General features: G+C 52.9%; 7 protein-coding genes across 9 annotated transcripts; 2 read left to right on the top strand and 5 right to left on the bottom strand.

Annotated features, from left to right (window-relative positions):
• Nucleotides 1-21,230: 21,230 nt before the first annotated feature.
• Nucleotides 21,231-32,143, top strand: AGMAT (agmatinase). The gene is made up of 7 exons (XM_040987673.1): nucleotides 21,231-21,502; nucleotides 22,996-23,198; nucleotides 25,689-25,737; nucleotides 27,968-28,163; nucleotides 29,271-29,450; nucleotides 30,895-30,979; nucleotides 32,070-32,143. Exons 1-7 carry the CDS (start codon nucleotides 21,231-21,233, stop codon nucleotides 32,141-32,143), a joined length of 1,059 nt encoding a protein of 352 aa, XP_040843607.1.
• Nucleotides 32,144-35,921: 3,778 nt separating this feature from the next.
• On the bottom strand, nucleotides 35,922-67,440 carry DNAJC16 (DnaJ heat shock protein family (Hsp40) member C16). The gene is made up of 15 exons (XM_040987949.1): nucleotides 67,359-67,440; nucleotides 65,139-65,322; nucleotides 61,876-61,942; nucleotides 59,651-59,987; nucleotides 51,710-51,894; nucleotides 47,405-47,509; nucleotides 46,377-46,535; nucleotides 45,569-45,699; nucleotides 43,225-43,408; nucleotides 42,051-42,233; nucleotides 41,441-41,517; nucleotides 39,781-39,861; nucleotides 39,586-39,684; nucleotides 37,372-37,542; nucleotides 35,922-36,985 (listed from the first exon to the last, which is right to left on the bottom strand). Exons 2-15 carry the CDS (start codon nucleotides 65,303-65,305, stop codon nucleotides 36,586-36,588), a joined length of 2,346 nt encoding a protein of 781 aa, XP_040843883.1. The 5' UTR covers nucleotides 65,306-65,322; nucleotides 67,359-67,440; the 3' UTR covers nucleotides 35,922-36,585.
• A 5,549-nt stretch (nucleotides 67,441-72,989) lies between these two features.
• On the top strand, nucleotides 72,990-87,117 carry CASP9 (caspase 9). Of its 3 annotated transcripts, none has more exons than XM_040987945.1 (9): nucleotides 72,990-73,178; nucleotides 76,091-76,466; nucleotides 79,313-79,347; nucleotides 80,043-80,219; nucleotides 80,631-80,720; nucleotides 82,514-82,661; nucleotides 84,423-84,608; nucleotides 85,409-85,518; nucleotides 86,359-87,117. In XM_040987945.1, exons 1-9 carry the CDS (start codon nucleotides 73,047-73,049, stop codon nucleotides 86,446-86,448), a joined length of 1,344 nt encoding a protein of 447 aa, XP_040843879.1. In that variant the 5' UTR covers nucleotides 72,990-73,046; the 3' UTR covers nucleotides 86,449-87,117. The 3 variants fall into 3 exon arrangements, with proteins under 3 accessions (XP_040843879.1, XP_040843881.1, XP_040843880.1); XM_040987947.1 differs by having other exon boundaries at nucleotides 72,991-73,178; nucleotides 76,091-76,475; nucleotides 84,426-84,608; XM_040987946.1 differs by having other exon boundaries at nucleotides 72,992-73,178; nucleotides 84,426-84,608.
• A 327-nt stretch (nucleotides 87,118-87,444) lies between these two features.
• Nucleotides 87,445-96,831, bottom strand: LOC121161517 (chymotrypsin-like elastase family member 2A). The gene is made up of 8 exons (XM_040987948.1): nucleotides 96,792-96,831; nucleotides 96,210-96,298; nucleotides 93,545-93,642; nucleotides 92,555-92,683; nucleotides 92,026-92,162; nucleotides 90,530-90,675; nucleotides 90,157-90,309; nucleotides 87,445-87,462 (listed from the first exon to the last, which is right to left on the bottom strand). The coding sequence occupies exons 1-8, from the start codon at nucleotides 96,829-96,831 to the stop codon at nucleotides 87,445-87,447; spliced, it is 810 nt and encodes a 269-aa protein (XP_040843882.1).
• A 23,000-nt stretch (nucleotides 96,832-119,831) lies between these two features.
• CTRC (chymotrypsin C) lies at nucleotides 119,832-126,272 on the bottom strand. The gene is made up of 8 exons (XM_040987614.1): nucleotides 126,233-126,272; nucleotides 124,504-124,595; nucleotides 124,309-124,406; nucleotides 123,536-123,661; nucleotides 122,614-122,750; nucleotides 121,356-121,501; nucleotides 120,466-120,618; nucleotides 119,832-119,846 (listed from the first exon to the last, which is right to left on the bottom strand). The coding sequence occupies exons 1-8, from the start codon at nucleotides 126,270-126,272 to the stop codon at nucleotides 119,832-119,834; spliced, it is 807 nt and encodes a 268-aa protein (XP_040843548.1).
• Nucleotides 126,273-129,938: 3,666 nt separating this feature from the next.
• EFHD2 (EF-hand domain family member D2) lies at nucleotides 129,939-144,627 on the bottom strand. The gene is made up of 4 exons (XM_040987944.1): nucleotides 144,233-144,627; nucleotides 132,968-133,115; nucleotides 132,087-132,221; nucleotides 129,939-131,394 (listed from the first exon to the last, which is right to left on the bottom strand). Exons 1-4 carry the CDS (start codon nucleotides 144,538-144,540, stop codon nucleotides 131,263-131,265), a joined length of 723 nt encoding a protein of 240 aa, XP_040843878.1. The 5' UTR covers nucleotides 144,541-144,627; the 3' UTR covers nucleotides 129,939-131,262.
• An 89-nt stretch (nucleotides 144,628-144,716) lies between these two features.
• FHAD1 (forkhead associated phosphopeptide binding domain 1) lies at nucleotides 144,717-253,242 on the bottom strand. The gene is made up of 31 exons (XM_040987613.1): nucleotides 253,150-253,242; nucleotides 237,250-237,456; nucleotides 230,857-231,118; nucleotides 227,317-227,426; nucleotides 224,097-224,333; nucleotides 219,226-219,349; nucleotides 216,513-216,643; nucleotides 214,447-214,536; nucleotides 213,239-213,343; nucleotides 207,353-207,457; nucleotides 205,453-205,536; nucleotides 204,633-204,785; nucleotides 203,582-203,777; nucleotides 195,623-195,693; nucleotides 194,008-194,160; nucleotides 192,192-192,299; nucleotides 191,891-191,998; nucleotides 189,501-189,608; nucleotides 186,030-186,137; nucleotides 184,657-184,830; nucleotides 183,740-183,965; nucleotides 182,327-182,411; nucleotides 180,786-180,892; nucleotides 179,060-179,219; nucleotides 177,994-178,126; nucleotides 172,384-172,513; nucleotides 171,602-171,729; nucleotides 169,730-169,825; nucleotides 169,075-169,295; nucleotides 168,316-168,481; nucleotides 144,717-144,857 (listed from the first exon to the last, which is right to left on the bottom strand). The coding sequence occupies exons 1-31, from the start codon at nucleotides 253,240-253,242 to the stop codon at nucleotides 144,717-144,719; spliced, it is 4,320 nt and encodes a 1,439-aa protein (XP_040843547.1).
• Between the last annotated feature and the right edge of the window lie 6,217 nt (nucleotides 253,243-259,459).

The following is a 259,459-nucleotide window of genomic DNA, read 5'->3' as shown; positions in this document are numbered from 1 at the left end:
AGAAGGCTGGGGCCAGAGATCAATGTGTACTTGGATTACCACAGTCAGCCTGGGGCCAAGCTACTAAACAGGCCAACGTTTGTTCTCCGGGAGCTTATCTTCAGGCAGGTCTCTGCACTCCTGCCCTTGATCTCCACTTGTTCCTGTTAGTTCCCAGGCACACCTGTCTTCTCCACTTTCCTTTTCTACAGTTGCTCTCAAAGAAGGATCTGAACTAAATCATAGTAAGGTATCAGTGACGCCTGCAACAAAACGAGCTCTCTGAAGTTTCCTGCATTTTAAAAATGAGATTTATTTCTTTGGAAGGTAGCTATAGAGAGAGAAGGAAGAGAGATTTTTTTTTTTATCTGCTGTCTCATTTACCAGGTGGCCTCAAAGACTGGGACTGAGCTGAGCTGAAGCCTGGAACTCTATCTGGGTCTCCCAAGTGGCTTGCAGGGACCCACATGCTTAAGCCATCTTCCCGCTGCTTTCCCAGGCACACTAGCAGGAACCTAGACTGGAAGTAGAGAAGCCAGGACTCCAGCTGGTGCTCATATGAGATGCTGGCATTGCAAACAGTGGCATCTCATACATGGACCGACCCCCGACACACACAGTCAGCTTAGAAGACAAAGTGTTCCGAGAGTGGACACCTATCACATGACTGCTTATGGCATGGGAAAGCAGAGGAGGATGGCTCAGAGCCTTGGAACTTTGCACACACGTGGGAGACCCAAAGTAAGCTTCTGGCTCCTGGCTTCAGATTGGCTCAGCTCTGACCCTTGCAGCCACTTGGGGAATGCACCAGTGGATGGAAGATCTTTCTTTGTAAGCCCCTTTCTCTCTGTAAATCTGCCTTTCCAATAAAAATAAATAAACTTTTAAAAAAATCACGTTGGTGGTGGTAGTGGAGGTTTGAGTCATAGCTATTCCACCTCAGAACCAGTTCCACGCTAAGACACCTGAAAAAACAGCTCAAGATGGCCCAAGTGCTTGGGCCTCTGCATACATGTGAGTGAGCCAGCTGAAGTGCCTAGCTTCTGCCTGGGACCATTGTGGCCTCTTGAGGAGCAAAGAAATGGATGAAAGTATCTCTCTGCCTTTCAAATCAATCTTTATTCTTTTTATTTGCATTAATTTTTAAATTTTTAATATTGATTACATAGTAGAGAGGGATGCATGGCCTTGTGGACCTCTAATTAGGGTGGGGAAGGTTAAGATATGGAGAAAGGTGGGTGGGACACATGTTTCAGTTCTTTTTTCTCCTGTGTCTGCTGGGGTGGGGAAGGGTCCATTTCTTGCTGTTAACCTACATCAGCCCTTGGGGACAATTGTTTAATGACATTTTAGAGACTTTGATGAAACAGTGTTCTGAGGGTGTGACTTGAGAGATTTTGATAGTTCTGAGACGTTATTGGTTTAGTTGCACCAAGGTTGAGAAAATCTTCCCAAGGTCTATTGGCTGACCAAGTCCACCTTAGTGCATCCACAGACCCAGACACTTGCTGCAAAGCTTGGCCAGAAGGTTTGCCTAACATGTTCTGCTTTCCATCCTAGAAGAGCTGGCTGTCAACTGTGCCCCTCCCCCCACCCCGCCGTGAGCATGTGTGCATGCTGTCTAGTGCATAGGCATCAGCATCTGAGGAGCCCTAGTCTTGATACATGCACTCCAAGCCTGGACTCTGTACCCTGTGATTTTCCCTGGACTGGGGTTTGAATTAAGCCATCTGGTTTGGGAGTCTCTCAAGAAATGTCTGCTTCTGTAACCTCAAACTTGACTCTTATGTGTACCAGCTAGTGCACAGGTCTTGTCTATTACCTGCACCAGCTAATGTACATATCAGTGGATATAGCTGCCCGGTCAGCTCTTCCCCAGCCCCATCTCTCAAGCAAACTGATAGGTGCGACACAATCCATCCTGTCACAGGTCCAGTCTTCATGCACACCAGTGGGTATCACAGCCTCGTCGTGGTGATCCCCCAGTAAACCCCACCAAAACTGCTCCCAGTTCTGAGGCTTTGTGAGTGCTGTCATGTGCTGCAGCCTAACCTGCTTTGTTCCACATACAATCTGGCTCTCATGCACACCCATGGGTGTTCCAGCTTAGCTCAACCCAACACATAATCAGACCTAGCTCACACATATGCCAATGGGTGCTGCCACCTTGACCAAACTGCCCTGCCCTCAGCCCTGGCTCTCATGTTCACCAGCAGACTTACAGCTCAGCAGGGCAGTTCCCATAGTTCCCCTACCAGACTCTCTCCCAGCCCCAGATCTTGCACCTGCCAGGAGGTACTACAGTCCAGCCTGACATGACTTACACCCAGTCCTGGCACTTCCGATGGTTCTGCAGCCTAGCCTGCCTAACCTGCGCCCATTCTGGCTCTTTTTTTGTGCCAGCAGGTGTAGCATCCTAACCCAGCCTGCCCATGTAGGACACTGTGACCCTGGAAGGTCAAGGGAGCACAGGATTACAATTGACAGGATATTTGTGTGAAAACAACTGGATGGGACCGAGCTCGGTGGCCTAGCAGCTAAAGTCCTCACCTTGAAGGTGCCGGGATCCCATATGGGCACTGGTTCTAGTCCCGACGACCCCAGTTCCCATCCAGCTCTCTGCTTGTGGCCTGGGAAAGCAGTCAAAAACAGCCCAAAGCTTTGGGATCCTGCACCTGTGTGGAAGACCTGGAGGAAGTTCCTGGTTCCTGGCTTTGGATTGGCACAGCACCGGCTGTTGCACACAGTTGGGGAGTGAATCATCAGATGGAAGATCTTCCTCTCTGTCTCTCCTCTCTGTATATCTGACTTTGTAATAAAAATAAATAAGTCTTTAAAAAAAGAAAACAACTGGATGGATGCCATTTGTGTGACTGATTGAATATCATTTGTATGAGAACATCTGAGTGTGTACAAAGCTAACAAGTTCCAAACAAGAGTATAGAAACAATTGGTGGGATCCTTTGATAAGCTCAATACTTCCTCCCTTATTCTATATGACTTCTATAAAGCCTGATGCCACTAATAAACTTCAGTTTTCCACCATCAGTTAGAGTCCACTCGTGTTATTATCGGCTACAAGTCCATTGCTGCAGGACAGCAACATGCCCACAGGCCCAGCTCAAATGCTGGCTGATGGGTATTGCAGTCCTTTCCAGACTAGACTGTCCCAAGTCCCAGCTCTCACACTAAACCAGTGGAGGCAGCAGCCGTGCGTGGTAGTTTCACCTCCCAGTCCCTGGTCTTGTGCATGCCAGTGTGTCTTGCAGCCCAGACTGAGATGGCCCATCTGGTCTTGGCATTTACTAGCAGGTGGTAGAACCTGGATCATCCCAACCCATCAACTCTTCAGCAGGTACAGCAGACTAGCCCCAACCCCAACCCTTACGTGAACTGGCAGGGTTGTGGTCAAACCCAGCCTGGAATGCACCCTATTCTGGCTCTTGGTCATGCCAGTGTGTGTTGTAGAAAATCCCAGCCTGACCCATTCCCAGATCCAGTCCACATGTATGCCAATGGGTGCTACAGCCTAGTCTGTTGTAGCCTGCCCCCAGTCTGGGATCTGGACACTTCCCTAAGTTCTCCTACCAGGCCTGGATCTTATGCTTGTGGGTGCTGCAGCCCAGCCTAACATGGCGGCCCCCAGTCCTGGCACTCAGTGATGGGTGCTATGGCCCAGATGGACTGGCCTACACCCGCTTGGACTCTCATGAGCACCAGTGGGTGTTGGAACCTACCCCTAGACCCAGCCCAAATGCATAATGAAAAGTGCTACAGCCTTGCTCAGCCCAGTGTGCCCCTAGGCCTGAGTCTTGCACTTACCAGCCTGAGCTGCAGACTAACCAGTGAGTCCCCAAAGTTCCACTACCAGGCCTGTTTCCAATCTCATATGTGCTGAGTGGTGCTTTAACCCAACCTGGCAATGGCCTACCCATAGTCTCAGGTCTAGCTGGCAGGTGTTGCAGCCTAGCACAACTGAGTAGCCCACAGGCTGTCCTGGCTCTTATGTGTGCCAGCAGGTGCTATGGCCTGGGCCATCCTGGCTTATACAAATGCTGACAAGTACTATAGCCTTGTCTGGCCTGGCCTATCCTCCAGCCTCAGCTTTTGTGCTCCCCATCAGGAGCTGTAGCATAGTAGGAAAGTTCTCCAAGTTCCCCTACCAGGCCTACTCCCAGATCCTGATTTCATGCTTGCTGGTGATTACCCTCAATTCCAGCCTTGGCATGTGCTGGTGGGTACTATATCCTGGCCCACTTAACCTTCCAGAAGTGTCAGATGAGTTCTGAGGCCTAGCCTGACTCAGTCCATCACCACCCCAGCTCTTCCACAGATTGTGTCATGTTCCAGGAGTGCTCCCTGATCCAATACTCATGGGCAGGTACTGTGGCCTAGTCTAGCCAGGCATGCACCAGTGGATGGCAGGTGATGCTGCTTAGCCTAATGCAGGTCTCCTATGTGAGTGACAGCCTTGCCTAACCCAGACATGTCTTCTATTTCCTCCCCTCTGAGCTCCATCGCCTAGCTGTGAGTGCAGTGGTCCAATCCATGGAAGACCCCAGAAGTCAAACATGCCCCCGGGCACTCCCACTCCAACATGCCCTCACATCCCCTTCCCAGGGTATTCAGTGTCTCCTGCTTTGGGGCCAGGGTGGTGTGTTTACATATAAAATAAACAACATCCCAGCGAGGTGGCCTAGCGGCTGAAGTCCTAACCTTGCATGTGCCAGGATCCCAAATGAGCACCAGTTCTAATCCCGGCACCCCGCTTCCCATCCAGCTCCCTGCTTGTGGCCAGGGAAAGCAGTTGAGGACAGACCAAAGCCTTGGGACCCTGTACCTGCATGGCAGACCCGGAAGAGCTCCTGGCTTCAGATCGGCTCAGCTCTGGCAGTTGCGGCTGCTTGGGGAGTCAGTCAATGGACAGAAAATCTTCCTCTTTGTCTTTCCTCCTCTCCGTATATCTGACTGTCCAATAAAAATAAAATAAATCTTAAAAAAAGGGGGAGGGCTGCAGCCAGTATTGTGGCTTAGCAAGTTAAGCTATCTGCAATGCTGGCATATGATATGGACACAGATTTGACTCCCTGTTGCTACATTTCTGATCCAGCTAATGTACCTGGGAAAGCAGCAGAAGACAGCCCAAAGCCTTGGGCCCCTGCACCCATAGAGGAGACCCAGATGAAGCTCTTGGCCCCTGGATTCAGCCTGGCCCAGCTCAAGAAGTCCCAGCCATCTGGAAAGTTAACTAGCACATCTTCTTCCCTCTCTCTCTTATCTATTTATTTATTTATTTATTTTAAAAATGTGTATTTCTATTGTTTTTTTTTCTTTCATCTGAGACTAGGTTTGCTTTATTTTTTTTTAATTATTTTTTAATAATCTTACTTAGTTGATTAGGGTACAAAGGGTCAAGGGCTACAGGGTGAAAGTGGGTAATACCATTGTTTCCACACTAATATTATCATTTTTCCTTGTATCTGGGGTCAGGGGAGAAACAAAGAGAGAAGCCCCACCCATCCTCCCACCCATCCCAGATCCCCAAAGGGAGGTGCACTCCGAGGGTCCTGCTCATATTTTGATAGTTCAACAGTTTTGGATTGCTGGCAATTTTGCCATTCCAATCGCAATGAAACCTATTCAGAGTCCACTGGCTGACAGTCTCTTCATGGTTGGGGTTCTAAGATCAGCAGTTCAGTTGGAGGGATCTCCAAAGAAACTTCATCGGAGATGATCCCAGACCTGATTCTTGCATGAGTTTGCTAGTATAGAGCCCAACACTGTCCATCACATCAATCAAATTATGCACATGCTGGTCGTTGCTATTGCTGGGTCAGTTCTGTTTCCAGCCCTGTCTTCCCTGTGAACCAACGGGTGTTGTAGTCCAGCTCGATTCTACCCATTAATTAATACTTGGCCCTCATGCAAACCAGTGGGAGCTGCAGCCTCGTTGGGATGACTCCCCATCACTCCCACCAGTTCTGCCCCCTACGCTGGTTCCCATGCTTGCCAGTATGTACCGCAGGCTTGTCCAGTCTGTCCCACATACCATTAGCTCTCGTACATGTCAATGGGCATTGAAGCCTAGTTCAACCCAACCAACCTACTATCTAGCCCACACACATACTGGCAGGTGCCTTTCTGTCTAGCCACCCCTGCCCCTGTCCTGGTTTTCATGCTGTCCAGTGAGAGTGGTAACCCCGAAGGAGGTGTCCACTATCTCCCTACTAGACCATTCCTGCTCCCAAATTATGCACTCTCCAGGTGGTTCTGGCATTTGACTTGACAGAATTAGCTCCCAGTGCCAGCCGCAGCCAGCTGATGCTGCGGCTAAGCCCAATCAACCCTCACCCACTCTAATTTTTGCTTGCACCAGTCGGAACAGTCAGCCCACCATGGCCCCTCTTTCATCTAGCTCACATGAGGCCCACAGGTGTTATAGCCCTGCCTAGTCTGATCTGCCCCCATCTCGACTCATGCTTTCCAATGGAAGTAGTTGTCCAGCAGGGGAGCCCACGTTCCCCTGTCAGCTTTGCCTCCTCCCCCCAATTTTCACATGTGCTGTTTGGGTGCTGCAACCGCATCTGGTATGGCTCATCTCGCCTTGGCATTCCTTAATGTGTACTGGTATGTGTCGCAACCGAACCTGGCTCAACCCACATTCTGTTCTGGTGCTTGGATTTGCCAGCGGGTGATGTAAACAGATTCAGCCTGGTCTGCCCCCAGCCCATGCCAAGTGTATGCCAGTGGGATAATTTCCATTGCCTGTACTGGGCTGTTTCCTATTGTGCTTCTTGCACTTACCTGCAGGGACTATGTTCTGCCAGAGAAGTTGTCCAGGCTCCTCCATCAGAACCTCTCCAGTGTCAGATTTCACACATACCAGGGGGTCCATGAGCCAGCCCTACTCAGTTCACTTCCTATCCTAGCAGGAACAGTAGCTTTTCCTGACTGGCCTTCAACCCAATCTGGTTCTTACTGTAGGATGTTTCAACCCAGCCACGGCTCTTCCATACCCCCATATAGCTCACACATGGCTCAGTAAGGGCTGAGACCTAGCCTAGTCTGTCACACATCTACCCTGGTCCTCCAGAGCACCAGATAGTGTTGGAGTCTGGCCCGGCTTGGTGCTTCCAGTCCCAGTCCACTCTTGTGCTAAGTGAGATTACAACCATATCCTGATCAGAATGCAGCCCCCATTCCAGCCCATGTGCTCCTTGGTAGGAAAGTTAGGGTGTCCCCTTAGCTCCTCAACCAGGCCTATCCCAGGCTTAGATCACGTGCAGGCCAGTGGTTGCTCTGACTCAGCTTGGTAGAACCCCTCACTTGTCCTGGCCTCTGCCTTAGATGCTGTGGCTTGGCGTCCCTGGCTCACGTAGATCAGTAGGTGCAAAGGCCTACTTGGCATGAGCTGTGCTCCAACCTGATTTCTGTTGTTTCTTGTGAGTTAAGGTTTGTTTGGCCCTGCCCATTCTGCCCCCTTCCAGTGGCAGCCCAGCCCACCCCACATCCTGTTTGAGGATGCACATTCAGGTGCTATTGCCTTGGCCTGCCCTGACTGTTGTGGGTTCCTTTACCCATGAGTGATGGCAGGTGCCATGGTCACACCTAGCTTAGTCCATCGCAATCCCAGCTTGCAAGCTAACCAGGGGGACTTGCATTTCCACAGGGTTGGGCCACACAACCCCACAGAGTCTACCCCCAGGTCAAGTTCTCTCACGTGCTGGATAGTGTCTTGACTCTGCCAAATGTGACCACTCCACCACTCCACCACCCAGTCGGCCCCCATCCATAGCTTTGGTGTGGTCTGGTGTGTGGCGATCAGTGATGTTCTATGCTAACAGCCCATCTCTGGATTCCTAATTGGGCTGGTGAATCTGTCTGACCCAAATTATCTTCTGGATATTTCCCTCCAAACCACCAGGTCTCAGTCCCCACACATGCCTGAAATTTTCATGACCCTGTCACTGGGAATCACCCAAAATCCACTTCTCACCTACACTAAAACTGGTCTTAGTCATGGGTGTCCTCAGGCAGCAACTACATATCTTAAAAACCCCAGAGCTTGCCGCCGGGGCGGCCAGCAGGCAAAGCCTGGTACCACTTGATGCACTGACCGCCCAAGGCCGAGGACTCATTCACTGCCTCCTGGCAGTGTCTTTGGCATGAGTTCCCAGCATTGAGTCCAACTGGGCAGGGGCACCTCCCCCACAGCTGCCACACTGCAGGGAGCTGCAGTTGCCCCCAACCCCAAGGCCCGAACCCCTCCCAAACTCGCTCAGCCGTATATTTCTATTGGAAAGGAAGATTTACAGAGAGAAGATACAGAGAAAAGATCTTCCATCTGCTGGTTCACTTCCCAAAAGAACACAATGGCCAGAGCTGAGCCTCCCTAAGGCCTCCTACTTGGGCACAGATTTCACAGCCCTTGGCCTTCCAGTGCCTTCCCAGGCTACAAGTAGGGAGCTGGATGGGAATGGGAAGTGGGGCTGCTGGGATTAGAACTGGTGCCCATTTGGGACCCTGGTGTGTGCAAGGCAAGGACTTTGGCTGCTAGGCCACGGCGCCGGGCCCTTCAGTAAATCTGGAGAGCAAGGGCCTGCACCATCCCCACCATCTCCTCCAATCCTTTCACGTTGAGTCTCCAGATCCTGTTACAAGTGTCAGAATCTACGTGAGGTGACATGCTGACAAACAAACGTGACCCCCTAGCTCAAAGGCAGCCAGATTGCAAATCAGGTGGCAGTTCTCCAACATCACTAGAGGCCGGGGTGTGTGGCGCTGCGACTTTCTAATGCAGACAGAGAGACATCAAGGACGGCTCCAAAGGCTAGGTTCCCACCCACGTGGCAGACACGTGGAGTTCCAGAGCAGATATCTAGGGGGGCTGACCCGGAGGACTGAAATACTGCCTCTCTGACTAAAATAAACCCCCCAGGGAACTTTGTTGAACGTAAGATTCCTGCCCTGACGCGGTCTCTAGTCAGTGCTGAAAAAACACATCCCTCGATTCAGCATCCTTATCGTTCACCCCTCATTTGTGAGAATGTCTAGCCAGCCGATTTCCTGCAGGCGGGACCTGGCTGCCGAGAGTTTTCTGTTCGCACGAACGCAGAAATACCTCAGGCGCCCGATTCGCGTCGTTTTGCTTACACCGGGAAACAGGGGTTCAACCAGGAAGGGGCACAACTGCTTTACCCGCAGAACTCCCCATAATCCCACTCACCAAGAGCTTTGCGCCTGCGTCGCATCACGTGACTTCAGAGGAATCTCCCTTTGGAAGATGGAGTGTTATCACGTGGCACCCGTCAGCCAATGCCTGGCGAGTGAGCGCTTGGAGCCTTGTTGCTAGGCGACTCGGTACGCTGAGAGTCGGGGACATGGCTGGTCCTCTGAAAGCCTGACTGGGTTTCTTGCTGTTGTGGCGTTCGCTGTGCCAGAAGCTCCGGGAGGCAACCCCCTTCCAGACTGAACCCTAGCGTGTCGGCTGGCTTTTCCGGTGAGGAAGATTCTGGATACTCTGAGGATGACCTAGGGGCAAGGGTGCCTAGGAACCGCGCTCTCGAGGCCCTGTCCACTCCCGGGCTTGGTCAGCTCAGCGCCAGAGAACCGGATCAGATGGCATTTCAAGCCTGGGTGTGGCTGAAGCTGTGGTTAGTGCAGAAATTGATCCCTGGTAGAAGTCCCGGGCGTGGCTTCCTGCTGCTTCGTGGTGGCTTAGATGCAGGCTTGTTGCTTTGTCAGGATAGGAGGCACGCGCAGTGGGGGCTTTGTACAGATTTTTTTTTTTTTCTTAAGGCAGATTTCAGAGAGAAAGATCTTCCATCTGCTGATTCACTCCTCAAATGGCTGCAGTGTGCAAGGTGTAAGGTCCCAAGGCTTTGGGCCATCCTCAGCTGCTTTCCCAGGCCACAAGCAGGGAGCTGGATGGGAAGTGGAGCTGCCAGGATTAGAACTGGTGCCCATATGGGTTCCCAGCGCATTCAAGGCAAGGACTTTAGTCGCTAGGCCACACTGAGCCCTATTTGTGCTATATATATATATACACACACACACACACACACAAGCAGTCTGTTTTTGCTGCTTAATGTTTTCCGTCTAGAACGGTTGGACTTGCATACAGCTTGCTCCTTATCAGTGTTTGATATTTCATGTGTTTCTAACTTGTATTTGGATTACATTTGCTTACTTCTTTTTAATCATCAACTTCTGAAATGAGGTGGTAGGTTTCCACCCCTTGTTTACTTGCGTAGGTAAATGGGACTGGCACAGGTGGTGGCCAGAGGCCAGTGTTGCTCCAGCTTGAGTGTGTCAAGCTACCACTGGGGGCTCTGATTACAACACATGTGCTGAATCACTACGGCTGCAAGCAGGTTCTTCCAGGGCCGGATGACCTGCCAGCCTGATGCATATCTGGAAATGCGATAGCCCTGGCTGGACCCCCTAGGTTGCCGGCATGTCCTATGGGTGCCAATTTGCATCTTTACCTGCTGCTCTTTTTTTTTTAAAAAATAAAGATTGTTTATTTTATTTTATTGGAAAGTCAGATATACAGAGAGGAGGAGGGAGACGATCTTCCAACCACTGATTCACTCCCCAAGAGGACACAAAGGTTGGAGCTGAGCCAACCTGAAGCCAGGAGGCAGGAGCTTCTTCTGGGTCTCCCACGTGTGTGCAGGGTCCCAAGGCTTTGGGCCATCCTTTACTGCTTTCGCGGGCCACAGGCAGGGAGCTGGATGGGAAGCGGGGGCCGCCGGGATTAGAACCAGCGCCCATATGGGATCCCAGGCGTGCAGGGCGAGGACTTTAGCTGCTAGGCTACCACGGTGGACCCGCTGCTGCTCCTTTGACCCAGCTTCCTGTTGATGGCCTGGGGAAGGCAGGGGAAGATGTTCCTCGTCCTTGGGTCCCTTCCACCCATGTGGGAGACCCAGATGAAGCTGATGGTTCCTGACCAGCCTGCCCGGCCCACCTGGCTGTAGTGGCCATCTGGGGAAGGAATCAGTGGATGGAAAGAAAATCTTTGATTGTGACTAGCACATAAACAAATACATCTTAGAGGAAAAAAAAAAAAAAAAGACTGCTCTATCCAAGTAACAGTAGACTTCGAAAGAGCAGCAGCACCAGCCTGCTTTCAGTAACTGACTGTGCAAAACATAGGCTGCTTTATTTGTATCCCCTCTCAAAGTCTGCTCCCACCTCCAGTTCCCTGCTACCACATTCCCTGGAGGGCAACAGGTGAGCGCTCCCGCCCTTCGGTCTCTGCCACAGACGTGGGGGAACTCCAGATGGAGTTGCAGGCCCGTGGCTTTGGAGAGGGAACCAGCATATTAGAAATCTCTATTTCAGGCCCAAAGTGATAGCTTAGTGGCTAAATCCTCGCCTTACACTCCGGGATCCCATAAAAGTGCCGGTTCGTATGCCAGCTGCTCCACTTCCTATCCAGCTTGTGGCCTGGGAACGTAAAGAACTTCCTGGCTTCAGATCGGCTCAGCTCTGGCTGTTGTGGCCACTTGGGGAGTGAACCAGCGGATGGAAGATCTTACTCTCTGTCTCTCCTCTCTGTAAATCTGCCTTTCCAATAAAACTAAATCAATATTGAAAATTAAAAAAAAAGATCTCTGTGTTACTCTCTGTGGCTTTGAAATCAATAAACAAAGTTTCAGCAGATGGGCCCAGCACAGTGGCCTAGTGGCTAAAGTCCTCGCCTTGAACACCCTGGGATCCCATATGGGCACTGGTTCTAATCCCGGCAGCCCCACTTCCCATCCAGCTCCCTGCCTGTGGCCTGGGAAAGCAGTCGAGGATGACCCAAAGCCTTGGGACCCTGTACCTGCGTGGGAGACCTGGAGGAAGTTCCTGGCTCCTGGCTTCGGATCAGCGCAGCACCGGCCGTTGTGGTCACTTGGGGAGTGAATCATCAGACGGAAGATATTCCTCTCTGTCTCTCTTCCTCTCTGTATATCTGACTTTCCAATGAAAATAAAATAAATCTTAAAAAAAATATTATAAAGTTTATTTATTTAAGGGAGACAGAAGCTTCATGTGTTGATTCACTTCCCAAATACTTCCAGTGGCTAAGGTGAGGCTGGGGCCAAAGCCAGGAGCCGGGCACAGGAAGTGGGCTAACCACTTCCCCTGAGTTCCAGATATTTTTCTACATGCATGTAATTCCTCTTGAATTGTTACTTGGAAACAATTTAATTCTCTGGGGTCTGCCTTTTAGACCTGTCGGGCAGAACCAAGGCAGTGTCACCCTAGGGCTCGGAACTTTCCAAGTTCTCTTCCCGGTACAGCACGGAGGGTGAGTGTGCGAGGCTGGGTGGAGGAGCAGCCCTGTTCCCAGTGCCGTGTGCACTGCAGCTGTGCCCTCCACTCCTTCCATGTGGCCCGTCCCCTCACTGGGGAGTTTTCCCACGCACGTGTGCTGAGCAGTTCTCTGCTGTATACTACAAGCGTCCCTGGGATTCTCTGGACAGCTCAGCCCTCCCTAGCACTTTGTCATCTGCGGTCCAGCTGCCTTGGTCTCTCCGCTCTGTCCCAGGGCAGGGATTCTGCTGAGCTCTGCCTCAGTTTTCCTTCCACCCTCTGTAGCTTGGAGAGGCCATAAGCTGGGGCAACAACAGGGTTTATATTATTATTATTTTTAAATTACTTGTGAAAGGCAGAGCTACAGAAAGAGAGCAGGTTCACTCCCCAATTGGCAACAGTGAACAGAGCTGGGCTGGTCTGAAGCCAGGAGCCAGGTGCATCTCTGTGAGTCCCATGCGGGTGAAAGGACTCAAGCACTTCAGTCACCTTTCTCTGCTTTTTCAGGCATGTTAGCAGGAAGCTGGATCAGAAGTGAAGCAGCTAGAACTTGCACTCTCACGCTTCACATTATGTAATGTTTTCTTTTTTTCAGGGACCAGTGTCCTTTGGGCCCTGATGCCCAGTGTCTGAAAAAAAATCATTAAAATTAAAAAACAAGTTGGACCCGGTGTGGTAGCCCAGTAGCTAAAGTCCTCATCTTGCACGCCCGGGATCCCATATGGGTGCTGGTTCATATCCTGGCTGGTTAACTTCCCATCCAGCTCCCTGCTTGTGGCCTGGGAAAGCAGTCGAGGACGGACCAAAGCTTGGGACCCTGGATCTGCTTAGGAGACCCAGAAGAAGCTCTTGGCTTCGGATTGGCTCAGCGCCGACTGTTGCAGTTACCTGGGGGGCGGGGGGGAACCAGCAGATGGAAAATATTCCTCTCTGTCTCTCTTTCACTGTGTAAATCTGGCTTTCCAATAAATAAATCTTAAAAAGTGACTTTCATTGTATTGTAAATGTGGACAAAGATCTGCTGGTTTACTCTATGAATGCCTGCAATAGCCAGGGATGGGTCAGGCTGAGGCCTGGAGCCCAGAACTCTATGCAGGTATATCAAGAGGGTGGTGGAAGGGACCCAACTTAAACCATCATCTGGTGTCACCCACTGTGTTCACTGGCAGGAAACTAGATCAACGGTGGGGACTCTGGGACTCAAACCAGGTACTGCAACATCAGATGCTGGTGTGCAAGCAGCAACTTAAACCCTGGGCCAGTTGCCCATGCCCGAAACTTTTTTTGGTCCAGATTTTGGTTATCTTCAGTGGGAAAGTAAATGCAGCCTCCATTTCTTCATCTTTTGGAAGCTGAAGTTCAAATATCACTCCAGCCTGAAACAACACAATATTCTCAGATCATTGGATATTTTAAGTTAGATTGGGGTGCTGCGACTTGCAGGAAGACATCTGTGACCCCGTCTTTTATGTCCCTCATAACTAAATCGCCAAGTGCCACTTGGCTGACTCTTAGTAAAAGCTGAGTGGATGAAATGAACTATTTTGAGCAAACAACTAAACAGCTGTTGCTCAGCCTACGGGTTTTTCTTCTTAGACCTGTTGACTTCAGCAGCTTCTTCTTGCCTGTCATCAGCAAGTGAAGACCAGAGAAAACGGAAATTTCTGGAAGTTGTTATTTCTGATTCTCATGAACCACAAAAATGCACTCTTTAGTTAAAAAAAAAAAACTGTTTATAGGAAGGAGAAAAGGTTTAGGGATGATACAACTGCTCTAAAACCTGGTTGTGGTTGTGGTGATAGTTGCACAAGGTTAATAAAAATGGTTAAAGTACACATTTATAAGTGAGTGGATGTAAATTTAAAAAAACAACAGGGTGGCCATTATGAAACAAATAAATAAGGAAGTCTGCCGGCTGTCCTGGCTTCAAATGCCCTGCATTTTGAAGGGCATTTGGCAGGCTCTATCCCTGCTCTCTTTCTCTTTTTTTCTCTTATTTTTATTGAAAAAAACAGATTTTCGGAAGAAGGAGAGACAGAAAGATCCTCCATGTGCTGCTATTCACGCCCCAAGTGACCGCCATGGCTGGAGCTGAGCCAGTCTGAAGCCAGGAGCCAGGAGCTTCTTCTGGGTGTCCTGTGTGGGTGCAGGGTCCAAGGGTTTGGGCTGTCCTCGGCTGCTTTTCCCAGGCCACAAGCAGGGGTTTGGAAGGGACGTGAAGCAGCCAGTATATGAACCAGCACCCATATGGGACCCCCAGTATGTGCAAGGCAAAGACTTTAGCCACTATGTTATCACACCAGGCTCTCTCTCTAAGATTTATTTATTTATTTATTTTTTAAAGATTTATTTTTATTATTTTTTTATTGGAAAGGCGGATATACAGAGAGGAGAGACAGAGAGGAAGATCTTCCGTCCGATGATTCACTCCCCAAGTGGGCGCAACGGGCCGATACTATGCCGATCCGAAGCCAGGAGCCTCTTCTGGGTCTCCCACGCGGGTGCAGGTTCCCAAAGCTTTGGGCTGTCCTCGACTGCTTTCCCAGGCCACAGGCAGGGAGCTGGAAGGGAAGCGGGGCTGCCGGGATTAGAACCGGCGCCCATATGGGATCCCGGGCGTGCAAGGCGAGGACCTTTAACCACTTGCGCCACCGCGCCGCGCCCAAGATTTATTTATTTTTATTTGAAAGACAGATTTACAGAGAAGGACAGATAGAAAGATCTTCTGTCCACTGGTTCACTCCCCACGTGGCTGCAATGGCTGGAGCTGAGCCAATGTGAAGGCAAGAGCCGCTTTCAGGTCTCCCTCATGAATGTGGAGTTCCAAGGCTTTGGGCCATACTCCACTTTCCTAGGCCATAAGCAGGGAGCTGGGTGGGAAGTGGAGCAGCCTGGACACGAACCTGTACCCATATGGAATGCCAGTGCTTCAAGGTGGAGGATGAGGTAGTTGAGCTATTGCACCAGCCCCTTTCTGTCTCTCTGTGTGTGTTTCTCTCTCTCTCTCTGCATTTCAAAAATAAAATAAAATCATGGGTTTGTGGTATGTAAATTACATCTTGTTGTGGGCTAAGGAGTTGAATAGTGCTGGTTAGCCTGGGCAGGAACAGGAACTGGGCTTGTGGCTAAAAACACCTAGACTAATTGGACTCATCTGTCCGATATCTGTTACATGAAGATGTGGGGGGAAAGAGCGTATAGGAGAGGTGAAGGAGCAATAGAGCAAGACTTCACAGAGACTTCCACCATCACTGCTCTGCTGTCAGTGCTTCATCCCAGACCCTCTCCCTGACCACGTTACTGGCTCTGCTGGCTGGAGCAACATCTGTAGAAAACTTTCTGAAGAAGCTTATCTTAAGGATTTCCACGGTGTATTTCATAAAGATTTAGTTATCTGAGAGGGTTAAAACAGAGAGGGAACACGCTTCCCTTGGCTGGTTCACTCCCCAGATGGCCACAATAGGCAGAGCTGAGCTTGGAAGCTTCTCCCAAGTCTCTCACATGAATGTAGGGGTCCAAGCTCTTGAACTATCTTCTGCTATTTTCCCAGGCACAGTAACAGGAAGCTGGAGCAGAAGTGGAGCGAGTGGAAGATGGCCCAAAGCTTTGAGATCCTGCACCAGTATGGGAGATGTGAAAGAAGCTCCTGTTTCCTGGCTCGGGATTGGCTCAGCTCCTGTTGTCGTGGCCATTTAGAGAGTAAACCAGCAGATGAACAATCTCTCTTTGATGACCCAAAGCCTTTGGACCCTACACCCGCATGGGAGAACCAGAAGAAGCTTCTGACTCTTGGCTTTGGATTGGCTCAGCTCCAGCCATTGGCGCCACTTGGAGAGTGAATCAGCAGATGCAGGATATTTTTCTGTCACTCCTTCTCTTTGTAAATCTGCCTTTCCAATAAAAATAAATGTATTTTTTTTTTATAAAAAGGCTCACATGTGGGCCTGGCACAGTGGCCTAGTGGCTAAAGTCCTTGTCTTGAATGCACCGGGATCCTGCTAATCCCAGCAGCTCCACTTCCCATCCAGCTCCCTGGTGTGGCCTGGGAGGGTAGTGGAAGACAAAGCCTTGGGACCCTGCAACCACGTGGGAGACCGGGAGGAAGTTCCTGGCTTTGGATCGGCACAACACCGGCCATTGCGGTCACCTGGGGAGTGAATCATCGGACAGAAGATCTTCCTCCCTGTATGTCTGACTTTGCAATAAATATATATATATATATATATTTTTTTTTTCTTACAAAAGGCTCACATGTGTTGGAATGTAACTAATTGGGTAGGAGCAGATTATGGTGGACATTTCCTTGGTACAACGCATGTTTATTACCGATCTGTTTTTATTAAGGGAGAAAACTCCTTACCTTCCCTACTTGCAGAATACTATGTCCTCCTATCACATGGGGCTTGTCCATACTGTGCCACTTGATGTGTCTCTGCAGACACCAGCTGTTTAAGCTAACCCCCATGCCATCTGCCTGGACGTTGTGTCCCATCCTACAGGTTTCACAGCTCCATTCCCTAGGACTGGATCCACTTTAGACAGCAGGTACAAGTCCCAGGTTGGGGGTCCTGGCTTCACTTCCAGGGTTTAGCTTCTGGCTCCAGCTACCTGCACACCATGGCAGGCAGGGGTGATGGTCCTGGTGCTTGGGCTTCCAGCTTCTGCCACTGCAGTCACTTCAGGAGTGAATCATCGGATGGAAGATCTTTCTCTCTGTCTCTCCTCTTCTCTGTATATCCGCCTTTCCAATAAAAATAAGTAACTCTTTTTTATTAATTGCAAATTCAGATATACAGAGAGGAGGAGAGACAGAGAGGAAGATTTTCTGTCCAATGATTCACTCCCCAAGTGACCGCAACAGCTGGTGCCGCGCCAAGCCGAAGCCAGGTGCCAGGAACTTCCTCCAGGTCTCCAATGCGCGTGCAGGGTCCCAAGGCTTTGACGTCTACTGCCCTCTCAGGCTTCAAGCAGGGAGCTGGATGGGAAGTGGAGTTGCCGAGATTAGAACCGGCGCCAATATGGGATCCCAGTGTGTTGAAGGCAAGGACCTTAGCCACTAGGCCACCATGCCGGGCCCAAAAATACATAGCTCTTAAAAAAAAAAAAAGAAAAGAAAAGAAATAACGACTTATGGCTCAGCGGATACATCCTCATGTTGCAAGAGCCAGCATTGCACGTGGGCACCGTTGTGTGTTCTGGCTCCTGCACTTCCCATCCAGCTCCCAGTCTGTGGCCTGGGAAAGCCATGGAAGATAGCGCCAAAGCTTGGGACCTGCATCCACATGAGAAACCCCAGAAGAAGCTCCTGGCTTCAGATTGGCTTCTTTGTCAGATGATTAAGCCGGATTTTTCTGTGCTCTCTCCTGGCTTGACCCTAAACTACAGAGTCATGGTCCTCTGCGCTCACTGGGTTCATCTCGCCATGGCTGATCTCCTTTTCTCTTGCCGGGGCGGGGTGGGGCAGGGGCTCCTTTTAGACTGCAGAGGCAGACAGGGCCAACCACTTGGCCTGTGGATGAGAAAACAGTGGGATGGGTCAGGCTCCAGATGTTCCTGTGACAAGCCAGGCAGACTCCTGCTCAGGTAATTTCTCTGTTATCACCTAGGTTTTACTATGACGTCATTGCTGGAGGCAGCCCCGTATGCGTATGTGCGTACAATGCCCTGTTGACTGAAGAACTGGCCAGTTGTCCACAGGTGCACGTGTTTATACACACAGTCTGAATAAAGTCAGTTTCACAAAAGCTCCCGACCCGTGGGAGCCAATCCTCCTGCAGAGCTGACCAGTTCCTCATCCTCCATTTTTCCACTCACCCTTACTGTTTGCACCAAGAATCCCGTGTAGTCAGACTCCCAAGGTCGTCTTGGTGCTTTCCCTTGGCCATTTCCCATCCGCTGACCCATGGATATAAATTCCCACTTGTCACACGGTTGAGCTGAGCCCACTCCATCTGCACTACCACACCCCTGGGCCTATTGTTGCAGTTCTGAATAGTCTTCCAAACTCTAACAAGTATCACTGAGCACTTCCCCCCTTCACTGATGAAAGTGTTCACAATATTACGGTTTGCATGTGGTTTGTTTCTAAAAAATTGCACACTGGAAGCCAGTTCCCCCAGGCGGCAGTGTGGGAGATAACAGAAACTTGAAGCTGTGGAGCCTCTTGTGAGATGTTCTGGAAAGAAAGTAACTGTCCCTAGGGGACAAAGAAAGCAAAGCAGATGGAACCAGGCCGATGGAATGTCCCAGAAAGTCCCCTTCTACTCATGTTGCTGAGGCTGGAGTTGCTGCAAGGCCATGGTCAAACTTTCCCAAGCACAGGCATGTTCAAAGCATTGACCTCCTGGGGAATCCCTGGGCCTCCACCTGGCTTAGAGGGCAGGTGGCGTTCTCCCACGTTCTTTGGCTATCACGCTTGTTGATTGACATTGTCATGGCAGGGCTGCTCTCTGTGGTTCCTGAAGAGTTGGCCAATCATTCACTCACTCACAACACTTTTACTACTTCCTTGCAACGCACGGCCCTTGGAGGCTGAAGTTGTCATTTACAATAGCAGCGCCCTCCCCCGCCCCGCCCCTTTTCCTTGTTAGGCACACAGAGGAAACAATGATGGTGGGGATCTAGGGATGGCTGTCAGAGATTTGGTGGACAAATGGCATTTTCCACACGTTTATGGTTGTGGCTTTGAACAATAAAATCAAAGTGTTGGGGGAAAGCATTAAATGTTGAGTTGACATGAAATTCCTAAATAAAATACCTTTAATAGATCTCTGCTGGGAATGCTACTGTTTAATGTTAGGTTATATGCTTGAAGTGACATGCAATAAAGACTAGTGGGGTTTTTTTTTTTCTGTTTGTTTTAGTTATTTACCTGTTTGCAAGGCAGGGAGATGGAGCCAGCTGATTTGACTCCCCCAAGTGCCCACAACAGCCATGGCTATGCCAGGCTGAAACCAGGAACAACTCAACCCTCACTTATGGACCCTATTCAGACTCTAAAACACCATTAGTGGTTGTTTCTGTGGGGACTGGATGGGGTGCACCACTGAGAGCATCATAGGGGTGGGCCCTAGACACAGCCATTTAGACGAAGCTTGGGACACACACATCTCACATGCTGGAAGGCCACACTGCTTGGGTTGCCATGCTAATCAAGCTTCCCTGACTGGATGTCAGCGCAGTGGTGCCTCGGGTTATAAGTCATGCTAACATGCTGGGCATTGCAGTGATGACACCATCAGGATGCTGGGTAAATAATGTTAACACTAATTGGGAATTTATTGAGCTGAGACACACCAGCACCTTGGGCTCCTGTATATGCAGACAGCAACTCAGATGCAGATGAGAAACCATCAAACAACTTGTAACAAGATATGCTAGCAGTCACAACTGGCCAAGGGACCTCAACCAGGGACCATCCAGTATAGCACATGGAGTGTTTTATCTGTCTTGCTTGCTCAAACGTGGGGGGAAGATTTCCCCTGCCCACCCCCTTGGAGGCTGGTGTGAAACACTTGGGGTCTGGTGTCGCCCACAGCATGAATTACTAAACACCCAGACTCCTCTATTCAGATGGGCATTTTCCCTCTTAATAAAAACATGGAATACCTTTCTGCTAAACAAACACATTATGAAATTAATAGAATGAAAATGCACAGACAGCAAATCAAAGAGAAACACGGTGGTCAGGGGAGGCTCACAGCATCTCCACCCTGGACCTGGGAGAAGGGAGGGGGCAGAGTGTCGTCAACGATTGGGAGAACGCTGATGAAACCAGAGTTAATTTGCTAATTAATGTTTCCTTCCTTCCTTCCTTCCTTCCTTCCTTCCTTCCTTCCTTCCTTCCTTCCTTCCTTCCTTCCTTCTTCAGGTTACTTTTATTTGAAAGGTAGAGCAACAAAGAAAAAGCAATCTTCCACACACTGGTTCACCCCCCAAACTAAAATGTCTGGAGGTAAGCCATGCTGAAGCCAGGACCCAGGGTCTCCCTCATTGGTGCAGCCTCTGTTGCTTTCCCGGGCCATCAGCAGGGAGCTGCATATTCAGGCTGGATCTCCCATGCTAATGTCTGCAACCTAGTTAAACTCACCATCACTGCCTGCCAGGGCCCACAGCTGTAAGAAGCTGGAGTCAGACGCCAAGCTGGGGATTGAACCCAGAGCCTCCCCTGTGGGGTGGGGGCCTGTTCCTTGGCTTTTTCCCCCCTGATTTCAATTTCCATGCTAATGTCATGGATAACTGTCAGGTTTTGTTTTGTGTCCCCCACCCCCACTTTTTAAAAAGCTTTACTTATTTTTATGAGAAAGTCAGGTTTACACAGTGAAGGGTCTTCCATCCTCTGTTTCACTCCACAAGCGGCTGCAGTGGCTAGAGCTGAACTGATCCGAAGCCAGGAGCCCTTTCAGGTCTCCCACGTGGATGCAGGGTTCCCAGGTCACAAGCAGGGAGCTGGATGGGAAATGGGGCTGCTGGGATTAGAACCCGCACCCATATGGGATCCGGGTGCTTTCAAAGAGAGGACTTTAGCTGCTAGGCCACCACCCCAAGCCCTCCAACTCGCCTTTTAAATAGGTTGTTAAAAAGAACATTTAGAGAGTCCCGCTGTAGGCATTTCTTGAATGCATTATTATTATTTCAAAATTAAAAATGCATTTGTCATTTCTGTGGCTTCAAGGAAGGTCTTTAGCTTCCAAATCTTCCCACCTTTGAAAATGAAACTCAGAAGAGGCTGCCAAGGGCTGGGTTAGGGTTCAAGGCATACCTTAAACAATGGGGGTGCTCAGAAGCTGGGAGTCCAGGGCTGAAGTCCGCAGAGGGCCGTGGGGAGAGCGTGCGTCCCAGAGCTCCTCCTCTGATCCCACCCCCGCCCTGGATCCCCATGCCGCCTCTGCCCTTTGAACCCTGGCGGCACACGCGGCTGGACCCTGGGGGCTGCCATCGGCATGCTGCGGCTTTTGGCGTCCGGCTCAGCCCGCGGACTGAGGGCCCGCGTGGACGTGCGTCCCGCCGCGGGACCCTGCCACCCCAGGTATAGCTCCAGTCGCCGGGCTTCTGATGGCCCCCGGAACCTGCCCCCCAGCTCCGAGGTCGTGGCCCGCTCGGTGGGCGTCTGCTCCATGATGCGGCTGCCCCTGCAGACCTCCCCCGAGGGCCTGGACGCCGCCTTCATCGGGGTGCCGCTGGACATTGGGACTTCCAATCGGCCGGGGGCGAGGTAAGGCGTGAAGGACCAGGGTGAAGGATGCAGAGAGAGGCGTGGGCGGCTCTCATCCGTAGGAATTTGGGAGTCCTGAGCTGCAGCCCGGCCGCGGGCCCACGCACGGGGGAGTTGTGCGTCCTAGCCGGTGTTATAGTGGCATGTGCTTGCGCTGCGCGTGGAGGATTTGTGATTCAGCTCAGCTGCCCTGCCGCTGACCGTACTGCTCTGGTTTAGGAAAGTCATTGTGGATTGAAGGTCTGCCAGATGCGGGGAACTTTGCCTGGGTCATTCGTCTCTCGCAACGGCAGCATCAGGCGCACAGCTTTATTATATCTTTAGAGATGAAGAAATTGATGAGGCCATTTCTTCAATTGATGATGAGTGGGCTGCTAAAGCCGTGCTTGGTGAGACAGGTGTCATGGCACAGTGAGTCAATCCACTGCCTAGTATGCCTACATCCCAGCTCAAGTTCTGGCACCTCTGCTTCCAGTTCAGCTTCCTGTGAAAGTATCCTGGGGGGCAGGGTTGCACATAATGGCTCAAGTGGTGAGACCCTGCCATCCATGTAGGAAACTCCTGTTCAGCCTCCACCAGGCTCCTGCCATCAGCCTGACAGTTCTGGCTGTTTCAGCCACTTGGGAAATGAACCAAGGGCTGAAAGATTCTCTGTCTGGCTCTCTTGCTCTTTCAAATGCAGACTTTTTTCTGTGTCTTCCACACCGGGGCCCAAGGCTTTGAGCTGTCCTGGACTGCTTCCTTAGACCACAGGCAAGGAGCTGTAAGGGAAGTAGAGCAGCCAGGATATCAACCGGTGACCACATGGGATCCTGGCACAGGCAAAGCGAGGACACACTGGGCCCACAAATAAAATTTAAAATGATGCCTTTCATCTATTTTTTATTTATTACTTTAAAAAGAGATTTATTTATTTTTATTGGAAAGGCATATATTCAGAGAGGAAGGAAGGAAGATCTTTTGTCTGATGATTCACTCCCTAAGCGGCTGCAACAGCTGGTACTGTGCTGATTTGAAGCCAGGAACCTGGAGCCTCCTCCAGGTCTCCCACGTGGGTGCAGGGTTCCAAGGCTTTGGGCTGTCCTCAGCTGACTTCCCAGGCCTCAAGCAGGGAGCTGGATGGGAAGTGGAACTGCCTGAACTAGAACCGGTGCCCATATAGAATCCCAGCACATGAAAGGCAAGGACTTTAGCTGCTAGGTCACCACATCAGGTCCTCATTTTTTTAATATACAGCCCAGCTCAGTGCTTCTCAGGGGAGGGGTGTGGCTTTTGGGCCCAGGGGACATCTGGTTCTGTCTGGAGGCAGTATTGGTTGTCACAGCTTGGGGACAGGTGTTGGTGACCTCATGGGGGTATGGCCTGGGATGGTACTGCCTAGCAGTCTCCAGGAGTCTCCTGCCCCATGGCAACAGAGCCAAAGCTGAGCAACCTTGGCCTGGGGACCCTGACAGTGTCTGCAGGTGCCTGATGCCGGTATCTTCTTCCTGCAGATTCGGCCCCCGACGCATCCGGGAGGAATCTGTGATGTTGAGGACAGTCAACCCCAGCACCGGTGCCCTCCCCTTCCAGTCCCTCATGGTCGCCGACCTGGGCGACGTGCATGTCAATCTCTACAACCTTCAGGACAGCTGCCGGCTCATCCGAGAGGCCTACCAGAAAATTGTTGCCGCTGGCTGTGTTCCTCTGACTCTGGGTAATGGCCCCTTGCCAGCCAAGTGTGGTCCTCCACATTTGTGAGCTTGAGTACACCTGCATCTTCAAGGCTGACCACCAGGGAGATGGAGATCGGGGTGGGCAGTATGCTTATAGCCCCCCTGGGATGCCTGCATCTTGTGTAGAGTGCAGTTTGAATCCTAGCTGTTTCACTTCTGATCCAGCTTCCTGCTAATTGCACTCTCAAAGCAGCAAGTGGCGGCTCTAGGACTTGGGCCCCCTGCCTGCCCCAGGGAAGTTCTGTGCTCTTGGCTTGAAGCCTGGCTCAGCCTGGCTGTTGCAGGCATTTGGGGAGTGACTCAGTGCCTGCCAGATCTCTGTCTCTCTCTTGCACTGCCTTTCAAGTACATGAAAAATAAACCATCAAAAAAATGGATATCGTTGCATACCAATATCTTCAATTTGCTGTAGGTTAATTGAAAATAGTGTTTACAGCAGGGAAAAAGAAAGAGAACATCTTTTAAAAGGAAATGTATTTATTTGAAAGACAGAATGAGAGAGAAAGAAGAAGACAGATCTCCCATCTGCCCACATACTGGTTGAAATGTCTATAACAGCAGGGATGGGCCAGGTCAAAGCCAGGATCCTGGAATTCCATCCAAGCTTCTTACATGGGCAACAGTGGCCCAAGTACTTGAGCCACCATCTGCTGATTTTCTAGGCTCATTCGCTCTATTGAGAGTGGAGCTGCCCAGTCCTGGAACTGGCTCTCCAATTTGGGATGCCAGTGATGAGGATTGTGGTTTAATCTGCTTTGATGCCATGATGCCAGCCTAGAATGAGAACATTCTAATTAGTTCTTTTCAATCCCTGGGGGAAAGGATCATTAACATTCAGCATTAGCTTGGCCCGTGAGCCAGGCGGGATTGCATGTGAGGCACGTGGCTTAGTGTAAGATGGAAGGGATGTCAAGAATGTTGGAAGTCAAAAGGCATTTTTTTTTAACCATCTTCATTGGAAGAAAGAAAAATAAATGTGATGTTATTTCTATTGCTTGTCATATATATGTGTATATATCTATATATCTATGAGAGCAATGAAGCATTACTGCCTTTTCCTTTGGGGTCAGGCTCCCACATAGCTTAGAACATCGTAATTATTGATGCATCTCTCTAAAACAATTAGATGATTTTGCTGATCATGATTTTTCTTTCTACATTGACTTAAATTTTGTTTGTTTATTTGAAAGACAGAAAGAGAGAGTGAGAAAGCTTGATTTCCCATTCACTGGTTCACTTCCAGATACCTGCCATGGCCATGGTTGGACCAGGATGGAACCAGGAACTTGGGACTCAATCTGGGTCTCCGAGTAGGTGGTGGGAACCGACTACTTCATTCATGACGTGTTGCCTCCTGGAGTATGCTCTGGTAGGAAGCTAGGACTGGAAGCAGAGCCAGGCCTTGAACCCGGGCACTCTGATAGGATATGCAGGTGTCCTGGGCAGGGTCTTAAGTGCTGGCCCACTGCACTGACTTTAGTTTTCAAAATTCTTGTACCAAAAACGTATTGATTTTGGGGCCAGCATTGTGGTATACCTGGTTAAGCCACTGTTTGCAGTGCCTGCAGTGCCAGCATCCTATACATGTGCCATTTCAGGTCCTGGCTGTTCTACTTCTGATCCAGTTTCCTGCTAGTGTACCTGGGAAAGCAGTGGAAGATGGTCTGATTGCTTGGGCTCCTGCACCTATGTGGAAGACCCAGAAGAAGCTCCTGGCTTCTGCCCAGTTCAACCCCAGCTGTTGTGGCCATCTGGGAAGTAAACCAGCAGTTGGAAATTCTCTATTTCTTCTCTGTATAAAACTTTGCTTTTCAAATAAATAAAATAGATCTTAAAAAAAAATTATACTGGGGCCTGGCATGACAGCCTAGTGGCTAAATTCTTGCCTTGCATCCACCAGGATACTATATGGGCAAGTTTGTATCCCAGCTGCTCCATGCCTGTGGCCTGGGAAAACAGAGAAGGATGGCTTAAAGCCTTGGGACCCCACACCCAGGTGGGAGACCTAGAAGTTCCTGGCTCCTGACTTTGGATCGGCTCAGCTCTGGCCATTGTGGGCACTTGGGGAGTGAATCAGCAGACAGAAGATCTTTCTGTCTGTTTCTCCTTCTTTCTGTAAATCTGCCTTTCCAATAAAAAAAAGTCAACAAATCTTAAAAAAAAATTCTGATTTTGAACATTGGATTTCTGAGCAGAGAGATCTTCCATCTACCTGTTGGCTTACTCTGCAAATGGCCATGACAGCCAAGGCTGGGCCAAGTCAAAGCCAGGTCTCCCACACGATGGCAGGAGCCCAAGCACTTGGGCCATTCTGCTGCAGGGAGCTGGGGGGAAGTCTAGCAGCCCGGACTCACTGCTGCGCCAGTGTCTGCTCTTATGGTTTTGTTCTTTCAGTCCAGTTGGGTGGATTTAAGATTGTACTAGGGAATCACCTTATCCACGTTCCATGTTTTCTTTTTTCCTCTTTGCAGGTGGAGATCACACAATCACGTATCCCATTTTACAAGCGATGGCAGAAAAGTAAGTTTGTTTTTTTTTCTTTTTCATTATTTGTATTGGAAAGGCAGATTTGCAGAGAGAAGGAGAGATGCAGAGAAAGATCTTCCATTTGCTAGTTCACTCCCTACATGGCTGTAATGGCCAGAGCGGAGCCAATCTGAAGCTGGGTACCAGGAGCTGCTTCTGGGTGTCCCACACAGGTACTGAGTCCCAAGGCTTTGGGCCATCCTCTGATGTTTTCCTAAGCTGTAAGTAGGGCACTAGATAGAAAGTGATGCAGCCAGGACATGAACTGGTGCCCATATGGGATGCTGGTGCTTGCATGTGGAGGATTAGCAAGTTGAGCCATTGCACTGGTTCCCAAAAATGTAATTTCTAAGGGGCTTGACCTACTGAGGTTTAATAACGCAGGAATGGGACCAGTGCTGTGGCATAGAAGGTGCCACCTGCACTCCCAGCATCATACGTGGGCATTGGTTTGAATTCTGGCTGCTCCCTTCCAATCCGATTCCTGGTTACTGTGATGAGAATGGCAGCAGGAGATGGCCTGAGGTCTTGGGCCCCTGCACCCAGGTGGGAGACCCAGAAGAAGCTCTTGTCTCTTGCTTAGGACTGGTCCAGCTCTGACTATTGTGGGAGTGAATCAACAGGTGGAAGACCTCTCTCTAATTCTCCATCTCTCTCTCTCAAAGAAAAAAAAAAAAAAAAAAACAGAAAAGCAGGAGTGTGGTCTCCGTCTCTCTCTCTCAAAGAAAAAAAAAAAACAAAAAACAAAAAAGCAGGAGTGTGGGCGTGAGTTGCTTGCCACTGGATACCAGCCGGTGACAGGCTTCTGTTACTGGGAATGAAAGATTATTCCTGACTGTGAGTCGGAATGAAGGTCGCCCTCCAGGTGTCTCTGTCAGTCACTGGCTTGATACCCACACCGTGTCTAGGAGCGCCTCTGGTCCCTTCTGTTGCCCTGGATCTGCTTGGCTGTGCAGGCTCGGTGTTGGCAGCACCTCTGTTTGTGGAAGATGAGCCCCGTTGAAGGCACAACTCTCCCTCACTCCGGTTTTGCCTTCCCAGTAGAAAGGCATTTCATAAAATGCAGGGAGAATGAGTGACACAATGCATTTATTTTGGTGCAAAATCCTTGCTTTTTTGTTTTCTGTGAACTTTTTGAAGACTCCCATATGCATTGATTTCAAAATTGTTTTTACTGAAAATAAATGTATCTTTTAATTCCATTTTGCATGAATGTTTCATAAGTTGATTGATTGATTTGAAAGGCCAAACAACTGGGGCAGAAATCATCTGCTGGCTTCCTTTCTTCATCTCTCTCTCTCTCTTTCTAGATTTATTTCTTTTTATTGGAAAGGCAGATTTCCAGGAAGAAAGAGAGAGAGAAAGATCTTCCATCTTTTGGTTCACTCCTCCAAGAGCCAGGAGTTTCTTTTGGGTCTCCCATATGCGTGCAGGGTCCCAAGGTTTTGGGCCATTATCCACTGCCTCTCAGGCATACAAACAGGAAGTTGTGTCGGAAGTGGGACTTGACCTCAGTATGGAAGTAGGTGTCCCTGGTGGCAGCCTCATGTGCTGCGCCCAAACACCTGCTCCTTTTTCCAAAACAAAGACAAATACACAAGTGTTGCAGAGGAGCTTGCTGAAGGGTTGTGTTCTCCTGCGAGGGCTGTCTTCCCAGATAGTGAAAAGACTGCTCAGTGCTGGCACTCAGCTAGAGCTGCAGCCACTCTGGCTGCCTTCCTTTGGGAAGCAATTGAAGGGCCAAGATGGGGAGGCAGCTGCAGGCTCTGCATATAAGCAAGGCAAATGCTGGTTGGGGACAGGTGGACACAGGGATGCTGGCCTCCAGTTGGGTTGGTTGCAATGTTTACACTGGGTTGTAGCTGGCAGGGCTTGATGGAGTTTATGGAGACAGAGCTGGGTCAGAGCTGCTCCCTGGTGTCACAGCTAGAGAAAAGGGCTAGGTTGTTGGTCCAGCCTTTAGCCAAACTCATCTCTGAGTCTCTGTGCCTCACTCCTGCCCCTTGTGCTCTATAAGGGAAGCCAATTCTGGATGCTGGGTGCCCAGAGGCAGCCAAGGCCCTTGTGTTTTTTGCTGCTTTACTTCTGGAATAGGAAGACAGAAGCCACTTGCCTGGCGGCTGACTGCTGCCAGCTCTTCCCTCTTGGTGGCCTGTGGACTGCTGTGCTAGGGCCCTGTTGGGAGGTCAGGTCCCTGAGCTCTGAGGTTCCTGCTCATCACCAGGCATGGCCCCGTGGGGCTGCTGCACGTGGATGCGCACACGGACACAGCCGACAAGGCCCTGGGAGAGAAGCTGTACCATGGGACGCCATTCCGCCGGTGCGTGGACGAGGGCCTCCTGGACTGTCGGCGTGTGGTGCAGATCGGCATCCGGGGCTCCTCCATGACCTTGGACCCCTACAGATACAACAGGAGCCAGGTGATACTTGGAGTTCCCTGCCCTCTGCCCCTCAAAGACATTTCTCTCTACCACTTGCTGTGGCTGTTGTGGATTCCAGGGGTTACTAATCGAGTGCAGAAGGAGGGGGATGAGAGGCTGAGTTTGCAGCAAGATGGTTGAGTGGAGCCAAGAGTGAGGAGGTGGATGAGGTCTGTAGCCGGGGCACGGAGACCAGCACAGAGCAGCCCACCTCTTGGCCTTTGTTAGCTTGGAAAAGTAGGAGTGAATCTGAACTTAAGGGGACTTGCTACTGTCTTAGAAACTCTTACATTTGTTATCATTTTATTTGGAAAGCAGCGAGACAGAATTCATTCATGTGCTGGTTCACAGCCAGGGCATGGCCAGGCCAGAGTCAGAAGCCAAGATCTCAATCTCCATCTCCCACGTGGGGAGCAGGGGCCATTACATTACATTGCTGGCTGCCTTACAGGGTGTGCATTTGTGGGAAGCTGGATCAGAAGTGGGCCAGTGCTGTGGTACAATAGGATAGGTCACCGCCTGTGATGTCAGCATCTCATGAGCACTGGTTCGAGTCCTGACTGCTCCCCTTCCAATCCCAATCCAACTCCCTGCTAACGTGCCTGGGAAAACAACAGAAGATGGCCTAAGTGCTTGGCCCCTGCCACTCATGTGGCAGGCCCGGGAGAAGCTCCTGACTCTTGGCCATTGTGGCCAGCTGGGGGTAAACCAGTGGATGGAAGATCCCTCTCTGTAACTCTACCTTTTACATAAATAAATCAAACTTAACTTCTTATTAAATGGACGTTAAAAAAGGCGGAACAGGGACCTGGAGCCCGGGCCTTCTCGGTGTGGGAAGTGTGTGTCCCACTGTGCCAAGCACTCACGCTAAGCTGCTGCCTGCCTCTTCCTCCTCCTCCTCATAGCTACTAGCACATACTCCCTGGGGAACACAGTGGACAAGAGCTTGGTGGAAAGGCCCAATGCCTGGAAGAGGCTGGCTGGAGCTGCCGTCTGCTCCCTGCTCCTCCTTCCCACGGGGCCCCGCCCGGCGTCGCCTGCACCATGGGCACTGCGGTTGCCTCCCCATGGCCTTGGCCTCCAGCCCTTCCACCCCTTCCTCCCCAGGGCTTCCGGGTGGTTCTAGCTGAAGACTGCTGGATGAAGTCGCTGGTCCCTCTGATGGCGGAAGTCAGGCAGCAGATGGGCGGCAAACCCATGTACCTCAGCTTTGACATCGATGCCTTGGATCCCGCCTACGCCCCAGGGACGGGAACCCCCGAGATCGCAGGGCTCACCCCCAGCCAGGTAAGAAAGCTCCATCGGTGGGGACACCTCATACCGCAATCTCCTGTGACTTGGGAGGAACCAGGGCTGGAGTTTCAAAGCAGAGCACCTGGGCACTGAGGGTCTGTCCCCAGAGCCAAGTGTAGGTCTGAAGATTCCCTTACTGAGGGGGGCCTGCTCTGGGCAAGGGCCTCTCTCCTCTCTAGGATACACTGCTTCATTTGGTCTCCTTGCCTCTGTCTATCAATAGTCAGTTCATGGAGACAATATTTAATTTTTCTTTGAATGGCAGTTACAGAAAGGATAGACAGAGGTTTTCCATCTGCCGGCTCATTTCCCAAATGGCATCAATGACTGGAGCTGGCCAGCCCATAACCAGGAGCCTGCAGCTTCCTCTGGGTCTTCCATGTGGGTGAAGGGGCCCAAGCACTTGGGCCATCCTTTGCTGCTTTTCCCAGGCCACAAGCAATGAGCTGGATGGGAAGCAGGCCCGTTGGGGATTAGAACCGGCGTTCATATGGGATCCTGGCGCATGCAAAGTGAGGACATTAGCTACTAGGTTACTGCACTGGGCCCTAGGGCTAGATTTTTAAAAAGCACATACAGTGGGGCATTAAGAAAAAAAGTATATTTCGGGGGACAGCACAAAAGCCTAGTGGCTTTCTCTTTGTAAATCTGACTTTTCAACACAAATCAATAACTTTTTTTTATTATTATTGTATACACACACACATTTGCTTACTTAAAAGGCAGAGAGAGAGAATCATCTATCCAGTGGCTCACTCCCAAATGTTTGCAGTGGTCAGGGCTGGGCCAGGCTGAAGCTAGGACCAACAATTACATCTTGATCTTCCACATGATTGGCAGGGGACATTTTCTACCACCTTTCCAGGTGCATCAGCAGGGAGCTGGAGTGAAGTGGGACAGGCAGGACTCGAACTGTTGTTCTGATATGGGGAACCGTATGCAGGTGTTGGCTTGACCTGCTGTGCCTCAGTGCTGCCACACCTGCCCTGCCCTGCCTTGAGGAATTTCCCACAGTTCTCATCCCTCTGCTTAGCATCAGCCCTCTGGGCTTCTTGCCTGTGGGGTGGTGGCCTTTTTCACACAAGGCCCTGCTCCTCCCCTCACTTACCCTGCCCTTGGCTACATCCAGCTTCCTGCATTTCTGCTATCATTGGGTCTTTGCCTCCATTCTCCCCTCTGCCTGGATTATCCCGTCCCTTCTCATGCACTTGTCCTGTCCTTTGAGCAAAGTGTTCCCACCTGGGGGAAGGCTCTCCCACCTCCTTAGGCTGGAGGTCTGGCAGTCCGATGCGTATGTGGTTGCTGGCAGTCCGTATGTGGTTCTTCACTGGGTGGAGGGCGGGTGGCCGTTTGTCACGGATGGGCCTCTGGGGCTGCTTCTGCCGGCCCCTGGTCACCACTGACGACTGTGTGGGCACTCCGTCTTGATCTCGGACAGGCTCTGGAGATCATCCGGGGATGTCAAGGCCTGAACTTGGTGGGCTGCGACCTTGTGGAGGTTTCACCACCCTATGACCCTTCTGGTGAGTAGATCGCAGCCGCCGTCCCACCCATGGGCGGCTGTGTTGCTTCTCCTCTGCCTGCTGTGTAAAGAACAGATGGGCTAGCCTTCCGCACCCTGGGGAGCTGCTGAGTGTCTCACGGTGGAGAAAAGCAGCCCATTAGTGTACCACTCCCGGATGTGACCTAATTAGTCCCAAGACTCCCCTGGGAGGTGGTGAAGTCAGGAGCTTCCCCACCAGTCAGTGTCGGTCTGGAGACAGGGTGGCAGAGTTCTGTCCTCTGCCAGTATCTGGGAAGTGAATTTCCAAAGCATATGTATTATTTATAGAGTTAGCTGGATAAGCAGATGTAGCCCATTAAATAGAAATGCTTACAGAGTTAGGCCCACCAGCCACTGAGAGTAGTTAGTATGGTAGTTGGTATAGGTCATGCCATTTTTATTTTTTAAGGGTTTATCTGAAAGGCAGAGTGGCAGAGAGAAAGAGCTTCCAAACTGCTGGTTCAATCCACAAATGCCACAACAGCCAGGGCTGGGTCAGGCTGAAGCCAAGGGCCTGGAACTCCATCCAGGTCTCTCGCATCGTTGGCTGCCTTCCCAGGTGCATGTGCAGGGAGCTGGATCAGAAGTGGAGTTGCAGAGACTCCAGTATGCAATGCTGGCTTTACACATGGTGGCTTAACCCGCTGTGTTACGGTGCCAGCCCAGGGGACACACTATTATTGTAAGTTTTCCATTGGGAAGAGTCTTGCTTGAGTGCACAAAGATGTACTCATTTGAGAGGCCCCAGCAGCTGCGACTGGGCTGGGTTGGTGCCTCAACTCAGTGCAGGGTTCCTGTGTGAGTGGCAGGGGCCCAACTCCCTGTGCTGTTCCCTGCTGCCGCCCAGGGTGGCCATTAGCAGGAAGCTGGAATCGGGAGTGTAGCTGAGAGAGGAACCCAGGCAGCCTCTTCACTGCTGGATCAAACTCCTCCCATGCCATTCTGCATTCTAGAATATTCCTTCCAGTGATGCTTGGTGGGGGCAGAAAGCCAGGGAGGGGAATGGAAGCTACGGTTCAGGAGAAGCACCAAGCTGCCTCTGCAGGCTGGTTTATTTGTTTGTTTTGTAGGAAACACAGCACTCCTGGCAGCCAACTTGCTGTTTGAGATGCTATGTGCCCTCCCCAAAGTGACAACCATCTGAGTCGCAAGAGCCTCCAGACGAAGCCGACTGTGTTGCTAACAAACCCTCAAGAAGTTACGAACTAGCAGTGTAAGTCCCATGGAATTCGTGCCAACAGAAACTCGTGGTGGACATGTTGCCACTGGCTGGACCATCGGCGTGCGAACTCTCAGCTGCAGGCTCACATTTCCAGAGTTGCAGCCGAATTAAAACCAAGGAAGCCTTCCTACTGCTTTCTCCCTCAGATGACGCATGCTAGGTAGGGTAGGAGAAGGAAAAGAGGATGGAAGAAGGTCATTCAAGGTTATCTGAAGACTAGAGGACCGAAATAAATACAACGCATGAAATGTTTCTGAAGGAAGTCTATTGCTAGGGGACTGACACAGCTGCCCCTTTGGGGAACTCAGAGCTGCATCTAGGTTTTCAGATCATTGTGAGCATAAATTAAAAGGCTTCAGGGCCAACACTGTGGTGTGTGAAGCTGTTGCTTACAATGCCCACAGCCTGTGTGAGTCCCAGCTGCTCCGCTTCTGATCCCGCTCCCTGCTAATGCACCTAGCAAAGCAGCAGCAGCGGGTCTAAGTGCTCGGGCCCCTTCCACTCTTGTGGAGATGGGGATGGAGCTCTGGGCTCCTGGGCTTGGCCCGAGTCAGCGTAGTCATTGTGGCCATTTGGAGAATGAATCAGCAGATGGAAAATCTGTGTCTCTCTTCTCTTTCTGCTGCTTTAACACCTAGGTTTGAATGCTGGCTCTGCTCTTGGTGAAACAAACAAACATCTGGATGGGGTCAGTGGAGTGGCTTAGCAAGTTAATCCTCTACCTGTAATACCAACATCCCATATGGGAGCTGGTTCGAGTCCTACCTGCTCCACTTCCAAACTAGCTCCCTGCCTATGGCCTGGAAAAGCAGTGGAGGATGGCTCAAGTTCTTGGTCCCCTGCTTCCATGTGAGGGACATGGAAGAGTCTCCTGGCTCAGATTAGCTCAGCTCTGGAAATGGTGCACATCTGGGAAGTGAAGCAGCTGGAAGATCTCTACCTCTCTCTTCTCTCTGTTAATCTCTTCACAAATAAAAACAGATCTTAAAAAAAAAAAAACAACTGGAGGTTTTGCACCATGCTGTATTAGGCTAAGTCTCTACCTATGATGTAGGCATCCCATATGAGCACCAGTTCATGTCCTAGTTGTTCCACATCAGCAGTGGCCGAAGTTCCAGCATCCAGGCTGTGGTCAGGCCAGCTCCGGGTGGGGGCTGGGAGGCGCTGCAGGGGGAAGGGAAAGTGGATCCTTGCAAAGAAGTTTCCTGCTGAGAAGCCTGGGAGAACACACCCCAGATGTCTCCTAAACCAGACCACAGCAGTCAGGCCTCTGCTGAAATGACTGCCTTCCTTGCTCCTGGCCTGTTTTGTGCCACCTACTCTTCCAGCCCGTGTGGCCGCCATGCCAACACAGCCGGTTCCTGAAACCTGTGGCTGAGCTGTATGCACTGGCTGGCAACCACCTGCCGAGATACAGGCACACTGCACTTTGTCGCAAATGTATCCGCAATGAGATCATCATCCTGGGACGCAAGAGCCTCCCTGTAACCATCACACATTAAAATAGTTTATTTCCGATTCCAGTCTGTAAATCTTAAAATGACATCAGCGTCAGTGTTCACAGTACAAAAACAAAACCAACAAACCAAAGCCCAACACATAAAACAGACAATTTGCTAAGTTAACTTGTTTGTTTCCTAAGAGAATCCAAAGTGCAAAAGGTCCACCCGCTTTCCAGGTCTGCTCCCGCACGATGGCCGGCTGGACAGGCCGTGCGGGCGTGGCAGCTGGTGCAGTTTGTTTTCAGGGGACAACGACGAGGGGTACTGCGTGTGAACTACAGCTCCTCTCTAAGGGTGGTTTGTGTGAGAGAAGTCGCTATACTGAGAGCTGGTGTCTAACCCCTACATCCCAAGTCAAACAAGCCCCTGAGAACACAGAGAGGGCTCGCTGCCTTTTATTTGCATCGGGGAGAAACTGCTGTATTGATGGCAGCTGCTCACTGGGGACAAAAGGGCACCAACGACCAAAGGGCACCAACACAAATGGGCTGCATGTGAGGCGGGGCACTGACTCGGGTGGACACCACGGCCAAGCTCTCCCAGTGCCCGGGGACGGCTATGGGGCTGTGGGCATCCGCCACGGGGCTGTCCTGCTCACGCAGTTGCTCGTCGCAGCCAACACCCTCTGTAGCAGCTTGGTGGTGCAAATCATACCTGAGCAATTAAAAAAAAATCACTTTCAAAAAGGGGTGGGTATTCTCCATGGACCTGGTCCGGGTCAGTGTTTGCCCGTCTGCTAATGGGGTGCATAGTCAGTGGCAACCAGAGAACCCCACTAAGGTCGATTCTGGAAGACTAGAGAGCTGCCCCGCCACGTCTGAGGATGATGGTGGCACTGGCTGAGCAGGATGATGGCTCATATGTCTGACACAGAGGTAAGCAAAGTCCATGGAAACAGCTGGGAGGAAGGGTGCAGATGGTGTGTTCCATGGAGAAGTTCCCACGGGTCCTCACAGGGACACACCTGCCAGCCTCCTACAGTGTCTGCAAAATTTCTGCTGGGAACTATTTGCCAGGAACACCATCAGTCCCGTAGCCCACGGTCCTTCCCGAATGCAGAAGGAAGGCATGGCTGGCTGAAGGACAAGGAGCTTAAAGAAAGCACATCTGGGGAAGCTTTGGGTTTTCAGGGGATTAAGTCAGGAATCTCATTTGTACCAAAATTACGAATAAAAGCCTACCACAGAACCAAAGCAGTATTCCTGTAAGCTGTCGGGTTCTGAGTGACCCAGGGAGTGATGTGGAGACGGGCATTTCAAGGAGCCAAAGAATTCCTTGACCACTGCTAACTGGGCCAGTGGCCCGGAGCCACAGCGCTCACAGCGAGAACCCTAGCGAAGTGGTTTCTTCATTTTAAAATAAAGCTACATACAGACTCCATGAAAACTAGCAATTTCTCGGCTCAAATAATTTATTACTTAACCACTGTAGCTTGTTATTAAATTATTCAGGATCCAAGTGGCTTAGTTTAAAGCAATTATGATGAAGGGGACAGGAACCGAGGAACCGTCCTATTACTGAACTCACCCTTCCCCTCCTGCATGTGAACAGCTCGCTCTTCGGCAGGGGTCCCGATGCCACTGGTGCTTTGCCCATAAGGGAGGGTACCCACGCCATCTAGCTGACGGCTCTGGGGTCCACACGAGGGAGCTCAGCAAGCCAGCTCAGAGGGTGAGATCTGGCGAGGTGGTTCTAAGAGTCAGAACAATCAAGATGAGACAAGCCCACCCACGCCAGCAGCGGGAAGGAAGCCTTGGAGAGACAGGAGTCTAGAACCAATCTCGGCTCGCTTGTCACAAAAGACTTGAGGATTCGGCACTTTGGGGGCTGCAGTGTTCAAAATATGACCGGTGAGAAATCGCAAGACTCTTGATTCGAAGACGTGTCTGGGATGTAGCTGGGTGGCCATGGCAGGCTGAGGAGGTCTCCCAGTCTGGCCCCCGGTGGCTGGGTCTTTGCGACGGCTCATCCCTGCACTCACAGAACTGAGATCCTGATTATGGCTCCTGGTATCCGTACCCCAAACCGACAGAGGCAGAAAGGCATCCAAAAACATATGTGCGGATGGTTCCGCATCACTATAGTACTGCGTGCTGTGCAGCCCCTTGCCCTGGCAGATTTGGGGCTGCAGGGCGCTGGTGGGGGTATAGGGAATGCCAAGGGGACACGGCTCCGAGGGTCACAGGGATGCATCCCCTTGGCCACTGCCCGGCTCTCTCTTCCCCTGCCTTGGGAAGAAAAAACCAAACTCTCCTGTAGAATATTTCCTTTCTTTGAAATATGTGGCTGCTGACAGATGATTGTGGGGGACAACACCCCCGAAATACGCTCTTTGCCACGTTAGCCCAGAGCCAGCATCACTGCCTGAGAGACTGCTCGGACTCAGGCCTCCTTGCAGGTGCAGGGTCTGGAAGCTCCTGGGGGCTGTGTGCTGTTGACAGTGTGCGCCATGGCAGAAGCGCGGCAGGGACCGGGTGGGGAGAGGCTGGGCGAGGCTCTGGCGGTGGGTAAGCGACCCGAGCTGCACCATGGGCTCCCGCGGCTCTGTCTAGGCACTGTCCCGAGCCCCGGGAAAGGGTGGTGTGAGCGCGTGACAGGGACAACAAAAGAAGAGGGAGCAGCCGTCTGTTTTAAATAGTGCAGCATTCAAATGAGGGGAGATAAACCCGAGGGAAGTGCTTCCAATCTAGGGAATTGAAACTCACTGGTGTCTTTGACTCCTGGGTTGGGACAGGACACAGCACAGGGTCCTCTGCCTTGGCTCTAAACCTAAAACCTACACTCTGCTCGGCCGGCGGGGGGCGTCCTGAGGAGACCGTGGGCCTCTGACCGAGTCTCCGCAGCTCGGGGCTCGGTCCGCAGTCAGTCTAGAGCGGGCCAGGAAGGGATGTAGAACCTCTGCAGGGAGCCTTCCAGCAGCCGCTCCATCCACAAGGACAGCTTGCTCAGTTTCCCTTTGATGGGCTTGGAGCCAAGGCCACAGGAAGACTTCCCGCGAGCGTCCCCTGGGTGCAGGGAGGAGTCAAGGTCACGGCACGCCCCCAGCGCTTCCTCTTCTTCCACTGTTTTTTGGGGCTTGAAGAGGCAGAAGTACTTCTTGTGGCCATTCAGGGCCAGGACGTACCCAGTGTAGTCCCGTTCCATGAAGTGCTTGTCGTACTGGTTCGGGATTGGGGCTGCATCCTGAGCAAATTCTAACAGGTACTCCAGCCACTCCCGGTGCTTGTCCAGGCTCAGGAAGGAGAAGTGCAGGCAGCTACTCCTGCGGAGGCGACACAAGCAGGGCTCAGGCAGGGACAGAACCACCCCAGCCCTGGTTACTTCCTATCTGTGCTGGATGTACCCAGGACACGAGACAAATGACGTAGGCCTGTGGGAGCGGGGGAGCCCACCACAGCACCCACAAGGCTCGCCTCGCCCACTGCCCACGTCGCACTCAGTGTCTGGCTTCTGGAAAGCACACAGGGGCTGGAGAGGAGTCAGTTTCCTGACAGCGGTCAAGGGACAGCACCAAGTATGTGTTTCTGCCCAGAACCCACAGAACACGCAGGCTCGGGGCGGGAAAGTCACAGCCAGCATCGCCCCCACGTGGTCACACGGGAGAAGCACAGGAGTCCTGGGGCTCTCGACTCCCACACGCACACTCACCCAGTGAACGAGTAGACTTCCAAAGCAAACTTCTGCAGCAGGCTGGTCTTGGTGGAGTTGGACAGGATGAGGACCACGTTCATGTGGCCTGGCCGCAGGCGCACTAGGTTGCTGGTGTATGTGATGTCTGTGAGCTCCGTCACCTCCACAAAGCCTTTTTTAGGGATCTTGCTGTGGAGAAGTACAGAGGAGCTGAAACGTCACCAGGACAGACGAGTGGCATTACTTTGAAAAGGAGCAAATAGAAAAGGCTATGCTCTCATTAGACTACCTGGATGCCATTCAATGTCATGGGAGTCTAACAATGTGACAGCAGTACTGCATCCTGGCCTACAAATAGCCTTTCAAAAATCATTAATTGATGGGGCTAAACCATGGCTCAATAAGTTAGTCCCCGACCCTCGGGCGCCAGCATCCCATATGGGCTCCGATTCTGGTCCAGCTTTTGCACTTCCCTTTCAGCTCCCTGCTTATGGCCTGGGAAGGTAGTAGAGGATGGCCCAAAGACTTGAGCCCCTGCACCCACGTGGGAGACCTGGAAGAGGCTCCTGGCTCCTGACCAGCTCAGCTCCAGCTGCTGTGGCCATTTGGGGAGTGAACTAGCAGACAGAAGACTTATATTTCTCCTCTCTCTGAATCTGCTTTTCCAATGAAAATAGATTAAATTTTTTAAACAACTGAGAGTAGTTCTTTGGCCTATGACACGCAGCAATGGAGGCAGTGTGGGGATCTGAAACTCAGTTTTGGAAGACAGTAGGGCCATTCCCTCTGCCTCCGCATCTGACCGTTTGCAACGTCAGGTTTTGAGAACCTGAACACAGTTTTCTACCAGACAAGTTACAGCATCAACGACCAGTCACAGCAGTCTTATGATTATGGAGAGAGTGGAGGATGCTACAGCAAACAATATGCTGGCTATAACCACTCGCAGTAAGGCCGACCTGTCCCTCCATGATGCAGCCACAGCAGCCGTACACTGGGCCGACTTTTCAGCCAACGCACATGTGTACTCCACCCACACCTCAGCCATTCTATGGGAACAACTTTGAGGAGGAGCCACCTTTATTAGAATTAGAGTTAGGAATTGGGCCTGGCGGCAAGGCCTAGCAGTTAAAGTCCTTGTCTTGAATGCGCCAGGATCCCATACAGGCACCAGTTCTAATCCTGGCAGCTCCACTTCCCATCCAGCTCCCTGCCTGTGGCCTGGGAAAGCAGTCAAGGATGGCCTAAAGCTTTGGGACTGGCATAGCACTGGCCATTGCGCTCACTTGGGGAGTGAATCATCGGATGGAAGATCTTCCTCTCTGTCTCTCCTCCTCTCTGTATATCTGACTTTGTAATAAAAATAAATAAACCTTAAAAAAAAAAAAGAAGTTAGGAATCAATGTTGACCACATCTGGTAAAAAAATGACAGTGTTACATCCTTTAAAAGCAACAGATGGCAGCATCATGAATGAAACAGACTTGGCAGGACCAATGGGTTTTTTTGCGTCAGTGCAATCGGATGTCTCCTCCACAGGCGGAGCATCCTTGTTAAAGGGGGCGGGACGCGAACTGCTGTGGATATGGGGATTTCGGAACATGCGCACATACATACGCAGAGGGCCTGGAGTGCACCTTGCTCCTCCCATATCTCAAGCTCAGAGGCGGAGGCGACTGCATACAGTATCTTTAGTGTGCCTGCACTGTATGAGGTGCACAGTTCTCTCTTGGGCATCACACAGGAGGCTCAGGAGGAGTACGATTTTGAATTTTGCATGATCAAATTAGGGATGTTCCACCTGTGTGCATAGCCCACACACAGGGGAGCGCCGTGGCTGGGCACGCTGTGGATCCCAACGCTGGGGAAACAGATTGTGGGCACTGCCAGAGAAACCCACCACCAGCACAGTGCTAAGGTGCAGTGAGGGAAAGCCAGCACCGCCTGTGGCACTGGCATCCAAGGTGAGCACCGGTCCAGGTTCTGGCTGCTGCACTTCTGATGCAGCTCCCTGCTAACTGCCTACGAAAGCAGAGAAACATGACCCAACTGTTTGGGGCTCTGTCACTCACATGGGTGACTGGATGGGGTTCCAGGCCCCTAGCCTGGTCCGGCCCAGTCCCTGGCTGTTACGCCATGTGGGGAGTGAGCCAGTGGATGGAGGATCTGTTTCACTGTGACTCTGTCAAATAAATACATACATCTTTAAAGAAAGAAAGGAAAGGAAAGGAACCTGTTGCTCTCTTTGGTGAAGCTTGGCTCCGTCTTCCCGGCCTTTTCCGGGGCTTCCTCCTTGTCGGGAGGGCTGGCCTCTGGCTCGTCGGTCGAGTCACTGAAGTGAGAAGAGAGGCGTTTTTGAGAGGCGTCCGAGCCCCCATGCAGGTGTGGGCCTGGGCCCCGGGGTGGCCCCGAGAGGCCCGCCGCTTACCTGAACGCCTGGACGATGACAGTGCCAAAGAGGATGAAGAGGGCCGAGAAGATGAGGGACAGGAGGGGCATCATTTCCCGCCTGTAACCATAGCAACAGACACCATCAGCTCATCAGCTGGGGAGGTACCAAGGGACCCACCCAGCCCAGGAAGCTCCCACCCCATGAGCAGCTCCTAGCTTCACACGAACATGCTGCCTGAGTGTGGGGCAGCCAGCAGCCGTCTCCTCATACTGACTCCCCGTGTCGGTCTCGGAGTCTGACCGACAGGCCACGCTGTCGGTCCTGCATTGAGGAGACAGGAGAGGGACAGGGAGGGGTCATCACTGTCCACATGGAGGCGCTCGCCGATGCTCATCTGTCAGGGCCAAAATGTCAGGGAAATGATTTCTTCAACTGCACTGATTTTTTTTTTTTTTTTTCTGGCTAGAGTAATCGCAATGTGGCCCACAGGAGTAGAGCAGGGAGAGAAAACCAACATTTTGAGACTTCCCTGGGTCCGGGGTTTCCCAGGCCTCATTTACTCCCAAGCACCCATCAAAGCCGTGCCGCCTGCAGGGGCCGAGCTGGGTGCCAGGAAGTCCAGGCATCAATGACAGGTGCCTGTCCTCCTGGAGCTCAGGGTCACACAGGGTGTGTGAGTGGGACTCGTTCCTCCGCTGCACTCACAGATCTGTGTACCTGTACATGGGCAGCCGCATGGGCCTTGGGAAGTGCCCAATGGAAGGGACTCTTCCGGCCTCTCCGGTCTGCGTCTGCTGGGGAGACAGGGGATCCTTTCTCAACCAGTGGGAAAGTCAGCAGACATTAAGAAGTAAAGTGGCGGGCCTGGCACAGTAACCTAGTGGTGAAAGTCCTTGCCTTGCACGTGCTGGGATCCCGTATGGGCTATGGGTGCCGGTTCTAATCCTGGCTGTTTCATTTCCCATCCAGCTCTCCCTGCTTGTGGCCTGGGAAAGCAATAGAGGATGGCCCAGAGTTGTGGGACCCTGCACCTTTTGTGGGAGACCTGGAAGAGGTTCCTGGCTCCTGGCTTTGGATCGGCTCAGCTCTGGCCGTTGCAGCTCTGTGGGGAGTGAACCAGCGGAAGATCATTCTGTATCTCCTTCTTTCTGTACAGCTGCCTTTCCAATAAGAATAAATAAATCTTAAAAAAAAGTACTAAAATAAAAATTTTTAAAAAATAATCTTAAAAAAATAAAAAGTGAAGTGGCAAGGAGAAAAATGAAGCAATGGCTGAAAATGTATATACACAGGCTGGGGATGTGGCGTGGCAAGTAAAGCCATTGCCTGCAGTGCCAGCATCCCAACTGGGCCCCAGTTCAAGTCCTGACTGCTCCACTTCCCATCCAGCTCCCTGCTGGAGTGCCTAGGAAAGCAGCAGCAGATGGCCCAAGTGCTTGGGCCCCTGGGAGACCCAGAAGAAGCTCCTGGCTCCTGGCTCTGGACTGGTCTTGTTAAAGCCATGGCAGCCATTTGGAGAATAAATCAATGGATGGGAGATGTCCCTGTCTCTCCTTTCTCCCTCTGTAGTTCTGCCTTTCAAATAAATGAATTCCAGTGTACATCACATGAACATTAGAATCAAAGGATGGACTTTTTCCGAGAGAAGAGCCGTGATGACATAGTTAACAGAGAACCTGCCCCACCGTCTTCCTACCAGTTGTTGTGCAACATGCCATCCCAAAAGTCCGAGATGTAGTCCGAAGCAGAGTAGAACCACCGGAGGAGAAAAATCTAGGGAGAGAGAAGACAGTCAGGACTGGAGCCCAGCACGGCGGGGCGCCTCTGCCCACAGCCCCCTCACAGCATGGCGGGGTGCACGGGGGGGGGGGGGGGGACCTCTGCCCACAGCCCCCTCACAGCACAGCGGGGTGCATGGCGGGGTACCTCTGTCCACAGCCCCCCCTCACAGCAAGGCGGGGTGCATGGGGGGACCTCTGCCCACAGCCCCCTCACAGCACAGCAGGGTGCATGGCGGGGCACTGCCCACAGCCCCCTCACAGCACGGAGGGGCGCCTCTGCCCACAGCCCCCTCATAGCATAGCAGGGTACATGGCAGGGCACCTCTGTCTGCAGCCCCCCCTCACAGCACAGCGGGGTGCATGGTGGGGCACCTTTGCCGGCAGCACCCCCCTCACAGCACAGCGGGGTGCATGGTGGGACACCTCTGCCCGCAGCCCCCTCATAGCATGGCGGGGTGCCTCTGTCCCCAGCCCTGTGAGCCCAGGGACCCTCCCTGACCCAGCTGCCTTGGCCGCAGTGCTCACAGGGGCAAGTTCATCGGTCAGGTCTGGAAGAACGGCTTCAGAGGAGAGCAGGCCTGGGTCTCTGCGCAGCTGCTCGAGGTAACCCAGCAGGACGAACTGATCATTCTCGCTGCCAGTCCAGGGCTCGTCCAAGGTTTTAAAAACCACCCTCCCACCTGTGTTGCGTTTTTCTAAGATGGATACCTGGGAGGGAAGGAAATGAAAGCCGTTAGCAGTGTCGGCAGCCAAAGCTGGAGAAGATGGCAAAAAGGGCCTTGGGAAGTCAGCAAGAAGCTCACACACAAATACTGCTGAGTCTGGAAGATCTGCAAGCAACTGGAACCTTTCTGACTACAGAAACAACTCTAATGCTTACTTCCTAAAGCTCTGCTTCAAAGCTGATGCTCTTCTTCCTCCACAGACTGTCCAATGACCTCTAACTTAATATTGCAATGAAGAGATTCCTGGAAACTGGTATTGTGGCACAGCAGGTTAGACCACAGGTTAGGGGGCTGGCATCCTGTCTGGCTACCGGGTAAAGTCCTAGTTGCTCCACTTCCCAACCATCTCCCTGCTAATGTGCCCAGGAAAACAGCAGAAGATGGTCCAACTGCTTGGGAGACCAGGATGGAGTCCTCAGCTACTGAAGCCACCCAGGGAACAAACTAATGAAAGGAAGCTCTTTTTCGATTTCTCTACCTCCTTCAAATAAATAAACTAACTAACTAATTAAAAAAAAAAAGAATAAAGAAACCTCTGTATTCTTCGAGAGAGATTTTTTTCATGAGTACCCAAGTGGTGGAAACCAGCAGGGCAGAACTGCGTGTTTCTGCGGGGAGGAATGCCAGGGGAGGGGAGAGTCAAGGAGGAGGAAGTGAGCGAGCAGGAGTCAAGCGTTGCAAGTGCTATCATATGACACCTGGCCTGCAGAAGCTGCGGATGGTCTCGGGCCTCGGGTCCTGCCTCAGCAGACCTGCCACACGAAGAACTGGCGAGAAGCACAGGTCTCAGGATGGCGACCCAGGCCAGCCGGGCAGGGCAGGAAGTGACCAGAAGACACTGTCCCAAGGCTAGGTCTGTCACCACAGGCCTCAGACACGCCCATGTTTCTTGGAGTCTAGTCGACCCTCCCCGGGTGGAAGGAAGCAGACCCCAGTGCCCAGAGCCTGGGACCTGGAGAGAACTTAGGGCTTACCCCTGATCTCCCTTGGAACTTCTCGCTGTCGGGGAGCAAGGTGCTGGCGAACTCTGGCTGCCTGCTGCTGTAGACGTGCACGAACCGCACCGTGTCTTGTGTGTTTGCCAGAGCAAAGGACAGGAAAGCCTCAAACGGCTTGCTTGTTGTGGAAGCCTCAGCGGTCAGTAAAACCACACAGTACCTGCACAGCAATGAGAGGAGACTTCAGAGCCCACCCCAGGGACAGACCAGACCTGAGAAGAGACCTCAGAGCCCACCCCAGGGACAGGCCCTGCCCTGCTGCCCCACAGAGCAAATGCGGCCTGCCTGGCAACTGCGCATGCCTCCAAGGAGAGACTGTTCCCAGGTCACGTCCCGCTTTTCCAGCTGGGGGATGTCCTCCTCAAACCAACCTCTCTGCGCTTCGGAATGCCTTTTCGGACGCTGGTTACTTATGTGTGTGTGTATATATATGTATATTTTCAAGATTTATCTATTTTTATTGGAAAGGCTGACCTACAGAGAGAAGGAGAGACACAGAGAAAGGTTTTCCATTTGCTGGCTCTCTCCCCAAATGCCTGCAGTGGCTATATGTGATCTGATCTGAAGCAAGGATCCAGGACCTTCCTCCAGGTCTCCCACATGGGTGCAGGGGCCCAGGGCTTTGGGCTGTCCTGTGCTGCTTTCCCAGGCCACAAGCAAGGAGCTGGATGGGAAGTGGAGCAGCCAGGACACGAACTAGCGCCCAAATGGGACGCTGGTACCAATAGGAGGAGGATTAGCCAATTGTGCCTTCATGCTGGCCTCTGGACATTGGTCACTTGATTCCTGATGCAGATGGGCCTTCAGATACTGTCTAATGTAGTCATTCCACCATGGGGAGGGCTGGCTGTGCTGACCTTAATCCAGAAGCTACTGGGCCTCACTCTGAAGGCTCCAGGGGTGAGTCCAGCCATTCATTCATGTATTCCCCAAGCACTTATAGTGTACTAACCACAAGGCAAGACAAGATAAGGCATTCGCCCCCATGGGGCTTTCGTTCCAGTGGGGGAGGAGACACAATGAATATTCAGACAAGTGCTAGGGAAGAAAAAGACAGAAGGTGTAGGGAGAGGCCAGGGTTCGGGGGAAGTCACCCCACTGGATGGACAGGTTGGTCAGCCTGGGCACCGCGTAGAACTCCGGATGAAGTGCTCCGTGGGAGCAAGTGGGGCTGGAGCAGCCAGGTTGTTGTCATATTCCTGCACATGAATGTCTGCCATGTGGAGAACTGGAGGCTACCAGAGCAGAGCTCAGGTGGCTGCCACGGCGCTCTCCATGCAGCCCGTTCTAGAATGACAGGGGTAACAGGGCCATGTTCGTGGACTGGGGGTAGCTTCTGAGGTTGGGTGAACAACAATTTTTATTGCTCAGGATACCCTTTTTATAAAAATATTTATATCTGGGGCTGGAGTGGGGGTGTAGGCCATACTTCTGCCTTTTGCATCGGCACCCAACACAGGTGCCAGTTTCAAATCCTGGCTGTTCCACTTCCAATTTAGCTCCCTGCTGATGGCCTGGGAAAGCAGTGGAGAATGGCTCAATTCCTTGGGCCTCTGCACCTATGTGGGAGACTCAGAAGAAGCTCTTGTCTTTGGACTGGCTCAATTCCAGCCATTGAAACCATTTGGGAAATGAGCCAACAGATGGGAGATTTCTTTCTCTCTCTTCTCTTTCCCCTTCTCTATTTCTGCCTTCTAAATAAAACTTTAGATAGCTAATATTTATATGATGATCTTACATTATAACATATAATAATAAAATATTATAATACATAAGAATCATATCAATATTACCTACTATTTAGATAATAATTAGATATAATATTTATATTTTCTGTAACCAGATCTTTCACAGATGGAACAGTACCAATTTTAAAGCCACTGATTCATTTATCTGAAAAAGGTACGCTCTTTTCCCTGTCTTTCCAGACTTCCTAAGGCACTGTCATCAGACTTCACACACTTTCTAGAATACACGTGTCTTGGCCTGGCTGGTAATTACCTGTTCACTGGAACGTTTTCTCAGATCGCTGCACTTTCCTCCTGGCTCCTCTCCAAGATTTCCCAGAGCCACCCCGTGTGGAATATTCTAGCAGGGACAGGTGCTCTACCCCTAGCTACAGCCCGCCTATCCTTTAGGTCTCCCTGTCAGTGGTCCCAGTTAGGGTTCTCTGAGCCTGAGCCCTGGCTGGCATGTTCCCCGGACGGCCTGGGTTAACACAGCCCACTATGGTGTGGCTGGAATCCACAGAGAGCGGATTCCACCACAGGGCAGCTGGGCAGCTCTCCTGTGAGGGGAAGCCAACGCCTTGCATCCTTACTTCCTCTGTCGGTGGGATCGCTTCACAGGGCACAGCTCATGGAACAACTTCTGGCTGGTGAGCCGCGCTGCCAGCAGGTACTTGTTCTGGGTGATGAAGTCATCGATGACGTGCTTCTTCAAACCCCGGGCCTGTGGAAAAACCAGGGGCAGCTGCTTTTCACTTCAGTTTTTTCATGGTAAATGGTCTTCCCCTATATGTGTCATAAAAATGCGGCAGACCCTGGCCAAAGCAACGTAACCAAGTAATACCCTGTTTAATCTAACTTCAACAGGGTAGGGCTCAAAATAATCACACACTGAGATCCGAAATATTATCCTGAATTTCAGGCCAATGTACTTCCATTCAGGAATGGCAGAAAAGTGTGCAATTAAAAATAAAATCAGAGCGTGGAACGATGGTCCAGTGGCTGAATCCTCGCCTTGCGTGTGCTAGCATCCCATATGGGTACCAGGTCATGTCCTGGGTGCTCTACTTCTCATCCAGCTCCCTGCTCAAGGCCTGGAAAGCCAGAGGATGGTACACAGCCTTGGGACCCCACACCCACACAGGAGACCCGGAAGACGCTCCTGGCTCTGGATTGGCTCGGCTCCAGCTGTTGTGATCACTTGGGGAGTGAACTAGCAGACAGAAGATCTTTCTGTCTCTCCTCTGCAAATCTGCCTTTCCATTAACACTAAAAATAAATCTTTCAAATAAACCCAAAGTAACAATGTTAGTAGGTATAAAAGCAAACACAGGGACGTGCACTTACCTGTTGCACATAGAAGGGACCGCCGAGCTAGAGCCAGCCCCGACGTGCGCTTACCTGGATGACGTCGGCAGGCTGCTGGATGTGCTCTTTAAAGATCAGCATGGTGGGGGCGAAGACGTTGATGTTGTACTGCCGCGTCATCTCTTCGGCCCCTCTCACGGCCACACATACGTATCCGAATGATACGTAGTCCTTGTGTGCAAAAGCGATCAGCTGTTAGGGCGCGACAGAGGAGGCCAGAGTCAGAAGGAGAGCACAGTCCGGAACTCACACATCAGGCAGGGTTCGTTCACACCCACAGGTGTGGGGCTGGGGGGCGGATGCCAGCTCAGCCGGCGCCCCGCCAGGTCTCGGTGTCCTTCTTGGAGTCTTACCGTGCTCCAAGCGCAAAAACACCATCAATAGAGGTAAACACAACCCATTCTAATTTTTTTTTTTACACAAAGCAAAATGTCCATTTAGTTCAGTTCTGTGCCGGATGGGATGCACGGCATGCTTGGGGAATTACTCCACCCCAGTTCTGCTGGATGGCCTTTCCCATCTCATGTCACAGTGACGGGGAAGGTATGCTGGCCCCAGCAAGAGTCAGGCTTCGCGGCCAACTGCATGCTTGCCACGCTGTAGCTGGGAAGTGGATGGGTTATGGGGCCACTCTAAGCCCCTCTATCTCGGCCTGTGATGTGGCATCCCAGATGTGGCAAGCACTGGCACAGATCTTGGGGTCACTGAGGGCTCCCTGGGAGGTGGCCGAGGAGTGTCTGTGCCTCGCTCTCACAGGCCGAGCACCTCTAAGACAAAACGCTCAGGAATGAAGCGTTCCAGATGTGGGAACATTTGCTTATGCGTAAGAAGTTGGGGGATGGGACTGTAGCATTTTCCATGTGCCTGGGATTTGGCTGTCAGAGCTGTCTCGTGTGGGATTTTCCACTGGTGGTGTTAAGTCGGTGCTCCGACAGTTTCCCATTTTGTGGCGTGTCAGAACTTGGATGTTTTAGAATAGAGATCCTCAGCCTGCATGTACAAACAGAACAGGTCACAGCTCTGAAGCACAGATCACTCCCACGGAAACAGAGGCCACGTACCTTGTACGGCAGCGGCGCGGCAGGCACCTGGTCAAACAGGAGGACGTGAGGTTTATTCTCCTGCTGCCAGCCCGAGAGGAACCGGACGTAATTTTTGTTTGTGACCTTAAAGTGAAAACAGCATGTTAGCTTTGACTGTGGTATTTAATTCTTAGTAATTACATTCCAATCAGAACACAAACCAACCAACTAAATGCGTTTTAAAAGTTGCTTTTTAAAAGACTGTTTTCGGGCCCAGCGCAGTGGCGCAGTGGTTAAGGTCCTCGCCTTGCACGCCCGGGATCCCATATGGGCGCCGGTTCTAATCCCAGCAGCCCCGCTTCCCTTCCAGCTCCCTGCCTGTGGCCTGGGAAAGCAGTCGAGGACAGCCCAAAGCTTTGGGAACCTGCACCCACGTGGGAGACCCGGAAGAGGCTCCTGGCTTCGGATCCGCATAGCATTGGCCGTTGCGCTCACTTGGGGAGTGAATCATCGGACGGAAGATCTTCCTCTCTGTCTCTCCTCTCTGTATATCCGCCTTTCCAATAAAAAAATAATAAAAATAAATCTTTAAAAAAAAAAAAAGACTGTTTTCATTTGATTATTTGAGGGACAGAGACATCGAGTCTGTAGCTGAGTTTGTTTCAACTCTTATGACTGAAATCACAGTCCCGTGCGGAATGACCTGCCCATCCTCTCAAAGCTGAGCTACGGAAGCTGGCTTCTGCTTAATCAGCCTGTACATTTCAACCTGGTGACCTGCAGAAGATGACACAACTCCTGTCCTGTTGAAATAGCTGAAGTAATAGAGGGCTCCTCCCCTCTATGTATTCCATTATTGCTTGTATCGTATCTGAATTGCTACTTTTCCTGTTTATACCTTTAAAAAGTCCTTTGGAGGGCCAGGTGTGGTAGCCCAGTGGCTCAAGTTCTTGCCTTGCACGCACGGGGATACCACATAATCGCCGGTTCTAATCCTGGCAGTCCCACTTCCCATCCAGCTCCCTGCCTGAGGTCTGGAAAAGCAGTAGTGGATGGCCCAAAGCCTCGGGACCCTGCACCTGCGTGGGGGACCCTGAGGGGGTTCCTGGCTCCTGGTTCCTGATCGGCTCAGCGCCAGCTGTAGCAGTCACTTGGGGAGTGAATCATTGGGCAGGAGATCTTCCTCTCTGTCTCTTTGCCTTTCCAAAATAAATAAATAAATCTTTAATAATAATAATAATAATAATAATAATAATAAAGCCCTGTGGAGAAAACAAACTAAGAACATGTATAAATGAAACATCTGGCAGAAATTTCTCAGAGTTCAAAAGCTTAGCTTTTCCATACTGCATCCAGAAAAATCTATAGAAAACCCAGATCTGATCGCTTCCTTCCTCTGCTCCAAGCTCCTCAGAGTCCCATCACCTTCAGGTCAAGCTCTAAGCTGGTTAAAGGAGCGTGGCGGCACCAAGGCCCACGGGGAGATTCCTGTGAACTCTTGGCTCCCCCTCTGTGGCTCACCAAGGTTGCTTCCCCAAGGCAGGTGTCCCAGGCCTCCGGTCCCTGCCTGTGCTCAGCAGGGACGCAGCACAGAGTGCCTTCCCCTACTCCCCACGATGGGCCCACATACGAGACAGAGAAAACTACGCCCTAGCCTGGAAGCTGCTAGAAAAGTGTTTTGTTTTGTTTTGTTTTGTTTTGTTTTGTTTTGTTTTTTGGGGGGGTTGCTTGTTTTTTTCTTTGGTAAAGATTTCACTTATTTTTATTTGAGATGCGGATCCCTCAGAGAGAGAGGACTGGGCCCTGGAAAAATGTCCTTAAACTCAAGTTATCTGTGCTCAGCATAGAACAGCTACTTTGTACCTGTTTGAGGAATGATCAGAACTACCTTGTCATATCAGAAGCCTAGAACACTCTTACCTTTTAAGTGTAATATTTTAAAATTTGAAGAGGCCCTTCAAATAAGTTGATTTGGCCTCAAAATTAGTTGAGATCCATTTATAGTGTTTTCGTAATACACATTTTTTTTCCTTTAAAGATTTATTTATTAAAAAGAGATTTATTTACTTTTATTGGATAGGCAGATTTACAAAGAGAAGGAAAGACAGAGAAAGAAAGATCATCCGTCAGCTGGCTCACTCCCCAAAGGGCTGCAGAGGCCAGAGCTGAGCTGATCTGAAGCCAGGAGCCAGGAGATTCTTCTGGATAGATTCAGGATAGCAAGGTTTCTGGTCGTCCTCCCTCTGCTTTCCCAGAACGCAAGCAGAGAGCTGGATGGCAACTGGAGCAACCAGAACACAAACCGGCACCTATGTGGGATCCCAGCGCTTGCAGGGGGAGGATAGGCCAAATCAGCCATTGCACCGGGCCCTGTAACATACATTTCCTATGAACTTTTTCAAGACATATGCAAGGACACCAAACTTTTTTGTTCCATGATGAACATGTCTACTTCCCTGCACACTTTCTGAAGTATCCACATGTTTCTTCTGTAGATCTGATTCTGGCAGGACAGCCTATGAATCATGAATATAGAAATATGATGGGAAGTTTTACATGTTCACTTTTATTGGTTTTGTTAAAACAATGAGATTTAACGCAAAATAAGGACACATTTTCCAGTCATTTTGATCCCTAACCAAAGTTAATGAGAAAAAAAAATTAGGGGTGTATACATAAAAAGCCAGGAATTTTAATGCATGTAGCTCATTTAGCTCAACATTTTGTGAGCTAAATATTTACAGTGTTATGTCATTAAAAGCTTCCTTGTTAAAAAAAGATTTACTTTTTATTTATTTGAAAGGCAGAATTATAGAGACATAGAGAGAGAGATCTTTCATCTGCTGGTTCACTCACCAAACGGCAGCAATGGCTGGCACTGTGCCAGGCAGAAGCCAGGAGCCTGGAGCTTCCTGCAGGTCTCCCACGTGGGTGCAGGTCCCCAAGCACTTGAGCCATCCTAGCTGCTTTCCCAGGTGCCATCAGGCAGCTGGACTAGAAGTGGAGCAGCTGCGTCTTGAACCAGCACTCATGGAATGCTGGAATTGCAGGCAGTGGCTTTGTTTGATATGCTACAATGCTGGTCCCCTTTATACATTTTTAAAATTCAAAAAATATTTGATTTTATGGTGGCTGTTTTCTACAGATATAGGATATAGCTATTAAGGCTTATTTAAAAAAAAAAAAAACTTTTTTATTTGAAAGAAAAGATAGAGAGAGGCAGAGGGAAACAAAAGATCCTCCACCTGTTGGTTCATTGCCCAGTTGGCTACAGCAGCCAACTCTGTCCAAGGTTGGAGCCAGGAGCCAGCAATCAGGAGCAGGAGCCAGCAGCCAGCAGCCAGGAGCAGGAGCCAGCAGCCAGGAGCAGCAGCCAGCACCCAGCAACAGGAGGCAGGAATCCCATCTTGATTTCCCATAACTGTAGCAAGGGCCCCCATACCTGGGTCATGTTCTGCAGCCTTCCCAGGTGCATTAGTAGGGAATGCTATTGGAAGTGGAGCAGCTTGGACTCAAGTGGATACTCTGATGTGGAGGTGCCTGAGTCACAAACAGTAGATTAACCTACTGTGCCTAACACTGGTCCCTGATGATTAACTATATAACCAAATGTGATTTAACTTGAAGGCCTGGCCTAATGGCCAAATGGCTAAATTCTCACCTTGAGAGTTTCAGGATCCCATACAGGTGCCTGTTCGTGTCTTGGCTGCTCCACTTCCCATTCAGCTCCCTGCTTGTAGCCTGGGAAAGCAGCAGAGGATGGCCCAAAGCCTTAGGACCTGCACCCATGTGGGACCCCCAGAAGAATTTCCTGACTCCTGGATTTGGACCAGCTCAGCTCCAGCCGTTGTGTCCACTTGGGGAGTGAACCAGCGAATGGAAGATCTTTCTCTGTATCTCTTTCTCTCTGTAAATCTGATCTGCCTTTCCAATAAAAATAAATAAATCTTAAAAGCAAAAAGGAAAAAGTAATTTAATTTGAATATTATAACACAAATAAAACAAGTTTATGACCAAGAAGGAAATCCTTCCACCTGCCATGTAATCTCATGGTGATCAGACAGTGGTCACTGTCACGTTAGGTTCAGGTTCTGAAGACGAGGTAAAATCGACCAGCTGGTTACCGGAAATGGATTTTTTCAGTCTCTATGCACTTCATCCATTTTAATCTCAGTCTTGCACAGACTTCACTTAAACCATCTGGATTGAGTGGTTGAACACACGGCCTGCCTTGCTTCTGGGGAGAGGCAGGGCTAAGAGGCCCCTACCCCAGGTTCTGGGCAGTCAGTCCCAGGCAGCTCCTGCACGCGCTCCTCAGCCCTGCCCGCCCAGACAGGTACTCACTTTCTCTACTAAGTTTCCGGGAAGAAGACTTTCCACAAACTGTCGCAGGTTTTCCCGGATCACGGCGTTGTGGAAGAAAGACACTTTCCCGTTTATGATTCCCAGGATGGAGGGTGTGCTGTGAGCCCCGAGGTGATGGGCCAAGCGTCTCTCGTACCCAGCGTGCACCACGCCGATTCCCACACCTGAAAAGCACAGAAGGGGGACATGAGGCCTTTTTATGCTCCCACAGCACCTTGGCGTGGGAGCTGTCAGGTCTAAGCCACAACGTCGCAGGAGAAGGATCCTCTCCAAGGAGCCTGTGGAGCCTCACTGCCGGGATTCTGGAGTGCTTCAGTCTGGTGATACCAAAGAAGAGTCAGGACTCTGCTTCGGGTGTCGGGACTAGGTTAGAAGGAAACACTTCCAGAGAAAGAGAACGCTGTCTGCAAGCACTCCCACGCACGAGGGAACAGGCAGCTGCGGGGCCAAGAACTCAGCCACAGCTGAACGAAGACGGCCTTCATCCTTGAGACTATGTCTATGTCTGGCACAATGACTTAACACGTTAGAAAGCTCTTAATTCGATCCTATATCCTGGAGCTGGTGTTGTGGTGCACTGGTTTAAGCTGCTGCCTACAATATGCTAGGATGCCACAGGGGCACCAGGTTGTGTCCTGGCTGCTCCTGCTTCCTGTTAATGTGCCTGGGAAAGCAGCCCAAGTGCTTGGGCCCCTCCCACCTACGAAGGAGACCTGGATGAAGCTCCTGCCTTTGGCACGGCTCAAGCCTGGCTGTGTAGGCCACTTGGGGATTGAACTAGCAGATGCAAGATCTGTCACTCTCTCAAACTCTGCCTTTGGAATAAATCAATCAATCTTTGGGAGAAAACAAAAAAACGGTTCTAATCCCGGTAGCCCCACTTCCCATCCAGCTCCCTGCCTGTGGCCTGGGAAAGCAGTCGAGGACGGCCCAAAGCCTTGGGACCCTGCACCTGTGTGGGAGATCCAGAGGAGGTTCCAGGCTCCTGGCTTTGGATTGGCACAGCACCGGCTGTTGTGCTCACTTGGGGAGTGAATCATTGGATGGAAGATCTTCCTCTCTGTCTCTCCTCCTCTCTGTATATCTGACTTTCCAATAAAAATAAATAAATCTTTTAAAAAATAAATAAAAATAGAAGTATGCAAATGCGGTGTTATGTCAACTGGGCAGGGAAAGGCCATAGACACACTTATAGATAGTGAGAGAAGGCCCCCACCCATTGAACTCCATCAGGATCTCCTGTGCGGGTGACAGGGACCTAAATCCTTGGGCCATCTTGCATTACTTTCCAGGAACACTAGCAGGAAGCTGCATTAGAAGTGGAGTACCTGGGCTGTGGGCCTGCAAAGCAGCAGCTTAATGCATTGAGCCACCCCAGTCCTAAGTCCTGTTTTGATCTCATCTGTGTCACCAAGCAGAACCCGAGCATCAAGAATCTTCAGCTAACCTGAATGTTCCCAAGAGGAAAAGAAACCAGAATCATTGGACACTGTTAGTCACAGCTGGTCCTCCTGAGGGTCTGGGGAGCGGGAATGGACCAAACGGAGGTCAGTACTAGTTCCCCCAGATGCTCCTCCCGGCTTCCTCCACGCCAGCCATTCTGAGTTGCTGGAACTGTACAGCACAACAATTGAAAAGCGTCTTCAGTGACATAAGGACACTGGAAGGTTGGGTGGTACTCGCAGAGCCACAGACCCACTGCAGAGCCAGGCTTCTGCTATGCATCCCAGGACTGCAGAATGCCAACTGTGACCCTGGACAAAGTACTAACACTGAGCTACCATTTGGGGAAGACGGATGGCAATGGTGCCGCTTCCCAGGGCTGCTGTTACTCTTTTTTTTTTTTTTTTTTTTTAAAGATTTACTTATTTTCATTACAAAGAGAGAGGAAGATCTTCCGTCCAATGATTCACTCCCCAAGTGACTGCAATGGCTGGTGCTGTGCCGATCTGCAGCCAGGAATCCCCAAAGCTTTGGGCCATCCTCAACTGCTTTCCCAGGCCACAGGCAGGGAGCTGGATGGGAAGCGGGGCTGCCGGGATCAGAACCAGCGCCCATATGGGATCCTGGTGCATTCAAGGTGAGGACTTTAGCTGCTAGGCCACGCTGCTGGGCCCGGCTGCTGTTACTCTTAAGGGAATTTAGGATATTGGTTAACTACACAGCTATTATACTAACACATCTACAGTGTTTCACACTGAATGTCCAAATTCTCACCATTATTTTAAACCACTTCTCCCTTATGGTAGCTAACTGCTCCCCATTCAATGACCTGTTTTTCCCCACATTCAAGTGGGTCCAGGAGGCAGGAGCTCCCAGTTCTGGCTCGCTCGCCCTGAAACAATATGCACCTGTCCTCCTCTCTCTTCCCTTAGTCCCGCCTGAGGCCAACGGTTCCTCTTCTATCAGGGCTGGTAACCTCATGGCCTCTCCTCTCATTTGAGCCATTCCAGTCAGCTGAAGCAGCCAGCCTTCCAAAGCGTGTCTCTGAGGGGATCACCCCTCTATTCCTTATTACCTGTGTGTCAGAAACCCTGACTCCTGGCCTACTCTCTCTGCTTCCTCCTCTCTCACCCTCACACAGCCCACAGTGCTACACCAAGGTCAGGAATTCTCCTTGACTCTCTTCGTCCCTCTAATGTCACCCCTTGGTCTCCTAACTGGTAGTCCCCCAGTCCTCCAACAGTTTTTAAAAAAGATTTATTTGGGACCAGCGCAGTGGCGCAGTGGTTAAGGTCCTCGCCTTGCACGCCCGGGATCCCATATGGGCGCCGGTTCTATCCCGGCAGCTCCGCTTCCCTTCCAGCTCCCTGCCTGTGGCCTGGGAAAGCAGTCAAGGACGGCCCGGGGCTTTGGGACCCTGCACCTGCGGGGGAGACCCGGAGGAGGATCCTGGCTTCGGATCAGCATAGCATAGGGCTGTTGCGCTCACTTGGGGAGTGAATCATCGGATGGAAGATCTTCCTCTCTGTCTCTCCTCTCTGTATATCCGCATTTCCAATAAATAATAATAATAATAATAATAGACCTTTTAAAAAAAAGATTTATTTGAAAGGATGCAGGGCGTTCTGCCATTGTCTGTATCTGTAATGTCGGGATACACTTACATGGCAGTATGATGGACTTGGAACTGCTTTTAGAGAACTTTACTACTGCAATAATACAGGGGAAAGTAGTGAGGGGAGGGGGATTAGGAAGCAAGGGAAGGGAAATCCCTGAGCCTATGGAACTGTATCATAAAATAAATAAGTTGAAAAAAAAGATTTATTTGAAAGGCAGATTAGCAGAGAGAAAGAGATAGAGAGAGGAAAAGATCTCCCTTCTGCTAGTTCACTCCCCATGGCCTTAACTGCTGGAGCTGAGTCAATCTGAAGCCCAGAGCCAGGAGCTAGGAGCTTTTGTCTGGGCCCCCATGTGGCTACAGGGTGCCGAGCACTTGGGCCATCCTTTACTGCCTTCCCACGCCATAAGCAAGGAGCTGGACCGGTAGTGGAGCAGACTGGACACGAACCAGTGCCCTTATGGATGCCAGTACTTGAAGCACTTCAGATGGGTTATACCCATTTAGGGAGTGAACCAGTGGGTAGAAGAACTTTCTGTCTTTCCTTCTCTCTCTAAATCTGCCTTTTCATTAAAAATAAATAAACCTTTAAAAAAAATTAAATGTGAGGCCAGAAATTATGAAACTATTAGAAGACAGCTTAAAGATATTTAGTCTAGGTTACAATGTTTTGGATTAAGGGGAACAAAAGTAAAACAGACAAATGGGAGTAAATGAAACTGAAGTTTCCTCAGAGCAAAGGACACAATCCAGCGAGGGGAGGGGACAAGCTGCGGCTGGGAGCAAAGACTTGCATCTGTAACAAAAGATACTCACTCTTCATCACTGCAGGCAAGGAACTCAAACAGTTCAACAACCGCAGAACAAATATTCTGATTAGAAAATGGGCAAAAAAACTGACCAAAGACATCTCAAAGATAGACAGAGAAGTGGCCGTAAATATAGGAAAAATGCTCCATCAAGTTCACTAATCACCAGGAACTGCAAATCAAAGCCAGCCTGTCAGACAGAATGCCTGTTAAGATGACAGAGAGATGACCCATTCCATCAAAGACACAGAGAAAGGGAGTGAATACAAACGGGGGAGGTCATGACACAGAGGCATGGAGGTTCCCCAGACAGCTAGGAGCACCAGCTGCCGTGTGACCCAGCCACGCCGTGCCTGAGCAGTCCTTGAGGGAAAGTGGCCTGTGTAGCACGACTTTATTCCTACAGGGTCACTCCCAATAGCAACATACACAGTGCACCTAAGTGTCTATCAGCAGGTGCATGGGTTAAGAAATCCTGCTGGACAGACACATGGAAAAAGAACAGAATCCTGTCATTTTGCAGCAATGCGGATGGGTCTGTAGGATGCGCTCTCCGGTGAAACGAGCTAGGCACGGAACGACAGACACTGTATGTTCTCACTTCCAAGTGGGAGCTTGTATCACAGCGGTGCCCAGGATGGACAGGGTACGCGGGAAGAGGGGTCAGAGACAGGTTGGTTCACAGGCACAACATCCCAGTTAGATAGGAAGAGCAGAGCTAGGGCTCTGCAGCATAGTGGGGTGACTCCAGTGGGCGGGAATTCAGAGTACAATTCAATGTAGCTGCAAGAGAGGATTTTAAATGTTCTCATCACAAAGAAATCAATGTCTGAGGTGACAGATACAGTAATCACTCTGATGTGATGATGACACATTGTATTCACGTATAAAAAATCACATTGTACCCTATAAATATGCATAACTACGTGTCAAAAAGAAAACAAACCAAAGTCATTGACCTGTAGACTTGAAGTGCAGTCAGACATTCCCTAGGGCTCACTGACTCCGGGCTTAACTGAGCATGGATCTCCTTACTCAGCCTGCCTAACGACACATCTGGCCTGACAGCATCACCCCTGTCGCAGAGATGCACAGGGTCGCAGAGATGGGGTAGGCAGTCTGCCCAGAGGACACGACGACAGGAGAGGACATTAGTGAGCCTGGACGTGACCACGGGTCTATCTGACCCCAAAGCCGAGGATGGGGACCGCCGTGCTATGCCCGTTTGCCTGCTGTGTTGCACGAGATCCTTCAGCCCTGATCGGCCTGAGCTAGTGCCTCAGTCTGGCCGCGGTGCGGTGTCCACGTCTTGCTGCTTCTAAGCTCGTGCGCTCAGCAGTTGTCGGTCAGCGCCTACCGCGGCACAGGCCTTGTGCTGAGGAGCGACTCGATTCCCTGGTTCCTATCTCATGGAAACGTCTCCTGCACTCAGTATACACAGACGGCCACCACATGCAGACACTGTGCTAAGCACGACACTCACCTCCTAAGGACAGTTCAGTCAGTCTCGGAAAAGCGTCTCAACACCTGAGGCTCTGGGTGTTTCTAAACAGGCTCAAGTTTTCTTTAAGAGTAAAAGAGCCAGGCCAGGCACGAGAGCGTAATGTTTGAGGTCCTCGCCTGGAATGTGCCAGGATCCCATATGGGCGTTGGTTCTGGTCCCGGCAGCTCCACTTCCCATCCAGCTCCCTGCCTGTGGCCTGGGAAAGTAGTCGAGGACAGCCCAAAGCTTTGGGACTCTGCACCCACATGTGGGAGACCCAGCAAGAAGTTCCTGGCTCCTGGCTTCAGATCGGTGCAACACCGGCCGTTGCAGCCACTTGGGGAGTGAATCATCGGATGGAAGATCTTCCTCTCTGTCTCTCCTCCTCTCTGTACATCTGCCTTTCCAATAAATAAATAATCTTTAAAATAAATAAAAGCCAATGGCTTCTAGCAGTAAGCTCTCTACAGACAAACCTCAGCTCCCATGCCTGAACCAGCTAGCCACCCTCTCACCTCAGCCTTTTTAAAAAAATATTTATTTATTTTATTAAAAGACAGAGTAACACGGAAAGATAGAGATCTTCCATCTGGGTCTCCCACAAGTGTGGCAGGAACCCAGGTATTTAGGCTATCATCCAGCACCTCCCAGGCACATTCACAGGAAGCTGCATGAGAAAGCAGGAGTGGCCGGAACCTGGGCTGGGCATTCCACCACGGGATGCGGGCATCCCGAGCAGCGGCTTAACCTGCTGTGCCATAATGCCAACCCCTACTCTGCTGTAGTTACTCAAAATCAGGCCTAACAATGCCTAAAACACACACACATATATTTAATTCAGTAATTTCCATTTTTAGCAGCTCCTAAATATTCTCCCTGGGTCACTAGACTTTTCCTGATACTAACTGGCAAACACAGACGAAGAGAAGGGCAATCTGATGGACAGCGGCACCCCGCGGCTATTAAAATCTACATTACCGCAAATACACATGCTGAAACCCAAACCCCCAAAGTAATGGTCCTCAAAACAGGGCCTCTGAACGTAACAAGGCCACGAAGCTGACACCCACATGATGGGATCAGCAGCACACAGGATGAGGCATAAGACATGAGACGCCATGGCATGCTGGCCACCTGCGAGCCAGCAAGGCCTAATCATGCTGGCACCCTGAGCCACAACTTCCAGTTTTCAGAACTCAGAAAATCAACCTTAATGCTTACGCCACCTAGTGTGTGGCATTTTGTTCCAGGAGAGCGTTAAGGTAAGACAGGTTCTTTTAAAGAATGAAGTTAAAATGGGGTCGGAGGGCGAGTCCTAATCCAGTCTGACTGGTGTGCCCAGCGGAGGAAAGGAGACAAACACCAGACTCAGGCACACACGGGGAGCTGATCATGCGGCCACAGTGAAGCAAGGAGAGGCTCCTGCAGAAACAACACCTGCCAAGCATCTTGAACTAGGACTTCTAGGCTCCAAAACTCGGAGAAAATAGATTTGGGGTTATTAAGCTACTCTGTTTGCAGTATTTTATGACGACAGCCCCAGCACGCTAACAGAGAGTGAAATCATAAATTCCTTAAGTGTTATCTGCAAGCCGCAATGGCATTAAAGCTGATGGTTGACGGTTACATTATTTAGCCGGAACCGCAACTACATGTTAGACTATCAGGGACTTCAAAAAGTCTGTGGCAGGCCCAGCGCAGTAGCCTCGTGGCTACAGTCCTCACCTTGCATGCGTTGGGATCCCATATGGGTGCCAGTTAGTTTACTGGCAGCCCCACTACTCATCTAGCTCTCTGCCTGCAGCCTGGGAAAACAGTCGAGGACGGCCCCAAAAGCCTTAGGACCCTGCACCTGATGAGAGACCTGGAAGAAATTTGTAGCTCCTGGCTTCGGATTGGCTCAGCTCTGGCTGTTGTGGCCACTTGGGGAGTGAATCAGCAGATGGAAGATATTCCTCTCTGTCTCTCCTCCTCTTTCAATATATCTGACTTTCCAATGAAAATAAAATAAATCTTAACAACAACAACAAAAAAGTCTGTGGAAGAAGCAGGCATTGCGCACAGTGAGTGAAGCCACTGCTTTGAGGATGCTCTCACTCTCCGGAGACGCACCTGTTAGAGCCCTGCCTCTGCCCGCCATCCAGCTCCCTGCTAATGCACACCTTGGGTAGTGGCAGATGATGGCTCAAGCCCTTGGGTCCCTCTCACTCACTTGATTGACTCAGATGAAGTCCTTGGTCTGGCCCGTGCCCAGCTGTGTTGGGGACTTGGGGAGCGAGCCAGCAGATGGCAGAACTCCGCCTCTCCATTGCTCTGCTCAAACCTCGGCTTCCATGCCTGAATCTACACCCTCCACCCTGGCCTTTCATAAAAAGATTTGTTTTTATTGAAATGCAAAATGAAACGTGACTTCAATATTTTCCCCTTATTGAAAACATGTTCCTGGTGAGTACCAATGACCACGAACTTGGCCGCTCCTTTCCCTCAGCATCCCATGCAGGTCAGGAGCTAGAAAAGTCTCTTTTGCCCAAGGAGATGACAACCCACACAGAAGAAAACTGTCTTACCCAACGCTTCCAGTTCCTGCACTGCTTCCTTCCACACGGGCTCAATGTGGATGCAGCTGAAGCACCAGTCGGAGGTAATCTTAATGAGGTAGGGCTTCTTGAAGCTGTCTGGGACGACTTCATTCACGTAATGGGAAAAGTGCAGCAAATACTTCTCATCGACGGAGTCCCGCCGCTCGGAATTAAAAGGGAAGTGGAAAAACGAGTCATCAAAATAAAAGTTGTCGTGGAAATGCCGGAAGCGGTATTCCCGCTGCTGCTTCCCGCTGTAGCCTTGGCTCTCCCCAGCGTCTCCATAGTGATCGTAATGTGCCCTCTTCTCTTCATTGGAAAGGATCTGTAAAGGACAGAAAGAATCATCTAAACAACAACACAAGCACTCTAAGTCTCCTGGGCTGGGAAGAGGGGAGCTGCTGGTTCGAGTCCCGGCTGCTCTATTTCCCATCCAGCTTCCTGATAACGTGCCTGGGACAGCAGTAGAGAATGGACCAAGTGCTTGGATCCCTGCGCCCACATGGAAGACTGGGAAGAACATCCTGGCTCCTGGTTTCAGACAGGCCCAGCTCCAACCATTGTGGCCATTCAGGGAGTGAACCAGTAGATGAAAAAAAAAAATCTTTCTTTTGGTCTCTCTAACTTTGCTTTCCAAATAAATCAATAAATCTTGAAGAAAAAAAAAAGTATTTTCCAGAACTGTACTGTTGCTCAGGCACATGTTTCAACATATTTGCTGTGGACAAATACGTGCTCTAGTACCATCTTGGGTCTGCATCAAGGGCCTCGGGAACATGTCCTTTCTTTTTTCATCTTTTTTTCTAAAAGATTTATTTATTTGTTTATCTTTATTGGAAAACAGATAAAGTTCACAGAGAAAAGGATAGACAGAAAGATCTACTATCCGCTGGCTCACTCCCCAAATGGTCACAACGGCCAGAGCTGAGCCAATCTGAAGCCAGGAGCCAAGAGATTTTTCCAGGTCTCCCATGCAGGTGCAGGGTCCCAAGGACTCTGGGCTGTCCTCCTCTGCCTTCCCAGCCCACAAGTAGGAAGATGGATAGGAAGTAGAGCAGCTGGGACACGAACCAGCGCCTATCTGGCATCCTGGCACTTGCAAGGTGAGGATTTAGCCATTGAGCCATTGTACCAGGGCCAAGCATGTTCTTTCAAAAGGATACCATGGGGGCCTAGCATGGTAGCCTAGCAACTAAAGTCATCGCCTTGAATGCACTGGGATCCCATATGGGCACAGGTTCATGTCCCAGCTATTCCACTTCCCATCCAGCTCTCTGCTTGTAGTCTGGAAAAACAGTTGAGGATAGCACAAAAGTCTTGAGACCCTGCACTCGCATGGGAGACCCAGAAGAAGCTCCTGGCTCCTGGTTTTGGATTGGCTAAGCTCTGGCCACTGTGGTCACTTGGGGAGTGAATCAATGGACGAAATATCTTTCTTTCTGTCTCTCTTCCTCTCTGTATATCTGACTTTGCAATAAAAAAAAAAATAAAATAAAAATCTTAAAAAAAAAACCACAGAGCTGATCACCTTGGCTTCGTGGCATAATGGGTTAAACTACTACTTGCCACGCTGGCAACCCATAGGGCAGAACGCTAGAGTCCCGACTGCTTTGCTTCTGATCCAGGTGTCTGTTAACACACCTGGAAAGACAACGGATGATGGCCCAGGCACTTGGGTCCCAGCCTCCCACACGGGAGACCAGGATGGAGCTCCTACTTCCAGGTTGCTGGGCTCCTGGCTGTTGTGGCCATTTGCAGAAAGTTAATAAGCAGATGGAAGTTTTATTTCCCTCTCTTCAAATAAATTAAAACTTTTTCAAAGATTTATTTGAAAGGCAGAATTACAGAGAAAGAGGGAGAGGCAGAAAGAGTATTATCCATCTGTTAGTTCACTCCCCAGATGGCCACAATGGCCCGGACCAGGCCAGGCCAAAACAAGAGCCAGGATCTTAGTCAGGTTAACAAAGTACCTGGGCCATCCTCTGCTGCTTTTCCCAGGCTATCACAGGAACCTGGATCCCAAGTGGAGCAACGGGGACCTGAACCTGCATCCGTATGTGATGCTGGCATCTCACATCACGGCTTTACCTGCTCCAACACAATGCTGGCCCTTTAAACACATCTTCACAACGACGACAACAACAGCTGGGTTTTTGAGCATGCAAGGCACACTTTGTAAGAGCTAAGGAATAAATCAGAGTCTGGCGGGATACCTCATAAGCCTTGCTGATCTGAATGAACTTGTCTTCTGCCCCAGGATCCTTGTTTTTGTCAGGATGCCTGCAACACAAACCGGCAGCCTGTGAGCGCGGGTTGCCCTGCTTGCACGCTGTCATTTCACATCCTGGTACACACAGTTCACTACAACAGAGGCAAAGCGAGGGCCATTCTGGATGGGGGACTTCCTAAGCTCCATGGCAGAAGCAAGCAGCTGCTTTGTGTGACTAACACTCGGGCGATGTCTCCCCAGAGCACTGCAGCTGGGCCCACTCTGCAAGCGCCAGATCACACTGCCGCTTCCCCCATGCTTGTCCTGATACTGCTCCGCCTCCCACCACCGACTCTAAGGGGGCAGAGGGTGTCAGCAGATGACCCAGGATGGCAGCATCTGATTGACAAGAATGACAATGTGGGCGACACACTCAGACTTATGCAGCGCCTTCTAGGATCTACTGTGAATCTGTTCAGTAACGACCACGTTTCAAACAACGTCCTGCTGGTGACTTCCAAATTTTAGTTTTTAGTAACAACTCTGATTATCTCATCCTACTGATGACTACCCCTGACCTGTAAGTGGGTAGTGAATTCCAGGCCACATATTTAACGTGTGGGAAAAAAAAAGTCTACAGTTCATGCAAGTTATTTCAACAACTAATACTGGAACCAAATCTTCAACACTTGCAATTCTATACAGCTGACACTGTTTCCATCTTGCTGACTTCAACCATACAGTAACCTTTTGCTTTTATGCTAATTTCAGCTGGGGGTAATGAAAACAGCACGACTTAAGGAAACAGTATGGTGGTTCCAAAGCAACCTGTTTCTGGATGACTTAAAGCAAGCCAACCAACCAAACTTGGCTAATTAATGGTTAAGTGGCTAAAAATACGATGGAATCATACAAAGAAAAGATTTAACATCAAGAGCCCCGCGGGGAAGGGCAGGAAGGGGCTTATGGGAAGGGCAGTGGAGTTAGAAACCCAGCTGCTGCAGTGGGAGGATTGGGAGCAGAGAGGACCCCGAGACATCGGCCAGTGGCTGAGGAGCCTGTTCCTGGGGGCGGGAAGCCACCATGAGGATGCAACACTGACTGCAGGGTACGTCAACCCTGGGGAAGTACCACCGCATGACATTTTCAGTGAATATGACTTTATTCCATGAATTGTAATAGGATACACAATCTACAAATGTCAAAGGCAATATTGTATTTGGTACTAATGGGCTGTCTAGTTAACTTCTCAATGAATAAAAATGAAGACAGAAAAAGTAACACAGCAAAGAACTAGACACATTAAAGTTACTGGCAGGTTGAATGGACCATGTTATGTCAATCTTTTAGGCGTGGAAGCTGTATATTTTGCTCCCCCCTGAGCATGACAAATGCAGCATACCTGAGAACTTGATTATTGGGAGGAAAAAGATTGGATTCCAGAGGGGGAAAAAAAAAAAAGACATTTCAAATGGTTTCAACAAGTGAGGGAAAATTCCTGGGCAGGCAAGGAAACATTTAGTCAAACCAGTAACCTGTAATTCCCCAATTAACCACTAGCCCAGGTTATGGGCTCAAGCTGAAAAAAGCCAAACAGGAAACAATATAATTTTCACCATATGTGAAACCAAAGGAAACCATTGGGAAGCAAATAAAATTATTCCAATCATTAAAACACTGTGTTAGGTAAAACCAGCAGAGAATAGCAGGAATTGAAGGTAAAATTTCAGACGTGCCCTGGATCACACTCACAGCCTACAGTGACAAGCTACTCCTGGAGACTCCAACTAGGGCAGAGAAGCACAGGACTCTTTCAATGAACATCCTCACACCCGTCAGTTCTGGAAGACAGACGACGTCGGGCCCTGTGGCAGGTGCTACACCACGCAGCCCTCACATCCATTCTCTACACATGGTCCAAGGCTGCACTCTGTCCACAAGGCCGCTGCAGATTGAGGCTCCTTGTGTTCAACATAAAGAGGCAAGGGTTTCGAAATATTCCTGAAAGTAATTTTGGTGTCAAGAGTCCCTGGACAGAAACCTGGTCTAATTAAAGACTGTCTTTTTTAGCATCTAGTTTTGGAGATGTCAGGATATACGACTGGCCTAAAAGACACATTCAGAATAGCCTACCTTAAACTGCCTTCCACCTTTCCTGCGAACTGTGTGCACTGAAGGCTGGGGTGTCAGCGCCACATATGGTCTGTGAAGCGTCTGCGGGTGGTGGCTTCCCTTTGCCTCTGGGTGACTTCCTGAGTCTGTGGGTGGCGGCTTCCCTTTGCTTTTGGCCGACTTCCCCACTCACACGCTAACTCACTCACCCTTAGCTAAGTCCAGATGGGTATAAAGTGATTTAAAAACAAACGAACAAAAAAGAACTAACAAACTACTGGTGCAGAAGATTAAACTACGCAACCTAGAGGTCATGTCAATTTACCAAACTGAATCATGACACTCCCATCTGTAAAATGGGGATAGCGATGTCCCCACTCCCCATCTTCTTCCTAGGTTAATCTGAAAATTTCAATGAGATTAAAAGGCATGGAACCTGCAGGCTGGCACCCAGGAGATGCTCAGTGGTGGCTGCTGGTCCCAAAAGCTCTTTACTGCTCAAGGTTAGTTCAGCTATCCTGGCATCGACTCTGTCCTGCCATGTCCCTCTCTGCGACTCCCCCAGCTATAGGATCCAACACCCTGGCATGGCCGTGGGGGCAGGACTAACGATGGCTGTCCAAGATAACTTCTGGATTTGTCTGCCAGCTTGATAAATGCTATCCTGATAACTGCAACTAGAGCACGATTTTTCTAGGAAAACTCTAAAATATAATGTATGCAACTCCTGAATATTCTTATGAAGTGGATGGCAAACAGTTCCTGTTACAACTTTTTTTTTTTTTAAGCTCAGGAAACAACAACATGGAAAATATGATTGCACAAAGTTCTGTTTAGCCATTACACTCATAAGAAGTTCTTTTATGAAAAACCTCTCTTGGGAAAGGTAGTGTATCTGTTGGTGATGACACTGTTTAAAGATTTGTTCTTGCTTGGTGTTAACGTTCAACAGTACCCAAGGCGGTTCTTTAGGCCACGGCGTTCCTACAAGGGTTTCTTGGATCTTATGACGAGTTCTGCAGCGTGAACATTAGCTTTCCACATAGAATATCAGAACACAGAAATAGACAAATCAAAGCGAACTGTACTGGACGTTGCATTCTCCTGCTGCAACTGCTTAGCTTACATACACTTTTACGTCTCGGTTTCACCTACCATTCCCGGGCGAGCTTCTTATAAGCCTTTTTAATGTCAGCCTGACTGGCTGTCCGGCTGACCCCTAGGACTCTGTATGGGTCAAAATCCAACGCAGACAGAATGTGCAGGAACAGAACCAGAACTATCAAGAACTGCCAGGAAATGCTCAACTTTTTCACTTCCATTCTCTTCCTCTCCAGAGCTGAAATGATGGAAGAGGCAGTAAGTCTCAACGGCGGAAACCCGGGGAGTGCTGCTGCTTTAGATAAAGGTGTGAGACACACTGTAGAGACGGGACACAAAACAAACCAAAGGGTCTGTGCGGGCCGGGGGTCGAGGGGCAAGGTATCAACGCAGTCTGACCATCTCTTTGAAAATCGACCACCTGGCTTGCACGTCTGAACGCTGTCAGTAAGAATCACTACAGACGAGAGGATGAGCGCTGCCAACGAACAGCAACTCTAGATTCCCTGGAATAGGAAAGCTTGAAAAAAACGACCGAAAATGGGTATCAGATGAAGAAATCATCAATGAGTGTATAAACATACACATATAGGATAATCAGGACAACTACATCACAAATGTGCAATTGCATCAATTCTGACGATAACAGTTCAGTTTAAACTGTTTAGGAATACTTCCTCTGAGTATATGTTAAATAAACTCATGAGATGGTGACATGATTTACCATGTGCTAAGGTACAAACTGAGGCGGTGGTGGCATTCTGGGGTTTGGAATGACAGTAATGTAACTCTGCCAGTTGTAGGCTTCCATTCTGTTCTTTCTTACCACGCCCTTAGTATGCTTTTTAATGGTTAGCACATAGAAGCATCAGATGAGAAGTGGCAAGAGAAAATTTAGTTTTCCATATAAAGGAGAAATTAATGAAAAAGACTAAAGGACAGGTATAATCTCACTAAGTGTGAAGGGACTGGCATGGTGATCCGGTGGGTTAAGCCCCTGCTGTGATGCCAGCAGCTCACACTAGAATCTGGGCTTCCCTGTTTCCATCCAGGGGGCCCAGCAAAGGCAGCAGACAATGGTGCGAGCTCGTGGGGCTCCTGTCACTCTTGTGGGACACTCCAAAGAAGCTCCTGGCTGCTGCAGCCATTTGGGGAGTGAATCAGGGAATGGAAGATATTTCTATGTTACTCAAAACATAGAGCTTTTTAAATTTTTAGGGGTCAGCACCGTAGCTTCTAATCCAGTTCCCCACTAATGGCCTAGGAAAGCACAGACAAGGACCCAAGTGCTTGGGCCCCTGCATCCATGTGAGGGACCCTAAAGAAGCTCCTGGTTTTGGATCAGCCCAGCTCTGGCAGTTGTAGCCATTTGCAGGTGAACCAGCAGATAGAATTCTCTGCCATTTCTAATAAATAAATATTTTTTTTTTTAATTAAGCTCTCCCTCTGGGAAGTGCAGTGGACTTTGGAAATGATCCCAGCCGGTTCATGAAAAAAGGCGGTGCTGGCAGAGTAGCCATAGGCACTCTTAAGAATATAACTTTTTCCTATTGCATGGGGCCGTTTTCATCCTGACTTCTTGTACATTAATAAGGTGTCAAGGCTGTTGAATCTGATACCTTCACTTCATAGGGGGTGAAAGAGTAGCAGCGGTGGACCTGGGCAACAGTACCTGGGAATCCTCACGGAGAGCTCATCCCACGACCAAGCCTGCAAGTGCCTCTCCCCTGTTAACTCCCAAAGAGTGAGGGTGACACAGCCGCTGGCTCATCAGCACAGGGGTTTGGGGCTCAGAATAGCCTGGGACCCACGACCTTGGCCAAGCGTCTGAAATCTACTGTAAGCCCGAGCGGGGTAACACGTGGGGGCAGTGCCCGTGTGTTGGAGAGTCACCTCGCAGTAGCACTAGCTCAACCCAGACAGTCCCTCCGGGTGGCCGAGGCCACAGAGCTCGTTCGCGGTCCCGATTCCACCTCACCTGCCTCAGGGCCAGAAAGAACCTGCCCAACAGGTAGGCTCACCCGCCCCGGGGGCAGCACCCCCAGGGCCAGGCAGGTGGCTCTCCAAGACACGCTCCAGGTCTGGGCCTCACCCTGAGCTCCCGTGGCTGGTCGCACCCCACTCCCGCGCCGCCCCCCAAGAGCTCCGGGCCGGGCCCCCGTCAGCTCCCGGTCCCCCCCGCGCCGGGCCCAGGAGGGACGAACGGAAGACCCTCGTGCCTGCCCGGCCCCCGCCGTGTTCTCAGATCCGCGCGTCACGCCGGGAAGGAGTTACCGGGAAAGGGCACCGGCCCCACGGGCGGCAGCCTGGGCGCTCCACTTAGTCCGCCGGGCCGGGAGCTTGCCGTCCACACCGGTGCTCGCCCGGGCCTGGGGAGGGAGGGGAAAAGAGGCGGGGATGAGCCACAGAGAAGTCACGTGATGCTTAAAGGCCCCGCGCACAGAGGGCGCGGAACAAACTAGTCCAGACAGGCTGCTTCGCGAATGTGTTTTGACCCTTGCCACCCGCCGTCAGCGCGTGGACCTGGCGCGGTTGCTATAGGAACGAGGAGCGCACTTTGGCTGGATCCAAAGAGTCCATCGTGACCAAAGAGGCCAAAGCGTGCATGCTAGCGAGGCAAAGTCGCTCTGCATGACGGGATGCCATCAAGACCTCCTAGATGCAGGGAGGGGTTTCCACTCCTACTAGGAGATGGCCCTCGGCTAGCAACAGTTGCTAGGATGGGGACGCAATGGCTGGTCCCTGTTCTCTTTAACCCTATTCATAGAATCCTGGAGCGTCAGAGTTGGAAGGAACCCCAGGGATCCTTTCTAGTTCAACCCCTCCGTTATACTGAGTTCCAGGGAGGGGAAGGGGCTTTGCTCAAGCCGCAAATCCAAGACTGTGATCCACTTTCCCGGGCATTCCAGGGGGTCAGCCCCTCCACACACACCCAGGCTCAGGATAAGAAGTGGAGGGGATGGTGGAAAGCGAAGGGAGGGGAGGGGTGCGCAGGTGAGCAAGGTGAACTTTGAAGCAGTAGGTGGGTTCGTTGGAGATCTAGCAAAGCTACCTCTTCCTGTTTGACGTTGTCGGCCTTTGCATTAATATAAACATGTCCCGTGTTTATACTACTGTCCTCATCTTCCCACTGGGACGGAAGCTTCCATGGAGAGTGGGGGAGGTTTGTCTCACACTCCTTTCTACACTCTCAATGTCTGGCTGGAAAATGAAATTTAAAGACACACCCACTTATACAAATATAGTTTCTAAAAGACTTAAGGCGTAGTGATTTTTTTCTGTTTTGTTTTTAAAGATTTATTTATTTTGCTGGAAAGACAGATTTACCGAAAGAAAAACAGACAGATCTTCCATCCGAAGTTGATTCACTCCCCCAAGTGGTTGCCATGACCAGCGCTGATCCAATCCGAAGCCAGGAGCCAGGAGCTTCTTCCGGGTCTCCTGTGCCCGATGCAGAATCCCAAGGCTTTGAACCATTCCCCTCTGCTTTCCCAGGCCACAAGCAGGGAGCTGGAAAGGAAGTGGAATAGCTGGGACACTGGTGCCCATATGGGATCCCGGTGCTTGCAAGGCAAGGATTTAGCCATTGAGCCATCATGCCAGGCCCTCAAAAAAACATTTTTTTAAAAAGATTCCAGGTAGAGGTTTTTTTTTCCCTATAGTATGCATTTTCCCTGGGCTTTCTGAAGTCCCTTCCTATTTGTGGAATAAATGAGTGAATGGAACTGTGGTTTTGTAGCTCAAGTGATTCCATTTGTTGAACAGAACAAACATGAGGCCGTTGCTCAGGGCTAAACTGCACCAGGGCCCTATGAGCAAGCAGAGCCCAGCCCCTCAAAACAAAGTTCTGTCATCTGAGAAATCTAGAATCTATAGCCAAATCCCCACTCAGGTCAGGCCAAGCCACCATGATAAGGCATCTTCTTTGCCTGTTTTTTTTTTTTTCTTTAAAGATTTATTTAAAAAAAATTTTTTTGAGGGCCTGGTATAAAGGCTAAATCCTCAGATTGCAAGCAACTGGGATCCCATGAGGGCAACAGTTTGTATCCTGGCTGCTCCACTTCCTGTCCAGCTCCATGCTTGTGGCCTGGGAAAGCAGTAGAGGATGCCCCAAAGCTTTGCTTTCCCAGGTCACAGGCAGGGAGCTGGATGGGAAGTGGTGTCCATAAGGGATCCTGGTGCGTACAATGCGAGGTTGTAAACCTTAGGCTACCGGGCCCGGCGCGGTGGCGCAAGTGGTTAAAGGTCCTCGCCTTGCACGCCCGGGATCCCATATGGGAGCCGGTTCTAATCCCGGCAGCCCCGCTTCCCTTCCAGCTCCCTGCCTGTGGCCTGGGAAAGCAGTCGAGGACGGCCCAAAGCCTTGGGAACCTGCACCCGCGTGGGAGACCTGGAAGAGGCTCCTGGCTTCGGATCGGCATAGTATCGGCCGTTGCGCTCACTTGGGGAGTGAATCATTGGACGGAAGATCTTCCTCTCTGTCTCTCCTCTCTGTATATCCGCCTTTCCAATGAAAAAATAATAAAAATAAATCTTTTAAAAAAAAAAAAACCTTAGGCTACCATGTTGGGCCCAGCCCACTTTTTATTTTTTTAAGTTTTATTCATTTAGGCCTCTGTGGAGCTGAGGCTGGAGATGCTTGCAGCTTTGCTCTCTTCCATGGGCTCTCAGATCTACGGATTTGTGTGGGGGGTGTGTGTGGCTTAAGCATGATCTGAGATGTCCCACATATTTCAGTTCTGAGGGTGAGTGGGGAGGGGAGTGGGAAAGGCCCCAGGTTAGCATGCTGTGCCATGGGCTGTGCCCATGTGTTATACCTGGGGTCTTGCACATGTGCTGATGTCCCAGGTGAGTAGAGAGGTAAGGTCCCAGACCTGCACTGTGCCAGAGGACTGGATCTGGGAACCTGCCTAGGGCCAGGATTTAGGGGCTGACTGGGCTGGGATAGGCTGTAGCATCCACCAGCCTGGGCTGGAACTGCAGGCAGATCAGATTGGGCCAGGTTACAGCACCTGCCAGCAAAATGCTGAAGTGAGGTGGGCCATGCTAGACTGGGCTTTAATATCCACCAGCACATGTGAGAACCCATATGGGAGCTGTGGGGCTCCCTTGCTGGGCCACTACTCCTGCTGGTGAGCATAAGAGCTGGGGCTGGAAGCAGACCAGGCTGGCAGGGCTACAACCGTGTTGGCCTGCATGTGAACTCGGCTGGGGAAAAGCCAGTTTGGAGTAAGTGCCTGTATCCACTCTGCATGAATGAATCAGAGTAAGAGCAGCCTGGTTGGGCTTTGCAACAGCATCAGCTGGTGAGTGCTGGGACTGGGGGCAAGTCCTGTTAGATTGCAGAACTACCTGGAAAGTGCAAGATCTGGGAGTGGGCCCAGTAAGGAAACTGTGGCATCTCTCTAATGGGCTGCAACTCCCACTGGTGAGCATGAGAACCAGGGCTGGGGGCAGACCTGCCCCCAGGTCGCTCCGATTAAGCTGCAGCTCCTGCCGGTGTGCATTAGGGCTAAGTGTGTGGGGGGCAGGGTTTGGCTGGGCCATCTCATCCGTTGGTTTACGTAACACACAGGGCTGGACACAGAACTGATCTGGCAATTGCAACTACCAGTGTGTGCGTAGGTTGATGTGGATGAAGGACTGAGCCAGACCCCACACTGGCAAGCACACACACGAGTCAGGTCTGGGATCACTTCAGATCAGGTTTCTTTGGGGAGACCCCCCCCAACTGAACCACTGGCTCAGAACTCCAACCATGGCGAGAATCACAGGATCTGTGGTCTGACTGTAGAGTGCATGTGCCAGAACTGGGTCTCCTCGGTGGCTTAGATGGACAGCATCTTAGTGGACAGCATACCTAGATGAGCATGCAGGATATGGCAGTCCATTGGAGCCTGCAGGGGACATCTGGTCCCATAGCAGGGGAGGGAAGGCAGAACAAATTATTCAACTACCTCAGCCAAGTGTTGACAGCAAGTATCTGGGCGAATGGAGACTCTAAGGTGGACTGTATCAGCCAATGGACCTTGGAAGGATTTCCTCATCCTTGGATCAGTGAGATCGACAGTATTTCAGAATTATTGAAACCACTTGAGCAGAACCCTTGAAGAATATTCTACATCAGGGACCACGGGATGACACTGGGTAGCCATTCCCCATCCCCGGTACTAAGGCAGTTGGGCTGCGTGTGGCTTCTCCCTTATGTTCCCCATCCCCCGGATACAGGAAAAAGAAAAAGAAAATTTGGAAACAATGATCTCATCAACTTACCCCTAATCCTCAATCCTTACCACCTAATCAACTATGTAAGCACCATAAAAAATAAAATTAAAAAAAATTTAATCACTTATTGGAAAGGCAGAATTCTCTCTCTCTCTCTCTCTCTCTCTCTCACACACACACATGTGCACACACACACACACACACACACACACACACACACACACAGATCTTCCCTTTGCTGGTTCACTCTCCAAATTCCTAGAAGAGCTGGGATGGAACTAGGTGACAGCCACAGCCAAGAACTCCACGCAGATCTTCCAGGAACACAAGCACGCCTGTTGCCTTCCCACGCAGATAAGCAGGAGGCTGGATCTGAAATGGAGCAGCTAGGAATTACACTCTGGCTTGGGATGCAGGAGTCACAGGCTATGTTACAAGGCCAGCCCTTCATTCCCAACTTTGGGCTGTAAGATTTGCTTCCTTGGGCCCAGTTCAATGGCTCAGTGGCTAAAATCCTCGCCTTGCATGCGCCATCCCATATGCGTGCCAATTTGTATTCTGGCTGCTGTTTCCCATCCAGCCCCCTGCTTGTGGCTTTAGAAAGCAGGAGAGGATGGCCTGAAGCCTTGAGACTCTGCCCCCATGTCGGAGACCCAGAAGAAGCTCTTGGCTCCTGGCTTTGGATCAGCTCAGCTCAGGCCATTTCATACTTTAGAAGTGAACCAGCAGACAGAGGATCTGTCTCTCTGTCCTGCTCTTTGTAAATCTGCCTTTCAATTAAATAAATCTTAAAAAAAAAAAACCAATGATATACTGCCTTTATCCCCCTGAGAAGTCCAGGATGCTCCTGTCTTTGGGCATTGCAATAAATGCCTACTTTTCTCCCCCGCCCAGATGTCAGTGATTGAGTTTATGTATGCTGGGTAGGCCAATCCACACCACATAAGGGGTTCTGTAGCCATTCCTCCAGCTAGGGCCTGCTTGAATTTTTGCGAACGGCCTGAAAATTCTTAGAAGGGAGCTTTGACGTAGGGGTGGGTTGTAGGGCGTGGCGAGGGTGTGGAGCGGGCCTTTGGGGGTGATAATGGCGCCCGGTGACTCTGGGGGCGTGGCTAGGACGCGGGATCGGTTTGGGGGCGGGGCTATGACTCGGGGCGGTCCCGTGGGCGTGCCTATGGCTCTGAGGCTGTCTCGGGGCGTGGTTATGGAGCGGGGCCGGTCCCGGGGGGCGTGGTTACGGCTCCGGGACAGTCTCGAGGGCGTGGTCACAGCGCTGGGCGGCCCTGGGGGCGTGGCCACGATGCGGGGACGGTCCCGGGGGCGTGCCTATAGCTTGGAGGCTGTCTCGGGGGCGTGGTTACGGCTCAGGGGCGGTCCAGGGGGCGTGGTTACGGAGCGGGGGCTATCCCGTGGGAGTGGCTATGACTTGAGGCCGCCTCAGGGGCGTGGCCACGACGCGGGGGCGGTCCTGGGGGCGTGCCTATGGCTCGGAGGCTGTCTCGGGGGCGTGACTACAGCGCGGGGCGGTTCGGGGGCGTGGCCATGGCGCGGGGGCGGGACACGTAGGCCCGGAAGCGGCTCGGGAACGGGACCTGCCTGGGCAGGCTGGGCAGAGGGCGGAGGCGGCTCCTAGGTCGGGGGCGGTCCCGGGGTCCCGGGTCCGGGGGCGGGTGCTGGGGAACGGGTGGGGCGCAGCCCCGGAAGAGGACGGAGCGGGGTCCCCGTCGTCTGCCGGCCATGGACGAGGCCGACCGGCAGCTCCTGCGGCGCAGCCGGGTACGGCTGGTGAGCGAGCTGCAGGTGGCCGAGCTGTGGGACGTTCTGGTCAGCCGGGAGCTCTTCACGCCCGACATGGTGGAGGACATCCAGGTGCGCCCCTGACCCGCCCGCGGCGCGGCACAGACTTCCCTTCCGGAGGAGCTCCCGCCCTCCCCGGCCCAGGACCCGCGCTTTGGGGAGAGTTTATTTCCTTAGGGTAGAACCAGGGCATCTCGCTCCACCCTCTGGTTTGGGTGTCAGGTGCAGCCGCTGTCCCGTTAGTATTTGGGTTTCATATTAGCCGAATGGGTTTTTCTTCTCCAACTCAGTGGTCTGGGGGCACTCATGCTGCTGTCAGATTGTCCATGTGCCGTTCTGAACTGCCTCAGTTTACCGGGCAGTGGAATGGGCACAGAGGCAATGCTGCCCTGAGGACTAAATAAGGTAATGGCTGTGGGAGAAGGTAGTGCCCGCCCTAGAGGTGTTCAGGAAGGGCTTTGCAAGTGAGGCGAGGAGATGTGGGTGCTGGGCAGTGATGATAAAGGTGGGGCTTTCTTGGAAGCAGTGTCTGGGTCGACCCTCTCCGCAGTAAGGGTATGGGAGCGGGTGAGAGTGGCCGGCCAGGGGCTGCACCTGCGAAGCCCAGTCTCCATGCTGCCGTGCTTTAAGCTTCTGTTTCCTTTCTAATCCGGGGATTAGCTGCACGTTTGCAGTTGTGGGAAGAACACTGCTTCCTCTTTTTTTCTGCTTCTGATGAACTAACAGGCCTAAGCCGCAGGGAGGTGACCCAGTCGGGGTCTCAGGTGAGACTGGCCCTTCCAAGGTCTGCGTAGTTAGCTCACAGGGGCTGGGGAATGGGGCCACAGCGCCCACCCTTCCGGGGTGGCCCCTTCATCATACATACACCGTAGATATTCTGCCTTCTACGCAGAAGGAATCTTTTTTTTTTTTAAATTTATTTTATTGAAAAGGCGGATATACAGAGAGGAGAGACAGAGAGGAAGATCTTCTGTCTGATGATTCACTCCCCAAGTGAGCCTCAATGGCCGATGCTATGCCAATCCGAAGCCAGGAGCCTCTTCTGGGTCTCCCACGCGGGTGCAGGGTCCCAAAGCCGTCCTCGACTGATTTCCCAGGCCACAGGCAGGGAGCTGGATGGGAAGCGGGGCTGCCGGAATAGAACCAGTGCCCGTATGGGATCCCGGGCGTGCAAGGTGAGGACCTTTAACCACTTGCGCCACCGTGCCGGGCCCTACACAGAAGGAATCTTTATGAGATTGTGGTCAGTGTCAGGCGGATAATTACCGATGAATGCACCTGTGTGTCCAAGCTCAAGTGCCAGGCAGGTCTGGCTGGACGCCGTGGCGGGCAGCCTCTGTCGTGCTGCCCAGCTCTGGTGGTGCAGGTCAGACCAGCGTGCAGTTACCCAGGCTTCTTGTGTGTTTTTTTTTTTTTTTACAAGACATATTTATTTGAGAGGCAGATTCACACACACACACACACACACACACACACACACACACACACACACTGAGGGGCAGAGACCTGTCCACTAGTTCATTCTCCAGATGTCCGCAGTGGTCAGAGCCAGGATCCTGGAACTCCATCTGGGTCCGCCCCCCTGCCAAAGTGAAGTTGCTTGGAGACTTGCCTCCTCAGTGACCTGGCAGATCTGTGCTGTTTAATGCCCCATGTAGCTACTGAAATGTAAGAGGTAGTACTTTTAAAGTCGATGTTCAGTCAGTGGACCACCCTCGTGCTCCGTGGCCACCTGTGATTGGTGGCTGCTCAGGTCATGGAATGTTCTCTTAGTTCTCCTGTAGGACACCCGAGGACAGGCTGATGTCTTCTTGGCAGAATCCCCAGGATGACAGCTGGAAATCAGCATCTTCCCTCTGTTTTCTGACTCAGTGGTCCTACCATCCTGAAACGTGTCAGTCAACCGTCCTGCCACCTGTCAGTCAGCTGACCTGACACCTGTCAGTAGTCATCTTGCCACCTGTCAGTCAGCCATCCTGACACCTGTCATTCAACCGTTCTTACAGCTGTCAGTCAGCTATCCTGCCACCTGTCAGTCAGCCGTCCTGACACCTGTCATTCAACCGTCCTTATAGCTGTCAGTCAGCCATCCTGCCACCTGTCAGTCAACCGTCCTGCTACCTGTCAGTCAGCTGTCCTGACACCTGTCAGTCAACCATCCTGCCACCTGTCAGTAGTCATCCTGTCACCTGTCAGTAGTCATCCTGTCACCTGTCAGTCAACTGTCCTGACACCTGTCAGTCAGCCGTCCTGACACCTGTCAGTCAGCCATCCTGGCACCTATCAGCTTTGGCCATTCTCCCTTCTCTCTACCCAGTGTCTTATAGAGTCAATCTGTCTATATGAGGAGGTCTTACAAAAGTTCATCGGAAGTGGAACTAAATGATAGGTTTATTTTGGTGCAAAAAAAAAAATTCATGCATATGAGAGTCCTTCACAAAGTTCAAGCAAGATCCATCTTGTGAAAAAAAAAAACTACGTGCGGGTTTCCCAATTTTGAAATCCACATGTCGTAGCTCAGCACAGTCAGGCCAGGGCCTTGCCCATCTCCATCCCCCACCTCCCTGCCGCCATATCCTGCATTTGGTTATCTGCTTCTTGGTATCCACTGGGGTCTCAAGGAAGCCTTCCCCTCGGGGCTTGCGTGACTGCCCCAGCCACGGTGGGTGGGTTTTTCCTCTCCTGGCGCCTGTCTCTGTGGATTTGTCTGTCCCTGCACTAGATGCTTGCTTTTAGGGCCCAAGACCTCTCACGGCTGTCCTTTTAGCATTTAGCACGGAGCTGGGCACGGGTGGATGGCTCTGAAATGCCAGGTGAACACACAGCAGAGACTGGGGAGGGCCCCGCACTTGCTAAAGCCATCGGCTCCGTTTCTGCCTAGCTGCCTGGTGGTTGAGACTCGCACTGGGTGGGACCTGAGAGGACTGGATGAGACCCCCGTGGTGGTGAGTGGGTGACTGTGTCTAGTGTTTCTTTCCAAACAGCACGCAGGCTCCGGGACGCGCCGGGACCAGGCCAGGCAGCTGGTCATCGACCTGGAGAGCCGAGGGAGGCAGGCCCTTCCTGTGTTCATCTCCTGCCTGGAGGACACGGGGCAGGACGCACTGGCTTCGTTCCTGAGAACTGGCAGGCGGGAGCAGGCTCTCGAGGCCATCAGAGTCCCACCCTTGGTGCCCTTGGAGCTCGGGCCTCTGGGCCTCAAAGCAGAGAAGCCGATGATGGGCAAGCGGGATCTTTCGGCGGCGGTGGTGACCCCCCCGGAAAACCTCTCCCCCGTGGTGCTGGGGCCCAAGGAGCTGTGTTCAGCTAAACTCAGGCCGGAGGTTCTCAGACCAGTGGACTCTGCTTCTGGAGGATTCGGTGATGTATGGGGAGAGTGGTGGGTGGGGGCGTGGGACTGTTGGTGCAGCTGGTGGGCTGAGGGTCAGAATTTCCCTCTGCTGTTGTCTTCCTGAGAGCTTATGGGATATGGATGGAACATTCTGGCATGCCCTTTTCCCTCTGTGTTTCTAGATCCAGCCATTGTGCCGAGTTTGTTTCTGGGTCCCAGGGGTAGCTTAGATGAACCCTGGGCTTGGGACAGGTGGGAGGCCTTTGTTCAGATTTCAGAACATACCTGCCCAGGACATATTCCTGCTGCTTCCCTCACAACAGCTCTTGGCGAGGAGCAAGCAGAGGCTTAGGAGGGGGAGCTAACTTGCCTGAGGATGCGAGGTGTGCCCAGGGCAGGGCTGGATGGCCTGGACCATGGATGCACCCAGGTCTCCAGCACCTCGGTCGTCACACACAGCATCCCAGGATCCTCTGGGGTTTTCCTTCCATTCCAGACCTGGAAGAAGTTCCTGCTTTCTGATTTTAGCCTTGTCTATGTGACCAGGACACTATGTGGGGAGTGAACCAGTGGATGGAAGATCTCTCTCTCTGTCTCTTTTTGTCTCCCATTCTCTGATAAATACTTTTTTTTTTAGAGTACTAGTTTATTTTTTTTAAGATTTATTTATTCTTATCGGAAAGTCAGATTTTACAGAGAGAAGGAGAGACAGACAGAAAGGTCTTCCATCTGCTGGTTCACTCCCCAAGTGGCTGCAATAGCTGAGCCAATATGAAGCCAGGAGCCAGGAGCTTGCTCTGGGTCTCCCACGTGGGTGCAGGATCCCAAGGCTCTGGGCTGTTCCCAGGCCACAAGCAGGGAGCTAGAAGGGAAGTAGGGAAGCCAGGATATGAACTGGTACCCATGTGGGATCCCAGCACATGCAAGGCAAGAACTTTAGCCACTAGGCCATCATGCTGGGCCCTAATGAATCTTAAAAAGTGAAAAGCAATGGAAACATCAGGGGGCAGATGTAAGGTGTGGTGGTTCACTCCCCAAATGGCTGCAATGGCTGAAGCTGAGCCCATCTGAAGCCAGGAGCCAGGAACCAAGAGGGTCTGCCATGTGGGTGTGGGGGATCAAGGACGGGCCATCCTCTGCTGCTTTCCCAGGCCATAGCAGCGAGGTGGATCAGAAGTAGAGCAGCTGAGACATGAACCGGCATCCGTATGGGATGCTGGCGCCACAGAGTGGATGGATGTCATGCCGGCCCCTCATCCTGCAGATGTTTCTGGAGGCCTCCTGTGTACCAGGCCCTGTGGACTCTGCATAGCAGGAGCCTCTGGTCTTGGTGCCTTCCCTTCTTCCTTCTCTCCTGCACTTCATATAAATGAACTCACACCATTTCTCCCTCCATCTCTACTTTTTATTTATTTGTTAAGATATATTTATTTTGGGCCTGGCACAATAGCCTAGTGGCTAAATCCTTGCCTTGCATGTGCCAGGATCCCATATGGCACTGGTTCGTGTCCTGGTTGCTCTAATTCCTTCCCAACTCCCTGCTTGTGGCCTGGGAAAGCAGTGGAGGATGACCCAAAGCCTTGGGACCCTGCACCTGCATGGGAGACCCAGAAGAAGCGCCTGTCATCGGATCAGAAAAACTCGGCTCTCACCATTGCGGCCATTTGGGGAGTGAACCAGGAGATGGAAGATCTTTCTCTATCTGCTTTTCTCTATATATCTGCCTTTCCAATAAAAAATAAAATAAATCTTTAAAAATTCTTATTGCTAACATTAAAAAAAGATTTATTAATTTTTACTGAAAGGGTAGGTCTGCAGAGAGAAGGAGAGACAGAGAGAGATCTTCCATCTGCTGGTTCAATCCCCGAGTGACCACAATGGCTGGAGGTGGGTCAGTCCAAAACCAGGAGCCAGGAGCTTCCTTTGGGTCTCCCATGCAGGTGCAGGGTTACAAGGACTCTGCTGCCTTCCTACCCAGAGCAGGGAGTTGGATGGGAAGTGAAGCATCTGGGACACGAACTGACACCCATATGGGATGTTGGCACTTTCAGGTAGAGGATTAACCAATTTAGCCATTGTGCCAACTCCTACTCCTTTTTTTTTTTTTAGAGGATTTATTTATTATTTGAAAGACAGAGTTGCAGAGAGAGAAAGAAAGACAGAGCAAGAGAGATCTTCCGTCCACTGATTCACTCCCCAAATGGCTGCAATGGCTGGAGCTGGTTCAGTACAAGACTAGGAGCCAGGAGCTTTTTCCGGGTCTTCTATGTGGGTGCAGGGGCCATCTGCTGCTGCTTTCCCATTCCTTAAATAGGGAACTGGATTGGAAGTGGTGCAGCTGGGACTTGAACCAGTGTCCCTATGGGATGCTGGTTCTGCGTGGAAGCTTAATCAGCAATGCCATGGTGCCAGCACTGTGCCATCTCTGCTGTTATGCAATGGACTTCCCCACCTCTACTTCCCAGATATTCTTTTGCGGTCATCTGTGGCATTGCAAGAATTGGTAGCAGGTGTGATCTCACGCTGTTTGTACCATTGGATCCCAGTTTGTGTTTCCATTAACCTATTGGGTTGATTGTCTCCATCGGGGGCTTCCTGACCGGGGCTCGATGAGGACTTTTGGCCAAGTCCTTCGTGCCCCGCTTCCTCTTGGCTATGCCCCTAGCCTGGGCTGCTGGTCAGAGGCTGCTGTGTAGTGGTTCTCTGTTAGCGGCTTAGGGGCAGGTCTGCAAGGCGGCCGTGCCATGTGACACTGCTACCAGCTGGGGCTGAGAGTCCCCGAGCTCCCCCTCTGCTCTATGGGGGCTGTCCTCGCAGAGGACCCCCTTTGCAGTGACCTTCACCTTACTGTTTCCGTCTCGTTCTGTGTCTGCAGGTGTTCAGGGGAGAGCGAGAGGAGACACAGATTTGGTGAGTATTCCTGTGAGCTGAGGCCAGTAGCTGGGGATGGAGTTCCAGTCCCCAGGGACCCCCATGACCCCGGGACAGCCCTCTCCCAAACAGATCATCCAGTCCTTACCTGGAAGGTCAGGTGCCAGCCCTAAGCGGTCCAGGTCTGCCTGTCCCAGGGCACGGTGCTCGCTACCATGGGTTGCTCCCCTGTGCCATCCCATGTGTTTCTAACCCCCATGGAGCCGTTAAAGCTGGAGAGAGAGGTTGAGCAGACAGCCGTATCGATGGGAAAGCAGTCATTTGTTGTGGGCTGGTGTTTCTGTCAGTGACAGATGGTGTCATGATGTCACAGCCATCTGTTGGTGCAATCACGAATTCTCTCATGACTGGAGTGCTAAGTACCCTAAGCACGAAGAACGGGCTGTTGGGGGACAGTGGGGGAGTGAGGCTGGGGTGGAAGCAGCCTCCATTGGATGCCCAGACAGCGTCCTGGGCTCATGGCTGCTCACAGAGCCGGCTGTGGAGTTCTCAGGTGCTCCTGGCGCCACGTGATTGGAAGGCCCTCTGGGTGAGTCAGTTCTGAGATGGGAGCTGATCTCGCTCCAGTTCTCTCCTGCCTAGCACACAGGGCAGATGGGGAGCCCCACGTGTTGGATCCAGGGGCTCTGTTTCCCACGGGCCCCCGGGTTATGCTGGGTTCTGTGCTTGCACAGGCGTATGTCCTGAACGCAGACCCCTGTGGCCACTGCCTCATCATCAACAACGTGAACTTCAGCAGCGACTCGGGGCTCAGCACCCGCACCGGCTCCAATATCGACTGCGAGAAGTTGCAGCGCCGCTTCTGCTTGCTGCATTTTGCTGTGGAGGTGAAGTCCGACCTGACCGCCAAGGTACAATCCCCGGTCCTCCTGGAGAGCTCGGGGCGGGGGGCCCAGGCTCCTGTGACAGACCTTGCCCACGTACTGCCTTCCCTCACAGTTGGCCCAGTGTTCCTAGGTCAGGGCTAGATGACCTGGTTTTAGGACTGGCTCTCTCGGCTACTGCTCTGTGACCTCTTGTGCCTCAGTTTACCTGACTGCTGGCTGCAGAGCAGGTGTCCTGCCAAAGCCTTTGGGCTGACCGCCTGAAAGGCCCAGGAGGATGGCCTGCCCCTTCCACGCCTGCAGCTTTCTTGCCTGTCTGACTTGTCCATGCCTGCGGCTCGCCTGCCCCGTCCACGCCTATGGCCCATCTGCTTCTCCGTGCCTGTGACCTGCCTGCTCCATCCATGCTTGTGGCTCACTTGCTGTCTTTCCTTGTAGGAGATGCTCCTGGCTTTGGAGGAGCTGGCGCGGAGGGACCACAGCACCCTGGACTGCTGCGTGGTGGTCATCCTGTCGCATGGCTGCCAGGTAGGAGACTTTCCTCCATGTGCCCTAGGCACACTGGAGCCTTGTCCCTCCCCGTTCCCAAATGCCCTTGGCCTGGTGGAGAAGAGTGTGGAGCCCTGTCTGCGCCCTGATGTCTTCTCCGGAGCTGTGGGGTCCTCTGGGAGCCACCCCGTGGGAGAGGGAGGACGGAGGTGGGGTCTGCTCTCTCAGTGGCTGCCGGGTCCTGGGTTCGGTTCCAGCGGGGCACAGCACACAGAGATCTCCAACCCTGCCCTGATCCTGCTGGCCATTGTGCCAGGCCCCTGGCTGCTGGGTGAGACTCAGGTCCCTGGGACCCCTTGGGACTTGGCCACTACTGTGTCTGTTCGTCATGACCAGTACCTCTCCCTTCTCTGGGTCCCAGTCTCCTTGTCTTCTGGACACATGAGTTGTCACCAGCCAGAGGTCACTATGTTCCTGTTGTTTGCACAGATTCTTTAAAAAGGATTTTTGTTTTGTTTTGTTTTTATTGGAAAGGCAGATATACAGAAAGAAAAGGAGAGACAGAGAGAACGATCTTCCACCTGCTGGTTCACTCTCCAAGTGGCTGCAATAGCCAGAGCTGAGCTGATCCAAATCTAGGAGCCAGGAGCTTCTTCTGGGTCTCCTACATGGGTTCAGGGTCCCAAAGCTTTGGACCATCCTCAGCTGGATGGAAACTGGAACAGCCGAGATACAAACTGGCACCCAGGATCCCAGCACATGCAAGGCAAGGACTTTAGCCATTAGGCTGCTGTGCTGGGCCCTGTACAGTGTTTTGAAAATTGGGAAGTTTGAAGGCTGGTGCTGTGGCATAGTGAGTAAAGCCATTGTCTGCTGTGGTTTGAATTTTGGCTGCTCTGCTTCCCATCCAGCTTCCTGCTCATGTGTCTGGGGAATGCTCAGACTAGTGCAACCCACGTGGGAGATCTGGATGAAGTTCAGGCTCTTGGCTTCAGTGTGGCATGGCCGTGACCGTTGTGGCCATGTGGGAGCGAACCAGGGGACGGAAGAGCTCTCTCTCCTTTGTGTCTCTCCTTTTCTCTGTAACTCTGCTTTTTGAATGAATGGATCTTTTTTTTCCTCTGTTTTTGACAATCTTTACATAGTTGATTGGGGCAAAGGGGGAGATAAAGGGAGAAGCCCCACCCAGTCTCCTACCCACCCCAGGTCCCTGATGTGGGGCATGTTCCAAGGGTCCTGCTCAAGTGGTTTTAATAGTTCAACAGTTATGAATTGCTGCCAATCTCACCAATCTTAAAAAAAAAAAAAAGAAGTTTCATACAGCAATCAGCATTTCTAGCATCTCTTAAAAGCCACACAGCTCTGGCTTGTCGCTGACAGCTAGTGTTCCTGTGTCCCTGTCACAGTGTGGTCCTGAGACCCAGCAGGGCATGACCTGGGAGCTGGTGAGAAATGCAGCCCTCAGCCCTGCCACTTGCCTTGGCATTTGAGCTGTGCCCTGGGCTGGCATTGTGAGCTGGTGTGTATGTGGGGCACCAAATGCTGACTTGGCAGGCCTGGGTGTAGCCTGGGCACTTGGATTTCTCAGGCACTGCTCCGGCTGGTCGCATGGCACATGCTGGGGGGAGCCCTGGTCTAGAGGAAGCCCATGAACTTGAGACCTCCTGGGACAGGTGGTGACCTGGGCCCTTCCTGAACCAGCTGACTCTATGTGAATCAGCCTCATGCCCCTAGAAGGGGCCTGCGAATGCTGGACCCCGTGAAGCCTCTGAGCCAGCCGTGGAATCTGACCCTCACTGCTTGGCTTTGTAACCAGGTTCTTGGTCTTCCAGGCCAGCCACCTGCAGTTCCCAGGGGCCGTCTATGGTACAGACGGATGGCCCGTGTTCATCGAGAGAGTGGTGAACATCTTCAACGGGACTGGCTGCCCCAGCCTGGGCGGGAAGCCCAAGCTGTTCTTCATCCAGGCCTGTGGCGGGGGTAAGCATGGCTTGGCCCCGCTGCGTGCCCACGGGGCTCTCCAGGGGGGAGAGGGACCAGATGTGGTCACTACGGTCCGTATGGCAGCCCCTGCATCTGGCCAGAATTGGTCTCCGCCTTGCCCGCTCAGGGGGTGGGGGGGCAATATTAAATGCACTTCTCTGTCTCACTCTGCGGGAGTGTCACGAGCTCATGTCAGTTGGATGGCTCCGCTGCAGAGGCCTGGTGCAAGCGTGTGCGTTAGAGCAGCGAGAGCAGCTTGCCACCTCCCTTGCTGCCGCTCCCCACGCCTGCCCTGACCTCCATCAGGAGCCTTCACCTCTAGAAACTCTTCCCTGAACACGTCCTGCCTCGTACAGAACCGGGGTTAGCCGGCTCCTGCAGCCCACTCTGCCTGCATTGCTGCGTCTTGCACTAAGATGGACTCATCTGGGTCAGCGCTTGGAGGGCAGGGTCAGGCACAGCTGCCTCTCAGCCAGTTTCCCAGACTGACTCGAACCTCTTAACGTGGATTCTAAAGATTTGAAATAGAACCCTGTCAGAATACCTAGAAGCAAAATTTGGAATGATGTGCCCTCTGCTACAAAGAGAGCAAAGCAAAAATACAACTGCTTCATAGGAACAACATGATTTCAAAGGTGGAATGTGGCTCAGACAGGCTGGCTACCCCAGGCTGTGTGAGCTGGCGTTCTACAGAGCTGCCACAAGGTGGTGCCACTGAGCTGAGAACAGAAATTTGTTCTGCAATTCATGCCTAGCTGGGTGTCCTGGATCTCAATGACTTTTGGATTCCTTACTTCTTTTATTCCTTTGTTTCTTTGTAATAGGCATTAATAGAGCTCCTACCTGGGCTAGACCATGCCAAAGCCTGGAGCCAGACCTTAGTTGGGGTCTCCCATGTGGGTGGCAGGGATCCAAGCCCTTGAGCCATCATCTGCTACCCCCGAGGGTACGCGCTAGCTGGGAGCTGGAATCAGGAGTGCAGCTGGGCCTTGAACCCAGGTGCTCCATTTCATAGTTTGTGGGTGTCACAGGTGGGACCTTCTCACTAGGCCTATCCCAGACTTTCTGTTCCATCTGTGTGTGTTTAAATTAAAACAGACAGAACCCCGTTTAGTACATCATCGCGGTGAGGTCACACAGCATCAGGGGCTGACAGGCCCCCCTGGATGCCAGTGGCTGTGGTGTGGATGCCAGCGTGGCCGAGCACCTCACCCTTTCCGGAGGCCAGGTGGCTGGCCCGGCTGCGTCTGCCTTGAGTGTGCAGGGTGATCAGGCAGGGTGACACTGGAGGCAGCAAGCAGCGGGCTTGCTGCGGTGGCTGTGGGTTTACTGTGTGGAAGCACCACCTTTCCCCTTGCCCCTCGGTCGGGTGGACGGGACGAGCTTTGTTTTACGGGGAGTTTTGAGTTGACGAGGCTCTCTAAGAACCAACTGAGCACGAGCTGCACTGGCCCCCAGGCCAGGCCTTCGCCTCAGACCTACAGGACGGGGCTGACGCATGGTTTATAGCTGCTTTAAAAAGTTCTGCAACTTCTGCTTCCTCTCCCCACCTGCCATTTTACTTCATAAAGGCTTAGAAAAAAAAAAGCATGGCATTAGTTTCTACTTTTGCTACTATGTGCTGGGCACTGCTAGCCTGGCTCCAGAGGGCACCTGAAGGCTGGGGGCTGGGAATCTGCTGTGTGAGGTGGAGATGGGGGGCTGGCAGCCTGGGTCTGTGTGATTCAGAGACAAGCAGGGGGTTGTCTTTGCTCCCAGCAGAGCAGAAGGACCGTGGGGTTGAGGTGGCCTCCACTTACTCTGAAGATAGCGCCGCTGGCCACAGCCCAGAGCCGGATGCCACCCCGTTCCAAGGAGGCCCGAGGACTGCTGATGACCAGCCAGACGCTGTGTCTAGTTTACCCACGCCCAGTGACATCCTCGTGTCCTACTCTACCTTCCCAGGTGAGCACAGCAGGGAGCGCCTGGTGGTCCTGGCCCGGCATCCTGGGGTCTGCCCTGGAGGCAGCTCTGTGGTGAAGGAGCTGGGTGCAGGTGCCCGCGCTTCGGTTCCAGCTCTTGCCTTCGTGTGACCCTGAGCAAATTCGTTCATCTCTCTGGGCCTCGATGCACTGTTTCAGTAGGCACGCACCTTGCCCACCTCCTGGCTTTGCTCCTCTGGAAAGTGGAGATGGTAGCTGTCGCAAAGGGATTGTCATGGAGCTTACTCAGGTGGCCGACCAGCTCTGAGTACAGGGTCTGGCAGGAAGCTGGTGGCACACATGGCAGTTTCTTTCCTTTAAAATAAAAATTTGAGAGGCAGAGAAAAAGAAAGGATCCCATCTGTTCACTTCTCAAAAGCTTGCAGTGGCCTGGTCGGGGCTGGGTTGACGCGTGAGCTGGCAGTGGAGTGTGGATCTCTTAGGTGGGTGGCAGGGATTCTGTCGGGTGAGCCTTTATCACCACTGTGTTCTGGCATCTGCAGTAACAGGGAACTGGAGTCAGGAAGGGGATGCGGGCATCCTAAGGGGCACCTCAGTCACTAGGCCAGATGCCCCCTTCCTGTCCTTTTGCGTCCCTTAGGTGAGTCCCTTCATTTCCTTGCTGGGAAGACTCAGCGCAGGTCAGGAGGGGGCAGCGAGGATGACATGAGATCGGGGAGAGGGTGCTGCAGGGATGTGGGCTCTGGCCTCGTGTGTCCGGGGGCCCGAATCTGAGGAGCACAGGCCAGCTCCCCCACTGAGTGCCCGCTGTCTCCTCTGAAGGTTTCGTCTCCTGGAGGGACACCCAGAATGGCTCCTGGTATGTGGAAACCCTGGACTGCATCCTGGGGCAGTGGGCGCACACCGAGGACCTGCAGTCCCTCCTGCTCCGGGTGAGCGTGGCCTGCCTCTGCTGGGGTTGGGGGTTTGGGGTGGGCGAGTGGGCACCAGGCCCACGCTGGGGGCAGAAATGCCTTGGCTGCTGTGAGAGCCATGTTAGTTCTTGCTGATTCACTCCCCACATGGCTGCAACAGCCAGGGCTGGGCCAGGCTGAACCCAGGAGCCTGGAATTTCAACTAGGGCTGCCACGTGGTGACAGAAATCTACATGCTTGGGTCATCTTGTGCTGCTCTCCCAGGAGTGTTAGCAGGGAGCTGGATCGGAAGTGGAGGTCTTATACCAGGGCTTGAACCAGCGCTCAGAAGATATGCCAGCATCTGGGCCATAGGCCGGCCCCAGATTTTGTGTTCTTTCAGCGTATAATTGAGGCACATGTTCTTTTTTTTTAAAAAGATTTATTTTTATTGGAAAGGCAGATTTACAGAGAGAAGGAGAGACAAAGATCTTCCATCTGATGGTTCACTCCCCAAAGTGGCTACAATGGCTGGAGCTGAGCTGATCCGAAGCCAGGAGCCTGGAGCTTTTTCCAGGTCTCCCATGCGAGCGTAGGGTCCCAAGGCTTTGGGCCATCGTCTACTACTTTCCTAGGCCTCAAGCAGGGAGGTAGGTGGGACTTAGTACTACCGGGACGTGAACTGGTGCCTCTCTGAGATCCCAGGGCATGCAAGGCGAGGACGTAGGCACTAGGCCATTGTAACGTACGTGTTCTTTGAATCCCGCACTGAGGGAGGTGGTGGCTGGGCCCTTGTGTAAGCCCGCCCCGCTGCCCCCACCCCTCTGGAATCTGACTGAGAGCTGAACTCATGGTCCTCCTCCTGCTTCTCTTCCGCAGGTCGCAAATGCCGTTTCCGAGCGAGGGATTTACAAACAGATCCCTGGGTGTTTTAATTTTCTCCGGAAGAAACTTTTCTTTAAAACTTAGTGGGGTCAGGACCCCCTCACTTGGCTCACCCCGAAACCTTTGTGCTCCAGGTCTGGAACCTTCCATTGCTCCAGGCTTTTGGAACCTGTGCAAGGGTCTGGACTTCTGCTCCCTGTGACGGACAGCTTGTAGCAGCTTCCGTGTGGGAGACAGGTGCAGGTGGAGGAAGAGCAGTGCCATGGACACCACAGGGCTCTGCCCCCGGAGCTGGCTCTGGGCTAGGGACCGTCACCTGTGAGCCCTGGGCTTCCCGACCTGTGCGGTGCTGATGTTGAGGACGGGACGACCCTTTGCCATGGGGTCTGTGATATACACAGCAGGCTACTCAGCGCCACCCGTGGCTTCTGTCCCATGGATGTCGGGTGCCCCCGTTCCTGTGTGGTGCCAGTGTGCACAGGCACTGCCACATGTGCCCTAGGGGCCAAAACTGTGCCCGCTGGAGAATGGCTGACGTGCGGGAATTTCTGCTACAGACGTGGGGCTGTGAGAACCTGTGGGGTCAGCTGGGCTCAGTGACTGCTAAATGATGCATTGGAAATAATTCATTTCTCTTGCCTTGTTACTCCCTGCAGTGCCACTCTGAGGTGGGTGTGGCCTCTCTGGCTGGCTTACTGCCTCCTCCTTGCTTTGCTGTCTCTCTCTTCTCGCTCATAAAGGAGACTTGCTGTCTGCAAAGCTTCCCCTTGTCTGATTCCCGTCCCAGGAGTGGGACCAGCATGGGGACTGAGTTTCTTGTCACATTGGGAGAACCAGCCGGGGTCTGGATCTTTTGTGTGGCAGCCAGTGCTGCCCACCTGCCCTGCCCAGAGCTGCTGTGAGCAGGTGCCGGGGCTGGCTCTGTCTCTGAGCCCTGGCCCGTGTCCTGGTCTCCGGGACCTGTATCTTAGGATGGTTTTTGAATAAGACTCTCACCAAGGTGTGATTCACAATGCAATTACTTTATTATTCCCCGAGTCGGACAGTCCCTGAGCTTTCTGGTGACTCGCGCTCACCCAATTAGTTATTGGCAATCACCTGCAGGAAACACACAGGCAAAGGTTGACATTAACCCCACGATGGAGGCTTACTGAGCCATTTCCTGTCTGCCCTGTTCTCATGAGCCCCCTACAGCCCAAACAGCAGTTAACTTGAGGCCCAGGAACCATAAAGAGATGAGAGAGGAAGGGAAGCGACCACAGCATCTGGTCAACCTCCTGGGGTCTTATGGGAAAGAGGCTGGGGTACCTGTTACACCCAGTGTGTGGATGACCAGGACTGCAGATCTCATGTGCCTGTGTGCAAGGCCCTGGGAGGCCCTGGGAGGCCCTGGGAGGCTGTTTAACAGCAGTGACTGCCAGCACCAGCGTTCAGGCCCACGAGTGAGGAGGTGTGTCCTACCAGCGGCGCAAAGAGTGAGAAATATTGAGCAGGTGAAGCTTCATTCTTGGAACACCACGGGGCTATCGAACAGAGTGACACGGGAGTGCGTGGGGACAAGTGACATGTCACGGGAGAGAAGCTGCTGGCTGCTCTGGTTACGAGGCAGCGTGCGTCTGTGTTGCCAGATCGCACCTCTCCCGGCCTGTTAGCAGGGATTAACGCTGAAGAGCAGAGTTGAAGAAACGAAGGGGAACTCCTACTCTTTTACTTGGGACACTCCTATATCCCGTTAGATGGTTCTGCACGGGGTACACACAACCTTCTAGCAAAGGAAATGCAGCCGATTGTTGAAGGTTGCCACGTGGCTGTCACTTGGTGGACATTTGCTGGAAGCCTGAATGTTCTTGGCCACCTGCCTCCCGATATTGCTTCTCTGTGTCTTGTTGGCAACTTTCTGACCTTGGCGTGTCACCCATTTGGGACAGTTATCGTGGCAGGTGTGCCCAGGCACCCCGGCTATAGCAGCTGCGTGCGGCTCTGGGCTCTGAGCAGGGAACTGCCCCATGCAGCTGCTGTGGGCAATGACCCCAGAGGACTGTGACCACCTGCCATTCTCTCTCCTGGAACTTGTCCCCCGACCTGTGTGTCTGCCCTGGCCACTGGTCCCACGGATGTGGGGGCCTCTGCTCAGCTGCCTCACCAGTTCTGCTTTACCCGTTGAGTCCCTTTGCCATCTGGCTGTGCCTTTGGCCCTGGCCCACTCCATCCTGCTTGTGTCCCCGCTGTAGCTGGCAGCAGCGGCTGATGGGACAGCAAATCAGGACTGTTGTTCTCGGCTCCTGCCTTTGTCCCCAAGTTGCCACCAGGACCAGCTGCACTATGACCAACACAGCAGTGGGGGCTGGCAAAGGATCCTAGGACTGGGCAGGGCACAGGCCCTGGGTGTTCTCTGCCCAGTCAGTCTCAGGCCAGGTTCTTTTGAAACGCTAATGATACCTCCATGGTTGCCCTTAATTTCCTCTGCCAAGCTGGACTGTGGTTGCTGCCCCAGTTTACAATATCATCATCATCATCATCATAATAATTAGTAGTAATAGGAGCAGTAATAGTGGCCCTTCTCTTGCTGAATTTCTTTTTTTTCAACAAACTTTTTTGGGTGTCTCTGGGGCCTATTACCACCTGTTGGGACAGAAATGCCCATAGACAGACCAGAGGACAAGGAACTGGCCAAGTCTTAAAGGGAAAGCATAGAAGACCCTGCCCACTGCAGATCTAGTTGTGTTCATGGGGTGTCATTTAACTCATTGTAGCATGTTCAAATAATGGGATTGGATGCCAGCTCCCCTTTGGGAGGCCCTGTCACCAATCTCACAGCCCCTACTTTCTCTAGCCCCTAAGTGTGTCTTGAGAGTCCCAGTTTACAGAACAGCAAACTGAGGTGTGGCAACACCGGGAGGCAGTTTAAAAAATTTCTGTATCAGTGGAGAGCTGATAACATCACCTACATCTCTGGGCGTGGCGCTGCTTCTGGCCACCCCCCGCCCCCCCCATCCCTTCCTTGTCACAGTTCTGACTGCTGCCACCCACTACTGCTCATATCCATGACCGTTCCCTCATGGGAATGTCAGCTGTTACTATTTTACAAGTGGTTTTAATGGCTGTTAAAAAAACACTATGTATGGATTGAAAAATAAAGCAGCAATTGTGCCAGGGTGGAAAGTTCTAGAAACCAGCTCTCCTGGGACACACTCGCAACAATAAAGGGAACCAACTTAACCCCCTCTGCTTAAGACAATCCCTGTCCGAAGCTGAAAGTCCTGAGTCCTGGGAAGCCACTTGCGCTGGGCAGACCTGTTTGTGGTCCCTGTTGGAGAGTTGGGGGACCCTTTCTCCTGCAGGCCACACACACTGGCCTGCTTAGCAATGTAGCCTGCTATAGACGCACTAGTTTTTGAGCCCCAGCGGCTGTTGCCCTGGCAGGGCCAGACCTGGTGATTTCTCAGGTCTTCTACCTCTGCTTTAGGAAGACTGGTTTCCAATAATTAAAGAATTGGGGGTGGATGTTAAACTCTCCAGCTTTGGGCTTTGCAGGTTCCCAGGACTTTTTCCAGTCCTGGAGTGTGAGGTCTGGGCCCACACTCAGAGAAGCAATTACCAAACTCCTGCTCCTGGCAGGGAACCCACGCTCAGTGCCTGGGGGTAGTCTCTGCCCCACTGCTTTAGACTAGGGCAACCGCCCCCACTCCTACCAAATTTCTTTCCACTTTAGCAAGACCCCAGCAAGGGTCACCCAGGTCTACAGCTTCCCTCCAGGGGGCCCCCGGGACTTGGGGTACATGTGACTCTTACCGAGTTGATCCAAGCATTGTAGTAGGAGACCCGGGTGAAGACGGAGGGTTTACGGTAGTAGTTGCAGCCGAGGGAGGACCCGAAGCTGACTATGCCGTGCACCTGCCATTTGCCGCTGGAGTCCTGGCAGTTGAGTGGTCCTCCTGAGTCGCCCTGTGAAAGAACAGGATCAGGGGTGGTGGAGAAGGGCAAGGGGCTGCTGGTGACAGGGGTGCACACTCCAAGAGAAGCCCAGAGCATCCAGACCACAGGGATAAAGGTCAGGTTTGGAAATGTCCAGGGTTGCTTCCAGGTGCTTCTGCCCGGGGCGTGGGAGGATGCACACCCCCAGCCACGCCTCCTGGTGGAAAGGGCCCTGAGTGTGTGTACTCACATTGCAGCTGGAGGTGATCCCATCGCCTCCGGCACACACCATGTTGTTCTTCACAGTGCTGCCCCACCAGCTAGAGCTAGAGCAGGTGGCATAGCTCACCACCAGCAGCCGGCCCTGCTGCAGGACGTCAGGGCTGGCCCCGTTGGCTGCACAAGACCGGAGAGAAGTGTTACAGGGACGAAGGGGACCCCAGCGAGAAAGGAAGTGGTGGTCCATACCAGGTGCTATCCTGACTCTGTCTTTCTGGCCCCCATTACTTCCTTGGTTTCTGTTACTTAAGTAGAAAGTCTTTCGGTGTTTGGAGTCCCTCCCCAGGGTTAAGAATGTTCTGGAGTGGTATGGCAGAGCTGCCACAAATGTCTGCATTATTATCACCACTTGCTAATGGCAAGGATCAGTATTACTGTCATTCTGCATATGCGCATCATTAGACTTTTCAAAACATGTGAATCCTTGAAAATTTTCTGCACAATAAATACCCATTCCTGTTTAACAGATGGACTCAATGTTGAAGCCAAAAGCAGCTAAGTGGTTTCGCCAAAACTGCTCTGTTGAGTAAGTGGCCCTCAGATAGCACTCGGCATAATGCGTTTTCCTATTGTTTGTTTTGATCTTCCCCAGCAGTATTCCCATTGTCCAGATAAGGAAATGGAAATTCTGTAGTGTGGGTTGTCAGGTTATGAATGATCAGCAGGGCTGGGATGATAAGCCAAGCATACGGGCTCTTCCCTGCCTCATGCTGTCTCTGATGAAGTGTGTTCTGTCCCAGTGCTTTCTGGGTAAACAAACAGGGTAGGGGTGTGTGTCAGCTCTTTCCAAGCTTGAGGTGCTTCCCCAGCTACTCCTCACTTCTATGGGGTGCTGTGTGTTCTTGTCCTTCCAGTCAGGCCAGTTAGGAGGGCAGCAGGAATATTTCTACATGTGGTTGTACCCTTGGAAGCCTCATGAGGGACTCAGGCATCACTCCTCTAGAATCTTCCAAGAGCAGATTCTCCTGCTGGTTGACTGTCCCTGGATTGCCAACCTTCAGGTTTTATCTCCAAGGAGGCTCACACCTGACCAGGCTCTGAGTAAGCTGGTGTAGGTGGCACAGGGGACGAGATTCAATGGGGCAGGAGAGTCCAGGGGCTCTGAGGGCACAGAACAAGTACGGTTCAGGAGTCGTCTTTGAGTGATGCTGAGGAGGTCATGTGACCTCTCTTACCCTCATTCTGTTCTGCCAAGCTACCTTGTCAAACATCACCTCCTTCAGTGCTTGCAGCAACCCTGAGCTGTAGATGGTGTTACTATCCAAGTCCCCCGGACATGGGAAGTGCAGTACCAAGAGGCTGAGGAATAGTACCCGCCAGCTCATAGCTGTGAAATGGAGGAGCTGAGATTTGGATCCAGGCAGCCTCATGTGTCTCGGCTGTGCAGCCTGTCTGGATGGGGTAACATTGCCCTCCCATTTTGCCCGCCCCAGCGCTCTGGGGACCCAGGTTCCAGCTCCTACTCACTCTGCAGTCTGCCCCAGCCTGTCACATAGCAGGGATAGTTGTTGGCCAGAATGGTGCCAGCAGGTGGGAGGTTGGCAGTCTGGATCTTGCTTGTCAGTGTGACGGCACTGGCCAGTTTGATCAGGGCGATGTCATAGCTGGGTTAGCAAAAAGGCAGAGCACGAAGGCAGGTTAAAGTTCTGTCACCTGGGGCTAAGACCCGTGTCAACATCTGTGTGTGTCCTGCAGGCCAGGTGTAGGGCTTCTTTGAAAATCTGTAAGGTCTTAGAGGGAGTTCCAGCAGAGGGGTCAGGGAGGAAGCTGACACCTGGTCTCTACAGTGTTCCTAGGGCCTGGCATACAAAGCCCTTTGTATCGGTAAGATACAAAGTTACTGAGCACCTGGGTGCACAAGAAGCCTGCAGGCTTTACTGGTGGGAGATTCCAGTCTCCGGGCCACAACCCTGTGGACTGAACCCACCGCCTCCGTGAGTCTCCCATCTATGCCTCTGGCCACCCTGCCCCCCAGATGCACCCCAGCAGAATGTACCCGTTGGCGACTTTGTTGGCGTCCCAGTTCTCATGCACCACCAGCTTGGAGACACTGACCGTCACGGAGCCAGTCTCTGCCTTGGAGAGGCTGTGTCGGCCCAGCACCACACGGTAGGTCCTGGAGGAGCTGGGAGAGAGGACCAAGCAGAGACCATGAGCTCCCCCTGGGCCTTGAGACCTGCCATTCCGTGACTCAAGGACGGCCCCAGAAGGCACCTGTGCCATGACCCACTTCTAGGGCTTGGGGATTTTTCTTCCCTAAGGCCATCAGTTATAATAAAACAGAAACTGTGTGGTACAGTAACTATAACTACATAGTGAGTATAACTTCCCTGTGATGTATGAGCAAAATATATTATCATGGGGAATGGAAAGGAACGCAGAGAAGACAGGACTCACTGGGCTTCCAGGGGGCTGTTTTAGTTGAATTCCCCACCACTCAGTCTCAGGTGGGGAAACAGGCCTGGAGATGGGTGGTGGTGATGAGCCCAGGGTCCCATGGCCAGTGACAGTCCTGAACTGAAAGCTGGGATTCCCCGACTCACAGGTCGTCACCTTTTCTCCCACCACTTTGTGGAGCTTACCGAGTAGGTAGGGAAGGGGCCACGCCCAGTGAGGGGCGACATTGACCAGACAGAAACTGTAGTGGCTAAGGTGAGACAAGCAGAGGTCCTGGGAAGGTCATGGGTCTCCACTTTTTGCAGATGACAGTCCTGAGGCTTGGAAAAGTCCCCGAGACCCCCAGGCCATGTAGAGGTGACCCCAAAAGGCAGGAACTGGGCATCTCCTCTGTACCCCATCTCAAGGCCTGGCTCAGACTGTGCAGTCTGGGCTGTGTGTCCACCTGCTCACTGACCCACAGACTGATAAAGACTGGATCTCAGCCAGACAGGTGGCCATTTGCAAGGTGCCTTTACAAGCATGGTTCAGGCCCTGTGGGCCTCCACGCTTGCACAGCAGCACATAGGCGAAAGGGAAAGGCGGTTACCTGATGCAGTGGGCAGCTGTCAGAACCCAGCGGTTGTGCACCAGGGACCCTCCGCAGGTGTGGTACCATGAGCCGCCGGAGCTGTACTGCAGGGAGACCTGGGGAGAAGGCAGGAGGTGGCAGCTCAAGGGTGGCCTCTATCTGCAAGGCCAGGGCGAGGCTGCTCATGTCAGGTGCAAACTTATGCAGTCAGCACTGTGGTGCAGTGAGTGAAACCCCTGTCTGTGAATCTCTGCTGTTCTGCCTCCCATCCTGCTGCCTGCTAATGCAGTCAGGAAGCAGGGGATGGTGGCTCAATCACCTGCCCCCTACCGTGTGACAGACCCGGATGGAGATCTGGCTCCTTCTGCTGCCTGGCCCAGCTTCAACTATTGCAACCATTGAAGAGTGAGCCAGTAGATGGAAGATCTCTCTGTCGCTTTCTTCCTCCCTGCCTTTCACATAAATAAATTTTCTTCAAATAAAAACTCTCGGCATACAAAATCAAAATGAACCCCAAAAATCTATGATAAACATAATATCAAAAACTTAGATTACTTAAAAAAAAATTTCTGTTCTGAACATCTTTCTACAAGTTGATGTGTTGGGCTTTTCCCTCTTGGGGGAGCCACTTCCCCAGGAGGTAGACCTTCCGTTTAACATGTCTACACCAGGCTGGTACTCTGTGTGTGCAGGGTGTGGGATGGTGAGGATGGCACGGCCACCCTCACGAGAGGGGTCCCTGTGAAATTGCAAAGCATGGTTGCCAGGTCCTTAGCCTTTAAGATTCCTGGTACGAGCTATGCCATTAATTCAGTTTCTTTCTTGGAAGCCAGCTTTTTTAATGAAGATCCAACAAGCCATATATTTGTCCTTCACTTTAGCTCCCAGCCTGAAACTGAATACTAACTGAAACTGACATCACGTGAGTCTTGCTGGTGAGCAAATTAATATAGAAGTTGTATAAAGTGCTGGGATGGGTGAAAACATCTTGGCAAGACATTTAAAAAAATGGAAAAGTTTTAAATCAGCTTTTACTTTAAAAAATCCTGGACAGGAAATCATGAGTCATCATTTTTGACATTGACAATGTTATATAATTTGCTGTCAAATTCGCTTGGTTGGTTTTTAAAGGTTGTGTCATTAAATAATCCATATATCTAAAAAAATAATAATAAAAAAGAAAAGAAAGACAGAAAAAGAGAATCGACCTGGGGGTGGGTGGGCGTTGTGGCACAGAGGGTAAGCTGCTATTAGGATGGGTGCTGTTTCAGAGTGCTGGTTCGAGTCCCAGCTGCTCTGTTTCTGATCCAGCTCCCTGCAGGTGCACCTTGGAGGGAAGGCAGCAGAAGATGGCCTCGGGGCTTTGGCTGGAGTTCCAGGCTTGAGCCTGGCCCAGCCCTGGCTGTCGCAGTCCTTTGGGGAGTGAACCAGGGGATGAATGATCTCTTTCTTATTTTCGCTTGTGAAGAACTCAAGGAATGAATCTTCACAAAACAAACAGAAACGCCAGAGTTTTGCTTTTCCTCCCACACCTGCTCTTCCTTCAGGCTTGCCTGGCTTGATCAATGGCAACCCCATTTTGCCAGCCTTTTGGGCCCAACAACACCCTGGCCTCACTCTTAGCTCCTGCCCTTGCCGTGGTCAAGAGAAAGTGTAGGGGTGACAACAGAGGGTGTCGTGCTTGGATGGGGCTCCGTGTTGCTATTATTGCATTAAATTCAGTTTAGAAGCATAATTTGTGGGCGGGACACCAGCATCCTGTATCTGAGTGCTGGTTCAAGTCCTGACCACTCCTCTTCCAGTCCAGCTCCCTGCTAATATCCCTGGGAGGCAGAGGATGACGGCCCACGTATTTGAATTTTTTGTTACCCACATGGGAAACCTGGATGGATTTCTTGGATCCAAGTTTTAGCTTGGTTTAGTCTTGGTTGTGTGGGCGTTTGGGGAGTGAACAAGAGGATAGAAGGTTCTCTCTCTTTCTGCCTTTCAAATACATAAGAAGATATTTAAAAAAAAACTGCCTTAAAGTGTTATCCATTGTGATACTCACTTAATTTTTCTCTCCCCAAATCAATGCCTTACCTGAGTCTCACCCACCTACACCTGTCTGCTTTCCCTAATAAAAGAACTTCTTCAGGGAAATTGGAGCAGGCAGCGTAGGGAATTGTCTGAGAGTGACATTAATTGGTCCTAAAGCAAGGATGCATTTCTATGAGAGGGCGAGGATGTACTTTTGTGGGTAGCCCTGATTGGTTCTTAGTATAAACGTGGCCCAAGCTACAGCACTCCTTCAACTCCTACAGGAAAAAAAAATGCTGTGAGCGATACGCCTTGGACCTAGTGGTGAATACAGCCATGGGGGAGCCCGGGTCTCCTTGTCGGAGGGTTTGGGTTCAGCCCTGGCTCTGGCTCCCAGTTCTAACTTCCAGAACCTGGGAGGCAGCAGGTGGTGGCTCAGAGTAGCTGGGTTCCTGCCACCCACATGGGAGATCTTGATTGAATTCCAGGCGCCTGGTTCCAGGCTGGTCTAGTTGAGGCTTTAGTGGACATAGAAAGTGAACCAACAGATGCAAGATCCCTCTATTTCTCTCTGTCTTTCGGCCTCTCAAACACTGGCCTCTCAGGCCAGCACAGTGGTCGCCCTGGAGGAGGAGGTAAGTGAAGAATAATGTGACTGACTCACCTGCCAAGGCCAGCTGTTGGCCTTTGCTTCTTCACCTCCAACCACTCTAGACTGCTGGGACTCGACTGTGGTGACATCAGAGGTGAGGACTGCGGAAACAGAAGAGGCTCGTGAATTCAGGAAACACAGACCCAAGCAGCATCAGCTGGCACTTGCTACATGCTTAAGCCCCAAATAGCCTATCTTCAGTCTGGGGTGACTGCTGAGGTACAGTGGGTTAAGCCGCTGCTTGGGACACCCACATCCTGTGTAAGAGAGCCACTTCGAGTCTTGGCTACTCTGCTTCTGATCTAGCTTCCTGTAAACACCAGGGAAGCAGTGGGTAACGGGTCAGGGGCTTGAGCAACACTGCTCCTTCCCAAGGTGCCCATTTACAAGGAAACTGGATTGGAAGTGGACTAGCCAGGATTCAAACCAGGCACTCCAATATGGGTTGTGATCATCCCAGACAGGAACTTAGCCACGGTGCTGAATGCCCACTCTCACTTTCTAGTAACTCTAGACTGAGGACAGCCATGGGAGGAGTAAGGGGGCCCACTAGTGGAAGATGGAACAGCAGCATTCCTGGGCGGTGCAGCTTACCTCCAGCCACCAGCGAAGACAACAGCAGGATCGAGATCATGGTGTGTCTTGTCTAGCTCTGTCTAACTCTGTCTAGCTTCGGCTGCAGCCTAGTTTTATGAACGGGTTTATCAGTGAGAGATCTGAGGAGCACGCAATATGGGAATTTTCTCAAAGCTCAGTGGAACAAAGGGCATGGGTCCAAGTAGTTATTTTCCATTTTCTCCCACCCCTCACCCTCAAATATTTTGATAAATATTCCAAAAGTGGATATTGACATGTCTGTTCTTGCTTTGAAGAGATTAGGTTGTGCGTTAGGGGAGGAAGAAAAATATTGGTTGTTGGACCTTGGAGTTGCATTTGCAAAGATTAAGCCTGCATGTGGAGCAAACAGTGTTCTGAGCCAGCAGTTCTCAATGGGGCCAGTGCAAATGGGGGATATTTGACCAAATGTGGAGACATTTTTGCTCATTGTGGCTGGGATGGGATCCCATTGATATCTAGTGAGTAGACGGACATGTTGCTCTGTTCCCTGCAATGCACAGGACGATGAGGACTTGTCCCATCCCAAGGGTCACTGGTGCCGAGATGGAGACACTCTGTTGTAAGCCATGCTGCGACAAGCAGTGTGACCTTGGACGAGTCAAGTTAGTCTCCAGGCCATGGGCTGTATGTCTGCGGAGCAGGGACAGAAACGTGTGCCCGCTTGGCTTCCTAACACTGATGGGAGGATTTGCAAAATACAGGAGTGTGCTTCTGTAGGCAACAGGCAGGAAACCCATGTTATTGGGATGTGGCAGTCCCAGTGGCAGGGTCCAGGGGTGCTGGCCCTAGAGGACATCCCTGGAATGGATCAGATGTGTTTTACTGCCCACTGACAAGATGACAGTTGCTGTTAACTTCTCTGGTGACTCCATTTCCCAGTAGGTGCTTCTTAGACAAGGAAGCAATCAAAGGAAGGCAAACTCGTGCCTATCACACGGATGCTGGATGCACTTCCAGTTCTTGTCTAGTCTAAGTCTCAGGAAGCCCTGGCAGAGGGTCCCTCGGTGGAGGAAGCTGAGGCTCAGAGAGGTAGAGTGGCTTGCCCAGGATTACACAGGGTGCAGCTTTGAACCCAGGTGGGTCGCACCCCAGTGTTGCTTATTGGTGCTCCCAAAGGTGACAATGTGTATCCCCTTTGCTGGCTAGAGAAGAAAGGGTGGGAAAGCGAGCAGGGCTTCCTGATGGGCTTTCTCGTTCTTCCCTACTTTTTCACTCTCCTCACTGTGGGCATCCCTGCCCCGTGATCTAAGTTCGACTTGGTGCCCCAGCCAGCAAAGCAGCAAGGGAAAGTGAGTGTCAGCTCTTGCCACTCGGGCTCAAGTCCTCACTCAGGCCTAAGGGGCTCCGATTGTCACTTACCTTCTGGGCCTGGTTTCCTGGAGAATAAGTTGATCCCTGATTGCAGGATTGGGAAGAGCTGGGAGAGCTCCCGGTGAACGAACATACAAAGAGGAAGGAGCCTGGGGTGCCGGGTCCCCTTGGGCTGGCTGTCAGAGGGCTTGGGTTCCAGTTCTAGCTCTGCCTCTGACTCCTGTGACATTCTAGACCCTTCTTCATAGTATCTGCAATCTATAGCAGTCTCTCCAAGTACTATTCTGAGGGCCTATGTTTTGTGCTTTTTCTTTTCGTTGTTATTTCTAGATTTATTTATTCAAAAGGCAGAGTGTCAGAGAGAGAGTGAGAGAAAGGAAGAGAGATATTTTCTATCCTCTGGTTCACTTCCCAGATGGCCACAATAGCCAGGGCTGGCACAAGTTGAAGCCAGGAGCCAAGCAATCCATCTGGGTTGCCCATATGGGCCCGCAGGTCCCAGTACTTAGGCCATCTTCTGCTGTTTCCCCAAATGTGTTAGCATGGAGCTGAAACAGAAGTGGAGCAGCCGGGCCTGGCACAGTAGTCTAGTGGCTAAAGTCCTCTCTTTATGGCCACTGGGATCCCATATGGATGCTGCTTTGTATTCCAGTGTTCCAGCTTCCCATCTGGTTCTCTGCTTGTGTCCTGGGAAAGCAGTGGAGGATGGCACAAAGCCTTGGGACCCTGCACCTGCTTGGCAGACCTGGAATAAACTCCTGGCTTCAGATTGGCTCCACTCTGGCTGTTGTTGCCACTTGGGGAGTGAAACAGTGGATGGAAGATCTTCCTCTCTGTCTCTCCTCTTCTCTGTATATCTGATCTTCGCCCCAACCCACAAAAAAAAAAAAAAAAGAAGTGGAGCAGCTGGGACTCAAATGAGCATTCATATAGAATGCAGATGTTGCAAGTGGTAACTTAGTTCATTGTGCCAAAATGCTGCCCCCCAATATATATATATAATTATATATTTTTACCTTTAAAATATTTACTAATTTATTTTATTCTTATTGAAAGGCAAAGAGATAGAGAGAGATCTTTTCATTTACCAGTTCACTCCCCAAATGACATCAACAGCCGGGGTTTTGGGTCAGGCCAAAGCCAGGAGCATGGAACGCCATCTGGGTCCTCCAAGTTGGGGGAAGGGATCCAAGTAATTGAGCCATCATGTGTTGCCTCCCATCAGCAGGTAGCTGGATTGGAAAAAGGATAGCTGGGACTTAACATTTTATTTATTTAAATATTTATTTATTTTTATTGGAAAGGCGGATATACAGAGAGGAGCTCTTCTGGGTCTCCCGTGCGGGTGCAGGGTCCCAAGGCTTTGGGCCGTCCTCGACTGCTTTCCCAGGCCACAAGCAGGGAACTGGATGGGAAGTGGGGCCTCCGGGATTAGAACCAACGTCCATATGGGAGCCCAGCACATGCAAGGCAAGGTCTTTAACCACTATGCTATTGCACCGGGCCTGAGATTTTATTTATTTTTATTGGAAAAACAGATTTACAGAGAGAAGGAGAGACAGAGAGGAAGATCTTCCATCCAATGATTCACTCCCTAAGTGACTACAACGGCTGGAGCTCAGATGATCCGAAGCCAGGAGCCAGGAGCTGTTCCCAGTCTCCCACGCAGGTGTAGGGTCCCAAGATTTGGGCCATCCTAGACTGCTTTCCCAGGCCACAGGCAGGGAGCTGGATGGGAAGTGGGGCTACCAGGATTAGAATTGGTGCCCAAATGGGATCCCAGCATGTGGAAGACAAGGCAAGGATTTAGCCACTAGGACATAGTGCCAGGACTGGATAGCTGGGACTTGAACGAGGCACTCAGACATGAGATTTGGATGTCTCACATGGCATCTTAACTACATTGCCAAACACCTGCCACTCATACTTTATCTAAAGGTTAATGTGATGTTCTGTTCCGTATTTCTATTTGTTTTGGTATAAAAACAAGATATTTTTTCCCCTGAATGAGACTGCTGAACAAACACTGGTTTGATGCAGGCCATGGGTTTGCTGTGACCTTGGCCTAGTCCCACAGGCTGTCTGGCTGGAGGGCTTCCGCCTGCAAACCAGGAGGTGGAACATATGTTCAGCTTGTGTCACTGCACTGCTGTGAGACTAGAGAGTGTCACACAACTGCATCCACTCATTGGAACCTAAGATGGAAAAGGATTGGCTTCAGGCACAGTTGGATCAGGGCTATCCCCTGGACTCAGCTTCTCACATCTACTCTGCCTTCCACTGAGATGGCCACTCTCAGGTGGCCCACAGCAGCTCTGCTGGCCCCTTCCTCAGGGACAGGATCACGACAGATTTTCTGCTAGTTTGTTCAAGTGCATCATCACTGCCATCCTAGGATGGGTGTTTGTGCTTGTATGTGTGAGTGCATTTACATTTTTTTAAAAAGGGGTTTACTTAATTTACTTGAAAGGCAGAGTTATGAGAGGGGGAATGAGAGAGAAAGAGAGAGAGAGAGAGCAAGGGTGAGCTCTTCCATCCACTGGTTCATTCCCCAATGGCTGCAATGGCCACAGCCAAGAGCCTGAAACTATGTAGGTTTCCCAAGTGGGTGTCTGGGATCCAGGTACTTGGGTTATCTTCTGCTGGTTTCTTAGGTATCAAAAGTGGAACAGAGCTTGCTTTGGCAGCACGTAGACTAAAACTGGAATGGCACAGAGAAGATTTGTATGACCCCTGCACAAGGGAAGGGGAGTAGCTGGGACTTGAACCAGTGCTCCCATGGAATAAACAGGGGACAAAACTGCGAATAGAGAATATGTCAATTCCAAATATCTTACAGGTCCTGTGGATTTTACCATCAACTGGCACAGCACACATTGTCTTGTTTTTAAAAGTGCTCTCTTACTGCGGGGACGTCTGTTAGACATCTCAACTCAACATGTCAAAGAAGCATGCTATCAAAATGCCCATGTCAAACATCTCAAACTCACCCTTCGTTGATCTGCTATAATCCCATGTTGAAGAGTTTTTCTTTTTCTTCTTCTAACCAGGAGAGTGTAGACAGACACCTGCTGGGAGATGCTGGCTGTCCGAATTTTCACAGGGACCCAGGGTAATCTTGGAGCCCAGGATGCAGAGCAAGGAGCGAAAGGCTCGGGCCACATGCACCTGCTTCGGGGCTCACTGCCTGCCACCTCCAGCAGAGTGAAGGGACAGGGAGGGTTTCTCTTCCCTACTGAGCATGGTGGTGTGGATTCCATTTTGTCAAGTCAAGAAGGGACAAAAACGAGTTGTGGAACTTTTCCCGTTGTATCGTTGTCTGTTGCTCAAGGTATTTTCTCCATAATACACTGAGAGTCACAGTGTAGAGAAGAGAACCACAGGGTCTTCTGAGCACAGGAAAGAAGCAAGTGAAAATGGGAGATGGTGATTTTCTCCAAAAACTGAATTGGAGAAAAAGAGAAAAGGAACTGAAACAGAAGCTTGGAATCCATCGCTGTTTTTGTTTTGTCTTTAGTTTTTAAGACTTATTAACTTATTTGAAGGACAGAGTTACATGGAGAGAGGGAGAGACAGAAGCAGAAAGAAAGTAGAGAGAGAGAGGGAGAGAGAGAGAGAGAGAATCTTCCATCCACTACTTCCTTCCCCTAAAGGTTACGATGGCCAGGGCTGGGTCAGGCTGAAGCCAGGAGCATCTTCTGGGTCTCTCACACAGGTAGCAGGGACCCAAACACTTGGATCATCTTCTGCTGCCTTTCCCAGATCATTAGCAGGGAACTGGATGGGAAGTGGAGCAGCTGGGACTCCAACTGGCGCCCACGTTGGATGCCAGTGTTGCAGTGGTGGCTTTACCTGCTATTCCACAACACCAGCCTCCATCATTGTTATCTTTTTTTTCCTTCTATAATAAATTAATTTTTTTTGATGATGTTTATATAGTTGAGAGGGATTCCTGCCCATGTTGACCACCAATTAGGGTGGGGAGGGTAGGGGAATGGGGGAAAGTGGATGAGGCAACTGCCTCCAATATTTTTTTCTTCTGCTATCAGGAAAGTTAGAAAAGGAGGGAGGGTCGTTCCCAGCAACCCAACTGCATCAGTACCCAGGAATGGGGTAAGGCCACCTGATGTCATCCGGGGTCTCCTATATGGAGTGTTCTGAAGACACTGCTCAAGTAGTTTTGATAGTTCTGAAATGCTATTGATTCTTAGAGTCTCGATTTGCCCAGCTACTTGTCCAGGAGAGCTGTTCAAATTGTTCTGCCCTCTGTGGTACTAGATGTCCTCTGCAGGCCTCAATAAACTAGGTGTCATGTCCCGCATGAGCAGGTGGGCATGTCGTCCACCACACAGGCCTCAGCAATAGCAGACACTCAGTTCTGACACATGTACTCCACACTCAGATCACATATCTTGTGATTCCCACCATGGTTGGAGTTCTGTGTTCAGTGATCCAGTTGGCAGGGGGGTCCTAAAGAAACCTTGCCAGAAGGCTGACTCCTGTGTGTGCCAGTCCACTACCCAAATCAGTCTACACACACACTGGTGGTTGCAGTCACCTGGTCCCTAGCCCCATCTCATACACAAGGCTTTGGATGTTATCACCCAGCTCTGGTCCCTGTCCATCACACACTTTGTCCTTAACACACACCCACAGGAGCTTCAGCCAAGTTGGAATGACTCCCGATAACCCCAAGCCCTGGTTCCTGTGCCTGCCAGTATGTGTAGCAGACTGACCCGTCTGCCCACATCCCATTCAGCTGTCACACACGTCAATGGGCATTGAAGCCTAGGTCGACCCAACTGACCCCACTCTCCAGCCCATATTTATGCTGGTGGGTGGCACTGCCTGTCTAGCCAGGCCTTCTCCAGCACTGGTTCTCATGCTCACCAGCGGCAGTTGCAACCCATCAGAGAGATAGCCAGTTTCCCTACTGGGCCCATTCCCAGCTCCGGATCTTGCACTTTTCAGGTGGTACTGTGTTCTAGTCTGACAAGAATTGCCACCAGTCCCAGCACTTGCAAGCTGATGTTGTGGCAAAGCCCAACCAGCCTGCACTTACTCTGGCTCATGCATGCACCAGTGGATATGGTAGCTTGGCTCTCCCTCAATACAGCTCAGATGCAGGTCTATAGGTGTGGTAGCCTTGCCCAGACTGGTCTGCCCCCAGTCCCGGCCCCCATGTTCACCAGCTGTGGGTTTTGATACTTACTAGGCCAGCTCAGGTCTCTCATATGGGTGGGTGTATTGATTTGACTCCAAAAGATCCCTGAGCAATCCATAGCCCTCAGCCCTGCATGCCCAGTCCTCTGGAAGTGTGCTGTGCCAGCCTGGGACCCTGTCTGCCTACCTAGAACCCAAATAGACCCTACCTGCATGCCTGCATATGCCCCCTACATATCTTAAAAAAAATAGAATAGGCAGCTAGAATAGTCAGCTATACTGGCACACTATTATAATGAACACAAATTTGGCATTAATCAGGCCCAGGATGCCCACCAGTTATTGGCTATTTTTCTCCCAGCAGTGTAACACTTGCCTACATACAATGCAACCTAGGCAGCTGCCTACAGCTGGGGCACTGTTTTCTATCGATCATCTTCTTCATCGTCCTCTGCCTCCTCTTCCTCCTCATCATCTTCACCTTAATCGTCATCCCCTTCCTCATCAATGCCTTCCAATATTCCTCCTTCTCTTTCTTCTTCAGCAACAGCATCTTCTCATTCCCCTTTGTCATCAGCCACACCAGGAACCTGACAGCACTTAATGGGTTTGGTCAAATGTGGTCTTTGATGAGTTCTCCTAACTCACCTGCAGCTGCTGCGGGGTGGCCAGGATGGCAGGTAAAACAGCTCTCTGGTTCCTCAAGCTGCCTTTCTTACTGTCTTTGTTCTGCATTTGGACTTGAATGTTTCATCAGACCTTTCCCAAATTCCCACTGGCTTTCAGTGGACTTTGAAGTTGGATCCTCTCTCTCGTTCAGAAGTGAGAACTTCATTTCTCAGTAAGATTTTTCATCAGAAAGTCTATTCTATAACTTGAATGTCTGCAAATTCTGTCACTCTGACCTTGGTCAGATACCACAGTGCTCTCCTCCTGTACAACCCCACCCAAACAAGGACGTGTGGAGGGTTGACACCTGCTGTTATCCCCTCATTTTGTTCTGACATCTTCTGGAAGACAGTTGGCGGACTTTGTTGCATTTCCACTCTACTTTCAGAGCCTCATGAATCTGCCTGTTTCATGTTGAACCTCATCTATGAGTTCAGTGGCTCCTTGATCTTTTCCTCTTCCTGGCAGACTCGGAGAGGCTGCTCTGGTTAGCAGCTTCAGACAGGAGCTGGGCTTGGCTTCTGTAGCTGAGGCTGGGGTTATGCTTCAAGAGACTTCCAAGACACAGGAGCAAGCGGGAGACAATGGAGGAACTCAGCCTGGGGCTTCCTTGTTCTGGGTCTGCCCTGTGCGTTATGGAGGGCTGGCCCTCATCCTCTGAGATGCCACCTACCTTCCCCTCCTCTCCAGTTTGGAACAACTACAACTGTCTCCACACATTGCTAGATGTATCCTGGAGAGCCAGATCGTCCCTTCCCCTCTCCCTTTGTGCTGTTGTAGCCTCACACCCCCTCATCCTGAGGTCCAGCAGTGAGTGAATAGGGTCCATCTAGATCTCCCTGCAGAAGTCTGATGTTCTCTTGGGCACATTCTCTTCCCTTAACCAATGGTCATGGTGGGGGAAGGGAAACACCTGTTCCACTCCTGGTCCTGGGCAATGAAGCCTCTCCCAGACCACCATAGGAGTGAGGGGGCTGCAGGTTGGTACTTAAACAAATGTCCCCTGATGTCCTTGGAGAAGTGGAGGCTGGAGACAGGAGCAAGTGGCCATTGTCACCTACCTTCCTCTCTGTCCAGGTCAAGTCCCACTGATAGAGTGTTCCCCAAAAGGCAGGCTGTCAAGTTCTAAATTAGGTTGCATCCTTGAGGTCTCCAGGGGCAGAAAGATGCACATGGGAAATTCTCATGGGATTTCTGACTCGGTCAAAATGATTGTTCTGAGAGAGGATGCAGCTCCATGCCTGGGAGCTTGAGCTTAGATCTGGTGCTCCCAGGAGGGGGTCCTTACTCCCGAGTGGACTCTGGGCCGGCAGCTGTAGCAAGTGCAGCTGAAGTTCTGGTTAGAGATGCAGGACCTCTTGACCCCATCCTTGGGGAACTCGGGTCCTCTGCGCATCCAGATGTGGGAAGCACAGGGCTAGGGTGAGTTTTATGTCTTTGCACCTTGTCTTCCCCACCTGTCAGAAATGTACACCTTAGGATGGTTGTGGGAAGAAAGTAGCAGCTTACTCGCTGAAGATGTTTAGAGTAGTAACTGTGTAATGAATATTCCATCTTTTTTCATTTTAAAAATATTATTATCATCTTATGATGCAGTTCCATAGGTCCGGGATTTCCCCAACCCCCCTCTCCCAATCTCCCCCATCCATGCTGAGTTTTCCCAAATCATTACAACAGCATAGTTCCTCATAAACAGTCATAAGTCCATCATTGGGGGCATGGACAAAGGCAGAGGGTCTAACATCCCATTGTCAAGACACATACAACAGTTTCACTGGGAGTCCATTCTCAATCCGGAAGTAGAGATGCACACTGCACTGTATCCTGACATCTGGACATGACAGTTTCCAATACACAGTCACTATACATCCCCTCAAGTGAAAAGCCAAAAACAAACAAACAAACAAGACAACAGGAAGAAAAAGAAAAACTTACAATGCCATAAAGTTAAACAACATGGTACTGAATGACTAATGTGTCGCTGAAGAAATGAAAAAGGAAATTAACCTTCTTGGAGAAATGATGTTACTGTATGATCTATGAGTCAAGAATTTAATGAGAAAAAAGAAGTGTTTTGAAGAAATGAAAACATCAAAATCCATGAGATATAGTTTCTGCTGATCTTTGTTGGCAAGATGCAACAAATAGATGGATTTTGTGTTTTTAATCCAGTCTGCTAATCTATGATGTTTAACTGATGAGTCCAAGCCATCCACATTCAGGATTAATATAAATATGTGATAATTTGGTCCTGTCATTCAACAATGGGCTATTCATCGATTTAATCTTCTGTTGTTATTTTATTGGGATGTTCTTCGCATTTGCCTTTGGTTTTGATGGGTGCTATTTCTTTCCTCTGTCAAGAGAACATCTTTAAGTATCATTTGTAGGGCAGGTTTGGAAGAGGTTTATTCTTTTAATTTTTCTTACTGTGGAAGAATTTTATTTCATTTTCAAAGTCAAAGGAAAGCTTTGCTGGATATGTTATTCTGGGCCAACAATTTTTTTTCTTTTAGAGTCTGGAATGTGTTGCTCAATTCTTTTCTGGCCTGTGTCTCCTGTGAGTTTAATTGCCATTCTTCTATATGTCAGCTGATTTTTTTTTTTCACATACACATTTAAGGATCTTTTTCTTATGTTCGATTGAAAAGAGCTTGATGATCATGTGTCGTGGTGAAGTTTGCTTTGGTCAACCTTGTTGGGAGTTCTGTGCCCCTCGTGGATGTTGTTTCCCAACTCTTTCTCCAGATTAGGAAAGTTTTTCTTTATTGCTTCATTGAATACATTTTAAAATCTAGCTTCTCTTTCAGCACCTTCTAGAGCTCCCATAACTCATATATTTGGCCTTTTAGTAGTGTCTCTTAATTCTTGAATACAATTTTTAGCTTGACCCGGCTCTGCTTCCAGCTTTTTGACTGTTTCCCCATTGTGACAAGAAATATCTTCCAATTCTGAGATTCTTTCTTCTGTCTCCTTCATTCTGTTATTGAGACTTTTCACAGAACTTTTATTTGCTCTATTGCATACTTGATTTCTGATAATTTGGCTTGAATTTGTTTCAGTATTTTCTTTCCTGTGTGACATATTCCTTAAGTTCCTTGAACTCCTGTTTTACATGCTTCTCGTTGTCGATAAGAAGCTTAATAACAAGCATTTTAAATTCTGTATCCCCCATTTTCTTGATGTCTTCCTCAGTTAACTCTGAGATTAGCAAAGGCTTTTGCTCCTTTGCAGGAGAGTCTTCAGTAATATTCATTGTGCCTTTGTCTCTTCTTTTGCTCTTGGTCATTGTACTTCTGGTTAGCAGATTCTTCTCCTTAGGGCAAGTTTCTAAGCTGTGACACCCATAGGTCTGCAATTTGATTTTACTTATTGTGGTTGGTACACGGTTCTTTGTTTGCAGTCACTTGTGCCACTTCCTCCATTGAGTTTCAGATCTGGGCTCTTGTGTTAAACTTCCACCACGGTTTCTGTAGCCCTAGCTCCTGGCTCAGCACTTTCCACTTCCCGTGATGCCATGCTGTTGTTGCACCATCATCCGTACAAGTTTTCCCCCACTTCCTGTTAGAGCAGTTCCCAGGATTAGGGTGACACCAGGTGTCCTGAATAGCTATGTTGCTGGCGGTGCTGATCTTTCTGGAACCTACTGGCCGTTAGGTTTGAGGGCCACAGGGGGCAAATTTTGAGTTGTAAGATACCAAAGTTGGTATTATTTTCAATGTGGGACCAGTGCAATGCACTGAGCTCAGTGAGTTCCTGAATATTTCCTCTCAATTCCTGTGAGACTTGGAGGTCAGCACAGCCAGCACTGCCCAAGCATCAGCATCGAAGGATCCCAGGGGGGCAGGGGCTGGCGCCCAGGCGATTATTTAAGGCTTGTGGGCCATATGGCTTCAGTCGCAAGCACTCAACTTTGCTACTATAGAGCAAACGTTTCCATATGGCCGTTGTCATATTCCAATAAAACTTTATTGACAAAGCAGATTGGGTGTACAGTAAAGTGAGGATGGGGTTTAGTGCATGCTCTGCCATCGCGATGGCATAATGGCTTACAAGTCAAGAAAGCTTCATGTGCATTTTGCAGTTGCACGATTTGGTAGGACTTGTTTTAGTTTAAAGTCTTTTACTTCCCTCCAGTCTTTGTAGAAGAAAGAAAAAAAAAAGATACCCAGGAAAGATGTTCATTTACAGGAATGTGTAAGATCTGAGCCTGCAGAACCAGGCTTCCACACGTCAGAGAGGGGTTTCCTTGTGAGGAGTCTAGGGGTGAGAACAGGGGCAGTGAGTCCTCCCACTCACACACCTCTGTTATTTCATCATCTCCCATTTCACAGATGAGGAAAACCGAGGCTCCTATAGGTCCTATGCCTTGGCCACCGACACTGTCAGGGTCAGGATTCAGAGTCCTGAGCACTTTCTTTTTAAAAAAGATTTATTTATTTTTATTGGAAAGGCAGCCTTACAGAGAGAAGGAAAGAGAGAGGATCTGTCTGATGGTTCACTCCTCATGAGGCCACAACAGCCAGAGCTGAGTTGATCCGAATCCAGGCGCTGGGAGCTTCTTCTGGGTCTCTCATGGGGGTATAGGTTCCCAAGGCTTTGAGCCATCCTCCACTGCTTTCCCAGGCCACAAACAGGGAGCTGGATGGGAAGTGGAGCAGCTGGGACATGAACCAGTACCTGTATGGAATCCTAGAGTGCAAGGTGAGGATTTAGCCATTGAGCCATCGCGCTGGATGCTGCACGAGTACTTTCCCTTCCATCCTGCTGTAGCTAGGCCACTGTTCTGTGTCAGACACCAGGTGAATGTCACTGATAGCTGAAACGGCCCTGGCTCTCCACCCTCCCCGTGTCACGTCTTTGGCAGTGACCTTACAGGGTCTTCCTGGAAGGAGTCGGGGAGGGTTGTGGAGCAGAGCTATCCTAGCCTGACTGAGGCAGCCCAGCCAGCGCCCTGCCAACACGAGCATGAGCCAGTTCAGCCCAAATCACTGACAGCTCATGGCTCCCCACGTGACCCCAGATGCTGTAGAGATAAGCATGTGTCAGTGGGTGCCACCAAGGGTCTGCAGTGGCAGCTCCACAGAGTGACAATGCCAGCAGAAGCTCCAGCCATGGCTGTCTCTGCCCTCTTTCGCATCATTACCGAGGCTCGGCAGTACCCCTTCCTGGCCACTAGGTGGAGTGGTGCATCATGCTAACTCCTGACCTGGTGGTGGTGGTCCCTCCCTGAGCCCTGGCACCCATAGCCTGCAAGGGGGTCAGGAACTAGGATGTCACAAGGTACAGATGAACAGGTGTTTGGTGTGCCCAAGTCACCCCCAATGCCCAATGCTGTTAGGCACACGGTGGCACTGGAGGACATTATGGGCCCACAGGCATTCAGCAGCCCAGGCAGCCCACTCTTCCTCCCAGACTCCAGGAAGAAGGTGGAGATGGGGAGGGGTGGAGCCCAAGTCTTCAGCTTTCCTTGCTTCCAACCCCAGACTGTGACCGCTTGGATAAGGTCTACACATGGCTCCTGTCTCCCCCAAGCAGATCCTGGGGGGTCCTTCCTGCGCCCTCCCTCTGCCTCCCTGCAGCGTTCCCTGCCGTGTTTTGAAGTTCGCCTTCTGCCCTGGGCAGAGGGAGTGTGCTTGATGTGATGGCCAGCATGGACACGGAGGCTAACCCCCAAGGGCTGTGTCGCCTTCTGGAGCTGGAGGTGACGCCCTCATCAGCAGGGCCCCATTCCCTCTGCAGGTGCCGGGGGAGGAGCCGGTCCCTGTCCAGCTGCTAGTGGCCACCTGTATCCCTTGGCTAATGACCACCTTCAGAGCCAACAGCAAAGCGCTGGCCTCCTCTCTCTGGTTTCAAGTCCCTGCTTTCGTTTCACGGCACCTTTGCTTCTATCCTTGTTATTTAAAAGATTCATTTGTTTAATTTGAAAGTTAGAGTTACAGAAAGAGCAGGAAAGAGAGAGAGCTCCTCTGTCGGTGGGTTCATTTCCCAGATGGCTGTAATGGCCATCTTCCACTGTTCTTTCTCAGTCACGTTAGCAGGAAGCTGGATGGGAAGTGGAGCAGCTGGGACTTGAACCTATGTTCATGGGGGATGCCTGCATTGCAGACAACAGCTTTACCAGTTATGCCACGGTGTTGACCCCGTGTCTCCTTCTCTGACCTTGGTCTCACTGTCTCCTTCCCATGAGGACCCTCTTTCGTACGTTGAGCCTGCCCGGGTGGTGCAGGATCACCATCCCTGCTGAGCAGCCTTCATTTCGTTGTGTTCAAGAAAGTCTTTTCTGGGCCTGGCGCAGTGGCGCAAGTGGTTAAGGTCCTCGCCTTGCATGCCCAGGATCCCATATGGGCGCCAGTTCTAATCCCGGCAGCCCCGCTTCCCTTCCAGCTCCCTGCCTGTGGCCTGGGAAAGCAGCAGAGGACGGCCCAAGGCTTTGGGACCCTGCACCCGTGTGGGAGACCCGGAAGAGGCTCCTGGCTTCGGATCGGCATAGTATCGGCCCGTTGCGCTCACTTGGGGAGTGAATCATTGGACGGAAGATCTTCCTCTCTGTCTCTCCTCTCTGTATATCCGCCTTTCCAATAGAAAATAATAAAAATAAATCTTTAAAAAAAAAAAAAAGAAAGTCTTTTCTGTGTAAGGTGACAGCATCATAAGGGCTGGGAAAGACACAGGCATCTTTGGGATGGGCTGCGGTGGCATAATTCTATCACCAAGGGACACTTGTCGCGCCCACGTGTCTTACCGCCCAGCAATAAGACGCAGACGCGAGTGAAGCCTCCTGCGGTAAAATTTATTGTGCACACCAACATGAAGAGGAGGGACGCCGAACCCCGGCAGGTTTTCTGCTCTTATGTGCTGTCTGGCCCCGCCTCCGCTGATGATAGGTCGGCGTCATGATTACGCAGGGTTCTGGGCGACTGGATTCGTCAGTCCCAGTGTTTACGTGCCTGCCGCGCCGCAGCTCACTGCGCATGCGCTAGGCGCCTGCGCAGTACAGTGAATGCTACGTGACTCTGCACCAAACACCAAGATGTGGCTTTTCTGGCCGGCGCCATTTTGGGTACGGCATGTAGCCAGTACATACAGATATGGCTGGCAACATCTCCCTCTTTCTTATACAATAGAAAAATAAGCTGGTATGGGCCTGTCTTAGGTTGTAGACTCAAGGCGCACGATCCGTCATAGGGAGGCTGCGTGGCTTGACGTAGTCCCTGTCTTAGACCGATAATTGTCTGGGTCTATCTTACCCGTCATGGGCTACAACCGCGGTGGTTGTAAAGAGCAATGTCTCGACAAGTTAGTTATAAGATTGACTACCCTCTCGCGTGCAATGGATAAGTCCTGCGAGGTGCAAGGGCTAGTCAGGTGCATTATGCATCATGCTCGAACTCAGTGCAATGCCATAATGACCTGAGGTGCAGGAGCCATGATGTCCATGCTCTTAACTAAGCCTGTTGAAGCATGCTCAACCATACCATGGGGGAGTCACCATACTGCATGGCTAGTAGGGCTTGATGTATTGTCACACAATCTCGCTGAGCGCGGTGTCTCAGACGACACAGGCAAAAAAGGCATAAGGCACAGCCTGCACATAAGAGCAGAATCAGCACAACCACTCCCACCCATTCCTTAATATGGGAAGTGATGTTCCAAATCCAAGTGGCCAGGGTTTCAGCAACAACAGGATCCACCCGTGTAGAATTAATCTGGACAATGGCAATTCTCAACTCCGACTGTAAAATATCAAATTCTCTCGTCCAATTTCCTAAAAGATAGGAAGAAAGCTGGCAAGAAAGATTAGCAGCCATTGAAACATTTTGAAAAGGAATATAAGTAACACATAAACCTTGACACTAAAATTCTCAGGAGACGCTTGAAAACAAAGCGTGTCCTGTAGGGAGAATAAAAAATTACTCATATTCTCCTTAATATCATCATAAGGGAGAAAAGGCAAATCCAAAGAAGAAAAAATCAAGGAAACACTCGGGCTGAGTGGGCGACCGGTAAGGGTCATGGAAAAACACTCAAAACTCCTCATCGTGGCTCAGCAATCACGATCCTCACAAGCGCCATACAGACCATTAGTTGCACCATCAGCCGTGTTTGCACTGGGCGGGGCACCATTGTCCTGTGGGATTGTAGGAGGAGTTTCTGATTGCGGGGTTGCATGAATCTTCCCCAAGTCAGATCCTCGTGCAAGCGCTCCAGCAGTTGCAGAAACGTCAGAAGGCGGTGATGGACAGGAATGAGTCAATCGAGCTGGAACCCAAACCGGAACTGGGGCGTCCTGTGGAAACACACAAATGGCTCCTCGAGCCTGCCTAATGACTGGGTCTGGGCCCTTCCATTTGGACTCCAGAACATCCTTCCACTTGACCCAAGATTGCTCTTGCGCCGTCTTGAGGGAATGACGATCTGCAGCACTGAGGCCTTTCTCATCCAGCTGTAAAAAATTGATGGTGAAGAGAGCCAGGGCTAGAGTGGCCCGAGGGCTCTGACTGGCGAGGCCAAGTGATTCCCAGGTGGTTTTTTGCTTTTGCAACAATTCCTTGATAGAGCGATGAGCACGTTCGATTATCCCCTGACCTTGTGGATTACAAGGGATGCCAGTCACTAATTTAACGCCCATCTTCATGCAAAAATCACGAAATTTGGCTGAAGTATAGGCGGGGCCATTATCAGTCTTAATACACTCAGGTTTACCCCATGCGGCCCATGCTTCTAAGCAATGTTGGATTACATGGATGGCCTTCTCCCCAGTTAGAACTGATGCAAAGAGCACACCAGAAAAGGAGTCCACAGATACATGAACAAATTGGTTCCTCCCAAAGGATGGGACGTGCGTCACATCCATCTGCCACAATTGATTGGGTCTCAATCCCCTAGGATTGACCCCCTCATGTGAAGCAGGTCTAAATTCGCAGCAGGCAGGGCAATCAAGAACTATCTGGCGCGCTTCCTTTCTAGTGATCCCAAATCGGAGTCTGAGGGTCTGGGCTGAAACATGAAATTGTGAATGAAACTGGCGGGCTCTCTCCCCTGAGGATGGTGGAGACACCATCATAATCATGATTTGGGTTCTGGTGGCGGCATCGGCAAGAGCATTCCCTCGAGCTAATGGCCCTGGTAAACCTGAATGAGCTCGGATATGGGTTATATAAAAGGGGTGGCTTCTATGCCAGATGGCCTGTTGAATTTGTTTAAAGAGATCCGCCACCGGGCCGGACCCTGAAATAGAGCCAGCAGCCTCCAAAACATTCACTGCATTAACTACATATTGAGAATCAGAAACAATATTCAAAGGTTCTAGAAAGGTTTGTAAGGCAAAAAGCACCATATGGCATTCTACCCTCTGAGGAGAAACCGTCGCAAAGGTCTTTTTTATTACAGTATCTCCGGCAACTAAGGCTCCGGCTCCTGTCGAGGAACCGTCAGTAAAAATTGTAAGAGCACCAGGGAGAGGACAGGCACTGGTTCTTATCGGAAAAACCACAGGATGTCGCTGTAAAAATTGTAGTAATGGATGCTTTGGAAAATGATTATCAAAAATTCCCTGATAGATAAACATTAAGATGGACCACTCATTGCTACACCCACTCAGCACTTGTAATTGCTGAACAGTATAGGGGACTATTATGCGGTCCGGATGACGCCCAAAATGAATTAAGGCTAATTTTAATCCTTTAAACACTATTGACGCGATCGCAGATGGATACCATTGAATAGACTTAATCTGAGAAACCTGAGAATGAATCCAAAGTAACGGGCCCTGTTGCCATAATACAGCAGTGGGGAAAACTTCTGTAGGCAATACACATAGCTCAAAAGGCTGATTTTGATCTAGGCGTACTAATTGAGCCTTTTCAATAGCTTCCTGGACTTTTATTATGACCTGCTGTGCCTCATGGGTGAGGGTTCGCCTGGAAGCGAGATCAGAATCGCCTTCAAGCAGAGCAAACAAAGGCCGTAACTCTTGAGAAGAGATCTTAAGGAAGGGTCGCAACCAATTAATATCCCCCACTAATTTCTGAAAATCATTCAAAGTTCGCAAATGAGAAATTTTGAGGCTTATCTTTTGAGGCTTAATATATGTTTCTGTAATTAAAGACCCTAAGAAGGCTTTCACCTGCTGCATTTGAACCTTCTCGGATGAAATTATAAGGCCATAATCCTGTAGAGCCCGCTTCAGATCAACGTAAATCTGTAACAACTGATCTTGCTCTTGAGTACAAATTAAAATATCGTCCATATAATGGACGACGCGGGCCGCTGGAAAACGATCTCGCAATGGTTGTAACACTTGGGCAACATAGAGTTGACACATAGTAGGACTGTTAGCCATCCCCTGGGGCAAAACTTTCCATTGATATCGCTTATCTGGCTCTTCATGATTAATGGAGGGAATAGTAAAAGCAAACCTCTCCCTATCCTTCGATGCTAACGGTATAGAAAAAAAGCAATCCTTCAAATCAATCACTAATAACGGCCATTGCTTAGGGAGGGATGACAAAACTGGAAGGCCACGTTGAACGGGACCAAAGCACTGCATCTGTGCATTTACAGCTCTTAAATCATGTAGGAGACCCCACTTTCCTGATTTCTTTCTGATAACAAAGATAGGAGTACTCCAGGGAGAAACAGAGGGCTCCAGATGTCCCAAATGTAGCTGTTCCTGAACTAATTGTTGAGCAGCTTGGCATTTTTCAAGAGAAAGCGGCCATTGGGGAACCCAAACCGGCTCTGCTGTTTTCCAAGGTATGGGCAGCTGCGTGCCAATGGCCGCTACTAAAAACCCAGACCTTTACGGCCTGGATTTCCCCGGGGTTCAATTGGCTGGACAATACCTTGACTCTGTTTACCTAAACCCTTTCCTTGAATATAGCCTATTTTATCCATCAACTTTTGAGAGACTTCAGAATAACCGGAGGCATTGGAGACTAGTCGTATCCCCATCTGTTTAAGAATATCTCTTCCCCAAAGGCAAACCGGTAGGTTCAGGACATAGGGTGTGACTGTCCCGCAATTGCCTTCCTTATCCTTCCACTGTAGGGCTCTGGCACTTTGGGATGGAGCTTGTTCAAACCCCAGACCGCGTAGGCTGTGAGAAGTTTGAATCAAAGGCCAATCACGCGGCCAATACTTGGAGGTTATGATGCTCTTATCAGCTCCTGTGTCTAAAAGCCCCATAAACGGTCTATTCTCTATTTGCAACTCAAGCATGGGTCTATCGACCATATCCATCATTAAATTTATATAAGGAACCTCTACTCGGGTCTGGACAGTCTTGTCTGCACTAATTAAAGCTGGTAAAAATATGAGTTGGGCTATAGGATCACCTGGCGCAACAGCAAAAACACCTCGTGCAACTGAGCACAGCACTGAAAAAGAGCTAGCTTCCGGATGTAAAATTCCAGGTGTTACAATAAAACCTTGAGAGCTCAAGGCTGCTCGGCCTATCACAAGCCCGACTGCACCGGGTGGTACCGTGTCTGTTAAGATGACCGGTACCGGTGTAATGCCGTCCTCTGGTTTTAAGAGGACTCCGGTGGTGGCACAGAGGTCCAGGCTTGCAGGGTGTCGCTCCTGGCGGGGTTCCCTCGTGCCTGACGGAAGAGTGCCCGATCGGTCGAGGGGACCTGGGCCTTCGGTCCCCATCTCCCGTTTTTTGACTCCTGGCTCGAGAGAGGGCGTCCTTCTATGTCCCTCACTGACTTGCACTCATTGGCCCAATGTCTACCTTTGCGGCACCGTGGGCACATCCCAGGAGGCTTATTGCTAGGCCCTGCACGGCATTCCCTTTTCATATGTCCTGGTTTACCACACTGAAAGCACACAGGTGATGTTCTCTCCCTATGATTAGACCTCAAAATGGCGGCTGCTAGTCCATGAGCTGTTAAGGGGCCTCCTGTATCCCTACAAACCTTTAGCCAATCTGAAATTCCCTTGGACTTACGATCCTTGAGTAGGGCTCTACATTCTGCATTACACTGCTCCCAAATTATCTGCTCTTCCATTTTAGTGTTCTGATCTCCCTCTCCAAAGGTCCTTTCCACGGCCTGCATTACGCGTGCCACAAAATCAGCAAAGGGCTCATCTGGCTCCTGCTTAACCTGTGTAATGCCCAGTTTCTCTTGCCCTTTAAGTGAAAGGGCCTTCCAAGCCTTTATAGCTGCAGTAGAGATCTGGGTATACACTGGCCATGGATATCTATTTTGATCATCAGAGTATTGGCCTTGTCCGGAAAGCATATTATAAGTCCAGGTCAAAGCATCACCGCCGCGCTGTTGGTTTGCCCGGGCGGTCTCAGCCAAAAGCTCTTGCCATAGGCTCTTCCAATTTAGATATGATCCGATATTAGGGAGAACAGCCTTCACCACAAATTGCCAATCAGAGGGAGTCATATTCATTCCCCCCATACGTTCTAACAGGGACAAAGTATAATTGGCGTGAAGACCATATTGCTTTACAGACATGGCCAATTCTCGCACTAATGCTGCATCTACCTGTCTGTGAACTCTTTCCCTTTCTTCTTCTAAGACGGGGAACATATCTTGAAGTTCCCGGCGCGCGGCTGCATCGATGAAGGAAGAGCCGGCACCATAACTCATGGGCGGGGCAGATGGCGTCACAGGAGGAGGAGCCATTGATGAAATGGCTCCAGAGTCCTGAGGCCATGGGCCGCGCGTGGCCGGCGCAGTAGCACCGCCATTATCTTTCTTCTCCTTTTCTAATCCTTGTCTATTTCCTGCAGGTTTACGTTCTAAGCGCCTATCCCACTTATACCCTTCCTCAGCGTCGGAAGTCTCCGAACTTGATGAGGAAGATACTGCTTTAAGTTTCACCTTTATTTTTTGCTTCAAACCGGTTCTCCTCTCCCGCTCTGTTTCTGAGAGACTATCCTGGGCAGACTGAAGGGCTTCGTCACTCTCTCTGACCGCTCCCTTATGGGGGGCATAAACCATCTGCAAAAATTTCACCAGAGAGACTTGTGCGCCCATGTCTATAACCAGAAGCGGCGGCTCATATACCTCCGATTTATGCTCCTAGTCACCCGAAAGTTCTCCCTCTCAGAGCTCCTTACCTGTCTTTTGGCCGCAGTTCTGACTTCGTCCCGTTCAAAACGGGAGGCCCCCTCCAAGTCCCGGGTTCCCGGCACCAGTTGTCGCGCCCACGTGTCTTACCGCCCAGCAATAAGACGCAGACGCGAGTGAAGCCTCCTGCGGTAAAATTTATTGTGCACACCAACATGAAGAGGAGGGACGCCGAACCCCGGCAGGTTTTCTGCTCTTATGTGCTGTCTGGCCCCGCCTCCGCCGATGATAGGTCGGCGTCATGATTACGCAGGGTTCTGGGCGACTGGATTCGTCAGTCCCAGTGTTTACGTGCCTGCCGCGCCGCAGCTCACTGCGCATGCGCTAGGCGCCTGCGCAGTACAGTGAATGCTACGTGACTCTGCACCCAACACCAAGATGTGGCTTTTCTGGCCGGCGCCATTTTGGGTACGGCATGTAGCCAGTACATACAGATATGGCTGGCAACAGACACTGACTCTTGGCCATGTCGTTGAGTTCTTGTCTAAGCCTGAAAACTGATCAGTGTTGTTGCAAACAGAACAATGACTCATGTTTCAGTCAATATGTGTGAGTAGAGAGCAGTGTGGATAATCCTGGCTCATTCCCAACCGTTTCCCAACAGGCTGGAGGCTGGAGGTTTGCTGTTCAGACGGCACCGTGGTGCAGAGGGTGAGGTCTCGGCCTGTGGTGCAGGTCCCGCAGGGGTGCTGGTTTGAGTCCTGACTGCTCCACTTCCCTACCAGCTCCCTGCTCAAGCACCTGGGAAGATGGCAGAAGGTGATTCAAGTGCTTGGACCTCTGCACTCATGGGTGAGTTCCTGGCTCCTTTATCCAGGCTCAGCGCCAACTGTTGCGCCAACTGGGGAGTGAACCAGCATGTGGAAGATCTCTTTCTGTGTAATTCTGCCTTGCAAATAAATAAAATAAATCTTCAAAAATCTCCTTTTTTTCCTTTCTGTTAATGCCCCTGTATGGGCCGCTTCATGGTCTGGACCCTTGCAGTGGCCATCTTCCTGGCCTCCCGATCCCTACTCTTGCCTGCTCCAATTTAGCCAACGTGGCCATGCATACACCTGACCGCTGTGGTCACGTTTCAGCCTAAACCCCTGCACATGGGCTCTGGATTTTGGCCCCATGCCCTTGCACATAAGCCCCCTGGGAGGGCACTGACCCACCCTGGCTTAAGTCTTCTCAGCTGCAAACTAGGAGGGAATTCAACAACTACTTCCCAGGGCCAGGCTTGGGCACTCTGATCAACAAAAGCCCTATAGGGCCATGCCTATAGTGCTTTGTGACAGGCACCTGTGACTTTGCCGTGCCTGCCAGAGCAGCCCTTGGAACAGCAGCTCCATCACTGCGAGGTGCCTGGGGACAGCAAAGGACCTGTTTGGAATTTGCAACCCGTGTTCCAGAGAGATGGCTGGGAAGGAAGGTGCGGAAATGATGTTTGGATCAGTACCTATGTCCCTGGGAACCTTCTTTTATTTATGTACGTATTTATTTGAAAGTTAGAGCTATGGGGTGGCAGAGTGGGGAGTGATACAGAAATATTTCGTCCACTGGTTCATTTCTCAGGTGGCCACAATGGCTAAGGCTGAGCCCAGCCAATGCCGGAAGCCAGCGACTCAAACACTTAGGCCATCTTTCCCCGCTTTTCCCAGGCCGTTGCAGGGAGCTGGGTTGGAGGCAAAGCAGCCAGGACATGAACAGGCACTTAGGAGATGCCAGCATCCCAGGTGGTGACCGTACCAGTTCTGTCACCACAGTGGACCCCCTGGAAACCTTCTATTTCAATTTTAAAACTCAGTGTGGGCATCATTACCACAGGAGGCCACTTGGAGTCTTCCTGCCAGCAGACGGTAGATTAAGGGGCCCCATTTCTGTGCTCCTGGTCCCCACTACCAGGTGCTAGAGCCTAACGGGGATGGGGGCTCCTCGGGCGCTGGCCAGAGGTAGCTGCTGGAGGCCAGAGGCTGGGGTGAGGGCACTGCTGTGGCTCAGCCTTTTTCCAGGAGTGCTGCCCCTGGGGTCAGGGAGGTTCCTGCTGGGTACCGGGTCCCTCTCATTTCAGCCCTCTTATCCTAACAGGTCTGTGAGTCTCTGGTGGGGATGGGAGGGGGGCAGGTGCTGCTGGTGGGGTGTTCTATGATCTAGCCTGACCCTCTCCTCAGCCTGGGCCTCAGTTTCCCCATCTGGCTGGTCCCCTGTGACTGCATGGAGGCTCTTGCTTTCCCCAATCCTGTGCCCTCTGTGGCTGGGGAACCTCCTGCTATGTGGCCCTCCTTGCATCAGGCGTCACTACCCCCCTCTGCAGGAGTCAGGTCAGGATGCCCCTTCCTCAGAGGCCAGCTGTTATCCCTGATCCTTGGGTATCCTGTGGTCTGGCCTCTGTGGGTTGGAGGGTCAAGTACATGGGCTGCCCTTGGAGAGATGCCCACCCCCGGGTCCTTCTGCAGTTGGTGGGGTGAGGGGCTCCTTGGGAATGCAGGCAAGAGAGCTGGCAATCTGATCGGTGTCACTCTGACTTGGGGCTACTGAGATGGAGGGAACACATCTGACGGATCCTCAATCCCTGCCTGTGGGCACAGACGGGGCCCCTGGGATCCCCTGTCCTCATTAGCGCCCTCTACAGTTCCTGTAAGACCTGGCTGAGGGGTGTCCTTCACTTGCTGCGGGGTAGGGAGCGGCACCGCAGGAGCTGAAGGGGTTGCAAATGAAGAACACAGGTGGATGAGGGATGAAGGAAGGAGGTTTATTGTTGGTGCAGGGCTTGGTGGCTGAGGTTCCCCAGGGTGCATCACAGCTGTGTTTTCTGCAGGAGCAAAGGACAGTGTGAGGGATTCTGGGTGCCCTATGGGGCTGTGCTGGGAGGCTGGGCCCAGCGTGGGCACGGCCCGCAGCTCCCAGCCAACCTGGTGTCTGCCTGGCTGATGGAAGCCCCTCCCCATTCCAGTATTCAGAGGTGACCGAGGGTGAAGCCAGAGGGAGAGCCCCCAGTTCAGCTGAGCTCTCAGGGGACAAGGGACCTCCACAAGCCCTCCTCTGCCAGACCCCACCCTCAGGGGACCATGTGTGTGACTGAATTGGCATGGCAGGGGAAGACTGTATATGTGTTGATGTCAGAAGGAACGGGTGGAGGCCTTTACGACTGCTGGCTTCTTTGTACCCACCTCAAGGCCTGCCATGGTCAGCACCCATGGGCACTTCCCGAAGGAGTGAATGGCAATGACTGAATGGGTGTATAGATGAGGAATTACATGACTACGTGAGAACACATGGAAAGTGAATGAATGCATGACTGGGCGCACAGAAGAGGGGCTGCACAGACAAAGGAAGGAGGGATGTATGCGTGCTGCATGAATAGATGAGTGACAGAGGGGTGGGGGGCGGAGGCGGGGCCCAGGAGTGGAGGTGTCGGGCACAGCACCCACCTCCCAGATCCAGTCGATGTAGGCCGACACGCGGGTGAAGACCGTGGGCTTTTTGGCAGTGTTGCAGCCCAGGCCGGAGCCAAAGCTGACGATGCCACGCACTTCCCAGATTCCATTCTCATTCTGGCAGTTCAGTGGGCCACCCGAGTCCCCCTGTGCCAGGCGAGGCTGGGCTTCAGTGTCAGGTCTCCCCTCTCTGTCCCCCAACAGCCAGGCTGGGGAGCAGGGAGGGGTTGGGGCAAGGTGCATGGGTTTGACTTGGAACCAAGCTGCGCCCTCACTTTGGCTTTAGCCTGCAGGTGCTAAGGGAGGTGGGCAGACATGGTGTGGGGCTGCGCTATGGCATGTCAGACTGCTGTGTCATGGGATGGTGCTAACCCTCTCTGTGCCTCAGTTTCCCTAACTCATCATGTCACCTTGATTATTGCTCCGGGAACAGCGCAGACACCCAAGGATGCTGAGAGCCTGCTGGAGGCCAGGAAGGTGGGAAGGGAGAGGGGTCTGTTCACCTTAGTTGTTCTATGATTCTGCACCAGATGGCAGGAATTCTGTCCCTCTGGGCAGAGGCAGCTGATGGCGTAAGGGATACCCGTGGGACTTCACTGAAACTCATGCAGTACTGCCAACCTCCTTGGGATGTGGTTGCTCTCCATTTTACAGATGGAAAAGTCAAGGCCCAGAGAGGTAGCACAGCCTGGTTAATACCACACAGCCAATGAAGGGAGGGATGGGGGCACTGGGAGAGGAAGCAGGGAGTGGAGACAGGGTTCCCCTAAGCCATGGGTCCATGCCTGGCTCCATGACCTCTCAGGCCAAAGGTTTGTTCTGCACCTCGTCCCCATAGTCCCCACCCCTTGGTCATGTGGTGTGGGGGCCTCCTACACACTCACGTTGCAGGCAGAGATGACACCGTCGCCTCCTGCGCACTCCATGTTGTTTGTCACCATGAAGCTCCACCAGTCCCATCGGGAGCATGTGGCATGGTCCACCACAGGCAGCAGGCCTTGCTGTAGCTCATCGGCGATGGGGCCGTTGGCTGGGGAGACAGTGGGTGGTGACTTGGGAATCAACTCAGCTGTCCCAGCCCAGCCTAGCCCAGCCTAGCCCAGCCCACAGCCAGCCCAGCTCAGTCAGCCCAGCCCAGCCCAGCCTAGCCCACAGCCAGCTCAGCTCAGTCAGCCCAACCTAGCTAGCCCAGCCCATAGCGAGCCCAGCTCAGTCAGCCCAGCCTAGCTAGCCCAGCCCAGCCCAGCCAGCCTAGCTCAGTCAGTCCAGCCCAGTTCAGCCTAGCCCAGCCCACAGCCAGCCCAGCTCAGTCAGCCCAGCCTAGCTAGCCAAGCCCAGCCCAGTCTAACCCAGCCCAGCATAGCTAGCAGCCCAGCCCAGCCTAGCCCAGCCCAGCTAGCCCAGCTGAGCCAGCCCAACCCAGCCTAGCTAGCCCAGTCCAGTGCAGTCAGTCCAGCTCAGCCCAGCCAACCCAGCCCAGCTCAGCCAGCCCAGTCCAGCGCAATCAGTTCAGCTCAGCCAGCCCCAGACCTTCCTGATGCGCAGATGCCAGGGAGAGGAAGCAGGTGGGTAGGGGCAGTACAAAGAGGGGAGCAGGTGGTTCTGAGCTGTTGGGTGAGGCGGGGTGGGGAGGGGAGGGCGAGCATGCCAGAGACAGAAGGAACCCAAGTGCTCTAGAAGTAACTGGGGTTTGCTTGCCCAGCATTTCGTTCTGGATCTCGGCCTTTCACGGAAAGCTCTTTCCTGCTCCAAGACTTTTTGAGTATTAATCTGCATTTTCCTCTGTGCCTTCCTTCGTTTCACTTATTTGCATTTAACCTTTTAATTTCGCTGGAAACTGGTTAGGCATATGGTATAGTGTAAGACACACTCCCCCCAACCCTCATTGATTTATTTTAGTTCTTTTATGTGGCACTTGCTGCATGCCAAGCCCCATTTCAATCATTCAATAAAATCTCATCATTTAATCCTTACATGAACTTGTTAGTGTATCCGTCACCTGGCACAGGCTGAATAAATATTAGCTGTCAGAATCACAAAAGTGTCAAGAGATGGGAAACTGTTTTAGGCTTAAAGGGTGCTGGGTGGGCAAATGTGAGGGCTGGAGGAAGGTGCTCCGGCTTTGCCATCGGCTGTACTCACTCCAAAGGCGGCCCCAGCCGGTGACGTAGCAGGGGTAGTCGTGGGGCAGCACGGAGCCCTCCTCCGGGAGGCAGGCCTCCTGGATGGTATCACTGAGCTGCACGGGCTCTGCCAGCTTGATGAGCGCAATGTCGTTGCTGGAATGCAACGTGAAGGGGGTGAGTGGGCAGAAGGACCCTCGCCCCATAGGTTTGCCGCCAAGGGGGTCCCGGCTGTGAGCTGCAGGTCAGCTCCAGGTGGCCGGGCATCGTTCACAAAGGTTCTGACTGCTAGGAGTGTATTGGCTAAGGGAGTTGCCAGAGGACACGTGGCCTTCCAGTGCCACCATGGTCGCCCGTGGCAAGAGGCTTAACAATGGAGAGGCTGGAGTGACAGCATCCCGAGCCCCTGCTGGTGACATGGACGGCAGGGAGGCAGTGCCAGTGTGCCGGATGTGGTTGCGGCAAACAAGAGCAAACAGGGCATCCGAGTCAGCAGAACTGCCCTGGCCAGCCCCAGGCTGATTCCCAGCTCTGCCACAGGCTGTGTGTCCAGCTCCTTAATCTCTCTGTGGCGTGTTCCTCATCCAGGCCACCGTGAGGATTCAATAGAGGCTGATGTGTAAGTGCCTGCCACCACGTGCCCATGTAGTAGGCAGCCCCGAGGGCGAGTCCTAGCTGTGCCAGTGGCTGGGCCAGCCTGTGGTGTGCGCGCGCCCGTGTGATATGTCTGGTTGTATAGGGGTGCTCGGGGGGGTTTTATCTCTTGTGAGCCCTCCAGGGACTCCTTGGCCAGAGAGGGGTTCACAGAGGTGTCTGTCTGCATTTAGCATTTTCCTGTCCTGTGTGCAGGTCCCCGCTCAGGGTGAGGGTAAGGGTGGGATGTGGGCTCTGCCGCTCCCTCCCCCAACACCTCGGGGTGGGTGGATGCGTGGGACACTCACCGCACCAGGAAAGAGTTCCATTTCTCATGGACGTGGATGGTCTCCACCCCCACGACCACGGAACCGGCCTCGTCTTCCACCACCAGGCTGTTCTTCCCCAGGGCCACACGGTAGGTCAGGGTGTCGCTGGGCAGAGGGAAGGAGATAAGGGGGTCAGGTGGCCTCCTGGTCTATTCTTAACAGAGCCAGGTGAGTACGTCAGTCCAGTCGTGTCTGCTCAGCCGTCTCCCCCGTGGCTCCACCTCACTCAGCATCCACACACCTGCGCCCTCAGGCCTCCTGCCGCCTCTGTCACTCTCTTGCTGTCCCTTGCCACACTCCTGCCACGGTGGCTTCCTGGTGATTTCTCAGCCGTACCCCACCCCAGCCTCCGACCTGTGCACCAGCTGCTCTGCACCCCAAATACTCCTCCTCACGTTTAGAATTCCTCTCCTCGCTTCTGCATGTCAGCTTACTCTCTCACCCCCAGTTAAATCCCTCTTTGGTCTCATTTTTCTTTGCTGCAACTTCCACTGTTCTGTATAAATTAATTAGTTTGTTGCTCTGCCTCGCATAAGAATCCAAGCTTTCTGAGCGTTCAGGCTGTTTTCACTGCCAGGTTTTGTAGCACACAGCAGGTGCACAGGATCTGCTAGTTGACTGAATAAATGAACAGCTGAATTACAGATGAGTTCAGTGCCTGCGGTGTGTAGCAGGTGCCCAATAAAGGCAGCTACTGTGGGACCTGTGCCTCGGGGGTGATGGTTGGCTGCCTCTCCCAGGTCCTTGGTCACCTGATGCAGTGGGCAGCAGTGAGAACGTAGTTGGCAGAGATGAGGGTCCCACCACATGTGTGCCTCCACGTGTCATCCTTGAGGTACTGCAGCGAGATCTGCAGGAATGCAGAAGGGCCAAGTCTCAGTGCCCAGGCCCTAGGACCTCCCCCCGTCCTCCCTCTGTCTCTGACTCCTGTCCAGGGGATCACTCACCTGCCAGGGCCAGCTGTGGGGCACTGCGTCTTCTCCTCCCACTACCCTGGCTGACAGGCTGGGGGGGACTTTGGGGACCCCGCAGCTGGAGGCTGGGGAAACAAGAGGGATGAGCACAGGTGAGTGGGGAAGGGACAAGTGGGATGAGCTGGGGAACTGGGTCCCTGCTGTGCTGTACGACTTTGGCCGAAGCTCTCTAGTTCCCTGGGTCTCAACAGGAAGAAATGCAGAAACCTTGGGTCTGCAGAGTTTGGCAGTGGGCTCCGTGCAGGGTGGCTGTCCGGGGACCCCTGTGTCCTGTACCTTTTAAGGCCGTAGCAGGCTGGTGAGGGGGAGTCTGAAATGTGAGCTCCCAGCTGGCACACCTGGGGAGCTGTGTGTAGAGGTCGGGAGCATGTATCCCAGGGGACAACCCTCTGCTCGCGTCCCGGCCCTCCCACCAGCCAGCCATGCAACTTTGGGCTCGTGGGGTCTGCTGTCTGTGAACCAGACCTTTCCAGCTTGCTTTGCGGCTCAGATTAGTTCCTGCACAGAAACAGCTACCCACAGTGTCCAGCACAGAGTAAGCTTGCAACGCATAAGAGCTGCTATTGTTACTGTTAACAAGAAAGACTCCTAATCCAGTGCTCTCATGGGCCAAAAAAATCCACCAGATCTGGGAAGTAAAGTGACTTGTCTGGATTCTCCACATAGCTAGTGACATTGAAGATTTATTTGAGGGCCCAGCACTGTGGCCTAGTGGCTAAAGTCCTCACCTTGAATGCACTGGGATCCCATATGGGTGCCGGTTCTAATCCTGGTGGCCCCACTTCCTGACCAGCTCCCTGCTTGTAGCCCGGGAAAGCAGTTGAGGACGGCCCAAGGCTTTGGGACCCTGCACCCGCGTGGGAGATCCAGAAGAGCTCCTGGCTCCCGGCTTTGGATCGGTGTAGCATCGGCCGTTGTGCTCACTTGGGGAGTGAATCATCGGATGGAAGATCTTCCTCTCTGTCTCTCCTCTCTGTATATCTGACTTTCCAATAAAAATAAATAATTTTTTTTTAAAAGAAGATTTATTTGAAAGCCAAAGTCACAGAGAGGGAGGGAGCCAGAGAGACAAAGAGAGATCTTCCGTCCTTTAATTCACTCCCCTGGGTGGTTGTAACAGCCAGGACCGGGCCAGATGGCACAGGAGTCAGGGCCTTCCTCCAGATCGCCTGTGTATGTACAGGGGCCCAAGCGCTTGGGCCATCCTCTGCTGCTTTTCCAGGCCATAAGCAGCAAGCTGGATAGGAAGTTGTGCAACCAGGAAACAAATTGGTGCCCAGATGGGATGCCAGTGCCATAGGTAGTATAGTTTTTACCTATGATGTCTCAACACTGGCCTGCTAATGGCATTTAAGCCAGGTCCCTTGGTTCCTGTTCTGAAAGAATGCCACTAAGACAGGGGTGAGAGGGCAAAGATGCCAAAAGGGGCATGGCCCAGTGGCTGTGGAGGGAACCCAGTGTGGGGAATCTGCCGTGTCCCTGATGCTTGCATGGCCTTCGCAGCCCGACTTTGCGGAGCTGGAAGCAGAGTTGGCCAGAGGGAGGTGGCACATCTAACTCCTTGTCAGTCAACAGTGTCTGAACCCACACTGAACCCTAAATGTCTTTCCTGGAGAGCTGAGGGCCCCTGCTCCTGTCCCTGTCCCTGGGTGGCTAACCCGAGCTCACCGATGGTTGTTGTCAGTCCCCACCCGAAGCTTACCGCAGGCCAGGAGTGAGGCGAGGACGGTGATGCCCAGCATGGTGCGGGTGGGTGGTCAGCACTGACTGTCTTCTCCTGGCAGGGCCTCATTTATATAGGCAGGTGCATCTGACCAAGGTTGAACCTCCCCTTGGGAGAAACCTGTTCTGACAGGACCCTTCCTTTGACCTTGGCTGGTTACTGTTTAATGCAGCAGGCACTGGGGCTGGCCAAATATCCTGAGCCAATTTGATAGTCTGAGTTATCATGAACTGGGCACCTACTACATGCCAAGAGTCATGTTCAACTCCCCCCGCGTCAACTCCTTTAATTCCTCCACTGACAGGAAGTAGATGCCACCTGCTTCTTGCAGGTGAAGAGGCCAGGACTGAGGACAGGGGAGTAGCCATCCAGGACCACAGAACTGGGCAGCACCGGAGCCAGACCTTGAAGGCAGGAAAAGATGCCGGGACCTGGTGCTTCAGGATGAAGTCTTCCTCTTGAAATTTCTTCCCGTGGATGGACTTGCCATCAGGGCCATGAAGGCAGGTGACAGCGTTGTCCTGCCAGGACTCTGTGGACTCCTTTATCTAGTTCTCAAAAACAAACGAAACAAACAAACAAACAAAACATATTTAGCAATGGTTCATGGCTAATCCTCCACCTCCAAGCGCTAGGATCCCATATGGGATCCCATATGGTTCTTGTCCTCATTGCTCCACATCCAAGCAGCTCCCTGCCTGTGGCTTGGGGAAGTAGTAGAGGACAGCCCGAAGCCTTGGGACCCTGCACCCATGTGGAAGACCTGGAAGAAGCTCCTGACTTCAGATCAGCTCAGCTCTGGCCATTGTGGCCACTTGGGGAGTGAACCAGTAGATGGAAGATTTTTCTCTGTCTCTTCTCTCTGTAAATATGTGTTTTCAATGAAAATAAGTCTTTGAGAAAAAATTTAAAGGGGGTCAGTATTGTGGCATAGCAGGCTAAGCCTGTGTCTATGATGTTGACATCCCATATGGATGCTGGTTTGGCTCCCGGCTACTCCACTTCTGATCCAGCTTCCTGTTACTGTACGTGGGCAAGCAGAAGAACATGGCTCAAGTGCTTGGTCCCTTGTACCCATGTAGGCGACCTGGAAGAAGCTCCAGATTCCTAGGTTTGGTTTACTCCAGCCCTGGCTGTTACAGCCTTTGCTGAGTGAAACAGTGGACGAAGATCTCTCTCACTGTCTCTTTTCCTATTTTTGTGACCTTTCAAGTAAATAGAAAATGAGTTTTCAATATCTTTAAAAATAGTGAAAACTGTGTAAGGGAGAGCACATTAAAAGGCGAGTGAGCCCATTCACTGGTTTATTCTCCAAATACCCAAGATAATAATTGGCTGGGGTTCGGCCTGGACCAAGGTCAAAGCCAAGAGTGGGAACTCACTCCAGGTCTCCCACATGGATGGCAGGAATCCGTCCCTGGAGACATAGCTGCTGCATTCATGGCAAGCTGGGGTCAGGGGTCAGAGGTGGGTGTGGACCCAGGTCCTGCAAAGTGGGACTTGGGCACCTGAACTGCTAGGTGCCTGTTCCCATCCTTGAGAAGTTGAGTCTGCCCTGTAACTGGGGCCTTCTGCCTCCCGGGGCCCCTTCCTTCAACAGAGAGTAGTCACAATTAGGCCTCGTAATGGTGTGGGGGAGAAGATGAGCACGCTGTGGTCTGAAGCATTTTCATTTCACTCCCATTGATTTCAAAGGGAGAGCACATTAATAGCATGTAAGGGCCTCCTCCGGCCCTGAGCCGGCTGAGCCCGCTGAGCCTGTGATGCCCGGCGAGAGGCCCCGTCCTGCTCCATTGTCTGGGACAAGGTCCCATGGATGATCCTGAGCGCCCTGTCTGAGCACTGCAGGCACTTTTGGCCAGGGCCTGGGGCTGCTAGGAGAAGACCGGCTGGGAGCCGCTGAGAATGGGCAGGCAGCTGCTGCTGGCCCCGGCCCAGCCCCACGCAGGGGACAGCTGCTCTGAGGATGCCATTCCCCTTGTTGGCCTCAACGGTGACAGACAGCAAAGATTGAAGGAACAGCTGCAGGGACCACAGAGGAAAGTTTCATTTGAGAAGAGAGGGGCTCAGCATTGGACAAAGCTGTGCAGTTAAAAGTGACCGTCCTGTGTGCTCAGAGGTTAGGCCCTGGTATGTCATAGACACAGCAAACATTCAGTCATCTGGTCTCCCACATTCCCTGTGCTACTAGGTGCAGGTCCCATGCTCAGCCCTGGGGGAGCTCCCTGCCAGCCAGGGCAATATGTGCTCCCAGGAGAGATGGACCAGGGGTTGCCAAGAACAGAGGGTGAGGGCGTGCAGGCCCAGCAAAGATCTCTTCCTTGGAAACTCTGTCCCAACAGCCCTGGACTACACAGTCCCTGGTCTTCGCAGGTACAGGCTGTGCTGCCAGATCAGCGGCAGGTAACCTGGCAGGGGTTAGGTGGGTGGTGTGGTCAGATGGTGTCCTGGGGTGTCAGCAGGAGAAATGCCAAGGTTGGGAGGGAAGGGGGCGGGACGTGAGCCTGAGAAACCAGGCAGGTGCCGCTGCCTGGCCTGGGTTTCCTGGCCGCTGGGATGGGTGACTCAGGGAGCAGCTGTTGCCTCTTGGCTGAGGCCCTGAGGGGGCGGTGCAGGGGCAGGCAGGGCTCTTTGTCAAAGCCAGATGCAAGAGTTTGAGAGGGTGAGGTGGGCCAGATTTTGGGGCCCACGGTTCTGTGCGGGTCTGGGGGTGTGGTGTTTGGGAAAGGGATTAACACTTAGTGGGAAGAAGCCTTCTTCAGAGCGGGCGTCAGGGAAGAATGTTCATGTGTTATGTCTTTGGGACTCTAGTCCTCCATGTGCCGCCTCTGAGGGGATCTCGTGCAGGATGAGGCTGAGGGTCTCTGATGGCCTGAGACCTGGGGGAGGAGAGCCTGGCTTGGGACAGCTGCCTCTGATGGCCTGAGGCCTGGGGGAAGAGGCCTGACCTGGGACAGCTGGCCTTCACTCAGGCTCCAGGCCTGTTGTCTGTTGCCTGGCCAGCAGGGCTCAGGCTGGCAGCTGTGCCACATTCCCTTTTCCTCCAGGATGCAAGGTGTTTGCTTAGCCAAAGCTACTGCACTCCAGGGGCATCGTGGCCACTGGGTGGCGTGCAAGGTGTATGCTGCCAGGGCCAGTGTGTGGCACTCTGGTACCACGCATGGCCACTGGGAGGCAGTGCTGCAAGGCTAATCCCTAACTGCCTGGATAGGTCTGATCCATCCAGAGGCTGCTGGGGGTCCGTCTCTCCTCACCGCTCCCTGACATCCTAGCCCACCCGAGACCTCAGACCTCATGTGTCGGTGTGGCAGCGAACCTTTGGGGAGCTCTGGGGTACATCAATCCAGAATCCATTCCTCTGGCCTTAATGCCATTCTTTTGGCTACTGCACTCTAAACTCAGAGCTGCCTAATGGTCAGAGCACAGTCCATAAGCTTGGACTGTGCATCCTGCTGCCCCAGTTGCCTTCTGGGCCTCCTCGCCTCGCAGGCTGAGCTAAACGAGTTATTAATGTGTGCTAATTGTCCCCAGCCTCAGTCGCAGCTGTCTCAGTGCCCAGGCAACCCCCTACTGTGCCCTCCACGCTCAGCCCCTCCCCTCCCCCACTAGCCATCAAGAACCACACACACATAGAAATATAGAATTTTATCTTAGTTTAGTTAAAAAAAATAATCGTACCACCGAATGAAGACGTAGCTTTTTTTTTTTTGAGAAGGGAGAAAAAAAAAATAAAGCCAAAAACCTCCCCCCAAAGCACATTTTATATTCACCTGTGGACACATCTACTAAGGCAAACGCAATCCCAGGCCACAGCTGCCACTCCCGGCTTGGGACCTCCCAGTGTCTGCAAGTTCTAAGGCCAAAAAAAAAAAAAAAAAAAAGACAATTTCTGCAGGTGCATGGAGCTGTGTGGACTGTGTCGGGGAAGAGGGCTTTCTTAAAATAAAGACTGAGTTGACAAAGCAGTGACGCCGTTGTGACGCACAGGGGAATTGCATAAGGGCAACCAGGGTGGCTGTTCACTGGCTCGGACTGGGTGACGCTCAAGTTCACAACACAGCAACGGACACACACACATACACACACACGTTAGCAAGTACGTGGGAGGACCTCGGCCGCCACCTGGCTGGTGATGGGCACAGGGGTGGCTAGGCCTGACAGGCAGGGCCCGTCGTGGGTGGACGAGGCATGACCACCCCTTGGGGAAGGGAGGTGGGATGGGGTGGAGCCAGGCCCACTCCCCCATCCTGCCCCACACTTGCATGCAAACGCACGCTCTGGGATGACCCCTGTGAAGTGGTGGTCTCCTCTCGCACTGCTCTACCTCCGACAGGCCACTGGGATCCCCAGAGTGTTAGCGAGTGGAGGGGTCACTGCCCCCCGAGTCTTCCTGTCCAGGCTCCCACGGTGTGCCCGGCAGAGTGTGGGCCCGTGAGGTAGATGGGCACAGTGGCCCCCCTCTCTTTGCCTGGCTGGGTTTTGCCTCCATGTCTGTGGGGGTCCCCTCATCTTAACAGAAGCTGCGCCCTGCTAGCAGATCCAAGAGGAGAGGCTTCTGGACTGAGGGCACCCTGGTGCTCCTGTTGGTCCCCCCACCACCCGGTCCCACGACTGCTGTTGTCTCTGGGATCTTCCCCATGGAGGAAGGGGCTGGAAGGGCCCGGGGACCTTGGACATGGAGGCTGGTGTATGTGGGGTGATGTGGGAGGGGGGCAGCGGGGATTTGGAGCAGGAGCTGGTTCTGGAGGGGCTGCAGCAGGCAGCGGGCAGCCAGGGGTGCAAGGTGCAGGGCTGGGCCAGGCAGGGGCCGGTGCTGGTGTCACAGCTTCAAGGACAGCAGGTGGGAGTAGGGAGCCGGTGGCCGCCTCCATGAAGCCCTCTATTGGCTGGGCTTGCAGAGGTGTTGGGGGCCCTCCACAGTGGTCCTGGGCAGTGGAGGTGCCCCACCCCATGCGCCTGGAGGCTGCTGGGGCGTTGCCAGGCAGGGCGGTGGCCAAGGGTGGGCCGGGCTACTTGAAGGTGGACTGCAGCTCCTTGAAGGCCGCTTTGCGCTGCTTCATCTCTTCCGCTTGCTTCTTCTTCTCCTCCTGCTCGGCTCTGATCTCCTCCTCGAAGCGGCTGGACACGTTGATGGCCTGGACCTGGAAGGGCACGGCCGTGAGGGTCAGGCTGAGACTGCTGTGTCTCACCCCGCAGCTCTCAGCAGCACCGGCCCGGGCCAGACAACCTTGGAGCTGGAGCTTCCACCTTAAGAACTAGACGCTCTGGTGCCCTGGGAGGTAAGGCATACAGCAGCTACACGGACATTGCTGTTCTTGGGCTGTGCAGGGCCCAGGTGTGCCCCAAATCTGCTGGTGAACCCCAAAATGTTCCATTAACCCTGGGAAGCCCAGAGGGGGTTAGGGAGCGGTCTGTGGAAGGCCTAAGCTTTACAGGCAAAGTGGGGGATCCTGCAGCTGTGGGGGCAGGGGCCATATTCTCCATTTCAGCAGGTGTTGGAGGGGTGCAAGTGTGCAGGTGGGTCCTGGGGCTCCCCACGCTGTGCTCCCAGCTGCTGACTCCAAGCTCCCCCTTCGTAAGGCCCAGTCCTGTGGGCCAGGATGGGTGAGTGAAGGTGGACCCTGTCCCCTCTCCGAGAGCACACAGTTCCCCCACCACACACCACCTCCGAAGCAAGTGGGAAAAGGGCATGTCACTATGATGGCAGGGGTCAGAGGCCAGGAGTCAGTGTCCTTGCAGCCTGAACAGGGACAAGAAGGGGGACTGTGACCCCTAGAGCTGATCCGGGTCCCCTTGTCCTTGAGCTGGGACCGCACGGTAGCTGGCTCCTGACCTTGGCCTCGAAGAAGCTCTTGGCACCCTTCACGCCCTCGGTGGAGACGTCGATCTCAGAGAGGCGGGCCAGCACGTGGAGCCCACTGTCCTCCTGCAGCTCGCCGGCCGCCGCCTTGCGGAAGATCAGGAGGAACTGCAGAGAGAGGGGCACGAGATGTTGGGAGGGTGGGAGAGGGGTCGAGTCCTGCCGCACCCCAGGCTTAACCTGCTCCCAGGGCCCGAGCCTGGGCTCCCGCCCTCTGGGCCCTCTGCATCTGGGTTGCTGCTGGCCTGGCCGAACGTGGCAGGAAGGCAACTTCCCAGCTGGTGGGACTGTCACCTTGCTCTCATTATGCCCCCATAGGCCTCAGGATCTGCCTCTGTGTGCCAGGACAACACCTAGGTCAGCTCTACAGACTGTGCTGGACATCGGCTTTGTGTAGGAAATAATGGCCAGCCTTCTCCTTGTCTCAGATCCTCCTCCACCAGCCCTGTTCCAGGTCACCCTGTGCAGTCTCAGCCCAGCCAGTTACCCAATGACAAAGGCCAGGGTGTGTGGACCCAGTGTGATAGCCTAGTGGCCAAATCCACACTCAAGATCCCACATCGGTGCTAGTCCGTATCCTGGCTGCTCCACTTCCCATCCAGCTCCCTGCTTGTGGCCTGGGAAAGCAGTAGAGGATGGCCTAAAGTCTTGAGACCCTGCACCTGCGTCGGAGACCTGGAGGAAGCTCCTGGCTCCTGATCATCTGGACTCTGGCCGTTGTGGCCACTTGGGAAGTGAACCAGTGGATGAAGATCTTTCTCTCCGTATATCTGTCTAATAAGTTAAAACAAACACAGAAAAAAGCAAGCAAGGCCAGTGTGTGTGTGTAGGAGCGGGGCGGGGCCAGGGCTTGCCTCCCGGAAGCTGAGCTTGCTGTCAAAGTCCTCGTCCACTTCCTTGATCATGTTCTTCAGGCCCAGGTGGGTCTGGGGGGCCCCCAGCTTCTCCATCATGAGCTTCAGCTCCATGAGGTCAATGAAGCCATCCCGCCCGGCGTCGTACCTGTGGGCACAGTGAGAGCGGCACGAGGTTAATCCTGACATACATCCCATTTGAACACATGGGGCCTGGGGTGCTCAGGAGCCCCTCACATGAACCATGCTGCTCAGCCAGAGCTAGGAGGTGCTCTAGCCCAGGCAGCGTCCTGATGGTTGGGAGCTCACCACTTGGTCTGGCAGGCTCCTGTGTGTTGGATAAGCCTGTGGGCACAGGGGACACACACTGAATGTGATACAAACAAGAAAAAGAAAGCCCCCATGACACCCCAGCGTACAGGCTGGGCTCAGCACCAGCTGGCAAAGCCAGCATTTTCCAGGGAACAGACTGGGCATCCTGGCCATGTCTAGCACCAGCTGGCAAAGCCAGCATTTTCCAGGGGGCCCGGGACAGCTCGGCCACATCTCCGCTGCACACCCTGGCCCCAGCGGACAGTACAACCTCCTGGCATTGCAGCTTCTGCATCTCACATGGCGAACTCTCAGGGCAGAGTCGCTCCCTGTGGGGGAGGGATGCCCCGGACAGCTGCACCTCACCTGAGCTGTGATGGCCACAATGTCACCCAGACCTGCCCCACAGGCAACAGTACTCCCAGCTGAGAAGTGCTGGGGGGCAGGAGGTGGTACAGAGGGTACCTCTTTCCAGATAGTGGCTCTTCCCCGGCTCCCCTGGCCTGGGGTGGGGAGGGTCTGCTTCACGCCCTGGCCTGTGCTCGGCCCATGCAGGGGCAGAAAACCTCAGGACAGACGTCCCGAGACACTCAACAGAGAAGCCACCCGAGGGACTTCCAAGACCAAAGGAGGGAAGGACTTTAAGACACTGACTGCTTGGGACAGCACTTCCCACACGGGGGTGCTGGGGCTGAGTCCCAGCCCACTGCCAGTTTTAGCTTCCCGTTTACGAGTACCCTTGGGAGTCAGTGGTGAAGTCCCGGCCTCAGCTGGTGCAGGCATCTGGGGAGTGAACCAGCAGGCAGGTGATATTGTTCAAGGCCTTTTGAATTCATCTTTAAAATAAGTACCATTAAAAAAGAGTGATTTGAAATGGAGTGGCAGAGAGTGAGGACAAGGGACATGAGAGAAAGCTTCCAGCTGCTGGCTCACTCTCCTACCAGTGGCGGTGACTTGGGTGGGGCCAGGCTGAAGCTGGGAGCTCCATCTGAGCGTCTCCTGTGGGTGCAGGGGCCCTAGCACTTGGGGCGTCCTTTGCTGTTCTCCCAGATGCATTAGCAGGGAGTTGGTTCAGAAGGGTGACTAGGACTCGATCCAGCATCCATACGGATTTGGGCTGCGGCTCCGCCGAGTGCACCCCCAGGATATTCCCTAAATCACATTTTCCAATAGCCCATGGGAGTTCACAGCTCCTAGCACGTGTGTGCGGGAAGGGATGTCTAGCCTGTAAGTCGGCTTTCGTGGAGATCACTGGCGTAGGGGATGCAGTGGCAGGGCCAGTGGCCAGAGGGCACCTGCTTTGGCCTTCTTGGAGGAGTTGGAGGCATACCCAGGGACAGGCTGTGCAGGCTGCCTGCAGGGAGGCAGCAGATAGGGCCAGGCCGTGCTGGGGTATCTGGTGATAAGGACTTACCCTACATGCGTCAACGTGCTTGTCCGTGCGAGACAGGCACGGGTTGGGGCAGAGTCCAAACATCCCTCCCAGCCGGCCTCCTTATTATGGTCAGGGCTGGGATCAGAGGGCAGCTCCAGGATGGAACGTACAGCCTGGTGGCACGGGGTGTGGCTTGAAGGGCCCAGCTCTGCCCTCTGTCTTCAAGCTAACCAATCAGTGGCCTGCCTCTGTCTCCTGGAACTCTGAGTGGGGCTTGGGAAGAGTGGTCTCAGGGTCGACTAGCCAGCCAGCCCTTACTGTGCACACAGTCATCTGTGTGGTCCTCAAGGCTTCCACCTGGCTGAGTGACATCAGTGTAATACACCAGGGCTGACTTTCAGGGTCCTGCCACACCCTAGAATACCACACAGGTACACCTCCCCTGCCCATGTGTCTAGAACTTTGCATGACACGTACACCCACTAGCAAACACTAATGGAACCCAGCTGCCATAAGTAACCTATGTTCCAGGGGGAGGTTCAGAGAGGTTAAGGGATCTGCTCAAGCTCTCAGAGCAGTAAGGAGGGGTGCAGACATCCAACCAGGTCTCTGGGGCTCACACTCCTCCATCTGCTCCATGCCCAGCCCGCCTGCATGTGTCATGTGGTGCCTGGGCACAGACGTGCCTGCCTGGAGTGCCGAGGGGACCATTTGTGCGAGGGGTATAAATAGTTCATGCGCAAGTGACTCAGTGGCTGGAAGCGAAGCAGCACGGGAATCCTGGAGGGAACACAGGGTCCCTTGGCCTTTGTCCCAGCTTGGGGTGAGAGGTTGGCCAGGGTAGGGGGTCGGGGAAGCTGGCCTAGGGCTCCCTGCAGGCAGATGTCGAACTGGAGCCCCTCCTTCCATCTTTGCAGCCATTGCAGTCAGCTGGCAGAGGATCTGGGACCCTCCTGGCCCCGGCCTGTGACTCCTGGGAACAGTGAGTGTGTGGGGAGGGGACACTCCACCAAGAGAAGGCCACTAGGGAGCTGGGCCAGACCACCTATGCATTTGCAATAAATAAGCAGGAGTGCCCATGACCCCAGGGTGAGGTGCCAACATCTGGAGACGTTTTGGCCACAACTGGGAGGTGTTCATGACATCTAGTGGGGTGGCTGGGGCAGCTGGGTGTTACACCCTACGGCCATGTGACAGCCCCCCCAGAAACCATGAACTGGCCCCTGCTGCTGGCACCTCTCCTGTGGGGACCGATGAGCCCTGGGCACACTGCCCCCTGCCCCAAGCTGCCTCCACACATGGCAGCCAGCATCACACTGGGTAAGATTTAACTTCCCTTCTTCAGCACTCATTACGTGCCAGGCGCTGCTTCTAGACAACCCCTGAGCTCAGCCACCCTGGCAGGGCAAATGGCGAAGGTGAGGCCCCATCACCAACAGGCAGGGATGGGGCAAAGATCCTGCTCTTCCGGTTGCATTCCCCGAGCCAACCACAGCTCGGCTCCAGAGAAAGTGTGGATCAAGTCCCTGGGACAGAAGCTTGGGCTCTGGCTGGCTCCCTCTGCCTCTGGCAGCAGTCAGGCCAGGCTGGGCCTCACCTCAAACCACAGTTGGAAGCATGGCCTGTATCCATCAGGGTCAATCAATGACAGGGCCTGGGCTTTGGCCCAGGTAGGCTCCAGTCCCCAAGGGGACAATGCAAGGGCTGGCCACAGTGCCAATGGATCAATCATCACGGGCAGGTGACAAGGCTGGGAGAGGCCAGGGGCTGGGGTGAGAGGCGGGGTGCCTTCAGAGGAGGTAACCTTGGAGCAGGCTGTTCCCCTGAGACCCCTAGGGAGTGGCCATCTGCTGCGTGTGACAGGCTCTGATGTGCGTTGGAGCTGGGTATGAGCCAGGAGCCAGGGGCACCCGGACCAAAGATGGCCTGGAAGGCTTGTGTCCACATCCACTCTGCCTGACCTAATCCAAACCCTAGCACTCCACTTGCTGCCTGCGGGACCCTGGTCAAGTCACTTAACCTCATGAACTTCAACTTCCTCTTCCACATCACGGAGACCAAAGGATGCAGCTCAGTTCCTTAGGCGGGGATGCAACGAGACTCCTAGGCCACAGCTTGCACTTCATATATGTCAACCACAGCAACAATCACTATGGTTAAGATTATTAAAGAGGAAAAGATTATAGGCGTAAAATGCCTTGCATTTAATAGGTGCTTAACACCTGTTAGTTTATTGCTAATAATCACAGCTGCTGCTCCTCACCAAGCATTTCACACACAGGGGCAGGTGCAGGTCCAGCAGCGGAGATGCTAGCCTGATGCCTGTATCAGGGTGGTTAAGTCCAGCGCCAGCTCATGTGCACCCTGGGAGGCAGCAGATGATGGTTCACAAGAGATGGGTCCCTGCCACCCTCATGGGAGACCCAGATGGGGTTTCCAGCTTCTGGCGTTGACATGGTTCAGCCCTGGCCAGTGCAGCAGCAAACAGGAGCTCTGTATGCTTCTTTCTCCTAAAACAACACACACTCACACCTGCATCTCCCAGAGTGCTGATGGTACAGGGCTAAGAGGAAAGGCATGAGAAGCACTGGTCTGAAGGCAGGAGCTGGACAACATAACCACGGCTCTCCCGCATCACCCCTGAGGTTTGACTCAGTGACTTGGGGGACAGAATGACAGAGGCCACTAGACAGAATCTGAATTGTTCTCTGGCCCCTTTGCTTCCCCTTGTCCTGCAAGTGATGGAGTAGGGTGGTGGGGACTGCTGGGCCATCAGCAGGTGGATGGTGAGCAGACTGGGCAAGAAGGATGCTCTGAATTGGCTGGAGTGGCTCTCTCCTTGGCAAGAACAGAAGCTCCTAAGAGCTAAGAAATTCCAAGGAAAAAGAAGGCAGTGCTGAAAGCCATCTGGTCTACCTGCCTCATATTGTGGGGTGGAATGAAGGCCCAGAGCAGGCGGCGAGCAGCCCAGGGTTACACCACTGGTGGACTGCAGCAACCTGGCAGCTGGTGGCTGTCCTTCAATCTACCCCTTCTTCCTGCTCCCACACAGGGTCCCCCTTCTCAGCTCGTGGGGCCTGCGGGGTAGGGAGCCTGGGAAGGCTGACTCCACTGGGTAGGGCTGGGAGCTCAGCACTTTTCTGTAGCCTGGGAGGGAGGCTGCCAGGCCTGGCACTGTGCCCACATTCCTACCCGCCTCCCCCTGAATTGTTCTTGCCAGGGAGGGCTCAGCAGCTGCCGCCCCGATGCTGGTGACAAAAATCCCTTCCCAGCCCTTGCTTGTGGTGGAGCAGCCGGCTACCACCCGGGCAGACCCCATCCCCTGGTCCCACCCTGTTGGCTGCTCCTCCCCCACCACCACACCCAGATCTGATAACCGGGCACCATGGAGATGGGCAGTGGCTGGCTGGGACTCGCAGCACGGAGGGTCCATGCCTGGCCCTGCATGCAGGCAAGGACATTTCATGGCAATCTTATCATTTCTGGCTACCTGTGGCTGAGCAACTACTTTGTGTCAGACGCTCACCAGAGCTCCAGGAAGAAGACATAAGCATCTTCCTTCAGGGGGACTGATGCTGTGGCCCAACAGGCTAATCCTCTACCTGCAAGCACAGTATCCCATGTGGCCGCCAGTTCCTGTCCCGACTGCTCCATTTGCCATCCAGCTTCCTGCTTGTGGCCTGGGAAAGCAGTGGAGGATGGCCCATAGCCTTGGGACCCTGCACCCACATGGGAAACCTGGAGGGGGCTCCTAGCTCCTGACTCGGGATCAGCTCAGCTCTGGCCTTTGTGGCCACTTGGGGGGAGTGAATCAGCAGATAGAACATCTTTCTGTCTCTCCTTCTCTATGTAAATGCACCTTTCCAAAAAAAAAAAAACAAAAAAAAAACAAAAAACCAAAACCACCCTCCTCTAACAGATGAGGCAGCTGAGGCCCAGAGAGGAAGTGAAATGGCCAGTCACGGGTCATGAGCTGGGACCCAAACCAGACTGTATCCCGGGGCCTCTAGACCCTATATCAGATAACCTCAGGGACCTGGCTGCACACCCAGTTCTCAGTGCAGATGTCCTGTCTGCATTATCAGGCAGGAGGCTGCTGCTTCGCCAAGGAGTTCAAGTACATTTACGCCCTGTGCAGCCCAGCCTGCCGGACCACGCAGTCACATATACACAGCACACATCAGCCCCAATTCTGACCCCCTGAAACCCCTGTTGGAGACTGCTGGAGACAGGGTGTTAATGGGCTCAGAAGCCCCCAGGCCTGCCTGGCTTCAATTTTGACATTCTGACAGAACTGGTTGGCTCCCATCCTGCCTCGGGGAGGCCCTAGTGGTTCCTAAGCCTCAGCTCTGTTCTGAGCAATGGGCAGACTGGTCTCGTGGGACAGGGAGGTTCTAGGTAACTGGCCTTGGGGCTGTTCTAACCAGCCAGCTTGGCCCAGGCTGCCTCCCCCGTCTGGAGGGAAGTGCAGGTCGAGGCTCTGTGTGGGGGTAGTGACTGCTCAGCAGTTCCCGCTTACTCCCCAACCCCTGACTCATATGGGGAGGCCCAGCATCCACCACTTCCTCTTGGTCCATCCCCTGACTCCTCTGTGTCAGCACAGGGAGAGAGGGAGAGAGAGATTGAGAGTAAGGGAGATAAACCCATGTGTGGTGCCCGCAGTTCCCCTAGGCTGGTCAGTGAGTTCCAGGATCAAGTTTAAGTAGGAGCCTCCAGGGGCTGACATTCTGACCTCAAGTTCAACAACAACCAAAGGACACCTCCATGAACTTCTAGCAGCCAAAGCTTCAGATCCGGCCAGCTCCTTCCCCTAACTGCCTCCTTCCTTGCTTGCATTTAATTATCGTTATGATGGTGATTATAAGGAACATTTATCGAACGCTTAATAGAATCCAGGGCTCGGTACTTGGTTTGTTGATTTCATTCCCCTCATCTTGTTATCCTTGTGGAACAGACTATAAGCAGCCTTAGGCCAGAGCTACAGGATGGTTCAATGGCTGAAGTATCAGCACGCACATCTGGTCAACCTTGTTAAAAATGCAGGGTGATGGCCGGTTTGGGCTGGAGCCTGGGCATCTGCACTTCTAAGGAGCTCCCAGCCCAGGCACTGTGAAGAGGGTACAGAAGGACCCAGGTTCACACTCCATTTCCAGCACTTCCAAGCTGTGTGACTTGGGTGGCACATAATCCTTCTGGGACCCAGTCTCCAAAACTGGCAGAAAAGAGCACAGGTGAACGGCACCTGCCAAAGAATGGCCAGTGGTTCTCTCTGACCAATGAGCGGCTCGGGGCGGCCAGAGGCAGAGAGGCCGCTGAGGGCGTGGGGACAGCCCTGCTCGCACCTATGAGGTTTTCATTGACTCCTCCTCCAGCTGGGCCAGTCTTGTACAAAGGGCCTCTGCCCGCCCCTGCGGCAGCAGGGCCTGGTGTCCCTGCGCTGGACCATCCCCTCCTCGGAAGCTGGCTCTGAGAAGGCGGGCAGGAAGGTGCCAACCACAGGGAAAGCAGAAGTCCCCAGGGGGTGGGAGAGTGCAAGCGGATGACTCAGAGGCCAAGGGGAAGTGGGAGGCCCAGGGAACTTAGGTCAACAACTCCTCCCCTAGAGGGGCTCCCCACCCCTGCAGGCAAAGGATCCAAAAGCATCACCTCCCCCAGGGGGTACCCAGCTCCAGCACCCCAACCATAAACACAGTCTTCCCTTGGCCTCTGGGGGTTCCCTGCAGGAAGCCCCCATAACCTGCAGCTGCCACTTACCCTAACCTTGCACGACTGATTCAGTTTCCCCATGTGTCAAGTGGGGTGTCATACCTGTGTCCCCTTCACCATGCTGGTGTGAGGATTCAGTGACTCCTTCACTTACACAGAGGCTGGGGCTGGCCACCCCACAGGCCTGGCGTGGCACAGAGGGAGCTAGCTTCCACTGCCCCTGAAGTTCCCTGCACATGGCCCTTTTCCCTGGGCCCCTAAGCCTCTTGAGGGCAGGCACTGGATTCTTCATGGAATTCTCTGCAACTTGCTCCTAGTAGAAACTCAATAAACCACATGCAAGGCTCTTTACAAGGGCGCTAGGCTTTTTATCCACAGACTCCTCAGCCCATGACTGTAGCCACACAGGGAACTGGAGCTCAGAGGCGCTGAGGCCCCTGGGTGTGCCACTCCAGGGCTGCTGTCTGCCTGTGTTGTCCTTGTCTTTGCTACCTCCCTTCCACGTCACCCAGTGAGTTCATTTCCCTGTTTCATTTATTTGGTTCTCTGCCACTCTGGTCAAAGCAAAGGGGCTGCTGGCAGCTCCAAGGGGGGTAAATATAGGTGCCAAGGGCTATTGTGACGCTGCCCTGGGTGCCAGCTCAATGACAGCCCTGTGAGGAGGGTACTGTTATTAGGTCTGTCCCAAGGCAAGGGGCAGAGGCTTGGAAAGTTACGCAGTCCACAACTGGGATTCAAACCCAGAACGCAGAGCCCCAAGGCCCTGCTCTCAAACACTGCACCTGTTTGCATTCCAGGAGCGACTCAGGAGAGGTGCCAGGAGCACCCAGATCCAAGCAGATACCTGGGAGGGGTTGAGGAGGGTGGGGGAAAGAGGAGCCTGTGGGGGCAGAGACCACCAGATGGGAAAGGAAGCTTGCCTCTCTATCTCAGGGGCCGGGCCTGCCTGGCCTGGGTACGACGGGAACTAGGGCAGTGTCCTCAGAGTCCAGAGCAGACAGAGCATCAAAGGCTGCCTGCCTTCCCAGCAGGTGTCAGAGCAGGGTACAGCTGAGGCTCCTGGGCCCACCCCACCGTCCTCACTCTACCCCAGGGATGAGGGAGGGAGGGAGAGAGATGGGGATTTAGGGTGCAGCTGCAGGGGGAGCTGGGACTGAGTCACCAAGCACTCTGGTGAGTGGCACCTTGTGCCTGGCTCCAGGTTAGCACCCTTGAGTGCCACCCCAAAAGGCACGTACCCCTTCTTCCAGGTACAGACAAGGGACAGGGGCTTTCTGCCTCAACCACAGCCATGAACCTGGGACCCTATGCAAGACACTGCACTCCTCTGGGTCTTGGCTTCCACCTGTAGACAGGGGAGTGGGTGCGAAGTCTCCTGCAGGCAGAGCCTGAGATCCTAGTGGGTTGCAGAGCCCTCCCCACCCTCCCCTCTATCCCCAGGGGCTGGCAGTCAATCCCCCACAGGATGGGAGAACCAAAAGTGGCCCAGGGCAGCTCTGACACCCAGAAGGGACTCAGGACCCTCTGAAACCTCAAAGTCCAAAGACCTCTGGGAGTCACGGATGCTGCTAGTCCTCTCCATGTGAGCATGGATGGAGGCCCAGAGGGCAAGTGGACTGGGAGGGAAGGCAGCCCAGCTTCTGAGCTGCAGCCAGTCACTAGGCAGGGCCCGCTCTGTTCTGCTTCCCCAGCTCCCGCTGGCTACTCTGGCGAGTGGCTTCCCGGGAGGACAGGCTCCCCTCGCTTGGCCTGTCCTCAGCAGAGCCCTGGCTCTTATCCCTGGGGTGTGCTGGAACCCAGGTGGCTATGGCCTGGCTGGGGTAGTGCAAACAGAACAGAGGTTTTGTCTGTGGACTGCTCCCAGCCGGCACTCGGCAGGCTGCGCTGGCACAGTGCGGCCTTGTTTCCTTGAATGCAGAGTCCACAGCCTCCCACCCTGGCCAGGGCCTCCGGCAAGCCAGCACTTCCCTCCCTAGAGGTCCAGTTCTTCCCGTCTGCTTCCTGCCCCCTCACCCTCCGAACGCCCCAGTAAACAGTGCTGGGGACATGGTGGAGCCAGTACCAAAGCAGCTGGCTTGGAGTCCAGAGTGCAGACACAGTGTTGAGACCATGCCCCCACCAGCACTTCTGAGCAAGCTGCAGTCCCCCACCCCCAGGTTCTGCTCCTGTGGGGTGTCTGGGCTTCCCCCTCACACAAATCCAGGCGGGGAGTCCATGGAAGCTGAGAGAAGAGCAAGGAGCCCTGGGCATGGAGGTGGGTGTTGAGTGAGCTAGCTGAGGAGCAAGCAGGTGTCTGTGAAGACAAACTCAGAGAAGAGCGTGGGTTTGGGGCTCTCAGACCGGGTCGAACCTTGGATCCCCAACTTTCTAGCTGTGCAGTGTTGTATTCAGACCCCCCCCCCCACCCCCCCAAGTGCAGGGAGTAGTTCCAGGTCAGACCTGGCTGTGAAGGCTTGAGTTCCTGTTTCTTATCAGCACAGGGGCCAGGGGCAGCTCTCATGCCTCTGTGTGTGTCTGAATCAGCCCTGGGCCCCGCCTCCACCAAGGGCAATCTCCACGCGGAAGTTCCAGGCAGGGAGGTCAGACCTGGCCTGGAGCTCAGCAAGGTTTCAACCTGCTTGTCCTGGAACTGGGCGGATCCTGTTCTCCTAACCCAGTCTGTGGCTGGGCAGAGGTGTCATGGGCTTCCAGCGAGGCCCCATAGGCTCCTCGGAGGCCCCAGGTCAGCCACGCAGAGGTGTAGAGTCCCTACCCCCTTCCCGATATTGACCCAAACTTCTGGGGAACCCAAACCTTTCCTGCCCCTCCATGGAGATCAGATGTAGATGTTGGTCTTAAGCTGTGGCTTTACACACATCCCCTTGGCCTGGGCTTCCGGCTGCATGCCTTGGTGCTGACACCCCATACCTGGGCTGGCACCCCTAACCTCCTGCCTAGCCCAGCCCCAGGGGAGCCCTCTGTTGAGTCCCACCACAGAGGTGCTGGTTATTTTGGTCGTGGTGGTGCCAGCTGAACTAACTGAGGGGGTCAGCATGGTGGATTTATACCGTGGGCAGAGGAAACAGAATGAGTGGCTGTGGTGTGTCAGGGACCCAGGAGGGGGTCTTCTGACAGGAGGCAGGGGAGCCAGGATTGCACAGAGGCTGGGTGCAGGGGGTGAAGAGGGCAAAAGGAGGGCGGGCCCCCAGGCTACTATCCTGCAGCAGGGTTCGGGGGATGCACAGACAGGGACACAGGGGTCTCTCTGACTAGTGGGAGTGGTCGGGGATGGGCGAGGAAGGGGCTCAAGTGTCTGGCCAAGGTTTGCGGGGGTGGGGGGGTGGGAGTATAGGGGAATATCCTGAACAGCTGAGGGGAAGGGGGTCTCCCTGCTCAGAACCCAGGCTGCAGGGCCGTGGAGATCAAGAGGAAAGGAATGCGTGTGGCCCGCGGCGCAGGGAGCGCCCCTCCCAGAGGCTGGGTGTGTGGGGGTGGGGAGCGCGGGATGGGGGAGGAGGGAGGGCCCAGGTCCTCACTTTCAGGGTGCGGGACTGCGGGAGCCCCTGAGTGTTGTGGTGGTGGTGGGGCTCACCACGATCCACAAGGACCTCTGGGAGACTCCCTCCCCTCCCACTCCAAGCGCGCGCCTACGGGGTGCTGGGGGCTCCATGACTAAGAGGAGGAGTCACGTGCCAGGGCCCGGGGGGGCAGGGGTCCCCAGCCCCACCGCGTGGTGAGGCGGCGTCCCCAAGCCTCGGGGTTGTCTGGAAGGGATTCCTGGTGAGATGGGGTCAGGGCGGGTTAGGGGGGGAAGCAGGGGAGCGCCCGAGCGTTGGGGTAGGGGTCCCGGGGCGGCGCGGGGTGGGCGGGGGCCGGCTCGGGCGCGCACTCACTGCTTGAACATCTTCTCCATGTCCTTGATCTGCTTTCTGGAGAACTCCTTGAACTCGGTGTAGGGGTTGAAGACGCGGCGGCTGGGCGACTGGGGCTCGCCGATGCCCTGGTTGAGGTCCGCGCGCCGCAGCAGCTTGGCGCTTAGCTCGTCGTCCGCGCTGCCCAGCGCGTCGGTCGGCTCGTCGGGCGCCCCGGCCGCCGTCGCCGCAGCCGCGCCGTTGAGCCCCGGTGGTTCCGCGGCCTCGCCGCCCTCGCCCTCCATCTGCAGCCGCCGGCTCAGCTTGGTGGCCAGCTCGTCCGTGGCCATGGTGGTGGCCGCGCGGCGCTCGCTCGGCCCGGCCCTGCTCGGCGCGCCGCGCTCCGCCGCCGGCCGCGCTCTTCCTCTTCCTGACACTCCCCGGCGCCGGACCCCGCCCCGGAGGCGGGACGTGCGCCCCTCGGTCCCCGCCCCCGCCGCCGTTCCCGCCGCGCGGGGCTGCTTGGTCACCGCGGGTCCGGGGTGCGGGGATGGCGAGCCCGCAGGCTCCGGTCGCCCGCCGGGCTGGGGGCCGCGCGCAGCGCCATCCTGCGCGCCGAGCTCAGTGCGGGAGCGATTGCAGCCGCGGAGGGCAGAGGAGGCGCGCCCTGCAGGGTGGGCGTGGGCCCAGGGCTCTGGAGGCGCGCTGATGAGTGGGTGGGTTGGGGGTCGCCTTCCCCAGCCCCTTCTCGGAATCCCCGCGCCTGAAGTCGTAATCCCGTCGGTGACACACTGTCGGTTGCCATGGAGACGGCGGGAGGTTAAAAATCCCCGGTTTTCTCCACGAGGTGACAGGGTGCAAAGGAGGCGGGCCCCGGGAGCCTGCGAGATCCCGGGGTAGGGGCATCAGTGGCGGGATCCGCAGAATAATGGACCCGCAGCTGCGGTGGGCATGGGCCTGGCCTCCGACGAAGGAGCGAGAAGGAGATGGGGCGGCCGATACTCTGGCCCAGGTGGCAGGATCCGGGGATGACTTGGCAGAATAACTGCAGCCTGTGACTACCTTAGGGTGGCTGGCAAGCAGCTCTGGCTGTTGCGATTTTAAAAAGAATTAAGTTTGTGTTTATTCACCTAAGAGAGATCCTTGACTGAAGGCTGGGTGGGGAAACTCAGTCCCGCTCACCCAGCTGGATGGCAGTCACCTGAGCCATCCACCTGCCTCCCAGGATCTACATGAGAGGAAGCTGCAGTCTTGGGCTCTGGAGCCAGGGATGGAACCCAAAAAGTCGGACATTGGACGTGTGCATTCTGATTACCAACCCGGGAGGTTGACATTTGGTTGCTGCAGAAGAGAAACAGCCCACCCCCCAAATCCCTTGGGCTTGGGGAGGGGTGAGCTCACAGAGAACTCTATGGGTCTGTCTGTCATCTCCACGTTGCAAGGCTGTGGTGCCCCAGTGTCAGAACTTTGGGGCACTGGTTACTAACCACACCCCCCTGCCAACACAGCACACTTGTCCAGATGGACACATGGGACCCAGGATCTTGTGCTTGGAAAGGTTCTGCTCCGTGGAGGTTGAGAGTCACTGTTAAGCAGCACGGCCACGTTGTGTGTGTGTGCTCTCAAGAAAGAATACCCCATTTGCAGAAGGCTCCCTGCAGCCACCGGGCAGAGATGGACTCGACGGGGAGACAGGGCTGGGGGGTGGGTAAAGGTAGGGGCTGTGAGAGTGACTGGCGTGGGTCGCTCCATCGTTATAGATCGGCTGGCTGCGTTTGAGAACATTGCTGTTCTTTAAAAAGGATTTTGCAAAGATTCCCATTCAGGGAGTGGGAAGCTTGCATTCACTCATTGCTCAGCTCAATGACCATGCCATCTTCAAATCCAGCAGGAAGTGCTGCTGGGTCTCCAGGGCAGCTCGGTCCTGCTTCCGCTCCTGCCAAGGGGCCGTTCCCCTGGCCCTACACAGTCCCTAGTAAAGGAGTTTGTTATCTAGTGTCAAGCTCTCGCAGGCAGGGAAGAAAATGCTTCAAATCATGTCTGGGGTGGGAGGCGGAGTCTTCCTCACCATGCAGCTGTTGGCTTGCCAACCTGGTGAGACTCCGTTTACTCCAACTGGTGAATTCTCATGGCTTTGCGTGACCTGCTTTGTGTCTGCCCAGTGTAGGCGCAAACTTGACCGTGAGAAGACCACAGGAGAGGTTTGCTTTCTGAAAAGCTGGGGGGTTTGACTTGAATTATGGGGACTGACTGTGTGTGCTGCTTCGATCATTCGTGTGGTTGGTGGGGACATGCGCCCTCACAGGAGGGCACAGAGGTCGGGGATTCTGGGCATCACCTGTTGTGTCTTGTACCAGGGGAGAGGTGGAAGGAAGGAGCCCAGAGGCCAGGAGATGCTGCCCAGGGAGGTGAGGCCTTTTTTAAAAAAGATTGATTTTTGTTAGAAAGGCAGATTTACAGAGAAAAGGAGACACAGAAAGATCTTCGTCTGCTGGCTCATTGCTGTGACAACCAGAACTGAACCAAATCAAAGCCAGGAGCCAGGAGCTTCTTTCAGTTCTCCCACAACAGGTGCAGAGTCCCAAAGCTTTGGACTGTCCTCTGCTGCTTTCCCAGGCCATGAACGGGGTGAAGGGGAGGGTCTAGATGGGAAGTGGAGCAGCTGGGACACACATGGGATGCCAGTGCTTACAGGTGGAGGATTAGCCAGTTGAGACATCAGGCAAAGTTTTTTTTTTTTTTTTCAACAACTCTTGACTTGATTTTCCTGAAGGTATTTCAGAAGTTTCAGAGCTCTAAGCTCTGTAACCATAGGCCAGTGCTCAAACTGCCAACTGCTCTGCCCATCTCAGAGGCCCTGGGCTAGGACCCTGCCTATGAAGACCCCTGTGGATCTGCCTCAAGCTGGGGATGTGCCTTGCATTGGAACATGTTCCCCTTTGAGGCCACTGGACTTCAGGAAAGGTGCTTTTTAGGGGATCAGACAATGAAAGGGGGAAGCGGATTCCTTACAGGAAATGTCAATGCTTCTTCGTAGAGAACATCAATGGGGCATGTCAGTTTAAAAAAATACTTCCCTTGGGCCCGGTGCTGTGGCCTAGCGGCTAAAGTCCTCACCTTGAACTCACCGGGATCCCATATGAGCGCCGGCTCTAATCCCAGCAGCTCCACTTCCTATCCAGCTTCCTGCTTGTGGCCTGCAAAAGCAGTGGAGGACAGAAGTTCCTGACTGCTGGCTTCGGATCAGTGCAGCATCGGCCATTGTGCTCACTTGGAGAGTGAATCATCGCACGGAAGATCTTCCTCTCTATCTCTCCTCCCCTTTGTATATCTGCAATAAAAATAAATCTTAAAAAAAACTTCCATTATTTTTGCTTTACATATTTATTTATTTATGATTTATTTGAAAGCGAGGGGGAGAGTGTCTTTGCTGGATCATTCCCCAAATGCTGCGATAGCCAGAGCTGAGTCCAAGTTATGTGGTTTTCCTGAGTGTTTGAGCCATTACCAGCTGCCTCCCAGGGTGCACATTGTTAGGAAGCTGGAAGGGAAGCAGGGCAGCTGTGGCTTCATCCAGTTCTCCGGCCATCTCAAGTGATGTCTTAGCTGCTGCACCAACTACCTGCCTGGGAACGAACACAGTGTGGAGTGACCCCGAGTTGTGTGCTGCAGGATTCTGGCAGGATTCTGGCAGGATTCTGGCAGGAGGGACCAGTCTGGACTGGTGACACATTTCAGCATCTGCTCATGTGGAACGAATGATCTAAGGGAAGAATTGCATCCTTGGCAAAGGCTGTCTGCAGAGGCGAGGGTGTCGAGGGCCAGCCGTGATGGCGTGATGGCAGTGAGGAGCTCAGCTGACTCAGTCATCCTGGACTTGTGTGTCCTTGCTTCCTCCCACAGCTCCTTGTAGAATTCTCTTCTGGGGAGCGAAGGAAGCATTGTAAGGTAAACAGCAGCACTTTGAAAAGGTGGGGGCTGGGTGCCGCCTAGGAACAAGAGGAAAAAGAGATTGAGAGCTCTAGGGTGTGCTGGGGGAGACTGTATGAACACTGGGGTCACGCCAGAGCCTGGCAGGTCTGGGTGGTCCTTGCAGCCCCAGATGTTGGGCAAACAAGGGATTAGGGATGCTGACAGAGGAGAAGTCAGCCCATAAAATACAGCCTTCACTTGGCACTCCACACGTAGCAGCTTCTTCATGGATCATTCCAAACACTCCGCAGCCATCAGGAAATCCTGGTGGATTGAGAGATGTACAGAGGCCAAAGTCCAGGCCGGCACAAATATTCACTTGGTGCAACCAGGGCAAGTGAGTGAGCAGGCACAGGTCTGGCCAGAGCCTGTGTGGTGCTGGAGGCTTTCTCAGCTCCTGCAGAATCTGGAAGTCTTTCCGGGCACGCCATGGGGCTGGGAGCTGGTGTCAGGCACATACGTAGCAGAGCAGAGCCGAGCCGAGCCGAGCCGAGCCGAGCAGGGCAGCAGGAAGAGGGGGAGGGCGATGGGGGACACAGCTGCAGGTGGACTCATCTGCAGGTCATTAGGAACCAATTTAGTTCAGAGCGCTCTGTCTGTGCTGAATTCATGTGACAACCGTGATGGCCTGGCATACGTACACTCGAGTGGGAGTGATTTCTGTTTCTTAAGTCACTAGCAGGGCTGTGGTGTCCAGCCCTGACACCTCACAAGCCTGTCTTAGCCCTGCTTTAAGCTCCCGAAGATTGTGTGTGTGTGTGTGTATGTGTGAGAGAGAGAGTGTTGGGGGTTGGGGGTAAGTTAAAACCCAGCCATGTTGCCCTGAAGTGCCTTCAAGTTTGTACTGCTGTGGGCAGAGGGTGGTGACGTTTATACTGAAGTGACTCCATGAAAATGAAGTGTTGCCAATCAAGGCACGTTTATGAAGCGTGCTGGCCCTGGGTACTGGTTCTGGAGCTCTCACGTGCACCTAGAATCCTACCCTGGGTGACAGAGAGAGGCTAAAGATCCCTCCAGTGGTGACCCAGCAGCACTGCTTATCCGCGACTCCCTGGGAGCAGGCACCTGTCTGTCTGGCTTCATTTTGAATCCTCATGGCTTCCTGCACAAGGACAGTACTGGAAAAATTTCTGCTGAGTGAATGTAAGACAGCTGCTCTGTCTGAGGTCTGGGGATGAAGGGGCACTTTTCTCAGTGTGCCTGGCAGAGCATCAGGTGGCTCATTGCTAGATCTCAAGGTCACTGCCGAAAGAAAGAAGAGCTGCTACAGTGACACCTCTGTGCACCCACATGACTCGACACAACTCGGCAGGAGCTCTTAAAAACAATCTTCTCAAGTGTCTGTCCCTGTCTTTTCTGAGGACACCGGCAGCAGCATCAGATAGGGACCGGGGCCGGGTGACCTGCCGGACCTTGGGCACCAGTGCAGCCCGGATGTCCCTTGAGCTGCTGTCTCCTCAGCAGATAAGGAGAAAGGAGAAGGTGGGAGATACGGGTCAACGCGGTATGTATCACTGCAAAGGACATCCATGAACTTGGAATGCTGAGAGGGACTGTAAAATTAACATGCAATGGACTGATACAGTGAATGCCACAGTCGGTTGAAAAAAAAAAGGGGTGATGCCCTAGAGAGGCACCTGATGGAAGGTATGAGTTAAACAAAGCATGTGACTCCCAGCCAGGGCTAGTAAGTAGGGGAAGGGGAGGCTTAGAGCATGGGGGTGTGTCATGAGAACAGCATCCTGTCAAGCCCAGTCCATGGAAGCCCGGTCTTCCGGATCCACTGGCAAAGCTTCCTGCCATGCCTAGGCAGCTGTTGGCAAAGGTAAAGGGCAGAGTGGGATTATGAGCTGGGTTTGGAAATTCCATTGAGGAGACCTTGGGCGAGTCACTTAACCTGTCTAGCCTCAGTTGCATTGTCCGTGAAATGAGCTATAAAAGGGTCCTAGAGAGGAGTGAGAAAGCTGGTGTGTTTACTGCAGTGAGAGGCATGTGGTAAAAGTGCTTTTTGTCAAATGCTTTCAATGATGAAGACCAGGGGTCTGGCTTCCTGGCAGTCCCGGAGCAGGCAGTAGTCAGGCAGATACTCATCTTCTAGGTTGGATGATACCAGAACACAGGAGTTGGTGAATCTGACCCACTGCCTGCATTTATAAAGTTTTATTGGTCATTCGTGTACAATGGTAGAGTTGAGGACAGCAACAGGAAGCCTTAATCATTAAAACACAATGTTCCTATGCAGAAAGAGTTGCCAACGCTCTCCTCCTGGATTTGTGAAAAAGCAGCTGGCTCTTGGACTTCCCTGAAGGCAGTGATGTCATGGCCATTGTTAAGGCTCTGGAGCCCCGGTTCCGTTGCCTGCTCTGTGTCCTTGGGCTAGCTACCTACCTGCTCTGGATGCATCACCTGGCAGGTGAAGCAGGAATGATGTACACAGTGCAGGTGACGTGGGATGGTGTCTGGACCATGCCTGCAGTGTCCGAGGGCAGTAAGGCCACTATGTAAAAAGTAGGTACTATTATTAGTTGTTAAAGGCCAGCTACCAAAAGGCACACAGCAGCTCTCAGGGGTGGGTCATGGCTGTAGACAGCATTCTTTAACGAATGCCCAGTGGTGCTGCCACATAAAGCTGAAAAAGCGTTGTGAAGTCACAGGCACTTCTCCCGGGCAACATACCAGTATATTAATAATTCCAACTTCTTTCCAGTTAGAGCAGTGGGTCAGGACATGCACAGTGACGCAGAGGCCTGGCACAGTGGCATCCTGCATGGAGCAGGCTCCCTGTGATTTTTACCTGAATGAATGAAGGCTGGTTATGACTAGTAAGTGGCCTGCCAGGGATCACCACTGGTCACTGTTAACCAGATGACAGTATTTCTGCATCCAAAATTTCAAGATCTTAAGGGGGAATGCAGCAATGCTGGAGAGGAAAGAAAACCCCAAATGAGAAACCCGCTCATGGTTCCCATCGCAAGACACAGACATTGCAGTGGGTTCCTGGGGGAACAGATGGGCAAAGAAAAAAATGTTTAAAAACGAAAGCAGCCACATAAGGTCATGAATTGGCCCAAAATAACTTGGGACACTGAGCGGACGGATGCAAGCGGCACATCTCGATGGAAGTCAGGCCAAGCTGATAAGCGCTCTGTCCGCACCAGGGCAGGAGCCCTCAGCCCGGAAAGCAGGGCCAGAGTAGCATGAGTGGGTGTGGCGCTTCCTCCCCTCATTCATGTGCCGTGTCCTTTCCTAAGCCCCCCAAAGCACTGGAAACCACTCGGCTGCCCCCGGGAGCATGTTTGGAATGAAGATCCAGAAGCGATCCAAACCCTCTCCATTCCCCAGACAATTCATGACTCTGGTTTCTGCAGCAGCAGGCGCCGGTGCTGCTGCCAAGCTGCGAGAGAAGGGCACCTTATCTGCAAAGTCACGAATACGAGAATCCAGGCAGGCTCCCACTGGCAAGGAAGGGAGGAAGCGTTCTGTCTCAGCAGATTGGGAGGACTTGGGACAATCTTGCTGGACCTGGGCACAACCCCCCTGCGGAAGGGTCCCTGGAAGCTTCTAAGACACTACCGCACCCCACCCCTCCAAGCCAGTGGGGCGATGTAGTACAGTGTATTATTAAAGTTGTATTAGCAACCAGTTCAGTTGCGAGTAACAGATATTTAGAGCAGCAAAAGAAGGTAAAAGGGGCATCTAAGGGAACGGAAAACCGACTCTGTCCAAACCAGACTCTGAAAGCTTTTGTGTGGCCTGTGATTCTGTAACCTTCATTTCACTAAATCCCCTTCCTGCTTCTGTTAGCTACAGGAGGCTCCTGCTCCATGCACCCAGGGAATCTAGAGGGATCCAAAGGGTTCTGGTGGAACCCAATGGCTGACCCTGGAGCTGGCCTTCCCAAAGAAAGGGGCTAGAGCCCAGGGAGTTAGCAGGAGTCAAGGTTGGGAGTATATTCACCATAAATTAAGAGAAAACACAACAAGGGTACATTGTTATGATGAGGAGCCCTTCCCACATGAACTGGGCTTTGTCTAATGAGATCTGAATAAACAGGAGGCAAGTAGGGACATGAAAAGGACTTGTGCATGGGGCTTGTTCTCAGCTGCTGCTCCTGGGAGCCCTTGACCACCAGGGTGTGAACAAGCCCGGTCTAGCCAGGCGGATGCTGAGTGAGTTGGGCAAGAGCAAACCACCACTACAGGACATAGCACCCGAGTTGTATCCAATTGTGGATGGCCAAGTGTCTCCAGGGATGCTAAACATCCCAGTTTGAGAACCAGACCTTAACTCAACCTAAGCAGACCCAATGATTTGGCTTGTAAATGAGGCCATACTAACCCATCTAGCCCTAACCAGAGCTAGCATGGACCAGTGCAAGTGCCAAGCTTCATTTGGCCCAGTGGTTATGCCAGTAGTTGGAACACCTGCATCCTAAAGCAGAGGACTGGGTTTGAGTTCCCCTGGATTCCAGGTTCCTGCTACTGCAGATCCTGAGAAGCAGCATGTTTGGCCCAAGTGGTTGGGCTCCTGCCACCTACATGGTAGGTTGCATCCTCAGGTCCTGGTTCTGGTCTTGGTTCAATCTCAGCCACTGTGAGGGTTCAGGCAGTGAAGCAATAGATGGGAACTGTTTGTCTCTTATCTCAACAAAGAAGTGTCAAGCTGGACTTCTGGAATAAAGTGTTGGCACTTTAAGCCTCTAAGCTTTGGGTGGGTTGTTCTATACAAACAACCATTGAGCCACCAGGCACCCATCCAGGCCTTTGGGTCATTCTACTTCATTGTCACTGGCAGGTGGGCCTTGGTGTCTGGCTTCTTGTAGGTGATTCTCAAGATGGCTGCTCCAAGTTCCCAGAGTGAAAAAGGAGATGAGACATGGGATGGAGAGCAAAAGTTTTCTCCTAACAAAACCTGCCTTTTATCCCTGAAGGAGGGTTCTCCCTAGCGGCTTTTGTTTATATGAAGGACTTTAAAAAAATTCATGGCATATGCATATTATGGAAAAACTACTCATGGATTTTTCTTTTTTTCTTTTGCAGCAAAATAATCTTTTAATTCCCCTTATCCACAAACTTTTTGAAATACCTTGTATATCATTGGCTAGATCTGTTACAACATGGCCTGCCCTAGCTGCAAGGGAGGCAGGAAAATCAAGGTGTTCAGTCTTCAGCCTACTGGCAGAGGAAAGCGTTGGCTAAGCAGTGAGTAAGCACACTTAGTCGCTGCTCACAGCGCCGGCAGCATCTGCCACATTGCTGCCCTGGAGCTGCATGGTGTCTGCAGCCACTTGTTGCATCCTTCCTTAAAAAGACCAGGACGGGGCCCGGCACGGTGGCGCAAGTGGTTAAGGTCCTCGCCTTGCATGCCCGGGATCCCATATGGGCGCCGGTTCTATCCCGGCAGCCCCGCTTCCCTTCCAGGTCCCTGCCTGTGGCCCGGGAAAGCAGTCGAGGACGGCCCAAGGCTTTGGGACCCTGCACCCGCGTGGGAGACCCGGAAGAGGCCCCTGGCTTCGGATCGGCATAGCATTGGCCGTTGTGCTCACACGGACGGAAGATCTTCCTCTCTGTCTCTCCTCTCTGTATATCCGCCTTTCCAATAAAAAAATAATAAAAATAAAATCTTAAAAAAAATAAAAAAAGACTTATGTATGCATGTATTCTTTTCTTTCAAAGATTTAATTTTTATTGAAAGGGCAGATTTACAGACAGAGGAGAGAAAAAGAGAGAGAAAGAGAGAAAAATCTTCCATTTGCTGGCTCACTCCCCAAAAGGCCAAAACCAGCTGGAGCTGAGCTGATCTGAAGCCAGAAGCCGGGAGCTTCTTCGGTTTCCTAAGTAGGTGCAGGATCCTAAGGACTTGGGTTATCCTTTGCTGTTTTCCCAGCCCACAAGCAGGGAGCTGAGTGAGAAGTGGAGCAGATGGGACACGAACGGGTTCCCACATGGGATGCTGACACTTGCAGGCAGATTAGCCAACTGAGCCATAGCACTGGTCCTTTATGCATTTATTCTAAAGGCAGAGTCACACCACAGATTTTTCCATTTGCTCATTCGTGCTTCAAGTGGCAGGCTCCAGTTAGGAGCCAAGAGCTCCATCCTGTACATTGGCAGGAAGCTGCAGCTGAAGTGGACTTGAACTGGCACCAGTTTACCTTGCCACATCACAATGCTGGCCTGCAGCCTTCTCCTTCTTAAGATGGGCACTGCCCTCTCCCTCTGGACACAGGAGCGAAGGTGGCCACTGCAGCTTTGCAACCTGGGATAGTCCTGGGATTCAGCTACAGCACTGCTTAAGCAGCCTGCTTATGAATATCAAGCACAGAGATGCCGATTGGTTTGGCTAGAATTAGGAGGGAAAGCTGATTGGTCTTGCTTGGGTTGAGCATCTCCCATCCAGCCAATCAGCTGTAGGGTGAAGCTTATGGTGAGGGATTATGGAAAGGGAGGGTGTGGCTAAGGAAACACCCAGAAGACTACCAAATTCCATGAGGAAAAGAGCAAATTGCTGCCTTTGAAAGGCCTGAACTACCATGGAGTGGCATGGGTGTTATATTTAACTTCAGCAGGTCCAAATATGCATGTTCAACAAGCAAGCACCATATTGCTCACACAATGTGGTTCCAAACGCTAGTCAGCTGCTTGAACTGCTGTTATCCAAGGGATCTGTTTCAGTACTGGTGAAACAAACTTGTTGTTTTGGACGTGGGGGATGTGGCCCAGTGGAAGAACCCTCAGGCTCTTTCCAGAATGTTTCTAGGGTTTTTGAGACTATTCGGATGGCCAGGGGAAGCTCACCTTTCTCGCTGACGTCAATCCTGACCTTGTGCAAGATGTGCCTCTGCTGTGGCTCATTGGCATAAACAGTCTTGCCTGTTTCCACCTAGCTTTGGTCAGTGTAAAGAGTGCATTTCGTTTTAAAATAATAATAAAAAAAACTATTGTGGCTTTTCAAAAATAGAAAATAAAGCATATCCATGACTTCTGACTCATCCTGTTTTATTTGGCTGCCTGGCCCTACAAGAAAGACAGGGAGAAGATGGGTGGGTGGATGGAGAGAAGGCAGGGCACAGGAAAGAGGGAAAATGAGGGTGTCTCTCCCAACACCAGGAAAGGGGAACAGGGCCATCTTGGCAGTCTGCTCCTTGGTGACTGGGGACTTGACTTTTGTGGTCGGAGATGGAGATTTGCGGCCATCTTGGTGTGGGAGAGTGGAAGGTATGAGATGGAATGAGAGATCTGGGTCTGGGACCCAAGCTCCGGAATTCACTAGCTGTATGATTTTCAGCAGGCTTGATTTCTCTGGGCCTCAGTGTCCTCATCTGTAAAATGGGAGACATCTTACTATTTACCTCCTAGGGTTGGGATAAATTTAAGTGAGAAAACTGAGGAGTGATACACAGATGTTAGTCATGATGGCAGACTGATAAACCTGGTTGGTATCCAAATTTAATACAATGAACTCAGCTATTGACTGGCTGTCAGTAGGTTACTAATTTGCCCTGTGACTTTTCTTCACTGTGGGTGAATTGGAGCCTTCTGAGGGCGTGACACTCGAGCAAGCTGTGACCTAGCATGGGACCCCAACATGTATATTGTATATATGTGTATATATGTGTGTGTGTGTGTGTGTGTGTGTGTGTGTGTGTGTGTATACATATATATATATATCCATCAGGACTTAGTTATATCTGTTCTTTAAACACCCAAGAGTCCATACATTCATTGGTATTTTTAAAGGGAACCCCTGCCCCTACAAAATCCAAAATAGGATATTGGACAGAACAGTCTAGAAAGCACAGTGCTAGGGTAACAATCTTTAACGTCCTACAAAGGCGGCTTGGCATTGGCCACAGAGGAGGGCATGGGAGAGTCAAGTGCAGTCAGAGGCCCGAGGCCTGCTGGGAGGAGCTTGCTCTAGTTCTTTCCATCGGGCTTACAGAACAATAGGCTGGACTTGCTGGCAGTCTCTTTCTTCATCTCTCTTTCTTGGTCTATCTTCACGGTGGCTTTTCTGGCTCCAGTCTTCAATGAGGAAGAGGGAAAAAACACACACACAACCTTCGTGAATGTTGTGAAGTCACAAAATGCTCCACTCACAAGGGTTTGCTTTCCTTTTAGACACACACTGCGTACCGACATGAACCTATACGCACACAGCAGGTGTACACACAAGCACGACATGTACACACATGTATGCACACGCACACAGTAAGCACACGTGCACAAACACACCGTGCACACGCACACATGCACACACGCATGTGGTGTGCTCATACATGCAGTGCACACACACAGATATGGACAAAAAGGAAATACACTGCTCCATTATCCTATACTGCAAAGGGGCGCCTCATCAGCGCTTTGAGCACACCCTCGTTACACTTCCCTGACCCATGGTTTTGAAGCTGGGAGCATCTTAGGCTGGGCCCCTTCCCTGAAAAACCATGACTGAGTGAAGCTCACATCCCTGGGGCTTGGCAGAGAAAAATGTCATATATACATATATATTTGGGGAGTCTATGGCTTTTCTGAACATTTCCCGAGCTCCAGGAGGGGGGCCCGGCAGCTGGAGAGCTGACCTCCCACACCCAGCTCAGGTTTTTTCAGATGATCACTCCTAGGATTTGGGGTTATGAGCTTTGAGCTGCTACCCACTTCCTTCCGGACGTGAGACTGGAGACAGAAGTCAGAGATGTTGAGAGGGGCGGCAAGGATGGAGTGTGCACTTGTGAGTTGGGGCCCAGACCCTTTCTTACCAGAAAGATGGATTTTTTAAAGACTTATTTATTTTTTATTGGAAAGGCAGATTTACAGAGAGAAAGACAGAGAGAAAGATCTTTTGCCGCTAGCTCATTCCCCAAGCGGCTGCAGTGGCTGGAGTTGAGCCGATCCAAAGCCAGGAGCCAGGAGCTTTTTCCAAGTCTCCCACATGGGTGCAGAGTCCCAAGGCTTTGGGCTGTCCTCGACTGCTTTCCTAGATCACAAATAGGAAGCTGAATAGGAAGTGGAGCAGAAGGGTTACAAACTGGTACCCATATGGAAAGCTGGCACGTGCAAGGTGAGGATTTAGCCATCGTGCCAGGCCCATACCAGAGAGAGATCTTCCGTCCACCTGTTCACTCCCCAGACAGCCAACATGGGCCAGGCCAAAGCTAGGAACTTCATCCAGGTCTCCTGTGTTGGCATCGGGGCTTAAGCACTTGGGCCATCCTCTGCTGCTTTCCCAGGACCGTCAGCAGACAGCTGGATGGGACATCGAGGAGCTGGAAGTCAAACTGGAATGCTGGCATTCCAGGCTGAGGCTCAACTTGCTGTGCCACAGTGCCAGGCTCTGAACCTGTGGGTTAAGGTGCTGCCTGGCCTCCCATCTTCGAGCATTGAGTCCCAGCTGCTCCACTTTGGATCCAAATCCCTGCTAATGCACCGGGAAGGCAGCAGCAGGTGGCCTAAATGCCTGGGTCCCTGACATATCCATATAAATGGACCCGGATGGAGTTCTGGGCTCCTGAGGTCAGCTTGGCCCAGCGTGAGCAATGAACCAGTGGATGGAAGATCTCTCTCTCTCTCTTCCTCTCTGTCTCCCTTTCTCTTTCATTCTGCTTTTTAAATGAAAAATACAGATATGATAGGCAAGGGTGGGGGCCTCCAAGGGAGGGAGGCTGTGGGGGAACTGACACACCAGTCAGCCATGTGTGTGGGAGCACTGTGTAGCACACAGTAGGGTGGCTGTTTCAGGCCCTTGCCCCCTCTGCCCTATAAAACTCCCAGCCATTTCCACTGAGCAGCTTCAGGTTTGGGGGTCTAAGCCCCTTCTGACAGGCCTCTCCTGGCCTTCAGATGGATGGGTCTGTAGGAACCCCCCCTCCCTTTTGAGGCTCCTGTTCTGAACTTTGCTCTCAAAATGTTTTGCACAGAGGGCCTGGTGCAATAGCCTAGTGGTCAAATCCTCACATTGCATCCACCAGGATCCCATATGGGTGCTGATTTGTATCCTGGTTTCCCACTTCCCATCTGGCTCCCTGATTATGGCTGGGAAAGCAGTAGAAGACAGCCCAAAGCCTTGGGACTCTGCACTCATGTGGGAGGCCCAGAAGAAGCTCCTAGCTTTTGACTTTGGATCGGCTCACCTCCAGGCATTGTGGCCCTCCTGTGGAGTGAATCAGAGGATAGAAGATCTCTGTGTCTCTCCTTCTCGCTGTATATCTGGCTTTCCAATCAAAATAAATAAATCTTAATAAAATGCTTTGCACAAAGCAGTTATTTAATCATTAATCGCATTTACTTTGTTTTTATTTTTTATTGACCCAAGACTATGAGCCAGCAGAAAAGGGATTCCATTTCCTTGATCTAAGGTGTGGTTTTTGTAAGGAGAGTTCCTAGAAGTTCTTTCCCAATCCCTTTTATTCCTGTGAAAGCTTAATATAGCACTGTGCGTGTGCACATGCTTGGGTCTGCGCAAATAGGTGTGGGATCTTCAGAAAGTCCATGCACAGCCTGTGTTACCAAAAACTGCATGGTCTTCAAAAATCCTGTGCACCAAAGGTAAGCTTCTCTTTGAAATTTCATTTTTCCACACAGTTTCTGAAGCACCCTCGATTCTGTTGGTCCTTGAGCCGCTGTTTGCGATGGTTGCATCCTCTGGCAGAACCTTGCTTCAAGTTGGGGAGGTGCCACTTCTGATCCGGCTGTGAAAGCATTCTAGAAGGAGATGGATGATGCCCCGCGTGCCTGAGCTTCTGCTGCCCTCGTGGGCGAGCTGCCTGGAGTTCTAGGATCCTGGCCTCTGTGGTGGGCGTGTGGGCAGGGATCCAGCAGGTGGGAGATCTCTCTTTTTGCCTCCAATTCCCTCTCTGTGTCATCCTGTCTTTCGAGTTGATGATGCAAATTCAGAAATCATTCTAAAAAAAAAAAGTGCATTTTGCCTCTCGGGGTGACATCGACCCCGCTGAGAACAGACAAGGATCTTAGCTCCCAGACGGCACCTGCCAGGCTGTAGGCACTCAGGGTTTGTTGGGGGGAATGACTGGGGAAAAGCAGCTCTCTTTTTGGCTCATTCTTTTTAGTGAGTGAGCACTAGACTAGGTAGTTCTGTAAACAATTGTTAAGTAAAGATTTTTCTTTTTAGCATACAGCCTACAAAGAGTTATAAAAGACTAGCACCCATGTGGGGGGCGGAAAAAAAAACTAGCTCTGAACAATGGTGTTTTATACGGCATTTCTGAAATTTGTTAGGGAAGAGTGGACAAGATTGAAAGAATTTCACATGGCCTGCCTCGCTCCTTCCATATTTTGAAATGAGGTGTGGGGGTGTGTGTATGAGAGACTGAGAGATTCCTAGCCACTGGAACTGGAAATTCACCCCATGTTCTCCAGTTGAGTGGAAGGGACTCAGCCATTTGAGCCTTTGCTGCGTTTCCCAGGATGCTCTGTGAACCTCCGGTGGGGCCGGGACTCCAGCCAGGCATTATGTGGCATGAGTACACCCCTTTAAGCAGCGACTTCTCCGTTGGGTTGAACCCCTGCCCTGAGCTGTCTGCGTAAGGTGCTGGTGTGGCTTCATGCTTCCTGGGACTCCAGGCACCCTGCAGAGGGAGGGGGAACCCGTGCTACACTCTGCGAGGAACCCCGAGGAAGCTTTTCTGCACATCTCTGCTTTCTGGCTGGAGGGCTGGGAAAGCAGGAAGGTCATGGCTGCGTTGAACACCATCTGCCCTGTGCTGTGAGCCAGGCCATCTGAAATCCCATGGCCCTCACAGCTCTAAGGAGCGGGCTGTGCATGCAAGCCAGACCTCTTCTGGCTGTCTCCTCTGTCCCTCTGTCCCCGGTGGTCCTCAGCCAAAGCCTGGAGATGGGGTGGCTGCCTGAGTGCATGGATGAATGAACCACAAGCCTGGGCAGCCCCCTCTGCCGGGTGGCAAAGGCCTGGGGTGTGGGTGGCAGGGGACACTTGGGATTCCCACCCTGGGTTCTCCCATCCTGCACTGAGCAGCAGCAATCCTGTCACCTTAAGACAAAGGTGTCCATGGAGAGAAGACCTCGGTTGTCCCCAAATGTCCCTTATGTGGGAAGATGTGTCTCCTCCCCAACCCTGGCCTCATGGATGCTTCTGTTATCCTGGGATAATTGTGTGGCCTTTTATGAAACTGAAGCACACCTCCTCCCAGTCAGCCAAACCGTGCTTTGCCTACCAGCTTCCTGAGAACTCGCCTCTACCTCCTGCAAAGTGCGAATGTGTGCTGGGTTGGTTTCAGTCCGGAAGCTGGGCTGGGAGTGGCAACAGCCCAAACCGTGGAAGATCTCATCATGCGGTTCTCAAATCTCAGATATAAGCCTCACCCCACCTGGGCCAGGAGCGCTGCCTGCGGTGTCTGGCTGGCACCTGCAGGAAGGCGTGGGACATCACACCCAGTTCCTTTGAATTCTTCCACTCGGCTGCTGGGCTCAGGACAAACTGCTCTCTGAGCCTCAGTTGGCTCATCTGAAAACTGGAGCGTGTGGTTGCCCCACCGCACAGGGGCGTCCTCGCTGTCTCACAAGCTGCCTGTCTGTCCCCGGGGGCTTGCTATCTCCCCGCCCCTTCTCATCGGGAACTGGGAAGGCCACATCCTTTTCTTAGCCATCTCTAAGCTGGTGGGCTGACTCTTTGCTTTCTGCATTTTAAGAAAAATGGACGCTCAACCTCTAGCTGCCACCCACCCCGAGGACAGGGAGGGACAATGTGGATTGGCAGAGCGGAGCACAGCTTCCAGGGACTGAGTTTCCAGGGATGAGGGAGCTGTAGCAGAGGTGGGGCCTGGTCTCCCGATGGCCCTCCAGGGACCCTGTGCTTGCTCTTGGAGACAAATGTTGTCGTATTTGGAAACCAGAGCAGGTATAAGAGGCTCCGGACAAGGAGTGCTGTGAATTTTCATGGATGGGCTGATGTAGAATGGCTCGTTCAATGGGAATTTCTGAATGCAAATGGATACTTTTATAGTTTATGATTCTATGTGCCATGCAGTGCTGGGGACATACTTAGACCATGCCACTCTTTGTCATTTATCTGAAATCATTGCTCCATGGGCTGTGGCTCCCTCCATCATGCCCAGTAAGGTCTTTGTTCTGAGAACTTGGCAGTCTCGCTTCCACTGCATCCCACCAACATGGAATTGTATACCAAGTGAGTTTTTCTGTTTCTGGTTCGTTGTCAGCAAGCCCAGAATCAAATGTGGGCGCCCTCTGGCAGGTGTGGGAGTCCATCCACTTTTGTGCCCACTTACTTTCTCCCCTATCTCTCCCCTTCCCCTCCAGGCCCCCACACTTTGTTTCAAGGCGGGAATGCTGGGATTCCGCATGGCTCTCTGCTGCGGTTGGTCTCCAGGTCCCATCCTTCAGTGCCCAGGAGAGCTGCTCCACCAGCCAAAACTGCACCCACCTTCTGCACCTGCTCCCCAAAGCGTGTCCTCCTCAGGGTGGCGGGTGCCCGGAGTGGCTTGACCCTGCTGTCTTGGTGGGGTGGTATTCGCCGCTGGGGCTGGCTGCCCTGGGAGGGGCTGTGGCAGTGCCAGGAATCCAGGACAATAAACAGGCCGTGAGCTGCAGCATCATGCTGACAGGGGAGCCATCACTGAGGACGGAGGAACAGGCTCCCCTAGTGTTTACTGTGCGGCTACGTCATCCTTTTGGTGTGTTTTGTTTTCATGATATTACATGCAACTTTCCCTAAATGTACATTTCCGATGAATAGGCTGAATCAAGGAGCGAAGGGTTTGTTGTCATTCCTGTGCTCCGTTTACTGGTGCTCTGGGGGTTGTCTGAGGTCAAACATCGTTCCTGATGCTAGCAGTATCGTTCACCTGTGCCCCAATTCCTTTCACGAAGACTGGCCCATGGTGGCACTGGGCTGTCGTCGCTGTTTCTGGGTTTCTGCAGTGGCTCCTGGAGTGTGGCAGGAGCTGCTGTCTGTCGCCAAGCTTGGCTAAAGAAGACACCTCCTTACATCCCTGGCTTGTGTCTGGAGTGATCTCTCTCTTTCTCTGTAACATTTGACGCACACTTGCTTGTCTCTTGGGTCACTGAGGCAGGCAGATGGACACAGGGGAGAGAGCGGGCTGTGGGGGTGTATGATGGTGTTTTTGCCCTGACTTGCGAAGACACTCTCTCTCTACTTTGTGTCTGGCTTCCTGGTCAGAACACCTCCCCATCTGCGTCACTTTCTGAAGGAACAGGTGCAAGGGGTTCACTCTTGTGCATCTCTCTCACGGTCCCCTTCCTGTCCCCGAGTGGGAACCCCAGGTGGGTGAGAGTGTTGGATATGTCCTCGCAGGCTTCTACCTGTCCTGTCCCTACACGCCTTCTGGGAGGTGCCGGGATTCACCAGGAACTGGGGGTGGGCAGGTGAGGGTAGCCTTGGCTCACCGTCTTCTAGCCACGACCTCCCTGCACGCCCTCATCCCTCGGGCAGGCCCAGGAGCATCCCTCCACAGCCCCCTGCTCCAGTCTCATCCCACACAACTTCTACCCATTTGGAGTGCTTAGTCAAAACCAGGAGGTTGAGAGTAGATTTTCTGGGCTGAGAAAGTCTTGGAAGACAGAGAGTTCAAGAGAACAGCGAACATGTTAGGGAAGGTGTGAGAAGAGCCCACGCTGAGGGTCCTGTTTGCGCACTCTCATCAGGTCAAGCCTCATGACCAGGCACCATTTTGACACTGATTTTTTTTTTAAAGATTTATTTATTTTTATTGGAAAGGCAGATATATAGAGAGAAGGAGAGACAAAGATCTTCCCTCTTATGATACACTCCCCAAGTGAGTGCAACGGCCAGTGCTGCACCAATGTGGAGCCGCCAGGAGCTCTTCTGGGTCTCCCAATCATGTGCAGGGTCCCAAGGCTTTGGGCCGTCCTCAACTGCTTTCCCAGGCCACAAGCAGGGAGCTGGATGGGAAACAGGGCCGCCGGGATTAGAACCGGCGACCACATGGGAGCCTGGCGCATTCAAGACGAGGACTTCAGCCGCTAGGCCATGGCACTGGGCCCTTGACTGATTTTAAAGATGAACCGATTCAGTGGGGTCTGAGGCTCCAGCCTGGCTGGGACTACCTGGCCAGGCAGCAGGCCAGGCTTCTAGGCCAGGATTTGTTTGGCTAGAGCTGTGCGGCTTCCCAGGCACTGGCAGTCAATGCATTTTAGCCGTTCTCACACTTCAAGCCGAAGCAAGGGCTTGCGTGATTCTCAAAGGGCAACTTGTGCGCATTGAAAACTTTTCTATTGAAAATCCCAGTCTTAGCCCATTCACAAAAGTGCCTCTGGCTGGCTCTTTCTTGGCTGCTGCCCTAGTTGCATTCACTGAATAGAAAAGGCACTTTGCAAAGAGCTGCAGGCTGGAGGAGGATGGGTGGGGTGGGGAGAAGGTCCCGGGTGCACTGGGCTACTCAGCTGGCAGGAAGCTCTCAGAAAGCAATCAGGAATTGCCTTTACCCATCCTCCAGCAGCTGTCCCCCGTGGTTCCCAGGCACCGGGCTTGCCGTGTTCCAGGTGGCCATGCATTGTGTATGTAACCCTGCCCCCCCACGGTCAGTGGAGCAGGTGATGCTGTCACAGCCCAGGAGCCTGAACAATAGGGGGAGGGTCACCCACCTGGCCCCTCTGTGCCTGACTCCAGCCAGCTTCTGGGCTAGAGCCGCATGGGAGGGGACTGTACCACTGCAGCCTGGACCATTCTCACTGTCACACCATTCTATGCAGAGAGCCACAGGCCCAGGGCATCCCAGGGTCAAGGGGCCATGACGTCAGAGTGTCTGTGAACATCCCAGTACTTTATATCAGGTCTGGTGTTTATTGCAATAGGGGGCGGGTCTCCCATATGGGTACAGGGTCCCGAGACTTGGGCTGTCCTCAACTGCCTTCCCAGGCCATAAGCAGGGAGCTGGATGGGAAGTGGGGCTGCTGGGATTAGAACTGGTGCCCATATGAGATCCCGGTGCATTCAAGGTGAGGACTTTAGCCGCTAGGCCACGGCATCGGACCCATCAGGTCTGCTTTGTACAGCCAAAGGTATTAATATGGAAGTGTGACTGTCAATTATGGCAACTTCTATTGGAGAAGATGCATTAAAATGACCTCGGTTTGTGTGTGTGTCTGTGGGGCTAGGTGGCTCAGAACTTCAAAGGGGAACTATTTATCCCCTGGGGTTGCAACCAGTTCATCTTTATGAATGACCACTGAGATTTTGTGTGGGAAACTGCAAAAAACTTAAGGCTCCCTGTGAAAGTAGCAGGTAAAAAACTTGAAAAAATAAAGGAACCCATTTTCCTCTAACTTCCATTCCTGGGAGGGTGTTCCTCCTACTAAGATGGCTGTATCGAGGATTCATTTAAGATTCAGAAAGATTGGGCCTTGCATTGTGGCCTAGTGGCTAAAGTCCTCGTCTTGAAAGCGCCAAGCTCCCATTTGGGAGCCAGTTCTAATCCCGGTAGCTCCACTTCCCATCCAGCTCCCTGCTTGTGGCCTGGGAAAGCAGTTGAGCAGTTGAGCAGTTGAGGGCCCAAAGCCTTGGGGCCCTGTACCTGTGTGGGAGACCTGGAGGAAGTTCCTGGCTCCTGTCTTTGGATTGGCACAGCACCAGCTGTTGCGCTCACTTGGGGAGTGAATCATCGGACGGAAGATCTTCCTCTCTTTCTCTCCTCCTCTCTGTATATCTGACTTTGCAATAAAAATAAATAAATTAAAAAAAAAAAGTTCAGAAAGATTCTTCCCAATTTCCTGCTAACCAGGCTTCACCACTGCAGGCATTTTAGGAGTGAATTAATGGGTAGAAGATCTCTCTCTCTCTCTCTCTCTCCCCCATTGCCTTTCAAATAGAATCTCTAAAAATTTTCTTTTTTTTTCCTGACAAGCAGGAGTTCCTGACATTCTGCTGATAATCAGCTTTCAATGCAACCTGCAGTACCAGAGTAAAGCCCCCGCCTCCCCTTCCCGGCCAACTCAGGGCAACGACGAAGGGCAGATGAAGGATGGAAAGGTTAATGGGGGGGTTGTGCATGCTTGTGGGGGGTCCCTTTGTGCTGCCGAGCCGCCAGGTAGCGCTCTCCTCTCCAGCTGGCTGACCCCAGCCAGCAGCCATGAGGGCCAATGTGGGACCTGGCGTGTGCAGCTGCAGTCGGCTCAGGCTGTCTAACAATGCCGTCGGCGTCACCCTTGAGCTGTCCCTCCTGTCAATTCTCCCCTCCACTGTGAACTCGGTGGCTTTCAGCTTTCCCAGTGCTAGCTCTGCTGGGGAGCCCTGACGTAGACTGAACTTGGCCACCTCAGGTCTTCCCTCAGCACCAAAGGCTGTCTGGCACCACAGAGGCTGGCCCAGCCTCTGTACTGTATGTGTGTGCAAAGGAGGCAGTCTATGCATAATGCATGTGGCACTGATTATGCAAATCCTCAGGTTCCCTTGCATTTTCCAGCCAGCACCACAATGGGCTTTGTGGGGCCTGTGCTGTCCTGCTCTGTTCTTCGGTGTTTCTGTTTGGAGGGCCCCCTGGTGAGGGGGGTGGGGCACACCTCAGGAAGGGCTAGGTTCTCCAGAAGGACACATCAAAGGACATGTCAGAGCCCTGTCCCTGCCCCAGCTCTCTGTGACGCGGCACTGAGTGAAAAGGAGCTGTCCCCTGCCTCAGGCAACCCCGGGACTCACGCAGACTGTGATGTTTAATTCAGAGGGATGGATGCTCAGAACGCCACACTGGGAACCCTCGGAGCAGGCCAGCTGCTCTCTCTGCTGCCACCATGAGCCAGGGAACCTTCCTGGGGCTGGGGAGAGGGGAGTGGGGGACTAACCTCTGTGGGAGGGCACTCAACTGCCACGTGCCTCCTGGGGAGTAGAGGGCACCCCCTTCTTAGGCAGGCACCCCCACACCCTGCTCATACACACATATCCCACATGCAAACTCTCCTGTATGTAGTATACACTCACATGCATGCACACACATGCAAGCATGCTTTCACACACAGCTCCACAGTCAGAAAAGCTAAGCATGGCCAGGAGGACACCAGGGGCAGCCTGGCACAGAGCATAGGAACTGGCATGAATGAGCTCTGAGATCAGGTCCTAGGCCGACTCCCCAGTTCCTCTGTGAACTCGGGTGGGGCTCTTGATGCTCTGAGGCTCAGTTTGTTCCACTGTAAGATGAGATCATTGCACCAGGCAGGGCGATTAGAGATGCTAACGAACCCAACTCCAGCCACAAAGCATGACGGAGCCCAATGTCTGGCAGGTGGATGGTTACGACGGGATGGAGGTGGGGTTGTTGCCCTTGTTTGCTGGATCCCAGACTTTAGATTGGCTTTGGCCCAGGCAAGAGTTAGGAAAATTGAGTCTGTTTTGACTCACAAGTCACAATCTCAGGCCATGGTAGGATGCCTGCTTATGGACAGCAAGGATGGACAGAGAAGCATAAATTGCCAAGAACATCAGTGGACCCTCTGCTGACCGTGCTGCAGGCACAGGCTCATGAGGGAACTCCTGACACAGTGTGGTGAGGCCTGTCTCACCATGGCGAACAGCAGACAACAGCAGACCCTACTGGGCTGGATTCAGGCAACAGACCTCAAGCACAGGTGACTGGTAGCATGAGGGGCAATCACCACCTGCTGAGCTCCAGATCCTGGGCTAGTGCCTCTCATCCCCGGACCCCACTGACTTGGCCCCCAAGCTCAGACAGTGACCAATGACACAAAGTCAGAGATGCTACCCTGTCCAGTGGTGGGCTGCTTCGTCATGTGGTCTGTACCAAGACAATGTGTCAGGTGAGTCCATCGTGTGGATATCATGGAGTGGACATACAGAGGTTGTGTTGGCTGTGATGTCCCCAGGTGCTGTGATGCCATGGGATTGTCATAGTCTATCAATCTGTTGCTGACTGAAGCATCAATACATGGGCCCTGGCCACATTTAGCCCCCACTGCAGCCCTGTGAGACGGAGGCTGTCTGCTCCCACTTGCTGTTGAGCAAAGGCTCAGAGATGTGAGCAGACTTGTGTGTATGTCGGGGGTGGTCACACAGTAGTAAATGGGGAAATCTGAGCCAGGATTGGTTGACTCCTGTACCATGTAGCAGGTGAGATACTGGGGTTGGAGGTGACTCTTGAGCCGCCAACCTGGGACTGGAATTGCTTTCTAGAGTTTGTACTATGTCTGACTCCTACAGGGAAGTAATTTTCTTGTCATTGTGCCTCAGTGGCAACATCAGCCTAACTGACAAACTCCACCTACCCTTCGCAACTCAGTGTAGCAACCATGGCTCTGGGAAGCCCTCCCTGCAAGCTCTGGGCTTGGCTGAGTTCCTTCCCCTGTACCCCATATCCTTAAGTCCCCTCCTGATTCAGCCTTAACTCAATTCAATCATCCTGAAGTCAACTCTTTCCCTGTCTGTCCCACACGGAAAGATAGGCTCTTTAATGATATCCATCCACCCATCCATCAGTCCATTCATTAATTCAGGATCCATCCATCCAGCTGTCTACCCATCCAACCACCATCACCCTGTCTAGTCATTCATCCATCGATCCATCAATCTGCCATTCTGCCCATCTATCTCTCCATGCATTTGTCTGTCCATTACATCTGTCTGTCCACCCATTTGTCTATTGACCCACACACTCATCTTTCCACCCATGCATCCATCCTGGCCATCAATCAATCGATTCATCTTCATGCCTGTCCGTTCATCCATTTGTCTGTTCCTCTGTCATTCTGTCCACCATTCTGTCTATCCATCCAGCCACACATTTTCCATCCATCTGTGAAGTCACCAAATATTTACTAAGTGTCTGCTATGTCACAGACTCTCAGAATAGTAGACCAAAATCTCTAGTCTCAGAGACCTCATTCCTCTACATGTCCTCAGCACCCTGCAGGACACTAAGAGCATGGATAGCCACCACTTAGAAATACAGTCACAAACTGTGAGTCTCAAGGAAGAAGCCTGCGTGAGATCCTGCAGGATGTGGCAGTGCTCTGGTCTACATCTGGGTGAGTCTGTTGCTGAATCTATTCTGCTTTCTCCCTTCGCATCAGTGAGTACAGTCTGCATGGCCCAGATCTCCCTGGGATGCCCCTTCACCAATTTTTAAGGGAGCTGCACTGGCAGCCTGGCAGCTGCTGCCCTGTGGGGAGGCGCCTCACCTTCTGCTGCCTCATGGCCCTGTTGATCCTCTTCTCCTGGTTCAGCTGCTGCTCCGTGCGCTCCAGGGCCTCCTTCAGAAGCGCCTTCTCCTCGGCCTCTCGGTAGATGTCATCCTCCAGCTTTGCCACCTGCGACTGGTGCATCTGGATGGACACTTTGCTCTGCCTGGGTGCACAGGAGAAAGACAGTATCTCTTTTATCCATTTATCATCATTTTATCTCTTTTTTCCATTCATCATCCATGCCCCAGACCTACAGGACTGACTTGGTAGTTTCCTGAGAGCAGGACAGGGTAGCAGAGAACTGGGAAGAAGAGGGGTGAATACCAGGGGACTTTCAAAAGTTCATACAGAAAGGGAGTTCATCTATCCATTGGTTTTGGTATGAGACAATGTGAAGCCCAAGCTTTCTGTAATATGAATTTTCTGATGACCTTTTGTATGTGCAGCATGAGAGGTTAAGAATATACTAACAACCCTCAAAGGTCATGTTTCCAAGGAGTGGCACCTGAAACTATGGAGAATATGGTGGAACTACACATGTCCACACATGGCAGATCAGTGTGCACTTGGGGAGGTCACGCTCTGACCACTGCCTTCGTAGGGACAGACTTGCTCCATCAGGCCTATGTGTTGTCCCCACTGTCCACCCTGGTGTTTCGGTTACTTCACACACTGGCCTCTGCCCCTGCGTGCTGTTGTCTTTGTTTAGCCAGGAGCAGGGAGGCTGGGGCCCTTCCCTGGGCATTCAGGTGCTACCTGAGCTGGTCAATGTCTTTCTCATATCCTCTCAGAAGCTCCTCCTTTCTCTCAAGCCGGTTCTTGAGCTGGGCGATTTTATCAAACACCAGATCGAGGTCCCTCTGTCGAAGCTGGTGGACTTTGTCCCTTTCTTTGGCAGACAGGTGCTTCATGGACACATGACCTGACATGTCCTTGATATTCATCAGACTCCCCAGGGTCTTGCTCATATCCAGGTACTACAAGGAAAGCATTGGCAGGTAAGAGAAGAGGCATTGCCCAAGCGCACTGGCGGCTGCTTCAGGGGAAGTGAATGTCTGTTGTGCACCCTTCATTTGCTGTGATTGTAGAGAACAAACAAATGGCTTGGCAACGAGTGCAAGAGGGGCTTTCCCAACACCTTTCACTTTCCTCCACATCTATTCATACTAGGCCTTCTTTGGAGAACCACGGGAGAGGCAACAAGAGATATAAACATCCATTCGAATTGCTCACTTCTGCAAGGACTAAGACTTGTGTAATTTCTGGTCCATGCTGGGCTACTAGATGGGTCTTGCAGAGACATTAGAGCTAAATAGGGGTTTCAGGCTGAGGGCGACACCACCCAGTGGGCAACACCAACTGCAGGGCTCCAGGCTTGCCCACAAGGGAGATGGGGCCGCCGGTTACGTACCAGCTTCTCGCTGAGGTCCAAAGCCTCGGCCATATCTATTTTGCTCAACTTCTCCATGGCTAAGCTGGACTCTGAGTTGGAAAGGTCATGATGAGACTGAAATCAAAAAAGAATAAACAAGTTCTCTTGACACAGGGTTGTAAGCTCCTGTCCCCAGCAGTGAAGGCAGCACACACTATGGCGGAGTCACTGTGGGGGGTTGGCCGCCATTTTGCTTTCTGGAAGAACGGCTTGGTCAAGGGCTTCTTACAAGGTCTTGCCCTTCAGGGAATGGCTGTCTCCAAAGCTGCCCCCTGCCCAGCTTGTTCTGTGATCACCATCCTTCCTCCTTCTGGAGTGCTGGCTTGCCTCCCACTGCCAGGACATTGGCAGTCACCACTGGGGATGGTGACTGCTACCGGCTCCCAACACGTAGAAGGTGAGGATACCCTGTTACATAACCCACGCCCCTCCAACTTCACACTTTTGGGATCAAAGGTGTGGAGCTGGAGAAGCCCTGGTCTGGACACCCAAATCTATGGAAACAAGACCATGCTGCCTGCTCACTGCCCCTTGTGCCTAGTGGGGCACCTAGCAGGATGGTCTAGAATGAACATCCCTGTTGAATGAATGAGTGATGGTTACATGCGAAGCCAGCCTCCTCCTTCTATTAAAGCAAGCTCATTGCCATGCAGTGGAGATGAGGTAGTCAGAAAACATGGCCAAACCCTCCTGCACTGGAAGCTGGTGGGTGGGCATCGTTTCCGGCCCTCTTGTGTGTGCTCGCTGAGCCTTCGCCAGCTGCTGGCTGCCAGCAGCTTCAGTCAAATGCATGGGAAAGCCACTGTGCTGAGCTGGGGGCCTGGAAAACTACGAGCAGGCCAAATCTCCCTAAACTGAATTAGATTTAAATGCCTGACAAGCAATTGACCTCAATCAATAGCACTTGTTGGCACGGCACCATTCATCTTTGGGATTACAGAAACCAAGGGCCAGCGTTCAGCCGAGCAGTTAAGATGCCTCTGCCTCTTGGGGCTGGTGCTATGGTGTAGCGAGGTAGGCCCACCGTCTGCAGTGTCAGCCTTCTTTATGGACTCAGGTTTAGATCCTAGCTGCTGCCCCACTTTCAATCCAGCTCCCTTCTAATGCACCTGGGGGAGCAGCAGAAGATGGTGCTACCACATCCAGCGCATTCTGGAAGACCCAGAAGTAGCCCCTGGCTTTGGCCTGGTTCAGCCCTGCCTTTGCGACCATTTAGGGAGCGAAGCAGCTGTGGATGGAAGACCTGTTTCTCTCTGCAACTCTGCCTTTCAGAGAGCTTTCTTTAACTGAGATGATGTCAGTGCCAGTTACACAGCAGTTAAGGAAGAGTAACAGCTCTCATTCACTAGGCATGTGCTACAGGCCAGGCCCGGCCCAGCACTTTACAGAATTCACTCCTTGAATTTTGTCACCATCGGACTACAGTCCCACAGAGGCAGAGTGCCTGGCCCAAGGCCATCCCTGCAACAGATGAGCTCTGACCCTGGAGTCTGAGCCCTCTGCATCGTGACTCCTCCCTGCTTCCTTGCGGGAAATGGGCCACGCGTGATGCAAAAGAGTAAGTCAGCCTGTCGGGGGCTTCTTCTGTGAACCCCAACACCTGACGTGGGGGTCACTGACCAGCCTGTGACCAGGCCACGCCCCCTCAGGCTGTGCACACCTGCCAGGTCATCTTGCAGACATGGAGCACCGGGTGTGGCAAGGGCACCAGCCAGTGACTGCAGCCCTTGTCCCTCAGGGACTGGTCCAACCCGCTGCCTGGCCCAAATGAGCTGGGGCATGGAGCTCATATCTGCCATTGTGCCCACCCTCCTCACACGTCAGCCAGTCACCGCAGAGACAAATCGTTACCGGCCGCAGCTCAATCCTCGAGAGGGTTGGCAAATTGGGTTTTGCATCCAGTAATATTTTCTGGACACTTTTTTCCACCCCGAGAGTCTTTACTTCTAGAAATGGCTCATGCAGGCACTCTTTATGACCTGTAAGAGAAATGATTTAGATTCAAAAGGAAGGCTCAAGACGAAGCCAGTTCATGTCGTAACTGTGGCTAGGGCTGACGATGGCGCACTGAAGCACACACCTACGTAACCCTCACCACGGCCCTCAGTGAGCCGAGAGAATAACCGACTTGTTCACGCTCATGTAGCTGGACTGTGAGGCGGCAGTCATGCAGGTGCCAGCAGTGCCAAGGCAGTGAGGGAGAACCTTGCCTAAGGGCTTCAGCACAGGGCACAGAATGACGTGTACCCAGGCTTCTAGGGCCTGATACAGCCCCTCCCGGCCCCGCTCCTGACAGTGAGCCCCAAATCTGGAGAGAGCGCCATTCTCTCTAAACCGGGAATTTGAAGAGGCTCCCCAGTGCTCATCCTCAGACAGTCAGTCCAAGGCGGAGTCCCCGCTCGGCCACGGCAAAAACAGGAAAAGGCGGAATGATAGCGGGCTTTCAGGAAAACCTATTTGTTTGCTCCCAAGGCCTGTGCGTGACTCTGAGGTCACGGTGTGTGTGCCCGTGGGCTTTTGTGTCACAGGGCTCTTCCAGCTGTGGCATGGTGGGGATGAATGATGCAAGGGCTGGCAGATTGTGCAGCCCCCAAGGCCAGCCCCCTGCATCTCCTGGGGATGGGGGAGCTTACTGGTCGAGCAGGCTTTCTCGAGCTCCTTGATGCGGGTACGCAGTTCCGATAAGGCCTTTCTCTGACGTTGGATGATCTCCTCGTGGCGGGACCCCTTGCACTTGACCCCCAGATCGCTGAAGGACTGCTCCTGCGGGTAGATCGGTGCAGACTGCAGCTTAGGGAGGTGCGGGTGGACCGGAACAATCCCTTTGAGCCACAGAAATGTGACCATCTCACGGGGAGCTGAAATCACGTAGCTCCCAAAGACTGCGGCAGAGCTGGAGCTTAAGTCTCGTTTCAGCTACCCAGTCCCGTTAGAAAGAGCACCACCTCCCCGCAGGAGGCCGCCCGCTCTCCTGTCCCCATTTCCCACTTTATTTTTTTCTCTCCCAACAGTCTTCCAACGTCTGTCTTTCCCTTTTGCTGTTGTTGTGGTCCTGGTCGTGAACAAGCCTACCCAATTCCACTCCTGGAGCATATGATTTTTTTTTTTTAGTGTATTTATTTATTATACATTTTGTATGACAGTGGGAGGAGGAGACAGAGAGCAAACACACTCTGCCCACCTGCTCACACCCTCAAATGTCTGCAGTCTTCGGGGCTGAAGCCAGGAGCCCAGCGTGAGTGTCCACGTAGGGACAGGACCCTCAGCCACCACTGTTGCTCCCAGGGTCAGCATCGGCAGGAAGCTGGGTGGGGGATGTCGGCACGTTAAACGTGAGGTCCTCTTCTTCACCTTTTAAGGCTCATGCCCCTTCTAACTGGCAGCATGCTTGCCACACCCACAAACACTGAAGTTTGTCATGGACCACCCCCACCTCGGTTAGATATCACCTCTCCGGGGTACACGCCACATGCGGGGTACACTGCCTCATCCGTCCTGCGTGGATTTGCTCAGCCTGTCCAGTAAGGGCCGCTCCCTGCCCTGGGCTCTGGGGGTTTAGTGGTGGTTAAAACAGGCAATGTCCCTGCGTCGGGGAGCCCACCTCTGCATGTAGGGAGACAGACAGCAAGCAGGACAGTCAGGAAAACACACAGAAGCCACTGCTGGCCAAGTCCTCGCCAGACTGTCAAGGAAGCCAAGAAGCTGGCAGCCCAGTTCTTTCTCAGAATGAGTTTTGTTTCCCTCAATGCTATATAAAAAGATTAATCTATATACATATATTACATATTCCATATATACATATAGATCTAAAGAGTGAATCAAAATGATCTTAACATTAAATAGAAATAGCTATATATTTGCCTACCTAACAATTCGTCTTTTTTTTAAAATTATTTTATTACTATTTTTTTAAAGATTTATTTATTTTTATTGGAAAATCAGATATATATAGAGGAGGAGAGACAGAAAGAAAGATCTTCTGTTTGTTGATTCACTCCCCAAGTGGCTGCAATGGCCGGAGCTGTGCCAATCCGAAGCCAGGAGCCCAGACCCTCTTCCTGGTGCAGGGTCCCAAGACTTTGGGCCATCCTTGACTGATTTCCCAGACCACAGTCAGGAAGCTGGATGGAGAGTGGGGCAATTGGGATTAGAACTGGCGCGCATATGGGATCCTGGCACATCCAAGGTGAGGACTTTAGCCGCTAGGCTACCACGCGGGGTCCAGATTTATTTTAGTTTTATTTGAAAGGCAGAGTTACAGACAGGACACACAGAGAGATCTTCTATCCACTGGTTCATTTCCCAGATGGCTGCAATGGCTGAAGCTGGGCCAGTCTGAAGCCAAGAGCTTTCTCAGGGTCTCCCATCTGCACACAGGGGTCCAAGCACCTGGGCCATTTTCAACTGCTTTCTCAGGCCATAGGCAGGGACCTGGATGGAAAGTGGAGCAGCCAGGACTTGAACCGGTGCTCAAATAGGATATCAGAGCCATAGACGGAGGCTTAGCCTGCCACACCACAGTGCTGCCCCTATCTGTTCATACCTGCCCACCTGCCTTCCTGTACACGGAGAAGAGACTGGGGAGCAAACTGACAAACCCGTGATGCCCTGGGGCACATTTCTCCTGGGCAGACAGCGACAAACATGGGGACGGGCAATCATGTCCTCCGATTCAGAGAGTGACGAATGCTCCGGGAACTGAACACAGGGCAGAGGGGACACTCGTGGCCTCCCTGGGTGCTTATGCAGGGCACATGTGACACATCTCAGATCCCCTGGGAGCCATGCACAGTGGGAGGGCTCAAGGCCAAGACCCCTCCCAGGAGCTCAGCAGTGGTGTCATCTAAGGACTTCCTGGGAATGCTGCCACTTCCCCATGTCCCCACCCGCTTGCTCCTTCACTTTCTCCAGGCTCTGCTCCAAGTTTGTTCCTCCCAGCCCCCACCCCCACTGGTTCCTCTCTGTCCCAGAGTGCTGGCTCCCCTGGGGACAAGGCCTCTGTGCCCCCTGCAGACTGTGGCATTACAGGGCCTGCTTCCGTGTGCTGTACACTGCAGTCACAGCTGCTACCCACAACTACGGTCACAAGCAGGAGCTGCCCAGTTTGCTGACCAGACTAGGGCTCAGCGGCTGAGAGCAGGGGCCAGTCCACCCTTGCCTGCACCTAGTAGGACCTCACTTGTTCTCCTACTTGTCCTTGGGTTGGGCTGCGCAGTGAGTCCACCCCCAGCTGGCTCTGCACTGGCCTTGCTCATCTCTTGCAGGGTGTGTGCTGTCCTCAGGTGCATACTACCTGGAACGCCTTCTCCTTCTCCTCTCTCAGGGTAGAAGAGAGGAGGAGATGGAGAGGTTGCAAGGCCACAGGGTGTCTGCCCAGGGAGGTTTGGTTGCAACCTGGACTTGGCTGGAAGAACCCGCAGAGCCCCACGTGACCGTTCCTCGCAGCTCCCCTGGGAACGTACTGATTTAGAAGATGGAGATTCTTTCTCATACAACCCTTGAGCCCTCTGACCCTGTCTGGCTCAAAAAGCAGGAAGTAGCTGGAGTGCGAGGAACCCTTCCAAGAGGCAGAAAATACTTCTTTCCTTTAATCTTACAGCCCCTCCCCCATCATCTCCAGCCAACCCTTAGCAACCAAACATCTCAGCTGAGCCCTCTCAGCAGTTTGGGCCAACAGTCTCATCCTGACTCTGGGGAGCCTTGGTGTGGGCAGGGACATGGTGCCTCGTCCGCTGTCCCTGCCCTAGGACTTGGTCCGCAGAAGATACTCAATGATTGTTGAATGAGGGAATGGATGTGCATCAGGTCCCGCCCTAAGAACTTGGAGATCAACAGGAGTGACCCGTGCTCCCTCTCCACGGAGGGGCCTATTGCATTACCCCGCAGCCTGGAGTGGCGGTCAGAGCCAAGGACAGATGACTGGACATTGGTCCCTTTCTTTCAAGCTGTTTGTGGTCTTGGCCCACGGCTGTCTAGCAGTGGAAAGGCCCTTCGCAGAAAGCAGGAAGACGAGTCACCACATTTGGCTCGATTTCCAAGTGAAAGTTCAAAGCCGATCACTGGAACACCCTGCTGTCCAGGTTCCCCAAGCCAAAGACAAAGCAACTTCCCGACCAGAAGCGATGCCCAGGCGATGAGACGTGCCACAACCTCAAGCCCAGGAGTGAGTGTGAGCACCAGCTGCTTGCACGGCTGTGCTCACTTGAGGGAACACACCTTGTTGGAAGGACAGCTGGGACTCTGGGGCCTACTGCTGCATGGTATCAAGGGACAGCGGTCACAGGGCTCATTGGAAAGGCAGTTGGGCCTTCCCTAGCAATTTGTGCATAGGCATTTGTTCTGTGTGTGGACACGTGTGTCCACTACAGCATGGTGCAGGCAGAGACACGAGCTAAGTGTCCATTAGCAGAGGACTGGCTGCAGCAAGACAATGCAATGGAAAAGGCACGACATCTTTATAAACTTACAAAGATGCCCATGGAATCGGGTCACATGAAAAGAACTAAACTGCAGGGTGTGTATGGCTTGACACAGTTAATTTTTAAAAAATGTCCTGTTCAAGGGGTGTACGAAGAAGTTTGTGTGGTGAGGATAAATATGATTTATTTCTCAATCATTTTTATAAGCTGAGGACTGTCATCACTCCCAGACAAGGGAACTGGGGCTGCGGCTGGCACGGTGGCTCAACTGCCTAACCCTTTTTATTGTTAAGTGCCAATATCCCAGTGGGTGCTGGTTCATGTACTGGCTGCTCCACTTCCCATCCAGCTCCCTGCTTGTGGCCTGGGAAAGCAGTAGAGGACAGCCCAAAGCCTTGGGACTCTTCACCCATAAGGGAGACCTGGAAGAAGCTCCTGGCTCCTGTCTTTGGATTGGCTCAACTCTGGTTCTTGCGGCCACTTGGGGAGTAAACCAATGAATGAAAGATCTTTCTCTTTGTCTCTCTTTTTTTTTGTGTGTGTGTGTATAAATCTGCCTTTCCAATTAAAAACAGGGCAAGAGGGGCGGGTGGAGCTGGGCCCTAGGAGAGGCCCAAGCTAATGTAAGTAGAGAGGCTGGGATTCGAATGCAGACAGTGCAGCTCCATGCCGCTTTTCCATTCACAGCACATGTGCTGGCCTCCATGAGAAATGCCCTGTTGACTGTAACCCTAACCCTAACCCAACCCTAACCCTGACCCTGACCCTAACCCAACCCAACCCTGACAATAACCCTAACCCAACCCTGACCCTAACCCTGACCCTGACCCTGACCCTAACCCTAACCCTAACCCTGACCCTAACCCAACCCAACCCTGACAATAACCCTAACCCAACCCTGACCCTGACCCAACCCTAATCCAACCCTAACCCTAACCCTAACTCTAACCCAACCTTAACCCTAACTCTAACCCTAACCCAACCCTGATCCTGACCCTAACTCTAACCCTAACCCATAGCCCCTGACTGCTGCCCCGCTCACCACTCTGTGCAATGTTGTACTCTATGACATACCAGATAGGTGAGTCCTACTTTGGGAACTGAAATAAAAATATTCCCGAGAGGAAAGAAGCAACTGGTATGGAGCAGTGGGTTAAGTAAGCTGCAGCCTGTTCCACTTCTGATCCAGCTTCCTGCTAACGACTTGGAAAGGCAATGGAAAATGGTCCGAGTGCTTGGATCTCTGCACCCACGTGGGAGACTCAGTGGAGTGCAGGCTGCTGGCTTTATCAGCCTGCGCCAGCTCCAGCCATTGTTGTCATTTGGGGAATGAACCAGCAAATGAAACAGCTTAGTCTTTGTCTCTTCTTCTCTCTGTAATTCTGCATTTCCAATACAAATAGATAAAAATCTCAAAAAAATAATCTGCAAAGGGCCCAGCATGGTAGCCTAGTGGCTAAAGACCTTGCCTTGCAAGCTCCGGGCGCCAGTTCGTGTCTTGGCAGCCCTGTTTCCCATCCAGCTTCCTGCTTGTGGCCTGGGAGGGTAGCTGAGCACAGCCCAAGACTTTGGGACCCTGCACCTGCATGGGAGACCTGGAAGAAGCTCTTGGCTCCTGACTTTAGATTGACTCAGCTCCAGCCGTTGTGGCCACTTGGGGAGTGAATCAGTGGGTCTTCCTCCCTGTCTCTCTTCCACTCTGTATATCTGACTTTCTAAAAATAATAAAGAAATCTTTAAAATGTAAAAAGAAAAAAGGGGAAAGGAAGCCACCTCTGGCTCTTCTAGGTTGGCCCAGGAGCCCAGGGCCCAGCCAGCTCTCACCTCCTGGCTGCTGGACAGCGTGTCGGGTTGGAGTGGCTCGATCTGCACGGAGATGTCCCGCTTCCTGGTCGCGTTCCTGAGCTTCTGTTCTTTCTCCAGGCTCAGCTGGAGTTTGTGCTTCTCTTGGGAAGTCCTAGGATGGGGAAGAAGAGTCACTGGGACAGCTGAGGCTCCAGGCAGCACAGGGTTCCTCAGCACTCATCCAGAAAGGAGACAGAGCTGTTTGGATGGATGCTTGGCTCGGACGGCCTTCCAAGGTGGTGAGTGGTGGGGCAGTGGGCACCTGACCTTGCACCTGCACTGGGTCTGTGTGCACCTGCTGTGCCATTACAGGGATGCCACATGCTGTAGGTGTTGACCCAGGAATCAGGGGATTTTACAGATGAGGCACACACAGATGTTTGCCCAAGGTCGCAGCTTGCAAGTTAGGGTGCCTTGCACTGTGTCCAGGCAGTCCCGATCCGTGTTTCTACTCTGAGCCAGGGGGTCAGTCATGAGCCGTGAGGCATGGGTGACACACAATGAGGGATCAAAGGTCACTCATGCTAAATATGGACAAACTTGGGATGAAAACACAGATCTGCCTTGTATTTCTAGATGAACCCATGGGACAAGATGCTATTTGTTTCTATATTGAGCTAATGCATTAGTTCATTAATAGGTCTGATAAACATGAAATTTCCCTATGTACCAGCCATGGTATGAATGCTGGGAAACCAACCGTGGCTATAGTCTTTGCAGACTCCATCCTTGTCGGGGAAGCAGGCAGCAGAAAAACCAATCACAGGCTTGCTGTGTGGCCAGGGTAAGGGGAGGCAGAGGACCTGAAGCAGAGTAAGGAGCCCTTTGGCTGTGTCTGGCAAGATTGAGTGATGGAGGGCTTCCTGGAAGAGGTGGCATTTACACTGAGACCTGTCACATGGGACATCAGGCAGGAACGTCTGAGGAGCACATGAACTAAGCAAAGGTTAGTTCATGAATGAGGTTGTAGAGCACAGACAAGGCCCCATCAGTGCAAGGCTGCCTGAGGCTCCCTGGTCCTGCATGCCCCTCCCACGCCACACACCGGAATGCCTCCTTGAGGGACTTCAGCTCCCGGTCCTTCTTCTCCAGCACGCTGCTCAGCTGTGCCACCTTGTTCTTGAGCATGCCCAGTTCATCGCTCTGTTGCTGCACCAGCTCCAGGTGCCGTTCCAGCTCTGCCTTCTGCTTCTCGCTGAGCTCCCCTAGGAGTGGCATGAAAGGTCAAGGTAGGGATGTTGGGGGCACTGGCACTGGGCATTAGTCATGGCCAGGAGGTCTGTTTGAGTGTTAGCAAAGTCCAGGAACTGCATGTATCATGGCCGCATGTGGGTGCTGCCCCACGCAGCCCCCTCAGCTCTGTGGTCCCTAGTGCTGCCCTGGCAGGTGCTACAGGGGTCCCACAAGTGTCCTTTGGTATTTCCAAGCCCTCTGCTCCAAGCTCAGTTGCCTGTTTCTGTATCATTTTGCCTGAAGGTGTTCTCGGGCCTCTGAACCCTCTGCCCACATGGCTAGCAGGTGCAACCAGCTCCCAACAATGACTGGGCAGGCTTGGGTGCACATGCCCAGCTCTCTTACCTCTTCATGGGGCTGCCTGGAGGTGGGTGCTCCCTGTCTCTCCCTGGAATGCTGTTTCAGAATTAAGCTGCATTGCCCCTGTGCCCAGTGGTTCACCAGGTCACCTTTCTCTGCTTCCTCCCAGGCAGATCTCATTCCCTGGGGATTACCTCGCGAACAGACTGCCTGTGGTAGAGCTCTGTCTCAGGACCCCCAACTAAGAGCTCTGCACAAGTCTCTCTGCACAAGTGCTCTCTGGAGTCTCCGTGGCCATCCCACCAAGTAGTTGTCATGAGCACTCCCATCCCACAGATGGAGAGACTGAGGCTGAGAGAGGAAAAGGATGTGCATCAGGTTGTACACATGACAACAAGCAGACCCAGAGCTGGATCCGACACTGCGGAGGCCGGAGCTGAACACTGTATCAGCTCACGTCTCACTACGGAAAAATCCCGTTTTGAAAAATTCAGGTTGGAATGCCACAGGTGTCTTAATAGGAACAGCCACAGGCAGCAAACATGAGTGAAGGCTTGGGGAGGCCCAGAGCTCAGGGCAGGGACAAGCAAACTGTTCTCCCTCCCTCTGCTCCCCTTAACATGGCGACACATCCAACTCCCACCTGCCTGCGTTTCTTGGCTTGACAGGAAGGAAGGCTGGGAAGGAGAGATGGGACAGAGAAACAAGAAAAGGCAGAGGCTGAGAGAGAGAGAAAAGAGGAGCAAAGTAGGAACAGGAAGCCCGAGTTGCTGCTTCTGCCCGGAAGAGGTGGGACGTAGTGCTGCTTCTCCCCATCCCGGTGCACCCATGTCCACCCTGGAACCAGGTGTGGGGCCTTCAGTGTGCGCCACAGGGAGGGCAGGCCCACGCAGCTCCCTGGTACCAGGTCCTGAAGCCAGCGGGTATGGGGGCTGTGCACACCCCTGATCTGGGGTTCTGGAATTGCCCTCCAAGGTGGACTCATCCTCTGTAATAACAGAAATTCTCCCAGCAAGAGGAAGTTGCGCTCCATGCTGAGGTCCAAGGGCCTGGGGAGCACATGGCCGTGGCACAGGTACATGGGATAAACGCCACGTCTGGGACGCAGCTTCTGCTGCAGGTGCACAGGAAGACAGGTCACACTGGGGCCTCTGTGCCCAGGTTCCCAGCTCTTCAGCCTCATCTTTCCTTTGTCCAAAGGGTCCCAGGGCCCGAGGGCCACGGAGACCCGCACGTACCTCTCAGGTCTGACATCCGGCTGTGGGCGCCGTTCAGGTCTTTTCTCAGCTTCATGATGACCTCCTGCTGGGACAGGATTTCCTTCTGGGCGGTCAGCAGCTCCTCTCTGAAACCCACAGGAAGGGCCCAGTCAGATCAGCTCAGCCTCAGGGGCGTCTGCTGGGTGCCTGAAAGGAAGCAGCTGAGCAGGTGCCGAGTGGGATACTGGCCCCAACTGGGGCATAGCGACTGCACTGCCTTTAGCCATTCTCCAAAACACATTCACTCAGGGCCGTTCTTTAGGGAATATGTTAGGACAAGAAGGATCCGGTTGGGCAGGGTTTGGGGCAGAAATGCACCTTGCAGGAGGCGTTGGCCTTGGGCTGGGCTTGTGGGCTTCATCGTCATTTCTCCAGGCCCAGACAACATCCCCTCCTCCTGGGTACCTTAAGTGGGCAGGACACCTTCCATACTGCAGGGCTCAGGGCAGTGGGCAGGCAGGGAGGATGGCTCCGCCAGGCGGTACTGGAGAGGGGAGGTGCTAACTTGGGGAGAGGGCAAGTAGACAAGCATCTGAGCCAATCACGAGCAGCAGCTGGGGGGATGGTCTGCGCATGTGCCTGTGTTGGCAGAGGAGGACACCCTGTGGCCCTGGTGGGTGCAGCAGGGCGCTCAGCACAGGCCCGTACTGGTCACTAAGTGCCTTCACTTGAGCCCACACACTCTCGAAGCCTGGACTGTTCTAGAACAGACTGGGACAGATTGGTGGAGCGTGTGTTTACAAAGGCCTGGCAGGTTCACGTCCAAAAACCAAAAAGCAAGATATTGTTGGGGTCTGTGTTGGGGCTCAGCATCCCATCTCCGAGCATGGTTTGAGTCCTGGCTGCGCCACTTCCAGTCCAGCTTCCTGTTAATGCTCCTGGGAAAGCAGTGGCCCGAGCACCTAGGCCTCTGCCACCCATACAGGAGACCAGGATGGAGTTCTGGACTCTGGCTTGAGCCTGGACATTTAGGGGAATGAACCAGCAGATGGAAGATCTGTGTGTGTGTATCCTTTCTCTCATATTTGCCTATCAAACAACTATATCTTTAAAAAAATGTTGATCGGGGCCTGGCACGATAGCCTAGTGGCTGAATCCTCCCCTTGCATGCGCTGGGATCCCATATGGGCAGGCATTCCAAGGGACTACTTCACCCCTGAAGCTAACACTCGCCTACATGATCTTCTAATGTCACTTTCATGAAACTGTGGAAGCCCCTCGCATGCGAGTGTGTGTGTGATTGTAAGCATGTGTATTCTATGTGAGTGTATGTATTCTCTGTGCGTGTCCTGGGCTCTCCACCTGACACACAGGCTCCTAAAGTGAGCTGCTGGTTCTCGGCCACACCCTGAGGACCAGGCTCTGCCTAGGCCTTCCCATGATGTCATCCCAAGGAAGTGAGTCAACACCCAGAAGCCCCCACGCTCAGCCCCTGGTGTGGGCATCTTCTGACTCGGCCTGGGCCAGCAGCTTTGAGTGCTTGATGATGAGGAGGGCAAGTATGCACCTGGGGTACTCACATCAGGTGATCGCATGCCATCTCTTTGGTGCCCATGTCCGGGGAAGGGGCCACTGAAGGCTCTTGTGCCACGGTTTCCTTATGAGCTGCAGTAGAGAAACACATGCATGTGTTTATCCTCGAGCGATGGGTGCCATCTTTCCCTTTTATAAAGACGCCCATGTCTTTCATGGCATTGTCCCTCCTTTCCCCCAAAAGCACCCCAGTAACCCTCAGAGGCTCTGTGCCCTCATGGGCCAGTACCCTCTTCACTCCCGAGGCCACACAGTCTTCCTGGTACCTTTACAATATAGGACCAGGTCACCTCACCCACATACATGGATTTGGGGGGACCAGGTGGGTCTGCTGAGCTCTGGAGTGCCACCTGCTCTTCTTCCTCTTCCCATCCAGATGTGAGCCTTGGAGGGGTCACCTGTACTCAGGGCGGGCCTCTGCTGATCTCCCCCTTCCTCCCGGTGGCTCCTCGTCTCAATACCCTATCCCCGTTTTTTTCATTCAGCAAACACTGAAGGAGTGCCTGTTTTATAGCGGAGGGGAGATGACAATGTTGCAGACACCTTTCCGGGATCAGCGTGGACAGATTCCAGTTGACTGAGCCTTACTCATCTTGGGTCAGCTATAGGGTCAACAGTTGGTACACTGCACGAACAGTCACTGGCTTGTCCGTCACTGGAGCTCCAGCGCTGAGACATAACAGAGGTTCAACCCAGAGTGCTGATGGATGAATGCACGAGGCAAATCCTGGCACTGCCAGCTGGAGGTGAGAACCACGAGTCTCAGCCAGGGGTGACTGTCTCAGGGCATTTGTGGTTTAGGTTGGCATCATGCAGGTAGAGGCCCTGGAAGTTACTAAAACACCTAATAATGGGGTGGGCTGGCAGGGAGGAGGTGGGGACGGTGGGGAAATGTGGCCTGCTGCAAGGGTGGTACTTGTGGTGCCCAGTGTTGCCAGTGCTGTCTGAGAAAGCTGGGCCCATTGCTTCTGCCCTCCTACAGGTCACGTCACCTTGGTTGTTGAGGGTGAGTCAGTGCTGCCGTTTTTCAGCCTCTTTCGGGTTTATCTTTTGAGAGGCAATGCCCGTGGTGCCTGAGGATGTATTACTCCAGCTGCAAACGGCTGGCAGCGCAGGGCAGCCCCTGCAAGGCTCCTCCCTGGGACGCTTTCACGCGGAAAACACGATTCCACTTCACGCCACTCTTGCCGCCCCTAATAGCCCCGGCAGCCCGCCGGGTGCCGGCTCACTGCGTGGGCACAAAGCGTGTCTCTGTCCATCACCGTTCCCCGTGCAGATCTGGGCTTTGGAGGGCTTCTCCCGCAGGAGTGTGGCATGAAGCAGGGCGGTGTGAGCGCTTGCTCCCTCCTCCCTGCTGGGGCCTGTGGACGCTCACTTCCCCTGGGATCCCATGGGCCTACCTGCGCCCCTCTCCTTCAGCGAGCCAATCTCCTCCTCTATCTCTTTGTGCTGTTGGGTCACCTTCTGGAGTCTCTCCTCCAGACTCACGATCGTCCGTGAGTGCTGCTTGATCTGTTCTTTGTATTCCATGATTTCTTCTTCGAATCCATGCTTCTGGGCCTCCCGCTCGTCCTGGAGGGTCTTCACTGCCTGCTGCAGCAGCAGTGTCCGCTCCTCCATCATGACCTGGGAGGCCGGCAGGGACTCGGTCAGCCCGGGGGTGGGACAAGAGGACCAGTGCAGCGAGCACATGGCTCCTGTGCACAGCAGGTGCCAACTTGGCTTCTGCCACAGGGCCTTTGCATGTGCCACCCCCCTGCCTAGAGCCTCCTGGCAATGATAATTCATTCTTGTCTGTTAGGTCTCCATTAGGCATCTCTTCCCTCCCCACTTAGCCACAGCAGTAGCCAGACATACATTGTCTCACTGGTTCTTTTTTCCCCGAGACCATCTGCTTTTCTTGAATTTCTTACTACCACTAGACACAGATTTCATCATAGCAGAAAGTTGGTTTTGCTTATTCCTAGTTATATTTACAACACCCAGTCTTTTGTGCAATACATTTGACTGAAAAAATATTCCAAGCAAAAGGCAAAGGACTTGGCAATTCTCAGAAACCAAAACAGCCAGTGGCCCCCACGTGGCGAGTCAGACCCTTTCCCGTGGTGCCCCTCCTCCAAGAGGCCCTCCTTCATCTTCCCCAACATGTCCCTCCCTGTCCTACCCCAGGCTCACCTCTGCTTCTCCACCCTCACCTTCCCAGGCCCTGACTGCCCAGCCTCCATCCTCCTCTGTGTTCACCCCTCATGTCCCGTCATCAACCTGTGCGGGAAGAATCCCCTCCTGCTCCTAGCCCTGGCAGGTGGAACCCACATACCATTTTGGTCTTGGCGGCCTCCAGCTCAGCTAATGTCTCGCTCAGCTTTGTGCCGAGGCTCTCGGCTTTGAGCGTCTCAGCCAGCTTGGCCTTCTGAGTCTCCTCCACCATGGCCAGCGCGTCCTTCAGCTTGTTGTTGAGAATTTCCTCGTTCTTCCCTTTCAACTGTAGTTCCTGGACAAAGCACAAACAACCAATGAGCTGGGATGCGCATCCACCAGGGCCTCCCTCTTGGTCCCTGCCACCTGCGTGGGGGAACCAGATTAAGTTCTTGATCCAGCTTTGGCCTCCCCAGCCTGCCTGTTGAGAGCCTTTGGAGATGGAGGCAGCAGGTGGGCGCTCTATCTATTTCAAATAAATGGATGCATAGGCGCATCCTTGGCTGATCTGTAACCAACTGTGGTTTGCCGACATCATCCTTCCAGGGCAGTATTATCCAATCTTCCCAGCATCCCTTGGAATCCTGAGTCTGAGCAAACCTGAAACTCCTAGGGAATGGTGAGTTGGATGAAAGGGGGAAGTCCAGGAAGCTGACATTTGTAGGAAACCTCCCCCCCGCCCTGACATTCCAACCCAGGATGATATTTAAGGTGTTTCTTTTAAGCGATTGACCCACAAAGGATGTGAATAGTCTTGAGAGAAATTTTTGGTCCCATCTGATCCCCTGGGTTCTTCTAGAACATGTTAATCTGCCTATAACATTCACCCACTTCCAGGTGGTGTGCTTGCCCCCTGCCCTGACTCTGAGTTACGGGTTATGGTATGTGTGCATATATGTCCTCTGCACTACTGGGGCCCAGGAAGGGTCCAGGCATGCCCCGCTATCTTTGGTACCTGAGACAAGGAGGGGTGTCATAACCATCTGTACTCCCCTGCTCCCAGTAGTGATAGTAAGTGCATTTGGTTATAAAGATTATGATGATTATGACGGAGAAGTTCAAGTGGGAAATCAGACACTAAAATGACCAGAATTTGGGGTGCCTCTGTTCTGACATCGTTTCTGCTCCAGACAGCTGAACCCACACAAAGCTCACAGATGATGGAAAAGGAGTTAAAAGTGAGGACCTTGGGGCCTGGGGGTCCTGGGATCAGATCCTGTTCCTGTAATTCCCATGATATTCTGCCAACATGAGCCATTGACAGGCGTGGCCTGCCTACATCCAGGGTTCTTGCCTACTCTCCATGTGTGTCAGAACTCACGCCTCACATAGAAGTTCAGAGACGGAGCTGTTGGCACCATCTGCATTTCCAAACTGGGAAAATCGAGGCCTGGAAATGGTGAGTAACTTGACAGAAGTCCCACAGCTAGAGCGGGGCAGAGGAGGGATCTGAACCCCCAGCACCCCTTGCCAGCCTGGCCTAGAGATGCACACCTCTTTCTGCTTGGTTAAGTGATTCTCCAGATCCTGCACCTTCCTCTTCTCCTTCTCCAAGGTCTCCTTCGCTTTCTGCCTCTCGTGGGCCACACTGTTCTCCGAGATCTGCAAGCCAAGGACCAGGGGTTGAGGACAGGTGCACAAGCCAGGGAGGGAGGGGACAGCAGGTGCCCAGGGAAACCGCGATGAGTCAGTGTTGAAACCAGTGAGTCAGAGCCTTGTGGCAGAGTTCAGGGCACGGGTGCCCAGCATGGTGGGAACCCGAGAGGCCCATCTTGATGAGTCATATGCATGGAAACTGTGGTTTCTCCATCAGGATTTCAGGGTTGGTGTTCAGGAAGTGACAGTCAGGTGAGTGCCCAGGTGATGTCATTGGGCGCCAAGCCATCAGCTACCCTGGTAGGTGCTGGCACCAATCCTGGCCTCTGTGGGGAAGCTCCTGCCCTTGGGGAGGTGAGTAGGGGAAGGCAGTGCTCTCTTCAGCCACCCCTGCAGGTCCCATGTTCATGGCTGACAGGAAGGCCATGGACAGGAGTGTCTTCCAGGCTAAAAGGGGTGGGCCTCAGGAAAACATGTCTGCCACCACTTGGAGCTGAGAATGCTAACCCCGGGGGATATAGACCTGGGGATGGGAGGGAATGGGCAGCCACATTGACCTGTACAGGCCCCGGCAGACAACAGGTGAAAAATTAGCTAGCTGCTGAGACTCTGGCAATGACACATCCCTACAAATCCACGAGAAGCATGCTTACCACTCACATGTACACCTATGACCAAAACATGTCCAGGATGTACCAGAACATGTGGAGTGGTTTGGGGGACTTGGAATGTCCACAATACATATTTTCTTCTCTCTACCAAGTGGCCACAGAGAAATTTGATAAAAAGAAAAATGAGGGGCCAGCTCAGTAGGGTAGTAAGCTAGCCCTCCGCTTGCAGTGCCAGCATCCCATATAGGCGCTGGTTCATGTCCTGGCTGCTCCACTTCCCTTCTAAGCTCTCTGCAAATGGCTTGGGAAGGCAGCAGGAGATGGCCCAAGTGCTTGGATTCCCAAATCCACATGGGAGACCTGGAAAAAGTTCCTGGCTCCCAGCTCCAGACTGGCCCACCTCTGGCTGTAGCAGCTCTTTGGGGAGTGAAGCAGCAGATGGAAGAGTAAGTAAAACAAACACAAATTTAGGAAAAAAAAAAAAAAAAAAGAAAGTGGTGCTGAGGAAGGCTGTGCAGGGTAGAGGGGGGCTGTTGGAGTTGGAGGGCTGTTGGAGTTGGGGTTGGGGCTGGGGGAAAGTGAGGCCCTGGGGGAGGACACTTTCCAGCCTTTCCTACCACAAAGGGCCCCCAGCTGCCCTGCCCCACCCTGCTGGACTCTGATCTCATCTAAGATGAGATGAGTCTTGCTTAGGGCTGCCCCACCCCCGCCTCGGAGGGCTCTTCCTGTTCTCTCACTCCTGTCCTATTTGGTAGGTAACTAGGAAAGCAGTGCTTTGGCTCAATTGGCTGATCCTCCACCTCCAATTGCGTCATCCCATACGGGCACTGGTTCATGTTCCGGCTCCTTCACTTCCCACCCAACTCCCTGCTTGTGGCCTGGAAAAGCAATCCCAAGATCTTGGCACCCTGCATCCATGTGGGAGACCCAGAAATAGCTCCTGGCTCCTGGGTTCGGATCAGGTCAGCTCTGGCTATTGTAGCCATTTGGAGAGTGAACCAGCAGATGAAAGAACTTTGTCTCTCCTCTCTGTAAATCTGCCTTTCCAGTAAAAATAGATCTTAAAGAGAAAGCAGCAAGGATGCCACTGACCCTTCCTCCCCCTCTTCCCATGCCTGAGATGTGAGCAATGGGTCCTGTGGGTGGAAGGCATCAGTGAATCCAGCGTGGACCCCAACACCATGCATCTGTTCACTGATCCCCGTTTTCCAGGGGAGAAAACCAAGGCACTAACTGAAGTGCAATGAGCTCAGACCCCCCTTCCCCTCCCCCACCCTTCCCCCACCCCTCCCCTACCCCTCCCCCACCGCACCACATCCCTCTCTGGACACTTCCTGATCTGTCTTTCAGGTTCAGTCCCATCCTACACACAGGTGAAAGATGGGTGTCTGTGTTTATTTACCGATTGGCACAGGATCAGTCACCTGCTTGGCAGAACCTGGCCCAAATGCCTGGGCGATGCTTTGGGCACCTGTGTCCACTGTTTGGATCTCACTGATACCCCTTGTCTGCCTGGACTCTGCCCTCACTTGCCTTTGTTCAAAGTCTTGGTTGGAAGCTGTCCAACCTGCACTGCTCCACCCCCACTGCGCTTGCTGAACTCTGATCTCCTGGGGCTCCTCAGTTCACACCGCTATGGTTCTGCCACTGTGTGGGCATCAACGAAGAGAGGGCATCAACCCTGCCCTGGGTCACACAGCCTATCTGGGCAGCGCTGACTCTGCCAGCCCACCATGCTCACCTGCTCCTACCTTGTCTCTCCTGCTTCCTGCCCCACCCCACCCCCTGCAGTCCTGCTTTAGCGTCATCCACCTCCCTTGCTGTGTGCCTCTGGCCAGCTCAGATCCCACGCTTCCTGTTTGGGCCACTTTACCATGTGAAACCCTCTTCCCCCTGCAGCTCTCACGGAAATGTCACCTCCTCAGAGAAGCCCTCCCTGCTTGCCCCTGAGGTCTCCTGTGCATCTGCACTCATGGTGCCCATCCCTCCTGCTCTGAGCTGGAAGCGCTGGGGGAGGCCGTTGGGGGAGCAAGGCCCAGGACAGGGCCTGGCCCACTGTGTGAGGATTCAAGTGACCCTGCAGGAGGAGGAAGCAAACTTCATCCAACAGCCTGTGTTACAGGAAGTGGTCATTAAAGGTCTCCTGGCCCCAAGCTCTGCATTCCAGGGTGCGGCCTGGACATGGCATTTCTCTGGCTTGGTCTGGGACTGCAGGATGGGCCCCAGGCCCAGGCAGGTGCTTGGAGCCTGGGCCTGGTGCTCCCAGCCCCCTCCGTGCCTGTCCTCATGGCGTGTCCCACCTGGAAGGTGCACTGCTTTTTGCCTGTCTCAGTAGCCTTGCTCCTGGGTACACCTGGTTCCCTTGGTGCTACTGTGTCCCTGCCTCAGGGCCTGCCCAGGGAGGAGCAGCTCCAGATCCCGTGAAGGCAAGAGGACGCGTTTCTCTTGGGAGTGTGTGTATGTGGGGGGCCTTCCCTGGGCACCTGAGGCAAAGAGCAGGAAGTCCTTTCCGTGTGCAGGGAGCAGCTCCGAGCGTTTTCTGCAGAGTAACACAAAGTCCCACTTTACGGGGGGAGTTGAAGGGCAGAACAGGCAACCTGTCTCAGTCACGTAGTGAGTGAGTGGCAGACAGAGTTTACTTCCAATGGAGCTGCAGCCCTGATGTCTGCTCAATCTACCTTCATGGGCCTTGCCTGGCACTCAAGCTCCTTCCAGAAGGTTCTGGCTGCTGACCTGCCCCTCCCTCAGCTGGGCATACCTCCTTCTGCTGGGTCAATTGATTCTCCAGGTCTTGAACTTTCCTCTTCTCGGTCTCTAAGGCTTCCTTTGCTTTCCTCTTCTCGTGGGCCATGCTGTTCTCGGAGACCTGAAAGCCAACGCCAGCCCTTTCAGTTGCCCGCACCCCTAGGGAGGCAATAGCTAGCGATGGTGCTGCAGTGACGGTGGTGACAGTAGTAACAGCTAAACGCTGGTGGGGGTCCTGCATGCCATCCCTCCCTCCCCTGCCAGCCCTTCCCTCTCAGGGGGACCCTCACCCCCACAGCAACCCTAAGTGGGAGGTATTGTTGGTGCCCCACTTTCAGGCTGAGGGACAGGACATCAGTTTGTCAGAGGGAAGGCCGAAGTGTGAATCCTGCATGGAGGGGTTCAGGATATGCGAGGCGGCCTGGATTTGTCTCCCTGGAGCAGGTGGCTTCTCTGATCACTAGGAGCCCAGTGATGATGGAGCCCCCAGGTGGAGTCCAGAGGAGGAGGGTGGTTGCTAACTGTGGAGTCAGGTGTCCAGGCAAGGGGGGCACTGGCTGGTGGCAGGGCAGGGTGGTGCTGGGGGCCTCCTGGAAAGGGGGCGAGCAGTTTTGTTCTAGGACTTGCTGAGACGCCAGAGAAATGGCTGTGTGCAAACTACCAAGGGACAGAAACTGCCACCTGACCTAGGTCTAGTCTTGTAAACTCCAGGGTGTTTGCAGCCTGGAACGTGGGTCCCATTATAATTGGGGCTTGTAGCCTGCAATGAACCTGCAGAAAAAAACATGCTATCTGTGGCCTGGCTGGCGTGCTGGGTGCTCTGCAGGGAGGAGAGGTTTGAACCACCAACACTCGGCTGTCCAGCTGCAACACTGTTGTGGGACTCTCCCAGGGGTTTGTGGAGTCTTCCCGTCCATGGCCACAGGGACTTCACAGCCGGCAGCTCCTCTGTTGGCCTCAGCATGACCAGATGACAGAGACCCCTCATTTGGCTGCACTGGGACCCTGTCTGCCTCTTCTGTGGGGTCCCCAGATTCACAGCAAGCCACCGCCGATGCCAACTCCATCCCATTGGGGCGTAAGGATATTGCTGTGTGCAAGATCTGCCTCATGGTGAGACAGGAGTCACTTCCCTGCCTGAGTGTGGATGGGCTGAGGCTGGAGCTACTGGGAGACCCCAGGGAAGCTTCCACATTCTAGGGTCCCACAAGTAAATGAGAACAGAAAGGAAGAAAGGAAGGAGAGAAAGAATTTTTAAAATAACAACAAAAAAGAATACACTGCAATGCACTGGCCCCGCTAGTGACACCCTTGTCTCTCCTGAGTGGCCCTGACCTTGGCATTGCTGACATTCAGTGCCACCCCCTGGACCTTTTGGTGGTCTTTGATTCAAGGGATGCTGGAGCGAGTGACCCCTCCCCAGCTACCCTCTCTGGGAACTGGCAGGTATGGACTCATCTCCTGCACCCAGGATGCAGCCTGCAGGATTAGCAAAAGTAGCTGTGAAAACACCCAGGGTTAGCTGTGACCCCAAGCCACTCAAGAGCTCTTTTGGATGTATTTTCAGTCCTGTGCTGGGTCTCTGTGCTGCCAGTTTGGCTGTGTCTATCACAGAGAGTGGAAATGTGGGATGAGCTGCAAATGCAGAGGCCAGGCAGGTACCAAAAATGAGGTTTCTGCATGTCAGGCGTGAGGGCACAGTGAGGCTTGTGGCCCACAGCTGCTGCTAGGTTCAGCTAATTTTTTTAAGTGGAAATAGAGGCCAGATTTTCAGACATATCAGAGAAGATGGAAATTTGAAGTTTTAAACACACTTTATGAATTAAAAATAAAACATCCTGGGGTTGAACATAACATCTTGGCATGCTACTTTTCGGGCAGTGAGCTGTTTATGACTTCAGCACAGACTGGGCAGGGGCCAGGGCAGGCCCCTAAGTGATTCTGAGCAGGTGGGACTTGCAGGAGCCCCTGGGTGGGCAGGGCGTGGGGGATAATAACTTCCCAGTGGAGGAAAGATTTGGGCCACCGAGGCTTAGCATGGGGTTGGCTGTCGGGGGCAGAGGCCATTGGTGCTGCTAGGGGACGGGGTCAGCAGGGGAGGGGCTGGCAGTGGATGCCTCCAGCCCTGGGGTCCTCGTCTTGCCACGCCTCTTTCCCATGCTCCACGTGGGAGGCACCAGCTTCTCTCCCTCGGAACTGCCCATTTCAGAGGTTTCCTTACCTGGTTGACATGGCTGCCATGCCAGGGTTAGCTCCTGAAACCCTGGTGCTTCCCAGGGGAGCTGAGCTTACCCCATGGCCAAGGTCAGCTTTGCCCCCTCTGCTGTGCTCCTGAACTCACTTCCCACGTGGCCAGCAAGCTGGAAGGGGTTCTCGTCAGCTCTGCCTCCCCGTGCCACCTACCTCCTTCTGGTGGGCCAAGCGGGTCTCCAGCTCCTGGACTCGCATCTGCTCCTCTTCCAGGATCTCCTTTGCTCTGCTCTTCTCCTGAGCCATGCTCTCCTCCAGAGCCTGAAAGCCAAGGCCGCAGGTGAACAGACAGATTGTGGCAGGAGGTTGGACTTCCAGGGTTCAGGCACCCTTCACCATGGCCCCTTCTAGGCGAGAGAGCCCAGGAGGCCCAAGCTCAGGCTTTGGAGTCAGCATGGCCAGCATGGCCCCAGCACTCCCTGGCTCTGCCTCTGCGCCTCCCTGAGCCGCCTACCTCCTTCTGACGGGCCAAGCGGGTCTCCAGCTCCTGGACTCGCATCTGCTCCTCTTCCAGGATCTCCTTTGCTCTGCTCTTCTCCTGAGCCATGCTCTCCTCCAGAGCCTGAAAGCCAAGGCCGCAGGTGAACAGACAGATTGTGGCAGGAAGTTGGATTCCCGGGGTTCAAGCAGCCTTCACCATGGCCCTTCTAGGTGAGAGAGCCCAGGAGGCCGAGCTTGGGCATTGGAGTCAGCATTGCCAGGCTGGAGCCCCAGCACTCCCTGGCTCTGCCTCTGCGCCTCCCTGAGCCACCTACCTCCTTCTGATGGGCCAAGCGGGTCTCCAGCTCCCGGGCTCGCTTGCGTTCTGCCTCTAAGGCGTCCTTCACTCTGTTTTTCTCCTGGCCAATGCTCTCCTCCAAACTCTGAAAGTCAAGGGCTGCAGGTGAACAGACCTGGATAATCCGGCAAGTGTCGGACCCTGCCAGGCCTGCGTGGTTTGGTCAGTCCTTGCCACGGTCCCGTGCAGGCGCCATGGGTGGCAGAGCTAGGAACTCAGAGGGAGGAGCGGTAGAGTCAGCAGGTGTGTGTTGGGGTGCCAGAGTCCTTCTTCGCTGTAGGGTTCCAGCTAAATGAGAAGGCACAGATGCCCCAGTTTCCTGGGCCGTACAATGGGGAAGGAAATTATGCTTCCTGTATTGGGTTGATGAAGAACAGCGAACATGGAATTGTTGACACACGGATAACCATTGGTTGCCATGTTGCCGGGGACGAAGACAGACTTGGAAAGATCCAGGAAGCTGCCCAACATATTATGGAATCATCACATGAGCAGGTTCAAATTCTGACCTATTTGATCCTGAAGCCTGCATCCTAAACCAGGGGTTAGCAAAACCCTATGATCAACAGATGGAATCTGATCTGTATTTTTTTTAAATACATAAATATCTATTTGCTAGTTCACTTTTCAAATAGCCGCGATGGCTGGAGCTGGGCCAGTCTGAAGCCAGGAACCAGGAGCTTCTTCCCAGCATTCCAGGGTCCAAGGACTAGAAGCTATACTCTTGTTTTCCCAGGGAATAAAAAGGGAACTGGATCAGAAATGGAGCAGCTGGGGCATAAACCAGTGACTATATGGAATGCCAGTGCAACAGGCAGAGGCTTAGCTTGCTACACCATGGTGACAGCCTTCATCGAATGTTTTGTTGGAATGTTCTGTGCTCAATGTGTGTGCTCTGTCTGTGGCTGTTTTTTTGCTGGTGCTGAAAGGAGAAGCCCGTGGGAGAGGAGAAGCCTATGGGAGAGGAGAAGTCCATGGGAGAGGAGAAGTCCATGGGAGAGGAATGAGGATGCAGGATGTGGGGGGAGAGTCTGGGAGGGTTCAAGGTCCTGGGTCTGCCCCGGCTTTGTTTTCCGCCCTGTGGCTCCTGTTCTGCCCACACACACCTCAGGATGGGCCACCTCCATGGGTGCCATTGCTGTGTGTGTGAATCCAGCAGGATGCAGGCCCACTGCTTGAGCCATTATCTGCTGTCTTACTCAGGCAGGAAGCTGGAATTGGAGGTGGGGCTGGATTTGAACCCAGGCATTCTGCTGTTGGGTATAGGCATCTTAACCTCTGGACCAAACGCCTGCCTCTGCTGTGAGTTTTGGTAGTCAGGCTGCATTTTAATTCCTCCAAAATCATTTTGGTTCCATGTCACCTATCCAGGAGTTAGGGCATTTCTGCGCCTGAGCCCACGTGGCCAGCTTCCCCGCAGAGGAGGCCATGTCAGCTGCGCGCGCTGCTGCGGGGGAGGGGGACACGCAGCCACCTGCCGGGGCCTCCTTACCGCCTTCTCCTCTGTCAGCCGCTGGATCCTGGCTCTCAGCCTCTTCTCCTGCTCTTGCCTCTCCGCATTCAGCTTCTCCTTCTCCGCCAGATGCTCCCGCAGCTTCTCTTGCAGCACACACTGCTGCGTTTCTTGAGAACTCTTGAACTTGACCTGATGTGACAGAAAGGGGAACTGGAGCTGCTGGGGGTAGGAGGGCAAGCAGGGCGCCCTCCACATTTCCTCAGGGATTGCTCCCCCACCCCCGGGGCACCAAGCTTGACACAAATCTTTCTCAAAAGCACAAACATATTCAGCTGAGTTCCTGACAGGGATACAGCGATGTGGACAGAACCCCCAGCTCTGGTATTTTCTAAATGCTTCTGTATTTAGAGAAAGGGGTTCATGGTAGGATCTTCCTCCCAGAGTTGGAAGAGTTAAACGGGATAAGGCGGGAAAGCTTTTAGCAGGTGCTCAGTGTAAAGCAGGTATGAGAATGATCAGCTAGTTGTTTCTTGCATCCAGCTTGGAGCCAGAGACCTAAGATTTCCCCTTGATTTCTTCACCATCTAACCTCTCTGGACTTCAATGCCCACCTCTGTGAAATGAGGAAAATGACCTGGCTCAGTCTTGGCAGCTGTCTGCTTTTGTAAATAAAATCTTACTGGGGCAGAGTCACACCCACAGGGCCAAGCACTCACACGTTATCTGTAGTGGCCTTTGATGGGTGTGTTGCAGACCAGGCATGCAAAAACCTCAACTATCTACCTTCTGGTCCTTTATGGAAGTTTGCTGAACTGTGGCCTCAGGTCTCTGTGGTTGGCGTGAATGCTAGTCTCTTTTTTCCCCTTTGTCTCGCTCCATCTTTTTGGCTATGTACATGGTGGTGGACCTACTGATAAGCAATTCCCTTCAGCACAGCTCTGTGGCTTGCTTTGACCAATGTGCTGTTAGCACACATAACAGAAGCACAACGTTGAAAAGTGGTGCGTGATTGGCCCTGCCATTTCTATGAGAGTTGATGTGGAGTTGAATGACTCCTGTGCAGGCCAGCTCGGATTTGTCAAGGGCACCTGACACCCAGGCCATGGAGCAAGGCCATCTGTGGTCAGCAGATATCCTAAGCCACGGACCTCTGACATGTGGGCAGCAAATCGTAATGGCTGGATGCTGTTTTGTAGCTGGTTATTATACAGTACTAACATGGCCTTGGCTACTGGGATGGTACGCTCCATCAGAGCACCTGGTCCCCAGAATATCTGTTTTTCTAGGCCAGTCTGCTGCCTGCATTGTGAGTAGCTGCTCTTCTTCCACTGCAGGTACCCCCACTCTTGACAACTGGATGCTTCCCGGGCATGGTGGCTAGCCCAGGAGGGACAGCACCTGCCCCAGATCTTCCCCTCCAGGGAGATTCTGGCCACACTCTGAGTTTTGTTAGGGGTGTAAATCATTCCTTTGGGGGCATGTAGAACAAACAGCTGACAGGAAAGAAATGGGTTCAAACATCCAGTGTTCCACAAGTGCCAATGAACAAACACACGAAAGGTACGTCTCTGCTGCCCACGACCTGTCTGAAAAAGCACGATGGCTGACGAGGAACAATGAAAAAAGGTTTGGGAAAGAAACACAGAATTACCTGAAGTTCCTGTGTCTGGTTCATAATCTTTTTATAATGTTCCAGAAGATAGATCAGATACAGAGAGAACCCTGAGAACAGAGAGGTGGGAAGGTCAGGGTCAACTTGGTGGCACTCCCATGTCTTCTGCCTACCCAGAGCTGGTGGGCAGGTATGTGAAGGCAAGGCTGCCCTTGGAACCCTCAGAGCACGAGCTAGGGCGGGGTCTGGAGATGCTGTGGCACAGCAAGCGAAGCTGCTGCCTGGGATGCCCATGTCCCAAACTAGTGTGCCTGCACAGCATCTTGGCTGCTACGCGCAGATGGCAGGAACCCAAACACTTGGGGAGTGGACCAGCCAATGGAGGAGCTCTCTTTGCCACTTAGCCTTTCAAATAAATGGAGAGAGAGAGAGAAAGAGAATAAAAACAGGCTGATGTCCAGCTTATGTTTTTAAAATGGTTGATAAGCTTTGGCGGAGCCCAAACCCAAGTGTCTTTTTAGGGGTGCATAGCAAGGACCCACACCAGAACATGCATTTCCTGTAGGCCTACTGTGTGCAGGGTGAGTGGTGGCACAAAATCGTGCCCTTTAGGAGCTGGCACCTGAGTCTGAGAAGGTCCACAGGCACAACACGTGTAGTGACACCAGGCAGTGTGGGAGTGGCTGCTGATGGTGAGAGGGGTGGGGTGCATGAGGGTCTCGGTGGGGCAGGGGAGCAGTCATCCTCTGGGGCACTGAAGAAGGCTCCTTGGCCGGGCATTGCTGAGCAGGTAGAGGAGGGAGAGCACTGCCTGAGAGGGCATGTGGGCAGTTGAATTGTGACTCCCCGACAATACTCAGGTTCCAACGCCCGCAGCCCGTGCTGGCTAATTCCCAGGGATAAGGCATTTGGCAGGTGGGAATGAGGATGTTGGGTTCTGGGAATGATCTGAGATTATCTGGGCAGAGCAAATGTAATGATCATGTGGGTCCTTATAAGAAGGAGACAGAGCAAGTTTCGACCTCGGAGGAGAAGGGGATGTGGTGGAAACATGGAGAGAATTGAAGCTGAGGATGGAGGAAGGGACCAGGAACCCAGGGATGCAGCGAACCAAACTCTGGAAAGCTCTGGAAAGCTCTGGAAAAGACCCAAAGATCCTTCCTGTAGCCTCCAAAGGGGCTGCCTGCTGTCTCTTGATTCCTGCCCAGGAAAGCAGAACTGGGGTTTGTGGCTCCCCGGGGACTCTGCAAGACAAAATATGGGAGGCGGAGAGGCCATTGACATGAGCAGGCCTGGTTGGCAAGGCCCGCCCTGCACACCCCAAGTCTGAGAGTCCCTCCTTGTGCTGGGCCTGTGCCCCCTGCCCCGCCATGAGCCACCCATAGGTGGCACCTGCACTGCTGCTCTTGGCAGCTCACTCATAGGAATGCTTGGACCCCTGTGTAGGGAGACTAGGGGACACACTGGGGGGAGGGAGTTTTCTTGTGGGAAAGGGGGTAAGATGCAGGGAGCCAGGACTATGTTGGAGAAACACTCGTGTGAAGGGCAGGGGGCTGTGGAAGGCAGTTGGAGATGAGGGAAGCAGGTGCACAGGGTCCCAGGGAGCCAAGTTGAGGAGGTTTCAGGAAAGAGAACCAGGATTCCTTAGTGGGTCTTGAGGAGGATGGGGAAAGATGGGACAGCAGGGGGCCCTGCCCGTGGTGGCCTGGGGCCAAGGTCAAGAGGCAAAGACAGAGCAGGAAGCTGACAGTGACAACTGAGCATGTTGCATTTCTGGGGACAGAAGTGAGAGCAGCAGAAAAGCAGAGAGGAGCCAAGGTTTTAAGATGGCAGAGTCACCGAAGAGCAAGTCTGATGGCCAAGGGAGGGAGTGCAGAGGCAGAAAAAGGCCATGGATGCCGGAAAAGGAAGTTGCCATCAGGGGCTCAAGTACACTGGGAAGAAGGGGGAGGGGGACCCAGGGAGAGGAGAGCTGCCTCCGGAAGGAGGGTACTGTGAGGAAGGAAGGAATGAAGCAGAGACAAGACTAGGGGTGGAGATGTGGGGGACCTTGATATCCAACAAAGCAACTACGGAGGAGTTCTTCTTGCATGAACGAGAGAGGTTAGTAACATCATGGTGAGAGCTACAAGCTGCTTGGCACTGGCTGGGCACCGCTGCCACACCAAGAGTTTCGCGTGTGTTTTGTACTCATCACCCACAGCCCATAAAGAAACCACCACAGCTTCCCCAGGGTAAGCAACCGAGTGGGTAAGAGGAGTCAGTCTGGGTCTGCTCTCCTAAAGAGCTTGGAGGCTTGAGGGGAAAGGGTTGGTGTGACCACTGTGAAGAATGTGCTGGAATAAACCCAGAAGGCAGGGAGGCACGCTGGCCTGGGCGATGTCAGCTTGGACCAAGGCAGGTGCAGGGTTCAGCTGCGATCCGTCTACGATATCACAGTTGCTTTCCGTGACCCAGGAATGAGGTAGGAAGGGTGGTGTCATGGCTGGGATCCAAAGAAGTTAGGGGTGGGACTGGAGGCCTACGTGCTGAGGAGGGAAGGGGGGTTGGTCGTGTTTGTGGATCATGTGATGTTCTGTCATCACCGTGGGAATCTCCTGTCTGGAGAAAGGGGAAGTCTCTACTATGCTGGTTACAAAAGTCCTCTGTGTTCATGACGGAAGCCCAAATGCCACAGAAGCTCATGGGGAGCCAAATGTTTGTGGCTCTGTCCTCAGGTCTACCTACCGCAGTCTGCACACAGTGGGCCCGCAGCAAACATTGAACATTCATGGCATGATGGAAGGACAGAATGGGGCCAGGGGATCCCACCCTGCTGGGGAGGACACATGGGACCATTTGATGTCTATTTCTCCAGGTCAGACACTGGCATTTTGAAAAAGCAAAAATAGGAGCACACTATCCACATTGTACTGCAACTGGTTTTGCTGTTTCCCTCTGTAAGGACTTTGTATTCTGGGTATTTGAGAAAGAGCCTTCGGGGAGGGGTCTGCGTGCAACACTGTTGCAGACACAGACAGGAGCCAGTGAGACAGAGAGAGAGCAGGTGGAATGGTAGCCAGCTGGCTCTCAAGTGTACCCCTAAAAGGCTTGCTGTCTTCCCCACAGACTCCCAGCAAACTGTTACCCACCAGCCAGCTGGGAAGCGACACGTACTTGCACCATGCATGCCTGCCTGTCTGGGCTATGGCAGGGCATCACCCAGTGATTCTTCCAGCAATTCTTCCAGGATTTTCCCTCTTCATCTAAATGACCTGTGGACAGGATTTGGCAACCTAGCCTTTTATGTGTGTTCTGTTTCTTAGGGCAGTGTTCCAAAGGGCGGGCTGCATGGTAAAGCTCTGAGGCCTTACCACTTCAGCCCCAGGACAGGAAGCCTATTGTCTGACTCTGAGGAGGCCTAGAGGTAGCAGGCTAATTCTCTGTCTGCAGTGCCAGCATCCTATACGGTTGCTGGTTTGAGTCCTGGCTACTCTACTTCTGATCCAGCTCCTTGTTTATGGCCTGGGAAAGCAGTGAAGGATGGCCCAAATACTTGGGCACTTGGGCCCTGGCACCCATGTGGGAGACCTGGAAGAAGCTCCTGGCTTCTGGTCTTGGATCAGCTCAGCTCTAGCTGTTGCAGCCATTTGGGGAGTGGACCAGCAGATGGGAAGTCTTTCTCTCTCTGTCTCTCCTTTGCTCTGTAACTCTGCTTTTCCAAAAAAAAAAAAAAAAAAATCTTCAAAACAGAGAAAACCTAGAAAGGGCTTTTTTGGCTTCAACCCAACTTAGCTCCTGGCTAAGTCAGCAGCACTGGCTGCCAAAGGAAGACGGGGAAGGCCCCTGATGGGAGGACAGCCAGCTGCACATCCCAGGCTGGCTGCCATGCGCACTCTGGCCAGGTTACAGCAGCAGGTCTTTGAGGCTTTTGACGACATCAGCCATGCCTCCCCTCCATTGGAGGGCCCAGGACCTACGGCTCGTTGGAGCTCCCATCACTGGGTCCCAGGAACTATGGCTCGTTGGGTCTCCCATCACTGGGTCCACATTGCAACCTTATAGGATTTTTTTCTTTTTTGTTCTATAAACAAGCAAGTAGAGGCACAAAGACATCAAGGAACCTGTCTCATATATAAAAAGTACACAATTGATACCCAAGCCTTGGCAGCTGCTTTCCAAACCCACACTCTGAGCCACCACGTGACAGTGCTGGGGGATTCTCCTGGTTCGCCCAGCCCAGGTGTTAACAGTTTTGGAGGAGGGGGTTTGTGGGTGGGGTCCCCATGATCACATCAGTGGCTTTAGAGGAAGAGAGACCCAACTTGGGGACTTGCTCTCCCAACTGGATGGTCTTTGCCACATCCTGCAGAAAGACCCTCACCAGGAGCAGGACAGATACTGGCCCTGTGTCCCTGGGCTTTTGGAGTCAGTTCAGTACAGCCCTTTTGTGAATCACCCAGTCTCAGGGCTTCTGAGATCCCAGACTAAGACGCTCAGCCATGGAGTGTGGTGTGGATGTGGTGTAGCTCACCATAGGGAGTGAGAACTCTTAGCTCTGTCTCTGCCCAAGCTAATGACAGGGGCTGTCCTCTCAGCTGTGAGCAATGTATCCCATGCTGGATAAGAGGATACGTGGGGTCAGAGAAAGCTGGGCGACCACATCACAAGGACGCTTGGGTTCGGTACTGACCCTGTGGTCATCATCCTCACCACCACCATCATCCTCTTCATCCCCCACCACCATCATCATCACCATCATCTTCTTCATCCCCATCACCACCACCATCATCTCCATTATCACTGTCATCATCCCCTTTCTCCGTCATTACCATCTTCATCCTCTTCATCTCCATTACCACCACCATAATCACCATCATCACCACCCCCATTCTCCATCATCATCATCATCCCCATCACCACCATCATCACCACCAACATCCTCTTCTTCCTCCCAATCATGTGGATTGCTCTGTGCTAGGAATTAGAACTTAGAACACAGAGAATCATCCCATGGTTAAGGCATTTGGGGTCTTATCCTAACACTGCTTGTATTAGAAGAGAAAACGCTGCTGCAGTTAACTCCCTCTTCTCTGCTGAGTGGACAAAGGACAGGCCCTCCTCGTTAGCCTTGTTGTTATTTTTCTGTTATCTTTATTCCAACTTCTCAGAATGGACAGGTTGTAATCGCAGGACATGGGCACCAGTCCACCTCTTCCCCCGCGGCCACTCCGAGGAGCGCTATGCCAGGAGACAACAGCCAGGGCGAGGACAGCGAGAAAGGAGACCTCCCTTTTGGGAACACTGCATTCTCTATCCCATTCCCACAGGTCCACAGCACATTAATACGGGAAGGAATTCTGTAGGCACCTGGTTAATGTCACTCAAAGCTCATGAGGTCAGGAGAAAGGAAAAGACGAGTCTGAGAAACGTAGTGTGAGCCAGCCTTTGGCAGCCTTTGTGGAGAGGGTGACCCATGGGCCGAACCTCACAGTCCAGGTTTGTAGAGGGCCACCCGTGGTGCCTATACAGGCAGGGCCTGCAGTGCCCAGCTGCCATCTTATCAGTGAGAGAACACAGGGCACACACAGCTGAGTCCTACCACTGACAAGGGAGAGAACTCGGTCTGTTTTAGTTCCAGTCTGGAAGGACATGACGACTTTGGCCCACGTAGGCTCAACGCTTGGCCTTGACGGCGAGAACAGAGACCCTGTGGCGGGGCAGCCTGCACCTCCCCTTCCCTCTGTACTAGACCACGAAGGGCAGGCTCTGCCTCATTTTGGATTCTCCCTCTCTCGCCTCGTTAAAGAGCACTCCCAATCTTGTGGATGAAATCGAAGACACCCCAGCTGGGGCTCCAGAAGCACCAGAGCCAGAAAGAACTCATCTCTTCCACCCATGACAGCAGGAATGCCAGCTCCTGGCAGTCTCCCTGGAGGGCGGTTTGGAGAACGGCCGTGGGAGTCTTGCATGTGTCGGAGTGCCTCCAGCTTTGGCCTTGGGCTCTCTCGCTCCTCACTCAACACTTCCTTCCTGTGTGGTGGCATTCACACCTCAGGCTTGAATCATCTGTCCAGGCATCCATGCCTACCTGATATTCACAAATCACCTGCTCATCTCCCAGCCCCACACCCAGGCTGACAGCTGCCATCCGGGCCCCTCCCCAGGGATGTCTTTGTAGTCATCCTCATCTTCCTCCTTGAGCTCGGTGCTCCTTGCTTTGTGTATTGAAAAGGGAGCAGGGCCGATCCTTTCAACCACACCAGGCACCCACAGGTCACACTCTTCTCCCTGACGCTTCCAGCCACACCCAATCCCACTGCAGAGGCCTTTGGCTTTCCCTCTTCAATGCCCCAACCCTCTCTCCCTACTCTGACCCCTGCCTTAGGACACCTCCTGCCACTCCCAGGGGAGACTTATGGCTGGCCATCTTCCATGATGTTTTCCATAGGCGACCAAGATGATGTTTTCAAAATGCAAAGCTGTCCCATCAGCCCCTGACTCCAAGCCTCCCATTGGCTCCTTGTTGCTCTTAGGATAGCATGGCGCTTCTGCACTGGGGCCCTGTGGGGGCGCATCTGCACTGCCCCTTCCAGCCTGCCCTGTCCTATGCCTGCACCTGTTTCTGTCACCCCTGCCACCAGAGGGCTCTCTCTGCTCAGAATCCCCTTTGTCTAACTACTTCTAGTATCCTACAGAACCGTGCCTTCCCCAACCAGGCCAGACCTCACTGCAGCTGTCACCACGCACATCTGTTTGCGTGACATTTGGGATTAATACCCACACCATCCCTCCTCTGGGGTCATATGTGGCAGAAATGCAAGGGTAGGGCTTGTTTCAAGTTATTTGATTAAAATATTTAAAATTAAGAATTCCTTTTTTCCTTTATTTGAAAAAAAAAAAAAAAAACAACCCAGAAAGACAGAGATCTCCAATGCGCTTATTTACTTCTCAAACACCTGCCACAGCCAGGGCTGGCCCAGGCGGAAGCCAGGAGCCCAGAACTCCAGCTGGGTCTTCCACACGCGGGGCAGAAACCCAACGTACTTGAGAGGCCACCTGCTGCCCGCCCGAGGTGTGCTTCAGCAGGAAGCTGGGTTGGAAGTGGAGCTGGGTCATGAGCCCTGGCACCGCCACATGGGTGGGTACATCCCTCGAGGGGCTTTCACCACTGCACCAGGTGCCCATCCCCAATTCCTGTTTTATGATGGAAAACATCGATACCCGGGCATCCCTGGCATGAATTCTGCCTGTTTTGGAGCCACTGTCTGTACCCTGCTGTCCAGTACAGAAGGAAAACAGCCCAAGGCCTTCCACTTCCAGGGTCGGAAAGACCCAACGAACAGGACTGTCTACCACAATTGTCATCTCAGCACGATTGATAAAGGCAGAAAATCAGAAGCCGCTTAAGAAGCCACAATGGGGGATGGGCTCATAGAACATGGGATGTCACAGCCCCTGGAGTGCCCTCCCACCACCCCTAACCCTCAGCCAGGCAGGGAGACGATGCAGGACCACATGTACTGACTCAGGTAGGGTTTTCTGATGACAAAAAATCAGGAACAAACTGAAAGTCACGGAGTGCAACATGACGGTTAAAGAACACGGCACCGAACGTTGTTCTAAGTACTGTGTGTCTCAGTGCCCGGAACCACCGTAACAGATGGACACTCCCGATCATGCCCAGTTACAGGTGTGGAAACTGAGGCACAGGAAGAGTCAGTCATGTGCCCAGTTATTTCCACACGCAGAGAACTTCCTTGCAAAGTACAGCATCTGACAGTCTCCTGCTGTGGGACGGTCATGAGCACCAACTCCATTAAGCTGTCCTTTGTGTGTGTCACTTTCACCCAAGGACCATGCCCCCTCGTGCGTCTGTAAGGAAAGTCATTTCTAACTGGAGAGGGAGACCAAGAAGGAGATCTTTGGCCACAGGCCTGCCAAGCCTTCCCAGCATGGGAGGGCTCAACGCGGCGTTTCCAAGCCAGGCCACTATGTGAGAATAAAAGCCCCAGTAACCTTTGTCGGAGCTGGGTGGCTGGATGCCGAGATCCCTGAGGAGCTGTTCCGTCTCCTCCAGCCAGGACAGCGACAGGCCCAGGATGTCCCGTGTCACCTTCTGGAGCCCCGACACAGGCGGGCTCACCTGCAGCTGCTGCAGCAGGGCCACCTCCTTCTTCAGGTCGCTGCTGCAGCAGGATGCTTTCATACAAGCCTGGGGGGGAGCGGGAGAGAGAGAGGAGGTCATGGGGAGCCCCGTCGTGACATGGCACCCACTGTGACCGGTGGGGAGTGGTGGTTGTTTGTGACTTGGCTAAGAAACCAACTTCCCTGCAGGTCCCAGTTGTTTGGTGGGAGGGAGAGCTGGGCTTTTTTTTTTTTTTTTTTTGTACTCTAATTGGAATTTCTAAGGGTCCAAGCAAACCCATGTTTTAGGAAAATGCCATCCCAGAGCCAAACACATTTCCCCGGAATGATTTGGTTGACTTCAGTTCATCAAAATTTGTGCCGAGTTCAATGCACAAGTTGGCCAGAGGGGTGGTGGTTTCCTGATTTCCTGCCGGAGTGATGATGTGCCAGCCCTTGCACAGGATCCCCTTTGAACAGTGACTGCTGACTCCCAGAGCAAGCAGAAGCAGCTGCAGCCTCTGATAAGTCAGCTGCTTGGCGGCCACGGCAGGTGCAGCCAGACCTTCTGGGTCCTGCTCCCAGCCAGGGTCGAAACCCATGGGTAGAAGCAGCCGCCCAGGGCTGGGCCAAAGCAGAAGCACCAGCAAAGAGCTACAACTGTCCTTTGGCTTCTCTGAAAGTAACAGAACCCACAGGTGTGGAGTCTGCAGACACCGAGGGCCAGTGCCATGTGAAGATGCCTGGGCACCTTTCCTTGGTTAGGCCAAATTCACCTGGCAGGGAGGGGAGATGAGGGTGTGACGTTCCCTGGTCCTCTGTTCCACAACATGAGGAAAGGGCTGAGGTGTTCTGCCCACTGCAGTTCTCGAAAAGCTGGATGTTTCCCCAAGCACAAAAATAAGACACGAAGGATGCGCGAGGGGAGCGTCACGCAGGGCACCTGGCAGCCGTCCAGCGACGCCTTCAGCTTCTCCACATTCTTCGCCGTCTCCTCCTGCCTGGAGTGACTGAGCTGTGTCTCCTTCTGCAGGTTCCAGCGCTTCTGCTGAAAGTTCATGTTGTCCTCTGTGACCTGGGCGATCTTCTCTATTAGCTGGCGAGGAACGTAGGAAGGACAGAGGTTGCTCTGGGGTAGGGGGACCTGGGGCAGGGCAGAGCAGGCAGGCAGGGCAGGGCAGGACAGGGCAGGCGGGCAGGCTCTGACAGAGGACTTAGCTTTTGAGGGGGTCAGCATGGGACTCTGGGAGCAGAGAACCTATTTTTTTTTTCCCTCAGGAGCTGCGGGCCTGTGCTGGCTCCCTGAGCTTACCCCAATTGCCCTGCACCTGCCCATGGGTCACACCAAGCCCAGGAGATGGATAGAGCCAGTCACCCCCTGATCAGGGCAACTCCCAGCTTCGATCTGGAGGACGGGAAAGCGGAAGTGGCGACAGCCACCATCCGAGGCCTGTCTGCATCGCCACAGCTGTCCTTCCGGCACTGACTCCAGGGCTAGCAGAGGGGACTGACCAGGAGCGAGCCGCCTGGTTGGGGTTGACTTTGGCAGACACATTTCGGGCTTTTTTTCCCACTGGCTTTGATTTGAGAAGCCCGGAAATCCCAGGAAATCAAAACAAATCTTTATGGTGTAGCAACAGTGCAAGAAATATGTGCCACCAACAAAAACAGAAGCATATGCTCTCGGGGTCTGGCATCCGGATCTCTGGAGAAGGAAGGATGGAGTGTTGTGGTGATGGTGGTAGTGGGGGGGTGGCACGCACCTGCTGGTCGGTGACCGGCTTGTCCTGGAAGGGCTTCACGCGTCCGTAGGTGGCCTTGATGATCTGACTTCTGAAATGCTCCAGCTGCAGCATAAAGTGGGGACAGTGGTGTCAACGGGGGGTGGGGGGCGGGAAGTGGCGAGGGCAGTATTTCTGCCGCGGATCAAGGAGAAACCACTGGTCTACACATCCAAAGGGGCTTTGTGTGTGATGAAAATTGTTAATGACTGCACACTGGAAGTGGCGGTGCTCCCGGGAGGACGGGGGGGAGAGGGTTTTAATTACTTCTTGGGCAGGCTTGCCTAGTTTCACCGAGGTACATGGTACACACACACACACACACACACACATACACACACACACACGCCTCAAGCTCTCACAGGAGCCAATCATTGCCAGTTATCCAATGAGAAGTCTGAGGCCCGGGGCGCTTTTCTGTAATTGCTAAACTGGCATCAGGCTGTGAAATGAATAGTGAGGCTGTCAGGCCCGGAAAATGGGATGACAGCAAGGGTGTCAGGTCAGAGAGAAGGCGGTTCCTTCTCCTGCCATGGATGGGAAGCACCCCTGTGACCACGCCCGGCATACTCGCTGTGTGTTCCTAGAGCCTGGCACACAGCCTGGCATGCAGCAGGCACTCGGTCAGATGTCCAGGGGGCAGCCGCAGCTGTGAAGGGCGGGGTCTTAGACTCGAGTGTAAGAGGGTTCTGGTGCCTTCATCCTGGGTGCTGGTGTGTGCAGACCCAGGGGGGTAGCACTGTAATATGGAGCCAGTACTTAGGAACCCTGAAGCCAGGATATCAGGGGTCCATCAGGAGGGCAGAGACCAAGAAGCTCTGTTCCGCACGGCAGCACTAGGCCTGGCTTTGGTCTCCTGGGCGAAGGAGGTTGTTATCTTTTGCTGTATGGGACCTAGAAGCTGCCCCATGGGCCAGAGAATCCACCGCAGGGCAAAGGGTCCTGGACCCAGGCCTCCATAATACATGACGTAGTTTGGGGCAACCACGTCAGTGAAATGGTGACCACCCTGGGGGGCCACCCTGAGTCACCCCAGCAGGGGGCAGCCAGGGTCATGGACCGTATGCTGAGCTCCTCCCCAGTTCTGTGGCCCAGGGAGCCCCTGCTTACCCAGGGATGGGTGTGCAGAGAAGGGTTTGTGAGCTACGGTCATGCGAGAGGACAGGTCACTGGCCTGGGAAGGGCGGGATGTGGGACAGGGATGGGGCGTGGAGACAAGGGACGGAGCCGTGGTTCCTCTGAGTGCTGGTGTGGGAGCACCTGGTCACACAGCGAAGTGCTGGCACGACAGGGACTGGAGGCAGGGTGGGGTAGGGACGTCTTCCAGGATTGCTTTCCTTAAGCTTTTAGGTGGTTCCAGCTTCCTGCCCTGGGCTCCTGTTTGCTCTCTCTTACCCTTGTGTAAAGTCTCGCCTGGTGTGTCCTGGCTTTGGGGCCACTGGGCCATCTCGGCCTGGGCATTGGAGGAATGGCCCTGTCTAGGACCTCCCTCACCCGCCCCAGCGTGAACCCTGGGCATTTTGAGAGAAGTGATATTTCTTTACTGACACTGTGACCTACTACGGGTGATGGGTGGTGGTTAGGGGAAGAACAGCTCATCAATGTCAGAACCAAAGATACTAGGGAAAGTTCTAGTGGCACATGGGTGGTCCAAGGCTCGATGGGGTCAAGTGTTGAGCTCGAATTGACTGTCTGGCCAGGGTCTCAGCCCCGTGAACCATGGGAATGGGTACCTCCCTGGGGATGCTTCTGAGATGGGAGGAAGGCTGGCATCCTGTGTCCTTAAGGTCACTGGGGTGTTAGGATGAATCCCCCCTGCCCTGCTGGTCACTCAGGTGTGCAAACCATTGGGGGACAGGGGCCACGGAAGCTCCAAGCCTACCTGACCTACTGCCCTCTCCAAATTGGTTTTAATGAGGCTCTCTCTGTTCCCCATTTCTTGCAGCTGACGCAATTTCCTTCTGGAGTCCTCTTGAAGCTCTTCGACCTGGAACAACCATGAAAGCATGTGCCTGCTGCTAATGTGCGTGTAATGCACTCTGGGGAAGTCGCTCTGGGAGGCCTAATGGCCATGGGGGGTGGTCCCCAAGGGCTAGGGGCAGCTGCAGTCTCGAGTTCAGGGTCACGGGCCTGCACAAGGTGGATATGGGGATGCGTGGCACCACCCTCCCGGGGGGGAGGGCCAGGGTGTGTCCCCTGGGCTGGGCTTCTCCATTTCCAGGCTTCAATTTTGGCTCTCAGTCCCTAGTCGTATGACATGGGCAGGTCACCGCACTGGCCTGGGACGTGGTCTTCACTCTTGCCCTAGTAGAGTCATTGGGGGAAATGCAGACAATTCAGCATAGGGGATGGGACTGTGGCATTCCATATTGGAGTGCTGGTTTGAGCCCCAACTGCTCCACTTCCGATGTGGCTCCATGCTAATGCGCCTACAGAAGCAGCGGAAGTTGGTCCAAGTATCTGGACCCCCTGCCACCCTCGTGGGAGAGCTGGTTGGAGTTCTAGCCTCCTGGCTTCAGCCTGCCCTGGTCTGGCTGTTACAGTCCTGGTTGATCTCTCTCTCTCCTATCGCTCTGCCTTCCAAATAAATCAGTCTAGGCGAGTGTGTTCTGTTTGGTTGTTACCTGTATCAGGTGCAAGGGGACTCCCCACTGTGCAGCATCTCTGATATTGTAAATAACTGGCCCAGGTGGGGCACATTAGCGCACAGTTAGGCTACTCCAGGATTTATTACTGTCCTTTTTACTGTTAGTGCACCTTCCAATGCAAGCCAGTCGGTGAGCTTGCTAAGTGGTGGCGCTGAAGGAATGATCCCAACTGGCAAAATAAAGCGCTGGAAGCCTATTAATTCTTCCCTTGCTTGGGCGGTAGACAGCTAGCATGTGTTCTATGCTGCCCTCTGCTGGCTACTGCACTGCTCAGCTCCTGTCTGAACAACGACTACCGCTCCTTTTCAGGGGATTTGGGGCCAAAGTAAATCTACGTTTATTAGGCGGCTGGAGAGACAAGTTTAAAAATCCTAGGAAAGTCTTCTAAGCAGCTCTGTCCCCCGGGAAAGGTGGGCAACCCCTCTGGGCCATGACTGCCTCACTGGACTGCCTTGCCGTGCTCTGTCTTGGATGACGGTGGCTGCATCTGCCTTCATCTGCCACGTGCATCTAATCTCCACACACGGCATCCCCGTGCCCAAAGCCTCAGCTCAAGGCTGTACTCGGAGCATTTCTAGACCCCAGAGCTGCTGTGATGATGAAGACCTGCTGGGTACCCTGTCAGGGGACCTGGTAAATGACTGATGCTGTCTCCACTGCTGTTACTGGTTCCAAAGTTGGTCATGTCAGTCCCTGCTTCCGGTAGCTCCTTACTGCCTGTGTTGCATGTAGCCAGGCTAATGGAAAACACTAGGCCCAAGGGTGAGCCAGGAAGCCCGTAGGAACTCCACATAATTAAAAGACAAGGAATCCACACACAGGCGAGTCATAAACAAACTACCGAAAATCAAGGGACAAGAGGATTTAAAACCCAGCCAGAGGCGCAGAGATTCCAGCATGATGCAATCGTAAGGCCTACGGTAAGGCAGAGACAAAAGACCAGTGGATGCTGTACCTCATGCTGCCTAAAAGACACAGAAATAGTGGCCGGGCATGAGTGTGGGGCAGCAGGGCTGAAGTCACAGCTTGGGGTCGCCTCCTTCCATCTCAGAGTGCCAGGTTCAAGTCCTGCCCCTCTGGTTCTGGTCCAGCAGCCTGCCACTGTGCACCCTGGGAGGAAGCAGGTGACAACCCTAACGCCGGAGTCCCTGCCACGTATGAGAGAGACCCCAGTGGAGATCCAGGCTCCTGGCTTGGCCGGGCCCATCCCTGAATGTTGTGGACATTTGGGGGAGTGGAGCAGCAGAGGGAGAATCTCTCTGTACCTTTCAAATGGAACGTAAATGAGAAATGAAGCTTCAGAAAAGGAAATGTAAATGTAGAATTTAACATGTGTCAAAATCTTATTTTGAGACCTGAAGTTGAATACAGGCATTCCAGACACACGTGTGCATGAACACACACACACACACACACACACACACTTCTGGGGCAGAGCCACATGAAGACACACTACGGGGTGATCGGCAGGTAGGAGACGCCCCAGGAAGGGGTGACAGTGGGTATTCAGTGTATAAAACCACTAATACTTTGTTGGGTTTCAAGTAGAAGGAGCTGTTTAGATGAGGCAAGTCAAGTCAAGGTGTCAGCACTGAGAGCTGTTGTCTGCCAAGTCACCAGGGGATGCTGGAGCCTGGTTGAAGATGCATGTGGGAACCTTTAGGATAACCACAAAGGAATGAAAACTTCCTCAGCTAATACAGAGGGAAAAAAATGGATACAAGACAAGAGAGTACAAGATTAGCACAGGAGGTACAATAGACAAGGAGCAAGAGGAAATCGAAACCTCAGTATTCCAGCAGTGACATTGCTAGAGATGAACTGAAAGATCGCATCAACCAGATGTTACAAAAACCACCTGCTGTTATCAAGGATATGTTTAAACTCAAAGAAGAACTTTCAGGAGAGGCATGAAGATATGCTATGAAGATTCTAACTAAAACACGGCAAGTGTAGTCAGTGGGATTATATCTGTGACCAGGTAGGCTTTTGAAGGAGAAACACCACTAGAGACACAGGGGGTGTCTCGTGACAGTCAAGTCTTGGTTCGATGTGAGACGCTAAACTTCTATGCACTTAGCAATACACAATGCACAAATGAATGATAAATAGACCAATCCACAATCGTGATGGCCTTAAAAAAGATGCCTGTCTTAGCAATGGACAGAACAGGAGAAATTAGGTGTTAAATACAAGTGGCCCATGGGCTGCAATGGACGCCTGCAACAATGAACAAAGAACACATCTTCAAGGGGGCACAGGTGGAACCAGCACCGACCACAGGCAGGTCATAAAGAAGCCTGCTTAGTAACAAAGGGTGGAAATCATACAGCGTCTTCTCTGACCACAGCGTAAGCAACCAGGAACTCCTTGTGTGCTTAGAAATGAGGAGGTAATTTCAAAACAACCCTTGGTTCCGAGGAGAAATTGTGATGGCTTGAAAAACTTCATCTGGCTAATGAAAATCCTATGCACTAAAATGTACGGAGTGCAGCTAAGACTTTATTTAGAGAAAAATTCGTAGTCCAGAGAGCAGTTTGATCCCATGATCACAGGACTATAGCCCTGTTAGTCAAAAACAAGCTTGGTAAGTTCATGATTCTGCAATTATTTCTCTCTGGGTCAATTCTTTTTTTAGGTCAATTTCACAATTATGATTTGTTTCCTTTATAAAGGCATTTCAGAAAGTTCATGGAAAAACAAAATAAAATATAAATTTATTTCAGCTTAGAGTTTTTTGAAATCCATGCATATGAGAAGTCTTCAAAAAAGTTGATGCAGAAAATGCACAGCTATAGAAAAACTATGCATGGATTTAAAAACATTTTTGCACAAAAACATGCATCTTTTGGTTTCATCTTCCACAAGCTTCTTTAAGATTTATTTTTGTAACTTGAAAGAACTACAGAGAAGGGGGGAGATGGTCAGAGATCTTCCAGTCATTAATTCCCCAAATGGCTGCCTAGGCTGGAACTGAGCTGATCCAAAGTCAGGAGCTTCCTTTGGGTTTCCTATGTGGGTGCAGGGGTCCAAGGCCTGGGCCATCCTCCTTTGCTTTTCCAAGCCATACACAGGGAGCTAGATCAGAAGTGTAGCAGCTGGGACCTGAACCAGGTTCATGGGTGAAAAATTAGCCTGCTATGCCACCATGACAGCCCCTCCACAAACTTCTTGAAGCAGCCTTGTGTAAAGGTTTTCCAGGCCATATCACATTTTTGCCAATCATAACTCTAGCATGATAAGTTTGATTTCATGACCCTAGTTTCTTCCAGGTCTCCTTTCCCAGATTACATTTTGCACAACTCAACTTCTTTCAAGGGTATTGGATTCTCCTCTGGTGTGTAGGCAGTGGCAGGCGTCAGCCTGTCTGGTTTGAATTGTGGGTTCAGTCTGTTGGAGTTACTTCTGTTGAGTCTCTTTTGCTGTCCTGCATGGCATGTGACTCCCAGACAGCTTCCTGTGGGTTTGTGAGGTTTACATGGTTTTAGCTTCTGGTGAACATTTTGACAGTCACATTCTGGGAAAAGTGGGGGAATGGTGGGTCATTTGGTTTGTTTGTTTTTGACCATCCCCTGGCTTTGCTGTGTAGTCAGAGCTCCCAGGCTGTTTACACTCGCTCTTAAACAGACCGAGCTTCCTCTGAGACATTCATCTACCCAAGTGGGTGATTCAAGCTGAAAGGACACGGACTTTGCCCAGCTGGCTCAGGACCCTGGTGTGACATGTTAGTTGACAGGCCGTGAAACATGCGACCCACAAACATCTGTTATATGACTCTTCACTTAGCTGCTGCTAAGTTTACAGGGGTTGGGTAGAGCCCAGGCCGTGGACTTCTTGAGGCCTGTGACATGTTTGGGTCTTGCCATGCCCAGGCAATCACAGAGGGGACTCAAAAGTCAAGGCATTGATGGCAAGCTGATTTTTAAGTGGATAATTTTGGGGGAAAGTCCTGGGGCATAGTACGCTAAGCCACTGCCTATGATGCTGGCGTCCTATATGGGTGTTGGTTCAAGCCCCAGCTCTTTCACTTCCAATATAGCTCTCTACTAATGTGCCTGGGAAAATGGCAGAGGGTGAGCCAAGTGCTTGGGCTCCTGCACCCATGTGCGAGACCCAGAGGAAGCTCATGGTCCCTGCCTTCACAGAAGCCCAGCTCTGGCTGTTGCAGCCACCTGGGGAGTGAATCAGCAGATGAAAATTTATTCTCCTCTTTCTCCTGTGACTCTACCATTCAAATAGTTAACTACATCTTGAAAAAAAAAAAGATGGATGATTTTGTACAGTCTGCAGATGATATGATAAATATTCAATAGCGTAGGGCAGAAAAACAAGTGCAGCCTTGGAAGCAATGGAAACTTCTATGAGGATGCACATGTTCTGCCTGTGTGCTGTCCAGCCAGGAAGCAGCCACTGCCGTGTACCCCAGGCTGCTCTTTCCGATAGCACAGGTACACAGGACTCTCGGCTAATGTAGGTCGCCAATGATGACAAGTGTGTGTGTGTGTGTGTGTGTGTGAGTGAGAGAGATGTTACATCCACTGACTTCTGGAGGTGGAGGTGGGTCCCATTAAGAAAAGCAAGGAGGAGCGTTACAGGGCAGTCCGCGGTAGCGACACCCACGAAGGCTTTGGAGCTAGACCTGGGCTCTAGCCTTGCCACAGCCACTGAACAAGGGTTGTCACTGCATAGCTGCCTCTGCCTGAGACCCCTTCTTGTCTCAGCGTTCCTGAGGGCTTCATACCAGCGCCGACCACACGGGGTCGCTGTAAGCGCCCAACCCCAGCTGTCCCAGCGCCGACCACACGGGGTCGCTGTAAGCGCCCAACCCCAGCTGTCCCAGCGCCGACCACACGGGGTCACTGTAAGCGCCCAACCCCGGCTGTCCCAGCGCCGACCACACGGGGTCGCTGTAAGCACCCGACCCCGGCTGTCCCAGCGCCGACCACACGGGGTCGCTGTCCCAGCGCCGACCACACGGGGTCGCTGTAAGCACCCGACCCCGGCTGTCCCAGCGCCGACCACACGGGGCCGCTGTCCCAGCACAGGACCCCAGCTGTCCCAGGCCTGAAAAGACGTGACCCCAGTGCTCACCCACCCCTGGGCACTTGGTAACCCCGTACCTTGCTCTTTTCACGCAGCATCTTGGAGATGACGGTCTGCTCTGTGCTGCTCTTCCTCAGCGCCTCCCTCAGCTTCTTGATTTCCTTCTCCATGTCTTGGATTTGCTGAAAAAGTTTCAACAACAGCGAAATGGGCTTCCTGAGGCGGCAGAGTCGCTGCCCACTGGGCCCAAAGGCTGGGGCCAGGTGGGCTAGTCCCTTCTACGGCTGCGGACCAAGGAGATATGAATTCACATGCTGTCTTCAAACAGTCCAGGAAAAATGAATGAAATGAAAATGAAAAGAAAATCACACATAGATTACACAGTGTTTGCACCAAAATAGACTTGCACTTTCACCCCATCTTGCATGAACTGTTTGAAGGACCCTTGCCCTAGAAGGGCTGAAGAAAGGAGAATGACCTGTTTCTAGACTGAACGTCAAGTCACGCCCATTGATGCAGCAGGACCTTCCTCTTAGGGCGCAGTCTTGAGGTCAGCCCAAAGCAGGTGGCGTTCCCTGCCCTCCGTCTTTGGGTAGGGAGTGGCAGTGTTCCTGGCCCACACCGTGCCAGTCTCCTCCTGGCATGTGATAGGGTTGAGGAGCCGAGTCTCCCAGCTTGGGAGAAGTGACCACCTGGAGGTGGTGGGGGGCAGGGGGAGGAGAGGGTGGTCCAGGGGAGGAGGAGAGGGTGGTTCAGGGAAGGAGAGGGTGGTCCAGGGGAGGAGGAGAGGGTGGTCCAGGGAAGGAGAGGGTGGTCCAGGGAAGGAGAGGGTGGTTCAGGGAACAGACACTAACATCTCAGTCCTCCTGCCTCTGGGTTGTTCTATGACTTGGCGTGAAGTGAAGCATTTAAATAAAACTACTTAAGGGAGGAGTTTGTGCCAAGGACAGTGCTGTGCCCATGATAACATTCCAGCCTAAGCTTGGGCGTCACAGGTCTGGGGTCAGGCAGGTGAAGATAGCTTGGCTGGTCTCCCGTTTCCATCCCCAACCCTGTCCTAACCCAGCCTGGCCCCCAGGAGGGAGCCCCACGGGCCCCAGAGTCCCCGGGAGACAGGAGACAGTTCCTCCCTTGGTCTTCCTGCTGTAGCTGCTTGTTGGGGCTGGAAGCTAAGACAGGCTGAAGGCAAACATGGCCACACGGAGAAGCAAACGCAAAGCCCGGGGTGCTGGGCTGGGTGCCGCCCGTGTCTCCGTGGGCGCCCCTGCGGGGGACTCTGACTCACAGCTTTGCAGGTGCTCAGCTCTTTCTCCTGGGCGTCCCTCAGGTCCTTCTCAGCATCTCCCTTCTTTAGCTCTTCTTTCAGGGCCGAGCACTAGGGAAGAAAGGGGGGCAGCAAAGGAGCAGGCCATGGTTGGCGACACGGGTGACCCCGAGAGCAGTTCCTGCTAAAGTATTCACACACTCGGGCGGCGAAAGGCGAGAGCCCCTGGGTCCTGGGTGCACCCTGATCCTGCAGCAGCCCCACGGTCTGCCCCTAGCCAGAAGTGTCTCCACCTGCTCTCACAGGCCAGCGGTCTACACCAGCCAGGGGCAGCCGTATGGGGGTCCAGGAGCCCACACTGATGCCTTCAGAGTTTTGTGCCTGCTACCCCCAGGGATGGAAGACGTGGGGCGGAAGCCTCACTCAGCGCAGTGTGGAGTGAGGGAGTGTGCGCAGCTGTGGCTGCCGCCTCCATGAGGAGGAGCGTATTTTAGGGACCATGGCGGTGTACGCAGTGACTGCCAGGGTCCGAGGAGTATCAGCAACGTGCGTGACAATGTCAAGAGGAGCCCGCTCTGCCCCAAAGCAGGATCACATTCCACACTGCGTGCACGAGAGACACCACTGTGCGGGTCTCGGGTACTAACTCAGGACCCCAGATGTAAAGTTCCGAAGCACCTGAGGGTACAAGCCCCCTGTTACAGCTGCATCTGCAGACGCCTCGAGGTCACGGCGGGGGAGCCGAGACACGGCTTTCGGAGTGGTGGTTCCTCTCTGCTCTTTCTGATTTCACGTCTTTCTGATTTCTGGTTTCCTCACACGGCACACACAATTACAGCGAAGGGATGGCGTTTCAAAGGTCTGTGATGGCGGCCTTGGGCACGAGGCAGCCACAGAACACGGAAGAGGCAGACCCCGCCCCCAAGGTCACAGACAAAGGGGAAACGGGGACAAACAGAGCCCAGATGCACTTGGAGGGTAGAGCAGGTGGTGGTCCCTCCTATTGTCCCCACCCAGTCGCAGCTCTACAGCCCATCCCTTCCTCAGCACACTCACACGCTCATGCCCTCACACGCATACACGCACACCACACGCATACACACACACATGAACTCAGGCACACACGTAACAAACTCACACACATGCACACAACATGCGTGGCGAGGCGGTGGACAATGCAGCAGCAGAGGGCACATCTAGAACCAACCCTCTTGCTTCCCAGAAAAAGAATTTGCCCCCAAAGGCAACCTCTGCCATGTCTGCCTGATGCCACAGCTCATGTCTCACCCTTCCCTAACTCCAAGTTGCTATGGCGAGGAGTGGCACTTGGTGCCCAGGTAGCCGGCCTTGACACAGGCCTTCAGGAGCTGTGCCCACCTTGGCTTGCATGCAGACCTGGTTAATCCACCTGGCACTGTCCCTATCAACTCTCTTGGGTTGCCCTCTGGAGACAAAAGCCTCGATTTTTCCCGTGACAAGCCACAGGTGAGCCAGAGACAGTGAGCAATCCATCCGTTAAAGTCAGCAGGGAAAGCACGCTTGGCCAGTAGTCCAAGTCCCATTTGAAATGCCCTCAGCCAGCCCGACAGGCTCATCTCACGAGCGAATGTGCACCTCAGGTCGAGGGGAAGAAATGGAAGCTGCACGCCTGCATGTTGACCTCCAGCCCTCTGCTTTGGGGTGACGGACAGAGAGGGGTGCACTGCAATGTTCCCTCTCACCGTCACACCAGCTTTCTGGGAGTGGACACAGGTGGGTGTGTGAGTGGCTGGCCCTGGCTGGGAGGCTGGTCAGCAGCAGGTGCCGGAGCTGAGCCCGCTCCTTGCTGACTCTGACCTGTGTGCACTCAGGTCTCTGCAAGGCTCCTCAGATCCCAAGGCTCCTCTGGGTGGGCATCTCATGCTTTGTGCCCCCCTGCCCATTTCTGCACCAGCCTTGTGGGGTGTGTGTGTGTGTGTGTGTGTGTGTGTGTGTGTGTGTGTGTGTGAGTGAGGGGAGAGCAGGTGAAAAGCCAGGTCTGAGAGAAGCATACTGAATGTGTCTCCCACGGTGCCCCTCTGCCACCTGTGGCCGCTGCCCACACTCACCTTGGAGCCCAGGGCTTCGAGCTGGTCATCCTTCTCTTTGTTCTTGCTTTTCAGCTCAGTCACCTGTTCTTGCAACTGCTGAACTTGCTCATCCCTTGCCAACATGTCTTTTTGCAAAGATGACAGCATCCCTGGAAGAAGGTTCAGGCAGAGAGGACATGCATCACAGCACCCCCGTCACTGCTGGGCACACAGGACGGGCATCACAGCACCCCTGTTGCTGCTGGGCACACAGGACGGGCATCACAGCACCCCCGTCACTGCTGGGCACACAGGATGGGCATCACAGCACCCCCGTCGCTGCTGGGCACACAGGACGGGCATCACAGCACCCCCGTCACTGCTGGGCACACAGGACGGGCATCACAGCACCCCCGTCGCTGCTGGGCACACAGGACAGGCATCACAGCACCCCCGTCGCTGCTGGGCACACAGGACGGGCATCACAGCACCCCTGTCGCTGCTGGGCACACAGGAAGGGCATCACAGCATCCCTGTCGCTGCTGGGCACACAGGACGGGCATCACAGCATCCCTGTTGCTGCTGGGCACACAGGACAGGCATCGCTGCAGTCCCGTCACTGCTGGGCACACAGGACGGGCACCGCTGCGGTCCCTGTCGCTGCTGGGCACACAAGATGGGCATCGCTGTGGTCCCTGTCGCTGCTGGGCACACAGGATGGGCATTGCTGTGGTCCCTGTCGCTGCTGGGCACACAGGACGGGCATTGCTGTGGTCCTGTCGCTGCTGGGCACACAGGACGGGCACCCTGGAGGGTATCCCCAAGCATCCCAGAGGCTGGCAGGGGCTGGGACCCAAATCCCTCAAACACCTCTTTCAGGTCTCAGTGGACACAGGGGGTGTCAGTGAGAAGCCCCTGGAGGGCATCAGCATGGATGGGCCCGGGGACCCCCGAGAGGAGCCAGGAGGAGCCGTGGGATGGGCTGGAGGTGAAAGAGGACGCCCTGGAGGCTGGCAAGGGGGCAGACGGCTGCACATTCTGTCTCTATGTGTATGAGCTGGGTGGTCTTGAGCAAGTTGTTTAACCTCCCGCCGAGGTCACAGAGCTATTGTAAGGAATGGAGGGCATGGAGGAGACCCCATCGGAGTGCTTGCAGTGTGATTCCCGTAACCATCTGAGATTTTCCGTAGAGGCACCCAGTACTCCTGGTCCCGGTGCAGCCTGCTCCCCATTTGCACAGACTGACGTGTACTGCCAAGAGGAAGCTGTGGAGCGAGTGGAGTTGATGCCGAGTGTCACTCAGATGAGCCTCATGGCTTCCCCGTGCCATCTCTGATTCCTCAGCCCGGGGAAAGCTCACCAGCACGCCGGGCAAGGGGGACACTCCGCTAACCATCGGGGAAGGCCCTTGTGGCGAGGACCCCCGACCTCCAGCCCCAGTACGAGGGTGAGTCATTCTGACCTCACTGTGTCATTGGGGATTATCCCGCAGGTTCTCTTCTTGGAAGGACACCTGTCCCAGGTTAGCGGCAGGTGGGATTCCATCAAGGCCATGCAGCCATGAACACTGCGATGCCCAGGTTCGTGTAGAGCAACAGCCCAGGGATGCAGTGGCAGCAGATGGAACCCTTGAGGGAGCTTGGCCAGGCAGGGCTAGGGCGGCCTCAGCCTACAGCTAACTCGGCCCGTGGTCCTACCACACCTTCTCCGGTCTCTGCCTTGTGTGTTCACGGGGTTTTCCCGTCCTGGGAACAGGAGGGGAGCTCTGCTCAGCTGAACACATGGTGGGTATTCTGCAGACCTGGGACTCACTCTGTATAGCCCCTGCCCACTCCCCCAGCTCCACTTGCTCCACTCAGGGGAGACCCCCGGGGTTCCCCTTTCTGCAGTGGCCTGGAAACTCTCTCGAAGTCAGAAGCTGAGGCAACTGTGGGGTCCATCTTGTTAGATTCCTCTCTTCTCTCCGCCCCAGGATCGTAGCCGTGGGCTTCTTGGGGTTCAACAGAGAAGAGCCACCGTTCCAGATGCCTGCTGCGTTTGGCTTTGGTCAGTTCTTTCAGGAGGAAGAGAAGATCCACAGGGGAAGATCTCACAGGGGAAGGGGAGGCTGCTGATGGGAAGTGGCAGTCTCCATCAGCCTGGGGGACCGACCCGGGTGGTGGAAAGACATGGGGCTGGCTCCAGAAGTACCAAGACTTGGGGGACACCATGATGACAGCAGAACAGCCTGATGCATCTCCTGCCTGACATTCAAGAGTGACAGAAGCGCAGCTTGTAAACCAGCATACCCTCCTCAAGGGCTGAGTCCTGGCTGCTCCACTTCTGATCCAGCTCTCTGCTAATGTACCCAGAAAGAGCAGCGGAGGGCGCCCCACGTGCCTGGGCCCCTGCAGCCACATGGGAGACCCAAAAGATGCTCCTGGTTGTGGCCTGGTCCTGTGCTGGTCGTTGTAGCCATTTGGGGAGTGAATCAGGGGATGAAAGATCTCTCTGTTTCTCCTTCAAAATAAAGACAGCTAGAGGACAGATAGATAGATAGATAGATACTCTCTTAGGGCTGACTCTGGGCCAGACCCTGAGCTAGGGACTGGACAATAAAGCTCTTAGAGGATGAATGCTAGCTCACTGCTAAGAGGACCCCTAAGGCTGCACTCCAGTCCCCGGACCAGAAGTACAGCGGTTGATTGGTGATGTCTGCCGTGGCCGTGAGCTCGGGGTTGTGGCTCCGGACCCAGTTCCAGACGCAGCTCACCGGAGGCAGTAGCGTGGTCCTTTCTGAGGTTCTCACCCTCGTTCTTCAGGGACGCGATTTCCGAGTTCCGCTCAGACAAGGTCTGGCACAGCACCTGGCTATAGCCCTTCTGCAGGGCACTGATCTGTCGGGGGAGGCAGCACACGGTCAGACGGCGGCCAGCCCAGGTGTGCGAGGCACAGTCACACAGGGAGTCTTGGCAGGTTGGGGAAACAAAGCTTTCCAGGCACAGGTGGGGCTCTGTGTCATCAAACATGAATCTTATCCTTTGCCTGGCTCCTTCCCGTGAGTTCCCCTGGCCTCTGGCTGCTCAGCCACAGACCTGAGTCTCGAGTGACCCAGCACTGAGCTTCTCTATCGAGACAGGAGCCGGTTCTTAAGTCCACGCATATAACTATATAACTAAAGAATTACTATCACATGAAGCTATCGCAGCTCACAACCCACACAGCCCACTCCCAGCCTCCCAGCAGCCCTGGACAAGGTTCCCATCACTGTTGCTCCTTTGCAAGGAGAGATCACTTGCTCTGGTGGGCAGGGCTGGCCAGAGGCAGAGCTCAAGCCCAAGCCAGGCCCTTCTGGTCTTGACCCCACTTCCTTCCAGCCACCTGGACGCATGCATGGCACTTGGGCAGCAGCTGTGGGGGCACAGCTGGACTCTGAGCTACACTGCAGCCACCCAGTGACTATGTGGACACAGGGAGACTGGAAGAGTATTCCAATTGTTCACCGTGGGGATGGAGGACGGCAGGCTGGCCTCGTGGCTTCAGGGAGGGTTTTACTCAATCAGCAACTGACCACACGTGACGGCCAAGGTCACTGTGTGGCGTTGCAGCTTTGGCCTCTCCTGGGGAAAGGTGCGTGGGTGAGATTTCTTTGTGCGCACCGCACTGGCAGCCTTTTCTAAGCACAGACACCGGTATGATTTTTTTTTAAGGTGAAGATACAAGAAGCTCCAGTAAAGGTCCATCCCGGCTTGGGCGTAGTCTGTGGATCGGATAATTGACATTAAGGGCGCTGAGCTCATTGCCACCAGAGGGCGCTCATGGACTGTGTTCTTGGTGTCCACTCTGCCGTCCTCAGGCAGGATGGAACCAACAGGAGCTTCCAGGTCTCCTGGCCTGTAAGGCTTGGCTAGCCGGTTTACAGTTGCTGCCACTGGGGTGACCACACTTACACTTCTCCGGGGCACCCGAGAAACTGGCGAAGGGTTTTTGCCAGAACGGGGGACAGGGAGGGAATTGAGATCATTCTTGTCCACTCCAGGGCCCTCTCTGGCATGCTTGTGCTTTGCAGGATTCGAGTAAAAAAGTTCTGTGTGTGAGGGAAATGCAACTTTCTCATCAAAGGACTTTGGGGTTTTTCCTCTTAATGCTTTCACCATCAAGATCCCCAGAAGCATAACACTGAGAAACTTCTAGAAGGGGTAAGAGACCATGCTCCCTTTCCTGGCCTCTGGGGTTGCCTGCTAGGAAACATTTCTACCTAAGTGTGGGAGAGGGTGTTAGGTCCCCACAGAGGACCTCTTCATCACTCCTGCTACTAAAAAAGACGAAAACAGTCCCCCTTGTCTGTCCTTAGCGTAAACTCCACGGTCTCAAGGCCTGCTATGTTGTATAATAAAATGGGAACTGAGTCATCAGGAAGTTAACGGAGCCTAGAAGAAGGATGGCTTCGAGCTGCAATTCCGCTGCCAATCGGCAAGGTGGCGCACGAGCATTTTCCATCACTCCTGTAGTGGACGTCAGGTCCCTGAGAACCGGTCATGGTCATGATGCATGCAGTTCTGGGGGCTGGGGCAGGACGTGCAAAGTCATGGAGAGAATGAACCAGCCTGCCATGCAGCTGCCACCTCGGCTGAGTCTGTGCAAGTCGAGGGGCAGCAAGGAACCCCAATGTGTGCAGATGGGTCCAGACGGACCAACCTTGGCCTCCAGTTCAGAGGGACCCTACTTTTCAGCTCCAGGGGGAAGGGGTCACGGTGGGTGTGTAGGCCTCCTTAGCCAATGATTTTTTTTTCAGATAGCTGTAGCTACCTTCAGTATTTTTGTAAAACATTATTTTCATTTTGTTTGAAAAAGGAGGGAGGGAGAGAGATTGATTTTTCCATACACTGAATTATACCCCAAATGCCCACAACAGCGAGGGCAGGACCGAGCCGAATTCAGGCCTCCCCTGTGAGTGATGGGGCCAGATACTTGAGCACCCACCACTGTGTCTTGATTGGCAGGAAGCAGCAGCCGAGGCAGGACTGAAACCCAGGCATCCTGACATGAGATGTGAGCAAGCAGCATACTGGTTGCCCACCCCTGTCCCTGGAAACTTTAAACCGGACTCCTATCACGGCCTCTGGACACAGACCCTGGGTAGGTGAGAATTCCTCATCCTTGTCTGTTCACCTGCACAGACTTGGCTCAGGAAAGTTCTGGAAGAGTCACCGAGAAGGCTATTCCTCCACAGGCTCCTTGTCACCAGGAAGCTGCTCGTGGCTAAGGTAAGGGCCTGGCAGAGCAGCACCTGCAGGAACCGTCCCTACAGGGGTACAGCTCACACTGCCCTTTCAGCAGGCCCCTGTTGCTGAGCTATCACAGCATGCTTTGAGCGGGGTGTTGTTTATTCTGACTCCGTCAACAAAACATCCCTGTGGGGCAGGGGGAGTCTGGGATCATGCTTGAGTACCGAGAGCCTGGAAGGGTAGATGCCTGGAGACAGGAGCCCAACGTGTGTTTACCTGAATGAACAAATGGATGGATGGAGAAGTGAGCAAGCAGGACCCGATTAAACACTGGGCAACGAGGCCCTTGTGAAGTTTACGCTCTCGGATAGAGGCTCCTTGGCAACACTGAGCAGAGTCCGTGTCCATTCCCAGGACACTCTTTCAGGCACTGAATGTGTACACCTTGAGCTGGGTCTAGAAGTCAGAGGCCACAGGCAGGGAGGGAACCAGTGCATAGAGGTGCCACTTTATGTTAAAAAAAAATTATTATTATTACTTCATATGTAAGTTGCATGAGAGGTGGAGAGGAAAGAGACAAGACACTCAGAGCAAGCTCCCAGCTACGAGTTCACTTCCCAGGCACTCACCATGGCCAGAGCTCGGCCAGGCAGAAGCAAGAAGCCAGACAGTCATTCTGGGTCTCCATGTGGGAGTCGTGGACCCAGCCATGAGAGCCATTGTCTGCAGGAAGGTGCAATGAGGAGTGGGGGCCCCATTGCTCCTCTGTGGGATGTGGAAATCCCCAGCACAACTGCCACCATCAGGCCAAGCACCTGTGTTACTGGTTAAGCAGCATTTTGCCTTGAGGACAAAATTCACCGGCACCCTTGGGATGTAACTTGTGAATGGACATCTCCCTATGGTGAGCCAGTAACTGCCTTTCAGGTACAGAGAAAGCTTGGGACATTGGGTGAGGGGTGGGGGAACCTCTGGGTTCCTGAGCTAACTGCCCACAGTCCTTGCAGGCTGGGGTCTGCGAGTGTGAGCGGCAGACACTGCAGTGACTGTGTTAACAGAAACAGGAAGTGGGGGTAAAGATGAGGTCTGCAGGAAGGCAGGCCTGGGGTCACACTGCTCCTGTTCCAGCCAGTTCCTGGGTGTCTCCGGGCCTGCTCCACCCCCTCGGCTGTGTCATGGGTATGTTAGAGGAAGTGCATGACCCAAGTTGGACATTGAAAGCTCTTGCCAACAGTGCTTGCTCGTGGCTGGTGTCTAACACATGCTAACATCAAGGACAACCAGTTAGCCGATTGGTTAAGCTTCCACCCTCCCGCGAAGGTGGACCCCGGGAGGCAGGCCCGATGGCTCAAGCAACAGAGCTCTGACCGCTCATGTGGAGGACCTGGGTTGCATTCCTGGCTCTTGACTCCAGCGCTGACCCAGCCCTGGCTGCCCAGGCACCCGGGGAGGGAACCAGTCAACAGAAGTTCAACGCTGCTTCGGTGTCTGCATGTCTCTCTTTGTCACTCCAGTAAATAAATGTTAAAAAATAATAATAGTAAAAACCAATATTGGAGCCAGCATTGCGGCTCAGTGTGTTAAGCTGCTGCCTGCAATACTGGCATCCCATATGAGTGCCTGTGGTGTCCTGGTTGCTCTGCTCCCTGCTAATGTGCCTGGGAAAGCAGTGGAAGGCAGACCACGTGCTTAGGTCCCTACCATCCACAGGGGAGACCCAGATGGAGTGTCTGGCTTCTAGCTTTGGCCTGGTCCAGCCATGGAAGTGATTTAGGAAGTGAACCAGTAGATGAACAATCTCTTTTGTTCTCTATCTCTTCCCTCTCCCTGCCCCCCATCTCTGCCTTTCAAACAAATCTTTAGGGGTCAGCTTTTTGGGGTAAGCTTCTGACTGTGACACCAGCATCTCACACGGTGTTGGTTTGAGTCCCAGCTGCTCTCCTTCCAATGATGCTCCCTGCTCAGGCCCTCGAGAGCCGCAGAAGGTGCCCAGGGTACTCGGACCCCCGCCACGGACCCAGAAGACTTGGAATTTCTTGCTCTGGCTTTGGCCTGGCCTAGCCCCAGCTGTTGAGGACATTTGCAGAATAAACCAGTGGATGGGAGAGCTCTGTTAGTTCTGCCTTTCAGATAAATCAATATGTATTAAAAAATAACACTCGTATTGTTCTTGACCATGCTGGGACCCTGTCCCGCTTCTAGTGGCATGGATTCGTGGTCCTGGTTGCCATGCCACACTAGCTGCCTGTTCTCCCGAAGCTCCTGGGGGCTCCCCTTGCTCTGCCCTGCATGGGCTTGCATTCCTGGTCGCCGTTCCACTAGCTGCTGCCCGTTCTCCTGGCCCTCTTGGCCCCCTCGGCTCTGCCCTGCGAGCTGTCTCCCTGCCCACGAGGCCAGGCTCTCCTCCGGGTCCTACCTGGCTTTTCAGACTCTCAATCTCCTTGTTCTTGGCCTCCAGGTCGTCATCCAGCACCTGGAGCTGGTGTGCGCTGTGCCTTTCGCGCGGCCTGCAGGCGGCTACCTCGGACAGTCTCTGGCTAAGCATGGCCACCTCGTTCTGCAGGTTGGCGATCACGGCGTCTTTGTACTTGGCCTCGATTTCAAAGTCCGAGAGACGGTTGACCTCTTTGCCCAGGAGCAGGATGAGTTCATCCTGGGTGGAGACCAGAGGGGGAAGCTCCCTGGGCGTGGGGCCAGGCACAAGGCTGACCCCCTGTGAAACAGGCAGGGGGAACTGGAGGGGCAGTGCCATGGTCAAGGGCAGGCAGGCAGGCAGGCAGGGCCAGGTGGGGTGTTGGTGCTGCCTCTGTTGCCCCCAGATACTCAAGTTTGAGTAAAATTACGCACCTGTCGGCAGACTTCCTGTACCAGGTGTGTAGGCCACAAAGTTAGGGAAACTTCCCCTCACCCTTAAATTACACTTCATGAGAACCACCCCACCTGGGGTCTGTGGGTTTCTTTTTTTTAATTAGCTCCCCCAGCCATGGTCTGGCACACTGGGAACCGGAACAGGTAATTAGGTAAACGATGTTCTATCCTACCCCATTCTGGCTGGAATGAGAGCTGGTTTTTAATTAAACAGTTTTTTTTTTATACATCCTTGAACACTTTCCCTTATGCCTCTCCTGGCGCTTCCTGCCCCTTCAGGTGCTCGGCATTAACTCCTGGAAGGAAGTGACAGGAGACTGGAGACTTCTCTGCCAGTTTCTCGTGAGCTTCAGGATAGAAAGGAGACCCCTGGCGCACGTCGCCTGAGGGTGCAGTTAACCCATGCTCCCATCACCGCAGAAGAAAAAGCTCTGGAGCCGAAAGACTTTCCCCAGAAGGAAAAATTCCCCTCAAACTTTTCTCAGAAATCATCATTAGCGTGCTGGGGAGATGAGAAAACATTTTCCCAGGACTGTTTTTATAAGTATCTACAGGATCTCCTGGGAGAAATTACTTTATTTAAAACCTGGTTGTTAATTCACTGTATTTGAAAGACAGAAGGCGGAAAGAGAGAGAGAGAGAGAGATTCCCAGGACAGTAGCAGGGAGCTGAGATTGGCAGCAGAGTTGGGACTCCAAGCAGGCACTCTGCTGGGGCACTCATGCATCCCAGTGACTGAGCCACTGTGTCCCCTGCCCTGATCGCTGTGAAAGGGAACCCTTCCCTCGCAACAATTTCCATCAGTTGGAAGGAGATACAACAGCCAGTTCCGGCCAGCTGACTGTCTGGCCCTCATCTGGGGGAGGGACAGGGTGGCCTGGCTGCGGAGTGTGTCTGGCCTCACCAGCAACCACCATGGTGCTTCCCTTGCTTTGCAAGAACGCTGCTTGCAAGAGCTCATGACCTCAGATTCAGTGTGGAAGTGAGAACTCCACCTGCTCCACCCGGCATCTCTCTGCCCAGACACCTGCTTTCATCAACACGGAGTGAGCACCTGATATGTCTGTGCCAGCCTGGTGCTGGGCAGCCTGCAGGTGTGAGGTGGTATGGCTAGGGTGTCTGCCTTTCTGATGAGCAGCCCATGCCCCTCCTCGGGGGGCTTCTCCCCGGACCCCTCCCACGTGCTCTGCCCCTTTCAGTCCTGCCTTTCCACGCCCAGGGGACCCTTAGCTGGTCAGGTCAAGTTTCTGAGTGATCTCCTGCCTTCGTGACAAGAGGAATGGATGTTTCTTCAGCTTCATAGAGCTCAGTGTGTCTGTGGGCTCAGCTGGCACAAGAAGGCAGCTGGGCACCAGGGCACACTCAGCAGGACAGTGCATTCTGACTGCATTATTTAAGCTCCTGGATCCAGCCACGCCTGAAGCTAGTCGGACTTTACGCTGTCCACTAAGAGGCCAATGCATGCCTTTAAAAAGGCCAATTGCTTCTTGTCACTTGCCCTGGAAGGACATAGAAAAAGTTGCAAATGTGGCTGCACTGTCACTCCAGTTTGGCACCGGGATGTATATACTCAGTGGCTACAAATGCTTCCAGGCGGTAGAGTTTGCTTTCCCTGCTCCCTAACTCCAGGCGGGCCAGCCCTGTCACTTGGTCTGACCATTGGAATGCCAAATGATCCCGAGTGCTCTGCAGGCAGGCTTGTAGGAGGCTATTCTGAGTCCTGGGGTCCCTGAGACCACTGCGTTGTGGAGAGGCTTGGGATGAAAAGTTGTGTGTGGAGAGGGCCTCACCATCCCATGAGGTCCCAGGCACCAGAATGGAGGCCACTTGAGGCTGTCAGTGCCACCAAGCCAATGGCTGACGGCAGCTGGGGCAGGGGGACCAGAAACCACCTGTGGAAGGACCAGCCTAGCAGACCCACAGGTGGTGGAAAATGCTGCCTTGCAGCCCTGATGGAGCACACGTGTTGGGCGCTTGTGACTCACAGTGGGTACAGAGCAGAAGCCTGGCGTCCCACCTGTGTACTGCGTGCCCCCAGCTCTGCTCTCAGCACACCTGCGGCTGGGAACTGTGGACTCCTGAGCACGCCCCCTCCCCCCCATGCGGGACAATGGCTCTGGCTTTCCACGGGCTCTGAGAACTGCCTCAGCTGAGGTCTGTGCCTTTTTGAGGTTGAATTCAGGACGTGGCCAAGCAGGGGAGAAACCAGTCTGGATCTAACCTCCCCAGGGTGGCTTCCTATTCAAGCTGGAACCGCTCTGTTTCCTGGATGAGTTTCCCCTCTCTTGCTCAGTGGCCCCCAGGCCTCCATTCCCAGTTCCTCCCACTAAGCAGCGCATTTTCTGCACGATTCCCCATCATTGGTGAGTGACTCAGCCTTGGCCATGTGGCAGGTGGGGAGTAGCAGCCTGGAAGTTACCCAGACCTGCGCGTGAATCCCACCTCTGCCCCTTGCACTGCGTGACCTCAGGCAAGTGCCTGGACCTCCCTGAGCCTGTTCTCCTTGGCACAGCGAGGGCAACAACGGCTTTGGAGACAATGAAGACACAATGCACTAATTAGCATCAAGGGCAGAGGTCTGGCACCCAGTAGGTGCTCAATAAACCTGCCATGGATGCTGTTGCTCTCCGGGATGTGTTGGTGGCATGTCCTCTTGGAAACAGGATGAAGGGGCATTTGGACTTGGCTGACGAGAGCCAGGGGCAGTGCCAAGTGCTTGCAGGGTCTGCTGCCTGCTGCGGCTCTGCCCTTCCCTGGAGACCCCTCACCTTGTCCTGCTGGCCCAGGTCCTGGTCCACAAAGAGCTCCGCGGCAGGCATGGCCCCCGGGATCCCATCGGCCATAGATTGCTCTGAAAACTCCATGGCACTGGTCCACACTAGGAAAGAGATGGAGGGGGGGCACAGATGGCCTCGTGAGCTCCCCAAAGCCCGTGGAACAGCGAGGCCCAGCCCTCATAGTCTTTTCCCCTGCACATCTGCATCTTGCGTGATTTAAAAACGTACAGAACAGGACGTGTGTTCGTGGCAGCCACCTAGGATCACGGGGAGAGGGAAGAGCCAGCTCACACTGCGTTCCTGCCCCATAGGTACGCAGTGCCCCTGTGTTTACTATGGCAGGTCTCCAGCCACTTTTCTTCTATGCCACACAAAAGCCGGTGGCTTTGGGCAGGTCCTTTAATTTCCCCAAGCCTTGGCTTCTGTATAAGTAATTTAGGGATGTGAATAGTCTCTATGACAAAGGTAACTCTGCGAAGCAAAGGAGACAGAGCAGGCATCAGCAGACCACGCCTGTGCAGCCAAACCTGGGCCCACCATTTGTTTGTTTTAAATAAAGTTTTATTGAAACACAGCCATAGTTACTCATTTATGGATCACCTATGGCTACTACTACCACTACTAAAACAGAACCGGCTAGTGGCAACACAGCGTGTAGGACCCCCCACTTCTTGCACAATCGCTGTTGGGCATCAGGGGGCCTGCCGTGGGATGTACAGGTGTCTTCGCTGCTGGGCTGAACACACACCACTGCTCCCTTCCTAACAGTAGCACTGGGCAAGTGCATCAATATCTATTTATCTGGGATCCACTTGATATTTAGATATTCCTGTTTTTCTCATTTATCCGTCATCTCATAAGGGCTGTATATGCGGCTTTCAGGGGTTCTGTCATTACTACGCTTGCAGTCCACTCAGGTCACCCCGACTTTGGCAGCAGTGGACACACTCGGGAAGATTCTGCTCTTGAGACAAACCGGCTGTCGGGGGCGCTAGTTTCATTTCGGACTGAGGTTCTGCACAACTGCCATGTGTTCTCATCTTCTTGCAAAAGTGTGGACTCAGCACTGCTGGGGGACACAGGTAGTGGCCTGCTGGTGCATGGCCTTGACCTCTGGATGGCGGGCTGCACCCTTGTGCTGCTAAGGCAGGCGGAAGAGGAGGAGCCCGCATTGCGGTAACAGAAGCAAGAGGCGGCGGCGATCACTGGGGTCTGGGTCCCCAGGAGATGTGGCAGGGTCTTCCGTGCCCTGCATTCTTTAGGCCCAGCACAGAGCCTGTGCGATGGCGCCTTGCGTTGGCTGCCCATGTGACGGCACGCCCTGTGTGACAGCTCCCTATGTGTGACCTCTCCTCTCTGCGGGTCACACGCCTGCCTTGTCCAGTCTGAGAATGGTTTCAGTCCTCAGTCTGTCAGCTTAGTTAGCTCAGGACCGCGGAGCATGAGGCACATGGACCAGGCCGAGCGCGCAAAGCGGAGGTTGGTTATCAGGGCAGCAGGAGGCTCCTGGCGGCTGGGAAGGGTCCCCAAAGGGCGGCTGGCTGGGATGGCCAGGCCTGTAATGGAGAATGCTCACCCAATTAGCCAAGGTATGCTACTGAAGTGTGCTTTTTTTTTTTTTTTAAGATTTATTTTTATTTTGAAAGTCAGAGGTACAGAGTGAGCAAGATAGACAGGGAGAGAGAGAGAGAGAGAGATTCATCTGCTGGTTCACTCTTCAGATAGCCATCATGGCCAGCTAAGGCAGGCATCCATGTCTCGGACCACCTTCAGCTGCTTTTCCCAGGCCATTAGCAGGGAGTTGGATCGGACCTGCAGTGGCGACACAAGCCGGCACCCCTCTGGGCACTGGCTTTCTGATCAACCACAGTGCTAACCTGGCTACTGTGAGACTCGGTGCAGCTGGAATGTAACTGGGTGGGGCAGCAATCGAGGGGCCTAACAAGGCGCCCTATTACACGGAGAAGTTAGCAGTGTGCTCAAGCAGGTCCCCAGTGCAGAGGCAACAGTAGCTGAAGTCCACGTGGTGTGTGTCTCAGTGTCCCAGGGCTCCTGGGAGGTTCCACCACGTGCTTGCCCCTCTCCTATCCGGGGGATCCCTGGAGTCCCCACCACCTGACACCCACCTGCCCTCACCGTCTACACAGCAGGGCCGACTCAGGGCCACAGGAAAGACCTGTTTCAGTTTATTTGTTACATTTTAATTATTTGTTTGTTTTAAACGATGAGAGACACAGATGGGGAATGGAGGCAGCGGCAAGAGAGATTCTGTTCACTAGTTCACACCTCCAATGCCAGGCCAAAGCCAGAAGCTGGCAAGAAACAGACAAAATTCCCTTATGCTCATGCAGGCTTGCTGAAGGCCGGTGTGTTCTGGGAGCTCCAGACGCTGCTCAGGGTGCTGGCTAAGTCCATTTCACAAACCCGGAGGTCTGTGGGCCACACTCTGTATTGCCAAGGCCTTTGGGTTGCATAGTCACCGGACCCTCCAGGCGGGCACATGTCATGCCAGATGGCCCTCGTCATCCTTAGTGCCGGCGTCCCGGGGAGCCTGCATGCACCTGCTGGGACAGCAGTGGCCCAGCACTGCACAGCTGGTTGTAATGGCAGCGGTTGCCTCCTCATGGTTTCAGAGACTGTAGGTCGGAAGCCAAGGGCTGACAGGGGGAGTTGCCCTGAGACATCTGCATTGGCTTGGAAATGCCATCTTGCGCATCCTCTGTGCGCGGCCAGCCGTGGGTCCCTTGCGCCCCAGTGCCTCCTCTTCCAAAGACCAGACAGGAGCCCCTCCCAGCCTCACGTTCATCCCTTTCCCTCCATCATCATTAGTTCCACATGTGGCCACATTCGACAGCACTGTGGTATTGGCTTCAATATCCCAGAGCCGACTTGCACCATGGATCCGAGGAGTCTGTGACCCAGTGAAGCAGCTGGGCTCCTGTGCCTGGCTCACATGAGATCCCCTCTCCCCCTCGCCCTGGCTTCTGCTGTGCTCTGCAAGACCACTCGATGGAGGGAGCTGGGGCTACTTCACAACTCAGGGGCCTGGGGAAGGTCCTCCTGGTGGAGAACTATGACCACCTGCCAATGGCTAGCGAGAGAGACACCGTGGGTTCCCACCAGGAGCCGGGTGAAGCACCAAGCCACAGGGGGACGCCCAGCCCCAACTGAACCTTCAGAGAGCTGGCAGCTCAACCACTGCCATTCATTCATTATTCCAATGACCCGTCCATCTGAGGTCTGGCTACACATTCATTATTCATGTTTACGCATGCACACATGTGTGTACACACATGCCCATGCAAAGGCACTGCAGGGATTCTGCCATGGGCACACGAAGGGACACACCAGAAAGCTAACCTCGGACACTCACATGTTAAAGCTTACAGCTGATTTTTCTCCTCCACTTTTTGTTTATCCTGAAATTTGTCTCCTAGGTTTAAAGAAATCAGAGGAGGCAAGCAGAAACCAAGACCCATCCCCCAGGCTTCTCCATCAGCCCACCAGCCTCCCCAGAAGATGCACGCGTACCTTGTTTGATGATGGGAGATGTAGGGCCCATCACGAATGAGAACATCTTCCCGCTGGCACTCATGGGCCTCCCGTGGGGACCTGGGGGGACCATGGTTGGCCGAGGGAAGCCCTGGGACCAGCTCCTTTGCACATAGGCTGGCTGGACGCCCGGATGGAAGGGGATATGTGTCGACGAGGGTGAGTGGTTCTGCTGTGGCGAGGACCGACACGGCTGCGGCCTTGTCCAAGGTGTTGGGCCCCTCGCCCACGGGAAGGAGGCCTGCAGGGCAGACAAGAGATGATTGTCAGCTGGAATGGTCTCCATCCCTTTGTTCTGGGGCAGAGAGCAGGCCTGTGAGACAGTGGCTTACGTTTGGCCACGCAGAGGACAGGCTCATATGGTCACGTAGGAGGCCGCTCTGGGTCATGAAGGAACAAGGCCAGCACGACCGGTCGGCTGAGATAAAATGACCATTAAACAGATAGGGAAATACTGGGAACTGTAACAGATCGGAAAGTTGCAAAACTGACAGCTCAAGGCTAGGCTAACAGAAGCATACGTCTGCTCCTGTCCGTGCCATCAACGCTTGAGACCAGAGACAGTCGGGGCTCAGCCTGTCGGGAGGGACCCAGGCTGACGGCCTTGGCAAAAAGAAAGCTTTTCCATAAGTGGCTATCAGCTCCCTGGCCACATCTGACTGCGTATCTTCCAGTTGACCTGCCGTGCTGGCTTTGTCCCTCCATGACTCAGGGCGGTTCCTGTGTGACCCAGTGGTCATTTTCTGTAACGTTTCCAGCTACGCATTTGAGATTCCTTGACCTCAGCTTATGAGTCACTTCCTCTAGGAAACCTTCCTGGACTCTCCTTAAGTTTAGGACGGTGGTCTCACCACAGGTCACACAGCACACTCTCAGTGCCAGTCATGGCTTGTGTCCCTCATACCAAGCACCTGCAAGAGAGTGGCGGCCGTGAGCTCAGCGCACACACCCAACCCTCTGGTGATGACACTGAGGCCGGGCCAGAGCAGGTGATTTTCTCTGGCAGCAAGAAGCTGCTGAACTGGCAGCATGCCACCTCTTCCGCCTGGCTCACTGTCATATCGGCAGCTCCTACAATGATCACAGGGCACACCTGCCGGGCGCTCACACACCAGCTGAACCAGACAGGGAGAAAGCTGCTGCCTCTGGGCCAGCCCTCTGGGACTCCTCAGATCCTGTTGAGGAGTGCATAGATGTGGCTGGAGAGTGTGCCCATGGCCTCTGTCTGGGATTCAGTGTGTAGGGGGTGTCATGTCATGCCTGTGGCTTAAGAGATGTCACTTATGGCACTGAGTGGTTCTGTTTGTCACAGCCATCCATTGGGAAAGGGAATCCTTAGTCCTACCTTGCAGACACAACTTGAAGTCACCCAAGCTCAGCGAGTGGGGAAGAGGGACAGGACAGAGAGGGGCCGGCTCTCCTTCTCCCTCCCTGCCCAATTCTCTGAACAGAGATGTTGCACTTTCCAATTAGGGTGCTCCGTTCAAGGGTTACACACACCTAGGCAGGGCTGCACCTGCCCGAGCATTGCCCCAGGCCTCCTGCTCCTCCTCCTTTGGCTGAAAGCACGTGAGCTTTCCCAGAGACGCAGAGAGAGGTGGAAGATAGTGCCCGCCCCAGACCAGGCCCTGGCAGACAGGCCTCCCTGTGTCTGAGTGGGGCTGTGGCCAACAGGCAGCTTCTCCCCTTACTTGGGACCCTGACCCGCTGTCCAGAGCCATCTTTCGCACAGCAGGGCAGGGCTCAGCAGCACGGCTCCCATGGCTGGCCACTCCCGGGCCCCTCTGGGCTGTCTCCACAAGGGAGCTCGGCAGTGCTCCGGGGCTCTGTCACTTCCTGTGAAGTTCTCTTCCTGGCCAGTATCTGCCATCCACCTTTCCTCTCTGCCCTCCCCTGGTTCTGAGATGGACACAAGCAGGACTCCCTGCCACCCTGCCTGATGCCCATGTCCCAACCCTAAACCAAGCAGGAGCACGAAGCACCTGGACACTAACTGCAAGAGAGCCCCTACCGCTCCCAGAAGAACCCCAACAGCTACAGGCCAGCACCCAGGGGGCAGAGACAGGCACAAACCAGTGTCAAGAACACTCAGCATGAAGTTTCCATTTTACCCATTTTTAAGTGGTCGCTTCAGTGGTGTCCAGTACTGTGGCTCTGCGACAGATTTCCAGGTTCCTGTTATCTTGCAAAAATAAAACTCCTATTCATAGTCAGTAGGTCGTCTCTCTTCCTCCCTCAAGCCCTCGGCAAGCACGGTTCCGATCGGCTCCAATCTCGGGCTCTAAGACTTTGGCCACTGCTATTCTCCAACATTCCGCTTTACCCAGGAAGTAGCGCGTGTGTGTGGCAGAGTCTCCCTCCTTCCAAGGCTGGGCACTGCTCTGCCGCCCTGATAGGCCACCTTGTATCTGTCTGGTCATCTTGGATGCACACAGAAGTGGTTGCTTCCCACTTCTGGCTACTGTGAACATTGTTGCAGAGACAAATACTGGCTGAGGCCCTGGCTCGGGTCCTGTCCAGCACTGCTCAGGGTGGAGGCTGGTTCGAGCTGGTTTGAGCTGACTCCACCACCTTCCAGGTCCTGAAAACAGGAACCCTGACGGGGAACATGCTAGAAACAGAAGGGCAACCAGCTCTGCCATCAGCTCACTGGGTTCAAACATTTTGAAAAACTTTTAGTTTTCTTAAGGCCCGTTCACTCAGCGAGGCTTTAGCAGGAAAGTTGAAGTTATTTTTCTGGAGCTGGCATTGTGGCACTACAGATTAAAACAGAGCTGGCAATGTCAGCATTCCACACTGAAGGACTGGTTCAAGTCCCGGCTGCTCCACTTCAGACGCAGCTCCTGCTAATGTGCCTGGGGAAGCAGCAGAGGATGTCCTGTTACCCACGAGGGACAGTAAGGAGCTTCAGACTCCTGGCTTTGGCCTGGACATTCGGGGAGTCAACCGGTAGACAGACGCTCATTCTCATCACTCTGTTTCAAATAAATGAAAGAGATCTTTGAGAACGAACCTTTCAGTACAATGAGGTTGTTTTTCTCTGCCTGGCAGGCCCACCCTGTCGTTAACAAGGTCCGGGGACACCTTTGGCTGTGGGTAGCCATCGGAGAGCAGGCAGGGGAACAAACGGACACAGGCGGAGAGCTGGCTCCTGGCTGTGCTCACGTTGCCACCACCAGGGAACTCGGGGTCAAGGTGTGTTATCGGCAGGTCTGCTTGTGGAGGGAACTCAGGGTCAAGGTGTGTTATCAGCAAGTCTGGTTTGGGAAAGTTTAGTTTAAAAAAATATCCACTACCATCTTTCCTCGCCAGTTCCTGCCCAGATGGCCCACGGCACGGTCGTGCTTGCTGTTTCTTGGTCTCGTGGCCGAGTGCCGTGTGTTCCTCCTGGTTTCCTCCATCTGACCCTGGATTAGCCGACTGCAGCACCAGGACGACACTCACGGCTGAGTTCCTATCAGCTTCAATAAACGCCCGTTACCGATGTACCCGAGGAACCAGAGCCATGGGTTCCAGATAATCTACCTGCTGCCGGGGCTATGGGGAGACGGCTGACAGGTGCAACCCTTGGGGAGCCTGGTGTGCCCTGAGGAAGGCCTGGGGGCTGCACATCAGGCTGAGCAGTGACTTTGCCCCTGAATAGCTCAGCTCAGCAGGGTGTCCAACTTCAGCTCCAGGCCCCACCGCAGACCCCCAAATCCCCAGGTACTCAAGTCCCTCTGCAACACAGTGTAGTATTAACACAGAACCTAGGCCTGTCTCCTGCAGACTTTAAATCATCTTTAAAGTTACCACACCTGACACATGTCACTGCTGTGTAGAAAATTGATCTCCTTATTTGTGTAGAGAATAACGACAAGGGAAAAAGTTTACTTGTGTTCAGGACAGGTGCAATTAAAAACTGCTTTGGCTCTGCCATTGGTTGGGCCGGTGGATAGGATGGGAAACCCACGGGCATGGGGGAATGAGTGCTGCCGCCCCAGCTGTGTGCTGCCAAGGCAGAGGGCCCGTGTGCCAGGGCTAGCTGCACGCTGCACATGCGGGGCTCCCCTCACAGTAGGCATTCTCACCTGCCATGCAGGGAGTTAATAAGAACCTGAAGCTCATGGGGGGTTGAGTGACCTGCCCCAGCTCCTGCAGGCAGGAAGTGGCACTGGTGTTTCATCTGAAGGCATTGCTGTAGTCATTTAAAATCATGATTTCAGGGCTGGCTTTGTGGTGGATCAGGTCAAGCTCATGTCTGCGAAGCTGGCCTCCCATATGGATGCTCGTTTGAGTCCTGGCTTCCCCCTTCCCAAGCCAGCTCCTTCCAATGCACCTGGAATGCAGTGGATGACAGATGGCCCTGGTGCTTGGGCCTCTGTCCCCCCTGAGGGAGACTCACAAATTGCACTCCTGGCTCCTGGTTTCAGCCTGGCCCAGCCCCGACCATTGTGGTCATTTGGAGAGTGAACCAGTGGATGAAAGATCTCTCTCTCTGTAATTCCACTTTTCAAACAAATTACTTGTTTAAAAGGCATGATTTATACCTGCTTTCTGTACTTCAGAAAGGTTGTTAGACAATTGGTTAATGAAGAATCAGAGATCTTCCCAGTGAAAGAATGAAAAAAACTGAAGAAAGAAAGAAAAGGGCCTGGAGAAACAGCTTAGTGGCTAAAGTCCTCGCCTTATGTGCACCAGGATCCCTTATGGGTGCCAGTTTGTATTCTGGCTGCTCCACTTCCCATCCAGCTCCCTGTTTGTGGCCTGAGAAAGCAGTAGAGGATGGCCCAGAGCCTTGGGACCCTGCACCTGCATGGGAGACCTTGAAGAAGCTCCTGGCTCCTGGCTTCGGATTGGCTCAACTCTGGCTGTTGTGGCCACTTGGGGAGTGAACCAGTGGATGGAGGATCCTTCCCTTTGTCTCCCCTTCTCTAGGTAGATCTGACTTTCCAATAAAAAAAAAAACTTTAAAAAGTAGTGGAACTCCTCAGAGGTTGTCTGGACCCCCTATAAGCAGGAGTCTCCTGGACACTGATCACTCCCTCAGAGAGGGGTCCTTCAGGTGGCCATGGGACAGGCCCTGGAGGTGCACTTGGGCAGGGCCAGGGCAGAGTCTCTGGCTCATGAGAACCAACTCTTACATGTGCAGGATTTTGTTGAGAGCATGGTGCTAAGCTCGGAATGTGTTCCCCAAACTTCTGGCATTAGGATCCTTACCACAAGGTCAAGGTGAGATGCCATCTGAAGGTGGAGTCTTTGGAAAGTCATGAGGACCAGAGGAGGTCACAGAGGGAGTCCCAGGCTGTGGATCAGCAGCCCCATGCGTCCAGTGCTGCAGGTAAGCGCAGCAACCTGGGGAGCCTGGGAGTGATGAGCAGGGCTGGGGTGGGGGAGCAGAAGAGACAACCAGCTCAGCGTGGTGAAGGATGCCATGGAGCCCACGGCCTGTGTGGAGCTGCACTCCATCTGCCAGACCATCTCTGGGGATGCCAGTGGCTCAGCACGGTGGGCTCACAGTGCCCGGGTGGCATGACTTCCAACTACTGCTGGACCCCCATGTGTGGCTCCCAGATGCCCATGTATGGCTCCGACTCTCACACAGCCATGTGTGCATTGCAAACGCTGCCCCAGGAATGGCAGCCACAGACCCACATTATGGCTTGTAGACAGCCCTGCCTGGCAGCATTGCACTCCTACCCTAATAGCCCCAACACGCCGTCACAGACTGAGGAAGAATACAAATACGACTTTGACGATGAGCCCATCCCTGCAGGCCTGCAGTGGAACTCCGAATCCCCAAGCATCTGGCTACCCAGACCCCTCGTCGCCACGCATCAAACCTCAGACGCTGGGGACATTGGCTGTGTACAACCAGTTCTGACCCTATGCTCCTTGCTCAGGGCAATGCTCCTTCCAGCCCAGCCCTATGCCCCAGAGCTACCACCAGGTGGTGCCAAGTCCTGCTGGCTACCAGAACACCCTCTGTCCAACCAGCTACAACCCTATACCCCCATGGCCTACCGCACTGGCCCCGACCCAAGTCTTGTTGCTCACAGGCCAGTGACACCCGGAGCTTCTCCCCTAGTGGCAACAGCGCTCACATGGGGGTGGTACGGGATGGAGACCCAGAACCATACATGGCATAGCATGCAGCAGAGCACCGAGCTGCCTGGGAAAGCAGCAGCCGCCTCTGCACTCTGAAAAGCACACACAGGTTTCTTAGAATGAAATCTAGCTCACTGTTCTACAACTCTTGCACGTAACTCCAGCAAATGTCCAGAAGAGGGCGCCAAGGCTATCGGAGCCTGAGCTTTCCAGCACAGTGGGATCTGTGCTGCCATGCAGGTACCAGGTCCTGGGCTGCCCCCTTCCCCGCAGTGCCCGGCTCACCTGGGGTGGGTTCTCGATGACCAGCTCATAGGTCAGCCCAGCGGACCCAAACCTCAGGATGTCCCCGGGGATCAGCTTCACGGCCACGTTCTGGATGTGACACTCATTGACAAAGGTGCCGTTGCGGGAATTGAAGTCCTGCAGCACAAAGCTGCCTTCGGCCTCGTTGAACTCGATGAGAGCGTGGTGGTTGTCGATGTCGGGGGACTGCAACGGAGAAGGGCAGTTTTGGCCGTAGTATAACAGAAGCCGTCCAGCACCCCCATCTCTCCCCATCCACATGGGGACGTGCCTGTGACCCCACAGCCCACATATTGAAAGAAGGGCGCTGAGGGTCAGACACAGCCGGTGGCTTGTCCGTGGCTGTGACCAGCTCTCTGACCCCAGACCTGGCAAAGGGAACCTGGGGAGCCCAGCAGGTGTGTACCCAGGGAGCTGCCACTTCCTGTCTCTCACCCGATGTGGAGGTGCTGCTTGGGCAGGACAGGAAAAGGAGATGGGACGATGCCCATGACCCGGCACAGACAATGTCCAAGTGTGGGGTAATAGGGCAGGTATTCTAGCTAAGAGGGTGTTGAGATTAATTTCTGGGGTTCATCTGTTTCTTCTTTGTATTTTTTAAGTGTGTAAAAACTGAGAAATGGAGAAAAGCACTTAGAACATGCAAAGATTAATGTATCAGCCAGGATCCCTGCCCCCAGCAGGGGAAGGCATGGTTAATGCACTCGACCATGTATGGGTGTCTTAAGAAGGTTTGTTTATGGCTATTTATTTGAAAGGCAGAAAGACAGAGAGAGCCCTTCTTCTGCTGGTTCACTCCCCAAATGCTCTCGGCAGCTGCGGCTAGGTCAGCTGAAGCCAAGAGCCCGAGATTCCGTCTGGTCTCCCCTGTGGGCGGTGGGGACCCTGTGAGTGCAGCATCACCACTGCCTCCTGTGTGTGCAGTGGCAGGAGACTGGAACTGGAAGAGGAGCCAGGACTCGAACCCAGCACTCTAGTGTGGGATTCGGGCATCGCAAGGAGTGTCTTAGCTGCTGTGCCGGGCACCCAGCCCTTCCGTCTGCTTCTATACTTACATCCTTTAAAAAATGTATAAATAAAATCACTCACACCTTACCTACACAGCTTTGCCATTACCTTTTAAAAAACTTTCCCACGCCACCAACTACTTCTTTTGCTTCTTAAAAGCCACTCTGAATCCATCCAATCGAAAGGATGGTGCACTTTCCAATGGATGGGGGGAGTGTTATGATTTTGTTTCGCCCAGGGAAAGTGGCCCTGGCGGGTATGTCTGGTTGTTGTTGTTGGGGGGACGGGGGCAGTGGACACTACAGGGACTCTGTAATTTCACCTGGGATAGAAACGTGAGCAAGTCCAGTGGCCAGGAGGTAGCACCACATCCCAGGGCTGCGAGGCCCAGGAGGGGAGAAAGCGTGTGGCCTGTGGGCTGCAGGGAAACCTTCCTCTTTTTAGGGCCCGAGACTTTGAGGTGATTTTCTGGGCTTATCTTCTCTTAAGTCCCTCGTTCAGATTCACACTTAGAAACCCAAACCCATCGTATAGTAATACCCAGGAGTTCACGTTCCTAATTGTGTAGGTATCAACATATTCATACATGTGGTAGAGCAATACTATAACATTAATTAAACATTACATCGCTAGGAGGTTTGCTGACTGCTTCACTGCACTGTTGCATCTCTTTCTTCATGACAAGCCAGAGATAATTTTCTGTTTTATACATAAGGAAACGAAGACACAGAATGACTGAGTTTATGCAAAGTCCCCCAGCTGGCTAAGCTTGGCTGGCACCCAAGCTCGCTTCATTCAGATGTCTGTGTTGTCTATCCACATTGCATGTTTCCACCAAATACTTTGGCACCCACAATGTGAAAACAAAAGAAAGTTGGAACGCAGTGTTATCCGCAGCCAAAACAGACTTTAGAACAAGAAAACTTGTGAGTGATGAGGAGCATTCCATGATGAGGAAAGGGACTAGTTCTCCAAGAAGATGCAACAGTCCTTAATATGTACGCACCCAACAACAGAATGTCAAAATACAAAGGGCAAAAACTGATGGAACAGGTGCACTGCAATAGCAAATGCTTAGAGTGCTGCCTGTCAGAAATGGACAGATCCAGTGGGCAGGTCAGCAAGGACGCAGCTGACCTGGGCAGCACCATTAAGCAGCCAGATAAAAGGCACATTTTTACATGGGATACTCACTGAGATGGACCACATTCTGAGGTGGACGACACCCCAGCCAACTATAAACATCGTAGAAAATGCTCTCACAGCATGACGCAATAAAACAAAACAAGAGGGCTGGAAAACCCATACACATTTGGTGAAAGAAGAAGACATTTCTAAATAATGCAAGGCTCAAGGAGGAACCACAGGGAACCAGGGACAGAAGAGCAACTCCCAGCGCAAGCAGAAGAACAGAAACAAACACAAGAGCAGAAATGAATGAGATTGAAAAGAGGAAGGTTGGCTCTTGGGGGGGATGCACAGGATTGACAAGCCTACAGCAGGCTAGCTCAGAAACAAGGAGGGAAGACACAAGTGGCTATGATCAGATGAAGAAGCTGGCGTCAATGGGAGGAAAAACAACCACAGACACTTCTCCATCTGCAGCATGGATGTCTTGGCGGAAACAGACCAACCAGTTCCTGAAAAGACACAATCTACCAGAGCTCCCACAAGGAGAAACAGATGTTCTGAATGGGCCCATATCCATTAATGAATCAATAACCTGTTGCTTTCAGGATAGAAAACATCAGACCCAAGATGGGCTTACTAGAAAGTTCCACCAGGGAAGAAATGGTCCTACTTTCCTGTGATGTCTTCTAGAACACAGGAGTGGAGAGAAGACTTCCTCACTCATTCTATGAGGGCACTAATCCTGTAGTGCCAGAACCTGAAGAAACCATAGCAAGCAAAACCAAATCCAGTCTCTCGCAAACACAGATGTGGAAATTCCAACCAGTAAGAGCATATTGAACCAACAAGGCACTGGAAGAATGATACCAGGGGCTGGTGCTGTGGCTCATCAGGCAAAGCCACTGTCCGTGATGCTGATGTCTCCATAACCATTCATCCCACACGAGTCCTGGCTACTACACTTTTGATCCAGCTCCCTAATAAAGTACTTGGGAAAAGCAGTGGAGGATGGCCCAAGTACTTGGGTGCCTACACCCATGTGGGATACCTGAAAGACGCTCTTGGATTTGAATCGGGTCAGCTCAAACTACTGGATAGAAGATCTCTCCTTCCTCTCTCTGTGACTGTTTCAAATAAGTCTTTTAAAAATAATAATTCATAGCAACCAAATGGGATTTATTCTAATTTATCTGAAAGGCAGAGAGAGGGAGAATGGGTTTATGACTATGAGTACAATGGAGCACACTCCCTTATCCTAGCTTATGCCCACATGCCCACAATGGTTGGAACTGGGCTGGGCTGACGAGAACTCCCTCCAGATGTATCACACAGGAGGTGGATCCCAACCACGCCCAGCATCAATATTAACAGGAAACTGGAGTCAGGGAAGGGAGCCAGGAACTAAGACTCAGGCACTCCAACCGGGGACACAGGTATCTCAACCACTTCCCCCAAAGCCAGCCCCAGACGTGAAAGTTCAGAAAAGTCAAAACAAGGGGCTGGGGTTATGGCTTGTCAGTCTAATGTGCTGCTTTTTTTAAAAAATATATATATATATATTTCTTTTATTGGAAAGGCAGACCTATTGAGAGAAGGAGAGACAAAGAAAGATCTTCCTTCCATTGGTTCACTCCCCAAGTGGCCACAACAGCCAGAGTTGAGCCAATCCAAAGCCAGGAGCCAGGAACTTCTTCTAGGTCTCCCATGCAGGTGCAGGGTCCCAAGGCTTTGGGCCATCCTCTACTGCTTTCCCAGGCCATAAGCAAGGAGCTGGATGGGAAGTGGAACAGCCAGGACATGAACTGGCACCCATAAGGGATCCTGGCATATGCAAGGCAAGAATTTAGCCACTAGGCTATTGTGCCAGGCGCAAGACTGCCTTCCCATATGGGAGTTGTGTCAAGTCCCAATTGGTCCGCTTCTAATCCAGCTCTCTGCTTATGGCCTGGGAGAGCAGCAGAGGATGGCTTAAGTGCTTGGGCCCCGGCACCCATGTGGGAGACCCTGAAGAAGCTCTTGGCACAGGGCTTCAGCTTGGCCCAACCCCATCTGTTGTTCCCGGAGCCCTGACTAACAACACATCCTCAGACCAACTCCACGCTTTGCATTTTGTCTCCCTCTTCCCATTTTCTGGCACTTTCTAGGAACTGCCAGGAAGGGGGTGCTGCAAGGGAACTGGGAGCTGTGGGGCCTGCAGAGCACAGCGTGAGCCTCTGCATGCGCTGGGCTGTGAGTGCTCCCCAGGGATGCCGGGTGATGCCCCTCCCTCCCGCAGGTGGAAAACTGCATGGAACTCAGACAGCTTTGGAAGCCTATAGTCACTGTGAGCGCAAGCCCTTCGTTGTGCCACGCTACTGTGGGATCAATGGCTTGGCTGTTATTATTATTATTAAAGATTTATTTATTTATTTAAAAGGCAGATTTCTTCGGGGGAGGGGAGCAGGGATCGGTCTTCCAGAGACTAGCTCAGTTCCCAAATGACCACAGCAGCTTGGCTGTGCCAGACTGAAGCCAGGAGCCTGGGACTCCAGCTGGGTCTCTGTGTGAGTCCAGGCATTTGAGCCATTTTCTGCTGCCTTCTGAGACACAGCAGCAAGCAGCTGGACTGGAAGCAGAGCAACTGGAACTCACATGAGCGCTCACGGGGGATGCCAGCACTGTAGGTTTCACCCTAAGCCACAACACAGGGCTCTGTTTTATTATGAAATATTTTAAGAGTTGCCCATGGACTGGGCCCCGCTGAGCTTTCTCAATTCCTTCCTCTCCTTTGCAGGCTGTTCTGCCATGATCCCTATTTTACAGGCCAAGTAGCTGAGACTCCAACTTATGCCAGCGGCCAGCAGATCCTGCCTGCAGAAACCAACCAGCGACGTTGCAAGAAAACTCCTGGCCAGTATCCCTGGTAAATGTTGATGCAAAAATCTTCAAAAATACCAGCAGGCAGAATCCAAGAGCCCGTCCAAAGGATTATGCAGCATGACTAAGCGGATTCCATCCCTGGAAGGAAAGAATGGTTAAACACCCCACAGGAAAGGAGGGAAAAGCCACGAGGTCAACAGACGCGGGAAAAGCTTTTAGTAAGATCCCACAACAAGCCAGGGATGGAAGGAGAAAACATCATAAAGGCATTCCGTATCAGAGCACCCACCGGAATCCTGCCTCTTCCCCTTCCGATCCAGCTGCTGGCTAACGCATCCTGGGAGGGTGCTACGGGGCGGTGCTCCGGCCAGCTGTCAGCAATAGAAGGCCTGACTCACAAAATCAGCATCCCAGGAACTGCCATCAGAGCAAAGCATTCAGCCAAGCTTCCAACGGGTGGGGGATCCTCGGAAGACTCACTTCCATCCTCTACCCCTTCCTCCTCCTCAGAAAAGGACCCCGAATCTACTTTGCGCAGTTGCTCCAGACTTTGTCTGGTCTGGGGTTCCTTCTCCCTTTTGCCCTGGTTTGGGGGTCCCAGTTTGGGGTTCCTTCTTATTCTGGTTTGCAGCTCCTTCTTTGTTACCCTTGTTTGGAGTTCCTTCTGTCTACTTAATCTGGTTTGTGGCTCCCTCCCCCTTCTTACAGATAATTTTTGAAGGAAGGGTTGCACCAATGCTTACCGGGATGACAAAGCAATATTTACCAAGCGCCAGAGGAAAAAGGTGGCTACAAGGAGAGCAAATCATGGGAATACGTCGCAGACAGTTTCAACGAACTTCTGCGAGGCCTTAAGCTTACTGTCGGTGCCTTGTGAGTGGAGCAGATCTCGGATTCCTTAATCATCTGCACTTTAGTGAGTTCTTGCCCCATGATAAATTTTATTTAAGCCCCTGCAAAATTTTTTTTAATTTGCCTCTAGATTTCTGGGGTCCCTCAGATTGTCCCTCATGCCCTAGGACGGGGAGAGGGTCTGGGGAGGAAATCAGTTATGCCCCTGCAAAACTTTTTAATTCTAAACTTACCTTCTTGGTCCAGGGGTCCCTCAGATTGTCCCTCGTGCCGTGCCCCATGTTAGGCGCCATTTGCTCCGACCAGCAGAGCCAGTAACGTGGACAAGGAGAGGGTCTGGGGATGAAGCACCGACAGGAGACCAGTGATGGTGGAAGTCTCTGCGAAGCCTCGCTTTATTACTCCTTTTATACTCGTTCCCCCAAGCCCTTTAACCAAACCATAGGATGCCAATGAGTCGGAGTAGACCAGGTGCTTTTAGCCGCAAGCCCATTTCCTGTTACTGCTCAGCTTAACAAGTGCTAATCAACTCCTTAGCCCACAACAGGACGGCCCATCTACTCCAGGCCCATCACCTGGCTGGGAGACCTGGATTGAGTTCCTGGCCAGGAAATCAAAGCCCTCTCTTGGTCTCATCATCTCAGTCACTCTTACAAGTGTTCAGCCCCCAGAGGGCCACATTGGCCAGGGCTGGGACAGGCGCAAGCCAGGAGCTTAGAATTCTGTCTGGATCTTCCCGGTGGGTGGCAGGGAGCAGGCTATCCTAGCTGCTTTCCAAGGCTTGTTAGCAGGGAGCTGGAAAAGAAATGGAGTAGGATTGAAACCAGCACTTCAGTGCTATAAGACGCTAGCATTGCAGCCGGCCTGGCCCACTGCACGAGGGCCCCGCGCAGAGATGTGAAGCGGGAACAAAGGCACGTGCCGAGGGAATGCACCTGAACGAGCCAGGCTCCCTGAAACAGCGAGCAAGGGCTTCTGTGATTGTGTGTTGCACGTGTCTGTGCGTATAAATCTGTGCCCTTGTTCTGTGTGCCCCATGTGTATGCAAGCATCTATTTTGCACACATTATGCATGTACAGTGCCCACACGTGTAGGCATGTACAATATGTGGTTATATGTGTGTAGATGTGTGCATATGTGTGCACTATAAACACGTGTACTTATATGTGCACACACTACATATTTATGGATGTGTGTACGTGTGTGTGTAGCATGTGTGTTATATGTAAATGTGTACACATGTGGCTTGTGTGTGTGTGTACAACCCCAACCCCACCCCCTCCTACACCAGCCTGCAGAAAGTGAATAGGGGCAGAAAATAAAGCTGAGTGTTCAAAGAAATAAAGATGTGTGGGAGGGGCCTAGGCTGCAGGGAGATGGTGAGCTGGGGGTGGGTAGAGAGAGAGAGAGAGAGAGAGAGAGAGAGGTTTCCTGGGAGAGACCCAGGGAGGAGCCCCTGGAACCCACACAGCCCCGAGAGAGGGAGGGAGGGACCTGGGCTCGGAGCCGTGGAGCTTCTGTGACATGGGCCCATGTGCTACGGGCTCATGGGAACCTGGGCTGACACTGTGACAACAGAGAAGCAGGCTGAATCCATTCAGGCTTCTGACTCGCAGAGTTATGCTTCTTGAAAGAGAACACAGAACCACCACGTGCTGACCGCCTGCCACGGCGTTGGGCTAAGCACCTCACAGTCGCTCAGCTGCTGCACCCACCCCACACGCGCAGATGTCACCATGAAACGGGCTCAGCGCCTGCCTGGGACCCTACAGTTCACAAGGACAGAGCCAGCCTCCTTCCATGCTCAGCCGGTCCATGCACCTGACTGCTTCGACCTGCCTCCTGCCCGTGTTCTCTCAGAATCCATCCTCCCCACCCCCCAAGCCTTTAAGCCACCCAGGCAGGCCGTTCCATCTTCCAAATGGCTACATGTCACACGCCTGCTGGTCTGCATGGTCCCTTCACACACGGACATCCGCCACGCCTTTGCCAAACATCTCCAGGCCTCTGTACATGCTGTGCCTTCTCCCAAATGGGTTCCTGCCTGCCTGCGATGCCTGGAGGCCCCTGTGCTCCTCTTCAAAGAGGCAGCCTGGGTGTGGGTTATGTTGGGGAGCTGAGCCTGGCGCCTTCTCTTAACAGCCAATTTGGCTCTTCCAAGAAAACATGGTGCTGCCCAGCCAGCGTCTCCCTACCCGAATTCCCCAGGAGAGGGCGCCACCTCAGCGAGGCTCACTGCAAAACCCATTTCTCTCCTGGAGATGTGCACACTAGGGACTCTCCCAGCTCCATCAACTTCCTCGGGAACTTCAGCTATTCAGATAGAACATAAATCAGATTTATGTTCAAAGCATGAGGTTTCTTTCTCCAGTAGCACCGAGTCAGACAGCTCTAACTCGTAGACTCAGCCCCACCGCTTCCTAAGGGCTGTGGCTGTGGGGCAAGTCCCTTCACCTTTCTGAGCCCACTTCCACTCGGCTACATGAGGACAGAGAGACAGCTGTGGTCTCCACCCTGTGGGGCTGTTCTGAAGGCGTGCCAAAAAGTTTGTGGGAAAATGCAATTGACAGACACATTTGATTTGATGATTTTCAAGAAGATTTATTTATTTTGGAAGTCAACGTCAGAAAGAGGAGAGAGAGGTCTCTTTTGTTTGCTGGTTCATTTCCCAGCGGTCTGAAATGGCCAGCACTGGGCCAGGCCAAAGCCAGGAACCCAGAGCATTTTCCAGGTTTCCCACGTGGGAGGCAGGAATCTAGGTACCTGGGCCATCCTCCACCACTTTTCCAGGCACTTTAGCACTTTAACTGGGTTGGAAGTGGAACTGCCAGTACACAAACCAGTGCCCATCCGGGATGCCGGCATCACAGGCAGGGGTTTTATAAACTATGCCATCACGCCAGCCCCCACACATGAATTTTAGTGCAAAAACTCATAACTTACCTATGCTTTTTTCCATAATATAAATGTTTCACGAACTTTCTGAAGAGCCCCCATGGACAGAAGGAAGGATGGGACCCTCACTGTTGGGACTCTTTGTGGTCGACAAAAGGCAAAGCTCATCCACCTCAATGCCACATGGCAAGACAGGAAGGAACCCGGTGCAGGGGGTGATGGGGAGAACCCCGCACACTACGAGTGGGAACAGAGGATGAGAAACTGCACAGAGATTCCTTGGGGAAGTGAAGAGAACATTCCTGCACGAGCCAGGATCTGCCCCTCTGGGCCCACACCCCAGAGAATCAGCAGCATGTCCAGGGCAAATCTGTGTCCCCACGCTCACAGCGGCACAGCCTGTATGGCCACAGGGAGGAGGCAGCCAGTGTCCACACCTGGGATAGTAGTCAGTGCAATACGGCCCTTGAGGACGTGGCAAGTGAAACAAGCCAGCCTCAAAAGGAATAATGCCACACGATTCAATAAGCCCATTGGTGGAGACAGGAAGTGCCAGCAGTTCTGCCCAAAAGGGCAGTGGGTGCCAAGGGTTGGGGTGGTGGATGTGGTCTCTGCAGCAGGCAAAATGAGCAGAGCTCTGGGGCTGCACGGGGCCAGTGGGGCCACAACAGCTTTCTTTACAGAGCTGGGAGCTTGCAAACAGCCAAGGGAGTAAACTTTCTCTTATGTGTGTTTTCCCACAATAAAAAGATTATGACCCAGCCCTCCACCTGCCAGAAGCAAACCAGACCAATAACTTGCTTTGGGGAAAACTGAATGGTGGAGTCAGGGGGTAGGCAGGAGCCTGGAGGATGGGTGGTCCGAGAGGGCACACCTCACAGAGGGCAGCACTTAGGGTGGAGCAGAGCCGAGGCAGCCAAGGACCCTTATCCTGGGTATGAGCAGGGGACAGCATCTTAGTTCAGATGCACCTGTCAAAGCCTCAGAGTTACAACAGCAGGGTACCACATTGCACCTCTTAGACAAGCAGCAAAGACAGCTGGGTGGTAACATGTTCTGCTGGGGAAGAGGGCACTCACCCTTCCCTGGGGAAGGTTCCAAGCGATGTTGGAGCTCCAGGGCTACATGGCCTTGGATGCAGTAGGTGGACCTGCACGTCCACAAGGGACACCAAGGGATGAGACCATCACCAGAGTGGTGTTGCTGTCCAACAATAACAATGATGACGCCACAGGTGGTAGGCAGGGGTTGGAGGGGCTCCAGCTGTTGGGGAAATCCTGTCGCTCCCACCTTCTGATCTTGCGTGAGAAGGGGCTGATAAACCTGCACAGCGAATCAGCCAGGACTTGGAACGGGGCTCTCCGACCAGCAATGCAGGTGTTTCGCGAGGTGGCTTCATGCACTGTGCCGCCACACTCCTAGAGCGGTCATCTCATGGCACAGGCCTTCTGCCCTCCAAAGTCTTGTGCGGCTTCTTCCCACTGCTGATCGCAAGACCAGCGTTCTTAGGGTGCCCATGCTCTGGCTCCTGGACTCAGCATTTTCCTTTCCGTTCTCTAGGCTTACCACACACCCACCCCAGGATTTATGCACAGGCATCCTGCCTCCAGATCAAACCCTCCTGTCCTCTTCCCTTCCGAGGAAGTCCCGACACTGGCATGGGACAAGTTCCTGACCTTTCTCGCTCCCTCCTAGTAGCTTCCTGGCAACAGGGACCATGTGTCACCTTGCCCCCCGCTCACCTTGGCACTCAGGCCTTAGGTAAATATTTGTGGACCAAAGTGAACGAAAACCAGGCTGGCAAACACAGGCTTCCTTTCGCTGACAGAGAAACAAACTCCTTCTCAGACACAGCAAAGTGTCTGGAGGACAAAGTCCTACAAACATCAATATTGATTGTCCCCAAGACAGGTTCCAAAGGGCTCTAACTTCTTCTGGGTCCTTTGCTTTCTCTTGAGTTTTTAGTGAGTCTCCCAGCACAGAACTCTGTTCCTTTATCAGAAAGTGTAAACGAGTCAGAAACAGGATGATCTCAGCCATGCTAAGATGTCTCTGCCTTGTCATTGAGTGCAGACAGATCTGCAGAAACGTGACTCTGTTCTGTAGGGCTTGTGCCGCCAGTAAGGTAAGCCACCTGTATTACATGCTGGGTGTGACCGCGTGTGAGTGTTTGTGAGTGTGTGTGGGTGTGCATGTGTGTGAGCATGGGTGTGCACGTGTGTGTGTGTGTGTGTGTGTGTGTGTGTTGGGTCAGGCTGCTTCGAGCCTAGCCCTTATGTAATGAATTGACTTCTAGAGGCACAAAGGGCATTAGCAATCGATCAGCTGACTGCCTGCTGGGCATTTGCTCAGGGTGGCCTCAAGCTGAGCCAGCGTGACTCTGAGGCTGATCAGCGAGTTCCGGAGAAGGAAGCAGATGGCAACCTTCACCTTGTTCTGTCTTGCAAGGCTGCCTAAGGACTCAATTTTTCACAATAGACTGGTGTACCCACTTTTTAAAAAAAATTTTTTTTAAGTTTTATTTTGAGCACCAGTTCAAGTCCTGGCTGCCCCACTTCCAGCCCAGTTCCCTGCTAATGAGCCTAGAAAAGTAGCAGAATGTGGCCCAGGTGCTTGGGGCCCTGCACCCCCAAGAAGTTCCTGACTCCTGGCTTCAGATTGGTCCAGCCCAACCATGGCTATTGCAGCCAGTTGGGGAATGAACAAGTAGATGAAATATCTTGTCTGCTCAATCACTCCCCAGATGGCCACGAAATATAGGATTGGATTACACCAAAGCCGGAAGCAACAACTCCATCCGGGTCTCCCACATGGGTGCAGGGACCCAAGCATTAAAGCCATCACCCACTGATCTCCCAGGTGCAGTAGCAGGGAGCTCCATGGCACTCAGACCAGTGCTCCTGTGGGATCCTGACACGACAGGCTGTGGGTTAATGTGCTGTACCACAGCACCACAAAACCCCTCCTGCTATCTCCTTTTGAAAGCTAGCTCCTTACCTCTGTGCTGGGCGGACAGGTCAACGAGGACAGGTCTGCTCATCCCACCTCTGGCTACTCACACCCACAGCTCTCCAGGGAGCCCGCGGAAGCCTGGAAACACCACGGATCCCTTCCTAAACCCAGAGGTTACTGTTTAAGCCAAGGAGCAGCAAGCAGTCCGTTGATTGGCCACAGTAAGTGCCCGCCATTATCTGTTGACCTCAGAGTTGCTCTCAGCTGTTCCCTTTTCAACAGCTCGTTCAACCATGGGAGCCCCAGAGCGCTCAGCCCAGCGTCCCTGCAGAACCCTCCCATCCCTGTGTCGAGATGCCCTGACAGCAATCTTGGGGTCATGCCCCTGGCACCGTGTGCAGGAGCTTTCTGTGTGTTTTTACCCTTGAAGCCTCACAGCTCCCCAGGAGGTGGGCATAGGCTTTGGGTGGCGGAGCCGCTTGCCTGGAGTGACCTCAATGAGATTCATACTGCAGCTCTGGCTCCAAGACCTGCGCCCTCAACTCACGGCCAGCTTTCTGGGGTCACAGCTGGGTCCAAAACAGAGACCCTCATCTGTCTTGGCCAGACAGGAAGTAAAACTACCTTAGGACTGTCTCTCCTGTCAACATAAAGAAGTGATGATACCTTGTTCCTTCCCACAGTGCCTGAGCAGGCTTCCCCGTGTCCTTGCAGGGAGCACACCTCACGGGTGACAGCGTCCGGCAGAAGTATGTTGAGCCATTTTAATACGCGGACCTGATGCTAAGTGTTGTTGGAGCCCTGGGACGGAGGAAGAACTTTCTCATTTGGTAGAGCATCTACACAAAGCCTACGGTCAGCATGACATGTAAGGGCAGGAGACTGAATATTCCCCCACCCCTGGAATCCGGATCAAGGTGAATGCCAAGGTTGACAGTGTTGGCACCAAAGTCCTGGGAATCCCACCCAATGCAATATCACAAGAAAAGGAAATTAAAGACACACAGATCAGAAAGGGAGAAATAGAACCATTCTGGTTTATATATGTATAAGAATTTTTAAAATGACACAAGGAAAGCCTTCTACAAACTTCTGCTCAGGTTGCAAGCTCTCACGTTAGTACACAAAAATAAATTGAATCTGCACGTGTTGCCATGACCAGATAGACACCAACGTAAAAAAAATATATATGGTATTATTATTACCAGCGGAAAATACTTTCAAGTGTAAATCTAAAACAAAAAAATGTATGCTAACAGCTTTAAGACAGGCATGAAAGGAGTCACGGGAGACCTAAATAATCCAAGAAAGAGCATGTTCTTAGATCGGAAGACAATGGGGTACAGATACCACACTGACATAGAGATATGGGAACGAGAGAAGTAAAAATAATTGCAAAAAGAAAAGGAGAAATGACTAACCTGGCCACAGAACACACAGATCAGTGGGACGCAACAGAGACCCCTGTGCTGAGGGAGCAGGTGCATGCAACAGAGAGTGCCTGTGTGCAGAGGCGGTGGCACAGCACGCCAACCCTCTGCCTGCAGCGCCAGCATCCCATATTGGTGCTATTTGAGTCCTGCGTGTTTCACTTGCAATTCAGCTCCTTGCTTTATGGCCTGGGAAATCAGCAGAGGATGGTTCAAGTCCCTGTACCCACGTGGGAGAGCTGGGTGCTCTGGTTCCTCGCGTCTGACCAGTCCAGCTCTGGCCATTGTGGCCATCTGGGGAGTGAACCAGCAGATGGACCATCTCTCTGTGTTTCTAAAATAAATTCTGCTGGAGTAACTACTATCTACTGGCGAAAACAAACTAAAAACACCTTGACCCAGACTTTCCATGGCACACGATTCACAGATTTAAACATTACAACTCTTACAAGAAAACATAAGAAAACCGTCAGTACAATGGAACTGATGGGAGTTCCCAGATGTGACACCAAATGTGTGATCCATAGAGGAAAAATGACAAATCAGATCTCCTCACTACTTGAAGCTTTTGTCCTATGAAAGACATTGTTCAGGGGATGCAAAGAGAAGCTGCAGACTGGGAGGAAAGATTGGCCCGTAACATATCTGATCAATGAGAAGACTTGCAAAAAATTCCAGCAGTCTAACCAGAAAATGGGTCTAGGACGTGGAGACATTCCACCGGAGGATACGTGAGAGGCTCAGCATCACCAGCTCCCTTAGAGACGCCAATGAAGACCGCGGGCTCCTCTACTTGGGCACACACCAGCACACTGACACCAGACCTGCACTCACCTCCACTGCTGGGCGGGATGCAGGAAGCTGCTTCTCCATGCCTGGCAGCTCCATTAGACACCAAACCCAACCCACCACAAAAGCTGGCACTTATACCTCTCCCTGGGTGCAAGCAGTGACAACGCAGGTGCACACGTCTAGGGCAGAGCGGTAACAGCTCCCAACTGGACACAATCACCAAGTCCTCCTGTATGTGGATGGATACGCAATAAACAGTGGCCCAGCCAGCCATGGAACACTACTCGACAACCCACGAATGGATCGAAGGACATCACGAATGAAAACAAAATGGTAGGGGCTGGCATTGTGGCACAGGGGGCTGCTGCTGCTGGCAATGCCACCACCTTATGGGAGTGCTGGTTCAAGTCCTGCTGCTTCACTTCCAGCCTGGCTCCACGCTAATGCACCTGGGAAAGCAGCACAAAGTGGCCCACATGTCTGGGCCTCTTGCACTCATGTAGGAGACATGGTGGGGGTTCCTCCAACCTAGCTTTGGCCTGCTCCCATGCTGGTCATTGTGGTCACTTGGGGAGTAAACCAGTGAAGGGGAGACCTCCCTCTGTTTTTCTGTTTCCTCTCTCTTTGTAACTCTTTCACATATATAAGTAAATCTGAAAACAAACAAGAAACGATAAGCATTTCTAAGGTCTACTGCGTGACTTCATTTGTGCAGCATTCTCAACATGACACAAACATCGAGACCAAGAACATTCCAGGGGTTACCAGGGGTTACATGGCCATGGGGCATTGTGATTACACAGGGTACCACTCGGATGATCCTGGAAGCTATAACAGTTCTGTGTCTTGACTTCCGCAAAGGAAATGACTCCAGACCACACAAGAACGAACACACACACACACACACACACACACACACACACACACACACACAGTACCAAGGTCATCCTCCTGGTTTTGACATCGCTGTCATCACAGGCAACTGCATCAGGCATGCATGCCATTACTCAGTACTATTTTTAGAACTTTTGGCCAACTCATCATTTTTTTTTTTTTCAAATAAAACATCTGACAAGTCTGTTGAGTGAAGCTTTTCACAGTTATGGAGAGAGTCCGCAGGCTTTCTCTTTCCATTTCATTATTTTAACCCCCTTCGATATTTAAAATGGCTTGAACCACAGTTTTTTAATATTCTGTTCTTTCTGGGTTGTCAATGAGATGAGGCTTTGGCCCAGACCACTGCCGTTTCCAAGGTTCAGATGGAAGAAGATGTCAAGCTGAGATTGGGGCTTGGCCCCCTTCACTGCCTTGGGCTCTGTGGGCTCCCAGGGGGCCCCTAAGAGTCCCCAGGGGCTTTGAAAAGGGAGAGGCCCCTCTGGGGGTGACCGTTGGAACCCCCAGACACAGGAAGCCAAAGATGGAGGACACCTGCCCTGCACGTGCCTGGCTTCATGACTCAGCCAAGGAAATGGCGCACACCCAGCCACCGGACACTGAGGGCTTGGTGCATCAAGGCCAGACACGACCGTCCACTCCACGGGGCAGGTGTGGGGATGCAGTGGGTGAGGGTGCCCGTTGCAATGTCCACGCCTCAGCCTGGAGTACCAGTTCAAGTCTTGGTGGCTCTGAATTTCAGATCCATTTCTCTGTGGCTGCACACCTGGGGAGAAAGCAGCTAATGGCATAAGTCCTTGGACTCTGCCACTCTCATGGCAGATGGGAACAGATCTGCCAGCTCCTCGACTTGAGCCTGGCTCTGCCTTTTGCAGCCATGAGGGGGAGTGAACCAGCGTATCAAGATCTCTTTTGGTCTCTCCCTCTCTCTGTCACTTTGCCTTTCAAACGCACAGCTCAGTGTTTAAAAAGAAAAGATAGAAATGGAAGCTCAATTCCATAGTGCACTCAGGGCTCCTTGGGGATTGGGGAGCAGAGGGGTGGGGACAGGGAGCAGAGTCTTACCTGCAGGACGAGGTCTGAGTCTTCATGCTTTCCGATTGTAGTACTTTTATTTAGGACAAAAAAGCCGTCTGCACTCTTCAGATACGCTTTCATTCTCTCCGCCTTCCCTGTACGAGGTTTTCAGAATGAATTCTGTTAGAAACATGCAGTTCTCCAATTTGTAAGGGAGCCGCATCCAAAGGGAGACACCCACATTGGGTGGAATGCATAGGTGGACTTGCCCCTGGCCACAAGGGCAGTCTTGTGTACTTCAACAACTATTTTTTTTTTCCGCCTGGGGGCCAGTGTTGTGGTGTTGTAGGTTAAGCAGCCAATTGTGACATGGCATCCCATGTCAGCTTCTGATCCTTTTTCCTGCTAACACACTGGGAAGGCTGTGGAAGATGGAGCAGGTGCCTGGTCCCTTGCAACCCACACAGAAAGCCTTGATGGGATTCTGGCTTTGGCCTTGCCTGGCGCTGGCTGTTGTAGGCATCTAAAGAATGAACCAGGGACGGATAACCTCTCCCCCTCCCCCCTCTCTGGCACTCTGCCTTTCAAATAAGTAAAATAAAGCTTAAAAAAATCTGTTTCTTAAGAGTGTGGTTCTAATAATCCAACAGACAACATTTCTTAGTTTAATCAGGGCACAAATGAATAAAAACTAAAGCTGCTCAACAACAAAAATGGGTCTCACTGGTAACTCCAGACCGCTTCCCTAGTAAGCTTGGTACAGGGTTAGTTATCTGACATATCAAGTAATCACATTCACCATTCCTAACCCACCGCTTACCAGCCCTGTGCCCCTGGCTAGGTGATCTAGTTTCTCTTTTAGGCTCCTCACCTGGACAATGGGCATGTGAGGATGAACTGTGATCACGTTTGTGAAGATTCTAGAAGCGTGCCCAGTTCCCACTTGCTTCTATTGCTGTTGTCACCCCAGGGTTCTTAGCATTCTCCCAGGAATACTAAACGTGCATGGTGCATCTTAAAGGGCCAGGGGAAGCAGGCGGTAGATGCCTGTCTGTTTTAAATCACTAAACCTCTTCCTATATTTAGGTCGGGAAAATGTTTCTTAAGTCAAAGAAACAAGACTGTAGCTTGGCCACATCATCAGAGTCCTGTGCGTATTTCCCCCCAATGTTTTATGGTAGAAATGCCAAACAGAAGGGAAAGTGGACAGCAGGAGATGGGTGCTCCATCCACAGCCTGGATTCTGCAATCCCATGTCAGCTATCTTTTCTTCTGTCACACAGCCATCCATCCACGCAAGCATTTTGTAGTTACAGGCATTTCCAACTCAGTTCTACACATGTATTGAAAAGAACAAACATTTCAGTGATGTCAGAAGATTGTCAAATGTGGATGACAGTTCATCTTGGGGCTTGAGAAGACTGGAGGCGGTTGTGTCAGCGACATGGGGAGGACCAACAACCTACACCTTTCTTTTCTTTTTTAAGGTTTATTTATTTTTATTGGAAAGGCAGATTTACATAGTGAAGGGAAGACGGAGAGATCTTCTATCCACTGATTCATTCCATAATAGGCCACAATGGCTGGAGCTAATCTAATCTGAAGCCAGGAGCCAGGAACTCCTTCCAGATTGCCCATGGGGGTGCAGGGTCCCAAGGCTTTGGGCCATTTTCTACTGCTTTCTCAGGCCACAAGCAAGAAGCTGGTTGGGAAATGGAGCTGCCGGGATATGGACCGGTGTCCATATGGGATCCTGGTGCATGTAAGGTGAGGATTTAGTTACTAGGCGATTGTGCCAGGCACAGCAGTCTCCACTTTTCAACAGAAAAGCCATTGAAATGTAAAGTCATGGCACTGCAGATATGCGCAGGCATCGTGGTGGTGTGAGGGGTGGGCTCGTGGGGGCTGCCCCACTCCTCCTCATCACCTCTGCCATCACTCACTGAGAACAGAGCTGGATACTAGACACGGTGTGTCCTCAGCCCAGAGCAGCCCTGCGAGGCAGACATCAACACTGCGCTCATTCAACAGAGGAGGAGACTGAGACCCCAACAGGCTGGGTTTACCTGGAAGCAGGAGGCTGGGGAGAGCTTGGGGCCCTGTCCGGAGTGCCTGCACAGCTCGATTTCCACTGCCACAGTTGCCAGGGGGGAGGGCAGGAGGAGAGGCAGCATGGTGAGGGTACACTGTGACACCTGGGCCAGGCAATCACACGAGGTCCTTGAATCCAGGAGCCCATTCTCAGGATCTCCATCTGGGTCCCCACGTGGGCGGCAGGGACCACAGTGGCTGATCACACTAAAGCCTGCAGTGTCAGCATCCCACATGGTGCCAGTTTGAGTCTGGGCTGCTGTGGCCTGGGAAAGCAACAGAGGATGGTTCAAGTCCTTGGGATCCTGTATCCACCGGAGAGACGCAAGAGAAGCATGTGGCTCCTGGCTTTGGATTGGCTCAGTTCTGGCTTTGGTGGCCATTTGGGGAGTGAACCAGTGGATGGAACAGATTTCTCTTTTTCTCTATCTCCTTCTCTGTAAATCTGGCTCTCAAATAAAAATTGAATAAATCTTTAAAAAGATGGGGTCTTCCTGGTTTTGGGGTCCCTTCGCTGGGATGCAGACTGGTGTCGTATGCCCAGCGTCTGTGGGGTCAGGAGGTCTGTGGGGTCAGGAGGAGCCAGAAAGCAGTGCATGCTGCCTGCTTCTGTCTTGGGCCCAGATGCTTCCAAACCTGACAGCTGAGGCGGCTCACTCGTAAGCTTGCAGGCAGGGAAACTTGTCAGACCCTCCGTGGTCCCTGACTGTGGGTCCCTAACTCCATGTCTGGTCCTGGAGGATGCTGCACCTGACACCTTCTAGCATCTCTTGCAGAATAATGGAAACTACAAGATAATGCCCCAGAGGCAGTCTGGGCAGCCTGGCTGTCTCTGATGGTAGCCGTCTCCCACATCACCCCACGGGGTCTAGACTAAGTGACACTTTGGAAAAGTTACAGACCACTGCTTTACAGGCCTGCGAGACGCACTGGCTCTCCACCCCACCTGTGCCCTGTGCAGCCTGATGCCTGTTTGAAAACAGAGCAGGAAATGAATGGGTTAAACTATGCCATCCCTCCGGGCCACAGGTGGTGGGAGCCTGAACTGAGGACCATAGCTTCCTAACAGACATTTGGGAAGCAGAGGTCAGGCAAGGGGACTTTTCTGACAGCCAATGTCAGAAGCACAGCAAGGCAGCCAGGAGCGACCCTCCTAATCTTGACTGTATCCCGGGCGAGACTGGAGAGGGTTGCCAAGCTCCTGTGTGACTCATCTCCAGGGGGCCAGGGTGCAAACCTTGCTTAGTGAAGTGGGTATTGGTGGTGGTGGTGGGGTGCTCCTGGATCTAAGAGGATGGGAACCCTGGGGAGCCCCTGCTCTCTCTTCCCTATTCCCATCCTTGTGGGGCCAGCCCTGCGCAGTCCCCGTCCTCCGCCCGCCACGCCTTCCCAGACCCCACTCACCTGGCTGGAGGAGGAAGCTCACCCCTGGCCACCCGCCGGCCCGCTCGGGGCGGAGGCCACCAGAGTCTGCAGCCGGCGACCCGCACCCGGCGCGCCCGCTGGCCTGTGTACACGCGTCGCCACGGCAACGCCCGCGGGGCGGCCTGACAGGTGAGGGGCGTGGCCTGCTGGGAACCTTGGGCAGCCCTCGCCTTCGGGAGCAGCATCCCTGAGGGTCGCCGCTTGCTGGAGGTCCTCCCGGGCTTGCCCCAGTTCACAGGTGGGGAAACAGAGGCTGGGGACGGAGGAGTGGCGGCACAGCACGAGTGGCGCCGGATTTTAAGAGCGAGGAGGAAACCGAGAGGGGATTTGGCTCTGGAATCTTTCTGTTCCCTACGATCTAGAACAAGTGCATGGGAGACTGGGGGTCGGGGTCTGAGGTAAGGAGCTGAATTCAGTCCTGGCTGTTGCAATGGTAGGCTGGGGGCCACCGCCCTGGGGTGGGGGGATTGGGAGAGGGACAGACAGAACGCTCCGGTCTCGAGCTGGGAAGAGAATGTCTCCCCACCCTGCAGACCCCGGAAATGGCTCAGCCTTCTGTGGCGTCCAGGGTCCCTCTAAGCCACCGTCCTTAAGAAGTCCCTTACCCCATTGGTACAAGCGTGATGTGTGTGTGTGCCTGTGTAGTGTGTCTGAGTGTGCATGTGTGTTAACGTGTGTGTGCACACTGCGTGTACATGTGTGTGCACACCGTGTGTTGGGAACAGATGCAGACTTTATATGCTGCCATCCTGATGTGAGCATCTTCTACCCACTTCGCCTCGTTGCCCTGGCTGGAGGTACCTGTGCTACCCTGGGTGTAAGGGAGAAAGAAGGCCTCTGGGATGGGATATTTGCTCCAAAGGCCCAGAGGTGGTGGAGGGCTTTTAGTCAGGCGATGTGAGTGAGGGTTTTAGTAGTCCAGGGTTCAGGTACCTGCAAAGCTTGGGAGACTCCTTGGTAGTCTAAGAAACAAATCAGAGAGAGAGAGAGAGAGAGAGAGAGATGTTTTAAAAAACCAGAGTCCTGTGTTGTGGCACAGTGAGTTCAGCCACTGTCTGCAACGCTGACATTTCATCTGAGTGCCACTGCGAGTCCCAGTTCAGCTCCCTATTAACACAGCTGGGAAAGCAGCAGAAGACGGCCCAGGGGTCAGGGTCCCTGCAGCCATGTGGGAGACCCAGAGGGAGCTCCAGGCTTCCGCCAGCTGTTGAAGTCATTTGGGGAGTGAACCAGCCAATGGACAAACTCTCTCATGCTCTCCTTCTCTCTGGAACTCTGCCTTTTAAATATATTTTTAAAAATCATATATTTAAAAAAATTCTTCATGAAATAAAAATCTGAACACATATCCCAACATAATCCAATCTTCCATTTCTTCTTAAGTCCCATCACCATGGAGTGTACTTGTAGTATATGTCTTACTATGTGTTCCTGTCCAACCCACCCCCCATAGCCTCTGAGCAAGCAGGATGACCCCTGAATGAATGAATGAATGAATGAGTGAGTGAATGAGCCACCCTCCTGCAGTCTGGCCTCCTACCGCCCCACCCCAGGAGCTATGGAAATCCTTCCAGCCGCTGCCCGGGTCTGGACCCCGCTTGCTTCCCAGCCCTGCCCCTCCCTCCTTGTCCCTGGTCAAGCTTCAGGCCTCAACACGAGTGTAAGGACTTGCATTTGCTCACTGCTGGACAGCCTCCTGGTGATGCAGTGCAGCCACGGGGCCCCATCCAGGCCTCAGGCGAGCATGTGTTGCCAGTGTGGACCAGTGTGGACCAGTGTGGACCAGGTCCCCACCAGGAAATCCTAACTGGGGAGCAGAGGTTGCCAGATCTGCGCAGGGTCTTCCCTGAGGTGTTAGCATCCTCCAAGATGTTCCTGGGCAGAGCGAGAGGGATGCGCTTTGCAATCAGACAATGTTGGGATACAAAGCCATCACGGAGGTGTCTGGTGGTGCCTGCGACCCTCTGTTTATTGGGCTCTGGGTGGCTCAAACCGGACGCACAGGCTCTGGGTTTGCAGCCTACCTCCCTGTTTTCCCAGCTGGCAGAAGTAACCCTGCCTGAGGACCATCCCCTGCTGAGTAAGGCCCTTCGTCCTTCCCCAGGGCCATCTCCTCATCGGAATCTGGGCAGTGGACATCAACTCCTGCCAGCGGGAGGGCAGTGGGCAAGCATTCAGATGTGATGGTGGCAAGCAGCTGGCCTGGCGGTGAAGGCGGCTGCATCCCACACCCCAGAGCCCGGCTCTGGCTCTCCGACCTGCTGGTGGTCCAGACTCCAGGAGGAAGCAGTGATGGCTCAGGGGAGTGGGCTCCTGCTGCCCACAGGGGAGATTTGGGTTAAATTCCTGGCTGCTGGCTGTGACCTCACCCAGCCCTGGTCATTACAGCCTTTGGGAAGTGAACCTGCCCGAGTTCACACGGGTAGGTGTTCGAGCAGGACTGGAGTGTGCAGGCTTGTGCCATGGTTCAGGCTAGGAACCATTATTTCCCAAGGTTGTGGAAGTGATGTGCCATGCTTGGGGGCCTTGACCTGTGGTCTGGTCCTCTCTCACCCTGCAGGGCAGCGACTGCAGCTTCCGGCCGATGAATATGCTTTGCTGGGGGAAGAGGGGCGGCTCATGTGGATCAATGCCTTTTCTACTCATAATATTTTCAGCTAGCAACGAGGCTTACAAAGGCAAGGGCAGGGGGAACACATGGCCCCATTGTTACAGGTGAGTGGGTATGTCCCTGGGGGGCTACAGGTAAGAGCCATAAGATGCCATTTGTCTGCCCTACCTGAAGGCCCAAGCTGGGTCAGAGGCATGGAGCGGGTAGCACGGTCTGTCTCCTGCCCCACCT

This window comes from Ochotona curzoniae, unplaced genomic scaffold (genome assembly GCF_017591425.1).
Source record: "Ochotona curzoniae isolate NIBS_2020 unplaced genomic scaffold, NIBS_Ocur_1.0 contig_4792, whole genome shotgun sequence".
NCBI classification, from domain to species: Eukaryota; Metazoa; Chordata; class Mammalia; order Lagomorpha; family Ochotonidae; genus Ochotona; species Ochotona curzoniae.
Note: the sequence above shows the minus strand (reverse complement) of the source record. Positions and strands in the feature narration are given on the sequence as shown.

Coding starts and splice junctions, on each gene's coding strand:
- AGMAT (XM_040987673.1), top strand. CDS start 21,231: ATGCTGCGGCTTTTGGCGTCCGGCTCAGCCCGCGGACTGAGGGCCCGC. Junction 21,503..22,995: donor TCCAATCGGCCGGGGGCGAG/GTAAGGCGTGAA, acceptor TTCTTCCTGCAG/ATTCGGCCCCCGACGCATCC. Junction 28,164..29,270: donor ACAGATACAACAGGAGCCAG/GTGATACTTGGA, acceptor CTTCCTCCCCAG/GGCTTCCGGGTGGTTCTAGC.
- DNAJC16 (XM_040987949.1), bottom strand. CDS start 65,305: ATGGAAGTGAAAAAGTTGAGCATTTCCTGGCAGTTCTTGATAGTTCTG. Junction 46,536..47,404: donor CCGCGCCGCTGCCGTACAAG/GTACGTGGCCTC, acceptor GCGCCCTAACAG/CTGATCGCTTTTGCACACAA. Junction 39,685..39,780: donor GTCATCGTCCAGGCGTTCAG/GTAAGCGGCGGG, acceptor TTCTCACTTCAG/TGACTCGACCGACGAGCCAG.
- CASP9 (XM_040987947.1), top strand. CDS start 73,047: ATGGACGAGGCCGACCGGCAGCTCCTGCGGCGCAGCCGGGTACGGCTG. Junction 73,179..76,090: donor ACATGGTGGAGGACATCCAG/GTGCGCCCCTGA, acceptor CTTTCCAAACAG/CACGCAGGCTCCGGGACGCG. Junction 80,721..82,513: donor TCCTGTCGCATGGCTGCCAG/GTAGGAGACTTT, acceptor TTGGTCTTCCAG/GCCAGCCACCTGCAGTTCCC.
- LOC121161517 (XM_040987948.1), bottom strand. CDS start 96,831: ATGATCTCGATCCTGCTGTTGTCTTCGCTGGTGGCTGGAG. Junction 93,643..96,209: donor CCAACAGCTGGCCTTGGCAG/GTGAGTCAGTCA, acceptor CCTTCTCCCCAG/GTCTCCCTGCAGTACAGCTC. Junction 90,676..92,025: donor AGGCTGGGGCAGACTGCAGA/GTGAGTAGGAGC, acceptor GGTCTTGTGCAG/CCAACGGGGCCAGCCCTGAC.
- CTRC (XM_040987614.1), bottom strand. CDS start 126,272: ATGCTGGGCATCACCGTCCTCGCCTCACTCCTGGCCTGCG. Junction 123,662..124,308: donor ACTGCTGCCCACTGCATCAG/GTGACCAAGGAC, acceptor CCCTCTGCCCAG/CGACACCCTGACCTACCGTG. Junction 121,502..122,613: donor CGGCTGGGGCCGCCTTTGGA/GTGAGTACAGCC, acceptor CTGTCTCCCCAG/CCAACGGCCCCATCGCCGAT.
- EFHD2 (XM_040987944.1), bottom strand. CDS start 144,540: ATGGCCACGGACGAGCTGGCCACCAAGCTGAGCCGGCGGCTGCAGATG. Junction 133,116..144,232: donor ATGGAGAAGATGTTCAAGCA/GTGAGTGCGCGC, acceptor CTGTGCCCACAG/GTACGACGCCGGGCGGGATG. Junction 131,395..132,086: donor AGAGCTTCTTCGAGGCCAAG/GTCAGGAGCCAG, acceptor GTGCCCTTCCAG/GTCCAGGCCATCAACGTGTC.
- FHAD1 (XM_040987613.1), bottom strand. CDS start 253,242: ATGAAAGCGTATCTGAAGAGTGCAGACGGCTTTTTTGTCCTAAATAAA. Junction 237,457..253,149: donor ACTCAGACCTCGTCCTGCAG/GTAAGACTCTGC, acceptor TCTCCGTTGCAG/TCCCCCGACATCGACAACCA. Junction 204,786..205,452: donor AGCCGGTCACCGACCAGCAG/GTGCGTGCCACC, acceptor GTTCCTCGCCAG/CTAATAGAGAAGATCGCCCA.